This window comes from Accipiter gentilis, chromosome 8 (assembly GCF_929443795.1).
Source record: "Accipiter gentilis chromosome 8, bAccGen1.1, whole genome shotgun sequence".
NCBI lineage: Eukaryota > Metazoa > Chordata > Aves > Accipitriformes > Accipitridae > Astur > Astur gentilis.
The window spans coordinates 22,961,989-23,250,346 of record NC_064887.1 but is presented as its reverse complement, the minus strand read 5'-3'; positions in this window follow the sequence as shown (position 1 = coordinate 23,250,346).

Here is a 288,358-nt window from a genome sequence, read left to right as displayed (position 1 = left end):
TAATCATCCAGAGATTAGTAGTTTAAATTTTAACCAAAAGAGAAGATAGCTGTTCCTATAGAGAACTGTTGCAATGGTTAATCACCATTACTATTATTGAAAACAAATACATAGAAGCCTTGTATGACTTTGTTTTACTTCAAGTACCGATAGCTGTGCCATTTTCTTTTAGATAGACTTACATGGTATTTTTCCTACCTCTTACTCTGCTGCTGACCAACCCCCACCAAAAAAAACCCAAACGAAAAAACAAAGATAGATTGTGTCCAAAAGGTAAGTCTCACCTAAGGCTCTCTAACTAGCTAGAAAATAATTCCAGAGGGTACTTTTTTTGGACTGTTCAATTTTTTCTGTACCTTTCCTCAAGCACACCAGAACTAGACATATTGATCCATTAAAAGCCTAACTGGTGTCATCTGTTTTAACATATAAGGCTAAGACTATCCCTTTCGCCATGATACTGCTCTGAGACTTTACCTTTAGAACACCAACATTTCATTCTGCTGGAGCCTCTTGCACCCCTAACATCACAAGCACACAAAGCAGATTTTCATTTTTAGCTTGTTTTGAACCCAAATGTAAGCACAACCTTTATAATTTTTCTAGCTAGTGGTTTAATCAAACCAGCATTATCATTGCTAGTAGGAGACCACAGGCTTTATGCTAACTATGCCTGACAGGCTTGTTACCATCTTGTCGTAAGAACTTGTTGTGCGAATTGGAGTTAGGTACCAGGTGTCTCTTGTTATGACGTACTGTTGAAGCATGACAGCAGTAAAATATGTGCACATGTTGAAAACTCCCAGAATTAAACACAATTCACTGTTAGTCAACTACTAATCATTAAAGAAGTGCAATTACAAAATTTTGAAAAAACCCTGCTTTTGCTTTAAAGAGAAAATGAAAATGCAGCTATCTAGAAGCAATTCTACTCATTAAAGATCTTTTGTATCAGACCAAAAAAATTGTACTGACTATTTAACAGAGAGTTGATCCACTGTGATGTGTATTTATTCAGATGAGCTACATTTTATTAGAGTACAAAAAAACCCTGCTTATTATAGAGTTGCAATAAGGAGGCCAGGGAATCAGGAGTGCAGGATTATTGTACATATTTGTGTCTGATACGATAGGGTGCTCTGGGAAATTAACAGGACTACAAGAAGAGACAATAGTCCTCAATGTATCCGTGGGAATCAGTCCAACTACTGTGTGTGTATCCTTCCAGACCAGACTGACAGTTACCATAGTATATGGATAATAAAAACAAAGGTACAAAAATTGAATAAGTTACTGTAAAACATTAAATAATTCCCTGTTACCTTTCAGTGGAAAGTCTATCTGAATAAGATGTTCAATCCTGCTAATATAATTACTTATTGAAATCACTTGAAAACACAAAATAACTAGTCAGCCAGAGAGTAATAAAACTATTAAACTAATAAACTGAAAAGCAAATAAAACTACAATTATTCTGATCATACACTGGCATATTTCCCCAGATTACAGTGTTATACTTACATCTAAAGTAATACCCTTAAAAGGGTTTCCTCATAGATAGCAAGAGATAATCATGCCTGCACGATTTTTCAAGGCAGTCAAGAAGATAAAGGTAATAGAATAGAAATAGTCATTTATTTACCATGCTAAATAAGATTTCCTAAGGTTGAGGTTTTGGTTTCACAACACACAGTTGCGTGGCTTCTTGTCAGGTTACAATTAGTGACTAGGGTTGTTTGGTTTGGCACAGCTTGCAGTCATTGCAACTTCCTTGTATGAAAACAAAGTCATTCTTCATTGTACCTATTTGCTTCTGCTCCATTTCACAACTTGATATGCTGTCAGATGGCATTTGTTCCATACTGTAAATAAATTTATTTTCTTTAGCACAAAACCAGCCCTTCCCTAAAAGGTCTGATCTAGAAAAATAAGAATATTGAAATATGGAAAGCATACATCATTGCTCAATGTGGTATTGATCTGTTAATATATTGTGACTTGTTTAAGGAAGTTTTTTTATTCAAAACCAAGGAAGTAATTTGGCTCAAAACTAATCAATTGAAACTCAAAATATCAAACAGCCCCCTTTCTATGTGTGTGTGTTTATATGTATATAAAGGTATCTGTTTACTACTCTGATTTCTAGAAATTAAATGAAATTAAATAATCCACAAAAAATATGGAAAACAGGCTGGTAATACACAATCAAAAGACTTAAAGATTTTATCTAGGTTAAACAGATCCAAGGAATCAACTGTCTGTTTTTATACCATCTGCTGTTGTACTAGGGCAAGGCTGGATTTTGCACAGCACTGAAACCCCATTACACTAAGAAGAGAGAAGTATATTGAGTCCTAGTATTAACGAAGAATCCAGCTGATGGAAAAAGACTTCCCTATTGATCTCCCAGATATGCCTGCAGAATAAGACAGAGCAAAGCACAGTACCTTTCTATACTTTTACTGTCATTTCACCAACATTTTTGTGCAGCTGAGCACTGAAGAGGTCTTAGCTAGGTACCTATACACAGCACATGCGTGCTGTATCTATAAAAATATGCTGGTCACCCATTTACACACTTCCCAAGTAAAGTGGCCAAGTAAAGAATAAGGGAAAAATGGCTTACATAAGACATGGGAAAAACCTTCAAAAAATTATATGAAATACATATAAACACATTTAAATACATATATGCATACACAGAGGACACAGTATAATTTAATAATAGAAATTTAATTTTTCATTAGAGCCACAATGAAGCATCTGTTTACAGCCCTCTGAATAGAAAGTCATGCAACAATTACAAAAATACTGTTGTGAACAACTTTGAAAAATGACACTCCTGCTGCAACTTTGGCATTGTTATTTAAATGATACAGCAATATTTTTGGTGACACTACCAACACCATGTAGTCTGGATTTACCCCTGTTTGAAGGAGACCTGCAATACAATTCTGGAACAAAAAGCTAAAGCCACAAGAGACCACTTTTTTCCCCACCCCTTTTAATCAGTGCTTGGTTATATATAGTGAATTCCTGGCCTCCATCATAATCACTAGTAATTCTGCAATTAATTTAACAGTGTCGGATTTCATTAATTCCCTCCCCCCACCCCTCTCCAATAATCACTACTTTTACTTTCTTGACAAACCTTAAAGCCACAGGAATCATACAGTACAAGAACCTAAACCTACAACCTTCTTCTGGAAATAAGGATTACTAATTTTAATACTCATACTGAAGTCAGCTGACTTCCACATGAATTTTAAAACATTGGCTTTCATGTAGAATAGATGTTGATAAAAACCTGCTTTGGTTAAGTAAAATAAAAGTCTAGATCAATAGAATTTTTTTCCTGGGAGTGATCACTTCAATTGTTTAGAGTTGGGTTCAATAATTCACCTTCCTAGAAACTAAAGATTGAAAACCTTTACCTACACTGACAAGTCATCCTATGGGAATGCAAGGGAGCACTTTGCCTAAGTGAGTACGAGAACTTCTGAGCCTGGATCTAAGACCTAATGTTACTGAAGGTTTTGGAAAAAACTCTGACCTGTCCTTCAACTCTGAAACAGCTGAATCAGCATCCCAACAGTGCCATAATCATTTAGCAAACTTTATAAACATATGACAGTACTGGAAGACAGAATATAGCCAGATACAGTATGATTACTGATTATTACAATTAGATGCAATAGAGAAACAACCATGTAATACCATGTACTGTAATCATCTAATACCATGTACTGATTCTATTATCTAACATACATGCAGACTTGTAAGAATATTTTTAAATTACATTTGACAGAAAATATTATACATTTCCGAAGGTATGTTTGCTTATATGGCTCTACACTAGTAATCAGCAAGGAAAACAATAGCACAGGAATAAAATGCTTTTAAAGTTATTAAATACATACTAACATATTGGAAGCTGGTGTTTGGGATGATTAAAAAGTGTGTACCTTTTACACAATGCAGGAAAATAGATCATTCACAGCTTGCATAAAAAAACCCCAGCTTGTCGTTTTGTAATAGCACGGATAGCTAGCTGTTTAACTGGAAGTGAATCCCAGACATTTTATTGATAAATATTGGTGTATCTCTATTAAGCTCAGTGGTTCCAAATTAATTGACTTTGACTGAGGTTATGACCCAGAGTATTTTATGATATCTATGAAGATCAGAGAAGTAAAACATGACCACAGAATCTTGCTGTAAAGACAATTACACTTTTTTAGTGCTTTGAAGAAATAATTTGACTCATCTCTCTAATCTCAGGTCTAAATCTTTCCTGTTGTGTCAAATAGCACATATACAGCCATATGATCCTCTGACATTAAATCCCTTAAATCCAGTGATACATTACATTCCCTAAACTTCCCTTCTCAGAAGTGTACAAAAGACATCTGTTTGTGTCAGTCCCCTTCACATGATCTGTGGATGGCCAGTAGCATGCTTGCCATGGGTAAGTCATAGTCTCTTAAAAATAATGTTCAGTCTAAGTACCTTGATCTTGGAAATCTTAAACATGTTTGTAAAATGTTTACAGGTGTCTATGCTTCTGCTGCTTTAATGATGCAAATTTACATGTTCATACGAAAATATCAGTTTCATGTTAAAAGGATAACATTTTTGCTGGCCAGATCATGCTGAAACTAACTGAAGTAGCTTCTAACTTTTCAGTTCATCATGGTAACCTCTATAAGATATTCCCACTCACAGGTTTCTTGGTAGGGTATCTAAATGAAATTATTTTTTTTCCTTTGCTTTCACAAATACCTTAAAGTTCACAGTCACCAAAACTTTCCTGAAGGGTTTTTTGCCCCCTCTATGACTATTTAACAATGTTGGTTTTCTTTGCAAAGCTGGACGATTAGTTGATCTTTAGGTTAGCTGACAGTTTAGTTGCCATGTAGAAGACTAGTATCAAAGTCTAGATCTGCTGATAAATTGTTGAGATACATGGTGCCTCTATTATAGTTTCCAATATATTTTCCTTATATTAAACTAGAAACAATGCTCACTAGGAGCATTCATCCATGTTTCAGCAGAATCTGTGGCAGTTCATACGAGGCTGTGTTTAATTATGCACTCTCCCCTTTATTTTAAAGTCTTGATAATGAAAATTACTTGTGTTGGTATACTGCAAGATATACTCACAAGTGAATAGCAAGACAGCCTTACCAGTGGTTTCTTAATATTCAGGAAATTTATGTCTTTTAATTCTACTGATTTAGGAAGGCTACATATTTTATACAAAAGACCAGTTGTTTCAGCAGTCATCCAGGAAATTGAACAGTTCAGAAATTTTAAGTCACAATATCCTTCCCTAACTAACAAACTATAAACTGTCTCAAGAGTGTCTAGCAGTCCTTCTGTGAAGGCCACACTGTGACATGATGAAAAGAGAACAGGGAGAGACTGTGACTGCAGCTAGGCAGACAGGACATTTAAGGATGTATGAACTTCAGCTCTTAATTGCTCTTAAGGTTATTTCTGATTTTATCAAATAAGCATTAGGATAAAACGTAGAACATGGCTCTGTAGTCTCTGTAAATAGATACACTGATAGTTCCAGAGTCAAAAAGGAATTTTAGGGTAAAAAAATTTACATGATTGAATCCCTACTTTATGAAAGTATTCTGGATTCTATAAAATGAAGCACGTCATCTACTGCTCATTGACATTCTCTGTTCTACAACTGACTCAAACATCTGTTTCCTGTTAATCACCTGCTTGAGTATCATAACCAATTGAGGCCTGAACTGTCATACTAACTGTCATGTTTCTCATACAAATCTGTACTTGGCAACCTGAAATACGGGAATATCCTTCTTGCAGAAACCAAGGCTGAGGTCTGTTCTTGACAACAGACAACATATAAGGATACGGAATGGAATCAGGACACAGAATATCCATAGAAGACATATGATATGAATAACAATCTCCCTCAAACCTCATGCCAAAAAAGTATATTATTCACTCAAATAAAAAAAATCTTGTTTTTGAACATTAGAGTTCAGTTTAGCCACCATTAAAAAAAAATATCAGTAATTTCTTGATTTCAATTCCAATTATATTGACCAGATTACTCATAGATAGATATTTCTATTTCATGTGAAAAGCAAGCCCTGAAAAACATGTATAATAATAAAAGATTCAAGAAGTACTATGTAGACAACTCTTGAAATAAAGGTAAATGTTAGGTGACCTGGATCACTAACTAGAAATAACTTATTCCTTTGAACGACAAAAATTCTCTAGGCACTATACTCTTAATTTGGTACTTTGTTTAGGTATCTTAAGATAGATGATGACGATCATAGGTAAAAAAAATGCATGTTAGTGTACTTGCATACATTCATTTTCTCTGTGGCTGGAGTAGTCATATAGTAGTATCTTCTGCTGTGCATATCACTACCACGAAAGCACCTAATCATTACCAGAGGCAGTTGCAGTGAAGTATAAAAATGGATCTTGCCACAAAAATTATTAGAGATTTTTAGAAGCTGGAGGAAATATAAATGCCTGCACAAAGTCAGTGAAAAGTCAATATTTCTTTCTGTAACACAAATACTTTACAAATGTTTCCTAAATAAGAAATATCCCATTTCTGTAAAATAGTGCTTCCCTTCCAAGACAAAAATTATTTCAGCCTTAAAATGTTCTCTTCCTTATCTACCTCTGAGTAATTAACATTGAGAGCTTTGGCTTTGTAGTACATTTGCCCTGCATGTTGTTAAACTGGTTAAGTAATAAGATATGACAATACACGTCAGGTAGTTATGAGATAATTTTGCCTCTCCAAGAAGAAGAATGAGAATGAGATAAAGCCAAGTGTCCTTCGTGCTAATGGCTGTAATTACTTAACAGTAACTATTTTTTGCAGAATTTCACATTCTTTTAACGAAAGCCTGTGTTGCATGGAAGATCTATGGATATGCATACTATCTGCCAAGATGTACATATGCACAGTCTCTGTATTTGTGTACGACTACATGTTTTTCACTGCCTATACACTTGCACCTATATTACACTAATCTTTAGGAGTGACCTGAATATTGAACAGTAAATAAATGGTTTTGGTTAAAGTACAGAAATGAAAAGATAAATAAATATTAAGGTAACAATCTGAAAAACTAAGCATCTCAAAAATGTGTTGAACAGTAATCTTCAAAATTGTTTTTCTCATTTTCCAATTCATGTTAAAAGCTCCAAAGCTAAATACTACTGATATACGTATCTGCAGAACATGTGTGAGCTGATGACTTCTGCTGTAAATAACTAAATACAAACTGGAAAAAGTGTGACTGAATATATGATGAATCTTGAGTGGTTTTAAATCTAAGAGCCAATGATTAAAATATAAAGGTTGCAGATTTAAATGAGGCAAAAGCAAATAAAATTTTTAATGATTTGCTTACAGATGGACCTCAGAAACCACAAGGTTTAAAAATACATTAAAATAGTCATTTGTTCAGAGTATTCCCTGAAGCTACCCAAATAGTCCTTTGCAAAAGTTTTTTTTACAAATTTGGTGGAAAGTTCAAGCTAGGAAAAAAGGGTTTTAAGGCTAGGCACAAAAATCTTTACAAACAGTTAAGCAGTCTGTGACACCTCCCACAGAATTCTTAATGCCTTCCTCTAGCCTGGGGAGAACAACTCACCCCTCTAGAGTTTCACCGAGGGAGCTGTCCTAGTAGGTCAGTTTTCTATTTTGAAATGGATGAACAGGCTGACTGTATTTTTTGGAGAACACTAGTTTGATCAAAAATACGTTCTTAGACTATATTCTGGTTTACCTGCTTACTGGGACTAAATAATCTGTCCTCATACCCTTCTACTGAAATTCCCTTCCTTGTAAGTTTCAATTCAACCATTCTCACTCTTAGTTCCTCTGGAGTACATAAATTCTTAGATATTAACATTAATGAACATCTGATTTTCTGGGCAATGACCTCTCTTAGAATCAACACTTGCAAAACTGAACCTAAATTCTGCTCAATTTTTAAGCAGGGATTAGAAGAAGGAATTTATGACCAAGCATTTATCATAAATACCATACTCAACACTTGAACTGAAGCAATAGAAACATAATCAATTCCCTGCTTCATATTCAGCATAAGATCCCATTTCTTTGATCTTGCTCAAGTTCTGCTTAAAATTAATCATCTATTAGGATCACCTCTCTGTACTCCTTCATTGACTATACCAATTTTTTGTGACTTTCGAGAAAGAATGTTCCAAAGGGACAAGTATCTACAACTCAAAAACTTTACTTAATTTGCCTATCCAGAGCAAGAATCATAGCTCATGCTGAGCTTGTGCTCTAAACTACAGTTATGTCTATGGCTGTTTAAAAGCCTTCTAGAGTTCTTTGCTGCCTCTTGCTCCACCTGTCAAATACAAAATGGTGTATACAGAATGGAGTTATAGTTTCAACGTTTCCATTTTCTCCAGACTTGAAACAGTTTCAGTTTTCTAGTAGTTTTCTTTTTTCTTCAAATACTTTGTGTCTAGAGAAGGGTGAATAGTGAGAGACAGAGATGAGGAAGACAATGCAGGCGTAAGAATAGGTTGTTTTAAAATAATGTAAAATGAGATTTGATTATAAAACTTGCAGATCATCTTTCATATCTATTTCTAATATTTTAATAATATTCAACCTACCTTTTATTTTTAATAACATCTAATATAGTAATAGCTGAATGTTTATGTTCATTAATGCAGGTTTGTAGGCACATGGATCACCAATATGTTAAACACTAATCTGCAATAGATAAATCTGTTTATTTTTCCTTGGGGATAATACTGTGCTAAAATACAGTCTATTGGTTGACTAATGAAAATAAGGTAGTTATGCAGAGCGTATAAAGTTTAGTATCACAAAACATCATTTACCATTTATCTACATTTATTCACTGCACCTATCTTTCCAAAAGGATAATGCAATCTAACTAAAATAGCAATATCATATCACATTATGGGTCCCGCAGTCTAACCTGTCAATCATATAAAGGGCAATAAAAGCCTTCAGAAATAGCCTTCCAACCCCAGAGAGTTCCAAACTTTACCTCCCTCACCTCCTTTTCCTAAATACGTTTTATTTTGGAGTAACAGAAGTGTCTCAGGCAGTCAAGCACAGAAATGCACCACAGCTACGACTAGCCCTGCAGTCTTTAGCATTTCATCACCCTACATTTTACCTTGAGGTTGGTTTTTAATATGTATAATCCCAATGCAGGGATTCCTCTACTGCTGTATTCTAGGAATCCCACCTTTATGAATAGTAAATCTACTGCAGATATGTAAAGCACCCTACTCTGACTCTCATATTCAAAGTTTTCAAAATGTTAACCCATTTATTCCTTTCATTTAACTGAACTAGAAAGAGGTTTTGTGTTGTTTGGGGGTTGGGTTTTGTTTTTAATATGTAAGAAAGCAAGGATTCTACATTTTGAACTCTGCAACCACTAGTATTTAATACTCTAACTAACTTTAATTATGCTATCATGCTATTAGATGCATTTCTCTATAAACATATCTGTATTGTGTCCAATAAACCTACATCAGTGATTTACATTAAACCAGTATTTACACACTGGAACCAGGTATCACAAATGCTTTTTCCTTGTACCATACCACTATCAGTGGAGAAAAGCTGTGCAGTTGCTGTTGCATATCTAAAAAAGTTTTCTTGGCAGGGCAGTTCCCTGCATTTTGGCATAAGTTTAGCATCTCATATGCATAATCACACAGTAGCAATAGACTGAGAAAGCAGCCTACCTCTTCCTTGCCGGCTACAGTTCTACCTAGTCAAACATACAGTGAAAAGTATTTAGCAGGCACAAAACTGCAATAAGACAATGAATACAGAGTAGCACTAAGATGCAAGCACAGATGTGTCTGGAGTTAGACTTAGACAAAGCAGGCAGTTGCCTAGGACAGAGGACGAGCACAGGAACAGGAGAGGACCTACCCCTACCACCTTCCATACCCTTCTCAGAATCCACTGTGCCATCACAAAATTCATTTTTCCCCACTCAGTCCAGGTAACACCGATCTCCGCTCGCCTCACTTCTTAAGCCTGTTTTAGATTACTATGTACAATCCATCTGAATGAGTCAAGTCTCATAGTTCCACCAGGTACGTTTTCTCCATGTATGGTGTCTCCCCACTTCAGGGTTTATAGGAGGTTAAATTCTTTCAGTGGCATACAATTAACTACAAATAATTGAGTCACTTTACCTTGCATAAGAGCAGCTATATGAAGAAACTACAAGTTCAATAAGTCAGCAAGAGCCTCAATTTGCTTTTGATTTATTTTCAGTGTTTATGCTGTGCTTAATAGATTGTTGTTGGAGAGAAAGACAGTAAAAATTCCTTCTGGTAAACAATTTAGCTTAAGAATTAAAATTAGAGATAAATAATGATCCAATTTTATTGAGACTGAATGCAACTGAGAAGCATGCAAATTGAAGCATCTTGATGGCAAATTAAGTTGTTTCATTATCTTTCATAAATTGCTTTGGGAGGATTCACTCTTGGCTAATGAGTATAAAACTCAGGACCAAATTACATTTTTTTCTTCTCCAGGAGTTTAAGTCTTTCAGGTCAAAGGGAGTCTCTCAAAGTGACTAACAGAGCTTAGCCTGGGCCCTTGATAATTACTAGAAGCAACCATAGTTCTCATGCTTGGTGCACTAAAAAGTATGTCAAAAAAACATAGCAAACATTGATCCATTTCTAAATCCATTTCATGGTCATTTCAATTAATGTCCTATTCTCTCAAAGGTCTTCAGAAAGCAAACACTTTTCATGAGATCTGTTGTTTGCAAAATGATATGCATATACCATACTAGTAAAAGTTTGAATGAACATATATTCAAAGAAAAATTGTACAAAAAAATCACAGAATAACTCATGTTGAAAGAGACTTTTGAAGGTCATCTGGCCAAATACTTTGCTCATTGTATCACTTTTCAGAGAAAAAAGTACGAACAGCATATGGTTATATTGAAAGTGTTATCTTCTTAAGAAATGTACACAACAAGCAACTCCACAGAGTCAAATCACAAGTATTAGTGTAAATGCTATTACTCTATTATCGTTGTCATTATTAACCAAGATAGGTGTGTGAGTTGATAGTAATTTCTAGTCTAAGCTTTCTATTCTATGACACACACACACACGTATATTATAGTCATACCAATAAAGGCTCCCACCTCTCCAGTCCAGTTTAAACCAGCATACCATTGACTCACAGTAACAGGAAACGGACACTCCTGACCCACCCTGAATCTCTGAGTCTTGGCTGGTGTCCCAGGCCTGCACATGGCACTTACATCACTGGCTCAGATGTCCGCCCCATCAGGCGGCCGGGTTTGGGTGTTCTAGCTTAGGTGGCTGGTGAATGCCCATGGCCTTGTCAGTCACATCAGCCCCAGACCAGTCTCTGATTTGCTGCCTATCTGCACCCAGTCAGCAGTCCAGTTACTACTGTATTTTGAATTCCTGTCCCAAATGTGTTAACAAAGGATTCAAAGTTGTTACAAGTTCATCTGTGTTTCTTTGCTGCATTTATCTAAAACATTACAGCAGGATAGATGTAGGCCAGAACTCTCAGGTAAGCCTCCACTGTAACAATTATCTGTGCTTTACTTGTTTTCCCAGCTCCATTAAGAGCTAGACAGATATGGAAAAGGTCTTATTGCTCTCAGCATTGCTTGCAGGTAGGCTTCACCCTGTGACAGCATTCAAAAAGACAGTCCGCCTCTTTCTGCATTTTGGAAATAAGGTTTTGTAAAATGAAGGTGTACCTGTGGTTTTGTTCATGTACCCAAACATATCTTCAGGTCTCTTGATTTAGGGGCAACAACAAAGTATTTTGTGGTGACTGCCTGCCATAGCTGTATACAATTGTGTACCCATTGAAGACAACCACAAGTACATTAAGTAGCTCTCTACCCGGCCTCTCTGCCTCAGAGGTTAAGCACTATCAGAGACTGGTGCCATCAGAGTCATCATACAGCATCAGACTCGTGATACCATATATCAAGGTTTAACCCCAGCCAGCAACTAAGCACCACGCAGCCACTCACTTCCCCCACACCCAGTTGGATGGGGGAAAGAATCAGAAGGAAAACAGTAAAAGTTTTGGGTTGAGATAAGAAAGGTTTAATAGAACAGAAAGAAAGAAGATAATAATGATAATAATAACACTAATAAAATGACAATAATAATAATAAAAGAATTGGAGTATACAAAACAAGTGATGCACAATGCAATTGCTCACCGCCCAGTCAGCTCCTGAGCAATGCCCAGTCATCTCCTGAGCAGTGATCCCTCCCAGGCCAACTCCCCCCAGTTTATATACTGGGCATGACATCACATGGTATGGAATACCCCTTTGGCCAGTTTGGGTCAGCTGTCCTGGTTGTATCCCCTCCCAACTTGTGCCCTTCCAGCCTTCTTGCTGGCTGGCCATGAGAAGCTGAAAAAGCCTGGATTTAGTCTAAACACAACTTAACAACAACTGAAAATATCAGTGTGTTATCAACATTCTTCTCATACTGAACCCAAAACATAACACCTTACCAGCTACTAGAAAGAAAATTAACTCTATCCCAGCCAAAGCCAGGACACCACATTTCTTTGGGACTGTTTAGAATCCCAAGAGAACATTCTAGCTTCACATAAAGTAACAGAACACTTCAGGTGCAGTGCCTCCCTGTGCTTTGGTCCAGTGCTTCCATATGTAAAATAAATCCTTCAGATTCAAAGAAGCTGTTTTTAAATAAGACACAGAATATTGAAGTATTTCCAGCGTATGTTTTTCTAAACCATTCCACACATACTGGGGAGTCACAGCTGCTTATTTCTGATCTCACAGTTTGCCAGCATCCATAATTACAATCTCACAGGCTTTGGTTTTCGTCTTAGCAGTTCCACTCAAGCTGATCTCCATACAATTTGTATCCTAGCCCTAGGATGCTGCAAAGATTTAGTGTGTTTGGAACACTGACATAACCTGTGCTGAAATCCACACCGCTTTCATTTTGCTGTGCTGAATTCCATACTGGACTCCATGTTGCAAGCTTTCTGTAGTTTTACATCATATTATACAGAAAGAGTATACCACTAGACTTACAAAATTTTATAAAACAACATATGAAGTACTAATCTCAGAACGTCATCTCTCTCAAATTTTATATTTTTCTACTTTGATTAAAGAATCCACAATTCCCAAGAATCAACAATTTGGCATACTCCAAACAGTAGCCAGTGGATAACAACATAAGTGCATCACTACTTTGTATAAATTTGATGGGGAAGAAGAATTTGAGCCACTGTATTGCTATTCTAATGGCTTACTTTTTGAAAGCATTTGTTAGTTTGCTATTACTAGATTCAGCCCTCAAAAAAAAAAAAAAAAAATAAAAGATCACACACAGAAATTGCTGTCAAAAGTTCTGTTATGCAAAGGAAACAAAATAAGACAACCATCCATATTGCTTTTAACAATCAGTTCTAGTAACCCCCAGGCTTTCTCATAATTTCAATCCCCACACAGTAGAAGCAAGATAAATGGAATCTGCCACAGCCTTAGCTGTGGAAGAGTTAAGAAAGAAATTAATACATCCTTAACTCTATTTACATATCCAGTAATCTATCACAACATGGTATACATGATCCCCAAAATATACTTCAGCCACCACACTCCATACAGAGGCCTGGCTAAATAGACTGGTTTGCTGAACAAGGACAACAGATTAAGAAAATAAAGGACCATTTTATAACCACATGTATCACCTTATTGGGCCATTAAATTTTATATCGTGTCTTCAAGTGCTGCCAGCACTGCCTCAGATCTTATGATGATAAATGAACAGTTTCCGTAAGTGACCCACACAATCTTTGTAAATGCGAGGAAAAATTCCTTCTGTGATTCATGTAGTGCTCATTCTGAAGCTCATATGATAACATTCACACAAGGGTATGTGTCACAGCAATTACTCTGGGACTAGTTTAGAAGCACTCTGGACTTTGACTCCATGACACACTCACCTCTTGCTGCAGCAGATCTTACCAGCCCACCCCACACTGTGCAAGGAGTAGGGTATTTTTTCATTTGTACTAAAGCAGGTTAAAGAACACACAAAAAATCTAGCCCTAAACTGAATACTTCCGTGACTAATTCTGCTTTTTAGCATGCTGTAATATGTTGATTCCAGTAGGAGAAGCACACTTGCATCCAAAAGATATCATAGCCTCAAGCACATGAGTTAAATCTTTAGAAGGAGCAGAAAATTTGTTACCGTCATTAGAGCTAAGCTGAATTACTACACCTGAAAATCCTAGTTTTAGGATTCAATATCAAGCCTTTGAAAATAATATGTTCCTATCATTACTGTTCCTGAATATTCATGATAGACTGTTTTAAAATTGTTATAGGAAATGAGTTACAGGCAAACAAAATACCTACCACAGATCAACCATTCTGCATGGATTTTTGATGTCTACTTTACATTATTTAATAATTACATTTAATTCAATACTATTTCACTGGCATTTTTTCAAATATGAAGAGCTAGAGGAACAAGACAGTCTATTTATACAAAGTGCATAGCACAACTAGACAGCAATTAATCTAAAGCTCTTCTAAATTACTTTTACTCATCCTTCAAATCAAGAATAGAAATCAATAACAGGAAATACTTAAACTAGCTTAGAAATCAAGATGATAATTACAACAAGTTCTGACACCTTCAGAAAATAAAGAATCAAGAGCAGTTTGCCAGATTAAACATCTATACTGAGGTTCATTATCAATCAACTGAACTTTTTCCCCAACCATCAACAAAAGTCCTTCTAAATAATCATCAAGGTTTAAAGTGAATAGGTGTCCTAAAGCTTTATAAAATGTAGGGGGTTTTATATTATGCTGCATGCCAAAACCTCTTCCATAATTTTTTCTGGCATTCTTCATTCATTTTTCAGTTGTGCTGAGTTTGGATTGAATGGAACATAGAAACTCCACAAATTCATCAGAAGTTATAAAACTGTTCCAATATTACATGAAAGAGGATGCAGTTTTGAACTGCAATATTAAGGTTCAAATCTGCATTACTTCTCATTCTTCTCAGTTAAGATTTTTACTAAAACGTTGCCTTTTTGCAAATGCCAGAGGAAAACAATCAGTCAGAAAAACTTTCTATTGATTTTTGAAGCCTGATCTGATATCTAAATGTAAATTATTCACTTGAGTAGCTTTTTTTTTAAACCATGAATGAAAAGCGCAACATATAATAAGCTGTTAGTTTTGTTTCTTACTGTTTTTGTCTGTTCCTATATCTGATGTCCTGTAAAGAACTGCTAGAACCCTATAGTCTTAGGAGCCTACAATTACTGATTTCCTGTACTGATCAAAAAAAGCTTCTAACAGGACTCTACTGTCAAGAAGTTGTGGGAGAGGTAGTTAAGTGAATGGGACTTGTATTGGGAAGAAGTTCACATCAGTGAGAAGAAACCAGCCAAGTATCTACTGAGGTTGTGTATGCTTCATCTTCCCAGATCGACTGCCTGCTTGTGCTACTATACCAAAATGGAAACAAGAAATCAAACAACACTGATGACAGTTCTTAACAGGTAACAGGGACAATGGTGCACGACACAATAAAGTGTGACAAGCAGTAGAGTGCTGCATGTATGGAGGGGATGCAGACCAAAAGCTCTTATTTTTATTTCCAAGTCATTTATCCAGACAGGCTAAGGATCACTGGAATTTACAGCTACCTTCAAGTAAGCTTCAATAATAAATCTGTGCAGAGAAAGCAGGTTATACAGCACTGCTTTAGAAAAGAAGGTCCTAGGAATTTTGCATGTAACTGCTTCTTCTAGCACGAATGATAGAGTCTTGGAAGAGTCACTGAAACAGCCTTTTAAGACTTCTATGAAAACTGTTTTAGGCAACATTTACAGACCAACTATGTCCAGCTACAAAAGCATCCTAATTGGTTGCATTGAACCTGAGCACTTCATTGAAGAAGCCCAGCTCACATGCTTTCTTAGACGGATGCCATGGATTTATTTAGGGCTGTGTCTATGTGGTGGTTTAACCCCAGCCAGCAACTAAGCACCAGGCAGCTGCTCACTCACTCCCCCCCGACCCAGTAGGCTGCATTTGTTATACCTTAATAATAGTGGTTTACATACATGTATTGCATTTCCTAAGTGTACCTGAAAATGCTTTTTTGTCAGTATCTGTCAGTAAAACAGATCAGAGATGAAAATCTTTAATACTGTTCGTGGCACCATTTAGACTTATTTAGGGATAATGTAAAAAAAGCAAAGTTCAATTAAAGTTCTCTTCTCTAACTCCCATTGAAAGAAAAAAAAAGCCCCAGGTTAAAACAGAAAAATAAAGGGAATTTACTTTAAGTGCAAGCTACATTAAAGTCATTTTAAAGTTCAGCTGAGAGAAAGTATGGCACATACTAGCAACACTGCTATAAACTCAATGTTAGCTCTTATGCAGTAAGTATGATAGCTACGGCAAGGTTGATGTATTTATAAAACATTAAGAGGATTCTTGTTAAAAGATAAGAAAACATTTCTTCCAATTTACATGTACATAAATTTGTAATCCCCCACACACCCCTACGGCATCTCCATGCATAAAACAATTCAAGAAAATAAGTAAAATACTCATTTAGAATTCTGTTCTGCTGGGTTCTAGTCTCATCTGCTGGAAACCAGTACATGTCAGGATTCATGTTACTTTACTGCTCTGTCATCTAGGAGATATTTAGCTTTGTGCAGAGAAACTGCACAAGGTCTAGGCATGATTTAAATTTGTCCAAATGCTTTGGTTGAAAACCTGATGCCCCTATTCACTGGCAAAATTCCCATCAACTTCAGAGAGGCCAAGATTTTACAGCTCAAATTGTACCTATGCCTTGTACTGATCCTGTGTGAATAGGAGAATATAATACTAAAAGATTAAATTAGTCTTTTGAGAAAAGAATTTATAAACAACTTTGTTAGGTTGCTCCTTTAAAAAAAAGATGGGGCAAGAGTAGAGTTAAACAGAACCAGAAGATATTTAACTAGAGTGTGAGCAGATGCATAAATGTATTTTCTGGTATAGAGATAAGAGGGAAAAAATATATTAGATTATTCCTTTGACAACACTTGCATGGTCTTGTACATCTGGGTTTCTACTGTAGAACAGAACACATATGAACTTCTTTTAATTGTAACTTTGCAAGCATGAGGTTTACTTGTCCAACATTGTGAGACTGCCACTTTTAAAGACTGCAGAGAATACTTGCACATAAGAACAAAGTCAAGCCAGAAAAACGTCAAATGGATGTGAAAAGGAACATGTTGAGCAGTTGGAAAGCTCTTATGAATTTGAGCTATGCTTGGCTCAGACAAACGTATTTGGCACCAGCATCAGCACTCTGTTAGCCTTTATGCTTGTGAAATATTCACAAGTGCTATAAGAAGGGGAGAAAGTTTATTTCCAATTTACCAGTTTTCAAAAACTAATTAAATTTCTATGAAAGCAAATTGTGCTTACTGAAATCCAGTTTTTAATTTTTATAACGATAAAATGACTAGGATTCACAGGATAATTCATACTGCTCTGTTCATCTATACACATCAAATGAACACTTTTTTCCATCCAAATAATCTCCAAAAATAAACAGTTCAATTAACTTGGAATCTGTACAGTGAGACCTCAAGAGCTGAAATGCAGGATCACTAACACACAGTAGTCTCATGAAATTTTTTTTTAAAAGTTAAATATTTGCATCTGTAGTGTCTCAAAGATCTCACACCACAGAATAGGATGTAACCTAGTCATCACATTCAAGAAAGGAATAGAGATGCAAATGAGAGGACTGCTACCAGGTTACTAAGCAGAGCATGCAAATAGTTTTAAACAGCAGCCAGCTTTCAGCTTGCTGCTCAAAGACTAGACTAGGTTTGAGTATTAGTGAGCCCAGAACTCAGTCCAATCTTCAAATTTTTACTAGTAAGTCAGCTAGAGAATTTGTCTTCACCTTGATTATAATAAGTGTTATCTTATTTCTTGAATAGAACCACTGAATTGTGGGCCAAACTTTTGGAGTAAGGAAACTATTTAAGTGATGGTAAGGCGACAAATTTGTGATTTCAGATCACAGCTGCACATAGCAGCAGCTATCTCCTTTCTTAAATTACTTAGCACGGATTACATTATCATGAGGTACAAACCAGAGTCATATGAGTATGTGGAAAGCCAAGTGCAGCATTCGGATCAGCTGTTCTGACAGTTTGTCAAAGAATAGCTTTAGCCTTTTTTCCACCTAAAAAGTCACTATAGTTTTCATTATACCTTTTTTTTTTTTTTTTACTTCTCCAAACGGGTCATGGCACTTCCAAAACAAAACTTGGGCCGTAGTTCAGAATGTGTAGTTTCAATGGTTAATGCAAATGGTTAAGACAAAAGCTATAAGCTCTTTTAAACTCCCTAAACTTAGTCTTTCTCAGTAAAAACAGAATAAGCTTTTCTGACCTACAACCTCTGCATTTGTTATTAAATAGAATTCAGGGTAATAGATATTAAAACTTAAGGAGAAATTCCTCTAGATTAAACAAGAAATGAGTCTAAGCGATGAATATATACCAGGTTTGACCTGTTCTTCATATTTGCCACAGCCATTGCTGATTCCCTAAAAAGCCACGGCAACTAGTTCCTCTCAAGTTTCAACAAAACAGATAGAGATCTCCACAAAATACTAAAGAGGAAAACCAACTGCTAAAGAAGCTGACTGAAGCCAAGCATTTTACAGCCTGGAGAGCTGGATAGTTGTCAACTTCCATAATGGTTCCTTACCCCAGTTTGTATGAAAAGGTATGACATTTAGGCTTGCCAGAGAACTGGAAGAGATCTAAGCAGAGGATACAGTCCCAGAGAAGTAGGGTCCTGAATGAGATGGATTTGAACATGAGTCGATTTGTAGTTCAATATTCCAACAATACAACAGACAGAAAGAATTATACAATCAAAGCCTTTGCCAAGGAATGAGATGGTAAGCTAACCTATGCTGATCATAATTGTCTATTATCAGTCCAACAAAATTATTTATTACTAGGATCTGTAAACTCAAAAGACTTTTTATAGGAGTGCTCATCTTTCCACCATAGACTGCATGGTGACAGCATAAGCAACTGAAGTCTGTAGATCAAATGTGCCATGCATATAAATCAATAGCAGATAAATTAGTTGTCAGGTAGTGAGATATCCACCTTTTTACCTTGTCTGTAGCATTGGCATTTTTAATGAGGTTTTCCCGTGTGAATGCTAGAAAATTAAAACCAAGTCATCGCTGCTTACTTAGGTGATGTCACTAAGGAACACACAATCTTTTCACATCACTGAGAATAAGTTTTCTTGGTCCTGCATGCTTCTCCTCAAAGCCCTGGATAATGGCTTTCTGCCTTGCCTCTCCATTTCAATGTAAATAAACACAATATAGTTACTTGTGTATTGACAGCATCTCAGTATCCTCTGAGCTCAGAAAAGCTTTCAAAATACAGTGCTTCCTGTAGGACATAAAGATCCTTTCCAGACTGTCAAAGGAAAGGTTATCTGCAATGAGCCACATATAACTCTTTGGAAAAGAATGTTTTTCTTCCAAGAACTCCTCCCCATGAGAACTATTTTTCTTCACTTCCTTTAAACACTTTGCACAGTTTCACCTATTTGTTTCCCCTTATTACACTATTACAGTCATCACTGCTGAAACTATGCTGCCCTCATTTTGCAGGGGTATTCAGAGGATGATTGAGAGAAAAACTTTTGAAAATTAAAAAAAAAAAATAATTAGATCCTACCTGGAGCAAAAAGTACATTATAAACAAAGAAATATACACACTGGAGGTCTCAGCTCGAATAAAACTTGAAAATCCACTCCTCCGCAGACCAACAAGGGTTGCAAGTACCTTAAGATGCAAAGCTCGTGGCTTGAGGTTGTCTGTACAAGCTTTCCCAGAACCTATTACATTAACTTCACAGTGCAAACCTCAAAGACAGCATGGATAACAGTTATACTGAGGCTGTGGATTACAGAAGCCTGGAATTCCTAACAAAACAACTTTCAGGAAACCTGACTGAATTTTGCCATTTCCATCCCACTCCCCAGCTTTTGCAAAAAAATTGTGACCCTATAGAGATCTCACTTTTCTCCCTCCCATTCCTTATCAAGTGTAGACTATATCTGATGCATTTCAGGTTTTGAAAATATTCATCATGACTCACATGTAGGCTTCAGTCTTGGGAGTACCCTGGGAGACTCCTGTTCTGTTGGGTTTGTCCAGCTTTTTCATAAAATCTTTGTTGCTTAAATCTGTGCCCAGTGCACGCTTTGAGTGAATACATGTTTTCTGTGGAGAGCATCTACCAGAGCTGTATTTCTCCATACCTATAAAAACAAATGCAGCTATTAAAGAAGGGGAAAAGCAAACAAACAAAACCACCACACCACCATCCCTGTCCCCGTCCCACCCCCTCCCGAGAAACATCTGTTAATTTTGTTCCTCATTGTTTTATTGGTTTGGGTTTTTTGCTAATCAAGGTGAAATCTGCATGTACAGTCTATATCCCTTAAGCATACATAAATAGATATTACCTAAATGGGTGGCTTGCTCAGATTAAAATTTTATTTTTAAGTGATGCATTTTATAGTTCTTTCCAGGTTGTAGTTAAAATGTATAAGCAGTCTAAAAAAATACAAGAAAAAGAGCACTACTTTTCAGTCACCCTAGTTCTCAAAATACTTTGCCCTTCAGTGTTCTCAGTCTCCTTGTTTTGGTTCAGTTTCTTGTTACAAGCAGTAAGATCAGTATTAAATAATAAATTGGCACATTTTTAACAACTAGGTTAAAGTATTTCTATAGCCTGAATACGGGTTAGCAATTAGATCTTTCAGAAAGATTCTGTAGCATTTGGCACATTAAATGTATCAAGAATATTCCCAGTATATTTAGACTAGATGTCTATCTTGTGTGTAGTACTGTTGGAATAAAATTTATTTCTGATGTCTTTTTTTTTATAATAACAAAATGTCCAAAGTGTATAAACATTCACTATGTTTTTACCCTCAAAAAATCAGGACCATCACTCAAGCAGTCAAACAGAAAAATGTGAAGAAAAAGATTTGCAGATTGTCTGTCATAAATATAATTATTTTGTGTATTAAGTTACAACACTTAAGCACAGACATAGCAGCAACATAAAATTTGAATCATGCCTCGGAGCACATGTTAGTTTCTCAGAACTTATTGCCTGCTAACAAATATTTCCTTCCATCAGTTCATAAATTAAGGGCTTTTTAAAGTCTCTTGAATATACAGCCATAGGTATAGCTTTCTGGAGGTTGGAAGAGCATCAGCTGATCAAGGGCATGAGAAATGATTGATGATTGCTGCATTACAGTTGTGTGTTCAGGTACTCATAAAGTACATGCATGAATGTGCGGGGGTCCCTCTTGTTCTCCTCACCTATAGTATTGTCCTGGTTTCAGCTGGGATAGAGTTAATTGTCTTCCTAGTAGCTGGTATGGTGCTATGTTTTGAGTTCAGTATGAGAAAAATGTTGATAATGCTGATGTTTTCAGTTGTTGCTGTCCTGGTTTCAGCTGGGATAGAGTTAACTGTCTTCCTAGTAGCTGGTACAGTGCTATGTTTTGAGTTCAGTATGAGAAGGTTGTTGATAACATGCTGATGTTTTCAGTTGTTGCTCAGTAGTGTTTAGTCTAAAGTCAAGGAGTTTTCAGCTTCTCATGCCCAGCCAGCGAGAAAGCTGGAGGGGCACAAGAAGTTGGGAGGGGACACAGCCAGATTAGCTGACCCCAACTGGCCAACGGTGTATTCCATACCATGGGACATCACATCTAGTATAGGAACTGGGGGGAGTGCGGGTGGGGGATAGCTTTTCGGGGACTAACTGGGTGTTGATTGGCCGGTGGTGAGCAATTGCACTGTGCATCATTTGTACATTCCAATCCTTTTATTATTACCGTTGTAATTTTAGTAGTTTTATCATTATCATTATTAGTTTCTTCTTTTTTGTTCTATTAAACTATTCTTGTCTCAACCCATGAGTTTTACTTCTTTTCCTGATTTTCTCCCCCATCCCACTGCGTGGGAAGGAGTGAGTGAGCAGCTGCATGGTGCTTACTTACTGGCTGAGGTTAAACCACGACAGTTGCTAAGTAATCTTTAGTCTAAAGTCAAGGCTTTTTCAGCTTCTCATGTCCAGCCAGCAAGAAGGATGGAGGAGCACAAGAAGTTGGGAGAGGACACAGCCAGGGCAGCTGACCCAAACTGGCCAAAGGGATATTCCATACCATGTGACATCACATCTAGTATATATAAATATAAACTGGGGGGAGTGGGGGCAGGGGTATCACTGCTCAGAGATTAACTGGGCATCAATTGGCAGGTGGTGAGCAATTGCATTGTGCATTATTTGTACATTCCAATCCTTTCATTATTACTGTTGTCATTTTATTAGTGTTATCCTTATCATTATTAGTGTCTTCTTTTCTGTTCTATTAAACCGTTCTTATCTCAACCCACGAGTTTTACTTCTATTCCCAATTTTCTCCCCCATCCCACTGGGTGGGGGGAAGTGAGTGAGCGGCTGCGTGGTGCTTAATTGTTGGCTGGGGTTAAACCACAACAAGTATTCAAATCCAAACTTCAATTTTCCAAAGCTGATGAAAGAGTAAATGTTTGAAAGATGCTACAACCCACATGCAGAGGCAGCAGGAATAGTTTAACTCTTTTCTCTTTTTGGGAATTTCCTAGTCTAAGTCTTATTTGTATGTAATTAAATGTAAACAAATATAAGGAATACAATGCTTGATCTTGATTCAGGATTAGAAAGCAGTCACTTCTGCAACTCTCACTAACTTGAGCAATCCTATTGCAATTATTCTCATCAACTTTGAGTGACTGTGCAGAATACGGGTTTCACATTATATATCTGAAAGAACTGTTTCACTAGATATTAACAGCAAGTAAACTGAAGCTGAAGAAATGACAAAAGGGAAGGAAAAAAGGAGAGGAAAAAGGAGGTAGGATCACAAAAAATATATGCAAATTTTATTATTTAAATACCTTGAGCATTGGATGTTTTTAAAAATCCTGAGGTTAGAACAGACAAAAATATCTATGGGAATTTCTCTTTTTTATTATAAAACCAAGGATTTTCGAAGTTAACGCTAGTATTGCACAATACTAGAATTTGCTTCTGTCACTTGGTAATTAATGAATATGAATTCTTAAAGGCATTTTAAAATTTGCCTTCTTATGGAAAAGGAAAAACATGAATATCAAATCCTACTTTTCTGGAGGATAGACATATTTGGTTTAGGTGACAGTGGTACCACCACAAATTATTTCATTAATTCCCAAGTCATTTAATACTCCTCTGAAGAGCTCATCCCTTCCCAGTGACTCTAAGATTATCCTTTTCATTTATTTAATGTTTACTCTGCACTCCAGAAAATTGCCATTCCACATCTGAGCCATCCCATTACAATCTTGGGCTTTTCACCTCATGCCCTTATCTTTTTTGGCACTTGGTGCTAGGGAGCAAACATTGAACACAGAAGAGAACTAAAAGCTGCTTTCACATCATTCATATCACTAAATAAATATAAGAAAGTATTCAAGACTGTAAACATAACATTTTAGGAAATGCAAAAGCCCTCAAAGTAGTCCAACTGCTCTTCCCCTCACCTTTTTAATCAAACTACCAACAATATAGATACTACATATACTGAAGAAAAAAAAAACCTTGCAAAACACACTGCATTCACATTAAAAATATTGCATTAAAATTCACAATTCTTCACAAACACCACAATACAACAATAAACAATCATTCCAAAATATAATGTATTAGAAATCTACTAAAACATGGATCTATATGTCCAATTTTAAACTTTCCTAAAGGACTTGAATCTCCCTTTGAAAACAGTCTACTTAAAATGTCGAAGTGGGCATTTACAGACACACTCAAGGAAATTGTGCTGCACTCAAAACACAATAACATGCTTTACTTGAAGTCTTATCAACCAAAAATTATACAACAGAGCACTGCAGTGACTAAGCTATTATGTGAATATGCCAGCTAATAAATGGGAAAATCAGAGCATGAGAAGAGTCTACTGTTTAGTAAATGGCCAAAACCACCAATACTTGAAAATAAAGAAATGAAATTATTTTCTTTTAAACCTGAGATACATGTGAATATTTACTTTCATAACATTAAAGTATCAGCTAACTGCAATATTCCCTGTCATTGCCAATAGGGAATTACACTACTTTCTCTGAAGTGTTGAAAAATATAGCAAGTTTACAGAGTTATTTTCAAGTCAGATATACCCATAGCTCTTCATTATATATTTTATTTTGCAGCTGGTGGACTTCAACTCTTGTTTAGTATATTTATGTAAAACCCACCTACTATTTATGGCTTGTTTTGATTTTATTTTTTTTTTAAATTGCCAAGCCTCAGAACTTCCTAAGACACTAGCAATTCTAAACGCAGCAAAGCTTTTCATTTTTTCACTGGAAGTTTCTCTCTGGATCTCTACAATAGTGTATTAAAACAATTATGCTGGGCTTATATCACAAAAATAGATCAAATTCAAGCAGTTGTGGGTTTTGTGGGTGGCAAACAAGTCTGCTTAGCTTGAGAACACACTTACATTTCTCAAATATTTTCTCAGCTGATGGAAAAAAGAAATTAGAGGAAAAAAGGAGATTGATAAACTGGAGGTAAGACATTCAGGCATATCACTGCTGAGTTGCAATTACTTTCCTGATCACTTCAACAGAGTTTATGAAGTTTTCTACATTAGTTACACTGTAAGGAAAGGTAGTTTCAACGCTTTTACCTTCATTATAAAGTCAAATAAGAAAGGATGAATTACAAGAACTGAGAGGCCAAGTTTAATTCAGAACAATTCTTGCCTTGGTTCTGCAACGTATTAGTATGTGTTGAGAGTCCAACAAAATATAAAAAAAGAAAAAAATCAGCATAAAACTAGCTGATTAGTAGCTTAAATGCAGGAGAGTGTAGTCTTCAATGGCACAAAAATTCCCACCACACAGTGAATAGCAGCAATATCTATCAGTCCACTATGAACTGCTTCTGTAGCAGACATCCATCCCATACTTCCATAGCGATTCATGCATTTTAAAAGGTTTAACAAATTCCTTATAGCTCAGATTTCAGCATAGCTACAAGGGTAGCTTCTGTAACAGAAACATACATCCAAACAGAAAAGAGAGTTATATTCACAGCAGGCCAACAAAATTGTTCTCTCTACTTTTCCTGCATCTCAGCTAGGGAAGCTCTGGCTAATTTGATGTCAGTACTCTCAAAGCTTTTCTTCATGGAAGGAAACTATAGGCCAACACTGGGGACAAGCATATCCAACCTTCCCATAGTCTCTTCCTGCAAACACTGCTTCTGATAACAACGTTTATTGCAGCAAGGTCTTGAATAATAACACCAGAATTTGGGTGTACGCATGTAATAAAAATATTTTCTTAGCTATACAGTAACTCAGAAACATAGAAGTATTTAATTTTCTTTTGGATCAGATCATGTTGAAAGCCTTTACAAGCTTCTGGACATCTGCTAAACAGTTTGCTTCTAATTTATACTTTTCTGATTCATATACAAACCAAGCAAGGTTTGTTGCTCAACATCCTGCAGCAGACACCTTGAATCTATTCTGAATGAGTTGTTTCCTATAATCACCAGGGAAATTTCCTTCTATCCCTCAGTTTCTTTGATGTTACTTTAAATACATTAAGCACAAAATTAAGATTCAAAATAAAGTTTACTGGTTGCACTTGTACCTATCTAAAAGGTATGCAGATCAATGATGGGCTGCTGAGAATGATATTCAACAAATGATTCCTTATTTTACTAAATCACATTTCTGCATCTCATTCATTGTAAAGACATTTTCCCCTGTAAATTAATGCATCAAAGAAGCAGGCTTAGAGAAGCCCAAGAATGAGTCAAAGTAATTATTAGAAATTTACCATAACACACAAGCATTTCTCTAAGTTTAAGGTTTCTGGCACAAAACACAAATGATTGCTCTGCCATTGACTCCCATGAACAACAGCAGATCATAATCTGTCAGAGGACACATTTATGCACATCTGCATCAGTAACAAAGTTACTGTAACTTCAATTCAGAGCATTGATACTTTTCATAACAGTCATTTAAAATATGATCATTATTGCTTAGAGAATGTGAGTTAAAGTCCATTGACCTTGGCTCATGCAGCAAAATTTGTTTTCTTGCTTAGTTCCCTCAGAATATTCCAAAATCCACAATATTAGTTGCTGACAAACTGCACTGAAAAAGGGATTTGATAACAAACTAATTCAGAGCTGTGTTTCTGCTGGTTTTCAACAGGACCTGCTACGATACTTCATTCCCCCTGTGAAACAACACTGAGGAAACCGAACTGACAGTATTGACCACAACAACACATGGAATCACAGCATCAGTCTGTGAAATTGTGCTGAGTTTTCTGCTAGTAATCCATCAACACCCAAACAAGAAGTCGCAGACTTATTCCTTTAAAATACTACTGTTCACTTCTGGCTTCTCTTGTTCTCCAGCTCCTACTTTGCTTGGAGCTCAATTTTAACACCATGGGAGCAGAAAAGTTGCAACTACCACAGTAATCACTACCATCAATTTCCCATTACTGCTTTTCCACAGAACAAGTAGCGCTTTACATTATACTTTTCCTTTTGAACAGAAGGGAATGTGCACGCCAAGTCTGATGTTATTAGGTTAATTTGGAAGAATGTGTCTAGTGAATTTACTTGATACAGCCTGCAGTTGAGAGCCTAAGACTGTCTTCTGATTGTTGCTGCAGCACTGAAGTTCCTGAATTTATTAACTTCAGCAGATGTGTCAAGAAGGTACCACTAAACAGTTCCCTGATCGAAAAAGCTTAGATCAATATCTTTGTTACAAATCAACTTCTCATACACATACCAAGTCATCCATTTAAGTTTCAGCTGGTGTCAGTTTGACAGACCACTCTAAATGCAAAGCATGTAAATCATCCCAAGTCAAGATGCACAGCCATGGCCAATATTGTCATAAGATACCTCTACTGCTACCACGTATATGACTGAGTAACCAACCGTAATAAGCTTCCACGCTGTCTTTAACTGGCAAAGAAATCTTTGCTTCCCCCCAAAAGGGGAAATGTATTTGAATTACTTTATTCTTATCTTGCATTCAGTACTGTTTTCACAGATGATACATATATTTTTACCAGTATCTTTGGACAGGCAGATCTTGAACCACAAAGGTTTAACACAAACTAAGAGCTAGTGCAGCACAGGCCTCAGCATATTAGATCAGCCTGAACTACTCTGTGAAAAACAAACACTGTCATATTTCGTAGTCAGAAAACAGCAAAAAGGTTAGAAAGAAATAAGCCCAACAAAATGCTCTTAACAAAACTGATCTGGACTGCACTTAGAGTCACAGTACCACAACAGTTTCAGTTCATTCCTCTGTCTACCAGATAAATAATTTGCAGGTATAATTACAGTTAAAATACATGGAGTTTAGAAAATATCTATTCTCTCCTGTATCAAAAAGAGCCATTTTTGTTTCCACACTATTTACTAGGAAGCCCATGAAAAGACTATGGCTAGAGAAAAACAAATTTAAATGTATTTATAGGGAAAAAATCCATACACTTAATAATCTTTAGAATCACACAAAAAAAGGAAATATTTTTATTTTTAAACAATTATTACCACCCATAGGACATAACATTCAGATACCTTTAACATAGTTTTGTGCAGGAGACAGGGATTTCTGAATTATATTCTACTCTTGTCTTAGTGTCTGATTCTGGGGTATTTATTTTATTTTATTGTTTCTACTCCTTCTCGTCTATATATACCTTTGCACAATGACTCCCACAAAACCAGAAAATACCCCATCAACACCAACTATTCTTGTCCTTCACAAATTCCACCAGGAAATCAGCTCTGCTCAGTTTAACAGAGGCATCTCTTGGGCAGATGCCACTGGTTTTTAGGAATGCTAAAAAAAAAAGAAAAAATAGTCATTGAGAATGGAAGAGAATCTATAAAAGACAATAATACAATGCAAAATAAGCATGATGGGAGACTATAAGTAGATGTCCTAACATTGGACAGTAAGAGAGAAGGCTGGTATCTTTATATACCTACACAGATTTCCGGGTGATATGACATTTAAATATAATGGAGTAATTCTTCTCTACAGGCACATTCAGTATACTGATTCATAACATCCTGTTAAGAAACACAGATCTATTAATCTGATTCAGTTTTAGACAGAAATAATTTCCTTGAGATAATAGATACAGGAGAGCAGCAAGTTTTCTTTGTTTCCTCTGGGAATTAATAAATTTGCATTGTTTTGTAGCCTGACTTTGTTTACAATTTTCCTCTGTTCACATCCATTTATGCTTTGCATTTAACTCTTACTGCATTAATTGTAACTTTCTAATTATTTCCCTCACATACTCAATGTATCTACATGTTGTGTTTCTATTCTTAGCTTAAAAATATAAACTCCTTTGGGCAGGTATTTAAACCTCAGTACATGTTTTTATGCTACCTGGCATGTAGGATTTCAAGATCCTACCTTAGCAGAAAACATGAAACCCGCCCTTACTGAAAACGCATGTCCTAACTTTTGATGGCTATTTATACCTGACCCTTTGGCAGCTGTACTGCCTCTGGCTCGTAATTTCTCTATTCTCCTGTTCCTTCTGAAATTTCCTACCCATCTGAAAGGCTGAACAACCTCATGGATCAAGGTCTGTTCAGAGTTGCATGTTTCTGCAGCAACCTTTAGGAGAGCTAGCTGCTGTGTCTCAGAAAAGCCAAGGAACTCAGTTGCAACTGTAGTTCCTTTAGTGGTATCCAGAGGTATTTAGTTATGGCATCCTTCCACTTGCAGGGCACTGATTTTCAGAACTTGCAGAAATTTAACGCTGAGACCTTGATCTGTCTTTGAAATTGTTCAAGAGCTTCAAAATTTGTTTTGATCAAGCTAGATGGACAACATTTACCTATTAAAAAAGCTCAAAAGAATATTCTACTTGTACTAATGATGACAAAAAATTTTTTTCTTTATGTAAAACACATGAATATTGTCCAAAGCACATAGCTCTCTCTATATAAATACTGGTTATTGACTATACTCAAATATTCAGTGAATATATTCATTTTCATTATTGACTAATGCTCAATGCTATTCAAACCACTATCTCTAAGATTTCAATCAAGTGAAAAGCCATAGCACATTTCTTAAGTAACCAGTTACACACTATAAAATAATTAATAGCAAGTGAGCAAATAGGACAGCTCATGATCAAATGAATAGGTTAAAGGCTACTTATTAAAAACATTATGCAAATATTTAACAGTATAAAAACATCTGCAAAAGCTGAAGTCACTTCACAGGTTCATGAGCAGAAAATTTCATGTGAATAATAATAATGAAATCTGGCTCAAGTTTTTACATCTAGAAAATCCATTTCCATAGTTATAATATTCAAATTATATGCTCACTGTGTGGATCTCAGGTAACAGTATTTTTTACAAGCAGTTCCCGCTTTTAATTTTCATTAAGAGGTAAAACAAAATTCACACTTCCGTGATGTATCAACACCCTAAGTCTCCCTCCCTCTGACATTTCCCATTCCCCCATTCTCCCTGCTATATATTTCCTCTTAACCTCAAAGGAATAGCACTTTACGCTCAATCTTCTTTGAATTCACATTGCTTGATCTTGAGCAGCCAGACAGGCACAGTATCCCAAGACAAATTCTCACCAATTCTTTGTACAATTGTACTTCATTCTTTGTGAAGTACCCTGCTGAATAGATAATAAATTTGTCTCTCAATCATCCTATGATCTGCTAATACACTTTCTTGTTCCTCTATAATTTCCTATGAAAAAATTCTAGCCATCAGTAGGAATCCTGTTACTCGTTTCAAGGGCAAAAACTTTTATTTGGGGGTGAAACATAATGGTATTTCTAGTGTAATACATCTCAAGCACATCCAATTTAAAGAAAAAAAAAAAACCAGCACTGAGCCTCCTCCTCTTTGACAGTGCCACTCAACTTACATTAATGAAGAAAGCTATCCAGAAAAGGCACAAAGGACCCAAGGCTTCAGACTGCTTTCTTATTATGCAAGTTTAACTACGTAATGTGGAACAGGGAAATAAAGTAAAGTGAAGAACTGAAGCCTGCTTAAAACAGCAAAAGGTCATGTTAAAAACTTAGAATAAGAATTTTTCAGAAATCTTGAACCATCTTTCAGAAAACCTTGAACAAAAGAGGCATAATAATATGAACACCACCATGAACATTGAACAGAAGAGACTAAATGAAGCACCAATTTGAAAAAGCAAAAGTATTGTGGTAGCTAAAATCAAGTTCCAGCTTTCCAGCTCTCAACAGAAAATCGGGATTTTGGTTCAGCGGCCAAATCTAAAATTTAGAATATACAGACTGGAAATGAAATAGCAGCATCTTTTGCTTGACTCAAAATGATAGATATTTTTGGTGGCCTAAACCCAGCTCTTACACAGAAGTTGGGTGGGGTTCCCCCCCCCAAGTAAGTTTACCTTCCTTACCACTTTCATCACTTAGCTCTAGATTTGGTAGTGATAAAGAACAGAGTAGAGACTTGGACAGCACACACTGTGCTAGTACCCAGACATACTAATGATTTTCCTGCTGTCAAATTTATTCTGACTAGGTCCTATGCACTGGACTCTTCAATGATTGTATCATGATGTTACAATATTTACATTTCTTAATTTCAGCAGCCTATTTGTAATCACTTCAATGAATTTCAAGAGGATCACTTTTAGTCAACTTCTTTTCCTAGCCATTTACTTAACTATAATTTCTATGCATTAGATTTTCACTGCATATTTCACATTTTCATATTTCACATTTCATACTTCTGACATAAAAAGAAGTTGCTGGCACAGTACCTACTTTTCAGGAGAAACAAACCACCTCTCAAAAATCCCTGAAATGTGTAATTTTTGCTACTGAAATAATAGAAAATAATGTCATTGCATAGCAGTCTGTGTGTGAATAGGGAAAATTTTCTGCTCCCCTCCCCCCCATATTCACATACTTAAAATATCTGTTCCTAAACCAAAGCTTTACTCCACACACATACATTTTAGCCTACCAGCTAAACTGTAAACCCCCGGTATACATATTTTTACTTTGTTTCTGCTGTTTGCTGGGTTGCAGCACCAGTCATACAGATAAAAAGAAAAGTTATTCAAATTGGTGTTGTTAGAGAAGCCTTACTATGTTAAGACCCCAAGGGAAGGGACACAACAACAAAAAAAACCCAGGTCTCTGAATTTGGTCTCCAACATGGTGCCTGTGTGATTATTTTTTTTCCTCTTGTATTTAATGCATTTTTTTAGAATTATTTTAGAGCCATTGCCATTAAGCTCAGAGAGTCCATAGATAAGAAACAGAAAGCAAAAGACATCAAATCATAGCATGAGATTAATCAGTGCATTTTGAAATTCCCTTCAGATATCAAAATGAGAAATGCCAGTACAATATTAAATGGGTAGTAGAAAGGCGTGCCTCCCCAGAAGACCCTTTAAAAAAATATAATTTAAATTTTTTCTTTCTTGTCTATAAAACCTAATATCAATAAAACTGCAGGTACATGAATCCCAGGCATAAATCATTCTGCCCATTTCTCATTATTTACAAGCATTTAGGTGACTTTTTCTTCTAAATACACAACAAAGATCAAGAGAGACCTTTGTTTATAGTTGGAAATGTCTACTAAATATGCTGACCAGTCAGCCTATGAGTATAATACGCAACACTCTCTAGGTTGTGGTGTTTAATCATTTAATAATATGCAAAAATCTGCCCAGAAAGGCTAATGAAATTTTTAGACTTACAAACAAAGTCATTGACAATTATCAATGGAAATATAAGTAGCATCTTAATATTCAGTACTAGATTAGCCACTGCTAGAATACGATTACCTATTTTTGCATCCACAATTTAGGAAGGAATTTGGAGAGTTCAGAAAAAGAACTAGTAGTTAAAGGGCTGGAACGTCCCTTTTTTTTTTTTTTTTTTTCCCCCCTTTTTTTTTTAATATCACAAGAATCTCCAAAAGTTTACACTGTATGTTATTTTCCCAGAAAGGTGGCCAAGAGATTATTTGATTACAGAGTACCGAGATGAAAAACAAAATTTGGATTAAGGGCACTTGTAGTTTTATAATCTATAACTCTGAAGAAGGCAAAAAATGTGGTCCCAGACAATGCTAGGAAGTCTGTGCAGTAGCCCACCAAAATTGTATGCATTAAAAACAGTTTGGATGACAGATTATATTCAACAAAGGATAAGCAACCTTCAACTTGTTAGGAATTACAGGAAAAGCCTGTATTACATAGAGATAAATGTATTCATAGTGAATAATGGGTCTTTTGATTATTTTCAAAGGGATTAGGCCAACTGGGGAAAACAAACCCTGTGCTGCTACTTACTGTTTAGAAACAGTGTCAAAATATTGCCATTGCAAATATCAGAAAAGACATGTATTGAAACACTAACTTTTTTAATTGTTTGCCATACTTAAAAATTTCTGACACTAATGTTCATCTTACCTGCGCTACAGAGCTCACTATCAACGCCTCATATAACATTTTAAATTATACAATATGCACAAGCAGTAGAGGAAGAAAAAGTCTTACAAAGATTGCCTTCATTTTACAATAAAAATCAGTCTACCACCTCTTTCATTTGATCCATCATGCTGAATACTTCAGACCATGCTGAATACTTCACTAGTTTTTCTGCTCTTCGAGCAGTCAGATGCAAGGGAATCCTTGTGAAATCACTGAACAGAGGAGATGAACTCTGCGCAACAACATGCAACTGATATAAATTTGTGTGTCAGCATGTAGGCATCCTGTGGTCTGTTCCACAGTAACATTCTATGTGTGAGTACCCTGAATAAACAAAAGTATTTTCAAGGTCAAATCAAAAGTTGAAAAAAGGGGAGGTTATCAGTGTGTGCATTATATGTAGGCCACACATGCACCCATACCCATGACTATTCTGTGTGTAACCATGTTTTGCCAGTATCACAATCAGCATTTCTGATCTCTCCTGCTACAGTGGAAATGTATCATGTACTACCTCTGCCCATCACTCACTGGTGATGATTTTCTTCCTTGTAATTGCTAACATAACCTCCTGTGTACAAAGAAGCCATTTCTGGCAGATATTTGTGTGGTCTAGCTCCCAGAGCAAGGAAGCCTTATACCAGGGAATGACCATTCAACAAGAAATGTACTTAAAATGCAGAGAGACAAGCAGTGTGGAGTTATACCTGCACACCCCAACATCACAGGGCTGCAATTCAGAGCTCACCACAAGGACCTGAAGTTGACAGCGGACACTATTCTGTCTTAGTAAAATGCAGCGAGCAGCCAGACAGGAGGAACAGGAACACACCCTTTAGTCATACCACAATGGAGAAGTTTCTGGCCTCATAAGACAGGACAGGACACGAGTACCGTTAGAAATCACAGGTGCTGTAAGCACAGTACAATGAAATGCAAGCACACAATCTTTGTTTTTCAATGCATAATGATCAATTCTTTATATAAGCAGGAGAACAACTTAATATAGAATACACAAAATCCACTCTGCCTGCTTGCACATGTATCAAGCTGATTATAAAGTTTCTCTATTTTAAATACCTTTCTATGCTTCTGTTCAGTTACCATTAATTGACTGCTCCTATGATAAGAATCTGTCTCCAGCTACACTAATTACAAATTTTGTTGATTTTTCATAACCAAGAAGTTAAATTCTCAAATATATGAATTAATAGTAATTACATATAGCAAAATACAGCTTTAGTATAACAACTTGGTAATTGGAGTATTATGTCCCTAATACAAAACCATATGCTAAATATAAACCCTCTAACAATACACAAGTAAACTGATGGCTACCTTAACATGTGACTGGAGAACTTCATTACAGCCTATAGTGACCTGTTTGAGTAACTGATATGGACTCTGACTCAGCCCTAACAGATGCTTTTGTAAAAAGTCTTTTTTGCCTTTCTCATTCATTTAGATTAGACTTTTCCTATTTATTCAATAATAAAATTATTCAGGCCTTAAACAACCTTATTGTTTTGTATGGCAGTAGTTTGGCTGTATTTAACTTTTTTTCCACTTTATTTGTCATTAACCCACTATGATTCCAAATTTACCATTTTTAAAAATAACTGTCATTGAAATCAGTTAAATAAGGAGACACATACAAGACACATGCTCTGCACTACTAAGAACAGCAATACTTTCGTCCTTTCTGGTTTATATTACACTGCAGGGGATAAATTTAATACAAAACAACAACATGTTAAAATTTTGTGACTGTTTTGTTGACTTTCCCTTGAAATACTGTTCTATGAAGGCAATCATGTATTGTTAATATTGCTTTTTAACTTTTGCTTTCAGATCAGATGTATCTGGAATACATTTCTGAACTTTAAATAACATTAATAATTAACTCTTAACCATTAAGTAATAAAAAGCTGTGTCATTATACCAGACTAAAGAAAATGGTGGCATTCAGTTTTCAAACAAGTTTACTCCTTTTACAAGTTCCAGCACATTATAAGCAAAGAAGAAGCCATCTTAGTTCACTTTAATTAACATACCATATGTCATAACACATTTCAACAGCAAATTATAGTAAGCAAATACAGTTGCAAATTCAAACTTTACAACTTCTCTGCCAAAGCCTTTTAGGTACTAACAGGTCATTCAAGCTGAAATATCCATATTTATTTTTTAGTCTCAAATATATATTTATTAATTAACATCAATGCAGACTGTCTCTTGAAACTGCTCTTCTGGAAGGGCAGAGGAAAAAGTCCACACAGAAGTTGTTTAAATAATATGAAATTATCTAACACCAGAGTTCTTTGCTGTATCTATACTCTACCAGTACCACTTCCAAGAGCTGCTCAGATATAGTCGTTAAAGACAACAATAAATGTATTTTGGCAAAACACAGGTGCTTTCTATCTATTCAGAAAACACACCAAAAAAATAAAATCCATCAATCCACTATGCTTTTTTTTCCATATATACATTCTTACTCTTGGGACTTGCTTTTTCCCAGGCCAATTTCATGAAACAATTTGAACTCTTATTCATACTGGTCAAAAGAAATTGGCATCCCTTTTCTTTTTTTGGGTGGTATGTCCTCAGCATTATCAAAAAACTATTTTTAAAAAGCCACTGGGGACTTTTCATCCTTGGTAAGACTCTACAGAGCGTGCAGCCACACAGCGAGTGAAAGACAAAAAAGGTGATGCTAGCAGATATCAATAGGAATCTCCATTAACAGCAGTTTCATTGCAAGATGTTTGTGACACAGTCATCATTCATTTCCTTGTGGAACAGACTTCAAGGTGGTGAATGTGGACAGTAATCAAACTGTCCAGGTGTCAGGCACCACAGTGAAGAACTACAAGAGTTCCACACGAGCTTCCTTCCCAGCACAACCAATTATAACACATCTCTGGTGGGGTGGAGCCCTCTCTAGATTGTGATAGATGAAACCAAATAATGTGTTGTGTCTTTAAAATATTTGTAAGGTTCCTTATTTAGGGTATCAAGCTTTAACTGCTTATATTTGAAAAAGGTTGTTCCACATCTTAACAATTCTAAGGTAACATATCCTTTTACTGCAAACCTGTTAATACTTCTGCACTCTCAGTGCCCAGTGCTGCTCTTGAATCAGTTTTCATACTCCCCACTAAAATCATAATCAATTTTGAAATTACTTTTTAACCTTTTCTATAATGATATTCCCTTCGAAATCTGAAAGCCATATGTTAACTTCCCTACAAGATTTTATGTTTCCATATTTGGCATATTTCGTTAGCATTTATTTCTCCCCGCCCCCGTTTTTTCCTACTAGCACATAAGATAATACACCCATTTCAGTACACTCCAATGCTGATGCACTAGCATAATGATTGTTTTTGCCAATGCACCTCTGGGGAAAGTGTTAGTAATTAACTGCAACTGCCACAGCTGAAAGGACACAAAGAAAGCCTTTGTGTTGATTTCATGAACATTCCAGCTACCTAATAGTCAAAAAACACTTTTGCTTTCATTTTATGTTAAGTATAGACATTCAGAAAAAACATTTTACTCCATTTTATGCTCTAGAAAGTTGTATTAAGTGCAAATAATGGACGGAGTATGAACTCAGGAGGCCATCACAGCTTCCACCACTGGTTACAAAACAGTGTTTGGGTGGTAACTATTGCCGAGATATCCAATTCTGTAATAAACTTTCTAAAAGTCAATGTCTATTCAACATACAACATAAATATGTCTGTTAGCATATCTGTGGAAGGTATTATCTCATTGTAGACAAACTACTCCTTTTATTTGATCTGCTGTAACACTGAATTTGATCACATTCACAGTTGGTAGCAGAATTAATTCTCATCCTCTGTTGATGATTTTTTTCAACATACCTGATTACATTTTCTTCATGAAAGAGGGGACAATGAGTAAACAGATCAGAACAGAAAGAAGTAATCCAAGTCTTTGTCCCTGGTCTGCGTGTTTATAAATGTTATACATGTACATATGTATGCATATAAATACACACATTATGCATATTTTCAGCTGATTAGTCAGTTTACAAAATACATAACCCAGCAAAGCAATACAGTACAGCCTTCATGAAAATTCCTGCATGATTTTCATTTTTACTTCATGCCGATCTTGTACATATCTGAGTTGTGACTAGTTTTCTAAAAGTTAAGTAAAATCAAGGAGGTAAACTGCATTGAAGTGCTTAGAATTATTCCCATCATTAATTTGACCTAATCACTATATACACCCACCAACTGTCTAGATCATTCACTTCTGTTTGCTGTTAAGAGGTTCCAGGTCACTCAGGCATTTTTGCGAATGTAAATGGGCCCGATTGCAAAGGTTGCAAGTCTGGTTTACAGAAGCTGAGGTTTCTTTGCACCTTGGATAACTATTAAAGCATAAGTATTCAAGTTTGTCATTGCATTTTTAAGTGCAGAAATTTACATTCAAATTTCCTGTATGGGAAATTATAGAAAGCATTAACCAAAGAGCTTTTCATTGCCTGTAAAATTAATAATGAGAGTGAAGTTGAAGCACAAATCAAGCAAACATCTATCTTTTTAAGCAAGTACTAGTGATTAATTTTGAAAATAGAATTTTAAAGCCAGAATTTAGTGATGTATATTTAAAAACCAAATGATATAGCACAAGAAAAAAAATCCAAATCCAGGTGTTTAGTATTGCAATTTTTTTTTTGTAATTTTTATTTCCACTGTTAAATTCAAGTGGGTTCCTAAAAGTGAAGGAAATTTCTTTCCTGCAGGTAACATTTTAAAGTATTACAAGATTTTGTATTGTTTACCCAAATAATTTGGTGGTGCTCTTTTTAATATCTGTAGGTACCCATATAAGTCATATGTAGCCATTCTATTTTAATCCCTGTAGTTGAGTTAAACATCAAGATTCAATGCAAATCTCAAGTATGGAGGCCATCTTGGGCATAGCAATCATGAAATGACAGAGTGTTTGATTCTCAGAGGAGTAAGGAGGGAGGTCAGCAGAACTGCTACCTTAGACTTCCAGAGGGCAGACTTTGGCTTGTTTAGGAGACCGGTTGAACAGAGTCCCTTAGGAGGCAGTCCTGAAGGGCAAAGGAGTCCAGGAAGGTTGGACATTCTTCAAGAAGGAAATCTTAAAGGTGCAGGAGCAGGCCGTCCCCATGTGCTGAAAAACGAGCTGGTGGGGAAGACAACCAGCCTGGCTGAACAGAGAGATTTGGCTGAACTCAGGAAAAAAAGGGAGAGTTTATGACCTTTGGAAGAAGGGGCAGGCAACTCAGGAGAACACAAGGATGTCATAAGGTTATTCAGGTAGAAAATTAGAAAGGCCAAACCCCAACTACAACTTAATCTGGCTACTACCATAAAAGACAATAAAAAAATGTTTCTATAATATAATAGCAACAAAAGGAGGCCTAAGGAGGGCTATCCATCCTTTACTGGATGCAGGGGAAAACAGCGACCAAGGATGAGGAAAAGGCTGAGGTACTTAATTCCTTCTTTGCCTCAGTCTTTAATAGTAAGACCAGTTGTTCTCTGGGTACCCAGCACCCTGAGCTGGAAGACAGGGACGGGGAGCAGAATGAAGCCCCCATAATCCAAGGGGAAATGGTTAGCACCCTGCTATACCACTTAGGCACACACAAGTCTATGGGGCTGGATGGGATCCACCTAAGGGTACTGAGGAAGCTGGTGGAAGTGCTCACCAAGCCACCATCAATCATTTATCAGCAGTCCTGGCTAACCAGGGAGGTCCCAGGTGACTGGAAGTTAGCAAATGTGGCACCCATCTATGAGAAGGGCCAGAAGGAGGATCTGGGGAACTACAAGGTCTGTCAGGCTGACCTCAGTGCTGTAGAAGGTTATGGAACAGATCATCTTGAATGCCATTACACAGCTGTCGTGGTTTCAACCCAGCCGGTAACAAAGGACCATGCAGCCGCTCGCTCACTCCTCCGCCCACCTCAGGTGGGATGGGAAGGAGACAGAGGAGAGAAAAGAAAAAGAAACTGGAACCCCGAGGGTTGAGATAAAGGCAGTTTACTGGGACAAACACAAAGAAATTACAACAACAACAACGGTACTAATGAAAAAGTATACAAAAAGAGTGATGCACGGTGCAACTGCTCACCACCCGGGACCCGACGCTCCGCCATTTCCCCCACCGAAAACAGAGACCACCCCCCGGCCCGTTCCCCATTTATATACTGAGCATGATGTCCCATGGTATGGAATAGCTCCTTGGCTAGTTCAGGTCAGCTGCCCCGGCTATGCCCCCACCTTCCAGGTTCCTGTAAAAATTAACTCTATCCCAGCTGAACCCAGGACAACAGCATGTACAGGACAACCAGGTGATGAGGCCCAGTCAGCACAGGTTTATGAAAAGCAGGTCCTACTTAACTGACCTGATCTCCTTCTATGACAAGGTGACCCACTCAGTCGATGAGGGAGAGGCTGTGGATGTTGTCTGCCTATAATTTAGTAAAGCCTTTGACACTGTTTCCCCCAGCAAACTCCTGGGAAAAATGGCTGCTCATGGCTTGGACAGGCATACACTTCAATGGGTAAAACAACTGGCTGGATGGCCAGGCCCAAACAGTTGTGGTGAATGGAGTTAAATCCACTTGGCGGGCAGTCACAAGTGGTATTCCCCAGGGCTCAGTATTGGGGCCAGTTCTGTTTAATACCTTTATCAACGATCTGGATGAGGGGATCAAGTGCACTCTAAGTTAAGTTTGCAAACACACCAAGTTGGGCTGGAGTGTTGATCTGCTTAAGGGTAGAAAGGCTCTACAGAGGAATGGACAGGCTGTATCAATGGGCTGAGGCCAATTGTATGAGGTTCAACAAGGCTCAGCGCTGGGTCCTGCACTTGGGTCACAACCCCATGCAGCGCTACAGGCTGGGGGAAGAGTGGCTGGAAAGCTGCCTGGTGGAAAAGGACCTGGGGGTGCTGGTCAACAACCAGCTGAATATGAGCCAGCAGTGTGCCCAGGCGGCCAAGAAAGCCAACAGCATCCTGGCTTGTAGCAGAAATACTGTGGCCAGCAGGACTAAGGAAGCAATTGTCCCCCTGTACTGGGCACTGGTGAGGCTGCACCTCAAATACCATGTTCGGTTTTGGGCCCCTCACTACAAGAAAGACATTGAGATGCTGGAGCATGTCCAAAGAAGGGCAGCAAAGGTGGTGAAGGAGCAGCTGAGGGAACTGGGGTTGTTTAGCCTGGAGAAAAGGAGGCTGAGGGGAGACCTTATCACTCTCTACAACTACCTGAAAGGAGGTTGTAGCCAGGTGGGTGTTGGTCTCTTTTCCCAAGTAACAAGTGACAGGACAAGAGGAAACAGCCTCAAATTGTGCCAGAGGAGGTTTAGATTGGAGATTAGGAAAAATTTCTTCACCAAAAGGGTTGTCAAGCATTGGAACAGGCTGCCCAGGGAAGTGGTGGTGTCACCATCCCCAGAAGTATTTAAAAGTTGTGTAGATGTGGCAGTTAGGGACACGGTTTAGTGGTGGACTTGGCAGTGTTAGGTTAATAGTTGGATTCAATCTTTCATTTCAGGTCCTTTCCAATCTAAATGATTCTATAGAAGTAGTCTCCTTAAACAATGTGGGTAATCTTACAGAGTCACCAATCTCAAATTTGCGATCAGACATATTCCTAAATCTTCTGAGAAATCAGAGTTTGAAAATCACAAGTAAGATTATGTAAGGGACAGGTCAGACATTTGTCTTACACATTTCTTGGTACCGAGGAAACCACGAGACTGTATAAACATTTATTGGCATGAAGGAAACCACAAGGACAGAGTAGAGCCCTGTAGTCTACCTGTACCCCAACAAAGATACCCAGAGCCTGACATAATCTGTCACAATCTTGATGGCGCAGGCGCAAATGTTCAGCAGGTAGTCGCAGAGACGTGCATTGGACTGGAGACACCACACGATCATCGCATGGGTCTCTGTTACCTTGACTACTCAAGTTAGAACTGGGGAGAGATTTTGGGGACTTGGACTGCATAAAAGGGCACCATCGGGAACAGAAGTCGGGGAGACCTCCATCACCAGGCTGACACATGGGGAGACATCCATCACCAGGTCAACATGCAGGGAGACCCCCCTACCACAAAGCCGAGAAGACCAGGACACCAGCAATCAACAGGACCAACAGAACATCGCTGGATCCTAGGGTGGTGATACCTTTTGTTGCTCTCTCTCTCTCCTACCTTGCTCTTCCTTTTCTCTTTGTGGCCTGCCCTCATTTTGCTCTTTCTCGCCACCTTTATCTCACTTTGTATACATAGTTTGATGTTGTTAGTTATCTGAATAGTTCATCCATAGAGTCTAAATTTCATGTTGAATCATTTTGGTAAAATTGGGTAAATTTCTCCCCTCCCCTTTCCTTTTGATTTTGTGACTCGCTTGGCAGACAGCATTTTCTTGAGTTATCACATGATTGTTTTGGTTTTGTTTATGTTTGTGCTCGATAAACAATTTGATTGGTCATTTGGCATCATTTCGCCTTAATCTACTCCAAGGGGATTTTGAGCTTTCCACGACCTCCTGCACTACCCAGGGTAGAATGCTGGTCAGGTCATGACAGATCATGAGCAAAGACTGAAAAACTAACAGGGTATATATACATAACTGTTCGTAGGCCCCAAGTTAAGCTGAACCTATATGAGTATATGAGTCCAGCATTAAACATGAACAAAAAATATTGCATTATTCTATAGACAATCCCTATTATTCAGGTTCTCACATGAAAGTTAAAATAACAAAGGGCTTCTATAGCTTTTGCTGTGTTTGCATCCCCAGTACTAGAAACAAATCCTGAAGATGCATAGGTGCTACTTTGGTCACTGTAAGTCACTGGAGTTCCTGCTAGACTTTGTAGAAAAGATGCTTTCTTTGTCCAGTTTAGATATCTCTAGAAAATTGCCTGAAAGACAAAATTTATCTCTGTGTTGTTTTGCAAGGAAAAACTAAGTGATGTTTAACCATACAGTTCAGTATTTAGGATAATTACCATGTCTACCTTTCTTTTGTTGCTATCAGATCCATTGCTACTGAATGGATCACTGGAACCTGCAGTCAAACATCCTCACAAAGTAAATAGTCACTAAGGTTACAGCCAAGATTATTACTTGAAATTGATTTCACTCTATAAAAAGGTACTCTGATTCCTAAGAAACATTAAAGACTGGAGCAACCCGTCATTTTAATAACACTGATTAGAATAACTTTGCAAACAAGCTTTAGCTACAGCTATTATCAACCTGAATATATTAACACCAAGAGGAACTTTTCTTTTGCACACAAAAACAATTAGGCATTTATTCTTCAGTATTCTAAACTCCCTTTAATTTATTTCCATATTTATTCAACATAGGCATTTGAGTTTTGCTGCAAGAGTTATTCAGACACAGAACAAAAGGTATCAGTACTGCAACAACCTCTGCATAATTTCCTCTGTATCAGTCAATAGTCTTTCCTCCAAGGAGGATTTACATTCCAGTCAAGGGTGGTGAGTCCCAAAGTATGTGCAGTTTTCCTATGTCTATTTGCCAGAAAAGGCAAAATTCAAAGCAGTGGTACATGCAGTAAATGCTGATTGTGCTATGAAGAAATACACATGCAGATGGGTCAGGGTACGGAACAAGGCAAAAGACAGAAGCAAAGCAAGCAAACACTACCCAGAGCCACGAGGAAGAAAGCCCTTCCCCCCTGTATACAAACCATTATATCTTTCAAAAAGATCCAGCCCTGAATCCTGTAATCGATATGCTCACTTTTTCAAGCGAAGACTGCTGTAATATCAACTACCCATACTGTCTTCTTTTTCTTCTAAAATATACTGCTTTACACATAATATAAACACTCACCACAGAAATGGTACAAATCACTGGCAGCACACAGATCCATGAGGGATGTATGCTGTCCAGAAATTGCTCATTTTCAGCATTCTACTGTAATACTCAGTGATCTGTGTCTTCCCCTTTCACAATACCAAATGATGACTTTTGTTCAACCATTAATGCACAGGCGCTAAACAGAACTGAGTTCTAGACTACCGCTTTTCAATTTAAAGCAGCTTTTAACAGGCAGAGACAGAAAATTGAAAAATGAAGGACAAAGGAAAAACACAGAAGCTGAATCTTAGCACTAAGTTTAGTTGCAAGAGAAGCAAACCTAGGCATTCTGATTTAGAACCAACAATATATATATATATAATCAAGAACACATGACCAGAAGTAAATTAGATACAAGAATGTTTTCATTTTAAGTATAGACAGGAAAAGTTCTTAACAGGTAAAAGCAGTTCTGTTTATTTTTTAAGAACAGAGCGTGTCATTGACAAAATTTTAAATAAAATATTTGATCAGATGCCAAAGTCCCTGGTCATATTTGCAGTGGAAACATGTTTACACATCTCAAACTGAAAACAACTCCTCAAAAATAGTATGGAAAGATTCTCCTTACATTGCCAAATAAATCACAAGGTTTTTCATAGTGAGCAAAAATGTTATCAGAGTTATTTATTTCACTATATTGCAAAACAAAAGCAAAGACCTGCACCTTCCTGCCTTTTACTAACAACTTCCTCTGTAAGCATAAATGAGCTCCGAATTCTGGAACAAACCAGAGTAAGTGCATACAGGCCAAGCCAAATCCGCTCCTAGAAGGATTTCAAACAGGCATGTTTCAGTTTCACATGAAGGCACACTATTCTATCCTGGCAATTAAATTACAGTTAATGCAATTGACTTCTGGTGTCGCAGGAGCTCTTGTCCAAGTCTTTTTTCCACAGTCAAGCTCCTCTCTTCTTGATGTTTGACCAAAGACCTGTGACACTTCAGATCTTTGACACAAATGACATTGTTCTTTAACAGGCCACAAGTTCATCTGAAGAGGGTGGGTTTTTTTCTTTTTCCTTTTTCCTATAAGTCAGTTCACAAATAATATATTTATACATGCCAATGTTCTACATGCCAATTATCAAAGCAACATGCAATCTTGATAACTTCCCATAAACAACTAATTACACCATAGGAAATACAGCCACTGCATTTACTGTCAATCAAATCTTTACATGGGGTTTGCCATTTATTCTTCATGTTATGGGGATTTTCACTGTCCTCACCGAAACTTCTTTTTCAGCTTTCCTTTATTGCAACCTTATTTACTTTCTGCAGTAAAATAGGCATGACAAGCTCCTTAACTTATAGTGGGGGGAGGACACACACATGATATCAAGTGAACACAGTTGTATTGCTTGACCTTCAATTTCCAATAATAGTTCCTAGCACGGAGGACTTACTGAAAACAGCTGTTGCTGATATACTGCTTTGACTCTTTAGGTTTAATGGAGTTTTGATACAATCATTTGAAGTAAGGCTTTATTTAAAAGAACAAACAAACAAACAAAAACCCCCAACAAATAAAAAATCTTCTCTCATTAAACAAAAAAGCTTCTTACCAACTTGAGTTGTAGTCTATATTTATGGCAATATTTTAGCACTAAGACTTCCTCACTCATGTAAAGAAAGGCACTAACTAGTAAAGCCAGCTGCTTGCTGTGTAGATGGATCCCAACCAAACCAGGAATTAATTGTTAGAATAAAAAATATTGTGATAAGCAGCAGTATTTCATATACCTTCAATAAGCGAGTCTCTTCACTACAGACAGAAACTGCGAGCACAAAGTTTTCCTGCATGACCGATTTCTTTAAACAAAAGGAAAACCTGAACCAAATAAACTCCAAAACACCAGGAGCCATTATCCACCTTAGACTTTGAATGAAGGCCCAAAACCCTGTGTCCACAGTAAGCACCCTTTTTCAGATTTCAGAGGCTGGGAGTATTTTCCCTCAGTGTTCTTGAAAGGTTTGAACTTAAACTGCAAGAAAATCTTTCCTTTTTGCTTCACCAATTGAAGCTTAGGTGGCTATATTATGGACATATTTTTCTTTCTTACTTATAAGCTTCCAATAAGCGGTATCTGTTGTGCTTAGTGAAAATACTGGTTTATAAATACATAAGACATAATAATGTGTGATAAATATTTAAACAGAAGATATGATAGACTGAATCATGAAGTATAGAATTTAAGATAAAAGCATCTTACTGATTAGCACAAATATTTCTTGCTTTTTGGTCCAGTCTAAAAATTCCAATTATATTCAGATGCATGAAATAATACCTTAAGTTATTCAAGCAAAAATTTTGCAGGAAACTACTTTCTATGTAGTTCAAATGAAAACAATTGCAGAGATCTGGTCCAAAGCATCTCTGAATAACTATAGGGAAATATCGAAGTCCTACAGTGTTTTTGTATCCAAGGTGAAAGATTAAATCTAAAAAAAAGAAGTTGATTTCACAACTCTCTTCAATTCCTGGATTGCATTAGCATCCTTCCAGGAAATGCACAATAAAATCCTGCATATTTTTCTATTCAGAAGTTTAGTTTCAAGTCCATTCTGAAGATGTCCATTTTCAGGTATACAACATATATGTAAAGTTTTATTTAGATTTCTGTGATCCACCACAGCTAAAACTAAGCTATAACAAATTTATAAATTATATCTTTGAAAACCCCTATAGTTTTCCTATTCATATACATCACTTTCTCAAACTTTCCAGGATGTTTACTCTAGTTCCTGCAAATTAATATTGCACATGACAATGTTTTATTGCCAGCAATTTCTACTAAATTGAGCTGAATTTTAGTAAATTACTTTTTGTTTCAGTACGGCAGACAGCATTCCCCTCAACTCTCACCATCTTACAATCAAGCAGAAAGCTATTCAAGCTCGCCTCCTAGCTCTTTTGTCTTTAGTGCTAATAATGGAAAATAAGTTCTCCTTTAATCAGCTGTTTGTTAAATATTTTGCTTTAGCATTATTATTTCTTGTAACCTTCCCTCCCCCCCTTTTTCTTCCTTTTAGTTTCAGCTTGAACTGAACTATTCATTTAGATTTTCTGTAAAATAAGCACGGCATGTGTATTCATAATGAAGTTAAGTGAGCACACTCTATATAGAAGCTTTGACTAGCTCTATGAACCACCACTGAACAAACATAGCTCCACTGTGAGATGTACCTAGCCATGATATGAAATAATTTTTGTAACTCATTAACAGATATGATTAAGATGAATGTGCATATTTTGGCCTATTTGTGAATATAGAGTTATTTCAGAAAGAAGCTATAAAATTCAAGCTAGAAATTATAATGGATCATGGAAGTAAAATGCAGGATTTAAACACACTGCCTGAAATGTGGAAGATTTTGTTAAAATGAGCTCATACATAGTAAAAACTAATCTACGATTAACATAAAGCTTTCATGGTTACAATACTACCCAGCAGTTCTCAGAGCACAAGGGATACCTTTGCTTCACTCAAATTTCACTCCTGAGCTATGAAAACCCATCAAGGAGTTTCTAAGGCTCTCCTGATTTTCAGTCTGGCATTCCTCAGTGTTTACAAAAATTATCTCTACAATGAAACAAAGCTACAAATGAATTGTAGCTTGCAAAACATGGGTTGCAGTGGAAGTTATGATATCTGGGAGAGGATTTTCGTGCTAAGTTAGAGAAATAGCATGAAAACAGTTAGAAGCAAAACAATAAGAAGCAATTTGACTAAGGGAAACATACTATGCATAAGGCAGCAGAGTCTCATGAATAAATAGGTTTGGCAACTACTGCAAAATAAACGTCTGAGGTATTATTATAAGTTACCAATTGAGAGAAACAACAAAATTGTGCTCTTGGAAAAAAAACACCAAAACCAATACACAAAACCAACAGGGGGATGTGCTGTTATACAGGACACATTAATAGCAATATCCTATGAAATGCAGTAAGTCTAGTGCACTCATCACTGGGGAGATTTCCTCTGGATTACTGGACATCAAACTTTAAAGAAAGATGTAAAGAAATTTCAAATTATATTTTCTAATAAAGGATCAGAACAGACAGATTAGGAACCTCTAAAAGATTAAGTGATAACACAAGTCTGATGCATAAAGAACTTATTAGTTATTCACTTAGTCTATTTACACTGAACGTAAAGCAAAAACTAAACTTCATTTGCAGCAAAAGAAATTGGCATTTGCTATAAGAAAAATCTTTTAGTTTTAGGTGGGCACCGGAGCATGATATTTATGTTGGCTATAAATACCCTTTGTTGGTGGTTTTCAAAAATATGTGGACTAATACTGGTTAGGGTTATTGTTCCTGTTCCACCATGGAATGAACTGGATGATACCACAAGTTTATTTCCATCCAGATATCTTCATTCTTCTCTGTCTCTCTAACTAAACACAGGATGTAAATTTTGTGCTGTTACTACAGGAAAGAAAAGAGCACTACAGTCACACTCATGCCAAAGATGAATCTTACATCACCGGAATAGAAAAAATAGTTACACTAAATACTTGCAATAGGCAATACTAGAACAACAGTGACACAGCTCCAGAGCCATCTGCATTTTAGAAGAAAAGACTTTCCTATCAGCAGAGTGCTTTAAAGAAATGGCCGCCTTCTCTAGTTAGGTGCTTTGTCTGCAACAGCCACACTGCAAATACATTCAGTTTATATCTACATAGCCTCAAAAGATGTTACTCATTTGCTCCTTCCAGGTATTTTGTCAAAAGGTACACGGATTTTCTTCTGAAAGAGATGGGAAAAGAATGAAGAGAAGCAAGTGGCTTTAAAACAGTGTAAGCAAGTGCCAACACCTTATGCAAAAAAGACCATGCATACAGTGTGATGTGAACAGAAAATACCGTGAGCCAAGGCTGTTCCTCCTGCAGGTTCAAAGGTATGTGCAGCAAATCAAATCAGTGTATCTGCACATGCATAGGAGAGAACAAGAAATGCAAGATAGAAGGAACCAGAATAGCTAGGCACTATCTGCCAAAAGAAGATATCGGAAAGGGAAACATGGTAGACGGGGACAACCATAACCACCTCTACTACCTGGAATAACCATCACCCACCCCCTGTTTCAGCATAGACACTAATTGTAGTGATGAAGCTGCAGCAATAGCTGCAGCACATCTCCATCACCACTCTGTGGCAGGATGTGTCTACTTTCTTTGCCCTCATCCCCCTCACAAAGCCGGCTCAGCATTGCTATCAATATCACTGTGCTTCTGAGTCAGCAGACTGCCTGAACTAGTGTAAAGCAAAGTATAACCTGAAATTGCAATTCAAGAAGCTTTTAAATAAACTCTACTCATGATGTTGCTATAACAGAACTGACAATTATTTCACTCAATTAACCGTTGGTGAAGCCACATGTAAAATCTGAAGTGATTGTACTTGTGATCCACTTCTAGCAAGTTCTGCTCATTCATTTTGTATGCATCTAGACAGACTCCAAAGTCTCAAACTGATGTGTTGATAAATTAGGACAAGGAAATGATAGAATATACTCTTAATTAGTAAATCTTGGTAGTTTCACTGTAGCAGAATCCCCTTTTAAGAAACTAATAGCTATTTTAGCCCACACCTACTATTGCCACTCATATACAAACCTCTTAAAGAGTGGACAACTCTATTAAGTTGTTCTTCTAGAAAAAGAGATGCTACTCATTAACTTTACCCATGGTTATTAATCACATAACATTAGTATGCTTTTCAGACACTCCATATATCCCTGCCCAAAAAACCAAAGTGAAAACATCTTTATCATTGACCACAGCAACAAGATTCAAAATCTTTTCTTCAAGGGTTTGAAGAAAAAGAAAAAATTATTTTCTTCTATCATAAAGACTAATATACACATCCATGCCTGACATTTTAGGGACGGTTTGTCACATTAGGAACTGCAGTGTAGATCTCCATTTCTTTCAGAACATGCTGGGAAAACTCTGGCTGGCACAGAATGCCTGCAGCAAGATTAATTATCAACAGAAAGAAAAGCTGCTGCCATGCTGCCCCTTCCTCAGTCTCTGTACTGATTTTGCAAAGTTTCAGGCTCATTTAAAAATGTTTATTCTCACATGGAACATTCTCCAGAGCTATGACCTTCCTTATTTATCTGAAGAAACATGGGTGCCCTTATACTTTCCATTGAGAGTTTATGTTCTCTATAGCTTAGTCTATTAATTATCCCAAAACAGAAATAGAAGTTGGCAGATATCAGAGTCTACCTTATGGGGACTGCTGACTTAGACATCCAGCAGCCTGTTCTGTATCTGAGTTTAAGATAAAATAAAACGGTTTGGGAGATTTTCTGCAAGCTTTCAAGTGCATCCAAAAAAATTCTTCTGCCCTGCCTGCATCCCTCTCCCCTGCACTAAACTTGTTACACATCATTACCAGAAACTTTTTGGCAAGAGAGTTATTGTACTTTGATATACAGGAAAGACTGAACAAGTATAATCTGAAGTAGACAATATCACTCCATAACTTGTATGACTGCACTCCAAAGAATGCTACCATCAAAAGGCAGAAAAGGCAAGAGCAAATGCTAACAAGGTCATTATAATGATGACAGTACATAGACCAAAAAACTTCTAGCAATGATGTACATATTTGAAAACTATAGACATAATGGCTCAATATTGGGTCTTTAGACCTTAACCCCCAAATATTTACCTTGAAATCAAAGCAAGAAGAGAAACCTCTGTTAGTTGCATCTTCTCAACAGAAAACATTAATGGCAACATAAAACATACACCAGCATTTCTAATCGCAGTGTAATACTGACCAACTTTCCAGTCAACACTTTTAAGAAAAAAAAAATATTCTCTGTTACTTTCACTCCTGTTCTTCTTTGTCCTATGGTACATCCTTGCTTTAAGTGTTCCTGCCCTGCTCCCTCCTTTCCCCTACCCACTCTTCCCTCGGTCTCCTCCTAGCTCTTTTCCAAGACCCAATAACATCATCTCCAGGAAAGACTGCTTTTAAACAAGCTGAAGTGAACCAACATACAGCAGTATGGTTGTGTTTTCTTCGATTAGTTAATTGGACTGTTTTTCTAAATGCAAGCCTTTTTTGTAACTATGATGATGAGAAAGTGCTGACCAAGAACAACAGTTGCCTCAAAGGAACAATTTTGCTAGGTTACCTCAGAACAGCCAGTGGTCATCTCCCAGAAATTCACATAATAAGATTACGGCTCTCTCCACATATCTGCCATTATACATAAAGAGTACTGCAAATATTTGGGACAACTACTATTATTCAATCTGGGCACTCCAGGATTAAAAAATTCTCTAAGAAATGTGTGACATGCATATAAAAGGTCTAAATAAAATACAAATATTAAATTAATAGAGGAAGTACTTACAAAGTTTTTAAAGCTTACAAGATAATAACAAAGACAAAAGGATGCAGCACAAGACAGAAAAGGCAAAACTAGGTAGGAGCCAGTGAGTCACCTAACCAGAATAAAAAAATAGGCAACATTGGAATCTCAGTAGCTTTTTCTTCAAGTCTCCAACAATTAAACTCTACGCTATCCTCAAACCCGAGGCTAGCTGCTCCAATCATATATTCAGCAAGGGTCTTCAGGCCAGAAGACCCCCTGAATTGAGTTAATTTTAAGGCATCAGCCAGTCAAGTTCTGAATCATTAGCTTTCAACCACACAATCCCAGGGTTTTATTTATTACTAGAACTAACCAGCAAGCACATATAAAAGAACAAAATACATCCATTTGATGCCTAACTACATGCTGATTATGGTTTTCAACCCTTGTGACTTAGAGCTCTTTTGAACTTTTAAAACATATAGACAATAATTAACATTAACCCAAAAATCTCTTCAATTTGAAAAACACCTTTAAACAGTTTCTGAATCTTATTCAAGTATAAAGAAAAATAAATTGGCTTATAAGACAAGGCTGTTTCAAAAAAGTTCAGTTAAATTCAAAACAGTCAGATAAATATGATAAGCACTCCTTAGTACACCAGCTTCTCTGCAGTTTCTGAAGACCAAATACTGCACGTGATTGTATCTGTGAAAGTGAAAAGGACGGGTTTACTCTCCATTTCCATACCCTTAATCTCATCCCTAATCAATCTGTCTGAGAAACATGAAAACTTGCAGAGTTTTTCAACACCTTGACTTACTGTGCTTCAGGTAATAGTTCTGACTACTGGCAGGAAAAAGCCATTACCAGGAAGCCCCACATCCCCCAGTACTGTCCATCTTTCGATGATGCAAGGCCTCAGTCTGATATCTTGGCTGAGACAGCTACAGAAATGGCTGGGCTGCAAGAAAGCTGTGAGGGAGTCCGTGGAGCAGAGCCACACAAGACAAAGGTAAAACTGGCTTTCACAGGTAGAATTGTTGAAGTGGGGATTGTTAGCTGCCCTGGTATTCAACAGGAAAAAATAACCACCAACATGGTACGGTATAAAACCCTAGCAAATTAACAGGCAACGGGTAGAAGATGGCACATGAACAACATGACAGATCTATTTTGGAAAGCAGCAGAGGCCAACTCTTCCTCTCCTGACTGACACCTGCCAGCAAAGGCTCTTCGGGTACCTCATCCCAGGCAGTGAGCATACTGATGCTCAGCTTGGTAGATCAGTAAGTCTAGATATCTTTTGCATGTGTTAGCTAATAAATAAGTGCATTATACTTTCAAGTTGTACATCTCCTGCTCACAGATGCTCTTTTTTTTTCAGATACATTCAGCTGTGCACAAAATGACCCCAAATGGGAGGGTAACAAGGCCAAATTTCCTAAAGAATTAAGGAGATAAAAGTTTTCAAATTTTCAAAATAGATTTAAATCCTAATTGAACTAGCAACTGTTAAGAAATTACTTTTTAATATCTACCAGGTTCCTACTATACTTCTTACACATCTAACTTGGAAAATTTCGTCCTAAGCTCGCTACTGTTCAGAAACCAACAAAAACGCCACTACAGGAATCTCAGAAGAAATACATGACTGGATCTACCCATGAATGGGTACAAGAATGAATCCTGCAGACACTGAGAATTTGCCTTCTATCACTGGTTTCAGAGGGAGTAATCAAAACACACAAGTTAAATACAGGGATGTTAGGAGGTCCAGGGTCTGGAATTACTATGAATATGTATTACAGCATTGCTTTCATGACTAAAAAGTGCACATAGAGGAGGGTAAAATAAAAGTCTTCCTAAACATGAAAGACTAAGTTCAACTAAAAACGCTCATTAAAGACTGAAATTATACCTATACCTCTTTCCTGATGGAAGGAAAGGTATTTTGTGAGAGTAAGTAGAGTTACCCAAGTTTGAGGAACCTGGCCCTATCTGAATGAGAACAGTATTACAAATAGTAGAAAACTTTTCTAGAACTTTGTAATTCAAAAGTGAAATGTAAATCAACTATAACATGATGCCATCTGGTGACTCTACTCACAATGTTCATCTGAAAGTTTTAGATGAGGGCTGAGAACAGTTTGGGAAACATTAAAGTGACTGTTGACTTCTTTAGTCTAAAACACTCCACTGTGCATTCATCTAGGTCAGGACATCTAACAGTTTGTTAAGGGTTTTCAGTCTTTTTTCTGGATGTTTTTAATTGTTTAAACCTTCAAGAAGTTATAGATAGAATCATCTATTATTGCCAAACATCTAGAAAGGACCCTGCCTTGAAGAGAAATAGGATTAAGCATAATTAAATATTTGCAGAACTTCCAACCCTTCTGTTCTTCTAAGGATCTCACTCATATTCACTTATCAGGAGAGTCAGTGTTTTCTGAAGTCATGAACATGTAAGGCCAGTTCTTTACAGGTTCTTTTACACCTAACTAGTTTAGCACAGTTTTATGCATTATCACACGTTTGCAAAGTAGCAGTTAATTCTGCACACTTTTCCTGCACACTTATTCTTTCTTGATGCTTTTTTTTTTTTTTTTTTTTTAACCACAGTCACTGATGTATAGGATTTCTTCACTGATAAGCTGAAACAAATCAACTGTTGTAATACTGCCACCATACAGCAAATCAATGTGCAGCAAGACTTTACGTGCATTATGTAGTCTCTGGTTTACATGACAACATTCAGGGTGATGAAATGACCTCTGTACTAGAACAGGGGTTAGGCGAGATGCGCGAGGAAGGTTGTTTCTGCACCAGAAGCGAGCAACTAGTAAAAAAAGATATAGAAATATTACTGAAGTTATCTTGCAGTGAAGTGATAATGAGAACTGTGAGATCACACCCCAGCACTAAACCCAATCTCATTACTGCATCGACTTTTAAAATACATGCATTGAATTACTGGTAAGTCCGATCCTATTGCATTGTGTACCGATACTGGTCTTTTTCTAAGTATTATCCAATATCATCAACAACAATTCCTTCATTCTGTCAGGAGAAAGCAACCTATTATCAGGAATGGCAGAAACAGCAGGTCCCTGAAGGTCAGCTGCATATTGTATGACAGACATGGAAAACCGAGACAACATTCACTGCCTCATCTGCAATCTACACTTCATTTTACTAGTCTATTCAGACTGGATAACTTCTGGCTTTTACTGAGACAAGACTTAATGTACTATCATTATTCTGGAGCTTTTTTTGAGGATATTGAAGCACTACTGTGAGCTTACTGCAAATGGTTTAGAAGTACAGGTAATATTTAGTTCAGTACGAATTTCCTTAATATATTCAAAGGCATACCATTAGAGCAGCTGAACAGTAGAGACTTTGTTTTTCAGAAAAAACTGTTCTTGCTTTTTGGCAGTTATTTCCGTATTACCTTCCTTCTCCACATCTGAAATGTTTTGAGTTATTTTTCATTATGTAAATTCATTTCTGAAGAAATGTTTACACTCGAGTCATTTTATCAACCCTGGCTTGAACAACAGCTAAAAGAACAAAGTATTGTGTAACATCCTTGGCACGAAGGAAAAGGGCAAGCAAAGAATGCAAAACTTCAGACAGTTCTATTCATTATATTTGAAGCACTCAGTCTTGCTCAATGTGCTAAGTCTGAAGTCTTTGAGTTATACATATTCTTTTTAATTTTTCTATTTATTTTCTTCTTTGCATTTAAAAATATGAAAAGGCAAAAAACCATTGTAATGGCAAAGGAAGTGAAGTTAGAAACAACTTCACTACCGAGCAAGCAGTAACATCCATTGATGAACAAAGGAGTACCACAGGATATTGTGTGAAGGACAGAAATGCCTCCTAGAATCCTAAAACAATATTTTCTCTTCCATTTTAGAAAAGAAAAAACACCTCACTGACTGCAAACGAAAATCACTTTTCTTCTTTCCTTGCAGCAGCAGTCCAGTTACAGGTGTATCTTTTATGTGCTTACTACAGACATTTTACTTCTTTTTTTTCATTTTAGACGTTACTCTAACAGAAAAGATGATTACCTAGCTTTGGATTCTTATGCTTATTTAACTTGAGTAATCTTTCTTCTGATATTTTCATAGCTCTGAGTGGAGAATGTGAGCTCAGCTGATAGATAAGTAGAAATACTTCCTACATTTGTATCAGTAGCAAAACAATTGATATGTTTTTTGTGGGTATATGGTCTTTCCTGAACAGTTTATCAAGAAAAAGGTACTTGAAAATGCAGTCTTGTAATATTTGGACAAACATTCTTAAATACAATGCAGTTTTCATTGTGTAACATCTAGTATTATTTCTAGCAAAGCGTTTCCTGACTATTTCTCAGTATTTTATCTAGCTGTTTTACTGCTAAGTGAGCTAACATTCTCATAATTATTGTCTCAGTTTAATATCTAAATTAGAGCATGTTATGGCAGACCATGCCTTACTGTGACATTATGAATTTCAAATTTAATCTGCCACAATTATTGCCCTATCTCACACAGTTGTAAAGTATGATGCAACTGCAGATAGCATCAGCTTTGACTAACCATGAAGACAGTCAGCAAACTGGACTATCAAAACATTCAGTCTTTCCTACTTCATTGAGTACAACAGTAAAAGCATATAGGCCTGAAGATCCTGCTGGCTACCTCAGCTTCCAAGCAAAAACTGCTCAAACCTTTGTTCCCTTAATCTACTATTAATTCATATTTAGCAATCTTGTCTCTGGTCAAATACTGGGGAGCTGACACTTTCTAACTTCGGTAAATTCTCAGATTTTTCTTCGTAATTCCCTGTCTGTGAAAAAGAAGTGGCTATCCTACAAAGGCACCTACAGAACAGCAACACACTCATGCTTGGTGCTTACACTTAGCCAGTGACCATCTTGGTCTGAAATAATGTACTGGATACCTAGCAAGGATTCAATATTAACACAGATTAATACCTTATTCCTTGACTGGATAAATCTGTTTCAGTCAGAGAAAAAAGTGCAAGGAACAAGACACCAGTAAGTGCATCAGTCAGACCACTAAGAAATTCCTGCAGTCAAGTGCAGTGTTTTTAGAAGTTCCTCTAGATGTATCCAAGTTTGCCCCCCCCCAGAAGTTCCACATATAACTTCATTTGCTTGAATTTTATTGCAGAATCTACAAATCACTTAAATGCTGTTCAAATTTATCAGTGTTATAAACTCGAAAATGGAAGTTTGCCTGTTTTATACTGCACATTGCACTTTTTCCAAGTGCCTATATCTCTGGCTGAACAAGCATTTATAGCACTGCTCAAATTATATACTATGCACAATGCTGTTCTATCAAAAATAAAACACAGTAAAACAAACAGCAACCTAAAAATAGATTGTCTAATCATTTTTTTCTAAATTGCAGCACTGCCTGAATTTGAGGGGAAAAAAAAACCCCAAATCATTCTGCTACAAAATGCTTCAGTTGACCAGTAAATTTGATATATTTTTCATGCATTAGAGAAACAGATCTGAGTGTTCTGTAGTGAGCATAATATTATAGTTGGATAAATCACTATGGTGATGATGATGAAACAACATGCCAGACTCTCACAGTTGTGCAAAGGTGATTTAATAAGGCAACCTTGTATATCATCTTGGACATTCTTCACCTGAAAAAAAGGGGGAATTACTACAGGGCTTGGCCCTTAAATCTGAAAGCTATAAATTCTACTCCCTCTGATTTCAGTAATGTTGGAGAAGAAATCTAGAAGGAAGCTTTAACTACTCTGCTGAGCATTGAGAGTTGGGTTTAATACTGAACTCTGGTAAGACTTCCTGTGAAATTTTGAGCTCATCTTCATTTCCAAAACTTGTCTCACCTAGAAATTTGAGATTTTTGGCTCAAAATAAAGACTGGAAATTCCTGACTAGGTTACCTAAAATGCTAAGTACACCCTTCACATCTATTCACCTTGTGGATTATCTCATTTTACACAAAACAACTGTTTACAATCTTGTGGATAGCATAGCACCTGATAAGATTCCATGAGATTTGATAAGATGTGGAAAAAATATAAATGTACATTTAAGATATTTACAGATTAATATAATTATTATTTGTACTACTAGTATTATACGTACTAGTCCTCATATTAATTTTCATAAGAAGAAAACTTAAACCAGTGCAAAAATAATTAATTTTTTAAAATAATGGGTATAGGAAAACATTAAATTTCCTTAAATCTATATCCCACCATAAAATACTACCTGAAATAAAGATTACAAATCTTTTGGTTAATGAGTTTAATAAATTGTATCCCTAAAGGCCATGATGATTATATTGATAAAAGGTATACACTAGCTGTTCTCATCTGTTCACAGATACCTCTTCAGGGCATTTCTTGTCCCTGCCCATGGCAGGGGAGTTGGACTAGATAATCTTTAAAGGTCCCTTCCAACCCAAACTATTCTATGATTTATGATTTCTCCAGCCATATTAGCATTACAGCTGTCTTAATTAAAAAAAAAAAAATATATTGCACAAATTAGGTAGAATTTATTTTAAAGAATCATGAGATCACATCTGAATTTCCCTTGTCCAGAGATTTTGGATCCACACAAAAAGTTCACCTTAGATTAGACGCACAGACTCAGAAATTGGCTGCTTTAGAACTTATTGGTACAGATCACCAGATACAGACAAACTAACATTTATCAGAGTGAAGATAAACAGGTCTTTTCTGTAAATAAATCATATGCCATTGACAATGCTTTTCATACTAAGATCAAATAAAATCCTTCTACTGACTTGACATGAAGAACTGACTAGACCACAAGAGATTTTGGACCAAATCCTGCATGTATCTGAAATGAGCAAGTCATAGCAATAGATTTGCCTAATTCTGGGATAAGACTATCAAGCCAGGCCTCAAAATCAGACAACCGAGTTAAGTGTTGTTTCATTTGAACTAAATAGTGAGAAACTGATTGGAAAAATGAAGAGACCACCAAATCATATGAACTTTGTTTGCAGTAATCAGAAATATGATTGGAAAAGAGCTGCAAAAATCCTTCAAAAGGACATCATAACCGATAACAAACATGGTCTCCGTGATATCTAAGCATAACATTAATGGCAAAAGATGAGGTATGTGAAATAACATCTTAAATATTTCCCATTTCGGAAAGCTGCTGACAGGGCAAAAGAAGTTCATCAAAGAAACAAAACCATTAAGGATACATGAATTGATTTCAGAAATGAAAACACAACACTTTGATTTAGTACATAAGAGGTACATGTATTTAGTACAAAGAGAGGCTAAACAAGACAACTGAATAAAACTTCAGCTATCCCATTAACAAGTCAATAAAACCTTACACAGAAGCTTTCTAGCAAGGAAGAATGTGAGACAACAACATAATATTGTTACAGAATTTCTCAAGCTGTTTCTTTAATTTATACATTTGAAAAGTTAGTCTGTCTGGGATTACACAACCATAGTAAATGAAAGTAATTTATGATGCAAGATTAGTGTGTTACTTTACGTTATACAAGAATTCAAAGTAATTTCTTCTCCTCCTCACCCCAAAATAAATATTTTTCATCTTGTATGCATTATTATGTTAAGCCTTCAAGCCACTTCTTACTGCAGCAAGCTCATAAATCACCTCTTCCACATCAGTCAGCTATCCTTAGAAAAACATACAAAATAGGGATTTTTACACAGTATCTCTCTGTGACCATAATTACTTTACCATATAAATATATTTCATCTGCAGACTAATATGAGTTGATTTTTGTATAGTAGTACACTAGATCATTAGCAAATAAATGTTTGTGTCTGAACCTGATAGAGCTATTTCATGAGGAAAACTTATTCATGAGACAAATGAAACAAAACCAGACTGTCCCAAAGCATGTGATACCAATATGGGAAAGTCATGGCTTTTATCTTCTTGTTTCATAAGAGTAAATAGATTAAAAAAGGGTCAGGACCAGCCTCAGGTTCAGCCTGTCACAGACAATTACAATACACACTGCATAATCTCAAGAAAATGCTTCTTATTCTTCTTTATTTTACCTGTTGTTATCATTGATAAAAGATGACAACATTTGTTATGGTTAACTTTCCAGTCTGAAGCAATTATTTTCCTTTATCTGCAATGTGTTCTAGGAAACAGTAATCACTTTGGTTAACATCAGGCTTCCTGGAGGACGGCTGATTCTTCTGATGACAAAGCACCAGAAAACATAGCAGTTTGTGACTGAAAGTGCCAATGTAAAAATAATTACAATGTGTTAAGGAGAAAAAGTTCAGTAAACAATGTCCTACCAATACCCCTCAGCTTTAACAATGTTAAAAAAGAACACTGAAGATTACATACCAAATTGCACTTGATGGGCATCATCCGAACATTATTATTTATAGGAGTCTACAAATACAGCTATCAAAAGGCATGGCACTAAATTCCAGCCACAAGTAGCATGTTCTTTATGGAAATGTTTTTGTTCACCTAAAGCCACAAAGGCATTACTGTCAATCAACTACTTTTCAAAGAGTATAAAAACTATTAATGTGTGTATAGCATTATCATATGTACCAGGCATTTTTCATTTTAAACTGTAATTAAAAACACTCTATAAGGGATAATATACAGTAATCTAATCAGGGGGAAGCTTTCTATTTCTTTAGAAAAATCACTTAGTGCTAACTATCAGAATTACATTACTGATTCAGGCTACATTGTTCTAAATTGCTAAAAATTCCCACTGCATGCAGCTAGAAAGGTGGTATAAAACCTACAATGAGCACTTACAAGTTTTAATACTTATGTATTAACTGTTCACTGTGGCACATACATATACAACTAAAAAAAAAATTGATGAAAGTCACACATGGAGACAGAGACCAAAAGAATACCCTGAAACCAGGAAGTACCGCTAATATTGTAGAGAACAGGAAACTAGGCAACAGACCACTGTTCATATAAATGTAAGCCATCAATATGAGCATGCTGAACTCTAAATTCACAACGAAAAAGAAACTTTGGAAAGACAAAAGCTTGCTAAAGGAATGCAGAAATTGACATACATTGATTTAAGGCAGGGCACATGTTAAGATTTATTAAATCTATAGGATGCTTAGAAAAAGGTATTCACCACTTTATGGCAGGAAAAAGAAAAAACTCGGTATTATTCAAAACAATTACTAGACTCCCCAACTCCCAAATGCTATTCATACCAACGTAAAATGAGAAGGGAAAAGTAGTGACGCTTAAAGTTCACTTTTGCTTTTCAATAAACAGGGAATTACCATCTTCATCAACTATTTAGAGCCTATCACAGAATCAGAGCAGTGTTACAACACTAAAGAGTAAAGGAAAATAAACTCAGTCTTTATCACTGCATTTATTTGCATGGTGTTTTCTTTTTAAATTTCAAAATAGGCATTTTGACATGGTTATCAAATATTATAATCCACTTTGGCACATGACATAGCTCTTCATTTAGGCAGAGTTGCTTCAGTTTGGTTTGTTTTTTAAACTTTCCTTGTCTAATTTTATCCGAGTTGAACAAATATAGGTGAACTTTAATACAGAAGCAAAGGACATATCATATCTAGCACAACAAGCTGAACCACCTCTGTGGTGTCCATCTACTGAGGAACTCATATTCTATCTTATCCAACACAATTATGAAAAGTGGCAACGCTACCCAGAAGATATCGGCGCACTTGAGCAGACTGTTCAGTCTTACTGTTGCAAAATCTGGTCAACTGACTTTCTCTAGTAACATTCATGAGCCAAGACTAAGAAGCAGGGCCTGAAACACCACTTTCACAGAGTGATAGTCTGCCTGCTGTGGTAACAGATTACTTTACCTTTTACTATCTTTCTATGCATCTTAATGACTCCTATATAGAAGAACACACATTCATACAAGAGTATAAGTAGCCAACACAAACAGTGATTCCAGCTACTATAGTTTTACAATAAGCCTCAGAATATTTACATGATTTCTTTCATCCTTGAAGATCAGTCATCAGATGTGAACATCAGATTTTTTTCCTCAGTAGCAGTAGTTTGCAAAAAAGCAAGTTTCTTGTCTTCATGACTTCTGAGAAAATCATGGCCATTGTGAAGCATTTTAGCATTATATCCGAAATATTATTTAAAAAAAAACAAACAAACAACAACAAAAAAAAACCAAACAAAAAACCCTACAACTTGTATGACCACTTCTGTGTTTTATTTTGTGATCTGTGTTCGTGGACACAGAACCATATGATGCCTGGCTCTATTCACATGAATAGGAATAAGCTTGTAGGCAATGGTGGGACATGCTCTCCTTTGACAGCAGAGCCTGCAGGAAGGCACTGGCCACATCGCTGGCCAGCAGACTGCAAACCCAGCCAGCCTGCTCATCTGGCTTGCTGGGAGAGGCTGCACTACTGTCTCACCAGTTTTGGAGATGCTGAGAACAATACTGTGGAACCATGAACTACAAGATTCATACACTGCCAAGGCTAGGACTTGACAGATTTGTGGCTTTGCTTGATCTATTTGCTAGATAATTTAAGAAGTGAAAATAAAATTAAATAGCCAATTTACCAGCACTATAGGAAACTACTGCTGCTGTATGAGAGTTATGACCACTACTGAATCTGCTACTATATGATTGCTATAGAATCATTTTTATAATTCTTTGACTATTCCTTCGGATAACCCTCATGCTAGACAAGAGTTAAGTCTTCTCTATAGAACACTTCTGTAATATATATTGTTTCAGCTATTTAAGTATTATATGCTGTCGTGGAGTAATACCAACCCAGAAGCAACTCGTGAGACCTTGACGACATCTGCCCAGCTCTGACTCATGCCTCTGCGATGCCACCCAAAACACAGCCAGTGAGTATATTTCCTTCAGAAATCACACTCCTGACTTGAAGTAATAGGTTAACATAGAGATACCCAGTATTTTATATAGAAATAGCAGTACAGACTGATTCTCCTAATATAATGTACCTATCATATATATTTTCCTCATCCTCCAGAGCCAGCTGACCAGGCTACTGCAGTATGTGCCTAACTTTGGGTTCCACAAGCTACTTGGGTACTTAAAAAGTGATGTTTAACAGCTTCACTGAATAAGGCCTTTGTAACAAAGCATCTGAACGCTCACATGAGCATCTACACTGTTTCAGAAATCTTAAAAAACCCCAAAATACAAACCCAAAAAAACCCACCACACACGCACACACAATCAAGCAAGTCAATATCAAGGAGGCACAGTGATTAGGACAGTGCTATGCATATGTTTTGTTAACTGCTGTCTTTCCCCACTGTGGCAGTACACTGCCCCCCAGCCCCCCAGCAGGAAATGAAACTTCTCCAGGCAGGGAGAAGGAAAAAACCTAAACCCTGGAGGCCGCAGGTTGAAATTTGAACTGGCCAGTATAAATGTGTCACGTACACTGAGGTGACCTTCTTGGCCAATAGGGATTAAATGACCACAGGTCAGATTCGACAGGGGTATAAACGGGGTCCTGCTGGAGGACATGTTGGAATCAGTCCTCTTCGGAGCAGTGGGTCTGCAGTCAGGGACTCCCCCTTGGGTTGGGGCACGGCCCGAGGTAACTCCTCGAGGTTGAGAGCCCTCATCTTTTAAGTGAGTGATATGCGCATTTTGAGTCATCACTTCTAAATCTCAAGGATTCTTAAGTCGGCTATGTAGTACTAATTCCCCTTACATCATTGAGCCTGTAGTTCACTATTGTTATAGGAGTTCTAACTAACTTTTCTACTGAAGAATAAATCTGAGCTTTAACGCCTGTTGGATTTGAGTGTGTGTGCATCCGTAACACCCACACACTCCATAACAGCTATATAATCTCTTCTTCCCAACCTTTTAGCCTATAAACACTATAACAAAAAGTACTTAGTTGCACAGTATCATTCATTAACATAGGATCTTTTAAAGACTTTTGAACACTAACATAATGCAACTGTTAAAACAGATTCATTATGAACAATGATGTTTTCACTCTTGGCAAACATCTCTGCACCACATTCCAATGAAAGTTCATCAATACTCTATAAAAACTTCCACAGCTTTCAAAACCTGCTGAAAGCCCTGTGATGTGTCCTGCTTTTGTTAAAGTTCCATTTTATTAACCTCTCAGAAAAGGTGGGGAATACTATGGGGCATCTTCCTGCATAAAATCTATCCTTATGTTGCTGCATACACTGTAACTGGACATACATTAAATCTGATATTTCATTTTTTTACAATACTCCTCTTAACATAGCCTTAGTGACACAATAGACAACATTTCTTTACTTTTTGGCTTACACTCATCCGCAATGCATTCTGTCATTCTCAGCTCCATATTTCTTCACCGTAACTAGAATACTTAGATGCTGCTAAAGAATTTAACACACATGCATTCTCCCATGTAACTCCTGTAAAAACTTCCTCCCTTTCAGGAAGGGGCTTCCTATAGGTGTATAAAGAGTGGTATAGAACAAACTTATGTGTAATATTGTAGTTGTATTAACATATAAATTATTAGAAAAATCAATACAAACTGGAATTCAAACATGACTTCTATTTGAAGATCAAGTATTTTTCAGCAGGAAAAACCAGAATTATTTATAGACTGTATAGTCCTTGTTACATCTTTTTCCTTGATGGAATATTGTTCTATGTAGGCTTTAACTTCTGGAAACAAAACCAACATATGCTCCTTTGCTAGACTCGAGACCGTCTTGTTAAATAGCATAACCTTATTAACAGTATGCCTGCTGATACATGATTCAGACCATTCATTTCAAAGTCACCACCCTTGCTTTCATTTATTATACTGACAGTTTTGCTGCTAACAAAATACAAGTATGCAAGCTTAAATTAGACTGTTTGTTCCTCTATACTAACAAAGCAAAATAACAGCCCTTACCTTTTTGCAAAGGGGGCGGGGTCAACAGTGCGAGTAAAATGGGCTTTATTTTAAAGATGAACTCACAGTGGTATTTCTCCTAGCAGACCACTGTTTGCATTATTGATTCTTCAAAAGTTACCAGCTGGTGGTCACCTTGACTAAATGTCAGACTCTTTAAAATGTCATTTACAATGTCATTTTATGTGTGCAGATGAACAAAAGGTTCATGGAATCATCTGAAGTAAATCATGATCCTACCTTAACTCTGACTGGTGTGATTATATCAATCCAGTGCTTTTTAGCATCAGAACAATACATGGGAGTTCATGTTTGCCTTACATGTCTAATGTAAAGATTCCTTATCAGTGAAGCAGAGATGTACAGATGAACTTAGCAGAGAAACAGCAAGACTGAAATTTCTGCTCCAGTCCTAGCATGAGCCACCACCAAGCAGCCCCTCAGTTTGCAGTATGTAGCAGTCCCCATGCATCCCATCTGAGCCAGCCACACTCTCATCATCCCTTCAGCCAAATAAATTTGACTTCTCGCTGTTCTCAGAAATTTCTGCCTGAGAGAACTTATGCTATATGGAACTGAAAAACACTGCTGGAGGATGGTCAGATTAGTATTTCTACAATGTCTCTAAAACCTGAAAAACGCTAAGAAAATAATATTTGTCTTGCTTCATTACTTGATCAGCATTAGTAAGTCCAGCCAGTCTCTCTCACAAGTTTGCATAACTGCTCAGAAGATTCAGCTATTTCCAGCCTAATTTTCTGGGAGAGAGAAAACACTATAAATAGCTATGCTTTTCAGTAGAATAGAGAACAAACCATTATTTATCCTAAAGCACTAAATATTGACAATTTTCTCAGCTACTTTTGACTTAGCACATCACAATTTGCAAGACTCAAGCTAGAAAGATTTGGGGGCAGAGTCTGATCACTTCAGAGGACGCTAGAAGTGTAAAGCGGCCTGAACTTATCCTGCAAGACAGGTCAAGGTCTTTCAGTCACACGTTGTGGGAGCAGACAGCATCCTACACAGGAGTGAGTCATCAAGAGAATGCCAGTCCTCAGTAAGCCATGAGCTGGAGACAGCACAACCACTTCCACCATGCATAACTTAGAATTTTAGGACTGCTCTAAACAACACCGTAACACCGAAGTTTTGGGTGAAAACTTGCCTAAAAGAGTCTTATGGTCTAAAACATTTGGTTTAACTGTGATTTTTGACAACTGAACTATTAAGAGAACACTCCTATCAAATATCTTTTAATGTTTATATGTTGTGTCTAAATATTTGACCCATATCAACTCTTTTTAAAGCTAGTAATTTACAAAAATTAGGCTTGAAAACAGAAATTTAGAGGCTGCACTTTTGCCACAATGCTTTAAAATCAGGTCCTGACTGAAGTCCATACTGGAGTGCCTTTTCTGGTGCAGGAAGAAATGTATCTCATGCTGCTTTAGTGCTTGGCTGACTGACTTTGACATCTTTTGGAATTTCTAGTGTTGCATTAAAAACAGCTTGGCTATTTTGTCTAAAGTAATTTTAATGCTGTAGCTGGTCCTCATTAGATTTTTGCAATATGCTTAGTTGCCATGGAGTCCACACTTCATGTACAGATTGCTTACTCTATTTAATTTACTACCATTTAAATTTAAAATAGTTCAACAACCAAAACCTCTGTGAAGTTTCCCAAATTTGAGATTTTGATTCAGGACTTCCACTCACATCCATCTTCAGTAAATATTAATGTCCCCCTACAAGTAAAGAGATTGTTGTCATTCTTGATGTAAGCACTAGGGTTTTGAATGAGACAAAACAATTTAACAGAAATGTGTAAACCCAGGTTCTGCCACAATAATTATGTGATTATAGCCATTGCATTTTTTGATTCAAATTAAAGTGCAAGTACTATCCATACATAATAGATTCCTTTGCATTAACTATAACATCCAAAGTCTGTTATAGTAAAAACCTCTGAGATTTCACTTCACATAATCATGAGTTGAGTTTCCCTTAGTGACAGAAATAGTGTGCATAAAGATTGGTGCTAATTTGGAATTATGAACCTTGAAAGTCTAGAAGCTGTGCCCTTTCAAATAGGCTGTCCCAAGAGGAATGGGAAAAGAATAATGAGGCATATTTATGGCCTATGAATGGCACACGATACAAAAGAAATAGAGAAGGTACAGGGACACTATTGTTATGACACACCAGCAAAAAGCACAGCCAGTCACACATGCTTCCCCAGCTTTCTCACCAATACCCTGTGAGAAACTATATGTAATGGTAACTAGTCACCAAAGATGTGCATACTGAAACTAGCATCTCCTCTGACACATCCTAACCCTAATTTGTTGTTAGTACACCTAACTGTTACTAAGTGACACTTCCCTTTCAGTCAACACCTCTCCAATGTCTGCTCAGCTACTCTAATACTGAAGACAAATCACAGTTTAAAACTCCAACACAATTAAATGAATGCTCAGCATCACTTTAAAGCACACAAGCTGCACAGCACACTGGACAACAGATGTTGCACAAGATGCAGTATACACAGACCCCTTGATTATTCTCACCTTGAAGTCATCGGTCTTCCCCACGCATTTACAGGGGTAATAATCTGTTTCAAAAATACATTTCCTCCAGAACTCCACATGTATGCAAGTGGTTGTACAAACATTGCTACTTGTTAGATTCTAATAAAACTGTGTACTGCTGAAAATGATTGCAATGGAGGTCAGCTGCAGAAGGTCTGATCTTGCATTTCATCCCCAAGAAGCTACTGCTAAACTAATTTCTCCCCCTAACAATGCAAGACAGGCTATAAAATTAAACTTCACAGTTGCTTTAAATTAACCTTTTGGCTGAAATCTCCGTCCCCTGTTTGGGCATGCTTTGCAAGTCTCAGATGGCTGCCTTAAACCCCTTTGCTTTCTCATCTTTCCCAGCACATTAGGTGCTATTTAAGCCAGCTTTCCCTTATTCTTTACAACGGGTAACACATGTCAGTGAGACTCTGATCTGTTCCTTTGGTCTCTTTGTATTATCAGGCCTGATCTGGTAGCTTAGCTTCATTACCTTCAGGGTACATCAGCACCCTCCTGAGGGCAGCTTTCACTCTTCTCCTGTTACAGGATTATGGCCTCCTGGCATTAAAAGAAGAGATTATTGAAAGTGCAATACAAGCCTAAAACTTTTAAAAACTCTTGGCTCCACTTTAACTTTCTCTTAGCAAAATTTATCCCAACAGGAAGAATTAACTTATCAAATATCTCCCTGAACCCATAATTAGGCCAGTCATTCAAATTATGATAAAAAGTAGACCTTCTAGAGACCATTAATTATTCTATTTAATGACAGTATGTCTGCTAGCTCCTAATACCAATAATCCTGATCACAGATAGACCGTAAAAAAGATCATATTGTATTACCATCAGGAATTTAATTATTTTAAATTAGAATTTAGAAGAACACAAGTCCATCATCACCATATGCATATGCCAAAGTTGGAAACAGAGTAAAACAAGTCTCTAAAGAAGTCAGTTACTAGTTTCAGCATCTTTGTACACACAGAAGTTGTGATTCACGTATTCTGCTATAGGGTACAGATATAGCCCATGTGCAATTTTTGTAACTTCATTTCACCTAGTAGAGGTGCAGGGAGGAAGACCAAAGGATGCTTTCTCGTTACATAGTTTTAGGCTTCTTCCCCAATTTTCTACGAAAATCCCAGTGAAAATAGAGTGAAAGCATAGGGAGGGCTTTGTACTGTTTTTTCATCTATCAGCACATTATTACTTTATTTGAACAATTACTTATCAATTGACTGGAGAAAAAAGCATACTTCTCTATGTCCAAATAAATATTTTCTGAAGGTCACAGGATCCAGAAGAGAGGTTTCAGCTTTGAGAACTAGGGCATCAAAGCAGCTACCAATAGAGGATGAGAAACCACTGTCTATTTGGCAGCTGTATATTCAAAGAACAGGAGACGCAAAAAAACCTACAAAACAAGTACAACATGGAGGAACAAGTAGAAAGGAATTAATAGGCTTAAATAAAGGACACTTTCATATGAGTGAGGAAACAAAGAAAACCATGAGGATACATGTATTTTCTTATATAGGGTATTCTTGGATACATCTCTTTATGATCTAAGGTTTTTAAAGCAAAAATCATCTGTTTGAGGCACATACACCACTGCACTGCCTTGAACTTTTACTGAAACCTGAAACACTACCCAATATAAAGAGTAAACAACTAAACTGCAAAAAGCCCCTGCTTTCAAAACAGGTGGAAAAAGCGATGAAGCATTACCACTGGACTTGGAAGAACCATCTTGTTCTCAGATGATTAATCGAGTGTACTTTATCTCCCATTTATCTGAACACAGCAGTCCAGTAATTACAATGTACCTGCATGTACCTGTGGCAGAAAAAGAAAAAAAAAAACCAAACCCAAAAAACCTTTCCTTCCACTCCCAGAGAAGTTTTAGCTGATGTGCTATATCAACAAAAAGTTAAATATTCCTGTTTGTCAGCATCTGTTAGACTCAGAGTTATAATTTATGGACTTAAAATCAGCAAAGCAGCATATCCTTCAGTGTGTTATTTCTCTTGAGCTAACTCATCTCCACTGAAACATACTCTCCACTATCTCTACAAGTGAGACAAGGTGCAACTCATTTGGTATCAGAATAAATCCGAGCTTAACTTCACAGGTTTCTTCACTTAACTTGAAACAGGTTTATAAAAAAGATGGTGTCCACTCAACTCATGCCTTGCCCCTTAGGAGAGCACCTACCTTTTAACTTTTTTTTTCCCTAACTTTGTTTTATGTAAATAAAACCTTATTTCCCTTCACTTTGAGAGTAGCACAGATAACCATCAAAAGTGACTGATTTACCATCACAGGGCTTTTTATCCAGGGCTTTTTTGTGGTTTGGGAGTTTCTGCAGCTGTATCACATTCAAGAGTCAGTTGTTTGTTCTGCCACAGTGAAAGACAATTAAAAATAGATGACTGTCAAATTTGGATTCATTTAAATTCTAGATAGAATGTACATTGACAAGATTGCAGTTCTTTTTTGGTACACTTTTCAAAGCTATTCTAGTAACAGAGTTTACTCAATAAGAAGCAATAACTTTACACAATTATTACGGAAAACAAATATCAGATAAAAATTGCTTTTGAAAGTTGTCTTCATATAATCAGGAAACAATTTTCAAATTCTTTCAATGTATACAGCAAAGTAATTTTGAATTTCAATATCACGTAGTTAGAAGAACTGCTGTCAAATAGAAAAAACTACTGGGAGACATTTCTGAAGAAAAAATATTTTAGTTCTTATAAGTTTTCAAGAATATATATTTTAGAAGAGACTGATACAGACATGCAAGTATAGAAACATCAACTCTCAGCAAACACATTATTTGACCAGTTCTAAAGCATTTTTTGGTCCAACACATTTCTAACAGTAAAGCTTATTATTTGGTTAGAGACATTTTCTGAAAATAGCTCAGGCCCAAACAGCTTATATCCACCATCAAAATCAATACTAAACCTAATTTAAGATAAGTAAGCAGAGGGCAAATTTTCTCACTAATTTGTGCAGATATATTGGAAATTACGAGAAGCCACAGCTTTTTGATACATGAAGATAGGCCAGAAACAGTTCACTTTCCTCAACTCCTTCCCCTCAAAGCACTCCCCCTACAAAGAAAAAAAAAAAAAAGAGAGAGAATACAGTTTACACATCCCAGAATACTGATGATTATGATTCAAGTCTTTGTCCCTTTGTCGCTGAGAACCACAAACTGAACATTATTTGATACCAATATGCATTCCTGAAAAAGTCTGCCTTGAATACTTCTACATTTTCTAAAACAAAACAAAACAAAAAGACACTGGAAAAATCTGAATTGAAGTTTACTGCATTGCTTGTAAATCATTACAAGAACAAAGCTATGAATCAAAGTATTCTTAACACTTGTCCATGGGATAATGAATTCTTGTCTGATTGTCAAGGTGTATCCCGCCCAGACAGCAGTTAATCAGAACTAGCAGGACATTCACCTAGTGGATCTTCAATGACCAATCAAAGCATCCAGTCATTTTTTACTTACAATTGTTTAAAAAACATAATATTCATGCTAGATTTTTCTGCATATATATGTATTCTCTATACATATGTGTATGCATAATTAATGCTCAAACATCTTATTCAAATATGAATACATACTGTATAATATCTCTTCAATTAAGATTCATTCAAATATTTAAACAGCAACAATATTTAACTTGAGAAATGCATCCTCCATATTAAGCATTATATGAAAAGGCTGACAACCCTTAAAAGTATACTTCAAAGCAAAAATTACACCTTTAACAAACCACAATTTAACACTTATTTTATTCTAACTTTTCTAAATTTGAACTTCCCAGGTGTCCCCAGTTATAGGCATTTATTTTAATAGAAAAGTACTTAAAAAAACTGTCTTGAAAGAGCAGCAGCAGCCAAACCAGAACTGTTAGCCTTTCCATGATGTTGACTGGGCTAGAATATTGAAGACCCTCAGAAATCACAGCTGCCTGAAATCAGGAGTAACTGTGCACACAGCCACTTAATTTCAGCTGGTAACCTAGTTAACTAGCAGTTCAGCAAAAATCAACTTTCTTACTTCTTGTTCCCTGCACACCAATATATGTCAAGTGGCCATCATTCCAACCAGGACATGCGAACTACATTATAATCGGGGGGGGGGCAGAAATCACAGTATTTTTTTTCTTAATAGATAAGACCCATGGATCAGCTTGCTCTTGCTATAGGTGTCTTCAGTGAAGACATTATTGCATTATATCAGAATCCAGGACCTACGGTGCCCATTCCCTGGAGAACCTGTGTTTAACATCACACTTATCATTGCTATGAGGATACGATTTTCCATGCAATTGTGATGCTGCAATTTTATTGCAGCTTGTGTTTAAGAAAGGATTTCAGACTTTTAAGAGATCACATAGTGGGCATGATTCACCTGTTCACTACCTGGAAGCTGCATGTTTCCCCTATAAGAAGGTAGCTGTCTAGGAAAACTCCATGAGAATTATTTCCAGGAAGCTGACCTGCTCTGTATCATCAGTTTGAGGCTTATAATGGAGAGAACCATTATAAAGCTTCTTAAAACTTTTTTCCTAGCTCTTTATAAGTACCTTTGTGTTAAGTTACAGGCTCAAAAATACACAATTGAGGTTCTGGCACCAGTTCATCAACTGGAAAATAACCACAAACTACTGCATGTTAATGTATGGCTGAACAAGTCATCGAAAAATAGTTATAATTCTGTTTATGAACTGTGAACACCACAAGGGCTCCGGGACACCCTGAACCTGAAACTTTCTAAGCAGATTGAAAAACTAAAACCGTCTGCACTCTCTTCCCCATACCCCACTCTTCACACAGACGTGAAAAATCATGCTCTTCTCACCATTAATGTTAAAAAAAGTACCATAGACTATTTAATCAGATTTAGATCCCAACTCAAAACTCACTGCAGTCAACTAAAATTTTTCATGCTGCCTTCTGTAGGTGCAAAATTAACAGACAATGTGAAATGCTGATTTCTGGAGTCTCAGCATGACAGAAACTTCCACTGAAGCCAGTGATACATAGAGAAAGAACAAACCCTGAAAGCCTAAACCCATCCAAGAAATTACTTCTTGGGTAATTATCTTCACTTCTATGCAGAAAGGGGCTGTCAGCCTCTGATCATTGTAGTCAGTTCAAGCTCATTCACAGGTGCTAATCAGAGCATATTCAACCTCACCTTTAAAAGCATATTAAATCTTCGAAGGCTTCTTTATACAGTGCTTCCTTGCAAAGGACCTTGTACATTCAATTCTAGTTCTTTTGGTAGAAACTGAATGGGCTTAGCAACCTTCAGGAGTCAGTAATTTCTTAGATTTTTTTTTAAAGCCAGAATAGACCCTTGTGACAACTTAGTCAGGCTTTCTGCATGCCATTTTACTGAAGTCCTGAGAGAGCTAACTAGAATGCCAAGCAATTATTTGGAGAATGAGAAGCAGCTGCCCAAGGCAGGCAACTGGATTTGGAAAATAACAGGTAAGACTGGGGTGGGGTTTTGTTTTGTTGTTCTCCAAAGTCTGCTGCTTAGAAAACATTTTGAGTAATGGCAGGAAGGTGGTAGCGTTGTGTGTTTGGGTTGCGGTTTTTTTGGCTGGTCAGTTGTTAATTTGTTTTTTAAACACCAGTTCCTCATGACAGAAGTACAAATAAAATACAACAACATTTAAGTGATTTCTGGACAAAGATTGCTTAAATGAATGCTTATGATGAAGATCTGGAATTTACATTGCATTCCATGGGGGACATTAATGAAGTAAGGGTTGGGTTTTTTTGCAGCTATGATCTTAAAAAAAAAAAATTAAAAAAAAAAAATTAAGAGTAGTCACAGGGGAGAATGATAGGGAAATATCAACAAGCTGGTTTAACTACACTTCAACTGTTGCTGTAATACTCCTAACATTTTTGAGTGTTCTAATCAATATTAAGTACCTTGTCTCAAGGAAAAACTACTCAATTCAAAACCTAAAAATCAATTCACTATCAAAGCAGTCTGATTTATTAGTAACACTTAATCAGTAGTGCATGGAGTACATGTTCAGGATCAATATCAGCAATACAACACATAAACCACAATATTAGACAATTACAAAGTATTAACATACTTCTACTAATTTCCTAAGCGCACTTCAATAACTAACCCCCAAAAGCTGTAATACTGACCCCCTCACGTTATATGCAGTTATAGGTATCCACACACACCTCTTATAGAGGTGCAGTTTCCCCTATTCATACACATCTCCTGTTGGAGCTGTGGTTGCTGCAGCTTTACATGTATCCCTGCTGCTCCCTGCAACCTGCTAATCCACCTGCTGGTGAGAAAGCCAAAAAAGGGCAGATTAAAGACAATCAGTAGGAATCTCTTAGCAAGTCTTCACACAATCAAGGGAAGCAATCACCCACTGATTTTGCATTCCAGTGAATACGTCAAGGTAAGAAAGTCATATGGAATAGTCCCAGATTAATGATATTATTATTACTGGAACATCACTACAAGTATAAAACACTCAAATAATATAAGACGACAATATTTCATTCACCAGTGGCATTTTCAGATTGAAACAGCTATATGTGAAAATAGAAAAGTTTGTTGTAAGGTATCAGGCTAAGTTAGATTCTGTGAATGTAGAGGGAGCATGAAAGAAAAAGAAACTAAATAATATATACTGTATTAACATGAGCTCTGTACTTGATTGAAATGGCAATTTATCAAGCTAATCAGATTTTTCCAATGACCCTTCCAAATGGATCTGTAAAAATTGAGGCACAAAAATTGGTACAGCACACCACATAATCTTAAAATATTATATATGGCAGTACCATAAGCTGGTATGCACTAATAATAACTGAAACAAGTTTTTTTGGATCTTCTATCCTGTTCATATTCTCAGCTGTTATCTGATACAAAGACATTCTGGTCAATACCAGTATAAAGAATTTATGAATTTTTCTCAACATCTACCAATTCAGCAGAATTCCTTCATCATCATCTTCCCAATCTATTGACATACTCTGTGACAATGAGATAAAATGAAAATTGTTGTCATTTTTAGGTAGTAGAGCATATTTTTAATGCTTAAACTCACAAAAGCTGTGTAATTACCAATGTCAGTGAGTCATGATCTTTCAGCAAGACACATTTTCATTCTTTGTACAGAAGAAAATTTGCAGAGGCACCACAACTGAATTTTATGCAATCTCTGACAATAAAATGTGTTTGGGTTATTATTGCTATATGAATAAACCATTTCCCAGAGAAAGCAATGTAGTTTCTAAAACATATTGCACAAACTCACCAGCTCACACCCCAGAGGAAAACTGTCATTAAAAAAGCAATTTGATAAGTTTGATTCCAACAATTCTACCAGAAGTGTATCATCTAAACAGAATTACTGAAGTCAGTTCTATGATGCAAAGATTGAAATTAAAACGAAAAAATCGATACCAAAATAGACATTAGAAAAGAGGTACTGAAAGAAAAAATACAGTACTCTATGTATTTAGTGTTAGCAGATACATTTCTAATATATGTATTTTGTATTATATACATTAAAATATACATATATTTCTTATTAATCTGAAAAAGCAGTTAAGTGTTTCATTGTCATCACTGCTTTCAAATCACCATGCATAAGTAGAGAAAACAGAACTGCATGTGGCATATCTCTTTTGTGTCAAATAGTAACAGTGGGCACTGACAGCCTACCCATGTTTGAAACAGAGAAGCTGTGCTTCCTTTCCTGTATGTATGGTTACCAATAGAAATAGGTTCATTCCACTAGCTATTTCAGATGACAGGGGACCTATTCTTCCCAAATCAGTCAGGTGGCTGGGAGGACCTCTCTTTGTAGTCACATATCTTACACTTTAAAGTAAATCACAAGTCTCATTTCAAGATCCATGAAATTTTTCAGATATTATATAGAGGTCCAGCTCCTATTCAGATGAGATTAGCTTTCTTACAACACAACCTAGAAGTTACATTATAAATCCTTCCTACTTTCTAATCATGGGTGCATATAATCTTCTTAATATAATTTAAAAGACAGACATTGGGGATGGTAGAAAGCCATGAATTAAGGTCACAATTAGAGACAAGCATTTCCAGCAACTAACTACTTCTTAGTAAGAACATAATAAATATAATCTTTTAAGGTTTCACAGGAGTAGTTTTGGTTTAGTCAATATTTTTGGTTCCATAATTCAACTACAAAAATAAAACCCACTCTATTTTATAAGAAAGCCTGATGTGAAGACTGTAGAAATATACCTGGAGATCTTCTGAGTGCCTTTGAAGATTTTTATGTCTAAAAGTCCCTATGAAAAAAATAACAGGTATATACAAAAAAAATTGTTCCTTTCAGACTCTTATGACATCACAAAATAAATTTGCATCGAACCAAATATCCATCCAAGTCTAGCAATCTATTTCCAGTAGAGGCCAAAAGAACAGTTTAAGCAGTTCATGCACTATTCTATACTCAGATTTCCCACAAATACACGATACCTGAAATTAACATTTTCAAACTAACTTTTATACTACTATAAGGTTAAAAACATATTGCTAAGTTAATACTACTATTTTCCACTTGACAGGCAATACCATGACTGAATAGAGCAAAGGTACAAGTATCTTCATATTTATCATTTTCAAAGCTATGCAACTAGGCACTTGAGCACCATGTCTGAAATCTTTATTTGCCAACAATACCTTACAGGAGAATTTCTGATTAATTCTGTAAGTATCATCCTTTCACTTCCTTGATAAAATCACTTCAAAATTAATTCTAGGAATAGAACTGAATTAGAAATTAAACATCTGCTGGCTATTATTTCTCTTGAGTGGTATTTGGTCTCAGCTACATCTTATTTTTCTCCTGAACAGCCTGTGTTGTGTATAAAGCACACAACAGGCACTTCCTTTACCCTTCCCTTTAACTTAACAGTTTATTTTTCAAAAAAGCTGAGTATCAAGGCACAAAACAAATATATAACATACAGATACATAGATAAATTATGGAGATTACAAGTGTACTCAATGGGAGTACGCAAAAGTACTTTCCACAGGAATTTGAATTTCTTACAGATTTTTCACACAGAGAAAAAGAATTAGCCATAGGAGAGCTAGAGATGCTTTTGATCCTTTTATTTCTGCTCTACATGCCTATGCCCAAGAGGCATTTTGTACGCATTTACACAGGGAATGAAAGGAACATCAAAAGCACAGATGCAATCTCCTTCAATTAAGGACATTTTAGCTGAATTTTGAGTTCCAATGTCCAAGAAATATCAATAACTTTAAATTTATCTGCACAACCCAATAGGTTCAGGTTTCAGAGGTGTCCTATTACTTTCTGTATTGTTGAAAGTCTTAGTTTCACATAGAACAGTGTTTAAAACAGACTAGAAAACTGTTGTGCCTTTCAGTTTTCTGCCACAAAAATGAATTAACCCCAAAGTCCAAACCCCTAATGAGAATTCAGAAAAAAAAACACCCCAGTTTTAAACAGAATTTAACATTTAAATTTGAAATTTACCACCAACAGCAATGGTGAACTTGGGGCGGCGGGGGGGAAGAAAAGGCCCCAAGCAAACCACAACACATGTTATTGTTAAGTCTTAGGATAAGTCAAGACTTTTCCTTCAGAAATCAAAATCCAAGATAATTCCCACCCCTCATAACAAGTGACCTGGGTAGTCCTTCAACAGAAGATTGCAGCATATGTTAACACTTGCCATTAGGACTGTTACCGAAGTCCGGAATAAAACTCCTTAACAGCAATGAGAAGTTAAGCAGCAGGCACTCCTTTATTGTAGCGCTGGGCACACGGGGGATCACTCCACCTGTCATGTGCACCTGGCTAGTCTAACTGTGCAGGTTAAATACACACCTGTTATATATATTCACTAAATTTCTGGAAAATGTTATACATAATCATTAGCTTTCCAATAAATCATTAGCATATGTAAATGTCCCTTCATGCAGGTGCAGTGAAGCCCTCTGGTCGTCTTCAGAAGGCCTCTGGTGGTCCTCCATAGTCTTCCTCTCCTGTCCGCTTCTTGACCTCTCTTAGGTGATTCTGCACAGTATGATTCTCACCATCATCTATATTAATTTACATAAAAATGCATACTACGTCTATTCTTAAATGTAACATTTCTAATAATTGGTCCTTCAGTCACATCATCTTATTAATATTCTTATGTTAAAACAATCATTGGTTAATTTCACTTTACTGATTAGAATCCTCGATAATTAGACTGAGGTGGGAAGGGTAAGGGGTTTCCAAGCAGCAAACTGGTGTCCATAATGGTTTCTTTAGTTTCTTAAAACAAAACACTATAAACTAACAAATCTTTGTCAAAGTTTCTGTGGTTAACTGATTTTAGACAATACTTGAATTCTTATGGTTACACATAGTACATTTTCTAAAGTTCCTAAGTTCCTATGACTACATTTCAAACTTAACACTCCCATACCTATGCTTCACAATTTTCTACTTCTTCATCAAACCAAACTCTTTTTCATGTGATTAAATTTTTATTTCTTTACCAGAATATTTGCAACAGGACTGCCAGACTAACAAAATGCAAATGAACAAAATACTAATAGGGAATCAGGGATTTTAAGGAATCCCACTTCAGTTTTATCTGTAACTGAACAAAATTCAAAATCTTGAACATTTGCAGCTCTACCTTAGAGCATCATCCCTTCTTGACTTGCCATCCAACTTGAAGTCACCTAGAACACTCAGTTCAGCTACTGCAAGGAAGCCATTCTAACCACCAGTCACGACATCCTCCAGGTACATCTCTGCTTTGTGTAAAGCTAAGTTTCCTTTGGAAAATAAAAGGAACCTTGCAGGTTCCTTTTATTTGAATGCAAAAGTTAGCCCAGGGTTTTCTAGATCTATTCATTGTTGTTCAGTCTCATACAGACATTAATTTCCTATAAATAAGAATTTTCTTAATATAAGCTGTATGAATTGATGTTCAAATACTACCACTGAGCCCTATATGAAAGTATGATCTTCCTCAAGGTTAAACAAGAGGTAAGACTCAAGCACACACACACAAAAAGTTGTTCGCTACTTATTATCTTTGCAGACTGTCCTGGTTTTGGCTGGGATAGAGTTAATTGTCTTCCTAGTAGCTGGTATAGTGCTATGTTTTTGAGTTCGGTATGATAAGAACATTGATAATACTGATGTTTTCAGTTGTTGTTAAGTAATCTTTAGTCTAAAGTCAAGGCTTTTCCAGCTTCTCATGCCCAGCCAGCAAGAAGGCTGGAGGGGCACAAGAAGTTGGGAGGGGACACAGCCAGATTAGCTGACCCAAACTGGCCAAAGGGGTATTCCATACCATGTGATATCATGACCAGTATATAAACTGGAGGGAGTTGGCCTGGGAGGGACTGCTGCTCAGGAACTGACTGGGCATCGGTTGATGAGTGGTAAGCAATTGCATTGTGCATCCTTTGTTTTGTATATTAGATGCCTTGAATAAAGGCATGAGAAGGAAAACTTCACTGTATCACTCTAGTGATAAACTTTTGCTTGCTTGAACAACTTTGAAACTTTGGTATGTACAAATAAGACAAGAAAACCTTGAGCTTTGTCAATGGTATGCACTAAAGGCACCAACAAACAAGAAGCCTTGGGTCCTGCTGAGTTTTTGTAATTAAATACTGCCAAAACCAGCTAACTAGGAAAAAGAGATGACCCACACTGCGCATGCCCAAAGGGCAGACACCATGTAAATAATAACATGAATATGTATATGACTAGAACAACATAAGTTTTGTTAGGCAGAACGATCCCCTGTGCATCCAGCCCTGTAATAAAGAATGACTACTTTCTAAAACTCCAAAATCAAGTCTTAGTTTCTTTGACTGGCTTCTTCGGTAACATATTCCAATCCTTTTATTATTATTGTCATTTTATTAGTGTTATTATTATCATTATTAGTTCCTTACTTTCTGTTCTGTTAAACTGTTCTTATCTCAACCCATGAGTTTTACCTTTTTCCTTCTGATTCTCTGCCCCATCCCACTGGGTGGCGTGGGAAGTGAGTGAGCAGCTGCATGGTGCTTAGTTGCTGGCTGGGATTAAACCATGACACAGACCAAACTCATGCTGATTTTACCTGCCTAGCAATATCAGAGAGCTCAGGGTTGACACAGCAGCTGTGTCCTGTTTTCATACCCAAGTGTAGCAATTGCAGAAACTCAACAAAAGAGTACAAAGCAAGCCAGATGTGAGTCCATGGAGTATACAGCAGGGAATGAGTTCAAAGCCTTGAATATGCTTGTTAGTCAGGGTTCATAAGTTTGGCAAATAAATTACTTATATGTAATTCCAAGTGACGACTCCCTTGGCATGTGGAAATGCATGCCCAGACCTGCAGATTTCATGTTCAGAATAGGACATCATTGTGGCATTAAGTCTATTAAGTTAAAAGTAATTATTTTCCAGCTGTGTTTTTACTATTCTTCCAATAACCAATGAAAATATCCGTAATTGTGTATGCAACAAAATTATAATGCAATACTATTAATACTTTTTTTCTGATTTAACCTTGTAAGTAGTTTATTAGAGTTAACACAAAAAACCCCTATTGCTCTTAGTCTTAGAAATCAGGCCAAAGATTGTTTTGGTGTCAATAGATGTAACAAAAGTCCAGGTCTTACCCTGGTCACTTAAGATTAAGAGTGTAGGTGTTTCTTAAAAATACACATTAATAACTATCAGTCATCTTCACAGGTTATTTAAAAAGTTCTTTGTTAAACATTAAGTTTACTCCACAAAAAGCCTAAATAACCAGTCCCTGTTGCAAAGAACATTTTTGATATTCTGTTCTAATCCTTCAAAAATAATGTCAATGGAATTTTTGTTTTGTCTACTAAATATAAACTATTGATTGAATTATAGGTTTTTTTTCCTTCAATCTGTCCTGAAAAAGTACTTCAACAATGGCGAGTCCATTTGTTACCAAAAATACTAAAATTCAAAAGCATAGAGCAGTCCAATAGTGTTCAGTCAACCTATCTTCTAAACATCCATCCACAGGGAAACAGCTTAGCAGCTACTGATTTCCCAGACTTTTCTCAGTGACCTACCATTGGATGACACAAGTGAATGAAAACTTATCATGAAGTCACAAAATATGTAATGACCAGACAGATATAAATTTGTCAGTTTTTAGCATTGGGTTCATTTTTGTTATGAGGACAAATTTGATGTTTTTACTATCACTGAACCCCAGTGGGAAGATCTGCATAATTGAAATGTAAATCATTAAACCCAATTAGGAATTAATTAGTGGGGGGAAAAAAATGAAGAAAATGCACTATTGTTTTTAAAATTACACTACTTGTTTACAATTCAATGCTTTAACATGACATGCACAGGGAAGTTTTTCCTTGCAGTGAAAAATGCATGCTTCAAATGAATCCTGTTGAAGCCAGCCCCCCCTTCAGTGTCACATCATAGCTTACAACTCAGTTACATTACAAACTTTTGGTGTAATTTTGTGAAACTGCTGAGCCATAAAGTGATCCTACACCTTTTAAGCTGGCTGTCATTAGTGACTAACCTCCCAGCAAGGAACTCAAACATGAACAAGTCTAATCAGCATGAGAGTTGGTACAAGGAGTGATGGAGAAAGAGGCAGACTGGGCTGTACGAGCATCTTGTGAAACTTCATGCATTTATGTCTGAGTGAAGAATCACTGGAATAAATCATGCACTGTCAGCTCCTCCATAACAAATTTGTTTATCTGAATAAATGCCATTAATATTCATCTGAACCCGAAGTAAATGTGTTAAGACTTGAAGAGCCAGTATGATAGATTTATTTTACAGTTTTCAGCTCAGTTTTTAGTGTAATAGACTTTCAGAAGTGTTCACACTTAAGATGTGTTATCCATATGTATTAAGTGAATTGTATTTGACCTTGGTGGTGTTTTATCTGATGAACTCTAGAAGGATCCCAACTAAATGAAATAAATTGGCCTTTATAACAAATTAATTTCAGTGTGGGGAAGTGCAAAGCAGTATATCTACAGAGACAAAAGACCCATAAAACCAGGTATTCTTGAGAAAGCTGTTGAGGCAGCAATTGTCAAAAACCCACTGTCAATTAATTATTTAAAAACCTTGAAAAACTTTGCTCTGCCTCTGCTTATCTTCTAAACTGATGCTAAAACTATTATATTTACTATGATATTGCAGACTTGCTTTTATTTGTCCCCCTCAAGTTATATTTTAACTGACATTCAGCATCATTAAACAGAGATTCAGGTTTTGTGAATGCTCTATTGAATGCATTCTGAGCTGTTTGAAGTGTAAAGATGTCACCTCTACCGCCTGACTTTTACAATCCTGAAGCCTTGTACACTGGATGGTGTTTGCACATCTCTGTGTGTAATTAACTAAAAAAGAACAGACTAAAAAAAGCTACTGCCTACCTTGATTAGTATAGTGTATGTTTAAGACAGATTCTTAAGTAACAATCATGTATTAAAATGAATCAGGTTTACAATTAGAAAAATAGTAAGGATTTTTTTTTTTATTCTGCATATATGAACACTTTCTCTCTTCAAAAATGAAACCAAAATACCACTTGCTGTCCTTACTGACTACATTAGCCATGGCTATAGCACAGAAATAAAGAGTTACAGGAATAATTTGTTCTTCCAACCATTTTGTCTTTTTCACCAAAGAGAAATATATAGGGATCTAATCATAAACTGAATCTATATCTTGCATTTGCAGATTTTTGTCCCTTCTTTTTTCTTTTTTAAACAACATTAATCTGTTGAAGCAACCATTTAGGTGTTATCTTAAGACAATGAAAAGCATTCAAAGAAAGTCACAAACACTTTATTCCTACTAATTGAGTTTATCACCACCAAAACAGGCAGGCTCCTTTCTGCTCTCCAATCGCCATCTAATTTTTCCTTCAATTGCACTAGTACTGATGAAATGGCAAACAAACAAACAAAAACAAAACAAAAACAAACAAACAAAACCTCCAAACCAAACCCAAATAAGTAGGTCACAGAGTTGGCAATGAAAACTCACTATTGAGAAAATTATACTGGGGGTGCTTGACCCATTACTAACGATTGTGAGGCTGAAATGAGAGCTCTGTCCTCTTCATTGGATGTTCACAATCTATCAAATCCCAGAAAACTTTTCCCCTTATATTTTCAATAGCCTTTATTCCTCTCCAAAAGAGCTTGTTACCAGTAAAGGTTTTTCTACAGCTCTAGAATCAATTTTATGTTTACTTATAAAACACAAGCATCCCTAACATGATTTCTGTTTTCACCATATAGGCAGTATTTTTAAAAAAATGACAAACTGATAGAAGCCTGATATAACAGCTTTGTGGATATTTAAAATCAAACAGCTTCTGTATCTTATGAAAATGTATCTGATTAAGTTTGTCATTTCTGTCATTAATAATAATGAAGCAATGTTACAGAAATATTTTGTGCTACATCAAAACATGCTGCTAGCAGGATAGATGTAGCAAAGAGTAAAATCAGGGTCTCTTTACCCACTTCCACACTAACATTTATGTCAAAATTCTCTCACCTTCTATGACTCAGTTCTGTACCAGACATAAATTTGTTGCTCCTAAAGTTTTTCTGTTCATTTCTGAATTGAAGAGATGTCCTACTTGTCTTTAAGACAAGGGATTCCATATGTCTAGAAGCAGGGCTGGCATGTTGAACAGTCTTGTGAAAAGTAAATTACGTAAGAAGCCTTGCTAAACTTAAAGGCATCCAGATGCGAGATGCCCTATGAGGCCATCACATCTCCCTGTACAAAAGCCTACACCATCCCGATGCATATTTCCATCCTCCTCATCTGACATTCTCGTACAATTTTCTGTTTCTTCAGGCTACTCAAAAGCCAAAATCCTGCAATGTCTCCCAATTCTTCCAAAACTCTAAGTTGCATCTCAAGTTTTCCCATGCTGCTCTATCTTTAAAACAGCCAAGTACTCCATACAAATCAAGACTAATCAGTTTTTAGACAAGATCACTGACATGGGTCAAGCCTGTGGGGGAAATTTTTTCCTCCCCTCTGTGGCAGGTACACACACACCCCCACAGCCACCCCCCAACAGGAAATAAAACTTCTCTGTGCAGGGAGGAGAGGAAAAAAACCCCAAACCCTAGAAGCCGCAGGTTGAAAGTTGAACAGACCCATTGAGATGTGCCAGGTACACTGAAATGACCTTCTGGCCAATGGGGATTAAAATGACCACAAATCAGATTCGACAAGGGTATAAATGGGGTCCTGCAAGAGAACATGTTGGAATCAGTCCTCCTGGGAACAGCAGGTCTGCAGTCAGGGACTCTCCCCTTGGGTCAGGACGCGACCATAGGTAACTCCTCGAGGTTGAGAGCCCTCATCTTTTAGGTGAGTGATATGCACATTTCATTTTTAAATCTTAAGAATTCTTAAGTCAGCTGTGTAGTACTAATTCCCCTTACATCATTGAGCCTGTGGTTTACAAATGTTACCGGAGTTCTAACTAACTTTTTACTGAAGAATAAATCTGAGTTTTAATACCTGTTGGATTTGATTGTGTGTGCCTCCAACACCCTCATATTCCCTCATTTATCAGGTTTGAGCACTGAAATGTAATTAGTTTCAATCATATATTCCAAGAGTTCAGATAAATGAGAAATGAGAACTGGTGAAGTTATGAATTTCCAAGAACCGTTAACTGAAACACAGACATCACACCATGGTAATCTCACAAACAACACATTACATGAATACATGAGCTCAGCAGGGATATTGAACTGCTATTTTTTTCCCTTCCTGAAATGAAGAAATATTAAATACATTTAAATGCATGTGTTAGTTAACACAGTTATGATTCTGATAGTGAAAAGCTGGTCAAAGAAATTCTCTAAAGACTCATTTTGGAGCTTTAGAAAGCAAGCATTCTTTATTGCAGTGCTGGATGCAGGGGGATAATTCCACCTAGTGTGCATGCCACAGCTTCAGCACAAACAGGTTATATGGAGTAACAATTACATATGAATCAGATTAGTATACATATACATAATAATTATTGTAACTGATCATCATAGTAGTGCCTACATCCAATCATGCACAATGAAGGATCCATTTGAGTCGAAGCTCTGCTTTTACGACCACCAACCCATTTGAGATTCTGTTGGCTGTCCTTGAAGTCTTTGTTCTTGTTCTTGTTCATTGATCTTGAAGCTTAGCGCAGTTTCAATCGCATGTGGTCAGTTTCAACATTGTTCTCAGCTAGCATACAAGAACATCTAGTCATAAGAGCAAAGAACTGCAAAATTTATGAGTAACTACCTCTACTAGTTAATTGCTTGGCTATTCTTTTTTCTATTGTTTCAATCATAGTGTTAGTATAAGATTTCTAATAATTATTTACCAAATCTCACTTTTACAGTCATCTAGCAGCAAACCAGTTTCTACAGCTGGTACAAAATATTAAAACTATCAAAATATTTAGACATACCATACAAAATGTATGGACATATGCTATCCATTCAGGATACAAAATGAAAAAAATTAGTTACTAGTTAGGAATCTTGTGTACTGAAGGAAAAGGAAAACAAGAGGAAAAAAACAATTAATATTTACATGCCAAATGAACCCCAAAACCTAAAGAAACAAAAGCCAAGTCTCACTGAGACCATATGAATTTTCTATACTTTTTTCCCCATAGAACTTCTGGATACTGTGCTACATATAAATACACAATCTGGCCATTTCTTGTATTTCTGTATAAGGCTGCTTCCAGATAACACATCAAATGAATCTCCCCAGAATAGTTGTTGGCTTTCCTGCCTTTTAAAAAAACAAAGCCAAAACCAACAGGAATTAAGGCAAAAACTATGTTCACAGATTTCCAAGTCATGAAGATGTAAAACTTAGAAACAAAGTGTCCTCAGACACTGCTACAAGCATTAACCTATTGCTCACTTTTCATTCATTTCCCACAGAAAGAAATACAGCCTCCCACTGTTGCCGAAAACCTCGGAATAAAGAACTTATCAACACCAATTTAGTGCAGATAAGCAGACACTTCTTTATTAATGGCCGGGTGCGTGGTCTTTTGAGAGGACTCACCCACGCACCCGGCCATTAATAAAGAAGTGTCTGCTTATCTGCACTAAATTGGTGTTGATAAGTTCTTTATTCCGAGGTTTTCGGCAACAGTTTTTGGCGACCCAGATGAGACCTTGCTGAGAGAGACCGGAGGAGTCGGGGACCTGATCGGTTCCAGCCGGCACCGAGGATTTCTCGGGTATACCCATCGATCCCCAATCCATAAGGCTCTTTGCGATGTCCCCTGGATTTTGGTAAGACACTTCTTTCGAAATATTAAAGGAAGTGGGTTACAGTCCCACTAAAGTGGGTTAGAGTCCCACCGTATCGTCTGCCTGTCAGACGTGGCGAAAGCTGCGCAGGGTTGGACTGAAGGATCCTGAAGTGGAAGCCTAGGCGTCTGCCCGTAAGACATAAGTGAAAGCTATTGCTGGGTTGGACAATTTGGGAGTGGGTTAGAGTCCCACAACTTTTGAGGATTCTGGGTTAGAGTCCCAGCTTCAAAAGCATTTTGGAGTGGGTTAGAGTCCCACAACTTTTGAGGATTCTGGGTTAGAGTCCCAGCTTCAAAAGCATTTTGGAAACTTTGGGTTTGAGTCCCAATTTTAAAGAATCTTTAAGAATATATGTGTATTTTTGTGAGAAAGGTGTGAGTGCAAGTGCTGTAAATGTGAGACGTGCACAAAGTGAGTGTGGAGTTAGAAAGAATGAAGAGACAGATTTGAGTAATTGTATATTGTATGGTACAGCTTTGACTGAAGCTGGAAGTTATAAAGAGTGAATATATTTTGTTGGTTAATAATTTGCCAGGGGATATTGGTTATGACTCTTGCCTAGGGAAGTCAGCTTTGTCCATGCCCTAGTCGAGCAGGTGGACTCCATTACCTGGCAACAATTGTAATTTGCATTTATTTGATATCTGGTATTTGATATATATATTTGGCATTTAAAGTTTTATACTAGATACTTGGCATTTGATATTTGGTTCGGCAGTTGGCATTTGATAATTGATTATTGACTTCTGATATTTGATATTTAATATATATCTAATAGATATTTGGTATTGGGTATAAACATAATGGCATTGGCCAAATTATTTAAGAGTAAGAGTATGGGAAATTTGTCCACTGATGGAAAAAAATCCCAAAAACTTCTCCATTAGGATGTTTATTAGCACATTGGGTGAATTGCATGATGATTTCAGATGATTGAATACTGTAATCATTGGTGGCCTCTGTATACCTTGGAGGATCAGGAAAGGTGGCACATGAATGGGACACTGAATTATAACACCATTCTGCAGTTAATGTTGTTTTGTAGAAGAGAAGGGCAATGGAGTGAAATATCATATGCGGGTTTATTCTTTTACTTAAGGCAGAGACGGGATTAGCAGAAGGAATGCAAGCTAACTAGTAGGCACAAACAATAGCTCCCCTGCGGCAGGGAGTTGGTAACGATGGGCCGGTGTATGTAAAAGTGCCCTTTCGATTACAGATTTGATGGCTTGGAAGCAGGCAGCTGGAGTATGTAGAGAAGATCCTGAGAGAGTAGGCAGAGTGGTGGATACTATAATTAGAACGCAGAATCCGGATTGGAGTGATTTACAGGTGATCTTAGATAATTTGTTGGATGATACAGAAAAGCAGATGGTACTAAAGACTGGCAAAGCACAGGCAGAAGTGGCTGTACTGAGTGGGACAACAGGTAGAATATTAGAGCAGAATTTTCCATCTGGGGATCCGCAGTGGGATCCAAATAATGTGGAACATAGAGAAAGGCTGAGTCGGTATCAGAAATGGATTTTATATGAAGTTAAACATGCTATGCTTAAATCTCTGAATTGGTCTAAAATATATGAGGTGAGACAAGATAAGAATGAATCTCCCTCAGCGTTCCTGGAAAGACTGAAGGAAGCTTCCGGAAAATATACTGATTTAAGAGTGGATACAGAGGCGGCTCAGATACAGTTGGCTTTGATTTTTATGGGACAATCGGCACCAGACATAAGAAAGAAACTTCAGAAGCTGGAGGGAGAGTATTCAAGGAGTTTGAATAAAATGCTGGAGGCAGCATGGAAAGTACATAATAACAGGGAAAAAGAGGAAAGGAAAATCAGAGAAAATAGATTACTGGCCGTAATGACAGGAACAGCAGACCTAGGACGAGGTAGAGGAAGAGGACGAGGTGTCAGTGGACTGGAAGGATTTATGAATTTTAGCAATTGAAATTTTAACACCCCCTTAGGAGTGAATCAGTGTGCTTTTGTAGGGAGGAAGGACATTGGAAAAGAGATTGTCCTAAAAATGAGCAATGTTCAGGAGGAAATATTCAGAAGGAGGTAGCCAGAATGATGGTTTTGGATGAATGAAGGGGACCGGAGGGGAACCCAGCTGAGCCTCTGGTTATAATTAAGCTGGGAGAAAAAGTAGTTAAATTTTTAGTGGATACAGGAGCGAAATTTTGGGTATTAAATACTTGTAAAGGAAAAATTGGAACAAAACCAGCAAACATAGTAGGAGCAACAGGGAAAGAAGAAAACATACCATTCCTGCAACCTTTGGATTTGAAATTTGGAAATAAAATAATTACACATGAATTTTTGTATGTACCAGAATGCCCGATACCCTTGTTAGGAAGGGATTTGTTATCTAAATTAAATGCACAAATTGTGTTTGAGGAAGGAGAACTCTTTTTTAAAATACCTGAGTCAAAAACAGGACAACAAGAGAGGGTGGAGGAGCAGGAAATCCTACTGGAGGTGGACTCTGCAGTAATTCCTGTACTGTGGGAAACAGATATTCCTGGGAAATCAAAATTAGCAATACCTGTAAAAATAGATTTAAAGGAAGATGCAGGAACAGTAAAAATTAAACAATATCCAATTAAACCAGAAGTTAGGCAGGAGTTGAAGAAATTGATTGACAAATTTCTAGCGTACAAAATTTTGGAGGAATGTGAGTCAGAATATAATACTCCTATTTTACCAGTCAAGAAACCCTCAGGTGAATATAGGTTGGTGCAAGATTGAGAGCGGTGAATCAAATAGTTAAGGACATATATCCTGTGGTAGCAAATCCTTATACATTGCTAACAGCGTTAAAGGAGACTCACCAGGGGTTTACAGTGCTTGATTTAAAAGATACTTTCTTTTGTATACCCTTGAAGAAAGAAAGCAGAAAGTTGTTTGCTTTTGAATGGAAAAATCCACAAACTGGGTGAAAGATGCAGTTGACATGGACCAGACTACCCCAAGGATTTAAAAATAGTCCGACAATTTTTGGAAACCAGCTGGCAAAAGAGCTTGAAATCTGGAAACAAGATAAACCAAGGCCTGAACATTTAATTCTACAATATGTGGATGACATAATGATTGCTACAGAAGAAAGATTCACCTGCATACAGGTAACCATTGACCTCTTGAATTTTTTTTAGGACTAAATGGGTACAAGGTATCCAGGAAGAAAGCCCAAATAGCATGTCAGACTGTGATATATCTGGACTTTGAGATTTCAAAGGGGCAGCGACAATTGAGAAAAGATCGCAAAAAACCCATTTGTAGTATACCTGAGCCAAAAAATATCCATGAACTTAGAGCATTCCTGGGAATGACAGGGTGGTGTCGTCTTTGGATAATGAACTATGGTCTAATAGCTAAACTGTTGTATGAGGCCCAAAAGAACTCTTCCTTTGAGTGGGGTTCAAAACAGCGAAGGGCCTTTACAGAGTTAAAACGTGCTTTGAGGTCTGCACCTGCTTTAGGCCTTCCTGACCCAACTAAAGATTTTCAGCTGTTTGTTCATGAAAGACAACGCTTGGCACTCGGTGTGTTAACCCAGAAGATGGGAAGCTGGAAACACCGGTCGGATACTTCTCCAAACAACTGGACACAGTGAGTAAAGGATGGCCAACATGCCTTCGCGCAGTGGCTGCAACGGTAATAATCATACAAGAAGCTTGGAAATTGACTTTGGGAAAAACGATAACAGTCTATGTCCCACACGTGGTGAAAACTGTTCTAGAACAAAAGGGGGGGGACACTGGCTATCTCCGAGCAGAATGATGAAGTATCAGGTAATATTAACACAAGAAGATAATGTAATTTTAAAAACAACTAACCTGGTAAATCCAGCGGTATTTTTAAGTTCCATACAGGAAGAAGGACAATTGGAACATGATTGCTTGGCTGCTATTGAGTATGTGTATTCCAGTCGTGAAAATTTGAAGGACGTACCTTTGGAGAGACCAGACTGGGAATTGTATACAGATGGTAGCAGCTTTGTGGAGCAAGGAGTTCGATACATTGGATATGCGGTAACAACAGACACCACAGTTACAGAAGCAGGAACATTGGCGAGTATCACCTCAGCTCAGAAAGCAAAACTTATTGCCCTGATTCGAGCTTTACATCTAAGTGAAAAGAAGAAAGTGAATATTTGGACAAACTCAAAGTATGCCTTTGGGGTAGTACATGTCCATGGAGCATTGTGGAAAGAAAGAGGATTATTGTCCTCTCAGGAATCAAATATTAAATACCAAGAAGAAATTTTACAATTCTTACAAGCAGTCCAAAAACCAGATCAGGTAGCAATCATGCACTGTAAAGCCCACCAAATTGGAAACACAAAGGAAATTGCTGGAAATAATTTAGCTGACCGAACGGCAAGAAAGGTAGCAAAGGAACGAGCATTGCAAATGGCATTAATTCCCTCCAAAACAGTAACTCTTCCTAAGGAAGAACCAAAATACTCGGAAGAGGATAATAAGTTAGGTCAATTATTACATGCTAAGAAAAACCTAGCCGGATGATGAGTAACACCTAAAAGACAGGTAGTAGTTCCACCCTTTCTGATGAGAGAAATAATTCAAACAAAGCATCAGGAATGTCACTGGGGAGCAGAAGCCTTAGTAACTTCTTTGCAAAAACAAGTGGTATCGCTTAAAATGTTAGGGATGGCAAAAGTAGTAACTGCAAAATGTGAAGTATGTTTGAAAAATAATCCAGTAATCAGGAAAAAGGTTCAAATGGGTCGGATAAAATCTGGTACAGAACCTGGAGATTATTGGCAAGTAGATTTTTCAGAGCTACCTAGGCAAAATGGGTATCGATACATTCTGGTGGGGTTTGATACTTTTACAGGATGGCCAGAAGCTTTTCCCTGTCGCTCCACACAAGCAAAGGAAGTAGTAAAGTGGTTGTTACAAGAAATAATTCCAAGGTTTGGGGTTCCTATTGGAATTTCTTCTGACAGAGGTCCACACTTTGTTGCAGAAGTAGTCCAAAATGTTAGCAAGGTTCTGGGTATCACATGGGATTTGCATACCCCATGGAGGCCACAATCCAGTGAGAAAGTAAAAAGAATGAATCAAACCTTAAAAAGACAAATAAGTAAAATTTGTCAAGAGACCAATTTAAAATGGCCTCAAGCACTTCCATTGGCATTATTAAGAATTAGAGTACATCCAAAGAGTGGAACCTCAGTCAGTCCTTATGAATTATTGTATGGAAAACCTTATGAATCCCCAAACCCAAATCCAAACATGCATGTAAAAGGGAAACAAGATGTATATAACTATTTGCTTTCCCTAGGAAAAACTTTGACTGTAATTCGGAGAACAGTGGTGTGGAATAGACCATTGTCCCTGGAAGCTCCAGTGCATGACTTTCAACCAGGAGATTATGTCTATGTGAAAACATGGGCTTCCGAACCCCTGCAGGAACGCTGGAAGGAACCCTTCCAGATACTGTTAACCACCTTCACGGCTATTAAGATTGCGGAATCGGATGCTTGAATACACTACACTTGAGTGAAGAAGGCACCTACTCCATGGAAGATTATTAACCGTGATCCACAGACTTTAAAACTGACTTTGAAACATGTTTAATTTTTTATCAGTTTATAATTGTCCTCTTTATATTAGTTTGGCAGATGATGTTGGTGGGAACCTAGGCTGATCTGATGATTCGGAACAAAAGACAACTAGAAACAGAACAATTGATTGGCATTCCTAAAAGATGTTTGAAGAAAATTTGATGTTATGATTAATTAAGGGATTCGCCAGCTTACAAAATGTTACCCAGATTACTGCTTGTTTGCCAATACCAAGAGCAGTAGGGGAATCTATTCCTTGGGGAATTCTAACTATGAATTTAAGTGTGTAGATACCTCAAGGATAAATTGGACCATTGTTGTATTCATATTCCTAATGTCACTCAGGACGTAGAACATGATTTAGAGTTATTGAACAAAATTGAAAAGGAAACTGAAACCACTCGAGAGGATATGTCAGAAGATTGGCTGGGAAAAATTTTTTAGCAGATTAAGATGAAATCTGAGCTCTTGGTTACAATCTATAATCAAAACTTTGTTTCTGTTACTAATTGTCTTTTTGATAATCATGCTGACATATGCTTGTCTGAAGAAACAATTTACTAATAGAATTGCAGTCAATCGCATGATCATGAGAGGGGTTCCAACTATTCCACCAGAATATAGTCCACAACCACAATATGCTGAAACAAATATTGACTTTCAAAATAGTAGTAAAGAAATGTTATATAGTTAATGTGAAAGTATTGAAATAATTTTCAACACTTTCAAAGGGGGGAAATGTTACTGATTGGTTATTGATTATGTTATTTGTTATTGACTAGTTAGTAGCTTTGATTTATTATTTATTTGGTAGTAGTTAGAATAGCTCATGTTTAATAAGAATATAAAATGGTAAGAAGCAGTTTAGCACAAGTACCTCTATTGTATTTTGCACATTTAATTAACAACCGACAGCTGCTGTGAAACCCTCTGTATAACCCGGTACCAAGGCCGAAGGAATTGGCCAAAATCATTTAGTAGGAACATTTAGAATTTAGATAATAAGTAATAAGAACATATAAAAACTTAGGAACATACAAAATGTGCTGTATACAATCACAAAAGAATAAGTATTGTCTAAAATTAGTTAACCATAGAAACTTTGACCGATTTGTTAGTTTTACAGTGTTGTCTTAAGAAACTAAGAGAGATCGTTATGGACCTTAGTTCTGTTGCTTAGAAACCCCACTTTGGTCAAGATTCCCGTTAATGGAATTAAGTAAAATCAACCAATGAATGTTTTAGCATAAGAATATTGATGAAGTGGTGTGACTGAGAGCCAATCATTAGAAAGGTTAGATTTAAGAATTAACATTGAATGTATTTTATGTAATCAAATACATGATGGCGAAAGTCATACTGCGCAAAATCACCTGAGAGGTCAACTATCAGACAAGGTGAGGAAGACTATGAAAGACCACCAGAGGACTCTAGAAGACCATCAGAGACCTTCAATGCGCATGCGTAAAGGACATTAACATATGCTAATGACTTCCCAGAAATCTAATGGATATGTATAACCTTTCTCGGAAATCTAATGAATATGAATGAATAAGTTCAATATAAGGTGTATGATTTTGGTATTCGGTGTGCGTGGTCTTTTGAGAGGACTCACCCACGCACCCGGCCGTTAATAAAGAAGTGTCTGCTTATCTGCACTAAATTGGTGTTGATAAGTTCCTTATTCCGAGGTTTTCGGCAACACCACTATGTAATCAATTAGTGATATTTAATTTATGCATCAGTGGGAAGTATCAGAAAAACTTAAACCAAGCCTTTTATGTTTCCAAAATATTCTAAACTAGTATTCTTCAAGTTGCAGGTTATTCATTAGAGAGCACACTAGCACAAATATATCTACCTTGATATGCTGACACACATAAGTTTTAAATAAAACCACTTTATAGTAAGAAGATAATTTAGAGCCTAGTAGCACTATTCAGTTTTTTACTTTTCTTTGAAACTGCAAGGAAACAACAAAGGCAAGCCCACTCATTTACAGGAACGGCAGCCACCATTTTAACTCACAGGATGCTGATGGGATCGCTGTCTTTATCAGTGTAAAGGTAGACTGAAGCTCAAGATTCTTGCTGGCAGCCAAAAATCTGAAAATTTAATGTCTGAAGCATTTAACTCCCTGGTTTCAGCTTCTGCCCATCTTTCAGTCTCCCTCTCCCTCTTTATTCAACTTATTTAAACAAAAATGATGCCTTAGAAATACTTTAATGGTTCTATTCTCTCTAGTAAGATCTAATAATAGTTAACAAAAAAAGATGAGGCTATTTACACTACATTTACAGACTCTAAATGAGTCTGCTTGCTAAAGCAAATACAAGAGGATTTAAAGACGCCAGTCACTTGCATAAGAATAGAAAAAGCATTCAGTGGAAAACGACCTGATAACTGAAGCTCATTAAACAAGTCAAAACCACATAAAAACTGTAACACTTTGAATAAAGTTGGGTAATGAGTGCTTAATTACTTTTGTATTGAATTTAAGCATCTTGATAGCATTGTCAAATTTCAGGCTAGGTGTGGCTGAAATCTTGACATTATTGTTATGCTGCTTAAATTATAGTTCAGCATTGATTAGTTTAGCTGGTTTTGCTTAAGCAAGCTTTTTTTGTATGCAGTGGGGCATAAAGTTTCTCTATTCACCATTCTCTCTTTCTTTGAATGTTTTTAGAGCAGAATTTAGGAATCTTACATCAATAGCCATTTGTTTATATCATAATAATGGCAGTTACGCACATATACATATGCCAAAAGTCACTGTTATTACAGAGGTATCGCAAGATCTAACACATTTTGAAGCTGAGAAAAATTTTATTTTCTTCCTGAAAGGGCATCAAAATTGCCCACACTTTTCTTAGTCATTGCAAACTTCACTGAATTAGAGCTATACCTTGTAAAAAAAAAAAAAAAAAAGTCATTCCTGTTTTGATCATTGTGTCCTATTTGCTAGGTATGGGGTACTTTCAAATTGTAATGGGCTTTTCTGCTGTAAGGTTTTTCACAGAACACTTCCAGTTGTACTTACAGGAATCAACTAAGTTTAAATTAGGTCTGCAAGCTCACATACAACAGAAGCAGAGCAAAATCTGTCCCTTAAGTTCCAGATGACAGGAATATTGTGAAGGATTGCTTATTTCTATCCAGATGAGCATTCCCAATGAGACAGGTAAGTCCCATATTAGAGCACATATTTCAAAACTTGAATTTGGAAAACCAATTCCTTGGAATACTTTTATGGCAAGCAACTACAGACAGCAACAGGAGAACACTGTATCCCTTGGACTGTAAAGGAAAGATGCCTGTATTGGACCTTCTCTGAGCCCAAGACAGTATTGGCAGTAATATTTGAATATAGAAAATAAAGTTACTAAACAGCTCTAAGCTATTAAATTCTGCCAATTAGAAGTATAATGAATATTGTATGAAACCAATGTATAAAGCATTTCATGAAGTTTTATCTGAAGGACTCATCAAGGTTACTGGTGACAATATGGAAGTCCTCATTATTTTTTCCTCTCCTGCAAAAGATAATAATTAGTGCTTCCCAAAGAGCTCTAATTAGAAAAGTGAAATTTTTTTCTTCTCTCTTTAAAAGGGATTCTGAAATTGTCTGGATTTCACAAATAGCAAGTGGTCAGAATAAAGACAATTTTCATTTCCTTGACAAATTAGGCTTTTAACTCCCTCCTTTTTAGCAATAATGAATTACTTTCCTGCTCAGTTCATTTGGAATACATCACATTAGGATAGACAGATTACAATGAAATGCAGGAAAAGGAGCTGAACTGAGAAATTCATAGCCGTATCTCCTTCCTGTGTATGTTGCCATAAGTAATAATATCCAGGCAATAATCACGAGTTACTATTACAATAAATCAGAAGGATGAAGAAAGACTAGTCAGGGTTGTGGGTTTGTTTTTTGCTTATTTCTGTTTGCATAGCACACGCTACATGAAGACACGTCAATCACTGTTTACATTGATTGTGTTTGCATTGAAGCTATGTTGCTGTGAACAGAGACAGCAAATCTGCAGACTCCCTAGCTTGTCAAAAAGGCAATATTCCCTCTCAGCTCCTAAACACAGAAGAAAATCTGCTAGTGACAAAAATTTTATGAATTCAAAGTTAAATCAGTCATGCATATCAGCTGCCTCAGCTGTTGGAGCAAACAAGCAAGATGAGTTCAGACCCCAACTTTTTCCTCATCACAAAAAGCTTGTCTATCACTTAGTCCTGACAGCCTCTTGCTAACTAGCCCCACATTTAGACAGCTTTGGTGGCGGTTTAAAGTATGGGTTTGCTTCTTTTTCTGTAGATTACTTCCAATCCAGCTACATTAAACACCAAGTACTTCCCCGTCATTGCATGGTGTCTGTTGAGCAAATTTTGTATTCTCTTTGCAGAAAATAAGAAAAATTAAAAAAAATTCTATCACCTTTCATTTCTTAACAAAGCCAGAAAATTTTAGTAAGGGATGAATATAAAGTTGCTTTCATTTCAAACTGTTATTCACTTATGGGTAACTGAAGACCATGTCACAGTGCTATGTATACCACATGGCTCTTCTACAGAAATGAGCTTTAGAAACATAATTATCAAGAATACTTAGTGGCAGTATGTTCCATGTAGTTAACAAGAGTATGATCAGTGATGTGGGAGAAGGAGTAAGACTAATTCAGAACATTACGCAGTCTAACCAAAGCCAGAAAAATCATATATATGCACTACATATATATATATATGTATGCTTGGGTGGAACACTGAAGGCATTTCAAGCATACTATTATCCTGTTAGATAACTTAAGTAGATTCTACGTTAGCTGGAAGCCAAGAAGATACTACAGAAGCTAAAGAAACCAAAGAACTGATCAAGGAAGAGTACGTACATCCCAGGCTAGCACTTTGCAAAATCAGCTGCCCTCCCATGCTAGGACAGATGCTTTAGAGCAACTAGGGAAACACAGTATATTTCTGAATGATTTATTAGGAGCAGAAGTGAAGGTGTGGAAAATTATTTAAACCCACCTCTTCCAGTATGTTCTGTTCAAGGACTTGCAGACCACACAGCTAGAGTAGTCTGTGTGCTTGCAGGATGGCTAACTGCATCCCAACAGCTTGGTCCATGGTACAACACAATGAGGATAGAGTTCAGTCATGGGGAATAACACACTTTAAGCTCTGGGCTAAGAATGGTGAAATGTATTAATACAGCTACACACACAAAGAAGTGATGAAATGCTGCAGAGTCCAAGTCCTCCAAAAAAGAGTTCTCAAGAGAAAAACAGACCATATGTGCATTTCATTAGGGAGTCCATACATTGCCTTTGCCTCAACATACCTGCATTCTCAGTCTTCTAGCCCATTATCTAAAAATATGCTTTGGCTTCAGGCTGTATTCATCAAACAGATCACTCTAATTCCCTGCTATAACATATTACGTGAAGGAAATAAGTCAGAAGTCCAAAGAGAAGAAAACAAACAAAAACCCCAAAAATCAACTGCTTCCTGTCATCATGGACAAAAAGCCACATACAGTCTATCCATAACTGATTAACTTGGTAACCTCAGTATCTTAGCCTTTTTAAACAAATTAATTGGCATGAAAAAAGTCACTGTTTGGAAACTGTCTTTTAGAGGTAGAGACTTGCTCTTCCTAAACAGTAGTTCCAGAATATCCATGTTTCAAAGGAGGGGGAAGGAAAAAAAAAATATCCAGAGGTGTGGCCTTTTAATGAATCATCTCACATAAGCACAAACTTTATACAAGGAACAAGGAAGTATCCTAGAAGCTACCAAATTACATTGGACCAATGGCAGTGCAACTAAACATAATTTAAGGTACTTTCTTCAGATTATCTGCTATGACAGAAATAGAGACAGACAGCTGAGATGAACATCCACTAGTGTGGTCAAATAATCCCTAGATTATTTTGAATAGGCTGTCCTTCTTGTTAGCAATTGAAAACACTGCAAAATACATTGTTGGAATACACACTTACATGTATCTTGGCATGTAAAATTTACATCTAATTAGCAAGTAGTGTGGCTCAGTATACCTGTAGAAGAAAAACACTTACCTCTGAGATCAAATAACCACATTATATACATTTCAGTTGTGTTTTCCCCAATTTTTGCACACTGAACCAGTTCTAGCATACAAAGTGTATTCCATCTCCAGCTGGAATGCATCAGGCACAAATAATTTGAGATCTTAAATTGGACACCTTAAATGGTCAATTCCTAAAAATTTACAAACGTCCGTGTGAAGAATTACCTACCCAAACCCTCCTGAAAATTAACAAATCTTTTGAAGAATCCATTCATAAGATACTAAGCTTAATAAGCACTTTAAATAAAGGTTTTCTAATTTTTAGTGCTTTGGAGAAAGGTATAACATTTGGGATTTGGGGAAATACAGTTGTATTTTTAATTACATATTATTTCTAGATGTATCACAGGCTGTCTGTAAGCATTATATAATAGTGGCCTACTTTCTTCAACAGCAGCTCTCCATCCTACAGATGTTATATGGTTGACAAAAGATTTATTTTTTTAATAGGCATACCTAGTGTCACATGATGTTAAGAAATCCATATTAGTATAGAAAATACTTCTTTTACTAGGAAAAGCATTTCTGAAATCCAGCTGAAGAGCAATAAAGAAGTATTCCTGAGAATAAATTCTAAATATTATAACCAAAAGAAAATATATTCATGTTAATCAAAACAGTGATTACAGAAACTTGACCATCCTTAATGAATATTTAAAATAGAACTTCACTTTAACAGTAAAGGGATGATGTATGTGTATTTTCTAATGATCAGGTCTCATTACGGGGAAGTATATTTCTCCTGAACATTTTGCAAAATTCAATATTTACTATGAGAACACATGCAACACTGAAACAACAGGGAAATTTTATTTAAGAGGAATACAACAGGGAAATTTTATTTAAGAGGAATACATCTCTTAGGCATGATTTTTGTTTTTTAAAATAGTTTGCAACCTGTTACGAATAACCTGAAGCTTACTTACTGAAGAAGGCTTTCCAATGAGGTGATTAACCTTGAGCACAATACCTTGCTTAAACCTAGCCTTGTCTTAAATGAAGAATTACAGTTATTAAATAAAGACTTGCTAATACAAAATAAATGTTGAGCAAGTTTTGTTTCACTTTCTAATATAGAACAGTAGCAGGATGACTATCGGGTATTTACAAAGCACAGATTCAACACCCTCACTAACTGAATGCAAATATCCAATTACATTCTCAAATTACTTTTTACAAAAAATACCAGTAAAAAAAAAAGTCACACTATACATAGATATTAAGTCTTTCAGATACTGTTCTCTAATTTCACTTGCCACAATGCAGCATAAAATTCTCAACTACTAAAAAAGGACAGCAAAGCTTTTAGCTTATTATTAACAGTTTTTGTAAACAGCAAGCAGCATTTCATATAATAGAGCATGAATAGCCTGAAACAGCTCTTTTACATGCAGAATGATACAAAGTCACTGAAAATGCAAAAGGTTCCACCAATCAAATAACAAATGAAAAAATCAAATAGAGGGGGCAAACTTTCAAAAGCCATGTTTTAAACTAAGCTTGTCCTGTCATTTATGAAACATCAAATACAGTCCAAGGAGCTACATCTGAGGCAACTTCGCAGCAATTTCATTCAAGTTTCCAAATTTTCATGTGCTTCCCCCCACCCTCTATCACCCCCCTAAAAGACAGAGTACAAAGGAGTATTTCGGAAAGCTGGAAATTGCAGTGTGACAAGAAGCCCTTATCACAGTTCAGTCCATAGTAGAGTGTGTTAAAGTGATGGATGAGAATTTGCTTTCTGCATTTCCTCTGTTAGCATTCAGAACTGAAACACATGCAGCTGTGCTTACTTTGAAACAGCACTAAATTGGAGAAAATCCCATAATAGCACACTTTGTTTAAAATGCATACATACACGTTCATATACTCACATTTTTTAAGCTTCTTCAGTGTATTTAAGACAACAGAGGAGTTAACTATTTGATCCTCAGGAAATTTTTCCCTAAAGCACATACTTTTAAATTATTATTTTTTTTTTAAATGCAGTCTAGTTTTTCCTTGCTAAAACCTGAATAAAAGAACAGTAGGCTATCTACCATGGTGACCAGGTTTTCTCCTCCATCTTCACAGCAGCAGTTAGATACTTGAAGACTTAAGTCAATTGATTTTACATGTAGTCTAGACAACTTATTTCTCTAATTCAGGGATTTTACCACTGATGAGTCAACTACAACTTTTATTTGCAAAACAACTATCTACTTATCTGTTCATGTAGCCTTTCTTTCTGACTGAAGTACAACTTGTACTTTTTCCTACTGAGCAATTTCCAACCTCACTTCTCTCCCCAAACATATTCACCATTTAACAAGATCATTTTGAATTCTCAGAATATCTTCCAACATTTACAACTCTGGTAGTTTCTTTCAGCTTGGTTTTGTCTGAAGCCTGTCTATACCATTACTCAAAGCATTTACAAAAATGAAGAATAGTATGGGCTGAAGCACCAGTGGATCTCCATGCAATTTACATGAAAATACTAGACTTTCTTCTTACAGTTTTCTGACCAGTTCTGTACCATATTGATTTTATTTAGTTGATTTTTTTCCTTACACATACCAAGCCTAGACTTCTCTATCCATCTTTAACAAGATGACCTTGTGTCCACTCCCTGTAAAGTTCTATGCCATGTTTGATAACCACATACTTGTCACAATGAGATTTCATGTAATGTCTGAATTGTTTAACAGCTAGCTGCTGCAAAAAGTTGAAGTCCACAGAAAAATCAAGAGTTCTCACCAAGTTGAGTTCTCCTAGTCTGCTCACTATCTGCTGCAAAGCATCAGAACTGGTTCAAGGAAACTGACTCAGAATGGTAACGAGACCAACCTCTTCTTTAGCTGCAGACAGCTTTTCAAATGATGCAGCCCTCCAATATTAAGTCTTCAGCTTTACCAAGAGACTTCATATTGTTCCTGCTTTTCCTTCTATAATGGGATAGTATGCATTTATGCCCTTAATATAATTAATTGTAGAGACTGTGGTTTTCTTTACTACCTCCGAGGAACTTCTCGGAAGATTTTACTGACCAATTCCCTGAGTTTAACAGACCCTGTCATACTGAAATCTATTGGTTTTATTTTGCTATTATTCCTCCTTCCTATCCCAGGGATCATGCTTACACTCGTGACAGTTGCTCTCCCATAGTATTCCTTCAACTTTGACATTTTTAACACTTTTCTTCTTACCAGTCATAATTAAATCTTCAAAAGCCTATGCCTAATTGCTTTCTTCTTTGCATTAAAATATTCTGTGAAAACGTTTAGGGAACTGTATTCTGTTTGATCTCCTCAACAACAGATTTCTTTGCAGTTAAAAATCTCCTACAGTCATCAAGTCCTGCAACTTAAAAGGTGGCCAAAAAAATAATAATAATAAAAAATAAAAATCACTCATCTATGATCCACTTATCTTTCTTTTTTGAAGAGAAGATAAGTTATTTAACAATTTAAGCCTACTTTGAATTCATAGTGCTTTCAATTGCAGAACAAAACTCAATGATACAAAAAATTTTTGCTATACCATCACCCTTTCACAAAACCGGGGGGGGGGGGGGGGGGGAGGGGGAAGTTTTATTCAACTTGAATCTGATTTTTGACCAACACCCTGGTCTCTAAACCTATTGCAGCCTCACTAGGTACATACACAGGCTTTGCCAATTGCAATAGAAAACTTGGGAGAAGAGAACAATGTAAATTATCTAACTAGAAGTCTCCAAAGCAATTCTCAGGAAAATAAAGTAGGCAGCTGTTTTAACAGAGAAAACAGAAACTGGTTTTCTGTGCCTCAGAATGAGTGAAATTATGGCCATCTACTGACTCTATCATTAGTTGTATCCTACAGGTTTCCCAATAGCACCTGAAACATCAAAAAATCTCTTTGGTAATATTTTATATTTTCATACCTTTGTCATTATGTTAAGGAAATCATGTAAGATAGCATCACTTCTGACAGAACTCAAAAAAAAATTCAGGCATTGAAGAGTTTAATATTTCATTAGACTTCATTAGAGAAGAGCAAAAAAAAAATAAATCAGATCATTACCCTAATGGTAATTTACACAAGGCTGATTAACTCTCACATAACTTTAAACATATGTATTCACTGAGCCTAAACTGATCAGACAAACACACACTGGTTTTTATGCAAAGGTCCGCTTCATATAATGCTACAGACAAACCTGTTAAAGGACTAAACTAAAACTGCATAAAACTACACTGTTAGCATTTCCTAATTTTCAAGTGCTTAACTATGCAACATTATTAATTTTCTTTTAAACATAGTACATTAAGAAGAACAGCTATCACACTGTGGACTAGCCTGTGTTGCATTCCAGTTTTCATGGCTGGTTTATCAGAACACTAAGGTCTATTCATGCTTCCAGCAAAAAAAACATTTATTTACTTATATTCTGACAACATGGGGAGGCTCCTCAAAAAGCAACTGCATCTGTTCTGCAGATTTTATTATGGAAGAGAAACAAAAAAAAAATACAGTCAATGAATGGTAACAGCAACAGGTTTGGGGTTTTTTCCCCAAAGAACTTAATTGTATACTATACCCACAAGCAAATAGATCGCAACAAAGAGTACATCTTGGCTGTTGAACAGTATAAAGAGGCAGGAAAAACAACCACTAACTAGTGGTTGGATGGAATAAAAGAGAACTTAGAAAATATAACTTATGACTCAAGAAATAGGGTAGGAATCACTTGCTGTAAAAAAATTATACAATAATCAGACATGAGATTCCAGATTTTTTTAAAAAGTCTCATGTATAGTTGCATAATTAAATTTACATTCCAATATTTCATTTTTTAAACACTTCACATTAAAATTTTTGAAGTCACAAACATCCTTGTTACAGAAACTCTACTTACCCAGAAGTTTGGCAAGACTTAACTTTCTCTCTTACTCTGTTCTCCTATCCTAAATAATTTTTTATACTGTTATTTAACAGATGTTCAGTTTAAATTTGTATTTAAGTTGTGAAAGCTGTACTTTGAGATACTGGGCTTCCACAATAATGATAGCCCGTCATGGCTTTTAAGTTGAAGTACCACTGCAGATTCCTAAAGTTGATTACTCTAATAGAAAATATATTGGTTGGTGCAAGAGTACGTCATGAGTGTATCACGAGTACAGATATGCATGCATACTCATGACCTAGCAAAAAAACTATTGCTGACTTGCTTATAGCAGAAGGCTTAATTACAGGAGTCAGAGTATAAAGGAAAAGATGAGGAAAAACTGCAAATAATGATCTATTCAGGTTTACTACTGTCAGCATAGTTTTCAGTTTGAAAATTACAATCTGTCTGACTTGAAAGTTTGGCACTGAATGAAAATTTGTTAGTGCCAAAGGGACTAACAAAGGGAAATGTGGGAATTCAAAGTCATTCGTCATTGTAACACTTCACCACAGACTAAACAGAGATAAGATGTTCTGTACAGGCCATAGTTTCCAGTACACAGCCTTTTTGTTAACTTGTCATATTGGAACATACAAGATACTTAATACATAAAATTATTACTTCCAGGGAACAATCTACAGTATTTCCCCAAGTTATTTTTACCATTAAGCAAAAATATTCTCTAATTACACCCGAAGAATATTAACACCCAAGCTCCTTTACTGTGTATAAAGTGTTTCAGTGTAAAAGCTTTTTTTTAAAAAAAAGCTTTAGCACACTCACTGAAAAATATCCTTGCATTACTTTGCATAGAAGAAACACTATTTAATAAATTTTTTTAAAAAGTAATCAAAGGGCCTGAATCACTTATCTATAGTTGTTAACAAAGCAACATCCACCTTTCCATCAATTTTAGACTCTAGATACTTTGTGTTGAAGGGAAACAGGATTTGAAGGGAAACAAGTTGAGAGAGAGCTAATTCTGTGTTAAGTGCCAGTTATGACAGTTCAAACAGTCATGGTACCTTTCTACTGCTAAATGTGGAAACATTTGTCATTGCTGGATAGCTATCATGAATGATAAATGAACAATGTTAATCATATGGCTTTTCTGGTACTGGTATGAGTTTGTAATACATGATGCAAAGAATCTCACAGGAAGTCCAGTGTGATGTGACACAAATTAACATCCACTTATCGATTAAGCCTTATATCAGTTAATAACAGAAAAGAATGTAAGGTATAACAATCATTTAATGACCCTGAATCAAAATAAATTTAATAAATTCAACAAGTATTTCTTATGACACTAGCATTCCTTTCAAAAATTTCCAATTCAAATTTTTGGGGTAAGAGAGATAATCTACACAGATAAGTTGGCTTTTTTTTTTTTAATTAGGTTATAACAAAGAGATTGTCATCATATCTTCCGAGTTCTCATCCTTTACTATTTGATAAATATGGAGTAGAAATACTAAATTACAAAAAATAATGTGATTTTAATACAAAAGCTTTCTGAACATCATCACTCTGAAAACTGAGCATTTAGGAAACCACATTATTGGTCGAGTCAAGATATTATTGCTTATTAATTCTAGTTACCTAGGAAAAGTCAGAAAGCAGGATTAAATTACAGAGAAATGTAATTATTTAGAACCAGTTACACACATCTAGCCTGTTTATGTTCTTGGCAAGATCATATAATACATATATTTCATACAGTTCATGTACATGGGACAACTTGATGACATTCAGTAACATTCCTCCTCTCAGAAATTAATCCTATAAAGATTTTCCTTAACATTAACAGCTTCCATATTATCCAGACCTGGTCCTGAGTTGGGATAGCAGTGAAGATCATTAATTTTAATATTTTAAGAGCAGTCATTCTACAACCTAAAATGTCTACCTGGAAACCCTGTTATTATTTAGCATACTGACACTGAGCCATGTTTTAGCAGAACAGTAAAAGCATATACCTTGAATTTTAAGCATCTTGTTTCATTACAAATGTGAAAAATGTTGGGGTTTGATTCTGTATTTGCCTGTTCATATGTAACATTATCTATGCATAACCATCTACAGAAAAATCATTTTGCGATGAAGACCTGTGTGACTCGCCTCTTTCCATAAAATGAAGTGTTATTTGAACCAAAAAAGCATAAGCTCCTCTTTTCACTTCTCTGAAGTATTTTAGAATATTTCAGCCTAATTCTTGTGCTGCCATTCACAAAGTGCTCATGTATAATATAATGGCAGCAGAAACAAATTCAAATCAGTTGAAGATTTTTGTTTTTTTCACATTTCATATCAACAATTCAAGTACTCCTGTCCTCAAAGTAGTATAACAATTATAGCCCTTTATGAAAATTAGGAAATCCACAGACATGCTCTACTTGAGACAAAGGTTATCATGTAGAGGAAAAATGTGTTGTAAAATAAGAAAATACAATTTTAAAAGTATGCTGTTGCTTTTTTACATTTTCTGAAAAATGCAGAATCTATTTTGAAATAGGCAATGGACAACAGGTAATTACATATTGCTGTAAAAAAAAAAGGTAGTTTCCTTCTTTATTGGTCCAAGTTTTAAGTGGGAAAAAGTCAACATTTTCAAAGGTAAATAAGTCCGACATATTTTATTTTCTTGTTTAATATAAAAATTAAGTTGCTTTAGAAACAGCAACTTTTGTCAAAGCTGTTTTTGAGAATAGGACTTACTGTCCTAATTCACCTGAAGTTAATCTGTTAGCTGCCATGTCTGAAGTTGACTTCCAATACATAAGAATCTATACTCTTCAAATTCTATTGATTTCTTCCAAAACAAATGAACATAACCTTTAGGCTCCGATTCACCAAAGCACTTAATTAGCACACACTTAAAACCTGCAAATCTATGGAAATTCAGCAAGCATTCTGCTGCAGTTCCTATCTTTATTCCTCTGTACTTTTTCACAATGTTCCTTACTCACATTTTGTTCCCAAATAAAGGTGTCACCCACAGGGCATAACATTGATTAATAATACCTTAAGTAATTTACAAATCTCTTAGGGCCTTAGCCCTTCTTCACCTATGTCCAATGGCTACAAATCATCACGTATCATATATAATAAAAAATGACTCTTCTATTTAGCAAATATTTAGAAAGAAGTGTGCCCTACATATGATCATTTATATAAAATAAAAATGCTACAACGCATAACACAAAACACAATTAGAAATGTTTCTTGCCAAATAGATCTCAACTACTCAATTTTAGATAATCAACATCATTCTAAATTTATTTTTAGCCCTTAATGTCTGATATTTACCTAGCACCTTTCATTCCAGAGAATCCTAGTGGCTTTACAAGCTATACACAGGGATCAATTCATCCTGCACTGAATTAAGACAGTCTAGCTAACAATGTATTGTGTAAAACTTGGAAATAGTCAGGCACAAGGTATGACTATCGTACCCAGATTGACATGAGGCAAGCATAATTCTATCCAAGCTCACATTAGTCAGGACACAAGACAAAATTCATCCATCTGTTAATGTTTTAAAAAAAAAAATTAAAAAAAAAATCAAGTACTTCAGAAAATCTAAACCATACTTTATAACTTATCTCAGAAATGAGAGCTTCCAAGAGTACACTCTTGAATAAGGTCTAAAATAATTTAAAAATCAATCCACAGTTTTCAAGCTGTGAAAAAAGTACCTTTGGACCTCATCAAAATAAAAGGAAATTTCTCCATACACATTAAGGCCAATAGGTTAGGCTCCCCTAAAACAAAAGGCAGGTGGATAGCATAAAGTAATTTTTGGCTTGTTTTTAACCAAAAAAAAAATCTGCCACTGTTTAGAAACCCCTTTCAAATGGAAATTTCAGCAGTTACATTCTGATGCATTCTACAGTGTTCTCACAGAAAACCTGTCTTCATTAATACATATTTCCAAAGCCACTCAAAAATGTAATCATTGCAGAGTACTGATTGCACCATTTCCTAGGGAAGCAATATGAGCAACTGAATCACCCTCACCAGATTCCTTTGGTACCTGGTCATTTCCTGGAGTTCCCTCACTAGTCAATAAGAAATTCCAACTTTGTTTAGCAGTTGAAAATGCTGTTGCTTCTCTCCCTCTTGCTATCTGCACCACCCACCCACCCCCCCCCAACCAATAACTTCTCAAAAATGTGGAAATTCTGTCCCAGAATTAGAGATATTTTAAAACATCACAGAGAATTAGACTGAAGACAGAGAAACAGGATGAGTGTATAGGTACAAAAGTGAAAGCAACTGCATTTTTCACGGCCTTTCCTGACAGCCAGGGCAAAATTCTTTCTCCTAGGAACATTATTTCCAATAAGCAGGTATAACTTATGTTTCAGTGAAAATAAAATGGTGTTTTATCTAGGGATGGACACTAAACTGAGTAGCTGGTTTCTAAGACAAAGAAAATCTATATCCATATCCAAAAATGTACCACACTTTGAGTTCATTTCAAATACCAACATGCTATGATTACAAGGCTCTTATTCCATTTTTCTACTTGTTAGCTGTTCTCCAGCTTCATATTCCCCTATAGTTCTTCCAACATTTACATGAGAGTTTGGAATATGCAAACAGCAAGTTTCAGACTACAGTACTTACACCCTACTGCCTTTAAGCAGGCAAAGCATAAACAGGGGCCTGCCAATACGAAGGAAATTATTTCACATCTCACTACAGCAAAAAGACAGCAAATTCTGCACTAGGTAGCATCATGAGGATGCTTTTCTTGGTCACAGTCTACGTATACAGCTTTCGTAATTACTCTGAAACTAACACTTCTCATCTTAATACACCATAGAAGATGAGAAGTCCTATAGCCCAACTAGCAAGTGAAATAGATATCACTATTCAAAAATTATTCAACATTTATGGTCATTTGTATTGTGGACATTATCTAAATACAGCTAGATAACTTGCTAGCTTCAACAATGCTTTTCCCATAGAATCATGACATTGTTTTCAAACAAACAAAGGCACTAATGTTGTTTTTAGCCCTAACGACACAGCCTTTTAATCTGAGGAGATCCCTTCCCTTTCTGCAGATGTACACCAAACTTCAGAAAAAAGGAAACCAAGAATCATCTGTACCATCTACTCATATTTGTACTCCAAATTAACTACTGGTAAATTTTTCTGAATAAGAACCACACTGAGTAAAATAAGCTGGTATAATGAATTGGTTGGGTTTGCAATGAAAGAGCTGCCTGGGAGTTCCAGGTAATAGAATACATTAGTTACAAACAGGGAAGATGAGCAATGCTTACCTAACTAGAAACAAAGCACAGCACAGATATGGCTGGTCTATATGCCTAAGAACAAACTGTTTTAGCATCTTTCATTTACCAATAAGAGCCTTAAGGAATGGTGAGGTCTGAAAGCGTACAGTGAGCCAGCCGAGAACAAAATCATGCTGTGCATCACAGCACTTTCAAGTTAAGGTCACTCAACTGTTGTACCTTAAACATAACATTTTTCAGAAGAGATTGAAACACCCACTTTTATTCCTCAATAGTCTTTGGAACACATAATTCAGCTCCAAGACTGGGAGAACAAAATTGACATAACAGTGCTCACGCAGCACAGGAATTGAAGCAGCAGGGGAGAATTATTTTACTATTATGACCTCTTCTCAGATAGGAATAGCTATTTAACTGTCTTTACTAGAAATTGGGTGGAGCTCCCAGGCAGAATTTTACAACAAAACAAAAAGTTCAATTAAAGATAACAGAGATGTAACAAGGAAATCTAAACATCATCTAGCTTGCCAACAAGAACAAAAGATATTGATTCATCACACACTGCTAATAATTGTAATGATAGCCCCAGTCCTTTATTTTCAGGTTTTCTTTCTTTCCTTCAAGACTTGAGTATAATGTATAAATTAGCATAAATCATTATCTTTCCCTCTGATACTCCAGCTCTGTTACTTTCTTGGGTATCTGCTTAGACCTGCATAGTGAAATAGCAGCATTTTGTACCCTTTTACAAACACACATACCTATATGTATATAGTAACTTCTTCTGAAGTCATTGCAACTTTTCACTGTAACTAGCTTTACAACAGCAATTCAATTTCTTTAATAGTCCCTGTGAGTTAATTAAAATCTCTTAAAAGTTCAGTGATTACATAACTGGTAATTAAACCCACCTTGCAATAATCACATTTAGAATACATTTATTTATGACAGTAAGAAGTTAGAATGATCTGTGAATTTACACTACTGCTCTCAAATTGAGAAAAGTAAAACCTCCTTTTTTTGTTATGGTAAGTAACATACATGCCACAGAAGTTGATCAGTTTTGGTACATGGTAATACCACATATTCTGTTTCATTGCTCATATTAGCACTTCCTCTTGCTTGATCTGCCCACCACTGTCCCAGCACTTAAGCCAGCAAATTTTAGAGGGAGATTGTTTTAAGTTTTTTTTTAAAGGTAATGCAACAATTTAAGAAACATACAACTATGTGCAAGGGTAAATGCCTATACTGTCTGGGCAACTGTGTCTGGAACCTCATTTTTCTGCTCCTTCCCAGCACTTGGGCTGAGGAGTATGCCACAGAAGTAAACAAAGCTCCTCCCTTCATGTCTTTAAAAAAGATTATTGGTTGGAGATATCCTGCATGCATTAAAGCAGCATTAAATCTATTCTGTCCCAACAAGTGTAACATTACTAGAATGCCTTCAAAGTAGTCATTGGGTATTTTGTTCAAAATTTTAGTAAAAAAAGATGCAGTGGATTTAAAATCCTAGATATAACTAAAGGAACTGCACAGAGATTAAGTGACCTTTCATTTCTTCAGTCTAAAAAAAATGCATCAATACCATGCAAGAATTTTTAAAACAAGAAGAGATTCTCTCAAGTATCACTATATTTTTTTCAACTACCACCAAGAATCAGGTTAAAAGGAAAAACCACCTCAAAAAAACCCCACCATAACTGTAAACAAAAGGCTTCCATTAGTATTCTATTTTATTCAAACTACTGTAATGCCAGAATGAGAACGTTTTGATTAAAAGTTGCAGCTGGACAGTATATTTTTCAAGAGCGGCTACTTCAATATACAGATAGTGTGATTAATATTTAAAACTATGTTAGGCATTTTTATGGTAGTCCTCCCCACTGTTATTATCTGTTGTACTCTAGATGGTTGTGATATAGCTAGCAAATGTCAGCAGCTGGCACTAGTATCAACAGTAATGACTAACTCATGTCAGAAGGGTAGGTATTTAGTTTCTATAATCCAGGAATAAGAAATGCTGAATAAAGTTTGAAAATTGCTCAGGTTTTCTAGCCCTAGACTTAAGTTTTTATCTCTATATTGCTTTCCAGATATATAAAAAAAAATAATAAATACACACATCTTTTTAAAGTTCCTCCAAGGAAAGACAACTACCTAAGAATCACTTAGCATTAATCTAAATTTGAACTCTGAAGTTCATAGTTTTTATTTTGTTTTGTGACAGGATGTAAACTCTGTCAGACTAATTTTTTTATCATTAGAGATTATGAACATCAAAAATTAGCAGTCTATCAGCCAAAGCAAGCTGGCTTTGAAAGTGTTTTGAGTGATTCCAATAGGATGCTCTGGACTTAAGACTATGAGAAACCAACACAAAAAGTTGTGGAGTTTTTTGTTTGTTCATTTGTTGTCTTTTTAAGGCTTACAATCCAATTCCCTCAGTTGGCTGATGTAAAGATAACTAGAGGGAGAAGCTTCACAAAACAAGGGTTTTGGCAGCTTTGCCAGTGTAAGAAATTGTCTTTTTCTTATCTGCAGTTACAGATTCTGCAGTGCTGTGTCTCCTCATCCTGTGCCAATTAGACTGTTTGTAACACTGAATTGAGAATCAAATCAGATGTCTGGGCAAAATAAAAAGAAAAGAGACTACTCTTTATCCACATGGGTACCCTGATTCAGTCCCTGCCAGATCTGCACAAAACACTTGGTTTAGTACACCTGTAAACCAGCGCACTGCACAACAGAGGCAGAAACGAATAGGAAAGAACAGGAACCCTGCAAACCAGAACTGCTATGTGACAAAACAGCATCCTTTCAGTCTTAGCTTCCTGTGCCAGGGCTAACTGCTTAGTGATGAACTGTTCAAGAAGGAATGAAAAGGTTTTATGCTAAATTTTTCTTCTTTAATTAGAACAGAATGAAGGGAAACAAATGGTCAGTGTTCAGAGGCTTTACAAGTCTGCAAAGAACTACTTTAACAGCTGCTCCTTACCAGGATTAAAATTAATCTTTAAAATTTAATACTTACATGATCAGTTGTCACAGAACAGTTTCCTTGCCCAAGAGACAACTGTAAACTGGACTACCTAAACAGGGACAGACATTTGGTACAGCCAGACAGCAATTACTGTACCACAGCAAAGGTTTTGGGCTGATCCAGGACTGGAAATGGCAAGCACAATACAAGGCATGATCAATGAAAGGATGAACAAAGGACATTCAGCTGCTAATTTCAAGCTGCTAGCCAGCCAGCTACAGAATGAAGAATTTTTTTATCAACTGTGGGAAAGAAACAATAATTTGTTATAGCAAAATATTGTGTCCAGATCTTTCCCTGATGTCTTAGTAGTTCTCTCTCATCATCAGTGATCAGACTTTTTTTTAAAACCATGTGATCCAAAGACAATTGCTTATTTCACAGTAGCAGTAAAGCAAGACAGTCTGCACAAAGAATGACATGCTGGTGCAGTCAAGAAAGCAAGTTATATTTTTAAACAGAACTTTCTGCTGATTTTTTCTTCCCCACATCAAAACATATTCCTGATAGAGCATAAATTAAAGTCAGCTAGAGGATGTTATTATCCCAAAGCAGAACTTTTCATTTTTACAAGTGGAGGGAGTTGAGCATCCTATAATGAATCTGCAGTACTGAATCACTGTGAGAAAGTCTAGTGCCTCTTAATGAGTTCCTAAGGCTAGCTGTGACTTAATACATGTAAGGTTGATGGCAACTGAATTACATAGACTGTGATCTGTGAAGGGATATTTTAGTCCAAAGTAAATCAGTGCTATGCTAGGCTGAATTTTGGTTGTACACAAGAAGAAAAGTTGTAATAGCCATCATCTGTTCATGCAAAGCATGAAGGCAGATAAAAAGTGAGCAGCAGTAGGGACTTCCTGAGCAGACTGAGGAGGAAAGTCAAAGAAGGTTACTTGGGCTTAGTAGGAAGATGACTGGTTCAGCATCAGTAGAGGAGAAGTGGTATGTCAAATCACAAAACATAGCAAAAATAGAGAGAAGACAAGATGATTTACCTTATTTTCTCACTGAAATGCTCATGTCAATATGGGGAAGTGGGGGAGGGGTGTGCTCATCTCCCCAGAAGCATCCGAGATGAACAGAAATAGATTATCAACTACCTCCAAAAACCTGGGAGATCAGGGATGGAATGAGGAAGACTAAAGGATTAGCAAAAAGGTGTCCCAAAAAGATATTACAAGGGAAGGGGTCCAACTTCTCTCACGTCTCATCTTGGCCCCCAGACTGCAAAATTCAGTGAGTTTTATCTCTGAGTGATAATAAGCTGCAAACCAAGTTAAACACAACTTCATGTTTTCTTACTCTATTTTTTTCATAGCTCTTCACATATCCTCTTGATAGCAGTCCACAGCAGCTACTTCATAACACAGAAATTGTATCCAGTATTGGTAGACTGAATAGAGGCAGAGGGAAATTCACAGAAGTAGATTGATAATAGAGCCCTCAAGCAACAACAACCTGCTACTGACATACTAATGGTTGCACAGAGCATTCCTTGGAAAGCAACTGCGCACATGTCTGACTAGAAGCAATGGTACACAGCTCAGCTAATAGAGGAAAATGAGTGCTGCTCCCTCATGCATTGATTATAGCATTCATATCTACAGAGACAAGAATCTGACATAAAAGAGAATCCCCATCCCTATCATGGCTCTACAGACAAAGAATAGTAACCTTTCAGAAGGCTCAGTTTTCTTTACAGATTTTGAAGTAAACCCTCTGCATTGGAACAAGTGTGTGTGAATACAATGTTCTGACTCTGTAGTTTACAGTCAGCAGCTCCCAGAGTAAGACAATATTGAATCTCATGGCTAAAGGACCATTCCTGGCATTAAAACCCCTAAATTTTTAAATAAATAACCACCTTAACCTTCTCTGGACTTTAAAATTATTTAGCAGGATAAAGAAAATTTAAGTTGACATAAGTGCATTACTTACACTAAAAAAAACCCAACTATAACACTTTTTACATGTCATCAGTAATTCCCAATTTACGTCTCCATTTTTCTCCACTTTTTGCTGGATAACATTGTTATACATACTAAACATCATATACATACTATACATCATAAAATTAGAATATAGTCCTGAAGAGCACCATGAATACAGCTAGAGCAGCTCACAAATCATCTAGGAAATGAGCTGTGAAACTTTCCAAAATCTGAAATGTTAAACCATCAGCATTTTCTCTGTTAATTCCAAGTGTACATTCAACCCAAAACAAGGAAGTGAAAGATTACAAACCCCAGGACTGCTCTGCAATTTACTTCAGTATTTTTTCCTCCTCTCTTTCTTAAAGACAGAAATAGGTATCGATATGTCTAAGTCACCAGACATGAACAGTATCCTCTTATGGGAACAGTCCTTTATACTACATAAACTGAGAGACTACAGGAAAGGAAAGGAAATTCCATCTGCCAGCATCTGGAGAATCATCTTCTAATCTCAAAATTATTTCATATAACCTCAAATTATGTTTGCCTGACTCCTAATATTTCTTACTCTCAGCCATAGCCCAGAGACAATTTGTTTGACAAAGAAATCTTTTACTTGCTGTATATTACCCAAACTAGATGATCTAATGATAACATCTGGCCTTAAACATAGAAAGTAAGTCCATAAAAAAGATCTGACAATTTTTATTCATAATGTTTTGGTTAAATGTTGAAAGAGGAAGTTTTAATTGAAATATTAATTTTCCAGTTGCAAGAATGGACAAGAAAGGATTATCTTCCTTTTTCAGAGTCCTTGAATTTATGCACAGGCAGAATATTGAAAGGGGAGCTTTTAATAAGAGATGAAAAAAGCAGCTGAACAAGTTATGGAAATTTAGTTTTGTTCAGATAACATCTTGGATAAATAAAAATATTTTTCTTTCATAATTAAAGACACACAAAAGTACAAATGCAGGAGTGTCGAGGACAGACTAAAACTAGTAGCAGTCAAATACCTAGCTACAATTTCTCAAGTAATTCCTGAAGGTGGTGATAAAAGGAGCCTTTTAATTAAAATAAAACAACCAGAATATTCACAAAGTTTATTTTATTACCTAGATTAGGGCCTATTGATTGTTGAGAAAACATGTTTATGTTTTAATTGCCAGAAGAATATGTCCCTTGTTATTACACAATGCAAAGTGCACTAAACTTAAGATGTATCACCTTTTGCTGAATTTTTGTGCTATTGCCCTCCTCCAAATTTCAATTTATCAAGCATTTAGCAATTAAAGGTCAAAGCTTTGTAGATTTTATCTAAAGGTCATATAAAAGTTGGGGTTTTTTTTCTGTGAACACTAACTAGACAGAAATTCCTTCCTCAAAATGGCTTTTCAGTCTTCCCTTCAAAATTTACAAAGGCTATCATTTCCATGAAGATATTTCTCTGTTGCTTAGAGCTTAGCATAAATTTAAATAGTTCTACTCACACGCTCCACTATTTGCTACAATTTATATTAGATCTAAAAATTAAATTCTGTGTGCATGTGTTCACATGCATTTACAAAAAAACAAAGCACCACTTGCACACTGGCAATGACAATGATTAAATACCTATAGTGTCTACGACATCAAGATGTAGCAGAACTCTGCTTGTTGTGGAATATACCTCCTCAATCACCCTTGGTTAATTAAATTTAGGGTATGAAAGTCCCATTTACCTTGGCAGCACCAGTCTTGTACATGAGTGTGTACATCATTAACAGTTATTAACTATAGCACTACATATATTCATTCTTTTTTGATTCATAAGCACTATGTATTCCTTCACAGTTTCACGTTAAATAGAATAAACAACTAAAAACCTATGTAGTCAAATAACGAGTTCAACAAATGTTCTCATTACCGATGCTGCAGAATTGGGTGTTCATTAATGAAAGAATATTTGTTTCAATTTATTACTAAAAATCAAAACTAATCCTGCATTGCTGAAGGGAGTTTTATGGGATTCAGTGCTAGTGAGCCCAAACTTTAATTTGGTCTACTTTTTTGTGTGCATATTTGCACAGACAAGGTGCACCATGTGAGACCACACGGCAGAGACTGAAAGCAACAAAGTAATACCAGTCAGCCTGGCAGTAGAGGTATTAGCATTCCACTTATGCAAAAAGGCTAAGGGAAAGAGCAAGTTAACAACAAAGTTACAGGAGCTTCATACCCTTGGAGGGTCTGGGTAGAGAACTGACAAGAGCAGAACACAGGTTCTTAAAAACCCATATTTGAGTAATTCTTGGGTTTGCATGGCATAAGGCACAACTACAAACATACAGATGAGTATATGCAGATAATGTTTTACCACATGTAAGTTTCCGTAAGATTTAGCTGATGGAAGCCTACATCACAGAAAAGTTAAGATAAATTTCTTCGTACATTTCCTTATAAATTTTGTTATATGGAAGTTTTGTAAGAGGGTTGTTTAGTTTGTTAAATATAAAGGGGTAGTTCCTGAAGCCTGGAAAATTTTGAGTTTATTGACCATAGCCCATAACAGTTGCTCTTTCCCCAACTGATCATAACCTGCTTGGTTTCTACTCCAACTAAAGCAAGAGCAGCAAGGAAATTTTATAATTTTTTTCCAAAGCTAGAAGCTACTACCAGCAGGAACAGACCTTCTTAGCAATTCAAATGACTCTTACTCTGAGACTAAGACATTTCTTGGGCAGTTGAATTTCAAAAATATGCCTATGCTTCTACAAGAATATTTTCATTCCTAAACTTTAATCACACTGCAGACCTTTTCTATTTAGGCTGTATATTTCCAAGAGTTGGTCTTTCTAAACAGGAAATTGTTTTTTAGTTAGTCTGCCAAAAGGAGCCCTTCTGTTTCATGTTCAATTCTAGAATTTTAGTGTCTTCATTTAAACTAAGGGCTTAATTTCTAAGCTTTGTGTATTAATAGCTATGATGATAACTCTGTTTTGAATGCCAATGTCATATACACATTTGAAAAATACTGCAGCACTGCAAAGATGCCTCCTCTCCCCCACCCCACACTCCACAGTCAAAGCAGTTCTGTGCTGCTATGCTAAATACACTGGTACTAAACTCTAAAAAAATTCTGGTTTATTCTTGGAGTGCTTTTCTTAAACCTTAGTTTGAATTCAGTCCACCAACATCAAAATGTTTCTGCCATTGTTACCAAGTTATTTGTCATCTAATAAACATATTACTTAGAAAAACCTTAAGTCAGGATTAAATTAGGAGGAGATACCATGGAAATGTCATTAAAAGAGACACACGACAGAGCAGAGATACTGACAGTTTCAAACTACATAATGGGTGGGGGTTTTTAACAGCTCAAATTCCCATTTGAGACACATAACTTCCACCATTGCTTGCCATTACTGTTTTCAGGAACTTCCATGTCTATTTTTGTTTATGAATGTTTTGTCAAATTCTTTCAACAATAGGTATGAACCTTGGGAGATAAGTTAAGCCTTTACTGAGAATGCAGAAAAAAAGGATCAAGGATATAAACAATCTAATCCTATTTTGTCCATGTACTTTGAAAATTTATCAGATATCCATCAGGGGACCAAGAAACTCTTCTTTGGTGAAAAGACATTGTTCTTCATCTTTCATGTAAAGTCTACTTTTGGTTTTGTTTCTTGGTTGTGTTTGTTTGGGTTTTGGGGTTTTTTTGTAGTTTTTTTTTTTTTAAACTACACTTTCAGGCTTCAATTGCTCACTAAAATGTTATTAAATCAATCTTGTTTTCTGTAACAGAAGTTGTTCCTCAGTCTCCATAGTAGATGGCAGTGGGGTACTTCAAAAAATGTAACTGGAATAGATAGATAGAAATCTCATTAAAATCTCTCCTCAACATCATCAGTATGTTAGATGTTGTTTGCCAGATACCATCAGTTGTTCATTTTATTTTAATCAAACAAATAATAAATCAAGGATTTATGTTGAAATCCCTCATTCAGGAAGACAGACCTCTCCAAATTTTAGATCAACATATTTATCATAAGTACCCAGCATTTTTGTATGTAGGAATCTCTGGGTTTTGCTCAAGTTTGAAGAAACACATCTTTCACACATCTGAAGATTCTGGTCAAATAATGTTACAACCATTGATGTAATATTCAAAAAGCTACAGGCAGTACAGCATCCAACATTATGGACAAACAGCCCAATTTTCTACTAGAACATTATTTCCATGATGCGGGCATTGCTTTTTTAACCATAACCTTTAGTCCTCTCCCTTTATTTAAAATAAGTTTTTTCAGAAATAAGCAGAGCAACACCTGAAATAAAAATAATACAGCCTAATTCTATAACTCTTATTCCCAAAGAGAGGTTACTAAATATTGTTCAGTGCAAGTTCAAAAACAGTCTAGAGTCACACAGAATGTTTGGTTATTGTTTTTTTTCCTTAAAAAAGAAAAAGGACAAATACTACATCTCACTCCCTAAGATGAGTAAATAGTCTCAAGTGCAAAGTAACTTACAGTATAGTTAAATAGCGCAGAGAAACACAATATACAGACAAGAAATAGAACTTTAGTAACCCGTAACATTGATAGCAATTAGCTGCTTCTCTGAAAATTTATTCAAGCTGCCCTCCCTAATAAGATGATCTGTTATGGCTAGGTCAAAGGCTTACCGGAAAGAGTGCCACTTGCTTTGCTTTATATGCTTTTTGCTCATGTACACACTAAATTAATGCAAACAAACCACTATTATGACTGAATAGTGGTTTGGACTTTTCATTCATAGCTATAGGTGAAAGTCAATAGCAACCTAATTTCATATACTGTTGGGGTGAAAAAAGTTCTCAGCACACCTCCAAAATTGCAGATTTTACACTGTGCTATTTTGTATCAACTGGTTTAAGTCTTTGGTTTTATGTATGTACTTTCTCTGTAAAATCATTTTTAAAGTAAAACATTACAGGCCAGATTTATTCAACTTTGCCAGCTTATTTATCATCAGCCATCCTATAAAGATTATAGTGAAGTAAGTCCTACTTGAATTAGATGGAAAAGATGTGCCCACATACCCATGAAAATGCATAATGACAGTAACTGTTCACAGTCAAACTGGCAATTAAGTATGGTTAAAAACACCAAAGGACACGTGATTTATAAATGAGTGTGAAAGGAAATCAGAAATTTCTCAAGACTTAGACTAGAAAAATCTGACTACCCTGGATTTTCTAAAAACAATCTGATCAGAATAAAATTTCCTTGCGTAAGTTTGTTTTCATAGTAAAGTCTTAATTTTTTGTATTATAATATGAAAAAGGACCTTAGAAATATCTAAATTATCCATTGCCGTATCTGTACGCCTTTCTTCTTTTGTCATTGCTAATAGCAGAGGAAAGATTACACAAGCACATCATGACAACCAGTCACAGAAATAATGAAAAGGACATAATTATCTTCTATTTAATACTGTAAAACGATAACCTGAATAAAGGTTATCAAGCTTGGGAAAAAGAGGTCTTTGATAATACACTTAGGGGCTGTTATATAACATATGGGGCATATATTATGCATAGGCAACAGCCATGAATTCCCGTCCCATATGAATAGACTATCACCTTATTCTAAGTTTAAAACATGCAACTTTGCGGAACAAGTATAACTAATACAGATTAAATACAACAAGGCTATACACAGACAATATACATCTGCTCTATGTAACAAATGAATGCGTAGGATCTTATTTTGGGGCAGTATCACTTAATTAATTACACTGCTGGAAGTAACTTCTTTTGTTACAGAAAAAGAGAAACAACAGTAGACAAGCTCTGTGAGAAACAGGATGCCTAGCAGTTTTGGAAAAAAATTCTCTACTTGCCTTTTCTGTTTTGCCCCAGTTCTTGGTCATCTGGACCTCTACATTACAATGGAAATCTACCCGCGCAGCAACTTCACATCTGTGCAGAGCGCCCTGAAAGCACTCAAAATGGTGAGCCATTCAATTAATTAATCAAATCATCAATATGCTTAAAATCAAGCCCATGCTTCGAGTGTCCTAATGAACTAGATTTTAATCCAAAGCCCATGAAATGCAACAAGAGTTTCCGATTTCATTTTGGTAAGTTTGGGCTTCTAAGTCCTTTGGATTTTAAGTGCTCTCATCAACCAGTTCTGAACATTTCCTGACAAAACAGATTTAAGTTGTATCTTTTTTTCATGTTTATCAATTTAGCTTTTGTTTACCAAAAATTTCAGGTTGGATAAACACATTCAACATTTATGGCAGGAATTCCCAGTGGAAATGCAAAGTTAAATCTCTGACAGGGTTTTGTTTTCTTTCTATAAAGAAAATAAACACACACACCCCGAGATACAGTATCCTCGTTATCTGTGAATTGGCAAACACTCAAGCTCAGTGTTACCCAAATTAATATTGGGCCTCTTTGTATATGATAAATTCAAGCCATTCTACCTCAAAACCACCTTCTAAATAATGAGGAAAATTGCCTGACAACTGTTTAAAGAAAGATTACAGTCTGTTGCATTAACTCTTAGTAGTAATATCAACCAATTTTTTTCCAGCTCTTCCTGTAGATTAATGATGCTTCCCTTAAAACAGAATTTGAGATTGCCTTCACATTTCTTTCCTCTTCTTGGCTTTAACACTGTCATTTGAGTCCAACAAAGATGAAAAGGGACAGAAAGCCTCCCTGTTTTCACTCCTCTGCTGTGAATGGGGTACTGAAACACCAGTATTGAATCAAACCATTTTTGAGATTCATCTCCTGCAATTAAACACAATGAATCTGTGATACTAGCTTGTCTCGCAAATGGAATCTTATTTAGGTAAAAGCTCTTCACCAGTACAGGAGTACCCTTTATATTCTGATTAGCCATTGATTCTTGTATTTAAGATGTTGTTACACTTAATACTATAATAAAGCTTTCTAATTATAATGTTCTATGCTTTTCAATATACATACAGTCTTTTCTTCTGATTAAAGATCCACCATTACACTACCTATAACATCGAAAGAACCCGCTAATTATTATATGTTATTAATACAAAAATCTTGTGCCACAAAACAAATCCACAAATTCTGATCAGGTCATCTCCATTGTGTTACCATTCAGAATAGGCATACTTATGCAAAAGAAACAGGCTTTTCAGATACTTTAGTATTTAAGATTATCCTATTGAAAGATTCCCACTTGGATGACAGACTTAGATATATTAATGTAAATAGCAGTAGTCACTCTTCTGAAATGAAGACGACAAAGATAAGTTCCTAACCATTTGTTACTGACTCTAATCTCATAGTGCCTTCCTTTAAGAGAAGTTTTGGTCTCAGTGCACAAGGACGTGGTAAAATGCAACACAGGTAATTACATTCTTCCCAAAGTTCCCCTTTCATTTATCTAGTCAAACTGATTTTTATTTCCTTTACATTTTACAATATTGCTGGGACAAAACTGATGTTTCATTACACCCATGTCATGTTTGAATTTCTATGTTTGTGTATCAATACTTGCACGACAGCGTGCAAGCCTGCTGCAGATGTGAAAAGCCTGCTAATTATGAATAATGTTCAGCCTCCTACTTCTATCTGAATAAATGAACAAGTCTAAGTGTTCTCTGTGACAGATGTGTGGTTCACCACTTTAAGTTCTGTATTTGAGGCTTCCTGTATCAGTTTTTCAATTGTTCCTGTTCACATTGTGGTTACCTTTATTTCCGTCACAAGACTTGATTAATTTTTTATTTTAATGTTTTTTTCTTATTAAATCAGACCTTATAGGAAAACACATTTAACAGTCTCATGCTAGCCTGCAAAAATTAAGCCACTGCATATACGCAGTCAATACTGTTACTAACACATACATATTTTAACAGGATTAGATACAAATGAGGTTGCAGGCTGAGGTTGCTGAGTTTCTAGACCACAGCTTTTAAACAGAAAAGTTAATATTATTTTTTACAAGTAAAATCCTACAATGACACAACACAGAGAAATGAAGAGGTAGCCATGTTGCTGTTGAAAGTCAACAAGTCTGACAATTCCTATTTTCAAAGTCTCATCTGAACTCATATAGTCCTAACTAAGTGCTTTGTACCCATCTTAGAGTCACATTTTGTCAAATGATACTGTAGCATTCCTATATGCTAAACAGAACATAATAATTCTTTCTACAGACATGCCCTTCAATAAAATCTACTTGTTTAGTAAAACCTGTAAAAAAAACAGTTTCTCCATCAAAATATTATATTTTCTACATGAGGAGCATAGCTGAAGTCCTTCCCATGTAAATTCTCTAGCTCTGTGGAATTTGTCCACAGAATTAAGGTTTTTTTAAAAACTTACAAGATCCTCCCATGTGTGTTTACAATTTATTTCTTTTTCAAATTATATTTGCTGAATAGAGCTAATTTTTTACAACAGCATAAAAACATCATTTCTAACTTTGTCATTATTGTTTCTACAGTTCAGTTCATCTAATGCCTTTTCTAAAAGGCCTGATTCTGTTAAAGATAATAGCAAAATTTAAAATGACATCATTGGGACAAGGATCAGATTTGATATACTGTTCAAAGACGTGGAGGAAAAGATGGATTTAATAAGACCCTACTTAGAAAAATAAGGAAAAATGCAGTATGCCTGAAATATAAAAATAATTAATTTCATCTCCTAAAAATGTCAAGGGTCATTCTTATTTAAAAGTTTCGAGCTCCTGCTGCTATTAAAAAAAAATATTTCAATGTGTCAAACACTTTCAAATACACCAATTGTTTCCAAACCTCAGAATTTTAACAAACAGAGGGTGTAGAGGTTGGGGGTGGGGTATGTGCTATTACGCACAAAGACTAAATTAGCTGCATTTCCTTAGAAATGTGCCCATATTACAAAAGTTCCCACTCAGATCTGTGTGAAACATTTCAATTCTGAAATGTTAGCAGTCTTTTTTCCACACAATTATGCTGCCCAGTGGCTTTCTAATGAACATCTAATATTTCATAGACTCAGCAAACAAATGTGGTTGTTTTTTGTTGTGATCTCTGTGGGAGGGTATTAATTTCTGTCATCTTTAATAACTGTTATGATTATACAGAAGCATGTAGACTGCTCAGAGTACAATACCAAAAACTGAAAATACTACCTTTTGTGAGGGTTGCAGTTTTGCTTCCAAGTTTAAGACAGCTGAGATTTTATATAGCGCACGCTAGCAAAGCACCTTTAACTTGTCTATATTCAACTGTTTTTCTGAAAGCTACAAGTCAATATTTCAGTAATCACTTAACTACTAACACAAATACTATTACTTTTAAGCTCCATCTACCACAAGTATTATCTGTAATGAAAAAAAAAAAAGGAAAGATACTTGTAAAGAATGAGAAATGAGTTGTTCAGTAACTCTATCTAGTCATGGATTTCACTGTAGCATCAGTGTTATATTTATTAAATGACACTACAATCACTGTCAGTAGGTGTATAATAAATGTAACTTTAATGGAGTTAACAATTCCGATCAGTTAGAATCTCATACTTACATTCTATTTCATCTATCCTAAAGAGGGATTAAAATCTCCAACCATTACAAACATTGAGCCATGAAGTGTATACTCTATTTCCCCCAGTAATAAAATTTCTCAGTTGTCTAGATCAGTAATAAAATTCCTCTAAGCCTCCAATTTCCAGATCAGCAGACCAGCATTGCCCAGACTGGCAACAGGGGACAATTCAAGCAACCTGCATCCTCCACACTTACAGTAATGTACAGGTTTATGATTGACAGATAGTGGCAGGACTGTTTAGTGCAGGACAAATGAACAGTTCACAAGCTCATTCTCCACAGAATCCTACCACCTAATTATCGGCCTCCTGGGATATTTCTCCCAACATACAGAATTTCCTTTCCTAGCTGAAAAAAAAAACCCCAACATACCAGGAGCTCAGCCAAGGGTGACTTCTAAGGACAAATTAAAAAAAAAAAAAAAAACCAACAAAAAATCCCCAACTGTTTTCAAATTATTGAAATCCACACTCAAAGGATGGTTATCATCGGATGCCATAAGTAGATAATTTACTGTACTAACCTATGAATCTTTGAATATATATAAATTTGAGCTTTACCTCTATTATTCTTATTTGAAGTAATAAAGAACTAGAGCAGCCCTTCAAATTATCACAGCAGTGGTTAAACTAGTGAAGTAACATATGTATACGCCATCATATTGGCTATAAAAATATTTAACATGAAGGTCAACTTGCATTCAAATAAAAAAGAAAAACAAACTCTGTTTTACTTCTCCCACTTAGAAGCACCTGCCATTATTGGTCCCGATTCAAAGTCATCATTCATGCTAAGTTTCATTTGCTCACAAGAGCAGACTCTAAACTCAGGGCTTCTACTCAGTAGTAGTAATCCTACAACAGATGATCCAGAAAACCCAAAGACAGGTAAGAACTACTCAGTAATAACTGCAGTGTACCAGATGCACCAGACCAAGACTCTGCTGAGCACTAACAAACTGTTGTCAACATACAGCCATGTACACAGCAATAGCCCTCAGGAAGGACTAATTAGTCCAGGTCAAACTTATTAATACAGCTATGCTGCTTCTCTTCTCCAAACCAGTTTCTATGAACCCCTTCTGTGTTCCATTCGTTTGTTATCCAAGTTTTTTAAAAAAAATAACAGCAAAAAACCACCAGCCCACTGTTGCAAAATATTGGGAACAGTACAATGTAAAACAAATAGTATTAAAGTGTTAATTTTTTAATGTTAGGAGAACATTATTATAGAAAGATGAAAAACAACAGTAATGCATAGATGGATGGATTTTTTTTTTTTTTAATATTGATTTTTCCTTTACAGAGAGACAAGTGATCTTTTAAATTACTATAGGATTTTCATTCAAAGAAGCTGCTGGAAAGCTGGATGAGCACAATCCAAAAGGTACTTGATTTAATTAGAGGTTTGGTAGAGTGCTGTAAAGATAAGACAGCTATGTCTTTCTTTAAGGAAGTCCTAGGTAGAAGTACTGCTACACTTTCTGTCTTGCTGTTCTGAAGTTCTGTTCAGTTTCTTAAACAGCTATACTTTATGGATTTTTATTCTTAGTAACCCTTCAACTTGCTCAGTGTATATTAAGCATAAGATTTTAAGATCTCAAAAAATGGTGCAGATTCCCAGTCCATCTTTAACAGAGCTCCTATGTGCACATATAACAAAATAATGTTTTAAGTGATGCATTTATTATGGTATAACGACTTGGAGCTCTCAGTAAGCCCCTTTTTGGCATTTAAACAGATAAATTTTAATTGCAGTTACACAGCATATGTGAAATAAACAGAAAATGTGTAAATATATACAAATATACTCACACATACTAGTTTTACAGTACATTGTATGTAATAGATATGCATACACAAAGAATCCAAGCTTAGACAGAGAAAACAGCAATCTTAACCAAGAAATACAAATAAAATTATTTTCAACACTAAACTCATTTGAAAGGCTGCCTGCATGGACATATATCCAAAATTACCCCCAAAAGAACTCTTATTTCATACCATAACAATATTTTTATTATTTGGCTTAAGGCTACAGCTACAACTCCCAGTCACCAAACTCTGCAAGATACTGATTGAGTATATACCAAAAAAAGATCCCTGCTACACATCAGGTCCTTTTAGTGATTAAGAGATGAACATTTGTCCTCATAAGGCTTTGACTGTACCACTACAAACTCATTGCCACAGACTCCCAAAGGTCTCTTTTACAGATACTAAATCCATCTGGTTCACTGTTTTGAGACAGTTATGAAACAGAGGGACCAGCTGTCCAAACAGCCGATCCCAGAGTCTGAATATCTTGGTGGTTCTTGCAGCAAAAATAAGATAGCAAGGTCTGTTCCCCCCCCAAACATACACTTGAGAGGAACTGTCAGAGGTTGATGCCAGTTTTTATAACAGCCACCCTCCATAAGAAGTAAAAATTTCTAAACCTGTCACTTTCTTGTCTAAATGCTCAATTGGAAAAAAGCCAAATAGTAATGTATACACAAAAATTACTAAGTAATAACTGACAACCCAGGACACTGCCCTGAATACTCCAGCTAAAACTCCAATCAAATTACTTACTCACTTTGGACTGTAAGCTGTAGCTAAATACACATTCAGTCTTTGTAGTCAGCATTTAACATAGCCAGGTGCCTGCACCATTCCTAGGCACTAGTCTTAGGAACAGTAGATAAATACCTTCCAGAAAGCCTTTCAAGTTTATTTTCCTACTCTTAGGAATGACTGTCCCCTCGGGAGCACTGCTTAACTTTCCCTAACCTGGTTCACTATATTCCAATTGCATGCACTACTCCAAATTTGAAACCATAGCTACTTACTTCATTCACAGCAGCCATTTCTCATCTAAAATGAGAGTATACTACACTGCAGTTCAGTAGGCTACTGTAGTTTCTCATCTCCTTAAAAATTAAACTCTGACTCATAAAAAGATGGTTGTTGGTCTTACTGTAATAATGGCAGAAGTATTAACAATCTGTTTCAAGGATACTGGTAGGTAAGTTTTATTATTTTATTACTCAATATTTTATAGCTAAAGATCATGAATTTTCAACAGCAATACTACGCTGTATATTCTTTGACTGCACAGAAGTGATAATCACCTTTGACATTTGTAGCATTGTTACATACCTTTGAAATTATGTTTCTATAGTAAGAAAAAGGCAAGAAAAAGAAAATTTCAAAATTTCGTTTGTAAAATGCTAAGCTTGGATTATAAAATAATCCTAATAATTAAAAAGTAAAACCACAGAAATACTGATAACAGAGAAACTGTCTTCTCAGCTTATTCCAACTTTGTAGGAAGAATCAATGTTTTCTTGCATAAACTAAGATTAAGAACAGTTTTGGCTAACAGCTAACTAGATTTGTTTATATATTAGATTAAGCTGATAAACCTTGATGGGCAGCACATGAGCTTTCAGGTCAAGCTTTAACTCCTTGTTTACTACAGCCTAAATAAAACTTTAAACTGTACTTTATCATAATTTTCTAACCCCCATGAGCAAGTAGACTAGACTCCAGTTTGCCAAAGTGTTTGTCTTTTATCCAATACAGATACTTTTGACTTCCTAACTTCTACCAAAATGGCTCATACTGAAGTAACATTAGGCTTGAACTGGTGTGTTTTGCTTATTTCCTTGGGTTTTTTTTCTGGATGGTAGAATCTGGAAAGGACACTAATTTAACTTATCAGCTGTGTATGTATATGTTCAAAACCAGTTTATTTACATTTATCAAGTTTAAGTTCTGAAACATGAACATTTTGAATTTTCACATAAAAATACTAATGACTGCATAACCACAGTAGCCAGATGACTGTTGTTATAGCTTTTTGTTTGTTTTTGAAGGGATTTTTGTTTGATTGTTTGTTGGCCTGATGTTTTTTCCATAAATGAAGAAGGGGCATATTTTTAATAGCACACAAAGTTATTATTGCTTTGTTTTAAAATGGCATTTGCTTTCAATCAAAACACACATACATTTGCTTTGGCAAAGTGAAGTTGATCTAAATGTATGTCATCTTTTGAAATCAAGAAGCAGAACATCAATGAAAAATCCATCAACTCTTAACTAGTAAGTACTCCCAGTTCTGCTAGAAACAGAAATTAAACACAATAAAAATGTGTTTTTACACATTACAACTCACTTTATATCTTAACTAGATTTTCTTTATGAACATTATTTCTAACATGCAGAGCTGTGACCCAATTAATCACACATAATTAAACAGAATCACAAATATGGTGTGGCTGCTGACTGAAAATACTAAGAGCCTTCAGGGTATGAAAAAGTTTAAAAATAACCTTAATTTGTTCAGGCCTCGTGAACTTTGTATCAATGAAAATATCATTAGAAGTAGGTGTCCTAATCGACAGGTAGAATGGTGCTAAGACACAATGAAGGATTTACTCTAGAACTTCCCATTTCTAGGATGTGATCATACACATAACTAACCTAAAACATTTTACCATAATAGATTAGTCAAATAGACTATGTAACAGGCCGAAGTCAGTTTAACTCTGGTCTAGTAGACACTCCTAAAAGCCGTTCTTACAAATGGCACTCATGGACATATTAGCTGGCAACACAACAGACAAGCTAACCTTGTAAAGGTTAATCTATAAAATTATTCTGGCATTTGGACTAGACTTGCATGCATAAGTTAGTTTTAAAATGAATTAAATGGATGTTAGAAAAAACATAAGGCTTTTAAAAAGGCAATAAAGACAAATCTCAGTTTCAGTCTGCCAGTATGAACTCCACAACACAAATATAAGACTCCGGCTGACACAACTATAAACAAACTCTTGCATATTTAGGAATTTTTATCTCTCCTGCAGATCACAAAAGAAAGCACACATAGAGTAATATACTGTATTTCTCAATAGTGCACATCTTCCATAAAAGGGAAATCATACATGGTAGTAACTTTAATCAAGCATTCAATTTCCTAAAGTCTTCAGAACAGAAACAACCTTTTTAAACCATTTTTAGTGCTGAGAAATTAAGCACTATAAAATAGAACAGAGCCAATGAAAACATGACACTACAGTGACTAATCGTGCTGCAAGAAGCATGAACAGTCCATATCATGAGTAGTTCCTATGCAGGCACAGTACTGTAAGTCATTATTTATGCTCACCTGCCTAGTGCTGGGGCGGGGGGGGGTGGGGGAAGGATGGCAGTCAGGGGGAAGGAGTGACAAGCACTGGTAAGGCTGAATTAAGATTTAGACTAATACTGCAGGTAGGTGTAAAAGTAACATTTTCATTAGTATCATTTCATACATTAATGGCTGCAATTGAAAAATAATAATGCAAGTGAGACTGAAGACCATATTTCTTCTGAGACAGAACAGCAAAATAACTTCTGTCTCCAATTGTTTCTGCTTCTTAGTGCAAACCCCCCCCCCCCCCAGATTACCAGAACTTCTTGTATTTAACAGTATTATTTTCTTCAAGTGCTGAAACCAATCTGTGCTCTTTAAGTAAATACTGTACTGCCCCAGAATGAACACATTGGAGTAGATATACACAGCAACTTGTCAGAGGGGAAAAAAACAGGAAACAGACAAGGCCTAAACAAAAATTTGAGGCAAGTGAGATACATGTAGAAAGTCATCCTATTGCCTCATCTGTCTTGTTGTGTTTCTCTGACTGAAGCAAGATTAAAATTTTTTGCCTACCAACTCCAAACACATATTTACTGTAATTTTTCAGTTACAGAAAGACAAACCCTAACACAAAGCAGGTAAGGTTAGCAAAAACACTAGTTTGACAAAATAATTTCTGTAATTCAACACAAGTCATTATTAATATATCAAATGAGAATTAGTCATTGATGTAATTTATAGATTTAGCTATCTCATAATCTGGGTCTGATGAGCCTTAATTTCAACATGTATGTGTATTTTTTATGTGCCAACAAAGTAGGCAAAGTACTTGGTAAATAAGTACATGCTACTGTTTAAAATATTTTAACTAATATACAAAAAAATGCACAAGACCATTTGAGACATTTACTTTCTGTTTTAAGTGGACAAGTGGAACCTTCACAGAGAGCAGCCAAATTCACTTGACAGCATTTTGATTATTCTTTTGCAATTGACTTTTCAAAATCATTATGTTTCTAAAACAGAAAGCAGAAATCAAATCTTTTGGATCAGAAACATGCTTTAAGCTTACGAGTGAATCATTTAAGAATTGTTTTTTCCTTATCTTGAATTCCCCTACCTCCCCCAAGTTAAAGAAACATTTTAATGAACTGGAAAATCCATTTTTCACTCTGTGACATTTGAAATACAGCTATGTTCATATATTTATATATACCACATGTATTTGGAAGGGTGGAGGATTCCCCCAACATAGAAAACCTGACATCTGGAAAAACGTTCAGGCCATTCATATACCAAATACAACAAATATTGACGACAGTAGCAAATGTTAAAGCTCAAAGTCTGGTAGCAGTCCAGCCAAAAACAGAATTTGAAGACGACCCTTCATCTGTCTCAATGCATTTTGCACATACATGCAAATATATGTCTTCTGAAAACTCACGGCATGTTTAAAAATTTGGAAGTTAGTAAGGTGCAGAACACAGAGTAAAAGGACACATGAACAAACCACTTATGTCAACAGAAATTTTATATGCAGTTTTAAAAAGTTACAGACCTAAAAAAAAAAAAAGGAATTGCTGCTTTCTTCAAAACACCTACCAGTGACATGAATTGATTTACACAGCCTCACTATTTCTCTCAGCCAGAGAGCATCCACATGAAAGTAATAAAGGCAGTCTAGGAATCAATGGCTTCACCATTTTCATTCTGACTCAAAAGTCCAACCTTATGGTCCTGACCTCAAAGCACCATCTCCACAAGCCATTGAGGGGAAAAGAGTGTTTTAGTGACACAGTGCTATTTTAATTTATCTTTTAAAACAAGTAGTAACACAAATTCAATTCTCAAAGCTAACTGGGTAAAGAGAAGGTAAAAAAAATAAAAATCAGGAGACATCTGGCTTAAAAAGATACTACGTTACAACTAACTTCTTACTACAAAAGTCTTTCTTATTTGAAGAACAGAAAGCTACAAATATACCAGAGCCCTTGCAAAAGGAGGGAAATAGGTTTGAAAAGGAGTCACTAGCTAACATACAGAAAATTCAGACAAGAGTACATTGACAAAAACAGTGTTTGCTTTCCCAAGAATGAAAACATGCAAGTTTCAAGAAGGAGAGTGACTAGAGTCACTGGAACCAGAGAGACAGCATGATGTGCCAGCACACTCTGGAAAAGAATGCCCAAATGAGATAAGGTATTAGGATCCCCAAAATAAGAGAAAGCCAGAAATACTGGAGATATTCATGCAGGAACCAGCAGGTGGGACGCAGCATAGCAGGAGACAAAGGCGCATGGCACGGGTGAGACGCCCTCTGCCCTCACAGAGAGCAGGGCACCCTAGCATACTAGCATGAGTGGCCAGCAACGAGCAGCGCTGTCCTACATCTCTCATTGGAGGCCCAGTGAGGTGAGGTGCCCCTCACCACCCACTGCTCCCACCTGGGAGGCTTCCACACGTTAAGGAATTACTTATGAGGCACCATACATTCCTGGATTTTCACTTGCCTCTCTCTATTTTGAAAGAGAGAGAGATACTCACAGTATATCAGATACTATGTGCAAAACTTGGATTTCTTTTCATAATTGCATCATAGGTGAAAAAAACATTAACTCTTCTACAGTACCATACTAAACTTCCTCAGTGGTAAAGAGAAACAGAAACAACTCAGCTTCATGCCAATAAAGTTTTTAACTTCCTCAGACATTCTACACTTACAAAGCTCCAACAAACACAGGAACACAAGAGAAATGTGTTTCTTTCTTACTCCCAGGAGCAGCGGCAGGAGCCCAGAGCCGCAGCATCTGAGGAAAGCGAGCAACCACCACGGAACACCGACAGCCCTGAAGACAGAGCAGGGCCTGGGCTGCTCAGGGTGCCCTGGCAGAAGCAGCAGCTGCAGGAGGAGAAGGAAGAGGACAGGAGCACAAAGACCCATAGAGGGCAGCTCTTGGGAAAAGAACGAGCCCTCAGCAGGGCAAGGGCACAGGTGGGGCTGAGCAGCACACCTGCCCCGCCCTGCCCATGTGCCCTCACACCTGGCAGGCCGGGCTGTGAGGTGGGCCAGCTGCTGGGGGCAGAGCCATGGTGGGGCTTGGAGTCAGGACCAGGCTGCAGGGACTGGCCCCGTGCCACGGGCCCTGGGGGAGCCCCAGGGCCAGGCTCCCGGGACCCACCGAGGGTCTGAAACAGGCAGAGTAGTGGGAGGGACGAGTGTCCACCCTGCACGGATGGTGGGAGGAAGAGAGGTGGGGAGAAGCGAGCAAAGCAACAGGGTGGGCACGTGCGTGCAGCTTCACACCTTCGAAAAACGTCTCAGTGCTTGGCTTTACAGTTCTAAAATCATGCATTTGCAAAGGACCTTCACGCACACTACAGTTTGCAAGCTGACTTCCCAGCTGTTCCTGCCGGAACAAATGTTAAACTCTCTCTCAAATGAGCACACAGATTCAATAATATATTTAAACATACACCACCTTGCAGATGTGTGAATGGCAGAGGGTACTGATGAGCCCTAATTGTCTGAGCAGCCTCACCTGGGCCCACGCCACACCCCACCCCTGGGCCCAGAGCAGCCTGACACAGTTGCTGACTGAGCCAGGCTGCCGGTCTCCAGCCCAGCTGCAGCCATGCCTGCGCATGGCCTTCTGTAAATCTATGTAACCTTGTCTTCTGGAAACATCACAACAGATCAAGATATAATAAATTTAATATAACATTTTAAATGCAACTCTTCCTATGCAAGTCAGGAAATTAAACTTTTGTTAAATATCATAGCATGTTAGTAACTTAATGAAAAAAAAATGCACATGTGTGGACGTGTGGAAAACCTTATCCAGCTTCAACAGTTCTTAAATCAGGCCATGCAAAAATTTCTGTTTGGTTCTCAGAAATAGAAGTAAGCAGCAAAGATAACTTGATGTACTGCCATACTAGGAAGCATCATAATTACCTTAATCAGCCTAGATGGATACCAGGAATTTTAATTACTATTTAGTAAGATCAAAAAATAGTTATTAATTGTTATGGCAACAGTTTGAAAAAGCATAACTGAAATTTTGTAAGTACTCAAGAGTTTTGCTTTCCGTTCTGAAGTCTTCATTAAGTGAACCCCATAAGCGTGATTCTGGTCACAAATGAATTGCTGTCTTAATATATCTGAAATCTACAGAAAGCATCTGTATTGGAAGTGTTCCTAATTCAATAGGGTACATGTTTACTCAGGAAAGATTGATTGCAGTTAAGTTTCTAGTATTCCTAGCTACCCAGTGAAAACTTTTTGAACCCACTGGAGTTTTATGTTTGTCTTCAATGGGAAATGGATTTCACTGTTAGTATCACAAATAATTCTGAAATTTTGAGTAGTGATGTTGTGGTTAGGCACCAAAACAGCACCTAGAACCTGTATCTTGTCTTCAGAGTTTTTGTTTCAGTTGGGCATTGCACATAAGCAAGGCAATAAAAAATCTATTTGGTAACAAGAATTGACAAAATACTATGTACCTTTTAAATAAACTGGTACACAGGTTTCAAGGAGGTTTAATTCTAACACTAATTTTGTCCGACAGGGAATGTATCTGAAATGTTACAAGAATTTCAGCACTGGGGTTTGGGAGGTTTCTAAGTAGCCTTACTGTCAGGAAGCAAGAGGGGAATATCACCATTTTCCCTAAAATGCTTGTCAGCTTTCCATTGCCATCAAAGGAACAGTTTTTCAGAAGTTTAGTGAGCTAGGATTGCAGACACTTGAATTATCCAATTTCCCATTAAAAGCAGAGAGCTTCACAGATAAGCCTAACTGTTGAAACATCCAATATTTGTCCAATGCTAAGTACTGTTAAATATAAACATCATATGCTAAGTGTCTATTTGATCTGCACTTCAAATTCTTTTGAAATTTGCCAGCATTCCCCCCCTCACCTCGTGTCATCTATTTCTATGTGAATAATGTAAATGTTTCTCATTTCAATGTGTTTTAATAGCATGTTAAAAACCTTCTATAAAAAGAAATAATTGAGGTTCCATTCTTGAACATAAATGAGATGGATGGAAATTGGAAGAGTAATTATATCTGACATTAACAAATAAATCTGCATTATATTCACGGGGGGGGGGGGGGGGGGATATGATTTTTATAACATTATATCAAATTATTCAGCAAAATTCCAGATCTAACTGAGTTTTAATCAAAGTACAGCTATAGAATTGCTAAATCTAGCCTATAGGGAATGGATTACACTCCAGCTTCAATTCTTATTCCTATATGAAACTATAATACATCAAAGAAATAGAAGTATCAGTGCAGTTTTCTTTTTCATTTTACCCTCCTTAAATCATATAACGTACTATTTGTGAAAATCCTGATTTAACAGTCCCTACAATGTGATGCTTCCTAGCAACCACAAAACTATTACAAGAAGAAAGCAACAGAGTAATACCCCCATAACAATGTGCTTTAATACAGTCTTGAAATAGATTAATATGCTGTTCCCTGAGTGAAGCACATTAAAGAAAGAGCTAACAAAGCTGATAGAAACTTGGAATTTTTCTTCTGTGGACAATTTGAAATTAAGAGAAAGGAAAATTATTCTGTTCCAAAATGTAAAGTACATGTGTCCTAGTTTTGCCTACAAAACAAATTCTAACATTATTTCAGGATGGCTGAGTTGCTCTGCAAAATGCAGACTTGAGTAAGACAAGTTTAAGACACATCCCTGCAGTCTGCGTTTTCTATCAATCATCCTGCTCTAGGCAGTTCTGTGATTTCTGGACTGCCATTAGAGGAAATCCCCATTTACAATGATGGCTGTTCTGTAACTTAACAGTCACATATGCATCCTCTAAGAAACCTAAGCATCTAGTACACAGCACAGGACATGGCAGTGAGCACCACATGCCTGTACTAAAGGTATGTGTATCTCAGGTTTTATCGCTGTCCCATATCCAGACCTCTTTGAGACCAGGCCCATCTCATCTCTGTGTTATCTTTATTATTCTCAAGGGCAGGCTGGGACAAGTCTCTTGTGAGGAGCATTGGAGATTATAAAACAATTAAATGGCACAGGTTTTAAAGAAAGCCCAATAAACTGTAAGTGTAAACTTTTTATTAAAAAAAATATATAAATCCACTTGTTATGCTCAGCTCCACATTAGGCTTGTTCTGAAGACAGAATAGATGGTCACCAATAGAAGCATTTTTTTTTGGAGGGGGGAGAAGTTAAAACTTTCAATACTGATAAGCCCAACTTTTTCTCTTACAGTGGTGGATATGTTTGGAATGATTTGTAAGAAGCCAAAAAACCCTCACATGGTGACATATTAGAAACACCCTGTGTAGCAAAAGGAGGAACTTTCAGATTCATTATTAAATTCCAGTGCTGGAACCTGAAATACATACTTTAAAATTACACTAAACACTGTAGCTTGTTTATCCTACCAACTGTCTGAGAAAATCTGTTTTGTTTCACCGAAGGTAGGCCACAATTTTCACTTTTACTTTAAAGTCTTTATTTAAGACTAAAACTGCTTATAAGGTCTGCTTTATCAGTATGTCTTATGAACAAAAAGACAAACAATAGCAGATGGCATACAATACGTTAGAGGAAAAACAAAAAGGTGGCTAAGCCCCTAAAAAAAGGGGGGAAAATTGATTTCAAATACTTTCAAGGAAGAAGTATATTCATGCGTTTATAACTTGAGTGGTCTTTGTTCCATATATTCATTGTGCTAGTATGCACTTCAAAATGTACTTCAAAGTCAGCTGGTGTCAGTATACTCAGAAATTTTTATGTCTTTTTTTTTTCCCTCATGCTTTAGCTCATTGCCTTCCTTACTTGTCATCTTATGTCACACTACCTGCCTTCTAAACACTTCAACTGACAGTTAGTCATTATCTTTGTTTATCTGTTCAAACTAACTGGCATTCAAACAGCTGTGAATAAAGGGATCTATGTATGTTATCGAAGTCTCTACAGCTAATTGCTGTATCCTTTGTGCACATCAAGTTACACATGCAACCATAACCTCCAAATTTCCATTTTTTAGAATGAACAACTTCTGTACTCCTATCAATGAAGAAAGTATTACATATGATTTGGATATGCTGTTAAAAACTGTGTGAGGCACTCAGTCCAATGCTGCTTTTATCACTTGTCACTCTGAAATTATAATAGTAGCAAGAAAGTAAAAAGCTCTTTCATCTTCCTGGAGAGCTAAAATAGCATTCCAATGCTACTTTTGGATCACTCAGATATAACTTTCCAGGTCTCTCCAGCCTTGCTGTGAGACAGATTTCCTATACAACATAAGAACATAATACTTTCCATTACTTGAGATGTGCGCTCAGAAATGAAAATCACTCTCTTAGATATTCTGCCAGGAACTCTGAGACCCAATAGTTAAATGAAGATAGATAGAAAGAAAGATACAAGAGACACTTTTTTAAGCATGTAAAGATAAGATATTATACAGAAAAGTGACACTGCAAAAGGTTTGTTTGATATGGTCTCAAAGCAAAGTATTTTCCATGGCCTTTTTACAACATTTGAATAAAATTCATACAGGTTGGGAGAGTAAAAGAGTTACAGTATCAAAAGCAAAGCATTCTTTGATAACCTATATTTACATTACACAAACTGTACTTGAGACTGTGAGTAGGTCCAGAGGTAAACTAAAAATACTACACTTAACGAGTAACAAAAGTCCTTAGAGAAAATTAACAAGCAACTGGATTGCAAAGTAATATTTCCCAAATACTGTTTTGTAAGATGTTCAGGTACTAAAAAATGCCAGATTCTACTTTATGTTTTGCATTTGAATGACAACATTTTTCTCATTGAATGGAGAGAGTTGTTTGACATGGTAAATTTTCTGGTGCTAGCTCATTAGAAAAGTTTCTTCAATTTAAAATAGTAAGCCCTCATCGAACTTTTCCTGCATAACCTCTCCTAACCCACTGGCCACCACTGAAAGAAGATGGGTAAAAAGTCATCTCCACAGAAAAAGGAAAAATGTAACTGAGCAAAATTACATTTGCTTAGATTGCTGAATCTGAGTACCTACTGAATCAGACAGACAAGAAATTAAGTCTCCACTGAACACAGAGGGAAGAAACATGCCAGCTGATGCAGTCAGACAGAAAAAAAAGAAAAAGGATTAGGAAAACACTATGTTCTCAGCCGCACAGGCCTGACTTTACACTACAAATCTGTTGAACTGCATTTGAAAGGTAGAACCATAAAAACTAAGGGAACGATTATGATGCTCAGAAAAATTCAAAGAGAAATACTAATATAGCCAAGGAGGGGCAGGCACAGACATTCTCCATCTGACAAGTGTTCAGATGATGCAGAACCTAGAATATCTCTGGCTAAGCTGCAGTCATAAGAGCTGTTATCTCTAGATACCAAAGCGAAATCTAGCAGGGAGCAAAAGCAGAGATATTCAAGGTTCAACCATTCCTTCTTTTCCAATTCTCTCAGAAACATCACAAGACCATATTTTAAACAGTACCTCTTGTACTTGCACTTTACCTTGGTATGTGTTTTTGCCTGAGTGAAATGTCCTTCTTCCTAGAATAATATTTTTTGCTTATCATTCTCCACAATGACAAGCTATGTCATAGTCATCTTGTAAATAATCTTTAATACTTTGCATCATTTAAAACTCAAGTGTAAATCACCTGTATAAATTAACTTCTGAAGACATCTTTTAGAACAGTCTGGATTGGGCTGCAGATTTGTAGTCCTCTCTTCTATGTTCTTTATCCAAATGTTGCTTGATTATTAATCAGTGTGACATTGCCTTTGTGACTGAATTCTTGCTTTTTTCCTATAACCTACATTCCCCATCTCAGTCATTTTTATTTCCTTTCAAGATCTCTCATTGACGGCATCTCATTGTGTTTATTTATTGACTTAAGGCATTCCCATAACTTTGAATAACATGATCTATTAATGTTATTGTTTTTTGCTGGTCTGCATGCTGTATCTATTGCAAACACTGATTTGAATACCTGGATACAACCTTGAAAAGTTTCAATTTATAGACTGAACTACCGACTCCCTCCTGCATTTTCTTCCCACTAATGACAAGATTTACATTTTAGTTTAATAAACAGAAAACAATGTCACAAAACAAAGACCTTTACTGTTTTAATCACACTGTTAGCATTCTGATACATAAAACTACATATCTTTTTTCTTTTATGGATATTCTGTTAAATATTATTTTATTGCTTTTTTGCATGCCTTTGTATTATTTTTCTACTCTGGTTCACATCAAATAGTACCTTACTCCTTGAAAAAAAGCCAGTGAATTGGCCATTCATCTGTATTTTATGAGTCCATAATCATCAAAATAACAGGAAAATGAGATGGTATGAGAAGTCAAGTGACCTTTTTTTCCACTCCAGGCCTGACTGAATGTAAATTGATATTTTTCCCTCAACTCCATCTCCAGATAAAAATTATATATAGATACTACAGGGTCATGAGAGATCAGGAAACCCATAGCAGGTTATCAGCTAATATCAAAGGGTAGTTCTAACTCTGAAAACTGATATAAACAATAAGCTTATGTTCTTATGCAAGAGAACTGTTTGTTTGCATCTGTCAAGTTTTGTAAGTGTGGTCCTTTTACTTTTTTTAAAATTCATTGCCTTAAATCAGGTTAGAATCATGAACTAAGTTAGAAACACTGTTAAATCTGCAAACAAACTGAAGGGACCAGGGAAGTAGTGGTGCCATCACTGATATAATTTGACCAAGAAAGTTTATCAGATCAGAAGAACCTTCTTTATCCCAAGAGCCCACATTTAAAAAAAGATGCACATTACACTAAAACTTATAGCACATTAAAACTCAGCAAAATTTTCTCTATAAAACAGTAAATATAAAATCCCCTAGTGTCACTTCACGTGTACCTCAGGAAAGAGAACAATACTTTAAATGAAATGGCAGGTCTTTAAGAAAAAAAAAATCCACGTCCCTTGCAAGCACTGAAAAATGCTATTAGCTCACTACAATGTGTCTGCTAAAATAACACATATTCTACTTAAGTGCACAACACAACCTAATATAAAATGAGGGCATTCTTTTTCCCCAGTGTGATCTAAGGCAAACAGAACAAGTAACACCAAGAGAGAGAAACCCTCACAAGCTATATACTCTCATATAAATCTTTATTAGGCTATCCTTTGTATTCTGCCTCTCATGACCCCACAACATAGATTTCCACACAATTTTCCGTTCACTGAATCAGAAACGGGAAATCCTGCAGTAAGCATTTTTTTTCAGAAGGGACAAAATCCAGCATGAGCATGGAGAGAGTGCACTTTGTATATATAAGAAAAAGACAGACTTCCTTATCCCACACTAAAATTTGTTAAAATTAAATAACAAAACTAGACAAAAAGAAAATGCAAGAATCTCAGATTGTGGAAAAAAACAGGAGGAAGTTCAGCTTTGTCTCTGAATAAAAACATATGTTTTCAGCATATTCAGAAATCTACAGAAAATGCTTGGACGGGCTATGATATCACTATCTCATCAATCCTTGAAAACCTGAAAGGGCAATAGCATCAAGATGAATGAAAGAGCCTGTGCTGTTTGCAGTATACTATGCATGCTGGTTCACCCAATTATAAGTATGTTTTTGAAACAAAACCTTTTAAGAAAGCTATTACATTTCTTTCTGTGGACTGCACTCTGCATCGCCTCAGGGACATGTTATCTGAAGATTATTTTCTAGTTGTCTTTGTTGTTGTTGCCAAAAGGCCTCAAAGAATGAAAAGGTGCTTTTGAATGATAGGAAAGATATTCTGTAATGGCATCACAGGCTCACCGGCCATGTACTGTTATTCTTTCTCTCTTTGCATTAGGTTTTACAGCCTTTGCCAGGAAGTTGCATTTGAAAGTATTTTTAGAGAAATTAAATGTACTTATGATAGTTTTACTTTATACAAGTGAAGCCAAGAAAAAAATAGAGTTATTTGAGGGTTGTTTATCACAACAGTGGTTGTGACCTTAACCTAGACCTGGAAATCCTTACATCAATTTCAAAAGATTTTGAATTAAGCCCTAAGAAAACATTGGTTTAATTGGTGAGTTAATAATAGATGTACATTTCAAAAGATTTAGACGTTCCTTTTAAACAGTTCAGAGACTCAGATTCTACTACCTGTTTCTGTTGTTCTGTAACAGTAAAATTACTAACTTTGGCATGGATTTCAAGGAGAGCGTCATAAGGTTATAAACTCATTCTCACTCTCTAACCCAAATAATGTATAAAGCAATTAATTATTAAAGCAATTCATTAGAATGCAATATACAAAGTGAAATAGTAGCAATTTTGCAGTGATTGAGGGAGGGCTAGAAACTTAGTCTAATGACATTTCTCAATGATAAGCTTCATGTGCTACTAAATTCCATTGAAGTCTCTTTGGTAAAAATCACTGTACTCACAAAACATGCCCTATTTTATATACTTAAGAGACTTATTTGTGAGTAAATAAACTCTAATCTCAGGGTAGGGGCAGAGGAAACCAGAATGAAGGAGTGAAGGAATGGGCAGGGAGGAAAGATGTTTTAATATCTGTATTTTTTCATTCTTACTATGCAAATCTATTTTAAGTCACAATAAATTGATTCTCCCCAAGTTGAGTCTGTTTTGCCCAACAACAGTAATTGGCAAGCCACCTCCCTGTCTTTATCTTGACCCATGATCTTTTTAAAAAAAAAAGTATTAAAAAGATATCAAAAAAGAAAAGTTTTAAATCTTCACCTACAATTTCAAATGGAGAAGGTGAACAGTAAGTTAACAGTTCCAATGACCTGACTGGGTTATGGACATGGTTTTATAAGATATCTAACACAGAGTCACTAAAACATGGTGACTTCAACCTAAACAAAAGATAGTCTCACAAAAACGAGGCATCACAGTCTGGTAAGCTTGTCTGAGCTCTGTCAGAGGTTACAAAAGCTAAAAGGCAAACTAACATTTATCAAGGAGCCAAATGATTTTTTCACATATTTAAAAATTCTCAGAAAAGAACTCAGTGAGACTGTAAATCATGCAAAAGATAAACACCACATTATACAATCTCGATTCTCACTAGTAACAAGGAAAATAGCCCAAGACGGCACTACCATAAATCCTAAAGTCATGGAACAAACTATTTGCAGAAACTCATTAATTGGTGCTTTCTCAATGCCTTGACTGTATCTCCTCAAAGAGCTGCATGAAGCCAGAGGAGTACCTGCTCACTGAAAAGGATTACACCTACAAGGGTCAGCAAAAGGGTAAGGGATTTGGGGGCTTTTGTTGTAGACCAGGTAAAGGAAGAATGCAATGATTATACCGACTGTGAACTTGGCTTGATTATACTCTAGGTGGACAGCTGAGTAGAAAGGGTGCTTCTTTACAACTTGGTTAATCACAAATGTCCCTTCAGAAAAGGCCTCAGCCATGTAAGCTCTGTTATTAAAATATTAGCGCATTTAAAGTAGCAAAAGACCAGAGCTAAGTTTAAAGTGAGCTTGAAATGACAATTCAACAATTTAGCTTCTTCCTCAAGCCGCTGCTGTTCATTATAAGCAATTACAGTGAGTGTGGAAAATAAGTTATAAAATACTCTTGTTTATGCTGGCACAATGTTAATATAATGGAAATGTGTTTGTTCTCTGTGTGTCCCCATAGAAGTCTACTTGGAGAATTTGGCAAATTACTATTTTTTCATAAATTATTCTGAGACCAAGACTGTAGTGTGTATGTATAATGTTCTTACTACAATGGAAATCAACACCAATGACAACTCTTTTGTTCCACAATTGTTTTTAACATTATAACTACAGAGATAAAAAAGCAATACATTTCTGGATCCTTCATCCACAAATATTAGTAATAATTAAAATGCTTCTACTATTGCCAAATGAGCAAATTAGCAGTAACCAAGGATTCAACAGCTTTTTGTAGCCATGCTATAAAATATATTAAGTAGAACACTTGTTGTAACTGAGGATGTAGAGACCTACAATGCAAAAATGAAGAGAAATACTCACAAACACCCACCTGCATGTGGCTGTGATAGAGTTACATCTGATTAAACCTTGGGAGACACAGATCTATTTGCTATGTCACTACTGATTGATGATACCACCTGCCCTGTGACAGTTGCTTATGCAATATGTAAGCAATTCCTATCACAGTGCTGGAGAAATGAAAAGTAAGATAGAAATAAAAGCGTGTATCACAAACTGCAATTCTGCTACAACTACACTAGCCACATTAATTCCTTCTTTATTAAGCAAAAATAGAATCAGATCACTTAAGATCTCATACAGAACAACGAAAATTTGGCTATACATTTGTTTCACTGGGATTAATTTAGATCTTTAAACATGATACTCTACAGTGTGATTCATGGAAGACTTGGAAATAAAGTTGGGAGGAGGGTGTATGAAATTTTGAGATGCCAGTTAGTTCTCTGAACTCCACTGAGGTCATTGAAAATGCAGCGTAGGCTTACTCTTAGCTTGGCCTGGCTCAACTGTTATTTGTTATCTTTACCAATTCTCATCCTTTACATCTCTGTAGAAGAGATTTGCCAGCTGCTGCATATATAGCTATTGTACAACATAAACTGGTATAGCACATAGGACAATTATTCATTTAAATAAGTTTATTATTCATTATAGTTTGTCACCTGGCACATAAAATGGGCTTGTATTCATTTTTTTCTGTGTGAAGTAGGCATTTTAAAATCTTTCACTGTCAAACAGGTCTCTTACACAGCCAGTGCAATCCTTAATGCTGTTTATTTATCAAACCTAATGTAATAGGATCCCTTGGCATAGTACACTGATGAAGAAGTGAGGTTCATTTTCAGAATGCTAAAATAAAGTAAATGTCTAGTAGCTCATATTCTTCACTCTTTCTGTAATGCAAAAATATTCTGTCTCAATATGCAATAATTTCTGCAGCAACCACAGATTTTGTAAAATGCAATGAAAAAACTTGCTAGAATACCTGTTAATCACTGAAAAGTGATATTGCAAGCTATAGCTGTGGTCCAGTGATTCACAGATGTGGTTATAAACTACTGACAGATGATTCTTAGTTGCTGGCATAGAAGAACTAGCAACTCCTGGATTTAGGTAAAATGGTGTAATATATATCATAAATAAGAGACCGGTTTGTGAAAACAATTCCCTCCTGCAATGATATGTAACTGCTCTCAGTCTTCAGAGGTAACAAAATCTTTTTCAGTTCATACTGCAATAAAAACCAAACCAACTACATTCCTCAAGATTTTCTTGGGGGGGGACGGGGGGACGGGGGGAAGAAAAAGCATTACAAAACTCTGTTACCTGTACAGCAAAACTTTAAATGTTCTGTGTGATAAATAACTGTAGGTCATATGTGTATGAGATCTGAAATTGTACTTTTTCTGTTTGTCAGATAGAATTACTTACTATGTACTAAACCACACAAACAATATTCATTTACCCAGTGCTAATTATATTACTTTTGACAATCAAAAATAAGATGGCTGTCCAACCTCTTTTTTTCCCAAACGCAATATCCTATCTCATAACCTGGGACTATTGTTATGAGAGATGCAAAGTCTTCAGGAAAAATTCCAGAGCACAGCTTAATCAACAGACATATTAAAAAATCCCAAGATAACATTACTATTGTGTATACACACTCACACAAGGTTTTGTGATATTTCTCAAATGCTGTTGTTAAAAAGCAGAATTGCAGTGTTTATCATGGGTAGAGCGACTTTTGCAAGAACAGTCACAATGTTTTATAGTGATCCCATCAATACAGCTTTCCACTTGTAATATACCTCATTAGGGAAAGCGCAGGTTTATAAACCAGAATTTTCTAAAAGGCAAGTGATAAGCCACCAAAACCAGAAGTGTTTCTTATGTTTCATGTGATATTTATAGTGAATCCCATGAATGCGAAGTAAAAAAGATCGTGACAGGAGTTAGTTCTTCAAACATTGCACAGTATTCTGAGCAGATACATCCACTTTTTCTCCTTTTGGATGGTATGTTATGTAAGTGTGCAACTGCACAGGCTAGGAAAATAACTTTGTAGGTAGCTATTCCCTCTTCTATAGCGATTTGGCCAAAAAATGAATGGCAACCTACCAACAGCAAATTGGAGAATTTTCCAACTGTGCCTTCCCCCCCTGCCCCTTCAGAAAATACAAGTTCCAGATTTTTTCTGGAAATATTCTAATGGGAGAAAAGATGACTATATATTTTCTAAATTAAAATGAGAGAGAGAAAACACACTTACCACACAGCAGCCAACAGCCTTGTGATACAGGGTAAGTCAGGTCAAAGTATTTGGTCTTAGGCACAGATGGAATCTGCATGTGCCTATCTATCTTACCTGCTGGGGAAAAAAAACCAAACACTAAGCACCAGTATACACAGGCAAGCATGGATCTCTAAAATAACTGAGTAAATCTAACTCGCTCCACATATGTTTCTGTTTTCCTTCAGTTATCTCTGAGACTCACCCACCCTCTTGGTAAGCCATTTTATTTTGCTGAATCAGCAGATTGGCAAATGAAGGAAAAGTGGTTTGCTTCCAGTTAGTGACCTGAAAGGTGCACGACAGGGCCAGGCAACCACCAGAACTGGCAAAGGGCAAAGTGTATGGGCAAGAGCAAGGCTTGCGTGTCTTCAGACACCATGAACTGTTAGACTGCCTCAGCTGCCAAAACAATCTGCAATATCAGCTGCCCTGCCCCAATACATACTTAAAGCGAATAGCTTCAAGAAGAAACTGAATCTACAGGCCAAACAAATGAAGCTTGGTTTTGCATATCCTAGAGGAGGAATTATGGGAGGATTACTTTTTCTCCAAAAATAGACTTTTTCCATAAAAGGAAGTGGGCTTTTTCCCCAGTCGGCCTTACTTAAGAACATCAACATATGGAGCATGTCAGACATAAGGGAGAGTGCAATGTGCTTTAAGAAAATTCACAGTTTTCTAACCTAGATAAAGTCAGCAGAAATTTCTTTCTTTGTAGTGCATAAAATCAAAGCCAAAAAAAATGTATTCCTGAAGAGGATGTTAGAATAAAATTTGGGAAGACAAGTAAATACTTGGAAAAGACCCAAATGTCATTTTTAAAAGTTTAAATTTTAACTGAGTCCAAGAAGTAAGCCTTTTTAAAAGATGTATGTCCCTAAGAAGAGTCAGATAATAAGAATTAGAGGGGAGAGGGTTTGGGTGGGGTTTTTTCAATCCTAACTCTAAAGCATATACACACTGAAGCACATGCACACACGCAGACTCGTTAATAGAAAGCCAAAATAAATTAAAAAAGGCTTTTCTGAGTGGCTATAATATATTTAATCCATCAGATGAAAAAGTATATTTATCTTCCCTGTGCTTCTGTAAGCCTCGAGCGGAAAAACATAAATACAATCTTTTGTGGATGTGGAGCTTTAATATCTGATCCTTCTCTTACCTCCTTCTTTTCTTTATTTCTCTCTATATAGCTTGGAATTGCACCATAGCGAAGTCTTGCTCATTCTGAAATCAACAGAAATTTTGACATTAGACATGCTAAAGCATCATGACTAGAATACGTTATATATGTCAGGGAATTTTTATTTTTTTTTAAGGATCATAGGCACATGAAAGAATCCAAACAAAAAAATCTTTCAAACGTGTGGTGTCCCTCCCCTGAAAATATCTTTTGGTAGCAATGCTGACCACAGGGCAACAAGGTGTCATTTACTATCCATTCTGCAATAAAATACAGCAAATAATTCTAACAAAGAAACATGGCTTCAAAGTCTCGAGGAAAAAAATAAAGAAAGTTAATGAGACTATAATGTCCTTTAGGACTCTGGGAAAACAGAAATATAGAATTTAAAATCCTCAGGTTTTAGGTCTTTGCATATTCCCTTTATCTATATATGACTATATTTTCATACAAAATGAAACAACTTAATGCAGGTATAAGTACATGGAGTCCTATCTTCATGGTTGTGGTTTCTGCTAAAAAAAAGCCCACCAAAACAAAGCAACAAAAGCACTACACTTCTTTCTCTAATCTGATGTTTCATTTCAGTAGTTACTACAACAAAACAATTAAACCTCTTTAAATTCTGTATTCTTTAAAAGAAAAAAAGCTCAAAACTATTTTCTAGTAGTAACAGAAATAAAACATTTGCACTGAACTATGGACTAAAATGCTACTGTTAATTGATTTCCCTCTATTTCATAGCAAAAATTATTTAGAATTATTTCTATCGTAAAAGATTTTTGGTCTGCTACAATTCTAACTAAAGTGAGGACAGAACTGAGGAATGTTTTTAAGGTATTTTTCAACTTCTCTCCCAATTGTGTCTAAAACTATGAGGAAAAGAAGGACATTTTTTTTTAATAACCAGAAATTTTCAAATTCAATGAAATGAGTATGATGTGAACTCTGTGAATGTTCAGATTAGCCCAAATTAAAAACACCAGATAGCCTATATAAAAAGGTTAATAAATCAGACTTGGGAACTTCACAGCAGATATAGAAACAAGGTGCTATATTCTAGTTTCAGTAACCATAAAACAAAACTCTCAGCACCTCAGATCCCAGTAGTAGTTCATAATTATGTTTTGTAAATTAGTTGTTTTGTCCTAAAGTTATACCACAGCAACCTAATTCAACAAAAAGAAGTGGAATTTATAAACCAAGTTGTGAAGGAAGACTAGTGATGTTATGGATGATGTTGTTAATTTATTTAGCAGACAGGCTTTTTCTGTGAAGACAATCGGATTTCACTTGTTCAAATAACCCATCAGCTGTATGGTGCCTTGGGTTAGGAATATGTTCTTCACCTGAAACTGTTTTTAGCACAGCAGGATTCTTTTGGCATGATGCTTTTCCTGAACTACTTAGCAGAGCAGAACTGAGCACCTTTGCTTTGGACACTGATTTCTGCTGTTACATAGACATTTCAGAACAACAAGCACCTCACACCTTTCAGACACAGTTATCTGGATTACCAAAAATGAAGCTGGTTTTTTTGTGACATTCTTGTTGTTTCCCTATTTTATCAGTTTTTAATAACATGTTTATCCACTTATAATCTGAAGCATTTAGCATGCTTCACTGTAAACTGGTTATTTCTCTTTTGATTCATTTGCCTATCTAAAATAATAGCAGACTCTATGTTATTTCCGTTAAAACTGGTCTACAACAAATATCAACAGCTATTAACAATAATGAGAATGTCCTCTGAACACTGTACTCAATTGTTTATTGTTTTATAGGCCTATGTTTGGGTTCATAGCCAATTCCAAAAAATAAATGAACTGCAAGTTAAATCTCTTTACAGTCTATAGCTCTCAGATATCAGATTCTATTTAAACATAGTATAAAATAAAGTATAATAATATGAGCTCAAGAAAGTAAATAAAATAAATATATAAAATTACTTAAAAGCAGTAGTCACTATATATGAATACTTTCTAGCAAACCATTCTACAACTATATTACATTATTGCATTGTTCTCAGGTTATGAAATAAAAATTATTTCATCTTAAAAAATAGTCAAACTATCATACATAAACTCAAGAATTTTAAGTATATGTCAATATTTTCTCCCTGACACTTTTTCTTAATTAGACTCCTTTTACTACATTTCCAGTAAAAGCATTCAAAGAAAATAATCATGATTTTCTGAGATGTCACACAAGGGACAGGGAAAGTCTGCAAATTATTCCTTGAGAACAAAAGCAAAATGCATTTCTGTCAAAATTATATGTTTTCTCATGCAGTGCAGGCTCCCAAAGATGAGATATACCCAGAAAGCATTAATGTGGAATCTGAAATGCAGAAACTCCAGTAACTATGGACAACTCCCAGGTGGCCTCTTGCCAAAATTTCTTGATGAGTATACAGAGTGCATCCAATTTGGATCTGTACTTTAGCCCTTGGGAAAGTCATTATGTATCTAAGGGAAAAACAATTCTCAAGTTTAACAAGCAGGAACACATTTGCAAAAAATTCCTCCTATACTTGCCTATGTGTTTCTGTTATAAGTAAGTAATATAGGGAAATGAGCTAACACAAACAGAAAGATTGTGCTTACCAGACTTATCTTTAATATAAGGTAAGAACAATGATTGCAGTTTCTCTTTTCTCCTTTTTCAGGGTAACTCTTCAGAGAATTCTGATTCTGATTCAGACCTTGATAAAGTCCACTAAAACCAGCCCTCACTGATTGCTTGTTTTCCTTAACATCACTGATTACACTTGTTTGCCTGCTCCTAAACATCTCTCACTCTCATCACTGTAATCCTAAATCCACTCCTGACACCACACCCTTCTCTACACCAGTTATTCTGTAACAGTGCCTTTCTGCCCCTGTTTTTGGCAAAACACCTCCTCACATTTTGAGGTCTCTCATCCCCCAACTGAAAAAAACCCACCAAAACAGCCCCAGTTTTAACATAAATGATGTGAGAAGTATGAATTTTGCATAAGGGTTTATGGATAATTTTAGTCCACAGTCCATTAGTAACTATGTTTAATCTCACTGCGTATGAGCCTTTACTGCCTGGTTGTTCCGTTTCTTTATGATTTTACTGTAAAAACTTTGAGTCGGAAAATGTATTATGAATCCTCTCCTTTTACTTAACTGTTCTCTAAAAAAAACTGCTGTGGTTTCAACCTTAGCTTCCCCCCTAGGTCAATGGAAGGTTAATGGTTAATTTCCCCTCTGCAAGCAAATAATCATTTTAATAGTCTATCTCTGGTCATTTTCTATTCCACCCTCTTACATGATCTATCCACATTTTGAGTCTTCCTCCAAAAAAATTTTGGGCTGTTAATGGAATTATTCATTGGGAAAACCAACATTTTCCAAATAAGTATTTAATAATGTGTGCCTAAATTTATATTTAAATGCTCACATAGTTGGCCTGTTTTTTTTTCCAATGATACCTACACAACGTGGGAAACTGGATGCTTTATCTAAAAACAGAGCACTCAGCTAATTTTAAAGCCTAGCAATTATTGGCACTGTATTCTCTGCAGTGTTCATGAAAGAGTAAATATTAGAAATGACATGGTAGCTAAGATATAAAGAACCATTTTGATAGATCAGGTATATATTTCTATAAGTTAGTAAATACATAACAGCACTTTAAAAAGTTAGTTCTTCTGAAATACAGGAGTGGATGATAAGATATCTGGAAATCTATGAACAAAATTTCAATGGTTTCTAATATGTTCTTTTTCACTAAATGATTTGGAAACCCACATGTGACAAGTAACATAGCCTATAACCTCATATTTTTGTGGGGATAAATAAATTAAAATTCCAATAGTATTTTAGAAGTGTTTACCTTCTTATTCGCAATAGAGGCTTGATCCTATCATAATGGGATACTATTGCCAATTAGAGATGAATGGAATGGATAGGCTTACTTCATGTACATGCCTGTTAGAAATTGTTGGTAAAGACTGATAAAAATGCATACATTTAAAAAAACAAACAAACAAACAAACAAGTAACCAGAAAATCAATCTGACACACTCTTTTCCCTCTTCTTACTAGCCATGAAAATATTTGGATCCTTTTAGCTTACAAATACTTGGCTTGGTGTGGACTTTCAGGGAGACCAGTGGGAGAATGGCAGGTAGCAAGTACTAAAATTTCCAGAAACAGCATGTAAACAATATGGAGAAAATACTCTAAAAAAAAAAAAAAAAAAAAAAGTCTAAAAAGTTCTATAAATCTTGTACTTTGATTTTCTGTTTTTCAGATTAGCTCTTTTTTCCCAGATCTCAATCACCACTGCTCACTTAAAAAGAACCCTTAACAAGCATATTGCTGAAGCACAAAGACAGAGAAGTCCCACCTTATGTTGGGAGTTTTACAAAATGTATAGAGAAATCTGAGTGGATCATAAATATGTAAAAAAAACCATGATTTGTTTGCTTTTGAAACATACCCTGTATCAAAAATACATTTGATAAAATTGAGGACTTCATGTATAAAGTTCAGTGGAAGTGTGCACTGGTAAATGAAAAATTTGTCATTCCAGAATGACAGACTGTAAGTCAAGATGCCAATCATTAGAGGATAACAGATGTCTTAAATTGTCTGCTGGGTCTTTATTTTGATTTTACTGTATTACAGAGATGGCCAGGAATACCAAAAGATAATACCTCTTTATCATGATGAACAGTGCACATCTGCCTGACTGAGCAGTTAAAGCAAAGAACAGAAATGCCCCAAGAAATAAGATTAGCAATATTGAAAAGGAAATGCCATGTTCTCAGCAGTTACCAATATAATGGCAGTAAACACTTTGCATACAAGCCTATGAGAGAATGTAATATTCTCCTTATCATACCACTTTTACTCCTTAAAAAAAAAAGGAATTTCAATAAGGAATTATGACAGGAAATGGATAAGAATACACTGAAACACATGTATTGCAGCCCTTCTGCTACTTGCACTGTTTCTTTAGCTTCCAGGTTCCTGAAGACATGGATATTTCAACAGCCTAATCCTGGCCAGTATCCCAACACAACTAGAATGAGAATTGCCATGACACCTCCCATGGCCACCTTCCCCAAGTTTGGCTAAGAGGTGAAACATGACAGCTGATGCTGTTGTTCTGTCTTCCTTCTTTATGTGCTTGCCTTTCCATTCATTAGTTTTCCTCTTCCTTTTTGTCCTCTTCTTTTTGTCTTTTGCCTAAAGAAAATCTGTATTCTACAGCTAGCATGGACTCCTGCCCAACACCTAAGATGATACAGGGAAATTAATGCTTCAAAAGCATTTACCATTTTCCATGTTTGTCATTCATGGAATAGTTACCAAAAATGTGTACTATGCCTGTTTCCTAGCTGCCAGCTTGCAAGTAAGAGTCAATACCAGAAACAGATATTTCCTCTTACATATGTCCTTTGCATGTTTTTAACTTGTCTTAAAAGTTGTAATTTAATAATAATGACAGCAGAAGTAGCCTTTCTCAACTCATTTCTGAACCATAAGAATACATTTAAACTCAACATGACCCAGTAATGTGTATTTGCAGCCCAGAAAGCAAACCATATGCTGGGCTGCATCAACAGAAGTGTGACCAGCAGGCCAAGGGACGTGATTCTCCCCCTCTACTCCCCTCTTGTGAGACCCCACCTGGAGTACTGTGTTCATGGGGCGCCCAGCATAAGAAAAACATGGACCTGCTCAAGTGGATCCAGAGGAGGGCCACGAAGATGATCAGAGGGCTGGAGCACCTCTCCTAGGAAGACAGGATGAGAGAGTTGGGGTTGTTCAGCTTGGAGAAGAGAAGGTTCTGGGGAGACCTTATAGCAGCCTTCCCAGTACTTAAAGAGAGCCTACAGGAAAGCTGGAGAGGGACTTTTTACAAGGGCATGTAGTGATTGGAGAAGGGGTAATGGCTTTAAACTGAAAGAGGGGAGATTTAAATTAGATGAAAGGAAGAAGTTCTTCACTGCGAGTGTGGTGAGGCACTGGAACAGGTTGCCCAGAGAAGCTGTGGATGCCCCATCCCTGGGAGTGTTCAAGGCCAGGTTGGATGGGGCTTTGAGGAACCTGGTCTAATGGAAGAAGGTATCCCTGCCCATGGCAGGAGGGCTGGAACTAGATGATCTTTAAGGTCCCTTCCAACCCAAACCATTCTATGATTCTATTTCTGCCCAACTTTAAAACTGCCTAAATGATTCCCAAAATGCTGTAAGGGTCAACAGAAAGGATGTAAGGAATAAAGTAAAATTTAAATTTTAATAAATGTTCCACATTTTAGATGCTTAGATAATTTTTCTTATGATAATAAGATCTGATTTTTAAATTTAAAAAACCCCACACTTTTAAAAAAACTTTCAAAATTGCATCTTGATACTATTTTCATACAACAGGTAGGCAGCCAAGATTTGACACCTGAGGTTCTGAAACTTTTGAACAGAGGACAAAACAGAGAGCAGTGAGAGGTCAATATTAACAGATTTGATCCTATGGGCCCATTGATTTCACCAAATTTGTTAAAATATTCAAGAAATCTTGTTTTGCTTCTAGGCAGACTTGCATATTATCTTTGAGCGTAGTTCCAAATACAGCTTCTCAGTAGAAATATTCCAAAGGCATACTTAAATGGTTGGGTTTTGGGAAGCATAGTTACAAATGTCCAAACACTCAAAAACCAGAAGTGGCTTTGGACATCAGTAACACCTGAGCCTCTAGAGCAGTTAAGGATCTGAAAATCACAACACGCATTGCAAATATTTAATCCCCAGCTATTATGTTGTTCTTTAAATCATTCTTTAACTCTAAGTATCTTCCTTCTAGCTGGATTAAAACTGATGATGCCTTTTGTTTGATCTAGAAAAAAAAATGGATCCAAAACCTACCTATCTGCTGAAAACAAGAGTAAAAATTACATGTCATTAGCAAACCAAACATACTTCTTATGTGAAGTATTACAACACAAAGAGCGGTACTTTTCAGGCTTGTGGTATTTTTCTAGTTTTCACTGATATAAACTCTGAAGTCATTACAGTGCTTCTGGGGAAAGAACAGGAGCATGCATTCTCTGCCATGTTGAGCTTACTCCATCAGCCACAATATACTTGAATAATTTCTTACATGTGATAAATCACAGTAAATAACCTCCAGTGAACTATTCAGTCTTCTATGGATAGCAGGTATCATGGTCCTTGTGTATTTGCCATTACTCATGACAGATTTTGCATTTTTGATAGAGACAGCTATTAGAAAATTTTATTGACTAATTTCACTTTATTGTTCTGATTATCCCTCAAGGAAAACATAGTCAAATTCTCAGCAGACTAAGCATTTTAGACAATAAAAGGTACATCTTTGTGTAAATGTTTGCATCATCTGCTCTATTACTACAGTAGCTGATAATGAAAACTTTTTTAGTTTTCAGGTAATTAAAAAATATTTCTTTTTCTATTCATATTCTTAGGAAATTCTATCATTCACTGTTCCCAAAGACTATTTTATACATGTTTCAGGAAAAAAATTACAAGTAAAAGCTACAAGACATGATGATTAAAAACAATTCTTCAATCACAAACCCTAACACCCACTCCAGCCAAAGTACAGGAGTAGGAAATTTATTTCTCCAATGTTTTATTTACATACATACACTTATTTGGAACAATTTTTACATGATCAAAACCAAAAGTCTTATCATGCTGAAATCTTTGTCTGAGTCTTAAGAATATATGTAATTATATTTGAATACCTGAAATATGTATTTGCTGTCAAATTGCCGAACATAATCATAATACTAAATAACTTTTTCAGAGTGCTGGAAAAAACAGTACTTAACTCACTGAAGCTTAATTATGTTTCTGTCAAAATGGTTTAACTGAATCAGGGATGACTAAAATCCCACAAGAATGACTAAATATTCTCTGTATCTTCTTCGTTAAAGGCAGAGGCTAGAATAGTAGAGCATACAACTATTTTCAACTGGATTTTCTTTTTGCTGTTCATTGTTTTACACAACATAATGGAACTCCTGTGCTCAGCTACATATTAATTTAGAAGCTAGATCTGAATATAGATTAAAATAGGCACAACTGTGAGCCAGGGACATCTTGTCCTGGTTTGCACTATTTGTATAAAGAGAAAGATTTACTGGAAATAACTAGAGAAATGTGGTCAGTAATGTTGACAAAAAAATAATGGGTGACTGCGATCAAAATTTATAAAATATTTATAGTTTGTCCATGAGTCTTATTAAAGTTATTAGATAATATTATGAACAAACACAAAAACCCAGAAGGGTTAGTGACTAAGAATTATTTATGGTTAGTCACATAACTTTTGTAAAAAGTCTTTCACTTTTCTCTACCAAGATGTTCTTTGAAGGCTAGGGTCCAGTTCTACTCTCTTTAAAATCATCTAGACATCACCACTTACCAATAAAATACCCTAACTTTGTAACTCAAATTACTCTGATGTGATTTTAGCTTCCATATCTTTCACATATATGAACACTGAGTTATGATTTGCTCTTTAGTGTTAATGTTATTATGGTTTATTCAGTCTAGTTAATTTTTAAAACTGATGTCTTTTTATTTGCGTTTAAGAACTTTCTGTCAACATACCTGAAACGTTAAAATGTTAACAAAACACATTTTGGGGAGGAATTGCTAATGACATAAAATGATTTGGTAACAGAATTTTGTAAATCATTGGTCCTATTTTTTGTTATTATTTATAAGCAGACATCCTGTAGCAAAAGTATGCTAAGCTGCCAGGACAGCAGCATTTGGTGCTGCTCTAAGACTCCCTTTGAACAGGCATTAAATTAGCTGATTTAACATTTTACTTGATTTGAAAGAAAGTAGCAGAACTTAACTGTTTCACATTTCTGGAATAAACAGTAAAAAAACCCCAAACCCTTTAAAAACATTTCAACTGGGTTTTTTTTTGGAGCTTTATACAAATATCAGCATTAGGTTGACTTTAAAAGTTAACGCAATTTTTTACCTTTGATTTTTCTTGGAAACTTTTCTTACAAGTTAGCTTCACAGTATATTATATTCTCATTGGAGAACAGCAAACTCCAGATCTAATTCTGATAGTTTAATAAAGTTAACAAAATAAAGATGCATCTCATGTGAAGGACCTGAAGGACAGATAGGCAAAAGTAAACATATGGTCTTAAAACTAGTAATTAATTACACATAAACAGGAATATAAAGAATCCCAGTAACTTTAAATCATGTTTTTTATAAAAGGACTTTGATGCAGGCATTCCTGTAAGTTACTTACCTAAAAATTGCTATTATAAAAGAACATGTTTATTTACTACAGGCTAGAATTTAAAGCCTTTCCTTTAATTAGACATTAAATGCATTTTTAGATTTTTATTTTTTTAATTAATAAAAGCATTTTAAAAACAACTGTTATGTGTAGTTGATCATATTCTTGGAGAGTTGATTCTGAAGTGCTAAGCATAGTCTGAGCTAGGTAACATCCATGTGTTCTATACTTAATTGTTCTATTTCCTACAAACTCTCTTAAATGTAAGTACTAATTCTATTGCCCCAGTACCATTTTCATTTAATTCCTTTGTGTGTTGCATTGTGTTTCCTTGTGCAATGCATGTCAATTCTTACTAGATTTTTAAAAATTAAAATGTCAGTTGATGACATTCTGGCACTTCAAATTTGTTCACTAAACTTAAAATAGGATGAATAGTTTCCATACTTGAAGTTCTCATTTCCATGTCAGGATCTTTAGATTTTCATTTCAAAGTAAAAATATTCAAGAGTTCAAACTAAATTTGAAATGTTTGTTGCTAATGTTTGGAAATGTTTCCTACAGGGGTAAGCAAGTATTTTCCAAGGAGTGAAAAATTTATATTCTTGCATGCATTAACACATGAAACTTATTTTCTCAGATTTAAGTCTTATATCATAACTTCTCTGCAATGAAGCTCAATTGTGGTGATTGAAATGCTTACAGAAAAAGAAAACATATTTATGAAATTAATTATATCTTCTGATGACTGTATACAGTTCCTATTGGCTTTTTATAAATCGACCCTTATGCATAATTTGATTTTAAATACAAAATCTATTTCTTTCTATATATTCCAGTATAATGGAAGAGTACAGCCCTTAAGATGACTCAGCAAAATTGTCTTTTTTTTAAAGCACCTTAAAAGTTCCAAGTTATAAAGTTACAGGAATGAATTTTCATTTTGCAACTCTAGCCTGTTTTTCCCCTCTAACGAATTAGAGCTCGTTGGCACTGGTTAAATGAGATGAAAGCTGGAGCTGCCATGTGAAGAGATGGACTGTCAGGATATCATCTCCTTCATGATGGAAGAAAGAGGGGAGGAGATAAGGAAATACAGGTTTAAGGAGAGTCCACAGCCTCAGATAAAGCAATTGTCAGCCAAACAATGTCTGGGGGACACTCTCCACCACACCCTCTCAGCACTAAATTTTTGCTAAATCCACCCCTTAGTAGAGTGTAGGACAGGACAAAATGATGGAGTGGAGGGGAGCCTGTTAGACTAACATCTTCAGTGCCTTCAGGGAAACTAAACACAAACCCAAGCTTACTGTGGAGAGGAGAATAATTAGTGGACAACACGTGCGGAGGAAGGAGATAAATTTAAGAAATATTCTGCTAGGAGGCCTAGGGCAAGAGGCTTACAATAACCTGAATTAACAACAGAGCAAGTTGTGCTAAGTGTGCTAGACTATATAAATACATTTTTCCTCTCAGCAAACCTACAATCTCCTGCAAAGGAAAGGATATATATGCTTAAAATGGAACTATAGTCCAAAAACTAAATGTGTTTTATAAAAGATCCCTAATTCTAAATTTCCTAATTCATAATCTCTATTATGACATATTTAACTAGATTATAATACTGCTGTTCATACCAACATAATAAAATTAAGCAAGCAAACAGGAAAACACTCTATTGAAGAGTACTGCAAACCAATACATCTATTTCATTAAAGACAGGTGTTTTAAGTCCAAAAAAAATATTTTCTATAAATTTACAGAAAAATATATCAGAATCTTTTACATCACACCACAACTAGAAGTGATAAAAAGGGCTTCTTTTCTTGAAGCCAAATTTGTCTGCCAGCTCCACCTGCTCCTTGTTTCCCCTGGAGTTTCAGAAAATACAAATTTCTATATTCTCCACAGAAAAAAACAAACCAGATATCCATGGCAACTGTTCCTACATATGCCATCTAAGACGAAATTGTGCCCCCCCGTCCTTATAGTTGATGCTTAAAAACTTAATTCCTTTTTATCTATTATTGGGCTATTATTTTAATTATATTTTTTAAATCCCCATTTTACAGCAGCAAAGGAAGTTTGCCCTTGTATTCAAAGCATGGATTTTTTTAAAGAAAAGAGAATAAATGGAGAATTTTTCATTTGATAAGTAAAGTTGGTGGGTTTTTAACTTGTTTATTTAAAGTTGCTGTGCTTAAAAGCAGAGAGGGATCCTAATTATATAGCAGGACTTATTCAGCAAATGAGAGTTTAGTTATGCAGAAAAGTTTTCTTAGTTATGTATTTCCTTCCATTATGAATTGTTTTTGCTATTTGCAAATATGCTATATTAGTATTTCTCAGTGAACATGAAGCCTGTGCATCCCTGCATTGCAGTTGACAGACAGCTATTATTAGCCAGAGTTAAAAGATTTGCATGATCACTGTGCAGGTTCTTCTCAGCAACACTATAATATGCAAATTTATATACTCCAATTCACCACCATAATATTTTCGCTTTGATTGGCTCTTACACTCAAAATTTTCAAGATGTGTCCAGCAACAAAGACATATCTCAGCTTCCCATTTCTTGTTAAATAAGTGATAAACTCCAAGGTGAAATCCAGGATAGGGTAATTACCTCATTAACTGAAAACACCCTCAAGTTATCATTTTAATAACATTAAGGAGAGGAAAGGCCCATAACAGTGAGCAGCTCTAGTTCACATTCCTGTTTCAGCTAGCCAACACTGACTGAAAGCTCTAAATGCTGAAAGCTCTAAATGCTTAACCTCAGCACAAGCCAGAAGTTTATTTCTGACCAAGAAAACTATTCTGTGGCTTGATCAGACTGTATTCAAGTCATACATAAAAGCTGACTGACTTGACTGATTTGGGGAAAATTTTCTTGAAGGATACTCACTGTATAGTCTTCGCACTTTCTTATATAGTATTTAATCCTCATTAAGCAGCAGCATGGCTCACCACTGATATATACTAATGAATGTTTCATTTAGAGTTATTTTTCTTTTAATTAAGAACACATCAATTTTTTTCCCTGTGTTATGGTTCCGGTCCTGCAGCCAGCACAGCCATACATGAACTGATGACTTCAGAGCAGACTAGCTATTGGGGGGCCAAAAGCCAGCATCCCATGTTATGTCTGGTGCTTTCACAACTTTCTGATGCCCTTTGTAGAGTCATACTCAGGTGAAAGTTGCAAACATTTCAGTTACTGTAATCTTATGATCAAAAGAATACAAATCAGTCACTTTAGGACTCAAAGAACAAATCATGACGCCCAAAATAACCCCCTCAAGCTCCTCTAAGCCCCCTACACTGCAGTACCCTTCTTTTTGAGCTGTGTTGTACACTCCTTATCCAGAGCTAAGTCAAGAGGCCGCTCAGAGGCCTGGTTGCCCATTACACTGAGTGCTTCAGTGTTTTGGCACTAGGTAGGTAACATAGAATGAAGGGCTTGCTACTCCACTTGCCAGAAACAGGTCCTTTGATGTATATATTATTAAATTGCTCAGATACCATTACATGCTAATTTAATCAGATAAATATACTTCAATTGAACAGTATTTAGTACAGCAATTAACTACTGCATGAATAGAGGATTTCAGATGAGATGACAGAGTACATTCTTTCCTTATTTAGTGTTAGTATTTATTCCCACCTTGTTTCGTTGAGGATTTCTTGGCTGGGCGAGGGCATGTGAGCAATCCAGCCATTAGGTCGGAACGAAGCATAAGTTTACAAAGTGCTGGAGCAGACAAGGACGCTGTGTCCTTGTATGCTGGGAAAAAGGAAGATAAGAAGAGCCTGACAAGCAACTCCTGGATGCCGAAGAATGAGATAAATAACTGCTGGACACCTCGTGAAGAAGCTTGCACAGCCAATAGAGGATAAGATAGTGTCGCGTGAACCGGGGTATTGTACCAATTAGAGTATTGTATAAGGCGCATGCGCAAGCACATAAGGTATATAACTGTGCTAAAAGTTGTAGTAAATGGACTTCACTTGATCACATTGGTCTGTGCATGATTTCCCCTGTGGATCCTCCGCAACATTTGGCGCCCAAACAGGGACCCTCAGATCAGCACTTTATCGTCTCTATGGGAATTTCTGGTGCAGCTGAACCGATGAGGGAGTGGAGTAGCCGGCCGAAAGTGTTGCTGCTGCCCCGGCAGGATGGCATGAGCTTCAGCTAAGCTGGGAAGCACGACATGAGCTTCAGCTGAGCTGGGACATGCGTAAGTTTGAATTTCGCCCTGATTAGGTGAGCGGTCGGAGAAGGAGAGGGGGTTGGACAAAAGGCAGGAAGCAGTCCTAATGCTCCTTCGTAATTTTCTGTCTGAGAGAGGACTGAAATTCGATCATTCTGTGTTAAAGGGGTTACTTTTATGGGCCTGGGAGAAAGAACTTATCCCGAATGTAAATGTCGCATTTGAAGAAGCGACCTGGGATAATATAGGCAAGGCGCTGTGGGACGCTGCTAACTGCGAGGGGGGTAAGGTGAAAGAGATGAAAAAATACGCAGCGCTCGGGAAAGTAATTCGAAACACGCTGGAGGCAATGAGGGCGGAGCGGAGGTAGCCGCCGCCGTCCGCGCGGCCGTGACCCCCCTCTGCTGCCTCCATGGCTGCCGCGTCAGCCTACCCCGCTGGAGTTGGGGGGAAATTCTCTACACAGCTATCTCCCCCCCCGACATCCATTTCTGTTAACGCTGAGACGCCTGCACAGACGCAGCCTTTGCCTATACCCAGCCACGCCGCTGGCGCCGAAAAAATTCCCCCGTCTGTTACTCCACAAGAAACAGGGGAATTAGGGGGGACGGATTGTTGCCCGACAGATCCGAAGCCGATAGACTCGGGGGTGACTAATGCGGATAAACAGATTGAGGGGGTGAGGGAACCATCTCCATCGGGTAGTGCGATGGGAGAGCTGAGGGAGGCAGTGAACCAATTACAAAAACTGACAGTATGGTCGGAAGAGCTCCTAAGGGAGGTGGTGCACCAATTACAAAAAATGGCAGTACGGTCGGGAGAGCCAGAAGTGAGGGAGAAACGTTCATCCTCCCGAAACGATAAACCGAAGAAGGCAAGAGAATGAAAAGTCTGGCCGTATACCTGTCCCGCTCCCTTCCCCCCACTTCTCCCCGCCCCCTCCAGCCCCCTTCTCCCCGCCCCCTCCTTCGGCCCCTCCCCTCCGCCCACTTGCAGCGGCGCGTGTCAGCCGGCCATAGCCGCGGCCGGCCCCCGGGCAGAACCGTCGCGCCCCCGCCCCCGCCCGTTCATCCATCCCGCCTCTCGGGGCCAGAGACGTTGAAACCAACCGCGCCCGCGATAGATGCGGAGCCGCTTGTAATAGCCGCTGCAGAAGAAAGGCAGAGACATTGGAGGGGTGTAATAAAAGATGCCATTATAGAAGGGAATTATGCTCCAAGCATTCCCAGTTATTGCATCAAATGGACAGAAAAAATGGGAAGCGTTTGACTGGAAGGTCATTGAGAAATTAAGGAATGCTGTGAGTCAGTAAGGGATCAAATCTGCGTTAACTCACCAAATACTGCAATTCATTTTTTCTGCTGATACGCTGATACCTCAAGATATTAAACAGCTAGCACAGCTGGTTTTGACACCTGCCCAAACGTTAGTGTTTTTCCGGCAGTGGGAGACGTTCTGTGATAGGGAACAAGCAACACCACGACAACAAACAGATCCCTTATGGGGAGTAACCATGCAGATGCTGATGGGTACTGGACCCTTCGCATCAGGGAACGCTCAGTTGCAGTGTGTCACTGAGGTTCATCATCTATCACAGATCTTGGCGTATCAAGCTTTTCTTACCGTACCAGACAATATGTACAGCCATGCTTTTACCCAGGTGAAACAGGAGTATAACGAACCTTTTGCACAGTTTATTAATAGACTGCATAGGGCAATCTATGACCACCCTGACCTGAACGAGAGCATGAAAGAAACCATGTTCAAAATACTCGCTTTTGAAAATGCTACTGAAAAGACACGCAAAGCATTGTGTAATTTGCTGAAAAATGCAGATGTCGTTGATATGATAGACTACATGGATTGATCAGTGGACTCACAGAAAGTAGCCTATGCTGCCACAGCTCTCCAAGGAGCTACAAAGAAACACAAGGCCAGTAAGACACCCTTGGTCAAGTGTTCTAACTGTGGCAAACGTGGACACATTAGGAGCAAATGTACAGGTACTGTTAACAAGTGTAAGAAAGATAACCATACCACCAAGAACACAGGAAGAAGGGAAACTTTACACCGACCGCGAAGGCCCCTCGCGCGGCAACACAAATGCAAGGGGCTTGAGCTGCCAGCCCTCAGGCAGCCTCACAACCACCAGATCCGCCACCGCAGGAAGCTCCGGAGTGGATGTGGAAACCGCAGTCAACATAAAGGGACCATTGGGGTTTGGACTTAGTGCATTTTTAATGGGGCAATCTTCAACAGCTCTAGAAGGAATTCTGGTGCTCCCAGGGCTTATTGATGCAGATTATTGTGGGACTGTGAAAATTATGATTCATGTTTTAATCCCTCCTGTTTCTATTCCTAAAGGTACCAGAATAGCACAATTAGTTCCATTCAGGTCGTGTGTTCCGAACCCGGGTGAAGTACAACGTGGAGATGGTGGATTCGGCTCCACAGGGAAACCGCAGTTATACTTTGCCATGGACACAACAAGAGGTAAACCAGAAAAGGTAGTGCAATTGGAAGGGCCCAATGGAGTTGTCGTCAAGAAACCGATGACAATCAATACAGGAGCTGATGTTACGATTATTTTACAATGCATTTGGCCTCCTTCATGGCCATCGATCAATCCAAATTTTGGTATTGCTGGGATAGGGGGCACACAAGCCACCTTAGTAAGTCAGCTACTGATTACATTTGTGTTCCCCGATGGTGAACACATTACGACGTGTCCGTATGTCATGACTACCCCAACTGAATTGTTTGGCCTCGTAGGCCATGATTTATTGAGCCAAATGAAGGCAATGTTAGTGACGCATCCATTTTAGGAGTGGTCACTGAGGGGCAGCCAATTCTGAAAATTAACTGGAAAACAGATGACCCTGTTTGGATTGATCAGTAGCTGCTAAATTCTGAAAGGTTGCTAAAAATACAAGGGTTAGTTGAAGACCAATTGAGAGCGGGACATGTTGTCCCTTCTACTAGTCCATGGAATACACCAATATTTACCATTCCCAAGAAAAGTGGGAAATGGAGACTGTTACATGATCTCAGAGCTGTGAATGCGGTGATGGACAGTATGGGAGCCCTGCAGCCAGGTTTGCCGTCTCCAGTTATGCTTCCAGAATAATGGGATTTCTTAATTATAGATCTAAAAGATTGTTTTTTCACCATTCCCTTGCACCCAGATGACGCTGAACAGTTCGCCTTTTCGGTACCATCGATTAACAAGGCAGAGCCCTATAAGAGATACCATTGGGTCGTGTTACCGCAATGAATGCACAATTCCCCCACGATGTGTCAGGTGTATGTGGCCTGGGCATTAGAGCCTGTAAGAAAGCAGTTTCCTCAGTCAATTATTTATCATTATATGGATGACATTGTGATAGCGGGAAGGAACTTGCCAGAGGATGAAATTTTAACTCAGTTGCAGGACATCTTAAGCCATGGCGGAGTAATAATCGCTCCTGAAAAGGTGCAAAAGGCAGCACCTTGGAAGTATTTGGGGTGGCACATAGATGCTAGCAATGTTAAACCTGAGAAGGTTCACATAACATGAGAAATTTCAGCGGTACATGATGTCCAGAAGCTTGTGGGAGATATCCAGTGGGTGCGGAATCTTTGCGGTATCACTAATGGCGATATGACCCCTTGGTAGAACTCTTGGGTACGAGCGCACGAGCAGATGAGAAAGGGGAAATGACAGAGCTGACCAATTGGTTGCAGCGGCATGGGAGCCTCCTCCAGGGAACCGTTTTCAACAAAGCACGGCAATCACATGCGTTCTTGCACCAACCCGCTAGGATGTTAGCAAAGCAATTTGACTTACCACTTACTGATGCCCAAGGTATCTTTAAAGCATGCCCCGATTGTCAAAAGGAAGGGCTGGGCTTGGGCTGTGGGGTTAACCCACGAGGTCTTTTGCCATTGCAGTTGTGGCAAATGGACGTCACCCATGTCACGTGGTTTGGTGCAAAGCGTTCTGTGCACGTGTGTATTGATACCTATCCTGCTGCCATGTGGGCGACGGCACGAACTGGAGAAAAGGCCTTACATATTGAATGACATCTTCACGCTTCTTTTGCAGTGCTGGGTGTGCCTAAAGAAATTAAGATGGACAACGGCCCAGCCTACGTTCTACACGATTTGCTCGATTTTGTAATTTGTGGGGAATTCACCATGGTACCGGTATTCCACATCTTCCCACAGGATAGGCTATTGTCGAACGGGCCAACCAAACCCTAAAGAACATGCTGCAAAAACAAAAGGGGGAACCCAGGGCTTACTCCCAGAGGAACGATTGGTCAAAGCCTTATTTGTGCTAAATTATCTTAGATTGACAGGTGATCACAAAGACCCACCAATGGTAGTGCATCATGTTCTTTTACAGGCAGTAAGGACACAACAAAGTATGGGAATCATGGTAATGTATAAGGACCCAGAATCCAGGAAATGGTGTGGATCAGCAGAAGTAAAACTTACTGGGAGATCCCGGCTAAGTGGGTCAAGCTATGGCTTCGCACTGATGCTGGACCCGGAACTGTCCCAATGGCAAGTGGCACGGCACCGGCGGGTGCTGGAGCCACTGATCTGACAGATTCTGACTAATAGAGTATTACACTTTAGAGGACTAGTGGACATTGAGTCCTTCAGATAGGTTTTTAGAACAGCGTGCCTTATTGTATATAGAACTTGCTTTAGGTAAAAAGTGTGCTAAGCATAATTTGATTAAACATAGTGTGATTACGGGAAGACAGTGTGGAGTAAATGTAACAGTTAGTTAAAGCCAAAATCAGGGGTAAGGTCTATTTCCATTAATAACCTGGGAACGAGGTTGATTGATTGTGTTTCCACAGATACAGGCCCACGATGGACTCCTGTTCGATTTGCACGACCATCATCATCTGGAGCATCATAGATGATGTGGCAATATGAATACTACCTCAGCCGAAAACTAACGTATAGGTCACCTTGGCTAACATAACAGGTCAAGATTCTCTGTGCATCGCAGCTGTATCGTAAAGCCCATGAACCAATAGACATGGCTATGACTCGTGCAGCGCGCCTGGCCAGCGAGCACATGCATCATAGATTGCAACCGAGGCGGACTTTTGGCACCCGCTGGCCACGTGTGCTAAAACCCGTTCCTCTGCAAATGTATAAATACCGGGATTTTCCGAAAAGCACTGGGCTGGTGTACGGTGAGGCCATCGTTGCCTCTGTGGGGACGCCCACGGAAAGCTGGCACCTACCGATTGCTGGGCTGAGTTCGCAGAGCAAGATGGCACAAGAATGTATGGATGGTTCATCTTCCTCATAGTCCTCATGGTCTGGGTCATTAGGGGTAATGGGTTGGCTCAAAGAATTATGGGCATTGTTGTAGTTATTGTGATTTTAGCTATTGTAATAATTTTACCTTGTTCAGTTTGTTAAGAAAAAATGGCATCCCAAGTTATTATGCAAGCCTAGATTGCTCAAAAACAAAAAGGGGGAATTGTTGAGGATTTCTTGGCTGGGCGAGGGCATGTGAGCAATCCAGCCATTAGGTCGGAACGAAGCATAAGTTTACAAAGTGCTGGAGCAGACAAGGACGCTGTGTCCTTGTACGCTGGGAAAAAGGAAGATAAGAAGAGCCTGACAAGCAACTCCTGGATGCCGAAGAATGAGATAAGTAACTGCTGGACACCTCGTGAAGAAGCTTGCACAGCCAACAGAGGATAAGATAGTGTCGCGTGAACCGGGGTATTGTACCAATTAGAGTATTGTATAAGGCGCGTGCGCAAGCACATAAGGTATATAACTGTGCTAAAAGTTGTAGTAAATGGACTTCACTTGATCACATTGGTCTGTGCGTGATTTCCCCTGTGGATCCTCCGCAACATTGTTTCATGAATCACTGTATGTTGTTGTGTTTCTGTACTCATGACAACCTCAGTTATTAATCTACATGCCATTTGATAAAGGGAAAAGTTGAAAAATCTCTGCTTTCTAACTATTTGCATATTAGGAAACATGAGGTTTTTATTACTGTGCTCATCTATTTTGATGACATTGGGAAAAGCCAATAACAATACTGTAACATCTGAATACATTTGAGCCTGGCACTTAAATTTGATTTTAACATTTTAACAAATCTTGAACAGTTACCATTAAAGACATATAAATCCCATAGTATCTCATTTAGATGAGAAGCTACTGAGTTCACAAAACCCATTATGAACCTTAATACTGATGTACTGTTCAGTTACAACAGATTGACTAATCCAGCATTGGGGTGCATTTCTATCATTGTGGCTCGCTTTATTTAAATAAACCATGTTAGAGATGTTATAAAATGCACAGCTCTGCTTATAAAACCCTAGGCTGCAATAGAAAATAGTTGATACAAAGATTGTAAATAGCAATTTAGCAACTCAGAGTACCGAACTATTAGCCTCTGTTGCTATCTTGGATTTATTTCATAATTAAAAAGAGCTTATACATCCTCTTTGTTATGATCAGAGAATAAAGTACAGGAAGGTCTTCCAAACAGCAACCGAATCAACAATTACATCTAAGATCTAGAGAAAGTCTCTGGGTTCTACAAAGATAAGGAAATATACAACTAAGCAATTATCTATGCAAAATCATTGAAACAAATGTTAGATTTTTCACTTCCACTTTATCACAGCAGATTTACAAAAGGAAGAAGTATCCCCCTTCCGCCTTTATGCCCCACTTCATACTAGTCAGGTTTGCTCCCACAATATCATTTGTGAGGACAGTCTATCGCCAAAAGACAAGCTGCCCATGATCTATTAATCTTCCTCAGCCTTCTAATAGTTCATTTTATCCCATTGCATTAAGTTAGTTAATGCCTTCTCCAAATAGAAGGAAGAAAAGATGAAGCAATCAAAGAGAAGTCTCATAGGTAATGTTTTGCATACTTCTGATGCTCCTCACATAAGCCTACGTGAAAAAGTGACTCTGACACTGTCTGACCCTCTCCCTGTCTCAGGAAACCATTTTCTGCTCCCTCTGTAGAGGAATTGAATCACAGCTGCTGCAACAAGAGAGACAGTCTAAGCCTCGTGACTGCAAATAAGTATGATTTGCTCCTTATTGACTGTTTCATAGAATTCAGTGATTGCACTGGATATGTTAATTACTGTAAATTAATGGCATTCTACAGCATGTTGCCATTCTTCACTTCCTATGTCTTTCATCTGGGGATTCTAAACAATTCCAAATAATAATTAAACTTTTATCTGTGGAGTAGCAGTTTCTATAGAAGTCAGTCATAGTCCAGCCTCTTAAGAGAAAGAAGTAATCACAAGACATTACTCACTAGACAATAGTCACGATTTGTCAAAAATTACAGCAAACATATTTAGAATAGTACTATTTCCTCTACTTCAAGCAGAACTATGATGTCCCTAATAAACATACACAAACTTCTGAATGGAACCATTGAATATGCAGAAATGAAGCCAATTCAGGATTTTCAGATGTATGGAATAAAGTAACCTACAATTAATTCCACATTACTTCAATCTTGCATCGCTCTTCCTATGATCTTCTAAAACACTCTCTCTGCTCTTGAACAGTATGCCTCTTCAATACTTCTCGTGCTTAATTTTCTTTTTACTGTAACATATTATCTCTCATCTTTCTAAAATTCCATCCTAGTTTGCTTTATTTTGTTGTTCAAACAACATTACAGATACTTCTTTTATCACAAGCCTGAGCAGTCAAACGTACAAATAAGCTTTATGATCAAGGATTAAGTATGAGACACTAAATTCACAAAACAAGATTTCCTGCATTCATTCTGAGCCAGAAGTTTTTATTTACATGGTCTTTCTATAAGACACATAAAGCTGTCTGCATATGACAAGAATGGTGACAACCCACCTCAAATGGTCATGAATTTTTATGCTGGCTCCTATTAAAATATCTAGTTGTGCAAGTATGGGAGTTTGTAACCTTATAGATGCAAGCAGACGTATCCATCAGTTATCATCCATTAATAACTTGATTTGATTTTAGTTTGTAAACAGTTGAAGAAAGAAAATATTATAATCCTGTGTATTCATCCATCATGAAGCTCAATGCAGTCCTCAACTCATATAATCATATTACAAATAGGTAGTTAATAATAAAGGCTTAGCTGCTCCCTAATGGAAGCTTAGCCAGAAGCCAAGGGTGACCTCAGCACAGGCCATGCCCGCTCCAATAGCCTGAGCCGGGCAGGCAGCCACTAATGGGTCCATCACTAGATCTCCTTTCCACTCCTCAGCAGGGACCGGGGGTAGACAACATCCTGGGGATGTCAGAGGTCAAGTATTCTGAAGACAACTGAACAGCAAGGAAAGGAAGAGCTCAATACCAGCAAGATCATTTGGGCTGAGTAACAGGGATTGTATTTTTATTTTCCTGTGAAATTTCCAGGATTCAAAATATCGCTCAGTAAAGTACTAACAATTTTCACATTATTTATATGAAGACGTATTCTTACTCCAGCACAGTTCCCAATTTTGATTTTCAGTATTGGCACCACTGATTCATTGTCAGATGAAAGACAAGCACTGGCCTGATAGCACAAAATATATCTTATTTTTAACATCAGAAACAGCATATTGGTTTATTAACATCGATTAATTTGGAAAAAAAAAATCACAACTACAGTAACAGCTGTAACTGAATTTCCTTTTTACAGCACAACCAAAAGTTAATTTTTACTTTCTCGTGGTAACTAATGATCCAAGTGAAAAAAAAATTTATAACCATCACAGAGACTCTGAGATGACCTTCAGAACACCCTCCCCCACAAAGTCTGCTAATGTGTAATATGGTAAACTACCTCTATTCAGAAAATAGAGATATTTCTCATTTAAAATTAGGTACAGTTATAGAAAAAGAAAAAAATCCAAGCTGCTATTGTTATAAAAAACTTCTGAAATAAAAGAAGGAAATCAAATAAAGATCCATTAATATAAACTTTAAATAATGTATATATGTCTATCTTTAAAATACACCCTGAATATTTTCATTTCTATCAGGTTGCTTGGCATCCACAGAGGTAGCTTCCTAAAATAACCAAGCAGACTGCAGTTCTCCTTCCTCGCATAGAGCCCTAGTAGAGAATCCTTGTCACTACTTACAATACTACAAACACGAGTTTTAACTAGGCTTTATTTTCCTCCTCAGCACAAGTGTGATCTTCAGCTGTTGTACCCAGTAGCTGATTAGGCATCATCTATCAAAGGCCAACAGCCTACTGCTCTGTAATAACAGAAATCATTACTACAGGCTAGTTCAAAACCTAAAGTTTTACTTAGACTGCTATAAATGCAGTCTTATTAGGAGAAAACACAGACTTAGTGGGAAGTAATTTTAACCATAATTAGGCAATAAGAAACAAATGTGAACAAACCCAAGAAACTAACTTGTCAAATGACTCCACACAGAAGATAACATGGGGGTGAGGGTAGAGCTATTCTACTTTATACTTTTACCTTAAATGATCTCAAATACAGGCTAGCAAGAGATTGTTAGCATACCTCTTCATAGCTTTTTTTCACTTACATCAAAGCAAGCCAATAGAGAACACCTTCCTTGTTATACAGACCCAGCAGTTCAGAGCAGTATGGGGAACTGTCTCGGCTTGAAGGCATCTCTGCCTGCTGTCAAGCTTCATTTCTGCACCTCCTGGCTAACACTTCACTCTAGTTCAGTGGCTCCCAAACTAGCAGTTGTGACCTCAAGGGAGATCACAGCAGTTAAAATAGGGTCATAAGCCAAAAAATCCTGTATTTCAGAGTCAGAAGTATAGAACTACTGCTCCATTTCTCCCTTTTATTGATCTACTACTGTCCTCCTACATATCTTTAGGCTCTTTTGTAATGGACTGTTTCAGATCCATCATCAGTATACTTATAAGAGATTCCTTCTCCAACACACCATTTGCTAAATCAAATGATCAAAAAACCTCAGAGGGTTTGCTATGAAGATTATTTAATTTAGAAGAGGAAGAACTGAAAAATTATTGGCAAATTCAGTATTGTTGGATATATTTAGCTTCTGGTTTTGCTTACATTTATGTTTTTCATGCTTGTCAAAAATTTAGTTATGAGAAAACCTTACAGACTTAGAAGCTCAAAAATGTTTTATTCAACTTAGAAATTACGATATAGGGGAAAAAATAATTTTAAGTTGTGAATTAATTCAAGTTGTTTTTTAATTAATTTCACTAGTGAACAAAAGCATCAATTATTTGTATGCCACTTTTACTCTTCTACATTAAACCTTCTCCTTCCCTTTGTATTTAATTTAATCTACAAGCAGCCCATTTAAAACATTGGTGGATGCTTCCGGCAAAAATCCTACTCACCTTCTGTTAGAAAAGGTCTATAATAGAAATAATCTGGGTCTACTTTGCTGCACATCTGCCTCTTCCCTTCTCTTTTCTTTCTTGTCAGTCTTACTCTGTACTACCTAGCCACCTGCTCCTACTTAAACTTTTAAGTGTTCTCATTAATTTCACTGCATTAAATGTATATATGAAATGCGTGCATCTAAATATGTACACTTGTAAGCATAATGAAGTGCCTTTTTGAGAACTGAGATTTCAGGATGTGTACAGATCTGGGCCTATTTTTTCCAGCAGTTGTTACTCATTCCCCTGCAGACAGAGATCCTAAACACTTTCATCACAATAAACAACTCCAGTTGCTCAAAAAATTATTCTCAGCTGCAGAGAGCATAGTACTGATTTGGTGACTGCAATTCTGTTCAGATTTTTAATCCCATTCACACTGGTACCTCAGAAGTACCAGACATGCAGATAAGGAATTCCCAAATTGTGCCCATGTGGCCTCATGCCTTTCCCCTTGAGGTCATGAAAAAATGTCACTGGCTTCAGAGATTCAGAATGAAGCTTTTAATTTAGAGTTCAATTAACCTAAGCTCTTAAAATAAAAGACATCAGAAAAATGTCACCCACTCATTCACTGAAGGAAACCATTTCAGCAATTATTCATTACTAGCTTAATGGATAAATATTAAGCAATCAAATATGTTTAATCCTGGACTGCTGAGAACTGATGAGGAAAAGGGAGTCCCTGCAGCAACATATGTAGCCCTAGCTTACAGACAGTGATGAAAAGCTGGCTGCAAAGCAATAGGGAGTGAACAGCTGAAGACACTTGAAACTCCTGTTTATAGGTATTTTGAAAACATTTTTCTTCCTGGTGCTGAAGTGGAAGAGTCTCAAGAGTCTTTTTTCCCTTGATTATGAACAGAATTTGTTCACTGCTATGAATATTTGCTCACAGAGAAATAAAGGATGTTATGCTCAAAAATAAGATAAGAACTTGACAGGTTTTTTTAATGTCAATTTATGCTGCTCAGTCTAAAGCAGATGTGACACAAAACCAGTCATAGGAAAGAAATAATTATTCCTGAGACCACTCTCCTGGTGACATGTTTTTGAATCCATGAACCCCAATATGAAGCCTGGTATGTCTTTGAAAACTGACTTCACTCCTCTCTCTCCCAGTCATTCCTGCAGTTCTCTGCAGTTAGCAAGCATTGTTTCTGAATCTCTGTACAATCTCACACTTTCAGAGTGACCATCAATAATTCCTGATCAATCTCTGTACATTGGTCTTTCCTTTTTTTTAAATCCAGTTCTCAAAGATGTAAATACAAAGTGCATCCAGTGAGAAATAGTTGTGGAAATCTAAAACAAGAAGGAAATTTCAGTAGAGATTTCTTAGTTTTGAAGAACTAGCATTTTAAACTTAATAATCCAGCACAAGTCACCACAGTGGCTGTGGACCTCATTATTGAATAACCTGAGCCTTAAACAGGGTTACCTTTCTACATCTAAAAGAGAAAACAATCTGATATAATTTAGAGTGATTTGGATGTAACATGTAATGGTACAGCATTTTTTAAAAGTTATTACAATTCTATTAAGTAATGAGCTACTTAATTCTAGTAAGAATGAAAGATGTATAAAACAACTGAATGTGAAAAAGGTGGATTGTCAAAGCCTTCTTCAGGAAGTATATTCATTCACTGCTACAAAGGAAAATCCATCTTTGTTGTGGAAGTTAGCAACAATAAGCTATGACAAGATTAATGTAAATATTCAAGTCCCTATTCCCAAACATGCCTGGCAGAAACATATTCTGTCTTTCCCAGTGATACTGCATCTATCAACTCTCAGAACAGTTTGTCTTCACGGACTTCATTTGCTATTCTCTTCAAGGACAGGGCCAGTCTCTTCCAAAAAAAGTCCAAAATTTATTCCAGAAAACTTTATTTATTTTTATTTTGTATCCTCTGCTGGTATGACCAATGCTCTTCCTTCTGAACACTTTCCATGAGACCGAGTCACACAAATTACTGTTCAAATTAAAATGAATGTCAGAAATGGGCCTGAATATTAATCAACAGTGGGTCTTACAGGTGTCATTTAAAAACTGGAAAAATTAAAGAAATTAACAGAAAATTTCTACATATTTTCTTAGGACTGCTTTGTTACTGATGCTTATTTTGTTCTTTTCTGATTTATCATTACAGTTCTCCTAAGAGGGAAATAATATATGGCTTTTTGCAGTTTTGCTTTAATGACCTAACTTTATAGGGCTTTTTATTCCAGTAACAAAAATCGCTGGAAGAATCACCAACGGCAAAGTAAACTCCCAAGTAGTGCAGATAACGAATAATCAAAACAATAGAAAGATACAGCACCTCAGAAAAGAAACATGTTTAATTTTGTCTGCCTTTGTAGTTTTGTAGGGTTCTGGAGATTTTTGAACCCATTTCCCCATCTTTCCTTTAGTTTGTATTTGTCCTTGGTTATGCTAACACCATAGTTCCACCGTCCCCAAGTTTTCCAGCTGACATTGAAACATATTAAATCTCTTTTTGCCAGCATGACACTCCAAATTCAAATACCTATCTTCTGCAGATGACAAAAGCAGCATAAATGGATTGATCCTACAACAGAATCTATTGAACATTACAGGTTTCTCCTTATTTAGGTATTTGTTATACACATAATGGGATTGACTGTAGAAGATGGAAAGCGGAGACTTCATTTATATACAACTTGCGATTCTTTCCAGACTGGTACAAATTTAATCATGTAAGTTCTTTGAGAGTATCTGTCATGCTCAAGTGTTATATACCGAGAAAATCTGGGACAGGAAAAACCATACAGCATGAACTTTAAAGGAGAGTGTTCAGCCTCCCAAATTAAACCCTTGATGCTTGCTTAGGGGACAGAAAAAGCATAATTTCAGCTAAAGCCTTTATTTGAAATAAAAATTTAAAAACCACATTTACAGAACCTTTCCAGGTTACTACTGAAGAAAAAGCTAACCATCTACCATTTATAAAGTCACCATTCAGTCTAGTTTTTAAACATCGCATTACACCATTTAAAGTATAAGAAGACAATTTTATGAATTAGTTCATAAATAATGGAAAAACTGCTACTTAAGCAACTGATATAAGGTAATTTTGATCGAAACCTTCTTTTCTGAAGTAAATAGAAGTCAATGCACCTGCTTTTTAATTCCTCAGTTCAGAAGAGTATTTTCTTTTTAACTGGAGAAAAAAAATTGTTATTGACATATCTAAGAATATAAAAATAGATCAGTAGTAAGATTGTATTAGTGAAAACAAAATCTTCTATATGTTGAAAATTAGTCAAAATTGTGTCCTTGAGACAATGAAGGTCAACTGCACATTGGGTTGCATTAATAAGCCTACTGAGCAAAGCAGTAGGCTGAGTGAAAAAGTTATTCTCCCCTATACTGCACTCATAAAGCCTCCTCTGTTGAACTAAGTCCAGCTTAGGGGTCCCTGAAACAAGACACACATTTAAATCCTGCAGGAAATCCATTGAAAGGCCACCAAGTTAGGGGGCTGACAGAGATGGGGCCAGTCAAAAACAGATTTCTCAGTAAGGCTGTGAAATCTCCACATTTGGAGATGTTTAAAGGCTAACAGATGAGGGTCTGAGAAAGCTGACAATTTTGAAGTTGCCCTGTGTTGAGCAGAGTTAGAACAGATGATCTCCAGAGTCAACCTAATGTTTTTCATGATTCTATGAATAAATCATTTTGCAATGATTCATTTTCTTTTAAAAGTTATTTAAGAAGTTATCTAAATCACACTACCTGACTTAGAAGTCTATGATTTAAAAGCTAGTTCCTCACCACATGAAAACTACATCACTTGATTGAAGCTAGTGTGCACAGACCTTTTATTATCAACAAACTTCTTGCCTACCTTACCTAAGCATAGAATATTAGATCAGGCAACGTCCCTTTGAATGACAGAGTAATCACTATTGGATGAAAGGATTTCAGCTAATCCTAATTCAACACTTCTCATTTCAGTTTAAAGCATCATTCTTTAAAATAATATTCTAGAGCAAAATCCTAAATGCCAGTTGTCAGTCAGTAACACAGCATCCCCCTGAAACTGCAGTTTGTATAGGTCTGTCTACAGCTTTTTAGTCACTAACACTAAGCTTGTCAAAATAGTACATGCCACTACAGGAGCCTAGCAGGAATTATTTTATTTACTGTGAATGCAATCCAGTTCAAAACCCAATCATATCTGTTTATCAAGATCTAATCCAATTCACTTGAATAAATTCTTCTGGGGATGGAGCATCATAACAAAATTGATCACCTTGTCTTAATGGGAAAAGTTTAGCAGATGCATCATTTTCCCAGTGAGGGACTACTGTAACAAGATCCCATCTTTCTGTTTAAAGGATAAAAGAGAAACTTTTCACTTCTTTCTTTTTTCACCTTGGGGAAAATAATTTTGAGTACTTTGAAACATAGTCAAATCTCAGAGATGTTCTTGGAAATAGGTGTCTAAAAACTTTTACAGAACATGGGCTAAAGAATCTTTGTGACACCTGACGTCTTTATCATGCATTGCGGCTTCCAAATTTAAGATCCAAGCCTCAGGGGTAGGTGGTATCATACCAAACACTCGATGCAATTTATGTAGGGTAAAGAAATATACCTTCTAAGTGAAGGTAGGAATCTATTATTAGTCTCATAAAAGGCTTACAAGTTTAACTGAAGGATTATTATTAGTCCAGTTATGCAACTTGTTCCTAATAGAGTTAAAACTGACATTCACAAATGTCACAAATACTTCTTTCTCTGGTATTCCTCTTCTCAACCTAGGTTTCTGTGCTCCTCTTCTTTCTTGGCTCTTCTTTCTGTGCTCCTTTAGGTTCACAGCTTATAGTGCTGGGTTCCCTCAAGGAGGAAGAGGGATAGGGTTACAATTTGTCAGCATCCCATGTTCCTTGCCAGGAAGATGATGTTGTTAATTTATTCCACCTTGCTCTTGGGTATGTTTAGGATCATTTTAATGTATTTTTTTAACACAGTGCACTTACTAGCTCCCTTCTCACTGGTTCACAATTGTACATTATATATGAATTTACAGTATATGGATATATATTTTAATGTGATGGATACTCGCTCTTTGTTTTCTCTGCTATCCCTAAAACTGCTTTTAACAGCTCTTGAGGTTGGACTAATTTAATGACCATCGGTGAGTTGTTTATAGCTTTGATACCTCTAGTATCATGCTGAGTTGTACTTTCAAGACCTATGCTATCATTTTGTATTTGCGCATTTCAGTAACCTGTTACATCCTTCAAGCTGTGGTTTGCTGATAACTAAGGTTTTATTAGAACAGGCTAATCATGCATATATCTTTGCTCAAGGTCAGTAATACTTCACTCTTCAAAAACTATGATATATTCAAATACACACACATAGAAACACAATGCTCTGGTAATGACTTGCTACACCAGTAGGTGCTAGTTATTGCAGTATCTCCAATATGTTACTGAAATTGCCTAACAGTAATATATCTACCACTTACAAAGAACAGTAATGAAATTCTCTCCGAGGTGAGGACTTCCTAATTGTAATGCACATTTTTGTGCTCCGTTTATGAGAATTCATTGAGTCCAGGGACTGTCTTCATGAACTAATGCCCAAAATACCAACAAGCACTAGTCCATAGGGATTATTTCTAAAACTCTACAAAGTGAGGGAGTCAGATGAGAACAGTTTGCAGAAAAACACTGATACAAGCCATTTTAAACAAACAAAACCTTCAAACAAATACTTAAGTTTAGATGAAGTCTGTATTTCCTTACAGGTATATTACCTCTGACAGCAAAAAGCATGCCTTAGTATAGGTCACTCATCAGAAAAATCTTCTGTTGATATAGTTAGAAAATATCCCTTTAAGATGACTCATCTGGTTATGGCTGAACATTGGGACGCATTTGGCATTTTTTTGGCTGGAGGAGATTCTGACAAAATGACCATGAGGTGGTAGAGTTCAGGATCCTGTGAGGAGGAAGCAAGGCAAAAAGCAAGATCACAACCCTGGACTTGGAGATCATCCAGCGCAGCCTCCTCTCAAAGCAGGGTTAACTTCAAAGCTGATGAGAGATTAAGCTGCTGCTGTTGAAAGTTCTTGTGATCATTACCACAGCTTGTTCCTGATGCTTTAAGTAAATCCAATTTATTTTCTATTGACACTGTGCAAGGACTATCCATATGGGTTAGGTTAATGTATCTCAGCTGGCAACCTGTAACTTGAGAGCATATGAATATACCAGAAGTTTCATCTCTGCACCAGAAAAGTTCTGTTGATCTCCGGCAGTAGCAAACCTGTAAATTGGACAAGTATTTGCCAGAGGTCAATCATATAGGCCAGAAATGGCATTTGCCAAATTGAAGCTTATTTGCTATATAACTTCTGAAGAAAGGCTAACAACAAATAATGTCAAGAAAACATTAAACATAAGGACAGGTTTACTTTACATTTTGTCTCAGATCACAAACAAGACTCAGAAGGCCTTTTTTGGATACCAAGTGCTATGCTACGCTGCTGAGGTCAGCACTGACAATGACTTCATGATTGAGTTCAGCAAGTGCATTACATGTGGAGGCACAAAGAAGGAGCTGCAGGACTGTACTGAGGGAGAATAGCGGATGAGAAGTCTGGCATGATGGAAAAGATAAAAACACACAGAGTAATCTAAAGGAGAGCAAAGAAGAGATGTGGTAAGATGACAAACCAGGAAGATGAATTTACTTTTATTGACTGCAGAGTATAAAACCCGATTATCAGAGAGAGGTGGTTACAGGTTAAAATGAAAGGAAACAACGACTTACACAGAAATATTTAGCACTATATGTAAAAAGAAATTGCATTTTGAAATGCTGTGTACGAAAGGGCAGGATCTGAATGTAGCTCTGGGTCAATAAATGTATCTTTACAATGTAGGTATGTGAATATAGGCAGGAGAGGCAGGTAACAAAGAAGTGAGAAGTGAGGAACAAAAACCAAGTAACAAAGTAACCTTGTGGAGGATGGGAGATGGAAGAAGAATGCAATGACTAGTTCAAGTTTTATTTTATTCAAATTCTCCTGCCCTAAAAAATGAATGAGTAAATCACAAAAGGATCTGCTAGAGTTAAAAATGAGAAAACACACAAGAAAAGGTATTAGTTTTTTTTAAAAACAGATCCTACAAAAGTGATCAATATGGGATCAGAGGAGATGTATAAAAATAGTTATGTGAAAGAAAGAACGTGACCTAAGATGACATCATTCTATTCACTATTGTTACAAACTTTGTTGAAGAATGGAGAGCCTGGGAGAGAACTGAGGATTGCTGAGAAATGATAAAATATTCAGTCACAGCAGATAAGCAGCCAACAATAAGGGAACAAGGCAGAAAATATGTAGCAAACAATAATGCAAATAAAGATGAACCACTTTGTCAGTGTGTAGTTGGCAGTGAAAACTGAATTAAGAGGTGGCTTGACATAGAAATTACTTAAGAAATGTTCAACAGTTCAATAATGGGAAGAGAAGCAAATGCACTGTTCAAATTTATCAGAAGAAATGTGCAAATGTGAACAATGAGATTCACTTTAAACTGCAAGGCACTAGCATAGAGCAGCTGTAAGGCTGTAAAAATTGAGATGTAGACATTAGCCTTGCTTTTGGAAATGTAGCTCCCAATACAAATTCTCTATGAGAGGTTCAAGACAACTAAGTAGGCTCTGCCATTATCAATTGTTATGTTAATTTGTATATACATTGTACAATAACAATTCTAGGGTAAACAATAAGTTTGCTACAAGATTATTTTTACCTGACACTACACTCTGCGAGGGCAAGAAGTTAGAGAAAGCTAAATCTAGGAAAACATTATTCCCCTATGTTATCTAACAGCTCTATCAGGTATAGTTGTCTCAACAGCAAGAGGAATTTGTCCCAGGTAAAATCCTTAAAGATTAACAATGAGAAGAGTTGTCAGTACCTTATCTTTTTCATATTATCCACCAAGCAATTCAGTTTCTTCATAGCTTTTTTCAAAATGAACCATTCCCTTTCAAATAGAGATTTAGATACATAAACTAAGCTTGTGCAGAATGCCATGTTAGGAAGGCTGTATTCCCAGAGTAATGATTTTCTTGCACCAAATTGGTTTTTTTAAGGCAAAGTTGTATATTTGATGTACCAGCCCAATTTTCTAACTTCCAGTTCCATTATATTCTGTTTTGAGGCCCATTAGTGTATTACTGCATTTTTTTTAATCATTATTGTGACTGCAAGGAAGAAATATTAATATCAAAATTGATACATTCACTTGTCTTCCCAAGGATTCCCTCTTGCGTTAATTAAACAATTGTTCTGAGAGCAGACTCCCTATTATGGTGATAATGTTTTGCAGTTCTGCTTGTGCACGTTTCCTGCTCCTTCTCTGATACAGTAGTTTTGTTACACAGGATTTCCCCTATGTAAGTACTACCTATGCCATACCAGTTCCTGAAAATTCTGTATACAGAAAGTCACATGGCAAAAGCCGCTATGCAAGGAAGATAAGCTAGTTAGACTTAAAATAGTTTTCTGTATGCTCTGGGAACTTCTCATAATTCTATATGCTCACTTCTGCTCTTTCAGAATATTTTTAATTCATGAACAGGGGGAAAAAAAAAATAATCTCTTTAATGTACAGTGAATGCATGGTCAGTAAGCTATGTGTGCATGTACTCTGCTTCTATTCTGCACACACCACATGTTAAGAATGCAAGTATGTCAATTAGCTTGTTCTTAGGTAAAGCACGGGCAATTTTATTTAAGCTGCCTTGGAAAGACAGAAGGCTGAACTGACCCAATCTGGATGTGACCCTGATGTTCTTTCTGAACTGTAGTCGAAATAGCTGAATAGTAAATAAAAGCTTAGATATATTAAGTAGATTTAGGTGTATGACTCACTAATATTCATAGAACTCAGTCAACTAAATCCACAAATGGCAGCTGAAAAATATCAGTATTAAACAAAGGTGAATGTTATATATGCAGAAGACTAAAATCAATCACATTTCTTTTTTTCCTCATTTGTCATAAGGCTATGCAGTGCTTCAGCCTCAGAGCTGCAACTCAGATCTCCAGAGCAGGAAGTAGTAGGGTCTGTTCTTTCAAGTGCTTTGCTCTTATGTTCTCCAACAATTATAGTATGCAAATACTTTTCTTAACTACACTTGCTTTATACAACTATAAGAGAGGTTTGCCATATTTGACTTCATTAAGAGATACAAGATGTCTCCAGGCATTTAACAAAGTCAGTTAATTAAATAACTGGCATATGCTAATAACAGCAAAGCAGACTCAACCTAACACCACAGCAGAACAGAATTAAATAGTTCAAGGCAACATATATCAAAGGCTAAAGCATTTTGTCCGTCTGACAGAAATTCTTCTCACCCTCTTGCACCCCAAAATTAAACATATACAACCTCAGTAGCCTTTAGACTTCTGTGCTACTTGTTTACCAGCTTATTTAGCTAACTATCTCCTGTCAAAATACCCAGGAACCTGGGATTTTGAGAAGGGTCTATCATATTGAATAGGTTTGTGTTTAATTTCCTCTCTTGCTTCTAAACTTTATCAGGCAAACTGATTATTTCCACAGCATTCAGCACTGTACAAAGAATGCCAGCTTTTCATCTCCACTATCTCTTGCTGTGCCAATGACACTTGCATTTATTTTACATCTCCTTTCAGAATATTTTGAAGGATAATACAGTCAGCTCAATTTATGCCTCAGTTCTCAAGACACAGGGTAAGAATATAATAAACATAACGTGAAAACAAAGCAGGACAGAACAGATGTACCTCCTACATTTCATCATTCCTTATGCAATGCAGGTTTGTAAGTAGAAATCTCCTTGCTGAAAAAGAGAACTTATCTTTTTGTAATCATGAGTATTGTGCACAAAAGGATGTCTCTAACCCTTTTAAGGCACCTGATGCTCTCCTTGCCATGTTTTGATAATCAGTGTTACAAAGACATCAGAACTCTGCAACAGATTACTGCAAAATTTTCCACAAAATCATACCATATCTAATCAACAGTAACCTGGAAAGAGTCTCTATAGGTTCTCATCATCTGTGCCTTTGAACACTTCTGTTCTGCTTCAGACTATCCAAAAAAGGATTCCTTTTTGGTATGATTTTGTTTACTTTCATCTTCTTCTTGTTTTCAACTGCAGCATTGGCCCCCTGTGCTTACACATCCCCTTACGGACAGCGTTGTACAATACAGCAAATTCTAAAAAATCTTCAGCAGAAGTTTAATTGTACACAGCACAGCACAAGCACAATTGTTAGAAAAGGATATAGAACAAGCCATGGAAGCTGAATAAGTTGTATTTTATTTTGAACTGAAGAAAAAATTAACCGTGGGCTAGAATTATTAGCAAATTCTGATCTTCTGTGTTGAACTAATGCCAAATTAGAAAGTCATGATTTTACCACGCATATTTTTTCCTTGGACCAAACAATAATCTGTGTCTCATCTTCCATTACATACAAAGGATTATTCCAAGTTGTAAAAAAGAAAGGCCTGAAGATATTAAAGAACTCCTAAAGAAATTTCTAAAAATGTAAGGCAAACAATAAAGCCAAAGTTGATACATTATATTAGAAGATAAATTTTTAAAATTTTGATTTGTCAGCAAGACTCTCTTATTTCTTTTGAGATTGGCCAAACAGGTTAAATGTAAATAATGTATTTAACAAGTCCAAGCCCTTTTCTTCATTAAACATAAAATATGACACAACTGACCTTAGTAGGAATTTAAAACAAACATACATATACTTGGGGTTTTTTCAGACTTCAAGCAACCCTTGTTCTTTCTTATGCAGTTTGTGCTGGTGAATTTCTGCTTCTACTCAGGAATAATTCACTGACAAAAATGGCAAACACATTACAAGTGCAAAGCAGTAGTGACATAATAGGAAAGGCCTCAATATCCTCACCTGTGTCCAGAAGACAACATGGTTTATGAGCTTCTGATCAGGGATTTTGAACAAAGAGCTGAGAAACAGATGGTGAAGCAACTCAAGAGCTGCCTCACTGCTCTCTTCCCTGCTGTAGAAACAAGCTTGTGGACAGTAAGACAACAAACTTGTTTGGGGCGGGGGGGAGCGGGGCGGGGTGGGGGGTGAAACAAATAAAGGGAAAAGATCATAACGTATTTTACCACTGCACTGAATTTACAACTCTGCAATGCCTGTCCACTTCTGAATCACAATTCTTAGAGCAGATTCTGAATTATTGTCTCTTCTGACCATAAGCAAAGGTACTGAAAGCATGTTTATCCAAGACTTAAGAGACTAATTTGAAAAACACCACTCTTACAGGCAGACAAGTGTCCATGCTTTTTGGATGTGCATCTGTTCGGACTTAAACTGCCAATAAGTGCTGAGTCCAGAATGTTCCACGCTCTTCATCGTTTGTTTTTTTTTGGGGGGGGGAGGGGAGGGGAGTTTTAATCCCTGTATATGAATATTTTGTTTTATAAACAAAATCTTTTCAAGATTTACATAATAGTTTCCCTCACAGCTGACCAACACACGTTTTTCCAGGAAAATAATTTACTGAAAAAAATGGATGCAATATAGTCATATACACAAACATGGAAGCAGTTTTATTTTCACCAACTCCATCTGCCAAAAAAGCAGAAGTCTTAACCTTTTTGAAAAGTAAAGGAATGACAAGATGAACCATACTGATTCCAGTTAACCAGCACATTACTTGAAAATGTGCTTTTTCTTCTTTCCTTGCCTTTGCAGCCTCACTAGCTGATATTTTACATCAATTAATCACAGAACCCTGAATACAGAGCAAGGTTTTCCATACAGGAAACATATTTTCTCATATCCTAATACATACTTCAACAGCAAAAGTCAGTGTTGTGACAGTTTGACATTATCTAATTTCCTAGGAAGCTTTTATATTTATCTCCAACAAGCTATATGCACCCCAGTTTGATTAAACTTGCACCTAACACAAAAGCTGGATAATGACCATAAGCTACCTACAGATCAGCACTTGTAAATTGCATTTATTGCACAGTCAAGCAAATTATTCTACTTGTTGAGGCAGTATACATTGCTGTAACACAGACCAAGAGTGCAGCTTCACACTAAATTTAATCCAATCTAATTGCAGGCTACCTTCTAATGGGCAGTTGTAATCCCCCCTTCGTATGTCAGACAGATCAGTGGACTGATTTAACAAACATGTGCCCACATGAGCTCACAACCAGACAGGCAGGACAGTTAAGGGGGATATGTAGTTGGCAATTAGGCTGTCAGTGGCATGGCCCTTCCTAGCAGGAACCAGAACAAAACACAACAGATTTTTGCTTTTTCATAGTCAGTGAAAAGCAATGTAGTTTTTTCTGTGGTGCATACATTTAATGTTTAAGTTACCCAAAGCCCAGAGACATCTCATATCTCAATATTCTGACATGCAGAGACACATTTACAATGTTGTCTTTAGAAATAACCAGTAAGGTTACATATTGCATGAATTTGATTGAGGAATACTCAGTGGTGGTACAGAGAATTTTTTATTTTTTTTTTAATCTGAACTGAAAAAATAATTATCCAGACTGTTCAGATCTACAAAAAAAGCTTGTGCCCACTGCTGAATGCCATTTCACAGGAACAAAAGGTATTTACTTTATATTGAACAGTACTTCTAGCTTTTCCTACAATTATGTAAACTCATCATTCTAAATCACTAGGCTTTCTCTTTCAGATGATAAAATTGTGGAATCAGTTATATCTACACTGCATAAACTAGTGCTTCCCTCTATCACTGAAATGTATGCTAACCTGCTTGCTAGGTCCACCAGCTAGAGAGCTAGAACAGAATGCCAGATCCTCACAGAGAAAATGAGAAAAGAGAAGCTAAGAAGGAAACTTGAAACACACATACCTTGTGCATATATTTTCTCATATTTGTGTTAAGAAACAGTTGTGTCATAAAGGGGAAGAAATTAGGCACTGTGAGAGCCTGGCAAGACAACTGAATTATGTCTGGGGTAAGCACTCATATTAATGTAATAGTAGCTTGAAACCTTAGAGAAAGAGGAGACTTTTCTAAAATCTCCTTTGGGGAGTAGGGGTATGTGTAGCGGTGTTTGCTGCAGTACTGCTGCTAATGAGCAGAAATCACTTAAGAACAGGAATAGCTGCTGGAATGACAGTAGTTCACACCACAGTCAGCTTCAGCTTACATGAGGTCTCACTGTCCAGCAAAAGAAGTGATACAGCCATGGAGGCTGAAGGTGCTGATCTTTAAACGAAATGTTACTGGAGAAGGTAGCAAGCAGTCAGTTGCTTAGCAGTCTCTCAAAATGAAGTCAGAGAGGAAGACTTGACATTATCTTTGTATTTAGGAAAGCATAGTTTGTTTTCCTATGTTATCCTATTTATCTTTTCTTTCCTTTAAATAAACCATCAGAATGAACTGACAGATTCCAGGGTAGGGGACAAAGTCCAGTGTTTATTAGTGACCTCTAGAAAGTGAACCTACTCTTTGCTGAAGAGTTCCCATATAAATCTGTACTTGATGTGAAAAGAAAGTGCAGAGAAATCTTTTTGAAGCAGTTTAACTATTCTAACAAAACCAGTTTGCATGAGTAACACTATTTCACCTCAATTTAATTAAATATTTGGTATGACAAATCCCCATGAAAAAGGTTTGCCATACAAATGCTTATTACGCTGCACATTAAACATTTAAATTCTCTCTATGAAAATGTGGAGGTTTTTTCTCAGAATATCAAAAGTGAACGTATGTTATAACACACTCTATTAGAAGTCCGGCATTTACGGAAATACAATGAAAACCTCACACGATGGAATAACATTTCTAGCAGGAGTTCTCTGGATCAAAGTTATCAAGTCTTTGCTCACTCAAACTCAGGGAGTCCACGCAGCTTATACAGATATACTGATTTAACTAGCCCTTGCTTTTGACAGAAATGTTCAACATGGAATGTAAAACTGGCCTAAAAAGCCAACTGTAACTGAGTAGTCAAACAGGTTCTAGACTGCACAGCAGTCAATATCCAGGAAATATTTCAGACAAACTGAAGCCACACCCTCCAGTTCAGGCATAAAGAAAGTTCACGGTAAAATCCACGATCTTCTATTCTTTTCCTGCAAGGAACGGAGAAAATGAGCGGTTTGAGTTTAGGAGAGATGGGGATCCCAGAATGACCTGCAAGAGACTTCTTGGTTCTAAATGATTGACATTGAATAACATGGACTCTGCTGTAGCCTGGGACCCGCAGAGGGAGCCCAGTTTAACAGAAGTGTTAGAATATGACAGGGATGAGGGAATCTCTCCAAAGTTAAAAAGCCAATCTCCTCAGCAAAATTGGAAAACAATCAATGCAATTTTTTAATTGCTTATTATTCTTTCAAAATAAAGCAGAAGTTTCAACTTCCAAAGAAACAGGTACAGTTGAAGTGTTTTGTCTGCTTTGCTGCATACCGTTATATCCGAACAGAGTATATTAGTATTCTGCTAACACACCCTCAAATGTACTTCCACTAAAATTAACACTAGGACTTCTTCAAGATACTTGTACTTGAGCTGAGAGACGAGCACACCATTTTCCTCATGGAGGAATACAATTAAAGGCACAGGTTTATAAATAAACACGTGAGTATCATTCAGAATCAAGTGCTATATGCTTTCCACCTTCTCTAAAATCTCTCTCTTGCCTATCAGACATGTCACAGGCAGATTTTCAATGTACGCATCTCATTATCAGAAAACAGTAGCATATTCTTGAAGGATCATAAACTAGAAGTGTATCTTAGAGTACCTAGTTTCTTAAAAAAAAAGAAAAAAGTGTTAATCCATTTTCCAAAAATAATCCCAATACTTGAGTATTTACTTTTGAGGCACTGAAACAGGGGGAAGCTTTACACAAAATTACCCCTTTATGAAGACCCAAAGTAATGCTTTCAGGAACACCTGCAAGCTTATCCCATTAGCAAAGATTCATGGGGCTCCTCCTCAGGTGCTCACAGCATTGCAAAAATTCATACTAAGTCTAGATCTGTCCATGAATGATTGATCCTGAATTATTATGTTTACTGTGTTATTCAATTTTGAACTTATTTTCAGAAGAGGTAAATATATAGCTCACAGCCCATTTAAAAAGAACAGAAACCAGTAACATGGTTTTTGTAGTAAACAACTTTTACTATACCAGTTTTGCCTTATCTTACACACAGCTATTTGTTACTGCTTCTACTTCCTAGAAATATTTTTAGTTTTATATAACATTTTCTCTCTCAGCTATATGCTTCCTTTTAATAAGAAAGATTCTTTGTACAGTCTTATAAAACTTAAATTATTGTAAGTTTCAATAACCACTTTGCTCAGCAGAGATACAGGAAATAGACTCTTACTGGGATAAGAAGTTAAATTTTAGCAGAATTTCAGTATTCGTTTAGAGACTGTTTGATGGTGAAGATAGGGCTTTGTCAGGTCACAAATTCCATTAACTAGTAATGATTAATTCTCAGGGTAAGGGTTCCAAAAGCTTAGTTTGTAATACTCTGATATACGTTAGAAATAATTATTGCAACATTTTATTATACCTCTCAGTCTAAGAAATACTATGTTGTTTCTAATATCCTGTTCTGTTCATTTTAATTAGAGTATGCACCTGCTGATAAACAGGAAATATCTATTCATTACTCAAACCAAGCAATTTAAATTATGCTTAATATGACTCTAGGCTGCAACACTGTTTTCTAAACCATAAAGGGGCACTGATTGATACTTTTACTGTAATGGTAATTTCAATTTGAACCATGCATTTGAAGTTTACCAACATAAGTATCATTTATGAAATTATTTGAAATATGTTATCTAAAACATACAAGCTAAATTTCCATACCAATACATACAGTTCCATAATTGTATGAATGTAAGGGAAAAAGATTTGTATCCATATAGTCACTGTTATGTTCTCAAATACAAATTATTCATTTTAATCCCAGGATCTAATTATATTTGAATCACCTGAATGGAGGATTGTATATATACACACTGTTACCTGGTAAACAGATATGATGCACTAAGGATCTGAGAATTTGCTTTGATAAAGTAATTTCTCTTGTTTTCCCCAAAAAAGGTTTTAAATATGAACTTTTGTAAGGTGCTAAAGACCCATGCTAGAGACTGTGAGATTCTGCCACCTCATAGTCCTCTATTTAGGATCTTCTTCCTACCAAGAGAGAATCAAAATAAAGGAGACTTGTCTTCTACCTGCAAAATTAAGATAACAATACTTCTTGCACTATTTACTTGTCTACCATATATAGCTACATGAGAAAACTCTTGCGGGCAGACTCTTTCCTGACATAGCTTTCTGGAGTGCCAGCCAAGCCAGTACGACTGTTAGAACAGCACAATGCTGCTTTGTTCTGATTTCAGCCCTGCTGCTTGCACCTTTGCTAATATACTTCACAATAGTCTTTGCAATATACCTTGCTCTTCATTAGACTATTTTGTCTCAAAGTAACTCGTATCAGCTAATCATCTCACCACAAAACTGCAACAGCAACATCGTCATGTGCGTTAATCAACCTCCCCAGTGAAGATTTTGTGTGTGCCAGCATAAAGCCTAAGAAAAGGAAGGCACAGTCCAAACCCTTTTTATACTTCATGCTAACCTCATTGCTGTTCGGTGGTACCATGTGCGTAGAAATAAAAGTAAATGAACATTTTTCTTTCCTCCTTATTTGCTTGAGATACAGCCACTGTCTTTTCATAGGTAAAATGTCAAGAGAAATATATTGTTGCCATAACGACCACATTAAATAATACTGAGGTAAAAAAGTCCTTCACAAATGTTTTCAAGTGATAAGCTAATATACAATTGTTCACAAAGAGCACTTGAAAAATAAAATAAGATATACTGGAATATGAGCCTAAAACTACAGGGGTGTTACTATAGTAACCTGTGTTGTCAAGTACTATTCATGCAGCATGTTCCTGAACAGATAAATCATCCTCATTAACAGTAAGGCACAACTTTGCAGTAAGTTGGTAGAGTAAATAATGTTACAGACTCTCTAGACATAGTTATGTCATTACATATGTTTGTGTCTGGAAAAACATTTTAAAATAAAGAAAAAATAGCAAGGTCCTCAATATATCCAAAGAACAGCAACTGTGTTTAACAACACAAAGATTTGTGTTAACTCTTATTAAGTAATAAAACCTCAGAAACTCAGGAATATAGCTCCCTATTTTTAATGGGTTGAACTGAATCTAGGTGAGACATCAGATATTTTATGAAATTTCTTTTGTTTCTAAAAATTATTTAATGCAATCCCTAATCTCTGAAGTTCAATGATTTGTCAGTCCAAAATTTACATTTTGGCTTTGATTCTTTGACCAAATTGTTTTTCAGGAGTTTCTTGTGTTGAATGGCAACAGACGAACCAATTGGATTGGTTGTCTTAATTTTCCTTCAACAAGAACAATGAATTTTAAAATTGAAATATCACTGATATTCAAAGTTTCTCCTTAAGAAAAATCACAGAGAACTTAAAATAGATGATATAGTATGATACAGATTTATGCATTATCCTCATAAACTAAATATTAAACCGATGTATGGTTTGGATATTCTTAGAATCATACATAATCATAGAATCATAGAATCATTTAGGTTGGAAAAGACCTTCAAGATCATCGAGTCAACCATCAACCATGCCCACTAAACCATGTCCTGAAGTACCCCGTCTACTCGCTTTTTGAATACCTCCAGGGATGGTGACTCAACCACTTCCCTGGGCAGCCTGTTCCAATGTCAGACAACCGTCCTGGTAAAGAAATTTTTCCTAATATCTAACCTAAAACTCCCTTGCCTCAACTTGAGGCCATTTCCTCCCTTGCCTCAACTTGAGGCCATTTCCTCTCATCCTATCTCCAGCCACCTGACAGAAGAGACCAGCACTCACCTCACTACAACCCCCCTTCAAGTAGTTGTAGAGAGCTGTAAGGTCTCCCCTCAGCCTCCTCTTCTCCAGACTAAACAGCCCCAGTTCCCTCAGCCGCTCCTCATTAGACTTGTGCTCCAGGCCCCTCACCAACTTGGTTGCCATTCTCTGAACACGCTCCAGCACCTCAATGTCTTTCCCATAGTGAGGGGCCCAAAACCGAACACAGTACTTGAGGTACAGCCTCACCAGTGCCGAGTATAGGGGAAAAATATCACCTCCCTGCTCCTGCTGGCCACACTATTTCTGATAGAAGGCCAGGATGCTGTTGGCCTTCTTGGCTACCTGGGCACACTGCTGGCTCATATCCAGCTGGCTGTCAACCAGCACCCCCAGGTCTTTTTCCACCGGGCAGCTTTCCAGCCACTCTTCCCCACGCCTGTAGCACTGCATGGGGTTGCTGTGACCCAAGTGCAGGACACCCAGCCCTTGGCCGGGTTACTTTCTTGGAAGGTAACAGCTGCCTGAGTGCATGCTCACATTCATTTTAGGCCGATACATAAGCAGCTTTCAAGAATGCTCCTCAGCAGTACATCCTCAAATGTTAGCAATAGTTTCTGGGTGCACAATACTTCTGGAATGTCACATAAAATAAAAAAGTGCATGTATTAAACCTTTTCTCAGTCTAATTAATGTTATTAATTTTAGACAAGTTGGATAAACAAGAAAACACACTTACTTTAAATCTGACTTTACTTTGCTGAGATATAAAATAAATTAAATAATACTCATATGATTTGAAGATCATACATAAAACTTGCCTAAATTCTATACGTTTCAAACAGATTTTGAGTTAATCATCAGTAACTACAGACATAGGCAATAAAAATAATAACTCCGATGATAAATTGAATCTACCTATAGAAATTGAGAGCAATTGAGGACATACCATCTGACTCCCACATCAGTCCCTGCACATCTCTCTGGGACCAAATATTACAGCTTAACCTGGTTATCACACACTTACTAAACCACAGTTTGATTGCATGCCCTCAGGCTATAGCAAATTCAAGTTAATACAACAAAGATTATCTCATTACTTTCCATGGTCAGATGTATTAACAGTTAAGCATAAGGCCAATTTTTTTTCCTACGAAAATAAACTATGTATGAAATTACTGCATTCACAAGAAGCATGAAATATGGGGGGGGGGGGGGGGGGTCATGTTTCTCCATTTCACAAAAATAAGACCAGAATGGATCTCTGACACCTTAATACAAAATATGCCATGAGGTGGATTTACCTCTGTCACTCTCTAATCACCCAGTTTATAAGCTGTATTTTTGTCCAAGACATATTTACAAGAGCAATGAAATAAATCTGACAGCTAAACATATATAACATATATACTACTAATGGAAAAATAACCATTCCCCATAGCACTGTTAATTTTAGATTAGCCCACAGTACTAGCACAATTCCAGAATAACACTGAAGTGATAATTCAGGTAGACAGTAGGAAGAGTGTAATCCAGCAGTAACAGAAAGATAGAAATTAATATATTCAAATAATACCTAAAAAATTATTACACAGCTAACTTACATTTTTAAGTCTCAGTACCTACTATGCTTGATTTTCTCTGATATCAGTTTGATAGGCCAACATTCTCATCTAACTAAATACTACTGTCATTCTGGACAGAGTTTATGCATTTATTGTACAGTTAGCTGGATTTCTATTTATTGAATACATGTCTGAGACTATATATAAGCATCTTGATGTAGAATATGAACACTTGCATTTATTTCAATGACTGCTATGTTTCAAATAATTTACTTGTCTTCAACAGTGTCCAAGTATATCCTTGGTCCCAAAGGACTGAGTGAGAAATTAGAACTTGAGGTTTATTAATGATAAAACAAAAGAAAAAGATTGGTTCTTACAAACCTTGTCACTGTTCTGCTTTAAAGGGCAGTCAGTAAATTATTCCTTTAATAAAAATGTCAGTGTTTACAAAGGACAGATAGGAAGATCAGAAAAAACAATCAGATGGTCTTGCTCTCTCTCCCTCTGCTGGTTCTGCAACAACAATTGCGCAAGCATTTGTGGAGCTGCTTGTGGCATAACTGATGCTCCTGATATACAGGAAATAGACAATGCCCCACCAATTACTATTCAGCAACGTTAAACCACAAGATGACAATTTTGGTTAAAAAAAAAAAAAGCTTCAAAGATAGTATGGAGAAGAAAGAGATAAAGGCAAAAAAGGAGGGGGAAAAAACTTTTTTGCTGACTAAACTTACATCAAATTTACCTTATATTCAAAAGACAATATACAACCTCCTCCTCAAAACATAAATCAAAAACTCAAAAAGATGTCACATAGATAAACAAACTGCTTTTAATAAACAAAAGACACAACCAAAATAAATACTGGGAGGAGAAATATTAAAAGCAAAAGGGTGGGATGGATAAAAATCATACTATTGCAATATATTAATTGTGCACTAAAGTCATAAAAAGATGATTTATTCTTTCTGTAACAGTATTCTCTTTTCTCTATATAATGTCTCATACCACCTTCAAAAATGGACAGAATTTTTAAATTCAATTTTTATTTCAATTTCTTCTGTAAGAAGAAAAAATTCAGTTTTATTTCCACAGAAAACAAGAAGAAACCTGAGGCACTAAAATAGAGGGCCTATGAAATGTACATAATCCACCCACTTTTTTCTGATTTATACTAACTTTTTTATCCATGGAGCTTTTAAGAAGATACCTCTGTATTTTTCAGATTCAGGAACCCATTTTATTAAATTCCAGAACAGAAAATCTATAACTATTACAGCTTTCAATTTATGATTTATCCACCACAGGTGTTTGCTAAGAAATTTAATTTTGTAAATACAGTGCTGAGATTTAACATGCAACAACTCATAAACATGAGCAGTTAGGTGAGAAAAAGATCTATCTCAAGGTAAGCTGACAAGGTCTTAGGGTCAGTAGAGAAAAGGAAGCTGTAGGGAGAAACTGAAATATGCAATAGCATAAATTAAAAAGTGAATCAAATGTCATATCACAGATCCAAGAGTTTCTGTAGCAAGTCAACCTTCTCACACTCTAAAGAAGATTTTAACTGAAAATGACTAGAATAATGATGAAAGTTAAAAAGCTTAGTAGGAAACTCAGTTTATGCCTTCCATGGTGTCAGAAGAGGACTACAGTTTCCTAGACCACAGCACAGTTTTTTAGTGAAGCACATCAGAGAATGGTTCCCCAGGATTTCCTCATCTGTCACCGTGCAACAGGAGATCTTACCTTGCACACCTCTCTGCCGCAATTCCTGCACTTCTGAACTCCCGGGTCAGTCTGACCCCACAACTTCCACAGGAAGTCATGAATAAACACATATCCTAATAATGTCTAATATTTAATCAGAGACATGGGATTCTTCATCTCATTTGGCTCTACTTAAGAAAACATTACACAATCCAATACCATAATTATTTTCCCTGAAATCATCTTTCCACTGCCATTTTATATTGTCTGCATAGCAGGTATCACTTACAGCTTAGATCTGATTGTAACAAGGAAGCAATCTGTAAGTATAAATTACTGACCAACCAATGAAATTGATAGTTCATAGAGACGGAACACATTTGTGCCACAAGATGAGTGGATGAGTGGCCAATGGGGGCCCTCAGCACTAAAGGATTTTCTTTGACCCACTAAGGTCAGGAAGGGTAAAAATTTAAACTTGAGAATTATCCCAACCTACACAATTTTCAAAGCTGATACAGTAAATTACTACTTGTTTCTTTGATGAAGGTTTGTATTGGCTTTGTGTGGCAAGGTTTTGGTAGCGGGGGGGTTTACAGGGGTGGCTTCTGTAAGAAGCTGCTGGAAGCTTACCCTGTGTCCTGATGCAGAGACTGACGCTAGGCCTAGTAGATGTAGAAATAGGACGTATGTTTAGACTCAGTGTATTGCTAAATAAAAGACTCAGGAATTTATTAGAAGGTTAACAACTGCCTCCATAAGTTGATTTACGTAGAAAAGCCAAGGACATAAAGCACAAGATTCCTGTGTCTGTAATATAAGACAAAATAACATGCCCTGTTTGAGGAGGTATTCTGTTTGATAAGAAAATATGTTCCGTCTCTTGTGATGACTGAGCCAAAAGCTAGGTGATAAGCAGAGAAGTTGTTTGTGGGGCCCAGAAGGGGATCGTACTGCGCAAACTCATACAACAAGGTTCAAACAGCAGACAAGTGAGGAAGACTATGGAAGACCACCAGAGGACTCCGGAAGACCACCAAAGACCTTCAACATGCATGCGTAAAGGACATTTACATATGCTAATGACTTCTCAGAAAAATCAATGAATATGTATATTATTTCTCGGAAATTTTATGAATATGTATGTAAGACATGTATTTAACCTATACAATTAGTCCCAGCCAGGAAGCACGTTTGGAGGAGTGATCCCCCGTGCTTCCAGTGCTGCAATAAAGAATACTTAACTCCATCACCGAATCCTCATTTCGAGAAACAGTCCAACAGAGACAATGCCAGCTGGCTCTAAGACGAACCCGCCGTTGGCCAAGGCCAAGCCAATCAGCAATACTGGTAACGCCTCTGTGATAACATTTTTAAGAAGGAAAAAAAGTTGTGGGACAGACAGAAACAGCAGCCAGAGAGAGGAGTGAGAACATGTAAGAGAAACAATCCTGCAGACCGCCAGGTCAGTGAAGAAGGAGGGGGAGGAGGTGCTCCAGGCGCCAGAGCAGAGATTCCCCTGCAGCCTGTGGGGAAGACCATGGTGAGGCAGGCTGTCCCCCTGTAGCCCATGGAGGTCCACGGTGGAGCAGATATCCATCTGCAGTCCATGGAGGACCCCACGCCAGAGCAGGTGGATGCCCGAAGGAGGCTGCGACCCTGTGGGAAGCCCACGCTGGAGCAGGTTCCTGGCAGGACCTGCGGATCTGTGGAGAGCGGAGCCCATGGAGCAGGTTTTCTGGCAGGACTTGTGACCCTGTAGGTGACCCATGCTGGAGCAGTGTGCTCCTGAAGGACTGCAACCCATGGAAGGGACCCATGCTGGAGCAGTTCGTGAAGAACTGCAGCCCATGGGAAGGACCCACGTTGGAGAAGTTCATGGAGGACTGTCTCCCGTGGGAGGGACCCCATGCTGGAGCACGGGAAGAGTGTGATGAGTTCTCCCCCTGAGGAGGATGAAGCAGCAGAAATAACATGTGATGAACTGACCGTAAACCCCATTCCCCATCCCCCTGTGCCGCTGGCGGGGGGGGTAGGTAGAGAATCCGGGAGTGAAGTTGTGCCCGGGAAGAAGGGAGGGGTGGAGGGAAGATGTTCTGAGATTTGGTTTTATTTCTCATTACCCTACATTGGTTGATTGGTAATAAATTGAGTTAATTTTCCCTAAGCTGAGTCTGTTTTGCCCATGATTGTAACTGGTGAGTGATCTCTCCTGTCCTTATCTCGACCCACAAGCCCTTTGTTATATTTTCTTTCCCCTGTCCAGCTGAGGGGCAGGGGGGAGTGATAGAACGGCCTTGGTGGGCACCTGGCGTTCAGCCAGGGTCAACCCGCCATAAGGTTTTTAAAAATAATTAAAAATTAGTTGTTTACTGGATTACACTGCTACTTTCATTAAATTCTTTTAAAACTTTTGAAACTTTTTGACTGGAGACAGAAGAAGCAGGCATGAACTAATGAAAAGTGCAACACCCAATGAGGATACTCTCCTTAAAGATCACTGCTTTCACGAACAGGAGTTTGATGGGTTTACAACTCAAAGCCTAGAATTACTACAAGAACAGAAGCAGGGAGAGAAATTTTTCCACTGAACAGCAAACAGTTTCTCTTGTGTAGGTGATATTCATATAGCAACAGGTGAAAGAAAAACTTGCCATCATTACAAGAAACTACCTAGGTGACTCATGGAGGGATATGGTACCTAAAGTCATTTAAGTTGATTCTTTTCAACTTAACAAATCTAAAAATCTGATAATCCTTTAGGAGTGGCGAGCACCTATTTCATATCTAGGCTATTTCCATTGACTGTGAAGAGATTCATACCACATGCAGAACTGCATTTGACTCCTTAGATTTTTATTACAATTATAACTGCACTTCAAAAATACATACAGGCCCAAACCCATTTGATATAATATTGTACTGACTACCATGAAAACATATTAGTGAGAAAAATTCGCTGCCTTAGATTGTTTTCCTAACAGATCAGGTAGTAAAAATCTGAAGATATAAATGATGACCAAAAAATGATCACTGAAAAAGTCAAGGTCACAGCAGGTCTTTTTAAAATTTGTCCCACAGGACACCAGTATAAATATTTTTATCTTGGCACTTTTTGTATTATAAAAATGTAGTTGGGAAACAATGCTTCTAATTCTGTACTTCCCTCAGATGAACCACAGTATTCTTTGATAATAAAGATATTAACTATTTGAAGGGTGGAAGAAAATGTCATCCAGTCTGGAGGGCCCTTTTTTCTTTCCCTATGTAAGTTTCAATCAGCAGGTGCTGCCTGATTCTTTTTAATGGCATCTTTAATGTTCTTAAGTATTATTGCTTGGTGCTGTAATATTATTTCTGCTGAAGATTCTACTGTGAGTGGGAGTAAATTTCTTTATCTACACTTGTGCGCTACTTACATCTAATAAATGTTTACAAAGAGTCTTGCTACAGGGAAAGATAATGAGAAATCTAGTCAGTGAAACTGCCTAGAGTCATGATAGAAAGATTTGACTGACAGTGGTTTTGTTTCAAAAATAACTATTTGATGAAAGAAAAAGCTAATGCAGCTACTGGTTTGGGTCCAAATTCAGTCTTTCACTGAAGTCTTTCCCATGATTTGTTTGTGGTTAGATCATACCTGTTTTGTGGACCCACATTGTATGAAAGTTAATTTGTAGAAACCTGAAGAAATTATATATAGATTTGCTGTACCTTTAGTTACTAAGATTTCAGAAGATTTAGCTTCTGCAACAAGATGCTGTAAGTAGAACTGTCAAAATAGCAACAACCTGTTTTCTTACTCTAATAAGAAAAACATGCTATTTGAAAGCCTATTCTTTCCACCAGCTGAAAGGTCATTCCATTCACCCAACAGATTTCAAATCAAATTTACCACTGAAAATTCCTTTATTACACTCCCATATGCTGTATCATTTATTCCAAGGTAAACATAAACCATGTGATAAATCACCCTTTAACAATCATCCTTGGAAATAGTCTAGAAGAATTATCTTTTCAAGAAAGAGCATGCAGTGGGTGAATAGTGATGTGTCTATTTGTAAATATCCATAAGATTTTTACAACTTAGTATTAAAATAAATCTATTCCACATGGACCACAGGTATATCCTTGACATCTACATGACTGTGTCCTCATTAACCAAAAGTCAGTATAGACTAGTTTTATGGTAATAAACACTATAAATAAGACTGAGCAGGATAAGACTAAATTCCTCTGGAATCTTACCATGTGTTCTGGAACCATAGAAACAGTTACATTCTTCCTTGCAATTTCCAGGTGACCTGCAGAATATCAATTATGTAATTGTAATGAATGAAGACTAACTCCTATAACTTACTGTCAACAGTAGAAGGTGTGTATCACTGAATTCAGGTACTGGAATAAAACATGACAGTTCTGTTAACTTCAATGAGTATTAATGGCTGGTTGGAAACATTTTCACTTAAAAGTTATTCTAAATACCTTAACAGAAAATGCTACTTTCAAAGCATAATTCTTTTCTTGAGAAATTATTTGCTTTTTGAAAGAAAAGTCACCATTTCATAAAAAAATAATAATTTCCCTAAAATACAATTACAAAACCACTGTTACAATACTACATGTCATTCTTCTCCTCTCTAGCCAGAGGCTCCAGTGAGACATGATTTACATCCCATGGTTTATCTAAATGGCTAAAGATTCCTGTGTTGCCCTGTACTAAAAAGAGAGAGATACATACATTACACATGTGCGCTTCCAGCAAAGGAGCCCTAGAAGCCACAAACCCAGGGGGGCAATAGCATGTCTGAATTAGAAACATTTCTGTTAGTAGTAATATTAGAAAATGCCACTGTACCTTAATTTTGACTAAAAACACTTTATGTCTTCGCAAAAAATAAGCGTAAGTGGGGGGTGGAGCGGAATGGCATACTCTGACAAACAAAAGGATGTAAGCAGGTCTACATTAGTTAAAGGCCATCTATAGGTATTAGAGAGCTAGATATGTGCATAATTAAACCTATTCCTACAAGAAAATACACAAATTGTAGGGAAGACTTTTATAAACTATCCAGAACAAGGACTGTATTTTGTACCTTACAGAGTACTAGTAAATTTACCACTGAAATCATAAAATAATCAATGACGTAGAATGTATTTCACAGTGGAAGGAGGAATACAGACAGAAAAAACCCCTTTCCCTCAGCTGATGCCGCATGCTGACTAAATTTCAATCTAATATGAGACAATTATCAGTGATTCTTTAGCTGTAACAAGTTCCTCAGATGTAGCTCTCTCTTGCTACCTGAGACAATTGTTGCATACCAAACTCTTAAAAGCTAAATTCCTTTAATTTTCCAGATCTCAGTAACACTGATATTTACACTGTAATTCTCAGTTTAGCAGACCCTTTCATAAAAGACACATATAAGCAGTTTTCTTCAAAATTTCATATTGGAATCCATTGGTATTTTATATCACAAATTATGTGATGAGTTTCTCTAACTTTGCTGCAGTTGGTTCAAGACTAAGTTCAAAATCCTTTTATTTGCATTCACTGTAAAATAATCTGCAATTAACAGATCTATAAATCAAAAAAAATCTCAGAGTAGTACCAAATAAAAACTGAACCTACCATAAAAAAATAATCCACATAAACAAGTCTTTTACAGAGAGAAACACGTAATTCTACCACAGAACACAATATTCATAGCTGCTGCTTCTTGCCTATTACCCACTCAAATAAAATCTTTCAGTATTAATTAATGGTCCAAAATGATACAGGAACAAAACAGATTTTTAACAGCATCCTCCAGAAATTTATTAAAAATAGGCAAGTGAAAGTGATTTAAGTCTTCCACCAGGAAAGCCATGACAGAACTAACTTTATTTTATACCCTGATGCTAACAGAACATATGAATAGAATTCCTCTCTTAATGATGTAAAATAGAAAACTTTTTATCAAAAGATACTGTTTCTCTTCTGTGGCTGCACAGAAAAGTGAGCAGCATCAGTATTAAAACATTTGGTCCCAAAAATCTTTCTCCATACTGGGTAAATTTGCTTAACTCCACAATGGACTCAATCTCTGTCCCTGTTCCCTCCAAACAGACTTAAATTTTTGGTTTTCCCCATTGAGACCAACTGGAGCAAATGTTTTTACTTCCCAATCCTTTTTATGGGAAAAAGAAACTAATCTTTCCAGTTAAGGAACTGAAGCATATGAATCCCTTCCCCCGTTTTTCCCAGCAAATACAAGTTGTAAACCACAGAACCTAAAATCTATTTATATTTTGCATAAGAATTTTGTCCGCAACCCATAAAAACTGGCCATGAAGTCAAAGAGGATTTTGCAGGCTCAGAACTGAAGAAACAAATTGGTTTTTGTTGAAGATATTGGGCATCCCTGTCTCCTTATTTATTCTTTGACATTAGTCTTGCAAATGATTTCTAACGGGCTATAAAATGAAATTTGTTAATGTGTAGAGATTAATTTACTTAGAGATTAGAACACTTAGTGGCAGATATCTAAAACTCATAAGTGAAGTGCAAAATGCACATATCATTAAAAAATTATTTCATGAAGGAATATGTCAAAAAGAGGACTAACTGAATGTGACAAGAGAGTGAAAGAAAGGGCTGTATCTACACAACTACCACCCAGAATGATGGACGTTTCAGATTACTGCTCTGCCTAAACTCAGTCTCTCCTCCCCTGATTACCATCACTGTACATTTTCTGTGTATGCTAATACACCAATTAATATTTCATCTATCATTCTTTCTGCAGTAACATTCATATACAGTGTAATGCTCTATCACGTTTTTTCACACATCTGTACATTTGGTTGTTACTTCAAAGACTGGGGAAAAAAATCATATGCTGTTTGGCTGTACATGCAATCCTCTCTGTACCTGCATTATCAAGATCTTCTCTCTATAGTGTACTCATTTCTTGAAGTAAAGTATGTTATACAAACTAAAAGAATAGCTCATGGTAGTACATTCTTTAAGTAACAATAAGCCAAGCTAATAAAAATCTGTCTCTTAATGGATCCATATATATATCTTTTTTGCTATGTTTTTAAACTTGTAAAACATGCTAATGTCATTAAGAAATTGAATACTAGCTATGCCACTAATCGTGTCCATTTTCATATTCTTAATTTCTAAACCTAGTACAACATACAGACCATTGCATTTTTGAAGGAGGAGATCTGCTCAAGTAGAATATTAAATAGTGCTAACCTTCTGGCATTTGTCACCATTGCAGTTGATTTCTCCAAGAAGTCTTTTAGTGACCAAATGACCTTTCTAGCAATTTCTTTCTGTGTAGTTGTCTTTTTAACAACAGACAATTTGCAAAATGGCAGAACAGACGCTTCTCTTTCCTTTTCTATAATATAAAGCAAATATTTTCCAATTAAAGATAGAATGCTGACCTGAATATTTTGCTGCATTTAAAAAACAGTAGCAATATGTACGTAATAAATAAAAAGCTCATTATAGTATAAAACTTCTTTGAATGATTTCTACTTGTTTGAAGAATGGCTACTTGACTATCACTATGAACAGCTGTTTTGGACTAATGATTTGCAGAATGCAGGCAGCTTATTTAGCAACTGGGAACAATCTAAGGTTGAAAAGGCAGCATTACCACAATCTAGCACAGCAACTACATGTGTAGTTTCTTGAACAATAAGAGTAGGTGTACTCTGTGAAACTCTTATTAAAATAAGCAAGGCACAATGCAAACCAATGGCTCAGTTTAGGCATGAATAAATAATGTAGGAGCTAAATGTACAACTTACAACAAAAATAGCTTCACTGCAAGTAATTAACTTCTTGTATGACACTGATTATTGCTTCTGACAAACATCTCCAATGCCATTTGCTTTAAGTACATATGCTAGAATAAACTGTTAGCTGATAGTTTAACTACATCGTATTACTGAAATCCCATTCTTGACCATGTATTTATTTTCTTTGAAATATATTACTGACACAAACAAAGAAAAGCAGTGATCTATCCTGGGCAAAAGTGCGTCTCAGCCATATTCATTGATGTCTGCTAGGTTAAATAGGAGTAATTTTATTGAGATAAATGGATCTGAACCAATTTTCAGCTCCACTGAAGTTTATGGAGCTGAGAGAAGAATGTATCCCTTGTTTTGTAAAAGGATAAAAGAATTTAATAAAAAGGCTTAATGTTAAATTTAACTGCATCAGACTCTCAGAGATGTAGTAAAATCATTTATTTCCTGAGTATTCTGTGAAGAGCTGGCAATGTAAGACTAAGTACAGGGTTATTTTTACTTACAAATGCTGCTTGATTGTTCCCTTTAGTTGATTTTGTTTTAGAAGAGCTAGGCTACAGATTTAAATTCTTCACAGGAATTCTCTGGGATTTCTGAAAAACCTATCAGTACTCCAAGTTGAAAAGCGCATCCTAGTGGAAGATGAAGAGGTTGCTAAAGTAACTGATTGACTTCCAATTAAAAGTAATTGCCTTGCTGCCTTGCATTCTTATAGGAGGTATCACCAGCTCCATACTTGTTTTCATGACTAAGTATGTAAAACATGCTTCTCTTTTAGTCACAGGCAAAGCATATGTTTAGTGATAGAGAAAGGCAAAGCATATGTGTTATACACAGTTACTTCAAATTATTCACCGAACAAATAAAGAAAATTGCAGGTACCATCAGAGCTCTTATTTCTCTGCAAGAGTTGTAGATCAGTAAAGCTCTTGTTTACACTGGAATGGTTATGAAAATAAAACTAATGTGAAATATAAAAAATTGAATTGGCAGCTTTTACTCTGAATAATGAAAAATGCTTTTATATCTATTCAGAAGTCTTAGACCAAGCTACACTCTCCAGTAGTTTATTCTCGGTTTGTTTCTTCCCTTTCATTGTCTCTTTCTGTCCCATTTACTGCAGTCAGAATTCTAAACTCAAAGAAAATTAAAAAAGACATTTCAAAGTAATAATCCAATTATCAACAGCAAATGACACTGGGTATGTCACATAGACATTGACGCTGAAGAAGTCAGCTTTCTGCTATCACTACTACTAGAAAGGGTGATAACAGGACATAAAGCTACTCCATTACTCCTTCCAGGGACCACTAAATATGTGCATTATGTGTTGTAGCAGAAATACAGAGGAAATGAGAAAAAGGAAAATAGAATATACATGTTGTCCCATACAACTACACAATATAGAAAGCCAGCAAAGGTTATCCACCTTGATGAAAGGGGAACACAGACAAAAAGCTCAGTTGTGACTGGAAGCTGCAGTTTGTTTCTGTGACCAGGTTAAAAGAGCTGTATTACCTGTGTGGGCCAAACTGAACTATTGGCCAGCCCCATATTCAAATACTGCCAAGTGAGTTGTCTATGAGAATATTGGAAGCGTGTAATGGCATTTTTCAGTCTTTACTAATTTGCAAATCTAGACCTGCATCTCTAGAGTCGACTAAACTAAATTTTTGGATGTGACAGGCTGTTTATGAAAAATTCAAAAACTGGACATGAACTTTCACAAAAGCAGCAAGTGATTTTGACCACTGTCAGCATACGTGAATTAAATGCTGCTACTGTTAATCAGATTTTTAAAACTAAAGTAGTGTTTATTGATACATGAGCCAGTTTGGATTTCTTTGCCCTCCTATTACTTCCTCCACAAGCAGACATATTTTAAAAAGTCTTTAAGAATCACTCCTTTTGGTCTACTTTCTAAATACTTACATAGCTAAGCAGTCACAATGAAATCAGTATGATGGCACAGTTTCCACAAAGGTGCATGTGTGCAAGCTGAACACTTTTTTTGTCAAGTGTTGCGTTTTCCAATGTCCTCTTCAGATGAGAAGAAGTTTCAGAGCCTTGCCCTTTCTCAGTTCCTTTTAAAACTAGAGGCATTACGGAAGAGATTATGAAAATTTCCAACAGCTCCCTAGAGAGCACATGCTGAAGATCAGTGGTATCATCTTCTTCTGCACTCAATTATAGAATTTAGCTAGGAGAGATTTTGAAGGAGCTGTTTAAGCACTTAATACCAAAGTTTTAGGGGACAATTCTAGGAAATAAAGATATAGCTGTAAGTCTGTGCTACTCCTACATCATTTTAATTTAGAAATAGATAGTTAATAGAATAGTAATTCCTTTACAAAGGAATTAATATTTTTTAATAGAATTCTCTTCACTTAGAATTCTACATGTAACAAGTACACATGTAACAAGAGCCCCTATCTGAAAAATGCTGTTTCAAGATAATATATTTAACTCAAATTTTAAAAAGGACAGATAATTCCCCTTTCCTTATAAATACAAAATTTAAAGGGCAACCTAGCAGTTATTCAAACTGTTTCAACTGAAGCATGTTATGCTGATTACAAACAGTGTAATAATTTTTTTAACAAATTTGTAATTCTAATTAGCATTGGCTTTCTGTCAAGTACAGTAATTAGGGAAGTTGTCAATGTCAATCCTATTATTCTACTTGATAATGAAATTATTTAAACATTAACCAAACATAAATGTTCCATTTTTACTTGTAGAACAGTACATTAACATGGGGAGCATAATTACTGTTAATACTCTCATAGTGCTTAATAAATGGATCTCTTCAACCAAAATTATCTACTTAAATATCTGAATACAGATGTTCACAATTAACAGTTTAGAGATGCATGCACGGCCATCTTAAGGTAACCTAAAGGTTTGCAATTAGTCTTTAAGGTACAGAAGAGCTGGAAATGACATAGAAATCCTTGAAGCAAATCCTCCACGAATTCTAAGACTACTTACTGGTGACTAAGTGAGACCACATATTGCATCAAAATCCCTGGTAAAGGACCACAACTGAAGGACAAACACACAATGTTCTTTGGGATTATGCTGCATTCCTTGTTACTTTTTTACGGCTAACTGAAAACAGAAGAAAGACATCACCATATTCCATCATATTCTACATATGAGGTATTCTGAAAAAGCATATTTTGAGATGGCTTCAACTTCACTCTTTCAGGATGAGATATACAGCTATTTCCAACTCTACTGAAATAGCAAGGACCTTCCCAGGTGAAGGGCATGAAACCTGATGGCTTTCCTTCCTGCTCTAGCATCTGGTGATTTGCTGAGTACCGTATCTGTCACTGAAATACTATGTAAAGCAGATAAATGAAGTCTATAATATGTGTGTTATAAATGCAGACTGTATATATACACACACACATATAATTTCAGTTGTGTAAATATGATTTATGATAGAAAAGACAGAAAACAAGAACAGCCACATGAAAATTCTGGCTTTCTCTGCTTAGGAATTTAGCTAACCTGCAGCTGTGCTACGGAAATGCAGCTTGAAAAAATGTTGTGCATATCTGGGGCTTGGATCCTTTTGTAATATCATTTTCAAGTATATTTGGCTCTGGATAAGTCAGGTACACAGAGCTCTAATTTAGTCTTTATATGTGTACTGAATACACTAGTTATCACCCACACTATTTTCAGTGAATTCAATACCTTACAAACAATGTTTCCTCTTTTAATATATTCTGAAATACATTTAAGGACCTTAAAATACAAATCAAATCCCTTCAGAGTGCAATAAAAGCACAATAAAACAAGTTTAACACATAATCAAATATAATAACCACATATTTAAAGGTAGAAAATGAACTTCTATACCAGTTGCAAAACTCAGCCAGTGTCCAACATTTCAGAACAAAAAAAAAGTGCAGTTTGAATTCATTCAACTTATTCACATTACAGTTACAACTTTCCACTTTTCTGTTTGCAAAATATACAAAGATAAAAAGGAATGAGACAGAAACTTTAGAATAACAAGAAATTACTTCTTATTCTTCTCAGCCTGCTACTGTAACCACATATACTCATGAATTTATTCATCATCATTTAGAAATATAGACAGATATTCAGTAGGTGGGCTGTGCTTGTCAAAGGAACATCCAATTCTTAGAATAGATAAAAGGCAAAGACAGGTTTGTAAACCACTCAAAACCCCATGAACAATAGTTTAAATTTAGCTTTTTTATGACACACACCTCATACAAAATGACTTCAACAAAGAATGAAAACACAAACAATTTATCCAGAAAAATAGTGCAGAATTTATGTCCATTTGGTTTGGATGTTAAAATGCCATACTGCATCTGTAGGAATGACTATTAATAAACACGTTAAGATACTTTCACTTAAATAGCATGTTCTAATGACAGGCATAAGGTGAGAAATTCTGTGATTTGGTGAATACACTCTGATATTTCTCTGGTGGCTTTTCTGCATAACAACATGTTGTGGTTTCAGTCCAGCCAGTAACAAAGCACCACAGAGCCATTCACTCGCTCCTCACCCACAGCCCTGGTGGGATGAGGAAAAAATAGAAAGGCAGGCTCGTGGGTTGAGGTAAGGACTTGGAGGGATCACTCCCCGCTTATGGTCACGGGCAAAAGACAGGCGCAACGATGGGAAGAAACAAAACCAAATTAATTTACTACAAGTCAAAACAAATCAAGGGTATTAGGAAGCAAACCCAAACCTGAGAACACCTTCCCCCACCCCTCCCTCCTTCCCGCCTCAACCCCACTCCCGGTTCTCTCCCTCCTCCCCCCGGCGGCGCAGGGGAACAGGGGATGAGGGTTGGGGTCAGCTCCCCACACCTGGTCTCTGCCGCTCCTTCCTCCTCAGGGGGAGGAGGACTCCTCACTCGGCCCCTGCTCCACCGTGGGGTCCCTCCCGCGGGAGATAGCCCTTCACGAACTTCTCTAACGTGGGTCCTTTCCGCTGCCTGCAGTTCCTCACGAACTTCCCTGGCGTGGGTGCTTTCCGCGGGCCGCTCTTCCGTCACACACTGCCCCAGCGCGGGCTTTCCCATGGAGTCACGGCCACCTGGGGGGGCCACCGCTCCCCTCCACGGGCTGCAGGGGCGTCAACCTCCTCTGGCACCCCTCCTCCCCCTCCTTCCTCACTGCCCTCGGTATCTGCAGAGGGGTTCCTCTCACATTCCAGTCCCCCTACTGACTGCACGTTCCCCTTCCCAAATCTGTTCTCCCAGAGGCGCTACCGCCGTCGCTGACGGGCTCGGCTTGGGCCAGCGGCGGGTCCGGCTTGGAGCCGGGGAAGCTTCCAGCAGCTTCTCACAGGAGACTCCCCTGCGGCCCCTCCCCCGCTATCAAAAAAATCCCCTGCCACACAAACCCATAACACAATATAAAAGCATTCTAGGCAGGGCCTTTTCCTTTGGATTTCTACAAATATTCAGAGACAACTAGGATATATACATAAAATTAATGCATTTTAAAGAAAATACTTTCAGTGCACAAATTACATAAGTATGGAAAATTACAGAATTTGAAGAATAGATAATTTTTTTCTTCAAAACTTTTTTTTAACTGATATTCTTCGAGTTAAACGTTTAAAGAGCAAAAAGTCAGACACTATGTGCTACTGAAATTCCTAATGAATTTGCATAAATAGCAGCAGAACTCCAAGGGGGCAACCTCGTACAGGTACAGTTACTTAACGGAGATAGATGCACATTACATGGTATTTGAACACTTACAAGACTTTGAAGCCCTGATTTAGACATGCCTGAGCACAAACTGCCCTCTTACAAAATGTTATATTTAGCTAACCTGAACAGGAAAATTAGACAATGTCATTAACACTTTCAACAGCTTTAACATAAAGTGCAGTAGCTGTTCTAAAATAGAAAATACTTGCAGACGTTTTAGAAATCACTGCCAGGGGTAGGTTCCCTATCACAGATTTTTTTTTTTTGTTTCCCAGGTGTTTCCATAAGGAGTTCTGACTATCCAAAAGAATTAAGAAAAACATTTTTTAATTAGGTATTACAATTTTTATAGCAAAACTTACTGGGAAATAAGCACTTAGTTTTTGAAAGAGTTGTGGAAATATTATATCTATAGAAAGAAATGACTTAACTTACCTACTGCAACACTGTTTAGGAACAACATCTAATTCTTTTTATCTGTCCTGACTTAGATGTAACTTAAGGAGTGGCTGTTTGCAGGAATGTGACAATCATTCAAAGGGCACGACTTGCACTCCAACAGTGGTGATTGGTTGGAAAAGCACTGATTGGAAAGCAGTAAGTTCAGGGAAAATCATTTAAGAAAAAATAAAATATAATTAAAATAAATAAATATTTAGGTAGAGGAAAACATATGCTTTATTTTGCCTTAGTATGACTGTTTTACTGTCGCACACATACATTCCTACCTGTGTGTCATCCACAAACCACATAAAGGCTATGATCACAAGACGCTTTGATGAGATCAAAATATTTTGGCTTGCAACCGCTAGAATTATCCCTCCAAATCTCATTCATCCTCCATGTGACCATAAGTTATAACCTTCCCTCTTGTCAATACACTACTGGAAATCTCTAAACAAACTGATAAATGTAATTAATTCTCTTCCTCCAGTTCTCTTAGGCTGATATTCACCCACAGGAAGCTTTAGATGCTTATTAAAGAAAGACAAGCCACGGTACTAGGGGTTCAGCGTGCTCTAGAAAGACGGACTCCACATTTTAGTGCAATTAGTAGAGTAGGCGAATGACTTGGCATGTTCTAAACTGAAGGAAATGTTATGACAGGAAACTTCCAACCATTTTTCTGAGCTACATGTACTTCTACATCCCCAGACACATTTTGGGACTCTTTCTGTTACTAGAGTGAAGGATTTCATTTCTTTGCATATGACACTGACCTACGCCAATAAATTATCACATGTACCAAAATGTCCCTGCCACACTTAGGTGATTAAGGCTGTGCTCCAAAGTTCACTGCTACCTACAGGATACCCCAATAAACTAATTATGAGATTCCAATTTAGAAATACAGCAATGACTCTTCCATTTTTTATGTACACTGTAGTCTGAGAAACATCATGGTATAACAATTACCATTTCATCTAGCTATATTTCTGATGACAATGTAACCCCAGAAATGGCAATTCTGTTTTCAGGAAAGGTCACCTTCAGTACTGTAGTGGAAATAAAGTAAAATGAGGGGAAATCTGACCTTTTGAAGTGCAGCAACGACTCTTCCTAGCTCTCCCATGTAACCAAGGAAGGAAACATAAAACTTACGCCCTTGTGTGTTCTTATGACTTAGAACACGAAGTATTTTGTCAGTAGCTGCTCAGCAGGGAAAGCTGCCACTGGAGGCTACAGGCTTTAGTTTATCTTTCAGCTAAATAAATATCATCAAAACATGCATTTCTGCTAAGCTCCAGAATGTTGTGTGAAGATACACAGCTTACAATTTTGTTTTAAGGTTGTAAATATTTTAAGTTCAGGATGTCCAACTACTTCAAAACATAGACAAAATACATAGAAATGAAAGCAAAGTTCAGTTTTCTAAAATAAATGAATGAGTCAATAAACAAAGAATCACTGCCCATCCACATACAGCGTATTGATTTTAGTTGCCTGGAGTAAAATGGCAATGCAATATAAAATACTATTCTTTCATGTATTACTGAAGCTGATTGAATTAATATCAGAAAATCTTCCTTTGAAATCATGTTAATAAAGGATTACTGTAGCATCAATTTCGCATGTTTTATTTACAAGCTTATAAGCTACAATAATAAAATTCTTAATCAGATAAGGCATTTCTGTTGTTTAAAGGAAAGTACTACCATAAAAACATACGCCAATTGTTAAATCAGCAGTCCATCCCTGATACCAAAGCCATCATCAGTGTGTCAACTATTCAGTAGTCATAATGATGTTAGGAATGAAATGTTTCCAGCACTAATATTAATGTCACCATTTCAATAGCTCATTTAGAGGAAAAAACCCTTATTATTTTGTCATTGCTTGAGTAAGCTTCTCAAATCTGAGAATTTATTACTTTAATTAAAAATAAGTCTTCCATGTTATTTCAAGACTATGGGAAAACTGTTTCTTTACAAAGGTGCAGAGGTACATTCATATTGATGGGTATATCAAAAACAATTTAAGAATTGTTGATTGTGTATGTTTGAAAAACACATAGGTTATTGGACTCATTTTTCAGTTTCTTGCAATTCAACTGCTGTCACTAGCCTGATTTCAGAAAGTCCCTCAAACAAGGAGTCCAATTTAAAAGGCTGCCATCTTGAAAGTAAAAGAAGGTAATGACTCAGCAGAATAAGGGTGCTTACAGTGTCTCCTTTTTTAGATACCAATTAGGCAGGCTGCCTCCATATTTTCAAGCAAAAATACATCAGTGAAAACAATACTTCTGAAAAGGTGTATCTAAGATGATGAAAAAGAAGTAGGAATAGACTCCCCTACTAAAACAAAAACCAAGTTGCTACCCACACTAAATGTACTATTAAAAACAAAACAGGGGAAAAAAACAAGAGAAGTATAGGTGCCAAGCAAAAAAACAGCCCCAAACACAACCACCACTCAGTTTGAAAGGTCTAGACATTGTCATGTCACTGGTTATATTATACATAGTCCCATTAATCCATAAATTAATTTCTGGATAGATAAGACTGGCAGCCAGAGTTTCAAGACCAATGACAGGTAGGATCCACTAATATGTTATATATGATATATATATTCTCTTTAATATCTTTATCAATGATTGGATGAGGGGATTGAGTGCACCCTCAGCAAGTTTGCAGACGACACCAAGTTGGAAGGTCGGTCTGCTCAAGGGTAGGAAGGCTCTACAGAGGGACCTGGATAGGCTGGATAAATGGGCCAATGCCAATTGTATGAGGTTCAACAAGGCCAAGTGTCGGGTCCTGCACTTGGGTCACAGCAACCCCATGCAGTGCTGCAGGCTTGGGGAAGAGTGGCTGGAAAGCTGCCCGGCAGAGAAAGACCAGGGGGTGCTGGTTGACAGCCAGCTGAATATGAGCCAGCAGTGTGCCCTGGTGGCCAAGAAGGCCAACGGCATCCTGGCCTGCATCAGAAATAGTGTGGCCAGCAGGAGCAGGGAGGTGATTGGTAAGGCCGTGCCTCGAGTACTGTGTTCGGTTTTGGGCCCCTCACTATAGGAAAGACATTGAGGTGTTGGACCGTGTCCAGAGAAGGGCAACGGAGCTGGTGAGGGGTCTGGAGCACAAATCTTATGAGCAGTGGCTGAGGGAGCTGGGGCTGTTTAGTTTGGAGGAGGCTGAAGGGAGACCTTATCGCTCTCTACCACTACCTCAGAGGAGGGTTGTAGCGAGGTGGGTGCTGGCCTCTTCTGTCAGGTGGCTGGAGATAGTACAAGAGGAAATGGCCTCAAGCTGCAGCAGGGGAGGTTTAGGTTAGATATTAGGAAAAATTTCTTTACTGAAAGGATTGTCAGACATTGGAACAGGCTGCCCATGGAAGTGGTTGAGTCACCATCCCTGGAGGTATTCAAAAAGCGCATAGACAAGGCACTTCAGGACATGGTTTAGTGGGCGTGGTTGATGATTGGACTTGATGATCTTGAAGGTTTTTTGCAACCTACATGATTCTCTTATTCTATGATTAGTTAAAAGCCACTAAAAATAAGAGCAATAAAAGTAAAATTTCAATATACTTTTTTTAAGAGGAGAAAATGGAAGTAAATCTGAAACTTTAAAAAATACATGAGAAATGCAATAAGCTTGTACCTTCTTGCTATCTGGAAACAGAATTTATAAATAAGGAGCACAGTCAGTTCCATGCAATTAAGCTGTAGATGATGCTGCCATACATCAAAGCAGTACTCTCTTTTTCCTTTAACCATTAGGAAGCACATAACAATATTTAACTATAATTTCCATGCCATATCATATACTACTAAAAACATCTAATGGACTGTGTTTAAAATACCAGTCTGGAAATACTGACAGTGACATATTCTAAGGAAGTAATTAAATCTCAGCATTATTTACCAAATCTTGAATCACTTCCTCCATTGTTGGGTTTCTTATGGAATAACTCAATCTAACAGTTCATCACAGTATTTCACAGACTGGCATCTTCCCGTGCAGACAACATTGTTCCAAATTGTTTTACTAGAAAAAATTAGCAAGAGATTTTGCATTCATTTGCATGTGTCTGGGACATTTTGCATGACTGATGTCACACTGAAGAGTTTTATTTTTGAAGAGAAGTTACTCTCTGTACTACTGCCCAAAATATCATTACCAGCTATTTATGCTCTTTCTTGAATTTGACAGTGAACACCGATACCCTGGGATAACCAAAGATGACCTTGGGGCAAAAAGAAAGCAGATGAAAACAATTCAGTAACTGGATATTTCACTAATTTTCTTGCCACCTGAAGATAAAATATTCTGTCACAACAGATCCAAACAGTTGAAAAACTAGTCTTTTTGTAAAATAATAGGCAACCAGATTTCTTTTTCAAACAACAGTTGAATTTAAGAATAGATTTTGAAGCATAACATTCTGCAATATCAGTTCAACCAAGTGTTCATGGACTACTCAGTCAAACAATTACAATAAAGTTCAACAGTTTAAATGGTCTCTCTGTAATAAACTATACTACATTCAAATATTTAACATAAATAGATAAAAGCTGATATGCAGCTGATGATATAACTTTTTTTTTTGAGGGCCTTAAGCTTCGAAAATCCATTAAGATTTTTTTAAAAGCCAAGATCTATTCGTCCCAGTTTAATTACCTAAGGGAGTGAGTAATTTCAAAAAATATCTGTCTGATTCATAAGCCACTTGCATAATTTTAAAAGTGCTACTGCTTATTCAACCTACACCACTACTGATGATACTAATATGTGTGATAGTTGTGTTGGCATATTCTAGAGATATAGTAATACAAGAGATTACTTTCTCATGTTTTTATATCATAATTTATAAACATGTGTATATATATGGAGAGATCAAAACTGTCTTACCACATGGTACTTTTAGCATAAGGTCTACTACCAATACCTTATCAATTTACAAGTGAAGAAATAAACAAAAAGACTTGATAGTATTAGAGTGCTGGCATACATATAGTCAGTCTTATCCTTGAACATCCCTAAAGAATTAATAATCAAGAGATGCTTATTTAAGTAAACTGTAAGATCTCAAAAATTCTCATCTATTTTATTTTCAAATTAAAAAAAAAAAAAAATACATAGATCCTGGAAATAACATGTTTATATTTAGAACATATACAGAATTTCATATATTCATACTGAGTTTTCAGAACTTTCATTTCAATCACATTTTCATATGTATAGTGGTTTTGGCTGGAATAGAGTTATTTTTCTTCATGGTAGCTGGTATGGGGCTATGTTTTGGATTTGTGACCAAAACAGCATTGATAATACAGAGATGTCTTCCTTAATGCCGAGCAGTACTTACACAGAGTCAACGCCTTTTCTGCTTCTCACACCACCCCACCAGTGAGGAGGCTGGGGTGCACAAGAAGTTGGGAGGGGACACAGCTGGGACAGCTGATCTCAACTGACCAAAGGGATAGTCCATACCATATGATGTTATGCTCAGCATACAAAGCTGGGGGAAGAAGAAGGAAGTGGGGGACATCCAGAGTTAAGGCATTTGTCTTCCCAAGTAACCGTTACACATGACAAAGCCCTGCTTTCCTGGAAATAGCTGAACATCTGCCTACTGATGGGAAGTAGTGAATGAATTATTTATTTTGCTTTGCTTGTGTGCAGAACTTTTACTTTATCTAAAAAAATGTCTTTATCTCAACCCATGAGTTTTCACAGTCTCAGCTTTCCAACTGTCTTCCTCATCCCACTGAGGGGGAGTGAGCAAGTGGCTGTATGGAGCTTGGCCACCTACCAGAGTTAACCCACAATATGTTAAATTTAAAGAGCATCCTTCAGAATGGCTGAAAACATTTGTGTTATTAAGCAGGATGTATATAAAGGAATTATCAATGTAACTTATTTTTCACAAGAAAATGAACGTCTTCCTATAGAGAAGTCATTCCTTTCTTTTTCACTGGAATTTTGTTGCCAACAAAATTAATCTTTTTGAAAGCCTGCTGGATGTCACATTTTGTTGATATAATTTAGAAACTGTTTAACAACATTCTCTATTGCTTATGAGTTAATAACCTATGAGTTGTTTTCATTAACCACAGGATAAAATTTTTACAAGATACTTGGATTTCTCACTTTTGATTCATACAAATTTTCAGATCTTGCTCTTGGATAAGACCTTTCTGTTCTATATTTAAAAAAAATTTGGCATGCTGAGTATCTCTGATATATTTTACAGATATAAGAAAACCCAAACAATTCTGTTTCCTTGTGTTAGGCTCATACTAAACAGAGGATTGCCTACTACTACTTATTTCTTATGAAAATTACTGGGAATAAAATTCTTGATGATTACCCATTATCCAGATTCATATTGCAAGACAGTATTAGATGGTATTAATTGGCTTACAAAAAGAATTTGTCAGAAATAATAAGAAAAAAAGAGAGGAAGTTCTAAACTGAGGAGGGAAAAAAAAAAAGTCTTTGAGGGGAGAAACAGGAACACTAGCGACTAAACACCCAGAATTTTAACATTCAGATATCTCTAATGCTATAAATTTCTTAGCTTTATAACTAGATTACAAACTAAATTGTAAATGTTTCTTCTGCTATACCATAAACTATTTTCATCTTCAATTTGAGCTTACTGGGATAATCAGCACCAAAAGCAGTATCTAGACTTTCCAAGTTCTGGCACCTAAACTAGTAACTTAGCCTCCTATGGCTCTCTATATCGCCACAGCGAAAAACAACCCCTCCAAGGCAAGTGCCATCCTCCAGAGGGTAATTCAGAGTACTCCTCTATCCCTTATTGCCTATCTCATGTAGCCTGTGAGACTACAATCCTGATTTAGGTACCAGTTAGATGTTTAAATATAGATGACATGATCTGTTTTCTTGCATCCCCAAAAGTGCGTAAATTACCTCCTATGAGAGAACATGGACAAGAAATAAGGAGGACTTAATCTCTACTACCTTCTTTAAATTACTACTCTCAAGAACAAGATAAAAAGGAACAGCAAATGTCTAGTGAAAGAAAACAGCTGGAAATCATTTTGGGTTAGCACATTTCAGAGAGCAGTCTGTGCTTGGAATTATGATTTTCTTTCTATAGGTAAATCCTTTCTTGTGTTCTTTGTACACATGCATTAAAGCCCATCAAGGTTTCATAATCTTTTTTACAGATAATAAGCATTTAATAATTTAAGAACCCTAATTTTCCCAATCACTATAAAAGAAAAGAATCTCTTTGTAATACAGATACGAGTATATTCAACTTGTTTACAACTTTCTTCTTTGTATACAACTTCTCTTTTGTTTGCTTTACTCTCTGCTCTTGTACATTGCTAGTGTAATAAAAAGTTGAAGCAAATCAGTGACTTGGAAAAGCGATTGATTATTTCAAAAATTGCCCAGGAACTGCCTTACTTGACAAGACTCAGCACATTTTAATTTCAAGAACTTGTAATGAAACCCAGGCAATATATCTTGCTAAGCAATGCACAGCCTTCTCTATTCCAATTTACACTTCAAATGAGGCATCTTACACAATAGTTGTCCCTCATTCATCCACCACATGATTTTACTCTTGTAACCAGAATATTTCCAACAGCTGTCTGTATTTTAGACAACTTTGTGTTTGAATGACCATTCTCAGATATTTACATCAACCAGTCCCACAGAACAGTGAGCCTAGTAGCTGCTTAAGTGCAGCGTGCTAGTAAAACAGCAATTCTGTGCTGCACACTGAGATTTTCAATTAGAGCTTGTGGGAGACGTTGTTACATCAAATACAACTACAGCTGTATTTGTCTATACACTAGACAACGTATTATTCCAAATCAGGTGAGAGATTTGTGGAGGAGAAGAACCTTCCCTCATCTTTTGTGAACTCTCAGCAGTTTTTATTATTTCCTCTAAGAGGTGATGATCTGTTATGGCTTCTGAACTTTCACCAGCTTACATTATAAAGGAAAAACTGTGAATGCCAAGCGGTTGGGTAAACAGTTCTAGCTCATTCATTCAGAATACTTGTCTCCCTGCTGAACAAACAGATGTATAGGTACAGGAAAGTATTTTACCTTGGTCTGCAAATCTATTTGGCCTTCACAAGGGATTTCAGAGAAACAGAACATTCTTTTACAAACAGATCAAAGCCTTGTATCTCAAAGGGAATTTGAGGGGATTACCCATTTGTTACCCTTTTTAAAGGTTAGCCAGTTTTAGCTGAAAATTACTTGAGTCTTCAGGCAGTGATTAAAGTAATGGTTGGTAGATGGAGAAATACTATGTTACAGCTACCATAGATCAGAGACAGTCACCATGGCCACAAGCAAGAGTTTTGCCCAAGGCTGTGCCTGAATTCACAGTCCATGCCTTCAACACAAAACTAATTTTGGAGTAATGGTCCTTGAAGGAATGGATAACTGAAACAGGAAGTTATCTATGGCTGGGGAATGCTTCACCATTTCATACTCTTATCTTGTGTTGAAGAAGCTGTAATCACAGTCAAAGAATGAATAACATGGAAAGAATTATCTTCTGTCCTTGAAATCCAGTTTAGGTAGGCTAAACTTGTAGCTGTCAACAACATGCAATACGAGACTTAACAGAACTTTTAAAATGAAAGTTTTGATCCAAATTCTGACACTCTGAAAAGTGGAAAAGCATTTTAAAGCAATTGTTCTTGCAAATGACACCAGGGAATTTAAAAAAAAAAATTGCTTTCTGTATGTTCCTTTGAAACATACAGTATTACTCCAGCATTTAGGAAGTCATAAAAAGAATGAAAATGCATCAAACAATTGTGTTCTGTGGGGTGTTTTTACCCATGGCAGCCAGCATTCAATATTCATCATCTGAAGTTCAACATTTAATGGTTGTTGTTGGATTTGGATTTTTGATATGGGTTTTATGTTTTTTTTTTATTTTGTTTTAAATACTGCCTGTTACTTTAGAGTCCCAGTAATGGATATGAGTCTCAAACAGCTTTAAGAAATACAGAATGTTTTGTGTGAATACTAAGTTTCTTTGCTTTTATTCACCTGCCATTCTAATAGGTATAACCAGTGTTTCCAAAACAACTATAGTTTAAATTACTGTTTTGCTCATTGGAGTGGATAGGCTCCCTAATTTTCTTCAAATTACTGTGATCAGCTGTTAAATAGGGAAAAGCATTATCAAAACTCTAGTTATTTTTATAATTAATCTAGATATGACACAGAAAAACCTGAAGCATTACTCCATTCTGACCCTTTTTAGGAAGAAAAGCAAACCTGCCCATGCTCTTGGTGTCTAGATGTTTTGGTACTTCAGGGCTCCCTGAGCAACATATCTGCAGTCTTTTCTATTTTATTCTTCTGTCAACTCTATCTGTTGCTCAATTTCTCTTTCCTCTGAAGTGTTTCTAGTACTACTTAGAGATAAATAAATAGCAAATTAAGTATAGTCTAACTCTTAGCATGAAAGGGAAACTCTTGTAGTATTATGACAAATAGAGTCATTGTCCAAAAAATCAGCTTTTGTCAACAGGTGATACACAGCTCAGCTATCTTATGCACTAACCTTCTGATCTTTGTTGTACTAAGTTAATGACCAAATTCCCATAGGCTTCACTTCAGAGTAGCTGTCCTGGTTTCAGCTGGGATAGAGTTAACTGTCTTCCTAGTAGCTGGTACAGTGCTATGTTTTGAGTTCAGTATGCGAAGAATGTTGATAACACCTTGATGTTTTCAGTTGGTGCTCAGTAGTGTTTAGACTAAAGTCAAGGATTTTTCAGCTTCTTATGCCCCGCCAGCGAGAAAGCTGGAGGGGCACAAGAAGTTGGCACAGGACACAGCCAGGGCACCTGACCCAAAATGGCCAATGGGGTGTTCCATACCATGTGACGTCCCATCTAGTATAGGAACTGGGAGGTGGGGGAGGGAATTGCAGCTCGGGGTCTAGCTGAGTGTCGGTCAGCCAGTGGTGAGCTATTGCCCTGCACATCATTTGTACATTCCAATCCTTTTATTACTACTGTTGTCATTTTATTAGTGTTATCATTATCAGTATTAGTTTCTTCTTTTCTGTTCTATTAAACCGTTCTTATCTCAACCCACGAGTTTTACTTCTTTTTCCCGATTTTCTCCCCCATTCCACTGGATGGGGGGCGGGGAGTGAGTGAGCGGTTGCATGGTACTTAGTTGCTGGCTGGGGTTAAACCACGACACTGCAGCAGATTAGAAATAAAATTGCAGTTGCTGATTTAAGCAGAGAAGTTTGCTATCCTTTTTTTATCATTGCTATCAGAATAAAGATGAGAAAATCTGGTAAGACATCAGGGATTCAAACTTCCAGCTAACCCAGATGTTACTCTCTGGTGGTACATTTCTTTCCCCCTCTCCAGGCTGATTTCTGAACTCAGGAAGGCTCTCTGGGCCTTAGCATAAGTGTAATGAGTCGGGCAGTTAAGCGACCTTTGGCTGTGCCAGGAGCTCTCACACAGCTAAGACAGGGAGCTATGCTCTGCATCTCAAGGACTCCTGCTGCCCAGTGGAGGCGCAGGACAGGAGTAGAGATAGCCAGTTCTCATAACCACCTGCAGCCAGTTCTTTCTCATAGCAACCTTGAGACATCCCAGTCCTCCTCGACAATCTTGGAGCATCCCGTATCTATGTTTTGAGTTATTCTCCAACAGTCTCCGAACTTCCCAGCATGGCTGGTATTCTAGCAGTTTGTTGATGATGAAAGTCAGTCATCTCCCGCACCTATAAACAGTGGTACTGAGACCCTTTGAGCTCTACTGGACCGCAGCGGGCTGCAACCAGCATCTCCCTCTGGGTGGGACGCCACTCAGAGCTTGCTAACTTTCCTGTTTGCGAAAATTGGAGTTCTGTTGCTGAAAACCAACACAAGCTGGGATGATTCTCTCTGATCCTTGAGGCTCGACCCTTCACCTGTTAAGAAAGATGCCGAAGCATTCAACATGAATATTTTTACTGACCTCAAGGGGAATTTTTAACAGGTATACCTGTTTTTCTCTCTTATTCTCTTCTACTCTCTTATATGTATATCTTTCAGTGTCTTTATGCATATGTGTACTGACCTGAATAATCTATAATAAGTAAGTTATAGCAAGTATATTATAAGATATAAGTTAATACTTTCAAATTTATACTTAAATTTCAGTCATGATTTTTATTCAACTGTGAATGAATTTTAGGCTCCTATTATAATCCCTTTAGATATAAACCATTGACCAAGTCTGGGACTAGGAGTCGATCCAACTGCACCTAGACTTCAACAGAAGTTTAGAAAGCAAGGAGGTCTTCTCTGAACCTTGTGACTCAATTGGAGGGTCTCCCTTGCCCTTTCCCACATTCACGATCTTTGCAAATCACAAGAAATTAATCTGTGAAATTCCCTTTTACCCTATTACATTTTCATTCCCTATATACATAAGTTTAGTCTGATTCTAACTTAATTTCCCTGTGTGCATTTCATCCATTTAAGAGTGAACCTTGCCATTGAATTCTGTGAAGTCGCACTTTTATACAAATTTCTAGTAAATAATTTGTCTATTGCTAATACAATTGGAGGTGATTCTTTAAGTGATCCAAACCCCTCTCTCTCTCATTTTTAAATCCCTGCCGCAACACACTCATCATTCTTAAACTGCACTGAGATGAAAACTGATATAGAAACTAAAAGAACCTCTAGAAAGAACAAAAGTCTACATTCTACAGATATGAAATCAGGCTTAGACTTTCCAAGGAGAAACACAAACATATAAACTTAAACCACATGATTAGTGAAATAATTAGTATGTTTACTTTTAACCATTTGTGATCTGGGAAAGCAAGAGTATAGTACAATTTTAGTCAGTGGAATTATCCAATTTGTTAACAACTTGTTTAATTATCAAGTAACTGTTTCTAAGCTTTCTACTCTACCGCCTTCTCAACCAATCCTCTTTTGGTACTACGTCCACAAATAAGAACAGCTTGAGCTTGTCTAGGAAAGATCACCAGTACTAAAAATTTAGGGGAGGTTTGCACTATTATGATGTAATATTATTTCGATTTTAAATTAATAATTTAATCTGATGGTTATAAAGCAAATTGGAAAATGTTTTCATTTAGGCTATTTTCTCCATAGTGAAGAATTTCCCCATTTGCACTGGAAACTTGGATCCAGCCCTGATCAAGGGCATATTGGAAGTTGATATTGATTCTGATAGTGTTTATGATTCTGCTTCCTGTGCCTGCAACTCAATGTACATAGATAAAGCAACTGATCTGGAGCATTTACCTTTTCTATCTTCAAATAACATAAAGGTTTGTTAAAATGTAAAATCATGTGAGATACTAAGTATCTCACAGTCAAGTAACAAAGTCAAGTAACAAAACCAAGAAATTTTTACTATCTACACTTGAAACTTCAGGTTTTATGTTTGATGGATATAAACTTCAAAATTTTAAGTACTTTTACTCACTCCTTGCTTTATTCATCAAGACAACTGAATTGCAATTTTTTTCCTTCATGCAAAATCCATTCACATGGTATATGTGAAATATTTCAAATCACATTATTCTTTTAATGTACAAAACTATTCCATAAATGTAATCACCATAGGCAATGTATTTATTAAATTCTATAAATTAGCCTGATAATATTAATAAAACTTCAGAAAAGTTTGAGAAGACATCTCCCAAATACATTAAAAAATGGCATTTTCTAAAACTATTTGCAGGTAAGAATATTTTTTATATATATGTGTGTGGGCATGTATATATTATAGAGGATGGAGGAGTGGGGTTCTATAGCCAGTTTTGATACAATACAAACTGCATTACCCAAGCTCTCTATACAAAGCCTTATGTAGCAGAAGTAAAGAGAATAATTTCCTTGCTCTTTCTGTGTGGGAGAAATGCAGTCAGGCTAATCATACAGGACAGAAGGAAAAACAAAACAGGTGAAGGAAACAGAGGAACGAATGTACTCTCAGGTTTGCTGTGGGATAGGGATCAGTGCTTGGAAGCTGTGAAAAACACAAATCTTTGAAGATGACCACTGTGCCTGGATTGTGACTGAAAGTGGATTGTGTTGGATTTGGTTAATAAAACCTAAAGGTAAGGCTTCTGTGAAATCATGCCTAGTATGTCAAGCACTGCCTGATCTGAAATTTTCATACTCTTTTCTTTAAAGGAATCCTTTACATTTCAATTTCTACTTAAATAAGATTTGCCCAAGCTTGAAAAAAAGGCAAATCAGTTTTTGCCGGTGACAAGTATTGCAACAAGTTTAAAAATCAAAGAGAAAACTCTTATTGCCTACCTTTCTCTCTTTGGAAGCTACCAATGTGCTGAGTAGCAGCACATGAAAGAGAAACAAATTAAAAATATGCTAATACATTGTATTTCTTTTATGATAGGGCAGGAAGTATGAAGCTTGGACAAATCAAACTACACAACATAATGAAAAACTGAATGTAATGTTCTAATGATGACTAATAGAAAATGGTAAAGAGTTCATAAATAGGATTAGTACATCAGAAGCTTCAAGGGACCCATGTATCTTAAAACTAAATGTCTGCTCCTCCTCTTCAGTGAGAAAACATTCAAACCACTCAACACAAGCATATATATGCTGAAAAATGGCTTCTGTTCCTTTAATTGCTAATGATATAGTTGAACTTAAAAGCCTGAGCAAATTAATAATAATCTTCTACTACCAAGTTAACAACTTCTGTCTTGGTTGGTGGCCTACTCTCAGAAGCTACTTTTAATGTACCTGTTTAGATTACTACATTATACAGGGCCTCATATATCTTTAATTGTCTTCAACCTTGGTGATCTCAGAAAGGTCTTCCAGAAGTTACAAAGCGCTTTTGGTTTATTTGGCTTATTCTCACAAAAGTTTTCCAAATCAGTTCAGAGATGGGGTTCCAGTTAGGGTTTTATTAGTAACAAAACACTTCAGGGTAAAGGGGAGTATTTTCCAGGAAAAGAACTTTGGTAAATACTCTCAGGTTACTTACAAATTATTGTTATAGATATGTTGCTATGTTAGACTTTAAAGTGCAGAAAAGAATGAGTATCAAGTTTGTTAATTTAAATATTTATTCTGCATCTGTTTTGTCACTTGCAGAATATTAAAATGGGAGTGGAAGTAAGACTCTGTAAAATACTAAAGCACTTTAACATACACTAAAAGCCAAAACCAACCAAAAAAAATTCTGAAAGACAAAATGTGAGTCAGAAATAATAATAAAAAAACATAACCTGAACAAACACAAAATACCACGGAAAGAAGCTGAACCAGAAAAAAACCCAAACCCTATCTAAAGAGAAGTACAGGTTTCATCAAGTAAAACAAAAATCAGCTGAAGTTCTGGAACTTCTTTTCCTTCTACACTGTTATGAAACCAAACACACACACATATGTCTCACAAAACATACACATGCATAATGCACACACACACACACACACTGCTTATGGAATTGTTTCTGGAAAGCAAATAGCTCAGCACTTAGGGATGCAGCCACACCCAGGCTGAAGTCTAAACCCAAGACTTTCTAAGTCCAAGCAAGTTCTGCTTACCTGTGCAACAGCAGCATTTTCTTACTACAGTCAAGAACATTAAAAACCAAGAACTGAAAAATCACCACACAGAAATATATGGTACAAGGAACTGAAGGATTCAGTACAGAACATATTAGAACATAAGAAGGGATCCCAAATTAATACTGATCAAGTCTGTTTAAAATTGACAGTTTAAATAAGGTCTTTAATATGATCACATTCCCCATTTATATATTTAATGCTTCTTTTTCTTTGATGCTACATGCAATTATTTGAAGAATAACACACAGAAAGAGCCAAATGTCTTGCTGAACAACAACTTGGTAGTAAAGAACAGATTGTAAGTATCCTAAGTATTCTTGCTGGTTTAAATCTTTCTGACAATCCCTTTGGAGGCAGGAAAAACACTTGGGTAAATTCATTTAAGTCTCCTAAAAGCCATCTGCTTCATTATTCTGGAATAAAACTTGTGAGGTGAATTTAAATACATTTAGTTTTTGGAACTACTGGGATTTTTCACAGATATGCCAGCTTTATCTAAAAAGCAAGAGAGATACTGAAAATCCTGACAAATAAAATACACAACTAAATTGTATTAATTACAAAGTAGTACAGTAAGTAGAAGTTATGTAATGAAAAGAACAAATATTTCCTTGACAATGCACTAATGATCTGTTTCAAGACTAAGGGCACTTGCACTCATTACAATTTTAAAAGCTCTCAAGCATATTAGCTATAAAATTGTTACCAAAAAGGAACTGTATAACTATGTTCATCATTAACACTAAAAAATCAACCTTTCTTGAGAATATCAGAGAAGGCACTTATTATACTGATGGCTAATATGCTGACAGTTATCCACAGAAATTAAGAGCTTGTTCAATAAAAATATTTTTGGGTTTTTTTACCCCTTCAATGTGTCTGCAAAATTTAAATGCAGTTTGGGGAGTGCAAGGAGGTTTGCCTGCCTTCCTTTCTGCCACCAAGTTAATTACTGAAAATAAGTCCCTTATCCCAAATCAAAATAATTCAAATAGTTTATTTGGGAAATACAAACTGCATTCTGACTGTAAAAGCAGTTGTCCAGGTGTCAAACACCGACCATATCTACAATACGACCACATTGTTCCTTTATGAAATCTGAGCATTATCCAGGTTTTTTGTTGGGGTTTTTTGTGGGTTTTTGTGTTTGTGAGGGCTTTTTTCCTTTTTTTTTTTTTTTTTTAACCATAGCTGTTACCACTGAGACATGAAAGTGCAGGCTACTTAAAAGAAAAAAGTTCACTGCTTTACCTACCAGACTGACAGATAACAGAGCATGTGCAAATCTGAATCACAGAAATAAATATGAAGGTAAAAACAGCACAACAAAGGAAACACCTGATAGCTTGGGTAACAGCAGCAGGACTTAATCTGTCTAAATGTTTTCATTAAAACACATTCCCTTTTTGTTTAACTCAGCAGCATGCTTGGGCAGATGTGCTTGTTCAAACCCTAGAAGACAAAGTTCTGTTTTCTAACCTAACCCTGTATGGAGCAGCTGGGCAGCCATAAGGCACATGAGCCTCAACTGGTGCCAATTAATTGCCCTGTGTGTTCAAGTTAAGACAATACATTTGGCTACTGGTTCATCAGTAATTAAGTTCCCCTTGAAGTATCAGCTGTGAACTAAAAGAAAACTTTCACAACCCTAAAAGGCCTCATTACTGGACATCAAAATATTCTGGTTTTGTAAGAATTAAACATATAAAGGAAAAGACATTTTTCTTAAACAAAGTTCCCTTCAATACAAATGCTGAACAACTCCTTTATTGAGTACTAACATGAAAGTTATTTGAACTTTTTTGGTTGGGATAGTAAAAACCAGGAATATGAAAGGTAGCATGCATACTAATTGCCTTCCAGCCCCTAAGGTTCTCTGGCCTGAATTGACCTATGAAGACACTTCACTGACCACAAAGAAACATTACAGTCCTAAACTTCAGGCCTTCAAACTCATCTTTGTTAGGTGCCTAAAAATGGTAGTAAACACCCCAGAATGTTAAGTATTCAGTGTCATCATATTAACATTAATGTGTGAGTCTTCATCCAGAACATGCATACAATTATAGTTCCCAGTCTTGGAAGAAATAAAAAGGATCATCCCTGTGGTCATCTCATCTTTAAGATTCTGAAGCAATGTAAACCCCCTATGAGAAACACATGGCAGGACAGAAAATTAAACTCTAACTTTCATGTAGGTTACACCCTAGGCAGTGGACCAACTTTACTATGAAAAAAATAATTATGAATGAAATTTAACTGCATTAAAAGTCTCCCTGTAATTAGCACTGAGGGGAAAAAACAAACAAAACCCAACAGGCACCCCTGTCACTCCACAAAAGGTTCTACTAAACACTAACTGATGAAGATCACTTTAAAATAATACTGAGTATTCTGGGTGTTTGTCCCTCACAGAGCTCTCTCCAAATCCTGCACACCATCTACCTACTTCTGTTCTTTAAGATAATAAAATTAAATCAGGTATCGACTGCCTTCTGCCACAGCTGATTCATTTCTAATTAACACTGCAGCAATGATGAAGCACAAAAAAAAAAAAAAATATTCTGGGCAATATTCAGCCTTTTACTAGAGTCATACCTTTTAAGAAATCAAAAGTGGTCTTTAAAAGGCTAAAGGCTAAGCAGGAATAACAGCTACCTAATGGAGAGGCTACTGCATTTCTGTTTTTTAAAAAAAAGCAACAGGCTGGCTTAAGAGAGAGCAAGGGTAGGGCCTTAACATTGATGATGAGCTCTCCTCCCACAGCTACTTCCTAAATTTAAAGAAGTTAGTCTTATGAAAGTTTATCTTACTATATAGTCCCAATTAATCTGCTGCTTATGGACATTCACACAATTACCCAAGATACACCACAGAAATGTTAAGTTTGAAATTGTGCTATTTCTATTAAAAACCCACAGGAAACCCTGAACACGAATTTTGTCAGTTGAAATCACCTTCTCCTGCAGTTTTTATGTGGAATTTCTTGTTTAGGTGTTCCCAAGAATCAGCAACAAGTTGAAAGCCTTGGGAGAATACTGTTTTCAGTGTCCTGTTTTTTAAGTCTTAGAAAATGTCTAATGTTGAAGGGATCAGATGAAAAGCTGTCATTTGAGTTTACCAGAATTATAAATTCTAATTCTGCTTGCCATTGCAACATGACAAGCTTAATTCCATGCTTTTTTAGATAGAAGCTAAGGATAGCAGTCAGCTATAAGTTAAGGATGAGTTAGCCTTTGCTGTTTGGGTCTGGTGCAAACAAGCATAAAAAGAATTGGTTACTTATTTAATTCGTTAAGCAAAAACTGTCTGAAATATCCAAGGCTGAAACATTTGACTACACCTATTACAAAAGCAACAGCCATTTGCAAGATGTTATATGTTTTATTTATGCTAGCATTACAGTCTGCTCCTAGGAATAGCAATAAACACTGTACAAACACCTTCAGCAGGGGAAGTCCCATCACTATGCTGCTCTGTCATTGCTATACCCTCTCCAGGGAAGCAACAGGAGCTACTTGCAGCCCTGCAGACAGCATGTGTGCAAGTGGCTGCTCCCTGACCTTGCTTCCCACCATCTGCAGAGCTCAGCCAGCAATACCTAATTCCACACAAGCATAGAAATCAGTATCTCCACATAAACAACAAAGCGGGTCTAAGTCCCTGCTTACTGCTGTTCCTTACTAGCATAGTGACAGCAATAGTCAAAACAAATTTCAGTGTCAGTCCTCCATGAAAAACAGGATTAGTCAAGCTCTACAGTGCTTTAACAAGCTGCTTGCATTTTCAGGATTTATTATTGTATTAACATGCAGTATACATTCTTAAACACAAAATTCTATTTAGAATCCTGAGTATTAGAAAAGTCTACACAGTGCTTAAATAACTGCAGTACTTCTACAATACAAGTTAGGAGCTAGGCACAGATTTTTAAAGAGATGAACACTAGTAAAAGTTTCATAAACACCTAGACACATTTTTTACTTATTGCAGGGGGAGTTGGAGATTTTCTAACATACTTTTACAGGTTTCATCCTTATTTCTAAATGCCTAAAAATACCGTATGAAACAGCATCATGAACCTAGTTCTACCATACTCAATACTGGTAGATAAAGGACACTATTAATTTTGGTGTGCTCTAAATGCTTAAGTTCAATGTTACAGTGCCGGGGGGGAGGGGGAGAGAAAGAAAGGGAGGAAGGAGGAGTAAACTCCAAAAGCACAAGCTACAAAATATTTCAATTCTGCCTGAGAGGACAGAAACATTAGGATATTAATTTTTCTCCTAAAGCACTACTTTTATTTGTTCTCTCTCTAATTGAAGCATATATTCACTTGAAAGGTAATGCTGAGAAGGCAGTTAAAAGTAAAAAAAAAGAAAAGAAAGCACAATTAATATGGCAGATTACAAATCAGAAATTCTGAAAGTTCAGAAGGAAATTGAGTCAGAATGAAGTTTTCATTATCAAAAAGTTTACTCCAGAATTTGTCTCAAAATGGACAAGTCCACAATGTCCATTTAAGAAGAGAGAGAAAAATACTGAAGCATTAATTAGTTTTGAGACATTCTGCTGAGAATTGGAAAGTTTGGAATCCCCTAAAACCCAGTTCAGAAGGTCCTCAGATTCTCACCAGAAAAGTCAATGAAATTGGCCCAATTTGCAAAACATGAATAACATTACTTTTCTTTGATGGTAGAAGAAAACATTGTTTTAGAAAACTTTCAAGTACTTTGTCCTGGTTTCGACTGGGATAGAGTTGATTGTCTTTCTAGTAGCTGGTACAGTGCTATGTTGAGTTCAGTATGAGAAGAATGTTGATAACACACTGATGTTTTCAGTTGTTGCTAAGTAATGTTAGTCTAAAGTCAAGGATTTTTCAGCTTCTCATGCCCAGCCAGCGAGAAAGCTGGAGGGGCACAAGAAGTTGGCACAGGACACAACCAGGGCACCTGACCCAAACTGGCCAACGGTGTATTCCATACCATGGGACGTCACATCTAGTATAGGAACTGGGGGAGGGAGGGGGCGGGGGATCGCTGCTTGGGGACTCGGTGGGCGTGGATCGGCAGGTGGTGAGCAATCGTGCTGTGCATCATTTGTACATTCCAATCCCTTTATTATTACTGTTGTCATTTTATTAGTGTTATTATCAGTATTAGTTTCTTCTTTTCTGTTCTATTAAACCATTCTTATCTTAACAAATGAGTTTTACTTCTTTTCCTGATTTTCTCCCCCAACCCACTGCAGGGGGGGTGGGGGGGGTGGGAATGAGTGAGCGGCTGCGTGGTGCTTAGTTGCTGGCTGTGGTTAAACCACGACATACTTTTAGACCAAATCAAAGTGTCTATTGGAAGATTAACTCCCTCCTCAATTCTTGTGACCATTAGCATCTGCTATTGTAACAAAAAACACCTGAAATTACATCAGAACGTTTCATATGATTTTGCTAATAATGCAATCAGAAGTCCAGTAAGACGAGCAAAAATGACAAATCCCAATTTAAAATTCTCATCTTCACATCACAGTAGATATTTCTTCGAGAACATTTGTTCTTTTTCCATAATTGAACCTTTTCTTGATAACAATGAAATTCTTCTCAGGACAAGAATATGAAACATGCTTCAGAAGGACTGTGCAGCAAACTCATTTGCTGATGTTGCCTTTATTTCCCTTTCATATATGTTATCATACTTGGGAAAAAAAGAAAAAAAGACTGACTATACACCCTCGAACTACAAAAATTATACTCTTGAAAAGAAAACTTAGTATTTTACAATATACAAGTTGGAATTAACAGCAGATGCGTAGTATATAACCTCAATATACCTTCTTGGGTAACTTCCTTCTTAAGAAACTGTATTGGTTTTGTCTGGCAAGGTTTTGGTAGCGGGGAGGGGGGGGGGGGTTACAGGGGTGGCTTCTGTAAGAAGCTGCTGGAAGCTTCCCCTGTGTTCGAGAGAGAGCGAGCCCATACTAGCTGGCTCTAAGATGGACCCGCCGCTGGCCAAGGCCGAGCCAATCAGTGATAGTGGTAACGCCTCTGTGATAACATTTTTAAGAAGGAAAAAAAGTTGGGACGGGGAGAAACTGCCACCGGAGTGAGGAGTGAGAACATGTAAGAGAAACAAGCCTGCGGACACCAAGGTCAGTGAAGAAGGAGGGGGAGGAGATGCTCCAGGCGCCGGAGCGAAGATTCCCCTGCAGCCCGTGGTGAAGACCCTGGTGAGGCAGGCTGTCCCCCTGCAGTCCAGGGAGGTCCACGGTGGAGCAGATATCCACCTGTAGCCCGTGGAGGACCCCACGCCGGAGCAGGTGGGTTCCCGAAGGAGGCTGTGACCCCGTGGGAACCCCGCGCTGGAGCAGGCTCCTGGCAAGACCTGCGGATCTGTGGAGAGAGGAGCCCACGGAGCAGGTTTTCTGGCAGGACTTGTGACCCCGTGGGGGACCCGCGCTGGAGCAGTGTGCTCCTGAAGGACTGCAACCCATGGAATGGACCCATGCTGGAGCAGTTCGTGAAGAACTGCAGCCCGTGGGAATGGCCCACGTTGGAGGAGTTCGTGGAGGACTGTCTCCCGTGGGTGGGACCCCACGCTGGAGCAGGGGAAGAGTGTGATCAGCCCTCGTCCTGAGGAGGTGAAGCGGCAGAAAATAATGTGTGATGACCATAAACCCCATCCCTGTCCCCCTGTGCCGCTGGGGGGGCTTGGTGGTGAAATCCGGGAGTGTAGTTGTGCCCGGGAAGAAGGGAGGGGTGGTGGGAAGGTGTTCTGAGATTTCATTTTATTTCTCATTACCTTGCTCTGGTTGATTTGTAATAAATTGAGTTAATTTTGCAAACTGAGTCTGTTTTGCCCGTGACGGTAATAGTGAATGATCTCTCCTGTCCTTATCTCGACCCGCGAGCCTTTTGTTATATTTTCTCTCCCCTATCCAGCTGAGGATGGGGGAGTGATAGAATGGCTTTGGTGGGCACCTGGTGTTCAGCCAGGGTCAACCCATCACAGAAACTATTCCAAGGAACTATTAAGAGAACTACTTCACAATTAGGACATCATGTCCCTACAGCAGTTGAGAATTGATCACTTGTGAATTTATTTCAAGTTGGTTTCATTGTTTTTACACAAATAAACTGCTGCTGGAGAACAAATATCCGAAATATCTTGCGTTTGTATTTCAGATATACGTTCACTACAGCACACAGTAGTTTAATGTAAGCTTTCTGTCATCCTTCACTTTCTGCTGCACATACACTCACCTGAAGGTAGTGCAGCTTCTGATCTCTCCTAAATGACTCTTCTCACAATCTTGTGTAGACTTCAAAGCCCCCTCCCCTTCATATTCATAGCCTTCCTGAAGAATGCAGCCTAACAGGTATTATATTCTAATGGGCCTTCGGAGATACTATGGCATTGCTAAAATAACACAAGTCAGTAGGCAGGGCAAGTCTATGTGAGCTGCACAATATGGCTTCACAGTGGATGAAAATTTTTCTTCAATGAAAGAACTGTAAAGTTAATAGGGGTAAGAAAAATGTGATTAGGAGACAGATTTCTTCATACAGGTACTTGATTTCACAGCAGTTGGTCTCAGAGGTGCTGAGTAAAACTACACTTGAAATAATATAATCCCTAAAGATCCATACTGAACTGCTAGGCAGAATGTCTTGAAAGAATGGAAACTGCAGCCCTGTTAAATTTGTTTCTCATACACAGAGAGAACATTCTTGGAGCTTAAATCTTTATTATCTTGACAGGATGCGTGACAAAGGGAGGTATTTGTTAAATCAGTGACATATTGTAAGACTGCAGTTCACATTTATGCTTTTGTCTAACCACCAGTTAGACAAAAGCAGGACTGAAGCTACTATTTCCTCACTTTGTTATATAAGTCTTTTGTACTGGGTTTTGCAACTTATTATTGGACTCTGTCTTTCCAGTCTTTCATTCTAATATAATCTGGTTCATTAGAGTAATAACAACCCTTCGAATAAATGGTTCCCAAGGCCACTGTCAAATAGAGAGGACAAAATACAGGCATGGCTATGAAAATGAGATATTGTTTCATTAAAACTGAAATTACTTCAAAACAAGTTTCTTGGTACATTGGTAAATCAATGCTATTTTACAGAACTAATTTGATTCCATTAAAAATATGGGAGTTTCCTCCATTATACAACCTCCTTAGAGTTCAGTGGGGCTGAATATTGGTACAATATGTGAACAGGTATGCTGGAAAGACACTACAGTACAGACTCAGAGAAGCTGGAGAGTCCCTTAAAAGGAGTTATACAGACTTTTGACTATAAAACAGCACAAGCTCAGCCAGTGCAGAAAACACAATCCTCTGTTTTTATCTAATAGGATGGCATGTTTTAAGAAAGCATAAGACTGGAACTCAGAAGTTTCTGTTTCTACTTCTATCTCTTCCTCTCCATAGACTATGAAAAGTTAATTTGACCTCTGCAGTTCTGATATCCTCTAGGGAAAAAAAAAAAAAAATTTACATCTCTCTGGAAAGCAGTTTAACATAAGCAAATTGAAAGCATTACTATAAAATCTAGATATTCTTCATTTTGAAACAAAGAGATCTTTAGATGATGTTTGAAGACATTTTGGAGACAGAGAACCCTTTTAATTGTGCTGCTGCATTTTTTTTTTTCCCAGCATACACACCTAAAAAAAATTCTGATGCATCTAGAACTAGCTATTTGCTGTGCCAGCTTCATACTGGCTGAAAATTCTCTGCAGAAGTAGAAAAAAAAATAGTCTGAGTTAATGAATCAGTTTTGTGTCCATTATATTCCTTTTCATGTCTTTAAAAGGAATCTAGATTATCCTATACACTTCAGAAAAAGTCTTCAGCTTATGAAAAACATAACTGCAGTGAATGGTAAAGTAACAGTTCATACCTGTGGAGATATGCTTTTGTGACACTATTGGTATCTTCTGGACAGCCTGTTTAGAGGCTGAGGCAGCAGGCCAAGTTTCTTATTTTAGGATGCATTCCTCAGTCTTTCACTCATTAAGGTATTGAACTATCATATAAAGATACAATACAGTGAAAAAGTGAAAAGCAGAGGGTACCTCAAATTGCAAAGCATATGATCACTGAAAAAAAATAAAAAAGACACACCCTTGTATTTGTAATATTGCACCATTCCATAGGGATTCCATGTTTCAATCCTAGTGGTTCTGCAGAGAAGCTCATTTAACTTAAATGATAAGAGACTGTATTTTTGAAGAAATTTCAAATTTTTAAAGACTGCACAATATTTGACAAAAAAAATGAGGAAATAGAGATTAGGTGGAGAAATCTGTATAGGTCACAGGAATGTTAAAAAAGGAACAGTTAAAAGTGACCTCACAGTCCTTCTCTACCAACTGTGAAATAAATATTTCCGATAAAATGTTATCAGAAAAGGGGTCAGAGAATTATGGCTCAGTCTACTATAAAGGTCTTTTACAAGCTTGTCAAAGAAACTCTAATTTCCTTCACTAAGCATTTGCTTACTTTACAAGATAAAAGCAATATTCAAGGCCTCATTGTTTTAAAATGTTTTTATAAAAAAAGAAGCTATGAAGTTTAGAAACCTCTGTTCAGGTACCCAAAACTATCAATAGTTGTAAACAAATGGAACCAGAGCTCTCTGTATGAAGCCCATGGAAGTCAACTCAAGTCTATTCCTGCATGCCTGGTGAGATAATTGAAGTGCTTAGCCTTTCATAGTTTAAGAGAGTTATTTTTTAATTATTTTTTCAACTGGTTATACCACCACAGATTGGAACTACGATACCTGAGAATTATTTTATATACATCCTAAATAACAATTTAGCAACTTGCAGAGGGATTTGGAGCTCTTCCAATGCCTCACAGCAGCACATGAAGCAGAAGCCAGAAGATTTAAGTGGTTCTGACCCATTCTGCAAGCATTGCTTGATAACTACATTAGTCTGTAAAAAATGGAAATGATCCTTTAATTTAATGGAAATAAAGATGAGATCCTATAGGAAACCTAAGTTTCCTCTATAAATCAGTCAATCCTAGCTGGTCTTTCAGAAACTGCATCATTAACTAGCACTATTTAAAGCATAAAGTACAAGTCTGTGCTAACAGAAACCTGTCTGCAAATACACTCTGGTTTCCCTGACTGGGTTTCACAGAGGAGTAGGTGGCATAAAAACAGCTTTGCCAACTTAACCACTTTAGTGATGTCCTTTCCTGGCAGCTTTCCACTATGTATTTTATCCTCCAGGGGAATCTGCTGAGAATCATCAATAAACTGGCATTCCTGATAACCACACTCAGTCTAAACAGCTTTTTTTTTTTTTTTTTTTTTTTTTTTTTTTTATGAGAATGATTACAATCAATACAGATTCTGCCTTGCAAGCGCACTTAATGTAGCAGTGGTAGAATCTCCTCCGCCACCCACGCTGCCTTGCAGAATCCTTACTTAAAAGATAACGTAACATACTCTTTGCAAGGTGTGCATGACATTTCTAGATGACATACACTAAGAATTTTTTTTTTAAAATTAACATTTGTTAGGTCCTTCTCACTCATCCCCTCTTCCATAGAGTGAAAAATCATCAAGGAGACATATGACAAACCATACAGGAAGCAACTGCCAAAATGTTTCACTGTGGATCTAACCGACAGTTTAGCAAGTGGAAAATCCTTTATACTTTTCTTATGTAGAAAAAACTAGTGCATGCAGATTAGAGTGCCCCAGTTTCTTTGCAGAGGAAGCTCTCTTCAACCACCTTTTGTTTTTCCAAACTAGATACTGCTTTTCTCACTAGCACAAAATCATAAATTCAAACAAGATTTTAAAAGGATTTATTTCACTAGCTAAATATAAGGATATTATGCTCATCTGATACTACAAAATTATGCACTCCGTTTTCACTCCAAACTCTATGACTGCTTCCACTCTGTAATGTAGGGAGCTGTCCTGGGTTCAGCTGGGATAGAGTTAATTTTTACAGGAACCTGGGAGGTGGGGGCATAGCCGGGCAGCTGACCTGGACTAGCCAAGGAGCTATTCCATACCATGGGACATCATGCTCAGTATATAAATGGGGAACGGGCCGGGGGGTGGTCTCTGTTTTCGGTGGGGGAAATGGCGGAGCGTCGGGTCCCGGGTGGTGAGCAGTTGCACTGTGCATCACTCTTTTTGTATACTCTTTCATTAGTACCGTTATCGTTGTTGTAATTTTTTTGTGTTGTCCCAGTAAACTGCCTTTATCTCAACCCTCGAGGTCCCAGTTTCTTTTTCCTTTTCTCTCCTCCGTCTCCTCCGCATCCCACCGGAGGGGGGCGGAGGAGTGAGCGAGCGGCTGCGTGGTCCTTTGTTACCGGCTGGGCTGAAACCACGACAGTCCTTTTTGGCGCCCAACGTGGGGCACGAAGGGTTGAGATAACGACAGATCTGGCCAGAGCGTGTTGAAACAAATTTGCCAAACGCATTTCTTAGATAAATAGATGTTAGTCACAATGTTGATTCATTTGTTTACATGGTGGCGTTTTGTAAGCTCTTATATGCTCTATGTATTGCCTGTAGTTGCGTATCTCATCTCTGGGAGAGTGACTGGGATTATCATTTTGCTGTACTGGGCAATGTCGACTTATGAAATGATTACATCACTGGTCATGAGGTTAAGCTGGTATCTGTATGAAGCAGTGATAACATTTCCATACTTTGGGCGCCTTCTGTCGGATTTTATTGGTAATTACACGCAATCCATGGGGAAATTAGGGGGGGATACCTCCCCCCGTCCGTTCACCTCCCTTTTCTCCTTCCGACTAATTACAACAGCTTTTGAGAATTTTGAATATCTTTGGGATGCGCAAACCAGTGTGCTGTTAGTGCTATGCCTCCTGAATATGTTTCAGGTCTTCTTTAGGGCTACAAAAAGGCTCTTTAAGAGTACCACTCAGAGATCTCCCCCAAAGCTGGATACTCATGGGTGGCACGGCATGTGGGAGCATATGGGCAAGTATCTAGAGAACTTCTCACTGCCAGTGACTTGGAAGTTCACTCCCGAACAACTACAGAACCCTCATGACGTGACAGAATATTTGAAAGAAAAATGCTGTGGCTATTCCAAAGACGTACAACTCGCCTCACTGTGCTGGGCCCTGGCCAGTATCTACCAAACACTGCTTGATACTAGGCAGCACCCTCAGGGAGAAAAGATGAAAAACAGAACAACAGGCACTGTGGCTACCCCAACCCCGACAACAGACACTGTGGCTGCCCCTACCCCGACAACAAGCACCGTGGCTGCCCCTACCCCGACAACAGGTACCATGACTACCCCTACCCCGGTGACAGACACTTCTGCTAAACCAGAGAACCAACCTGTGCCAGTATCAGTTGCCCCTGTACAGAAAAAGAAACACACAAAGAAATCAGTTCGCTTAGCGAGAGATGAAGATGAACCAGGGTCATCGCGAGAACAGGAAGTAGAGGCAGAACCTGAAATAATTACCCGATCTCTATCCATGAGTGAGTTGCGTGACATGCGAAAAGATTTTAGCCGCCACCCAGGTGAGCACATTGTTACCTGGCTGCTCCGATGCTGGGATAGCGGGGCTAGTAGTGTGGAATTAGAGGGTAAGGAAGCCAAGCAGTTGGGATCTCTGTCTAGGGAAGGGGGCATCGACAAGGCGATTGGGAGAAAAACACAAGTCCTCAGCCTCCAGAAAAATTGAATTATACAATGGACTGCTGAAAACTACACTGAGAGCGATGGGGGGTGGAACTTTCAAGCATTGGGATACACATTTAACAAAAGCCACCTGGTTAGTTAATACTAGAGGATCTGCCAATCGGGCTGGCCCCGCCCAACCAAGAGTTCCACATACTGTAGAAGGGGATAAAGTCCCTGTAGTGCGCATGAGGAGTATGTTAGGAAAGACAGTCTGGGTTAGTCCTCCCTCAAGCAGAAGCAAACCCATTCAAGGGGTTGTTTTTGCTCAAGGACCTGGGTACACCTGGTGGGTGATGCAGAAGGATGGGGAGGTTCGATGTGTACCTCAGGGAGATTTGATTTTGGGAGAGAATAGCCGGTGAATTGGGCTGTATGATATTTAACTGCTAAATAACCTGCCAATGCATGTCATTGTATCTATAGTGTCTATATGCCATATCAAGGGTATTATTGTGAGAATTATCCAAATGACTACAGGATGGACTTTTGAAACTGAGCCAAGTACAACAGCGATAGAACTTGAACTGGCACCCAGCAATTTCCTCAAGATCAACATCTTCGACCTGCAGACCAAGGGCATGAGTTGCACCAAATGTACTAGCCACAAGTTCCAGAGGCAGCATACAACAACCCAACATCTCACACCATCTCTCTCTTATCCTGAAGAACTGTTACAACAGATAGAGCCCCAAAATCGATGGACACAGTAGAGGGATATCCCATAGGCTAAAGGAACACCATGTGTGTGTGTGTGCGCGAGGTCGGTGGGGTGGAGTCCATATACTTATATATAAGATAGGGAAAGTTGTAGTGGTTGATTGGGAAAAAAATGTAAGATCTGGGCATGATGTAGATGGTATAGAATAAGGGGTGGATAATGTCCTGGGTTCAGCTGGGATAGAGTTAATTTTTTACAGGAACCTGGGAGGTGGGGGCATAGCCGGGCAGCTGACCTGGACTAGCCAAGGAGCTATTCCATACCATGTGACATCCTGCCCAGTATATAAATGGGGAGCGGGCCGGGGGGTGGTCTCTGTTTTCGGTGGGGGAAGTGGCGGAGCGTCGGGTCCCGGGTGGTGAGCAGTTGCACTGTGCATCACTCTTTTTGTATACTTTTTCATTAGTGCCGTTGTTGTTGTTGTAATCTCTTTGTGTTTGTCCCAGTAAACTGCCTTTATCTCAACCCTCGAGGTTCCAGTTTCTTTTTCTTTTTTCTCTCCTCCGTCTCCTCCGCATCCCACCGGAGGGGGGCGGAGGAGTGAGCGAGCGGCTGCGTGGTCCTTTGTTACCGGCCGGGCTGAAACCACGACAGGAGCATAAACTATAGGCATAGAAATACAATCTAACAAAAATCTGATCTGGTTTAACAATCTCTTTATCATCAATTACAATGCACACTGCTGTTAAATTAGCAATACCAAAAAGTGACCTATTAAGGGATAAACCCTTAATTTCCCTTTAAAATCTCATTCTGTTTTTTTCATTCTGATCAAGTGCTGTCCAGCGTGAAGCAGTGATGAGGCTGAGAGTGAAGAGACAGACACAGAGACAGGATCTACCTTAAAGAAAAAGCAGGACAAGTAAAATAATGCAAGGCGGCGATAAACGAAGATGACTGCAGTTTAAAATTTCTCTGCATCACAACATAAGCTAATATCTAAACAGAGAAAGAAAAATATACTTTGTAGTACATACATTTGAAGTTGCCTCTGGCAGAATATTTTTGTTTTGCTGTTTTTGCAACTTTTATACAACCATCTACGAAAAGGAAGACAATTTTAAGGAGCAGTGAGGGCAGGCTATTTTGTAAGGGAAAGTGAGTTGGGAGCCCAAAGTCACAGCAAGGCAGGCAGAGCTATGCACTCGGTGAAAAAGGTGCAGTCCCACAGGACCCAAGCAAGGCATACAGGGCAGGTCCAGTGATGGTTACCAGGTCCTGCCAACTGTTCAGACTGTCAGGAACGTCTGTGGTGATGGGATGGGTCTGGGTCAGAATCACCATCAGAATCAGGGAGGTACAAGACGGGGCATAGGCATACCTGCAGCATAACTCAGGCAGAGACCAAGAGCAAGAACAAGAGCTTAAAAGCAGCCCCTGGCAAAGAAGGGACAGATCCCTGCTAAGGGTCCTCAAGGCTGAAGAGCTCTGCCCTTACAAAGGTGGCCCAAATCCCCAGGAGAGGGCTTGTGCTCTGAACTTGACAGCCAATGGCATTTTGTAGGTAAAGGGTGAGTTAGAGTTGTAAGGGATAAGATGAATTCCCATTTTTGCTATCAACCTGCAGTGTAATTCTCAAGCAATTCTCTTTACTGTTTTGTTCTCCCTCTCCTTGCCTGTTAAATCACACCCTCTCTCATGCAGGGACCCCTTACCTACCTGCCTGCATGACTCAATTACAATGGAATCAGGTGCTATACCACAAGAAATAGTGATACCATTCCTCTCCCTGCTGTAAATCTGGAGCCAGGAAGAGTTCACATTCAAAACCACAACTCAAATAAAAAAGATGCAATTCCACCATATGTTCAGAAAAATCCTCTTGAACTTAATTACTCCAAAAACAACTTCATGCATCTGAAAGGTTCTAATCTCCAGAGAACAAAGGTCATGACTAGTTTTAAATAAGGTTTCCTAATTATCAGAGTACAAAGACAAAGTCAGGTCTGTTGTACACCCAGCTTTTCTTCTCAAGGACACCACAATAAATAAAAAGAAATATCAAAAAGGTATTCTACTTCTGCCCTGAGAATGAATAGAAAGAAATTCCATCTACAAGGTAAATTTTCCAGAAAACAGCTGGCACCAAAGTCAGGAATTAAAATAAAACTTGTCCGTAACTACAACACTGCTAACAAAATGCTCCAACATTGATTAATACTAAACATGGTAAAATTCCCAAGATTCAGTTCACACAAAGAGCAAATGAAAACTGTTCTCAACAGAACCACTAAAGCATTTGAAGAAAGGATGTTGCAAAGAATGAACACTGTCTGTCTCTCTCTGAGTATTCAGCTTTTAGTATTTTTCCATCTATTCTGAAAGTTAGCAATCACTTGGGAGAATGATGTATTGATAAAATATAAAAAAAGATACTTACGCATTTAACTGCCTGATGGAAGAGGAAAATGATTAAGAAAAATCTCAAGAGGACAAGGTCACAGATGGGAAGAAGTGATCCTGACAGTTTCAGATGAAGTGGTTTTGGCACTTAAAATATTCTTTTAGAACTAGAAGCACAGATTTTGAAACTAATTATGACAAAGATAAAACTTTGTGATGATCAAGTAAGAATGTCATGCAGTTGATACACCATAATTCAGTTCATATATTATTAGAGAAAAGTGAATAAAAAACACCTTAGTTTGAGTTTGTTCTAGAGTTGCTGTCTATCAGCTATTTTGTTATAGATAACTAAAGATGCCTATTCAATGTGAAACACAGAAAATGCTGTTTCTAAATTATTTGTTACCCTAAGTATTCTTATATTATTTCAGTCTAACCAGGCAGAAAGAGCTAGGCAAGACTGACTTTGATTGTGGATTTCAAAGACATCAGCATTTAGTGAATTTGAAATGAATAGTGCTTAGGGAATCTCAGCTATGCACTGAGTGGGGGTCAGCACTGTCACAGCTCCAAAAGTTTTAAATTATTCCCAAGTCTTCTTTACATCATTAAAAAGTATATTGCTTCTGAACAAAACCAGAACACTGGAAAAACAATTGTTTAACTTTATCATAGATTGTCACAAAAATAAGTTATCATTATTGCTGCCATCTTTCCTAAGGGAAGATACTCATTCTTGCTCTGGTATGCAATGAAATTATCTAAGCAACATTAAGAAACCATAAAAGACTTACATGCATGCAAAGATAATCTTCAGGACAGCACATGTGGAAGATGACATTACCTGGCCTCTTAGAATTATAGAATCACTTAGGTTGGAGAGGACATTTAAGATCATCAAGTCCAACCACTAACCTAGCACTAGCAAGTCCACCCTCTAGCTAATTAGCATAGGGGGAATAGCAGGCTAAGGTCAAGTATGGGAGCGCTGGGAAACAGTAAACACAACTGCAGATTGCCATGTTGGCTGCAATACGCAGAACAGTCCTGTGGCACAACTGTAACAAAACTCTACTTTCTATTCAGTGATTTGCTTTTCACTAAGCATAACACATAAAAGCATTCCTTGCAGTTGTTCACCTCTTGATTCATTTTTCAAGCAAGAGATCAATGTTGTCAGATACCAAGGGACCACAAATGGGCTTAGTAGAACTAAGCTTGGCGTGCATATGTGAAAAATCATACAGTACTTCTAAAACGTCACTGAGGATCCACTTTCCTTTAATCTTACTGTTCCACCAAGTGATTGTGCAACACTGAGCAGATCATGTAGCAGATACTGCATGCGCAGACACTGAGTCTTCTGTGCCCATCTCATTCTCACCAAAACAATTTTCTCTCTATTTACAACAATGAAGATTAGGAATTCTGAGTGTGAGAGAAGCAGCATTAGCCTAAAGGAAGATTTTAAAGACACATTATTTTTCTTCTTGAGGCTAGCAAATGTCTAGAAATATTTTGTTGCTGTCTGGTTAGACAATATAATCAAATGCTGTTTGCTCAACATGCAACAAAACATAGCAGGCAAAACATTTCTATTTTGCCTAAAAAGAAAGCTGGGTTTTTCACTAGAAAAATGTTTTCAGTGTCACTTTTTTTATCCTTCTTAGCGAATGGATAAGCCTGTTGCTTTTTCAAGATCAGACACACAATTTCAGTCTCACTAAAAAGTGTAAAAATTATTGCCATAACTGCAATAATAGCTGCAGTAATTTTTGGAAGGGGTCCTACGTCCAGCTTTGGGGGGTGGGGGGTGGTGAGGAGAGGGAGACAGAGCATCCTCTGGGATGTTCTAAGTGGCATGCACACTAACTACTTCCAGCCAGTCCTCAGCTACTCTGTGACATTCAGACTTCCAACCACAAGTGGGCAACTCAGTCATGTGAAAAGCAGGAGTTCATAAACTAGACAAATGACTTTGAAGACTCAAGGACTGACCCTGATTCTTTCTGTAACTTGATGAAGTTTCATGGATTGTAATCCCATAATGTTCTCTTTCTAGAGCCAGGCAATAAAAGCTAGGCACTACATACCATAATCGAGGATTTTCAGGTACTGAGCAGCTGCATTTTTTATTAGCATCAATAAAGTTGGCTGTAAATGTTTCCAGCCTAATCCAAATTGTGTCAACTCATATGAAAAAAATATCTATTGCAATTGTTGCTGCTAGAAAATCAGCCACTGAACTGGTATAGCTAACATTAAACAAAAATTTCCTGTGAATAAGGAAAGTTTTACCGACAGGGCTGGACCTGAAGCTCACAGGCCATCTACAGCACTCTTCTACTAGCTTCTGTAGGGGTGAAACCAGGCCACCTACAGATGGTCCACAGTAGTCAGTCCCATGTACTTCAGTTCTACAAGCCACATCGATAAGGGGTTTTCTGGTTTGTTTGTTTTTATGAACCAGGATTATACCAAGGCTTTTGTCCACTAATCCTAGCAGAAGGAATAGTCACAAGAATCACACTGACCATACATAAATGAAGCAGAAAACCCACCAAAAAATCTAAACAACAATGCAGGTAGGCCATAGAGGTGGGCTATGTGTGTGCTTACATATGCTAGTGTAACAGATGGAAGTAGGGGCTCCCATTGCTTCAGACTGCTCTTGGAGCCAGTCAGTTGGTAGTAAGTACAGAGGAATTCTGCTGAGTTTCAAGCTTTTCTGACAAAGACATGCAGTGTTAGGTAGTGACAGAACATAGTCTGTCTGGAAAGAAGATACAGTTATTCTTAGACCTGTTCAGTGATTCCACAGATAATGTATTAGCCCCTTAAGAGAGAGCCAACAGAAATGTTAGTACTTTCAAATGAATTGCAGTTCTCCAAGAAGGCAGGATTAGGCACTGCATCGGGGGTAAACAATGAAAGATTTGCCTAAAAGAGTAATTTCTAGTATCGTTATCTTCAGGAACTAGATCTGCTAAATATAAGGAAAAATATAGGGAACTAGATCTGATAAATATAATGGAAAAAAGGGGCTGCAGTAACCTTCACTAACAGCCCACTGCACTGATACTAGACCAGAAAAGGGAAATACTTCCAGATGTGGAAAAAATGTAGAGTCTAACCAGATCAGCTTTAATCTGGTTAGAATATAACTCAATAATAGCCATATCCTCAAAGAGGAGGAGAAATGGGGAGTCATACTATGGAAACACTTGCTGGAGTATGAACCCAGAAGTTGTGGAAGTTATCAATGTGGAAATTTTCAGGTTGATCCAATATGAGGCTATGGCTGGTTGGAAAAATAAGAGGCTGGAGAAGCAAAGAAGCAGCACACAATGATGCAAATATCTCTGCTCCAGACAGAGATTAAGAGCTGTGCTTTAGAGTGAGGGTACCATCCCTCTGCACTGTAGCAGATAGAGGACAGTCATGACTTTAAGCTCATGCACATGATTCATATTCCATTTTAGGCCCAGAAAGATAGGAAACAAACAGTTCTACGAACCAAAAAGAGATTAATGCTTATTTTTGAGTACAATTCACAGAAGGTGATCACAATCATTTGAGCAGCCTTTGGAAAGCTTAGTACATGTCATTTGCCTGCTGATGTCTAATTTTATGGTTATGTCTTATTTTGAAAAAGCTAAGAATTCAAGGAGGAGAAAAATTCTTTTTTTGGTGATCCTGCACGGACCACAGGACTGTAAAGAGGGCTACATCAGTCACTGCCTTTGTTTACTTTTGATACAGTTTTTGGACACATTGTTATGGTTAAGGCTAAAACAGTGTAGCATGAACACCTATTTGTGAAATAATGCCTGTTTTCTCTATGCCTACATGTATCATAAGTCTGTTTGATTTAGGGTAGGAAGTGAAATAGTGATATATGCTTACTTAACATAGTCATATAAAACCAGTAAAACTGGACTAACACTACCTGGTCTGCAACTACTTGAAGGAACCAGATTGCCAGTGGAGGTAATGTATTAGAATGAACTTCCCGATTTGCAATCAAGGAAAAGAACCCAAAACACATATTTTCAACTGTTAAAAACACCCAAGCTTCTCCATCCACAGTCTCATTCTGATGTGAACAGTAATGAAAGTAGCTTGATTTTATGAACAGTATGGTTACATCAGCATTGATCTGATAATTCCTGACTCATTTTTTTACAAACATGATGAATTTGGCTGATCTAAAAGCCAAAGAAAACTCAGGTTACTTGGCCTCATTACTCCACAGGCTTTCACATTAACTTTGTGACTAATTGCAACAGTCCTTTTCTTTAAAAAACAGCCAAACCCCCCCAAAAAATCTATTTCCCTATATATGTTATAATATTTTCCACTTCTTCATCCCTGCTGACTGTACAATTTTCTTTTGTATTCTACTTTGATTTTTCTCCTGTGCTGTGAAACTTTCTGATGTACAGCATATTTACACATAATTTTTAAAATGTTGTGACAGTTTGATATTTTTAAGTGGAAAGAAATACATTCACCTTTTACGAGAGAACAAATTTAGTGTCCATAGATACAGACAAGTAGTTCAAATCCATGAGAAATATTCTGTAAGTGTCATTCAAGAGCACCTCCATCTACCTATTTCAAATCACAATCTCTATTCTATCTGAACCTTCCTATTCAGACCTAGGTCCAGGAATTATTAACATGAAACTAGTAGAGCCATCTATGAACTAATCCAAATTTCAACCTAGAACAGGTTGCAGTACTTCGGGGAAGTGTTAACAGAGCAGAGAGTCATTCAGACTTCAGGCTTGACTTCATTTCAACCTGACAGCAGCAGAAAGTCACCCTGCCATCAAATACTTATTCTTGAATCTATACAAAAGCAACACATTTTATTATCCTTCCAGTTCTTTGGTCATATATGTATACATCACACAAATTACTATCACAGATGGCATACTTACTATCACTTTGGACAGAGGCCACAGAGGTCCTGAATAAACATGATTTCCTATTAGTCACAGTTAAAGGACATTAATGAGTTAGTTATGTAGTAAATTCAGTTGTAGCAGAAAGTCATAGCCACATGTATTTCAAAAGGGTTGAAAACATGTATATGGGTGTACTCTTTTTCCTTTAATACCAATGTTCATCAAATTATTTTTTAGTAACTGATTTTTTTTCTAGCTCAAGTTTTTAATCCATTTACTACCAAAAAAAGGCTTTCCTCTTTCCTCCTCTTGTAACACTTTGTGCTGCTTATAGGAGCAGGTGTTGTAACACACACATTGTGCCTGTCCCCTGGGCAAAAAAAAGACTAATCTTACAATAAGTAGAGACATGCTGGAGGGGTCACTTGTGCTGGAGGGAGTCATAGTTGGCTTTTCAACTGAAGACTTCATTTCTACCATGATGACAAGCTTTTATAAACCTGAGCTTTATATCTTGCCCTCTCTACTTTCTGTGGTTCATACAGTCATTTGTCATAAGCTAACCTAAAAATCATGTTGTTTGTGGACTCAGACAGTCAGCAAAGAAACAAAATGGCATACTTAGTGCAGGAAAAAGAGTTTATACATTGTTAGAAGTTAAAAACTTGATTTTTCTTTTCCAGAAAGTTTGTGCATTTGCTGAAGACAGCCTTCAGTTGTACAGCTAACTATTCAGATATAACATGTCCTTGGACAACACAGGTGAAAAAAGCACTCAATTAATTTAGTCATATAGTAGCTATATTCCTTTGGAAGTAATTCACTCTTGGAACTGATGCACAACTACATACTTCAGTGTTGATTTCTGTAAGACCTTGATGGAAGTTATGCACTTTTCAGGTGGCTGAAAATCCCATTTTTCCCTTCTAGCAATTAGAAAAACTGATTTTAATGTCTATTGAAGACCTACTGAAATTAACTAAAAGACTTTGATCAGCTTTGGATTAGATGCAGCATATGAGAGAGACACACACATGAAAGCTCCCACCCCTTTAAACATAAGAAAAACTGAAAACAGCAGATGACATGAAAAACTAATTTCTCTTTGAAGTCAGTCTGATTCATCAACCCTGGTGGGCAGAAACTCTTATAAAATTTTAATTTCCTATGCCTTTAAATTTTTCCCTTACTCTATGCAAAAGTCCATTTGCCCTATACAAAACAGAACGTAATGAAACCAAGATTCCATCTACCAAAATCTTGAAGTGTTCAGCTAATTACAAATGTTTACTAAGTACAGAATTCTGCCACTACATAGATAACAGAAATAGGAAATTACATACATTTACAAAAATAGAGTACTGGAGCAATTTTATCAAAACCTTACAATATTTTAAAATAACTCTAAAAATATTAATTACTTTTTGAAGTGCCTTTCAAATAGAAAAAGGAATCTGTAAAGATGACTGATTAATGCAATAGTCAGAAGATACAACGTAACTCAGAATATCCTTTTCCAGTCCCTCTGTTGGCCTTGTGTTCATCTGCCTGACAAGGTCTCTGTGTGCAGCTAGTCCATAAAGCTAAAATCTGTGGCACATGGGGATCATTTACCACAAAAAATAGTGTCCAAGAGTATGTGTCAACCTGCATGTTGGAACCGCCCTTAGTTCCAAGAGAGAAGTACAATTTTACCCCTGTATTCATAATAAACTATTGCTTTTGGAATGCCATTTTCATCCAAGTTATTTTGTGAACAAACAAGACATCAGGGAATAAGTGGTGCTTAAACAGGCTACACAAAAGATTGTGTTTGAAACTCAGTGCTGATTACTTTCATCCTCCTCTCCAACAGAGTAGACGTTCAAGCATTTTTAAAAAAAATAAGGCTCAAATAGAAGGTAATGGTTAGGTTGCCAAAAACAGTTGACTTCTCAACTGCTGCTTCAAAATAAAAGACTACTAGAGAGCACTAGATTTAACTTTTGTAACCATACTGAGACATCTGAAAATTTGTTAGTGACAGAGCAAAATAAACCCTGTTAGGTTGCATCACTGGTACCCCTGTAGGTACTGAGAGCCTGCCATTAGGAGAAGACATTTCTTTTCCAGGTTGAACAAGTCCTGTGCCCTCAGCTTCTCACCACAAGACATCTGCTTCTGCCCGTGAACATTCTGGTGGCTCTCTACTGAACTCACTCCAGTTTCTCCATGTCTTTGCTGTATTATGGGGCCAAAACCTGCCACTGGACACCACTAAAAAGAGCGTGGGTCCATCTTTTTTACACTCTCCCTTCAGGTATTTATTTACATTGATAAGAAGATCACTTCCCTCAGCTGACTGCTTTTTTACCACAGAATCAATTAGATTCTAAACAATCAGATTAGATTACAGGCACCATACAGCTATCATTTCCATTAAATTAACAAATGCAACAGATACACAAAGTAGCTGAGCAACCAGGTGAAAGCTTGTACTTTTACACTGAAGTGTTCCCTTCTTTTTGCCAAATTTTTAAACATCAAGAAATTAAGAATTCTATCAATGCTTTTTTGTATCAAACAGCTACTAAATAAAGTCAACTATATTTTACATATAGTGAAAGTATTTGCCATTACCCCCTTGGGTAAAAAAGAATCAGAATGTTGATAATATAATTGAAACAAACTGTTCTATACCATAGCCAGTTGTAACAACAAAAACCATCAAGTAAAGCTCAACTGGTTGATGCAAAATTAAAACCATAATGATTACTTGTACAAAACGGGAAATTACATTTATCAGCCACAAAATGTCATACAATGTCATAAAATGAAGAGGAATAAGACTTGACCATACTTTACAGAATAAAACTTTCAGAATAGTTGTCCTGGTTATGAATAGTGCCTCTACACAAATTTCAAACACATTTAACAATGAAACTGCAAGAACTAACATTATAAGATCCCTCTTGATGCTAAAGAATCTGTTAGCAGACCTTCAATGTTCAAAGGGAGACATTTCCAAAGATACCCGAGGCCCATTTAGCAAATGGCTAATTCTCAGAAATGCATGCAGTCATAAGTATTAGATATTATTTAAACATCCACAGCATTCAAACACTTAGTCTGAATGCTCCAAAATCCTCTGAAATTGAACATGAAATGATATAAGGATTTCATTAAACATATTGTACTTTTTAGCTCCATTTGGGACAATAATTGGAGCTTTCCCTGTGACATTTGACACTACCATCTGGTTCTAGTTTAGGTAATACCCAGCCACCCTATGATGTCAAGCCTAATGAGGGAAATCAATATTTTTTCCTCCAGCAGCTCTGCTGGACTTCTATAGAAAGGGCAGCAAATCTAGATGAGAACAGTATAAAAATACCTTTGTTCATAATCTCAACCAAGTAACTTGGGCCAGTCCTAGAATAATGGTTATGCATTAACAGGAAATTGCTAAATATTCCATCTGTTGCTCACCAGCAAACTATCTACCATATCAATGTCTCAAGAAATCCCACAATTGGACTAAGTCTGCCCTTTTGTAGGGCTCTACATTTTTGACAGAATCATTGCATATCACCATCCTCAATTTTTACAATCACTGATATAAAGACAATAGCCAATTATTTGAGAAGCCATAAATCTAAATCACGGCTGCAGTGACTAGAATGAAATTTCTCCAAAGCTCATTAGGATGAATATTGGAGTAAATCCCCTTCAAAGGACAGTATAGCAGCAAGAACTTTGACCTAGTTTTCAAAAGAAGTATAAAAGAGCTGCACATGGAAGATGGATTCCTAATCTCTTGGAATCCTTTGGAAATCTGAGTTTGTTTTCTCTATAAACCAGCCAATATATGAAGCAATTTCTATCTATCTCAGTCAAAGGCACACCACTCGAACATCTATCTAATTGCTCTTGAATAACATCCCCCTTAGAATCATGTATTTGAGAGTACTTTGCCATACAGCTTGTATTGAGTTTCTTTTTCTCTTTTTGCTAAGTGGAGGAGTGATTAATACAGGGTGATTTATCATACACTGGTCCTTTTAACATGATATAAACTGGTGTGAATGTTCCTCTGAAACAAATGAGTTCCTACATTTAATAAAACACAGTAACCATAACTACAGGATCAAGTGGATGTTGCTGATGTAGAAAGTAATCAGAGAGACAGTGTTTTGTTGTAGACTAAACATGCTCAGAAGAATATCAGCTTCTACCATTCATGTCACCATTAAGCACCTCCAGCTGCCATGCAGTATCAAAGCAGACCAACCCCCAAATGCTGCACTAAGCTTTCTCAGGGCATGTCCGTTGTCATGCGAATGAGAAGTAGCATCAAGTGTCAAAACCAGCATAACAGAGAGAATTATAATTTTCAGTGTCATGGGCATATTCACCTCTGTTGATAATAGACTTCCCATGGCACTGCTCTCACAAACACTCTGACTATGCATTTAGTATATGATAACCAGTTTAAATCAGGATGTTTCAGTTTAACTTAGGTACCAGTATCACTAATCATGTAGCACGGATTTCTATACAAGATAATTTACTCCTCACTTTTGTGACTGCAATGAAAGCCTAGTCATAAGCCACCAAAAAGTAAGGATCAATTCACTGTTTCAGATTCTTTACTTCCAGAATTACACTGATTTCTTTAGCTCATTAAAGCCCATGCCAGAGAAAGCTATCCTTTCTTTCTGCAAAAAAGAACAGGTGTGATCATGAAATTTAAAGTGAAGTTTTAAAAAATGAAACTAGGGTAAATGTTAAGCTTTATTGCACCATAATTATTATCGTTCTTCACTGTGAATACAATTGGTAAAAAATTAAATCATAGCTGCTTTGCAAGTTTACCAGATTAAATCTTATCAACTCATTCATTTACAAATACTAAGTTCCTTGTCTCTTTCATTCCTTCAGCTGCACTTCCACGTATCTGATACTGTCTTAATCTTCATTAACAAGAAATGAAAGGATCTCAAGATGTCTTTATGGTACACATACGTTTTGCTCTCAACACCAGCCAGCTTGTACCATTAAAATGTGGTATTGGGCCAATGCTGTAATTACATTCACATAAAGATAAGCATAGAAATAGCACAACATTGAGGATACCTGCAACTCAACATGCCCTGAAGATCAAATCATACAGGTGCTTGTAGGAATGCTGTTTTGTCATTTCTCAGAAGAAATATTATCGTAATAACAGGAGGTTTATGGCAAAAAATGATTGACTACATCAGACATGCATATAATGATTGACCAAAACAGAGTCAACTACTTTTTGCTTCACATGCTCCATCATTATATCTTCGTAAATAATATGGCCGTTGCTTTACTCTTTATAAGTAACACCATACAATACTAAGAAGCTTTTTGCTGGGGACTAACTGTTATTTGGGATTATCTGAACTCTTTCCACCTCACTCATGCCACATACATTGGTCACTAGCTTCCCACAGTTAAATTGACCACATACGAATCACTTTTGCTTTTGGAAAGCACTGTTCAGCATTTACTTAAACACCCACAATATGAGACATTTAAAACATTTCTCCTTTAAAAAAAAATAAAATCATTTTCAAACACATACAACTGTCAGATGAAAGTAATTTTTACTTTCCAATGAAAGTAAATCATACCTTCTTTCTTTAATTCAATAAGTTAATTTACTATTTATATTATTTTCCTGCCAATGGTATTCCTTGCACAGAATGCAGCAATGGCTCCAGCCTTTGAACCAACTCAGGAACAACTCTTCTTCCACACATGTGCCAGATTGCTGCAGTTGCATAATCCTTGGAAAAAGTAAGCCAAAAGAGTGAGATCAGAACAGGTCCTGGCCTCAACCCATGAGTCACTGACCCTTGCTGAACCAATCTCTATTTGCTCATTGGAAGTGCTCCTGGAGTTTTTCATTTTATCAGCAGAGGTATGCACAATATGCCATACAAAAATTCAGCGCATGCTTCATAGATTAATGAAGGTTTATAAAAACTGAATTTAAATGTTAGTTTTTTAAAAAAACACTAGCTATGGAAAAGCAACTGTACTACTAACCAGAAAACTGAGACTCAGTAAAATGCATTACTACCCCACAATCACACAGGAATTTAATGGCAAAGGAGTAAATACATCCAAACACATTAATTCTCAGCCACATACCTCACTGAAATAAGTGGATTTGAAATCAGATAAAATAAAACAAATTATCATTTGGGCTGACCATGTCAACCAACCACAGATTTTCACACAGCTACCACAGTAGCTTGTCAGAATTCTTACAGGGAATCAGCAGAATTTCCTACACACAACGAAGATGTGAACTGAAGCATCAAAAAAGCAATTTCTCTGCAAGTCTTTGCAAACCATGGGGTAGGTGCAGCTGTATTTACCTGTATACATGCAGAAAATAAAAACTTTGGCAGCTTATCAAACTAGTCAGACACAAAAAGAATTTGGCCAACTTCTGTAGTAAGCTGGATGTCATCCAGGCCACAGTGACCTCCATGGAAATTGAAAAATTACAGGAGACTGATAACAGCAGTGGGAAGTTAGAGATGCAGAAATCCGTACTGGTGGATAGAACATAGTTTTTGGTCAGAACACTGAGACTTCTACAACTGCTGATATCAAAGTAATAGCAATAGGAGAGAAATAAAAACCAGAAGCTTAATTCGTTGTTTATATGTGGGTTCCTCAAGAATGAGGACTTTTTTGTCATAGTTTCCTATTTTCACAGAAACAACTAAAGTTAGGAAGAGGCTTTATTTCTATTGACCCTCATATTGTGGTTAATCTTATGCTTCCTAACATTTAGCTCCAAATAGTAAAATTGTCGACAGTAATTCAATCTTGCTGGCCAAAAGGCCAACACAGAGCAGCAGCTGCTTCAGAAGAAGGTATAAAAGGGTGCCACTGTAGCTAAAGGTGGAAAAAATCCAATTTATCAAAGTGGAAAGATTCAATCTAGAACTGCTGGATAACTGCTTAAGTGCCTCAACAAATAGAATGAACATAAAAAAAGATGAGAAAAGATCACAGCATTCAGCCTTCCAGAACTGTAGATCTCAGGGACACAGTAAAGGGCTTTCACGCATCACTACCAATGCTCTCCCTCATCCTTTTCAGGCAACCAATGTTTCAAAGACTTAATATTAGTTCATATGTTCATGCATACATCCCTTCTCCAGAAGGCAGCCCAGTTGCCGTTCCTGTACTGTGTCTGGCAATCTGAAAATGAAGATTTATGTCATGAGTGTCTGTGTTTTTATCTAGCTAGCTATCTACACACATTCAAAAATGCAGGTAACACTAATTAGTTGGTTTAAAGGTAATTGAAATTATATAATCTGGGTGCAAACTGATAAACTGTGGTTAACTCCTGTGGCTGAGTTTACTATTGAAAAAAAACATGCTAGGGAGGCAGCCTTTCCCTTTCAATTACTCTGTGTTTCTGGTAGTCAGTGGGGTGTTACATTAATGGATGTAACACCATTGATGTAACACCCCACTGACTTCATCAAGTTGAGGTTTTGATCCAGCCTTATCTGGTTTCAGTGATCCCATCTGCATCACTTAGGCTAATAATTCACAGCTATCTTACAAAATAGTTGTAACTGGTAAATTACAGAATTATTTAAAAGTATAGTAAAAACTCTAACAGATAAGTATTCTCCCCATCAAACGTATTCTAATACTTGCACTTATATCAAGAGTACAAACAGAGCATTACTATGAAAAAAAATAAAGAACTAACCTGCTGTTCTTGTACTGTAGTGCTTGATTTTGAAGATTATAATCTTCGTCCTCACACATTTTTCATTGATTATATAGATGAATTATTTTAATTTAATCTTTCTGCATTATACATGTGTATTAGGGAAAGTAATTATAAAGGAAAGTAGATGGCAATAAATGAGGGGGAAATGGCACAATTTTCAGTGTGTACACAGATACTAACCAATGATGTTCACTTAATTTTATCAAAGCAATATCTCTGGAAATTAAAACTTTAATGAAAGCAATAATTGAAGCATTAGCAAAAGAATATTAAAACCCCAATATAATTTTTCATTATATTAAAGGTTTAAAACTGTTTTCCTTTTTTTAATTCTACAGTGCACTCTAAGTTATTAGTTTTTAATATTATTATTCAGTTGTACATACTTTGAGAACAATCTACACATACAATGTCACTGGGGAGCAATGCAAGCAACAAACTGTAAAAACTAAAAAATGATCAGTACAGAATATGCGAGAGTATTTTAATAACTGAAATGAGGCCTTTTGTTATTAATGATATGCATCAAAAGCAATGCTGCGGATTCCCACAATAAGCGCATTAAAATTCATTTCATAACTACTAGGAAGTCTCTTTGCAATTTGTCAAATTAAAAACTCTTCATTTTTATAATGAACAATATGACATATCAATGATTGCAGTTTTTCAAAGGCTACTATCTAGACATTCAAGATTTACTTTTGACACAGAAGTAGCCCTGTAATAAATTGGTTATAAAAGAAGAAACGGGAATACACATTACAATTAACCTTTTTATTTCACTTTACTTTGAGATGAGTTCATCATTTTAATTTGTAAAAACATTAGGCTGAATCCCAAAATATAATGAGTTAGAATATTTTGCGAGGTAAATGGAGGTTTTGTTTGTCTTTAATCTGCAGCAAACTTACTCTTCTGATTCTCTGTCAATCCAGAATAGGTGCTTAGAGAATTCCCAGTCCCCCTTTCAAGAAAAATCCAAACCTTACATTTCTCAAAAAGGAGACTGATTTTTTATTAGTATCAAATCAGCAGTAACTTAAAAGGTTTGATATGTCAATTTACTTCCAGATAAAATTCTAATTTAATTTTTCTGCCTTCGGAAAGCAAAATGTGTGAATTCTGTGCATCAGGGAAGCTTAGTTTTCTGCAGAATATTGTGTAAGATCAATTTTTTGTTTGTTTGTTTAAATTTTACAGTTTGGGGAAAATTACAATGTATGTTTAAAAAAGTAGAAACAGTAGATGCAGTTCCATTATTTCACCAAATTGCAGATTATAGAGAAAAAAGGGCTAAAAACAATCTCATAAAATCCTGTGAATTACAAGTGATCAAGGTATACCTTGTGTCCACAAATCAGCAGTAGAATGCGGCAGTCAGCAGACAACAAAGCATAAGTCAGTGGGAATTACAGGTGCTTGATAGTAAAATAAAACATTATCTGCTAATGATAGTTTCACATAGGATGAATCAACCCCTCTGCCATATACATACAAAACTTTAAAAGAATCATTATAAACAGAAAATATGAAATGAGATCTCAGAGAGGAGAAAAACAAGCCCTTAAATTTCTCACTGGGGCTGAAACATCTCTTCCATTTCTCTTTCCAAGTCATCCCACTGATTTATCTGGCTTAAGGGACTTACTTCAGATCATATGGATCAATGACAGGCGTATGTTTCTTACTAACCAATTTATTTTGATTCTTTCAAAAATAGGTCTGTGCAAAACAAGGTATACATGTGCACCTTGTGACATCAAGAGAAGATACTCTTCTTGGTAAATTATTTGCCTTGTTTTGCTCTCTGTAGATACTGCTAAGACAAGGATGCTCCAATCTTACTGAGCATGTAATTGGTCTGTTAGTGTTTATATAATTGCTGATTGCATTTGATTTCTGAGGAGGTTGTGAAGGAATGACAGCTTAATAGTATAAGGTAGTTTTTATACGGCCAGTATAACAGTCTCTTAAATTAACTAGTAAGCTCTCTTCTACAGGTATTACGCTGCCATCACAATAGTCAAGACATATTCTCGAAATCTAATTAATTCTGTATTCCTTACAGAATTCCTTACATTACAGAATTCCTTATAAACACCCTGAACCTAAAACATTAGCTTCCCTCAGCTTCATTTTATTATTAAAAAAAAATTATTTTTCAGAGCTAAGTATCGCCTGTTGTTCAAGATTTATTAGCAATTAACACTTCAACACCCATATTTTAAGTCTCTCCATAAGTCTTTGTAAGTCTATAAAACATTTGTTCAGCCAAATGAGTTTAATTATTTGACTGTAAAAGAACACAAAGTGAAACTGTTAAGGACTAATGCAAAGTTATGCAAAATACATTCTAAGCACCACTGCTTATTGTAAAGAACTGACTCTAGGTCATTCAGAATATATACTTCTAATAAAGTTGTTAAATTGATCTAGCAGGTTTGTTGATAACATGATCTACCATACAAAAAAGCGTTGGTCAATGATTAATTTAATGCAAAAAGCATCAACTTTCATTCCCCAAAATCATTCATTATGTAATCTCACTTTATAAGTCCTAAAGGATTTCATTTGTGTTTTAAGGGGAATTACATTATCTTATCTTTCCTCACCAATAATCCAGTTTTTAAGCTGTACTAAACAATAAGGGCAAAGGAAAAATAATTGTTCACTTAAGGATCAGATTATTATGCAGGAAAATGAAGATTTATTTATCTTCTCTTGTAAATTCAGTAGGAAGTGGTTTTGTTTAATGAATTGATGGTTTCTACTATGCCTATTTTGGATCAAAGGAAAGTAAGACATTTTTAAACTATTCAAAAGGAAATCCTAACTGCTTTTTCAAAAGGTGGTGGCTTACTTAAAGAGTGGTGATAATTTAAAAAATAGTATTAAATTAACCAAGGCAACAATAACAATTTTTACCTTGTGGCAGGTTTAAAAGAGTGGTGGTTTATCATGTTTTCAAATGGAATCCATTTTACTTTCAGCTAGGACATATAATCAGATTGGCTGTCTGCCTACAGGTGGCCAATATCAGTCAAATGACAGTTTTAAGAGGTTGTTCAGCATTATAAAAAAAACATACAAAGAAAACTGTATTTCTAAAACTGGTCTGGAAGTAGAATTCGTCACTGTTTGTGGTGTGTTACATAAATGCAGGAAGAGAAGAAACTAGGAGCAGAGGAAGAATAACAGATGAAATAATGGACTGACCTCAAAATATATCAGTGTAGAAACATCATTAAGTGTTTATAAAATTATTTTCTGGTACATTTACAAATCCTATGAAAAACCTCCAAATTTTCCAATTTAAGTTTAAAAAATATGAACACAACTAAGGATACATTTCATTATCTACATTCTCCACAATCTACTTAAGACAGTGAAATAGGCAGCAGGCAGTCCAGAGCAATGATTTTTGTTTGTTTCTGAGAATGTTGTCCTAAAAGCAGATTCATTACCTGGTGTATGATAGACCAATGTCACACACTCAGTAGAGATATTGCTTTATTCTGCGCAGGATGCTTGGTGGACTTTCCACAAATCAAGCACACCAGATCCATCAGGTGTGTCCCTTTTATACAGTAACAATTGAATCTAATTTATTAAACTACTCCTACCTAGTACATATTCAAACTATCTAATGCATATGTATAGCATTACATCACCATGACACGTCAGATGCCTTCTCCGCATGTGCAGGGGTCTCGTATCCCCTCCTTACTTTGACCACTAAGTCACTCTGTATTGGGTAAGTGGTTCATTTTCCTGCCAAGAGGGATGCACCATCAATCAGGAAAAATAGAAAGGATCAGAACTGGTTCTCCAGATGAGGCACCGTTAAACGGGAAGAATAGAAAACATCAGAATGATCTTGGCTAACTAACAATTTAAAACAGGACTTTCTACTCTATCACAGGATTTTCTATATCTCATGTCAAGAATTTAAGTGTTTTAAGAAATGTAGCTTTCAATTATTTTGATTATATTAAGGTACCTTTATGCAACAGTCAATATTATAAAGGAGATTGATGGAATCAGAAAAATTGGCCAGAGACAAATGTGCCTACTCTGGAAATAGTCTGAAATCCACGTAAACACGGATTCATGCATTTGCTGAAAAGATTAAAGAGAAATAAATGTTTGTTATCAACACTGTGTGAATCATTCCCTTGAACTTTGCCTTTATCTTTTTCATGTATTAAGAAACATTTTAGTAATTTTATGCAAAGAAAAAATTGAAGAGTCTTCACTATTCAGTCTCTCCAAAATCCAAAAAAAAGAGCCACACTTTCCTATTATGATTCAATATTCTCACAGCAATTCCAGACAGTCCAGGGTTTTAGAAACATTCAAAATGCACAGATAAGCATTTCTTACACCACCTTACAATACTAAATCATGCATAAAGGTTTAATACTTTTGATTAAATAAACCTTTAAGTATTTTTGGTGCACATATTTAGTAATCTACTGCTGCAGTTGCAAACTGAACAAGCTTATCAATAATTCCAGAAAGACTTTATGCTTATCCTATGGATCTACTTTACACAGGATGACAATCACTTACAGAAAGTACAGAACTGAAACACACAAAGTCTAGTAGATACCGGAGCTCACTTAGAATTCTTGGACTGGGTCAGAGTTCCCTCTGAAGGGGAGAAACTACCTGTGAAAACTCTTGGTGTTACAGAAATCAGAAATCAAATAAAAGCCCAGATTAATAAAATTCCCTTTGACTTCTGTCAGCGTTAGACCAAGATTTAAATGAGATTTATATTAATATGAGAGAGAGAAAACTCCAAAACAGGAAAGTACCTTGTTTAAAACTAAATGTATTTTATTAATAATCCCCTGTAAACTTTATTCTTAAGACACTTTCAGAGAGCCTTTCTCAAGTAATGAAACAGTCGGAGAATCAGCACATTGAATCAGCAACTCCTCCACTGAAGGAGATCTTGACAGAATAGCAGAACTGGCTATAACTAATTCATTTTTATTGTGACCATCTCATTAATCTATTTAAAGATTATATTCTTAATATAGCTGCACTAAGTACAAAACAATGCCCTGATTTTATTAGACGTGTTTATTTGACTTGGATGGTATTATTTCAATAATACGCAAGGTTCCATGAAATTAACAATGGCATCTATAAAACTGCACTGACTTAGCAAAGATCTGCATGGGCTCAAAATATAGATCCACATAGAAGAGGATATTGAGGTGGATTAAATATTTCTAATAAATTTCAACTGTTGATATTAAAATGGTAATATTATTTTGTTGCCTTCCTAAAACTTGTTTCCCACTTTCGATACAACTACACTTTTCACGTCTTTGAAGCAAACTACCACTACAATTCTTCTAATAAGATTCCAAACTTATTGCTTCCATTAGTACCATAGGAAACTGTCTCTAAGCTGCTCATAACACTTTAAAACGCATTGGTCATTTAAGGCCTCTAGCCCTAAGCCTGATGGATTTTTTTGTTTGTGTTTTTTAAGCTCTTTCTGTAGCTTCTCTGTCATAAGGTAAAAGCTTAATGCAGCCTAGGATATTGTTGAAAGCAGTCACCTCTGCACATTATTTGATTTTAACTTTACTGGTTTTTCTATATTTTTTTTTTTCTTTTATAATAATATGTTCTTCTTGACCCCAGCTGGGAAAACTATCTCCATGAATTGCTCCCTAAGGTTTTTATACCTACTTGTCATGGTTTAACCCCAGCCAGCAACTAAGCACCACGCAGCCGCTCACTCGCTCCCCCCATCCAGCGGGATGGGGGAGAAAATCGGGAAAAAGAAGTAAAACTCGTGGGTTGAGATAAGAACGGTTTAATAGAACAGAAAAGAAGAAACTAATACTGATAATGATAACACTAATAAAATGACAACAGTAGTAATAAAAGGATTGGAATGTACAAATGATGTGCAGGGCAATAGCTCACCACTGGCTGACCGACACTCAGCTAGACCCCGAGCTGCAATTCCCTCCCCCACCTCCCAGTTCCTATACTAGATGGGACGTCCCATGGTATGGAACACCCCGTTGTCCATTTTGGGTCAGGTGCCCTGGTTGTGTCCTGTGCCAACTTCTTGTGCCCCTCCAGCTTTCTCGCTGGTGGGGCATAAGAAGCTGAAAAATCCTTGACTTTAGTCTAAACATTACTTAGCACCAACTGAAAACATCAGTGTTATCAACATTCTTCACATACTGAACTCAAAACATAGCACTGTACCAGCTGCTAGGAAGACAGTTAACTCTACCCCAGCTGAAACCAGGACACTACTTTGAAAGCTAGTGCCTGTATCAGACTTCACACTTGATCTTAAGTCCAAGTCAATGGCTGCAAGTTATTTTGGTATTCACATATACATCTACAGATCCTGAAAACACTAAGCTATACAACTACTAGGAAATTCAGTGAGATGCAGAAATGGCAAATAAATATACCTCATGCCAGCATTTTTCTGTTTTCTCATGCACTGCATGTGCCCTAGCTAGATGGGCAAGTACAAGAAAGAAGACCTTAAGGTTTTTCACAAGCAACTTACATTTTTGTTCAAGGAACATAAAATTAACAGTCACACTTACTTGCTGGTTACATACAAGTACCTTCATGTCTCACTTACAGAGTTTTGCAGAACAGAATCTGCATACAGGGAAATCATTACAATAAAAGAGGGGGGCACAGTTTGCTGTGCATGTTGGTATTGTGTTTTCTATGAAAGTCTTTCATGTTTGCTTGGTCAAGTCATATTTCTTCTTTCCCACCTGATTCTTAGATTATTGTGGGTTTTAAGCCCTGTGAGTTACAGGCATTTAAACTTTATCTAATGGTAATTTAAAAAGACGTTGAGTGGCAGTTAAGATTTAATCAACGCCAACAAAAGAGAAACTCGGGTTAAAAAGGTCCAAAGGAATCCTGAGCTGTCATCACTTGGAACTTCAAAAACACACCAGTGAATGTGTGTGATACTCTGCAACCTCATTTTGACAATGCAAAGAGAGCAGTGATACCATTTACTAACATAAATGATCCTGCAAATGCAAATTACAACCACCTTTTCAATAGCAAAATTTAACTTGTTTCACTACAAAATGTTTATGTTGTTGATTTGCAGAGTGATGTAGCTAGGTTAACTTTGCTGTACAGATGGTAAAAAACTTTTAAATTAAGAAGAGACAGGTGTGAAATCCATGTCATTTTCCTTTAAATAAAAATCCCACAAAATTTGTATTCTCAAACAAATGCAGAATTGAGGAAGTAAGTGATTATTGATTTTGTGAGAACTCACTTTTCTTTTGTTAGCCTCTGTAAAGGCTACAGAATATTACATTGTACAATATGCCTTGAAAATGTAGTAGGAGTAAACTTCATAACTTAAAAAATAATAATTACATATGAAGGCTTTACACTCACTGCATTTGCCATCAAATGAACTATGAAGAGGAAAATTTGAATGAAAGTAACAGTTCCAAGGCCCTCAGATGTCACTGGGCAAAGGATTCACAAAACAAATACCTACATTTTACACTAAATTCTATAGCTCTGTTCCTGTCAAATCATTCACTTCGATGTAAAGTTCATGGAAAATAAAACAAGTCTTTCTACTGTATCAGAACATCAAGAATTTCCCTGAAGACAGAGGGACTACTCAGAATAAGAAAGGGCTCCTGGTTGAAGAAGCAAGTAATTGGATTGAGATTCAGCCCTCAACTACCTCAAGGGGATAATTGAAGAGAGTCAGTTTTCAGTTTCAGTCTAATCTGAAGGCATCAGCCTTTCAAAAAAAATATCATGGCAGTCAGTTCACACCAACAGCATAAATTCACTCTGTTCACCTAGCACATTCATTTCACACATACTCTTCCATGCTAACTGAATTTCCTTAGGAAGGAGTAAAATTGTGAGGACGAGCCCACTTTCTGTGCACCCATGTTTTCCCTCCTTCAGTTATCTTCATGCAGAGGCTATTTTCCCCTTGATCTTGTCCAGTCTCATCTTCTGATGCCTCTATACATAATAACTTAGGAATCACACACATTTGATGAACACTTTCATCCCTCAGAACATTCAGAAAGCATCTTTTGGATATATTTTTCAAGGTGGCAAGCAGGTAGTAGGTATATACACATGGAATAGCCTCCTGGTGCAAGAACTGGCTCTTTAGTGTTAGGAACGCACCTACCAATGCTGATGTGGTTTCATACTAACTAGTAATGAACATGGATTTACCTTGCAGACTCCTAAGCAAATATACATTTTATGGAAAAACAGATGTAATTAAGCAGGTTGCCTTTTTTAACACACATAATTAAGATGCAAAACCAATAACTATATTAGTTCCATGTCTGATAACTATTTTGTTATTGTGTTTGATATTATTGCTGATTCAACACATATTTAAGCTTGGTTTACTTGGAAGATATTTCTGTTGTGCAATTTTCCTCTTTATTTTCTTTCTGACACATTCTACTGTTGCTCTTTACGAAAATACAATACACTTAATGATTAGGGAAAAAAATCACTTCAACAGGCAAGCTGTGCAGGAGAAAAAAATGCTACACAAAATAAGAGTTTGTAAATAGATTGAAACCTCAAAAGATGTAGTGTCTGAATAGCCTAAGTTACAATATAAATAATTAAACACATGATGGTATCTTTAAAAATATTCTTTGTCAGTCCTACTACTTAAATGTTTACACAGGGAGATAAATTATGGCTTTTCAATAGAGAGCAATGTTTTCAAAATTGCTCAGGATGATATGAAAGGTGGAAGAGCTTCCTATGAACAATGTAGGTATTGTCTTTCCTGTAACTCTCTTTCTCCATAGCTCTTTTCATAACCCTCCTGAGTTCAGCTGCCAGCGTACCAAAAGTCCTAGGCTCAGCTCTGACACACTGCAGCTTGTGCTCCTGAGAGAATTGCTAAGTTGTAAAAGACACCTGTAAGAAAGTCCATGCTCTGTCTTAAACTAATATAATTTTATTTGATGCTTAGTTCACAAGCTGTATATTGTCCCCTTACCACACAACAAGAGTCTGATTCTTGAGTTGTGGGAACAGTGCAAACACCACCAGCATGCTAACAAAATGTACCCACCACAGAAAAAGAGAAAAAAGATGATGGAGGCACTTTGTAACAAAACACAGTAAAAGAAATACTAAACCCAAACCAACCAGGAGAGACAAATCACTGGAAAAGTGTGTGTAAATGGGATACCAAGGCTCAAGATTTATAGTACAATTACATATACATACCCATACAGTGAAGACAAATCATTCAAAATACCTTTAAAAGAATGGAACTGACAGATCCTGGTCACTTTCAGAATAAAACAGTGAGATTTATGTCTTAAATGAAATGTGCTTGCTACAAATGAATTTATCATCTCATAACTTGAAAAGCACTTATGGTTGAGGCTGTGCTGAAAACAGAATTATTTCTCAAATCTATGTTATATCCTCTTTATTTCATTTTTTTTTTCAGTATTCTAACAATTAAGATTTTTTTTATTAACCATTTGCATATTTTCTTCAGCTGTGATTCAATAACAGAACATTCTGTCTCATAAGTGTATTTGGCTAATCACATGAAGCACAATATGTTTACTTAAGAATAGCTGTGCTTTAGAACAAGCTGGTTAACATAGCATGATGGCACCTAACCAGAAAAGGCACAAGAAGAGCTTCAAGCAGGCTGTATCAAGAAATTTGAGGAATATAAGAGTTTGCTATAATCTATACAAAATGTGATGGTTTTTTATCCTTTTGAAGTTCAAAGATTTTTAAAAATATTTCCATCATGAGTTAGATTGTTTAGACTATGCATGCCCAGAAAGTGCACATTGACTAATCCAAATAAACAGAGAACTATAAGATTTAATTTCAGTTTTGAATTCTTTAAGATTAACCAACATGCTTGTCTCAAGACTAGTGTCTTGACTTACTTGAAGAAACTAAAAAGCTTCCATTATTTCAAAAGACCTGGTAGGATCATCTACTTTTACCTATTAACATACATTTTATCTTAGCCAAGGTAATGAAAACAGGTTTCACCATTTCTTACTGCTTTATCAGTAAATAAGTCTAGTTACACAGCACTGGATGTGCTCCTGGGTTTAGGAACAGCATAATTTGGTTTTATTTTACTTATGGAAGAGTTCTTTCACCATAAAAGGCTCTTAAAATACCATCTTCATCAAGATCTCTCCAGAAATGCCTACAGAGAAAGTGTTTCTTAACAAGCAGTGTTTACTGCTTGGTTGATTTTCATTTACAAATAGCCCCTGCCCCCCCCCCCCCCCCCCCGGCTCCCCTGACCCCCCACTTTCTTTGACAGAGTTGTAGTTAATAATGTAATAATTATTAACCAAGGAATAGCATTTCTTATTACTCTGGATATAGGATCCTAGATATTTTTGGAATAAAAGAAAACACTTGGCATTTTTAACATCTTGAAAACTACCCAAATCTCATAAGGCCAATCTTATCCCAGAAATTTATATCTCAAATTCCACCTGGCATTGAACAATGGGCTGAATCCTCCATTTATAGTTGCTGTCACTGCAGTCAATCACTCAGACTAGTACAGTCTACACTGTATTATGTTATTGTTTGCATAAGTAACCAGCGCTTACAATAGTCACCTCTATATTGGTATCCCCTAGCCTTACCCTGCAAACCTGTCTACATTCATCTCTATTCCACTCTCATTTACACTACTTCCTATTTGTGACTGAACATCTGGTCCTGAGTTAAATTTTTCAAACAGATGAAGAGACTCTTTGTGACTAGTCTGTAAACAGCTTTAAAATTTTCCAGACTTGGTCAAAGACTGAAAATGGAATATATTTATAAACTGAGCAATTGCAGAATTTAGAAGCATATATTTATAATCTGATCCTAACTCTTTGCTATTGTTTTAGAAGGTTTATGCGTCTGTCTTCATCTGCCAAACTGTTTCAATTCCAAATTCCCAGACACCTTACAGTGACCAGTCCTTTAACACAGCTAGGCTAAGTAAAACAGTTTGCAAGCATCACCACGCTGTGCATAAATGCAACTTTCTAAACAGATGGATACATTTATTCTTAGCCTTTATTTCAAAAGAACACTTTGAGAAGACTCAGAGAAATATATCAAGTATTCATTCTGTGATAGGTCATGCATACAATCTTGCTGAAAATGATGGGAGTAGTTGTAAATTATGAAAAGGTGCAGTCTAGGGTCTCATAACTGGGAGGCCTAGATATTAATAAGGATATACATACTAATAATGATGAAGCAGTTGTCCACGAAAAAGCAGATTTAGAGAATATTCAGTTTTATCTTTCTGACAGCTCACATGGGAGCTCATACAGTATTCATTTCTTGTCATTGCACTAGAGCCAAATTAGAATATTGCTTAAAGATAAGGGGCAGTATCATCCCATTTGTGTGACCTACTTATTGTATTTAATACTTTCCAATCTTTAGCAAGAATGGTTTAGAGACAAGGTAAAATTCAACTCACAGCAATATAAAATTGCAGTTATTCCATTTACACAAAGAAGACTTATTCCAGTTTTACACCAAAATAACTGAGATCAGATTGTGACCTACAGCAAATGTTTTTTTAAATTTCTCCCTTATGCAAAAATAAGAACAATATCATGGAGAAGCATTGAATTCTCTGCCCTAAGTAGCATTCTAGCTGAATAATATTTGTATTTGGGTTTGTATTAAAGGATTAATCCTAGTTTATATCAATATAACTTAACTGCAATTTGATTATCTATGCCTGTGACAGTTTTGGAAACAGAAACCAGAGTTCTGACACACCATCCATACAAAACCATTATCATGACACACCATGTTTTACCTTGATATCATGGCCTGGAACATTTCTTGTGTCCCACACCAGCCACCCAAATAGTAATAATTTTCCTTACTCTGCTATCTCAGAGATTTATTCTTCAAGATATATCAGAAATAACAGTTTCAATTAATTATGCACAAGTGACTTAAATTATTAAGAAGTCTTAAGATCTTAAATTAAGAAGTTCAAGCCAATAAAAATCAGAAGCAACCTAGCCCTAGCATTCTCTTCCCGAATTTCTTTTTCATATTCACTGACATATTTGGTGTGATTTCTGATAAGGTCACTTCAGGTCAAAAAACATTACAGCACCATATGGCAATGAAAGCTCAGGAAGAATTTTAAAATAAGCAGGTCTTAAGGCTCACTAGCCTAAGAAGAGTTGAAATAAAGTTATTTGCCATTTGAAATGCCGTGCGTAAGCTTGTTCCTCTTCCGAAACAGATACTAGACAGATTCATACTATCACAAAGTAAAGTTTGTGATAGTGAGAAATAACTGCTCTGAATACCATCAGAATTTATTTGGAATACTGTACTGAGTTGATGTGCATTTTACAATCTAAGGTTTACTCCTGTTAAGGACAGCAAGATTATACAGCTAAGACAAAAGAACCTGTGCTCATTTAGAACACACTTCATCAGTAGAAATAAAGCAACTTCCAAGTTGAAATATTAAAGATATTTATTTATTTTTAGAGTTTGTCACTTTTTCCTTCATCATCTCTCAAACCATGAACACTATGTGTAGATACAGAAAATTAGATATTTGAAATACATTCTTTAGCTCCTCAGAAACTGATTCACAGCTTGACCAACGCACCACAAATGAATGCAACTCAGAATATGTATTGGTCCACTTGCCATCCCCTTGATACAAAGATCGTGAACTTCACTCAGCAATGAGAAACTGATTACATTTTAAATACAAGGAAGAAACTTTCTGTGCTCTCTCACGAACACATTGATATGTAAAAACTATTTGTTTTGATTCCAATTTGCATAAATTCATTAAAACAGCTGAGAAATAAAATAAACGTCCTCAAGATCAGCTTTTAAAGACCTTGGTTCAAGCATCGACTAGTAATATTTTCAGTGAGAATTTCATTTGTTGGCTATCACTATAGCAATACAAGTTAAGAAACCACATAGATCAGCAAATGGGATAAAGAATCAATTCACTTTTCTCATTAAAGGCTGTGGCAGGTTGATGCTGGCTGAATGCCAGGTGCCCTCCAAAGCTGTTCTATCACACCCCCTTTCTCAGTTGGACAGGTGAGAGAAAATATATCCAAGGGCTTGTGGGTCAAGATAAGGACAGGGAGAGATCACTCACCAATTACAATCATGGGCAAAACAGACTCAGCTTGGGGAAATTAACTCAATTTATTACCAATGAACCAGAGTAGGGTAATGAGAAATAAACCCAAATCTCAGAACACCTTCCCTCCACCCCTCCCTTCTTCCTGGGCACAACTTCACTCCCAGATTCTCTACCTAGCCCCTCCAGTGGCGCAGGGGGATGGGGAATAGGGTTTATGGTCAGTTCATCACGTTATTTCTGCCACTTCATCCTCCTCAGGGGCAGGACTCATCACACTCTTCCCCTGCTCCAGCATGGGGTCCCTCCCACGGGAGACAGTCCTCCACGAACTGCTCCAGCATGGGTCCCTTCCACGGGGTGCAGTCCTTCAGGAGCACACTGCTCCAGCGTGGGTTCCCCACAGGGTCCTGCCAGAAAACCTGCTCCGTGGGCTCCTCTCTCCACAGATCCGCAGGTCCTGCCAGGAGCCTGCTCCAGCGTGGGGTTCCCACGGGGTCTCAGCCTCCTTCGGGAACCCACCTGCTCTGACATGGGGTCCTCCACGGGCTGCAGGTGGATATCTGCTCCACCGTGGACCTCCATGGGCTACAGGGGGACAGCCTGCCTCACCATGGTCTTCCCCACAGGCTGCAGGGGAATCTCTGCTCTGGCACCTGGAGCATCTCCTGCCCCTCCTTCTTCACTGACCTTGGTGTCTGCAGAGCTATTTCTCTTACATGTTCTCACTCTGTCTCTGGCTGCTGTTTCTGTGTGTGTCCCGGCAGCGGGTCCGTCTTAGAGCCGGTTGGTATTGGCTCTGTCAGACACAGGGGAAGCTTCCAGCAGCTTCTTACAGAAGCCACCCCTGTAACCCCCCCACTACCAAAACCTTGCCACACAAAGCCAATACAAAAGTACTTGTTTCTAATAATTCTACCAAATCCAGGTGCATGAGGAACAGCTATTACAGAGTCAAACATCTTCCTTTGAGATCATGATATTAAAGTCCATTGCCAGACTAATGAATGAAGGCAAAGCACAGTACAATAAATAAACGCAAAAGTATTATGTGGTGCTTATATTTAATGTCTGGCCAAATAAAAGCAGGTGGTTGCATATCCCATAGGTAAAAGTAACAGAGGGAGTATTCCCTCCACAGGTTGATGAAATCACCCAAGATTGTTATATATTATCCTGGATAGCATATTTAAGAGCAAAATCATTTTCTTATACACATTGTGAAAAAACTGCATCAAAACATCAGTAAGTATATTTGTCGCCATATTTCACTTTCAGTTATTGAGAAGTGAAATACCTGAGATTTGGGAAAAATTTATAAAAGAACAACCCAGAGAATTATAAGCAAGTCAGCCTTATTTCAGTCCCTGGGAACACGCTTCTGGGCACAGAGCTGGTATGGTGATTGGGAACAACTGGAACAATTGGGAACAATTTGTAAAGGGTAGGTCATACCTGACCAATCTGGTTGCCTTTTATGATGAAATGATTGAATTTGTGTAGATAGAGAGAGCAGCGAACATCATTCATCCCAAGTTTAGCAAGGCTTTCAACATTATCTCTCACGGTATTCCTGTGTTTAAATTAGGATGTTATGGTCTACCTGGGTGGACAGCTGTAGGGTTTAGGGATTATTCCGTGCAGGGCCCGGACGATAGAACACCAATGTGATGGTTAAAGTCGCCAGTTTATTGAGCTTAGCTGATCATTTTTATACATTTCTCTAAGTTGTTTAGAAACTTTGATTGGCTGCTGCATGCAAGCATTTGGTGTCCACATGCACAAGCATAAGCGGTGATTGGTTACAGCGATACTGTCCACGTGCATAAACATAAGATAAAGTTAGTTATACTCACTCTGTACACGCGCATAAACACAGGACATAATTGGCTATGTTAATTAGAGCATGCAAGACTTGTCTTAGTCCAATTGGTCAAGATAAGCCCCTGAATTGACGTAGTTTGTGCCAAGTTCCCTTTATCGTGGACTGTGCACCTGTGTTTTTCTACTTGGGATCTTTCTTCTTCTATCTTCTTGTTTAGTCTGTTCAAGGCCTTCTAAAGGCGCCTGGAACGGTCTTGTGACCATGAGCTATTTTCAGGCCCAATAACTAAGTTCCATATAACTGAACCTTACATACAGCCAAATGGGTAAAAAGCTAGTTGGATGATTAGATTCAGAGGGTAGTGATTAGTGGCTCATACTCTACCTGGATGCTGACAAGTGCAATACCAAAGGTGTCCATACTCAGATCTTTCCCATTTAATATCTTTAACTCTTACAACATAAAATGGAGGCTATGAGACTGAACACTCTTGAAGTTTGCAGATGACACCTATGGAACAAAATAAATGACTGAATCTGGTTAAGTATTTTCAGCAAGTTTGGAAAGCACAGTTTGTCCTCTCATTCCTATCTAGATTACCAAAAATAAACCTTAGGTTTATGGAAGAATCACAATTCCAATACATGTCCTTTGAGCACTTTTCTTACAAAGTGTTTTCCTAAAATCAATCTTTTTTTTGTCATTCCTGATCTTCCCTGATACATATTTTACTTTCTGAATTCCAGCTAAGAAATTAGGCAGTATTTCAATCAAGATTCTTTACAGAAAAGAGTCCAACTGGTGAATAAATTACTGAAAAAGCTAAAAATAATTGAACTCCCTACCGAGTCTGAAATTCTGTTACTATGATTTCTTTTCCCTGGGTTAAAAAAAAAAAAATAATCTTTTTTGAATGGAAAGCTTAACTGAGTCAGAACACATTTTATATGTTGTTCATAATCAACTCAAACTTATAGAGCAAAAGAAAAAGTAGAGAACACCAGCACCACTTCTCTGTAGTTTTAAAATAGAGAACAAAATAGTACTGAACAAGGCTATTGCTCTAGTCAGAGATAGGAGCCAAAAACAAGACAAGGGAATAAATCAACAACAGATTTTTATCTGGAGCTATTCTTCACATTAAAAATGTGAGTCTTTTTATAAAGACTTGGCCTAAAACTTTCTGTTAGAGAACATGCCATCTCCTCAAACATACTGCAAAAAAACTATAGGGACAAATGTGTATGAGAAAACTCTCATAACTGACCATCAACAACAAAACCAGAAATTGCATTCAAGAGACTCTCAGTTGAAGAAAGGCCTTTATTTGGACAGACTAAAGAGATTGAGCCAAGTAATTAAAAAATTACAACCACAACATCAGGTTCCTCTGAATCCAATATATTTTAATGTATTAGCTGCTGACAACTATCTGGTGCCTATTCCAGATGTAAAAAAGATAAGGTTTTACACCCTCATACTTTGGTTACACACAAAGATAATAGTTCACAAATAACAAGTGCAAAGATACACATAACAATGCTCTCACACTTTGGTTCTTATCTGATGAGGCAGAATCTCTTTCAGCCTATTTGGCCATATCATAACACACTCACAGGACTAAATGTAGCCTGCATTCTGCCAGTAATCATGGACACAAAAGGAAATAATCTGACTGTAGCAAAGTTCTGGTTATCAAGCCTGTACCTTGTAATTCTGCCAATTTCATGGGCAGAGTAGCAACACACTGTTGCTTTGTCAGAGCTGGCAATTCTCCAAACAATGGCTTTCCTACATCCAGCTGCTGTGTTGAAATAATTTGGTGTCATTTAAAACTGGGATCTAAATTTCTGCTTCAAGAAACACATATTCTAAGAGGTCATATATAGGTGAGAATGACTTTATTGACAGAGGATGTTCAGGAATACCGATTTGGTCATATCTTTTCCTAGTGCTTTTTCCTTAAAGCTGGATAAGTTTATATAGAAATTAACCCTTATGAAAAACATTAACATCCATATGTGTATGCACGTAAGTAAGCCTCATTCTCCCCTTTTATCAAGTACTATTCAAAACCACCAGAAAAACATATCCCAGGAGGAGGCCCACTGTACTGATGCTGCCAGAGAAGTGTATCCAAAACAAGAAACTGGTTATATTGGACAGACAACTCTTCAAATGTAAGTTTTGAGCACAAGAACCAAATTCATCCGTGTGCAAGTTCATCATCTTCCTTCACATAACATTGAAGATGACTGTGGCAACACAAAAATAACTTTAGATAACTGCTGCCAATTAAGATTTTTCTTAGCTCCTAGTCAAAATAGTTGTGTTAAAGCCTTTCAGTGGGTTGAGTCAAGTTTCCTATTTTAGTTTTTAGACAAGTTTGATTTAAACCATAAACAAGTGTACAGCCTGCAAGATGGTTTGTGCCTATGAGAACAACTTGTGCCTCAGGATCTGCCTTGGGATCTGTGGTCCCTCCTCCATCACAGAAGAGATGCTCATTGAGTGTCTAACCATGATTAAGGCATGCAACAGGTTAATGCTTGGTGTGATAGATTAATACTTGATGTAAAAAAGAGTGTACACATGCATTAGTTACAAAATCAAAGGCTGTTTGGTTTGCACAGGGCAGTCCAATGTTCACTCCCCAGGATGGCTGCACGTGTGACAGCTTGTCGTGGTTTAAGCCCAGCCAGCAACTAAGCACCACGCAGACGCTCACTCACTCCCCCCCATCCAGTGGGATGGGGGAGAAAGTCAGGAAAAAAAAAGTAAAACTCCTGGGTTGAGATAAAAACGGTTTAATAGAAAAGAAAATAAGAAACTAATAATAATAATAATGATAACACTAATAAAATGACAACAGTAGTAATAAAAGGATTGGAATGTACAAATGATGTGCAGGGCAATTGCTCACCACCCGCTGCCTACACCCAGCTAGACCCTGAGCGGCGATTCCCCACCCCCACTTCCCAGTTCCTATACTAGATGGGACGTCACATGTTATGGAATACACCGTTAGCCAGTTTGGGTCAGCTGCCCTGGTTGTGTCCTGTGCCAACTTTTTGTGCCCTGGCGGGGCATGAGAAGCTGAAAAATCCTTGACTTTAGTCTAAACACTACTGAGCAACAACTGAAAACATCAGTGTTATCAACATTCTTCACATACTGAACTCAAAACACAGCACTGTACCAGCTACTAGGAAGACAGTTAACTCTATCCCAGCTGAAACCAGGACACAGCTGGAAGCATCTGCCTTCCTGAACATTTCCAGATGTGTATGTCAAACATAGGCAGACATACTTTATCATGTAATGACATCATGTGACAGAGTCTACACAGCTGAGTTTATAGTTCAATAAGCAGCTGTACAAGCCTTTCCAGTTAAAAAAAATTGTGTACAACCTTCACTTAAGAAACTGTCTAGTACTATAATAGGATTTTAAGTTCTGCTCAACATGTCACATTAACTGAGCTCTCAAAGCAGTTCACAGTGAAAGAAAACAAACACGTCAGCATTTACATTGATATTAGCTGAAAGTGTAGACCTACATTGATTCAATACTTTTGCTATAAAACACAGGTTTAGGTAGTTTGACCTAAGCAGAAGCAAACTTAAAACAAGAAAACAATCATCATTTTTTGATAAATACTTTTGACAGTATTTGAGGAACAGGGTAAATTTTTTCTAGTATTGTTTCTGAAGAACAAACAATACATTTCCTTTCTATAGAAAATACCCAGAGAAGCTCCTCTTACTTCAAGTTCTTTGGAGGAGGCTGCATTAGGGAACAACATTGCAGGTTGTGCCTATTGCACTTCAAGAAATACCACCTCTTCTTACATAAAAATTCTGGCCAGTATTGAACATAAAGTACCAAAAGGAAATCACAATCAGATCAAAAGGAAAGGAACTACACTTACACATACATACAGGCAGCAGCAATAATTTTTACTGAAGTATCACTAAAGAAAGCTGATAGGAAATAAGTTTAATATTTTTATAGCAACTTGAATATAATTCTAACTAATATATTACAAATTTAATTTCATTAAATGATTCTGTATTCTGCTACTTTACATGAAGACAGCAATTATCCTAGTAAATGCTAAGCTGAATCAGATGACTTGTGTTTCATTTGGCTTTCTACCAACTTATTTAAGGGAGCTGGTTTTATACACTATAAAATAATTCTACTGAATAAGATGACGTGAGGTGCCAAAAGAGTTTTCACTCTAAGATCTAGAAATTAGGAAAGGATGTTTAAACTTGGTTGTGCATACCAACAAACTTACAAAAAGAAAGAAAGTAAAAAAAAGAAAATACACCTTACAAATCATAGAAAACTCTTACTAAAGAAGAAAATAGTCATGCAGTATTACCTAATCTTTGAATGGTTATATTTTTTTCTAAACAGACTTCTGATAACTGTATGTATATACTCATGTTGTCACCCTAATAAAACAGCATATGTTAGAGTATTCAGAGCTACATGTTTTATTAAGACATATAAATTCTACAGTTGATGGTTTTTCCTATCTTACAGTAACATTTATCATCAGGAGTCATTAAGATTTTCCCTTCACCTAAAATTGGTCTTAAGTGATAAGTACAAGTCTCATGCAAGTTGGAAAATTCTTTTAGTTCATACAGAGATGCAACTTTGTATGTTACAGATGCAACTACAGACGGAACTCATGACCAAGCTATGCCAAAAAAATGGGTGGAGAGAGGCAAGTGAGGGAATCCTGTTCTCAGAAACAAGTGTTCCTGTGATCAAGATCTTTCTTATGCTGCAAAGACATGATACGTGTGGACTCTTTCAAAAGCTGAAAATATATTTGAGATTCAGGGTGTAAAAAAATGCTTTGAAAAATTTAATCTTTTATAATGAACTACGCTTTGCATAATATTTGTAACCGAGATGTCTGTCAGAGTGTGACATGATATGTAAAGCGAGTTGCTGGTGCCTTAAAGGCCTCTGGTAAGATAAACTACAACTAGGAACATACCTTATTGCCAAATACACATCGTTGTATTTGAAATTTTTACTGTCCTTAAATTCTGATAAAGAAAAACTGAGCCAAGGCTTACCCCTTACATGGAGGCTTGAGATCAGAATATGTAGAAACATGTCATCCAGCAATAGAAGTAGGAAGCACAGAGAGCAGAGTGAAACCTGCCAATCTGCAAAAGAGTCAGAAGATTTGGGTTGCCAGCTACCAAATTTTAGCAAACAGTTCTCTGGCAAGTAGTTAGCAGAGGCAGCCCACATCCCAAAGGTTCTAGGCATCAATGCCACTTTAGTCAATTGGAACCTAGTGTTAATCACAATTATCACTTCTTAATTATTAAAAGAGTGAGATGACTATTAAGGAGGAGGAAGCATATAGTAGACCCATGTATCCCTTGGTATTCATTAATGCACTCAGCTTGTAGAATTCTGTGCAACTTTGTTGGAGTCAAAAATCTATACTGATTTATACCAATAAATATCTAGCTTATGTTCTCTCCTTTACTTCTGCTTCAGCTGCTACCACAGATTGCATTTGAGACAGACAGCAATAAAGCAACGGAGCAATCCTGTCAGGTGATAGATAATTCATTCAAGTATCTTTAAACACCTGACTTCAGCAAGAATGCCAGCCAAATCTGGAATCCTGCTGTCTCAAACATTCAGTGTTAGAGACAGATATAATTATTCACACTTAATAAATATTAACAGGTTGAATCACATTTAATTTACATTTACATTATCTACTCAGGAACAAGAGAAGCTATAGTCTTGTCTTTATTAGTCAGTTTTGTAATACCTGAGAGCCATCTAGACTACAATATATCCTTCTCAAACTTGGGGAATACCCAGAATGTACCAGCTGCATACAGAGCACACACTGGCCATGTGTAATCTAGTGAAGCCTTTTTAACTTTTGTGGCACCATGACCAACCAGCACCTCTGAAATTCAAACCTTTTCCCTGTATAACAGGCAACATCAACTACTGTAGCCCTTCAGCACTAGGACATCAACAGGCTCAAAAACCCAAGAACCAAGAAAGAACACAGGAGAAACCAGAAGATTTCAAAAAGCTCCAGGCAGGGAAAAGAGTCATGCCCACTAAGCAATTGTTTTGGGCACCAATTTCCTCTTCAAGATCATGCTACTTTTACTGAAGCTTGCCACTGGCCTCAAGACAGGCCATGAACTTCAGTTCAATCAGAATTTGTCCAAGTTCCTACGTTCTGTGTCACCAAGCTTGAGTTTGCAACGTTAAATGATTCTGTAGGTGCACTAAGTGCATTGAGATTCTGGATGACCAACAGTAGGTTGGTCAAATAATATAAAAGCCTTTATGACAGACATTGGACTCTTGAGAAGAAACACAACTATTTTGAATTGCTATCAAAACCACTTTAGAAAAAGACGATCATTTTTCTATGGAGCCTGAACACATTGAGATCATATAGATTTGTATAGACTGTACAGATGGTGACTGTAATCCTTTTTAGCATCAGCATTACTGAAATATGAGAGGACATACATCACATAGCAAGTCAGGAATCCTTAAAACATTCTGAGGCATGCCACAGCCAGCAGTATCAGGGCTATCAGGGGGTCACACCCACTTCAGTGTCTATTGGAAAGGCCAAATGTTACTCTAATCCATTGCACTGCAGGCCTTACGGATTGCCATGCATACAGTTTCAGTCAAACTACCAAAATATGGCATCTATGTGTTTTGGCAATGTGGTTTCCTTCACTCAATAAGTATCCTCTTCTACCAATCAACACTGAAAACTGAGATATTGATCTTTATTGCAGGAGATGAAAAGGCTGGCAGGATCATATTGCACTCTGCTCATCATGGTCTGCAGTGATGCAGACATATAGCAGATTTATAGCATGGGCCTTTGTCCTGGTTTCAGCTGGGATAGAGTTAATTTTCTTTCTAGTAGCTGGTATAGTGTTATGTTTTGGATTTAGGACGAGAAGAATGTTGATAGCACACTGATGTTTTCAGTTGTTGTCAAGTTGTATTTAGACCAAGTCCAGGCTTTTTCAGCTTCTCATGGCCAGCCAGCAAGAAGGCTGGAGGGGCACAAGGAGTTGGGAGGGGACACAACCAGGACAGCTGGCCCAAACTGGCCAAAGGGATATTCCATACCATGTGATGTCATGCCCAGTATATAAACTGGGGGGAGTCAGCCTCGGGGGCAGATTGGTGCTTGGGAGCTAACTGGGCATCAGTCAGCAAGTGATGAGCAATTGCATTGTGCATCACTTGTTTTGTATATTCCAATTCTTTTATTAGTAGTAGTATTGTCATTCTATAATTGTTATTATTATCATTATTATCTTCTTCCTTTCTGTTCTGCTAAACTGTTCTTATCTCACCCCATGAGTTTTACTTTTTTTCCTGATTCTCTCCCCCATCCCACTGGGTGGGGGGGAAGTGAGTGAGCAGCTGTGTGGTGCTTAGCTGCTGGCTGGGGTTAAACCACAACAGCCTTTTGTACCCATCCTCTCTGTGAAAATAAGAGACATATGAATATATAGAGATGCCAGATGATTCAGTACTGTCCTTTCCACACTTGACAGCACCCAAGGGTCAAAGACTGAAAAAATACTCTAACCAGAACAAGGTACCTTTACCTGTACACACTGTCTTGTGGCACCCTGGAGGCCAATGGTCCATACTACCTGGCTTTCAAAATGTCCTCCAACTGACAAAATAGTGCTCCAGCTTGTAAGCTCCAAGAATCAGACAGTAGGGGCAGGTAAGGAAATCTGGTTTCACAACTACCAATGAAGGCATGCCAGCAGAGCAGTGCAGTGATAGAAGTTCAATTTAACAGCATTTCTATTTCAGTATTCATTTTTTTTTCTACATGCTCCCAGTAGACCACAATGAATTAAAAGCTTGTACCTCTTAAGGCAAGCAATGGCTCTTTTGCCATAGCATAACATGATGTAAATAACAAACAGCTACTGTATTTTAGATTAAACTATTTGTGCTACAACACTACCATCCCAATACGCTACCAATATATAAGAGAACTGAATAGCTATCACCACGATTTATGGAAGACTGTATATTCCTATTTGTAGTTGGGGCAAAACTCATAATTCCAATAACAGAAGCAATATCATTGAAATTCTCAACCTTTGTTCTTCTACAGAGGTAAGCCTTAGAAATTAATTACAAAGTAGATGCAGGCATTATGTATCACATCAACATCAAAATAATCTAGTTTACTCAGCTACAAAAGTCCAGAAGAAAAACCTGATTCTATAAGACCAACAACTGAAGGCTTGGGGTTGGGACATTTCTCTGAACGTGTATTTTGCATTTGAAGTCTGATGGATTAGAATTCACTGGGATTAGGTCTAATTTGCTTTACCATAACTGGAATAATTTGAAATTAACATTAGACTGTTACTGCAGTGAAATAATACTAAAGGTATTTTGTTATTATTCCAGAAAAATAGGGACTGATATTAATCTCAGTATCAGGATTGCCTGTTCTTTTTTTTTTTTTTTTTTTTCCCTTCAGTTGGGTTGGGGGAGAGAGGCAGGAATGAGAGAGGTAACTTTCAAATCTAGTCTTCTGAATTTTTATCAAACCAGAAAATATACTATGGGACTGGATTTTCCATATGTTTAAGGAGATAGATTTTCCACATGTCTGGACTGGGCTGGACGGATCCCACCATCACAGCTGTAATTCTAATGAAATAATTCCAAGAAAATTGGAACCCTACTGTAGTATGTACCATACAAACACAAAAACAGAGGTTTTGCACATAAACTTTTAAAATGCATGCACAAAAAGACTTCTAATTGCTGCAAGAAATCTGCTGCGTTCTACTAAAAAGAGATACAGTTAAAAGTTCATTATTTAAGCTTCTACTTACTGATAGCAAAGTATACTTTCTTAATTAAGAAGCAAACAAAAATTGTAGTTACAACCCTCTACATCACCTCAAAATATTATCAACATCTCAGGAAAAGACTCAAGAGGTACCCTCATTCTTTGAGCTCTCCACTCTTATAACAGCATATATTTTCATACTAAACACTTCCAGCCATAGCCTGCTTTATTTTTATTGACATACTCTTCTTCTCCTCAAAGTAAATTCAGATCTGCTTCTCTGATTGTCTGTATTTGTAGTCCTTTGGCTCTTGAGCCTTTCTGACCTATTCATTCCCTGCCCCATAAATCTGTCACATTCTCATTTTTCTATATGTTTAAGGAGGAACAAATTTAACACCTCCATGAACAGGTAGAAAACACGACCTTAGAAACTGAGGGCAGAGGAATGACTATGTCTGGACTAAGGACTGCTATGCTGTTGACATGACAGGCATTTATATCCTTTAGTGTGCCACTGTTAAGCCTTTTCCACTAACAAAGTATCAGTAACATTTAAGGAGAGAAACTGTAACTGAGTGCAGTACATAAACAGGTATGAGATTGCATATTAAACCAAAACTAGAATGTATACATAAAAAACCCACTCAGATACCTACCTAAAATAGACTTTAAATTAATTCTACAGTAGGCCTCTCCTGGTACTCAGACATTATTACTGAATTCATTCAAGGGTTACAAAAAAGGCTTTGATAGAAGAAAAATAGCAATTCCCAACTCACACTGTTGCTGCTTTGGGTGGGTGGGGGGGGGGGCAGTTTAAAAAAAAATATATATATTTCTTTAGAACCAAAACTTCTCCTGCAAACATAAGCTGCTTCAGGGTGGATGTAGTAAGTGTATCTTCAGCAGATGTATCTAAAATATTCATTTACAAAAAAGTAGCTAAAGATTTACACACAAAACAAGAGAATTTTCTTCAGTATAAGAATTAAATTGTATATAATTAGCATATTACCTACATTTAAGATTTGCAGGTAGACCAGGATATTTCCTTGTTTGGAACTCTAAGCATGAACTAGCTAGTATAAACATCTTTAGTAATTTCTGAGTTACTATTATCATAACAGTCTGACTACTGTACACAGCTCTAGTTTCAGTCCTACCCTAGAAGATGAAGGCAAGAAGGGAGTGTGACATAACACAGTTCTTTGCCCTTCATTAACAGAAGTAGGTTAGAAATATTTCATTAGAGAAAGACTCCCCTGCAAGCAAAATTTGTCCATGACTCAACACAATGGAAACTAAAAGTTCCACAGAACTTCTAGGATAATCAGAGTGAGAATTTAAATTTCTTTTTAATAATTTTATAAATTATATACCATAAAATATACTTAAATTTAGAATTTTATATTTATATATTCTAAAACCAATAAATTTATAGTTTAGAAAAATCTTTTGAAATATGTGGAGGGAAAAAACCCCATTTTTTAACAATAGTATTGAAAATCTACACAAGTTTGTTAGCTTTTCCAAATTGCTGACTTCTAACTTGGGGGGGAGGGGGAGTATGGGTGTTTGTGGATTTGGTTTGTTTATTTTGTAAAAAAAAGACTCCTAGAAGAGTAGATACCTTGCTAGAACTTTGTCCTGCAGACAAATGTTCACAAAGCACACAAAAAATATGGCAGTAAAATGTTAAAAGATAGGATTCTGAGTTATAAGTGTCACACACAAAAGATATTCAGAAGAGTTGCACCAAAGATTAGGCCAAGAAAGTTTAGGCTGAAAAAATATCAACTTCATTTTGAGAAGCAAAGTATTTAAAAAGTGTTTACAATGCAGATTTATGAAATCTGGGAGAATTTTGTCCCCCAAGAACTTCAGCCTAAAGGTTAAGCATGCAGATATTAGTGCTGGTTTCTATCATCTGGACAAGGATGATCAACTTCAGTTCAGTGGAAAATTAGTCTGGTAGCTAGAGGGGAGGAGAAAAAAAAAAGAATTAAAAGAATGGGGGTTTTGCTTATGAAGCCTAAGGATGTGACATGAAGTATATCACAAAACTGATTACGTGTAAAACATTATTTTAGATTTACATTTTCATCTTACCATTGACTGGATTTGTTCTTTAGAATGCTAATTATTTTACCCACGCTTGCTTGTCTGCCCCCCACCTTTATTTTTTTCTGGAAACTGAATAGAAAAAATACAGTTGGAAAAGAAGGTAACAATGTAAAATTTTAAATAAGACAAAAACAATAATTTATGACAGTGCCTTAGAATAACAGTCTTATTCACAAATACAGTTTTCCATGTTGTTTTTCCGCTTGAGGGACAGCTGGTAAGATAAAACTGTTGCTAAACAGTACCATGGTCCAATAAAGCACAGTGAGCTTGCAGGCGGGGAAATCTCATTTCAGGTGTTCCTGTAACACACTGTGTTCTAATTCTGGCCATGACCTTTATCATCAGCAAATCAATGCAACTTCTTTTCCCAGGCCTATCTTGCAGAATTTTATTTTAAACCTGGATTGAGGTCATCTCACATTGTTCACAAAGCACCACATTCAACAAGTTTTGATGTCTTTGGGGACTGTCAAGGTGCTGCAGTACTACAGAGCAATACACCCTGCTTGGTTTGGTTTTTTTTTTTTTTGGGGGGGGGGGTGTATTAATATGTGTAGGTACTAGCATTTCACATTTATTTCATTTGGCTAACAGTGTGAAGAGGGAAGCAAAAAATTGGATCTCTGAGGGTGGAGGTATTTAGCTTAAAAGAAATATGGATGCCTGGATAAAAATCTAGGAAACCATAGCCCAATTACAATATTTAAAACAAAAACTTTGATAAATACCCTTATTTTGATAAAATCTCTGTAATGACCCACTAATATAATGTTTAAGACAAACACACATAATATTCATTTCCTCATTCTCATATTAGCTATGAGAACATTTGTTATTCTATGGGATATGTAGAAAAATTCAGCTTCCAGTGAAGAAACACTGTTCCAAGCTCATTCATCTTTGCCCACATCACAAAAATAAAACTAGCAGTCAATTACTGCACATCCTTTACAGACACCATACCTGCATGCAGGCAGGCAGTCTAAAGAGGTCACATAACTAATTTACTTTATTTTATATTTGAATACTAGTCAGGAAAAGTTTGTTCTGAGTCAATGTCCTGGTTTCTGCTGGGATAGAGTTAATTGTCTTCCTAGTATCTGGTACAGTGGTATGTTTTGAGATCAGTATGAGAAGAATGTTGATAACACTGATGTTTTCAGTTGTTGCTCAGTAGTGTTTAGTCTAAAGTCAAGGATTTTTCAGCTTCTCATGCCCAGCCAGCGAGAAAGCTGGAGGGGCACAAGAAGTTGGCACAGGACACAGCCAGGGCAGCTGACCCAAACTGGCCAACAGTGTATTCCATACCATGTGACGTCACATCTAGTATATAAACTGGGGGGGGGGGGGGGGGGGGGGGGGCAGGGGGATCGCTGCTTGGGGATCTAACTGGGCGTCAGTCGGCGGGTGGTGAGCAATTGCACTGTGCATCATTTGTATATTCTAATCCTTTTATCATTACTGCTGTCACTTTATTAGTGTTATCACTATCATTATTAGTTTCTTCTTTTTATATTCTATTAAACTGTTCTTATCTCAACCCACAAGTTTTACTTCTTTTTTTCCCCGATTTTCTACCCCATCCCACTGGATGGCGGGGGAGTGAGTGAGTGGCTGCACGGTGCTTAGTTGCTGGCTGGGGTTAAACCACGACATTCAACAGAAGTTTAAAATGTTTTTTGCCACATTTAGATTATGAAACAAATTCTGCATTTGAAATAACAATGTAAATGCACAGATTTCCCTGAATAGTTATCCCTTGGGTTCTTGAAGGACCAAATACAAACCAGCCTGTCAAATACACTGACCATGAAAAAAGTTTAATTCAGTAAGAGCTGAAAATAAAAAATGTTGTGCACCAACTAATCTAGAAACTCCATAACTGTATGCTCTTCACAAACTACCTACACATTTTCATTTTCCATTACCTCCTCTCTTTCAAATTTTAAACAACTTTGAAAATTTTAAATGGAAATAATAAAATTAGTTTGGTCTTCTATTTTGAGAATATTGCTAAGATTTGCCTTTAATTTATTCCTGTGTCTGACAGACTACACAGGATCATATAAGATTATTTCAGCTACCTAAAATTAATGAGTCAACATGAGAATTGAAGGAGACAGTAAAAAGCTCTAGTGTTTTGATTTAGGATTCTGAGATTTACTTGTGAGGAGAAAATATAACCAATGGGTTTGAACCAATTTTTCTATCACTAGTGGCTTCCCAATTGATGTATTTGTGCAAGTCTCTAGCGAATTTAAACAGGTATGTCCCAATTCATGCTAATGGAGGATTTAGCCTAATAAATAAACAATAATAAATAATAATTAAATAAATAAATAAATAACAATAATAAATAAATAAATAAACATTCAATACAAGCCATTCCATATTATTCAAATTAATGTAAAAAATCCCCTTTACATCCTCATCCGGTACCTGGAATTTCACAAGCAAAAAGTGCTAAAACTCTAAATAACTTAGTATGTTCATCCTAACCAATGTAAGGGCATTCATCTTCAAGGCCATTGACATACTGTGGCATCTCACTGACACTGACTGAATTGTCTTCAAAAGTACCACATTCAGCACTTTGCAGAGGCATGTGACACTGGAGCAGCTGTTGAAATAACACTGAATTATTTAGTATTCATTGTACCTTAAGAAATATAAGTAGGAGCAGTCAGCTCCTTATGGTCTTTCACTGAAGGCTACATTGTCTTCTGCATACCGGATTTTCTTCTGCTTTACCAAAGGCAAGATTGGATCTAAACACAAGAACACAAGGCGAACTATTTCCTGCGTTATTCCACACTTGCATGGCCTTAGTCTCAGATGTCTGTTTTTAACTTTCTAAATATTTTACCAGGACTGCTGCTTTCTCATACACCCAAAGCACTGAAGCGCAGTTGAATATAAGACATAAAAATTAAAGAACCAAACAAATAATGGAATAGTAAACTATAGCTGTTGCTCACTGAAAAATTACAAATGACAAAGTTGAAAAGCAGTTATTGTAAAACACTAAGAAATACAAAAATACAAACACACCTTTTTAGATGAGCTATTGCATACATGTTCCCAAACCTCAAATAGGCTTTTAACTTCTTATGGTTTTGTAATCCTCGAATTGACTCAAGATAGTGAAAACACAAGTTTTCTGAATCCGAAACTATAATTTAAGACACACAGCCTTGGGCAATAAAGAAAAGTCTGGAATATAACTTCTAACATCACAGGATCTTTCAGATGAAGAAATACGTTTTTACAGTAACTTACAAATTTATAAATATTTAAGCTGCCATAATTATTACCATCTGACATCTGTCACTTTTCAATATACATTTTTCCTCAAGTGACAGCAACATTCCTCCTGAGAGCCACAGCTCAGAATTTTGAACAGTCATGTCATTTTACAGAGGAAAAGATACTGCACAAGAAAAAGTAGAATCCTATTAAAAGTTTTGCCTCTATTAATGCTGCATGAAGCTTCTAACTTTGTCTATGTCAGATTATCAACTGCCCAAGTTACTTCCACACCTCTTTAGTAGTTGCATAAGTGAAAAGTGCAAATAAAATTAATTCAGAATGGTTTTTATGTTTAATATTATGTATTGTAATTTTAATACTGCTTGTGTGGTGTCAATAATACATATTAGGCTTCAATTTCAAAAGCATTCCTTATATTAAGTATGTTAATCTAACTAATAACCTTGCCTCCTTTTTCAACCAGGCAATCTCACAAGTTTGATATTGATTTCTTTTCTTCTATTAAATTTTTCTCTCACAGACCCCATATTTTTTCTGTATTTAGCTACATTTTAGCTGTATTTCTGTTAGGTAGGCTCTCTGACTAAAATAAGACATTATTTCTTTTGTGTCTCAGCTCCATCATTAAAGCTAAAGCAAGGATATATTTTGTATTGGATATATATTCCATTGATACCTATGAATGAATACTGTCCTGTAATTATGTATAATTCAGAGTGGAGCTAATCCAGAAAGTTAAGTGGTTTTTTTTTACATTCTCTGAATGTCCTGATTTTCTATAGAAGTCACAGCAAACAAAATAACTTCAGGATTATTTAGGACTGAATTTCAAGTTTATTATCAAGATACCAAACAGAGCCTCACTACCCAGGTTGCCAGCTTAAATCAGCAAAATTAGCAATACCTAGAATTTTTTTTACTCATATTGATGGTCAGTGGAATAAAGGGAGCACAAGCATCTCAAAAATGCAAAAGCTTTTAAAAGCAGGTTTGATAAGCTACACCAAGATGCCATATGACACTGCAGATTAGTGCAAGAGAGGAACTCTGAACCTATGAATGCTACTGTTCTTGGTATTACTCAGATAAATGTCTAGCAGTATTTTTGCTGGTGCAATTAATTCCCTAGAACACACTGTTAGCTGTCCTTTTCATTCAAAGTAGAGGGATCTCCAACTTTCGGAGACAGAAGTGTCTTTTTTTCCCTATTGTTCATACAAGTTAGACAAGAGAAATGATGATAAAAGAAACATAACCAGTGCAGAAGGGTCAGGAATGGAAGAGGGGACTGTGATTCATTTTGGTGAATTAGTTATTTAAAACACAGATGGTTTGTGACCCACATACTAAAAACTGCCTGCAAGGCACCTTTCCCTCACTATTACTACTCTCTCACAGAAGTTGCATGTCCTATTTTCACCTCAGCAAGTGACTACCTTCTTTTCTTCATTTGAGACCCAGAAATCTTTTTCCCTGAATGGGAATGATGGACTCTACTGCCTTTTACTCCCATATCCTTTCTTGTTTTAGTAGACAGCCCTTCTTCCACATGCTTTCTCTCACTAAGGCTTAGATCCAGTAGTGTCTAAACTTAAGGTTATTAGGAATAAGAGGGCAAGGAAGAGGGTAACCCATGCTGCATTCACTAGTCTTGGGCATCCCTCCAGCTGCATAGGTGGCCTTTTGATGGAAACTACTTCCACAACAGCAGAAGCCTTTGTCAAAATGCTTTGAAAAGTTAAAGAACAACCACACACACATGCTTTCCAGTAGGTTAAAGTATTTGTTTTACATTAGTATAAAACAACTAAGAGATAAAGAGATTAACTGACAATTACTTTGATTTTTGCAATGTTGAATAAGGTTATCGGAGGAATGTAGCAAGGAATACCTTGGAATAGCAAGGAATGCTGGAAGAAAACCCAGCATTCCTACAGGATAAGAAACTTACTGATATGTGGTTATCTAAAAGAATATTTTTCTTCAATTAGTAATCTGAAGAGCACATTTGACAACATGAAGCCCTCAAAACTTGCTGCTTTTAGAGATCTCTCTAAACCAGCAGCATATGGTAATAATTAGAATGAGAAATACTGAGAGAGTAGCATGTGAAACACCCAGCTCCGTGCAGCTTTGGTGTCTTCTCTTTCTCCACCCTTGAATATTGTAGTCTGCTGAAGTGGAAATCATTTCCCTCTGGCAGAGCTGCAGGTTTTTTCTGCTAAAAAACATACAGTTGAAGAGCTTTCTTGGGTTTTTCTGTTTTGGGCTTTCTTTTTCCCTGGGCTTTAAATTGATGAAGGAGGAAACTCTACAGGCTTCCCCTTTATAGAAGACAAAATCTGCCAGATGTTTGATTAAAGTGATACCTATTCTCCTGCAGATAAGTAAGGTTGCCAAACAAACTAGACAGCTATGTCACTGAATACAACCCAGTAGCCCACATGAATGCGTTTTTCTGTTGACAACTTATTTAATACCAAAAATAGATTCCTCCTTAGTTGCCTACACACTGCCTGTCTAGTTCATATCATACTGCAGAATTTAGAAACTAGCTCTGAGGTCTTGCCCAGCAAAATTGACTATTTAAGAACAGCAGTAAGATAACATTCATTTAAGCCATGAGGAGCCACAGTCAATGCCTGTTTGAAAAAAATAAAGATATTCCTACTGGTTTTGATGGAATTTTGCTCAACTCCAACCCTCAGAATTAGAAAAGTACAAAACTGGAGGGAGCTTGGGTTTTTTCTGAGGGAAGAGGAGGAGAGGATAAGCTTTAAGAGTTCAAGGTAAAAAACTTCCCACTTTATGTAAGCATCTTGAGCTTTCTGAACAGTAACTATCATTCTTCAAATTCCAGACACAATGTAGTTTAATTTCCAGTACACATTCAAAATTATTTGCAGTGGGGTTTCTTCCTTTAATAAAGATTTTTAAAAATGAATGCCTGAATTCACTTTGGGTTTCAAGCTCAGTCACATTTTGGAGGCAAGGAGGCGAAGGGTTAAACTGATGGAGCAACAACTTACGGGGTTAAAATAAATAGTAGGAGGCTGTAGATATGTGATGTCCACAGATGAGAACCAACTTAAATTAGGGCATGTTAGATAATTTATATAGCCTTAGTGGGTCACTTCAGTTAACACCAAACACCATGGGACAAATTCTACAGAAAAAACGTATTTACCAGAAGTAGTACTTCTGTTTGAGTTCTTTATATACTTGTAAAGATATATTTTTTACTAAAAAATATCTTTAATATTAAATTTTATTATTATTATTATCAATCCTAACAAAAAACACCTAGTGCTTTATAACTAGAAACTATTATTATTAATGGAAAGGAATATTGAGAAATTTGGCCCACAGTCAAGCAAATCGAACCTGGACAACATGTTTAAAGCCAATTCTGACCTTTCCATGTTGGGAGAAAACATTTACCTTTATTTAAAAAAAAAAAAAAAGATCACCTACTAACTGAGCAATGGAAACTATTTACAATACTACCATGGACAGGACCTCAGCTACAAAGATTTCAAATCTGAAAGATAAACTGATTACAACTAGTAAGTAGCTATCCACTACACAGCCTCACCACATCAAGCAGAATTTCTAAGAGTAGTGATATGGACTTTCTCGGTCTGCAGAAAGTGCAAGTAATTGAAATCTATTTTTTCATAATACTTACATATATTAGCAGATAGTTGCTTTAATACCAGAGACTTGGCATTATCCCCTGTAGAGCAAGGAAATGTGACCAAAACCAAAATTCCAAACCAAATTTCCATTGCTAAGTTAATTGAGAAGTTTCAGTGACTTTGACAGATTGTACTGAAAATTGCAGCAACCTCATTAAGACAGAACTATTCATATTTTGTTTCAACATTGAGAGCATACAGCTGTCCAGACAGAAACTGGCACCAACATCTACTCAGCAGACAAGTGACACCTCCAGTAATTCCAGTCTAGTGCACTGGACAGAATGTTTTTCTTACGTCAAAGAATGTGGTTTTATGCATCTTGACTCAGAGAGTCATCATACAGCACTTCAGCATGAACGATGAGAAGAACAGCACAAAAACACTCAGACACAGAGAGGCAAAACAATAAAGTGGAAAAGGCACCACTTAAAGCAGCAGTGACCCCACAGTAAATGCTCATGAAAACTAGTGAGGTAATAGAACACAGCAGAAGGAAGAAAAAGGATGATCTTTAATTAATGTACTTTTAAGGTAAGCTTTGACAGACGGCAACTCTAAAGATGTTCTGAAAGATGAGAGTGGACAGATTTGCTAGTGTTAAGTAGACACTCACAGGGATAGAGCCACACAACACAACTGGGAAGTGTCTGTGACTGGAGAAGTGGGTATGAATGGGAAGGAAATGCACATCTTCTCTATTTGACAGATTTTTTTCCTTGAAATGTCTTTGAAGAAAAAAAAGGATCTGGCCTGGCTAGTAAAAAACCTAAAAGCAGAATGATGTATCAACACACTGTCCACTATTACACTGGAGAGCTGGAGTGTGCACCATCCAGAGGTCTGAGGACTTTGTGGATACTCAGAATGAGCTGCTTTGTTGAACCAATTTTATTTTTTTTGTTGCTGGGGATATAGCAGTTGATTTGCAGTGCCTGTCTTGTACTAGGGGAGATGCAGAATGGCTGTGTATGCACAGTTTTGGCGTGGAAATGCTCTGTGGCATGCCTAGAAAGACAGTGCTGTAAATACTTAAATATTTTAAGTCCAGAGACTCACTGATGGAATATCTCATGTCAAAGCAGCATGCTGGGAATTCCTCCACTAGGCATAAGCAGAAGCAGCACAAAAAATTGGCCTGCTATGAAAAAAGAGTGTTTGGGCAGAGAGGAGAGAAGTAGTAATAAAAAGTGGGCAAAAGAAGAAGAAGAACAACCTGTGTACAGGAATAAGAGAGAAGAGAAGGACAGAATGCAATTGGTGAACAGAAAATAAATGACTTCGTAGATGGCAACTACTGTGTCCAGATCCTGCTAAACAGTTATGACAAAATTATTCCCCAAATGTTTGCTGAAGGTTTCCTTAGCAAATTCAAAAAGAAATCTTTCATGAAAACAGCTTCTGGACTGGAAAGAACCAAAATATGACCTCATCTGACCTCCCATCTAACATGGATTCAGAACTCAGCAATAATCATAGAATGATTTAGGTTGGAAAAGACCCTTAAGAGTCCAACCGTTAACCTAACACTGCCAAGACCACCACTAAACCATGTCCCTAAGTAAGTGCCACATCTACACATCTTTTAAACACCTCCAGGAATGGTGACTCCACCACTTCCCTGGGCAGCCTGCTCCAATGCTTGACAACCCTGTCAGTGAAGAAATATTTCCTAATATCCAATCTAAACCTCCCCTGGCACAACTTGAGGTTGTTTCCTCTCGTCCAATTGCTTGTTACTTGGGAAAAGAGACCAAAGCCCACCTCACTACAACCTCCTTTCAGGTAGCTGTAGAGAGTGATAAGGTCTCCCCTCAGCCTTCTTTTCTCCAAACTAAACAACCCTAGTTCCCTCAGCTGCTCCTCATAAGACTTGTGCTCTAGACCCTTCACCAGCTTTGTTGCTCCTCTTTGGGCACACTCCAGCACCTTTCTTGTAGTGAGGGGCCCAAAACTGAACACGGTACTCAAGGTGCAGCCTCACCAGTGTTGAATACAGGGGGATGATTGCTTCCCTAGTCCTGCTGGCCATGCTATTGCTGATACGAGGCTATTGACCTTCTTGGCCGCCTGGGCACACTGCTGGCTCATATTCAGCCAGCTGTTGACCAACACCCCAAGGTCCTTTTCCTCCAGGCAGCTTTCCAGCCACTCTTCCCCAAGCCTGTAGTGTTGCTTGGGGTGGTTGAGACCCAAGGGCAGGACCAATGATATTGCCTTCTTCAGGAAAAGCTGTTCTGCCAAAACCAAAATATTTTGTGAAGACTCCAGCTGAAGCCCAAGCAGAGGTCTTTGGAAACCTGCTTTGACTCCTGCACAATCACTTCATATGCTACTGTGCATTCTGGGCTTCCAAAGTATGTGACAAGGGGTTGCCCCAGCAGTAGGAAAAGACTGCTCTCAGAGCTTAATACAAGGCCTATACAGAACAAGAAAGTCACAGGAAGGCCTTTTCTGTTGACTATATTTCTCTCCTTCATGCTCGGTTCCTAATCATGGAATGGACCTGAGAAAAGGATTTTGACTGACAGCTCTACCCTTTCCAAACCCTCTTCCTGTGATTTTCCAGGTAATAATTTGAGAGATAACAGACTAAGATGATGCAACATGCTGTACAATGGATGTTAGATTTAGTTGCACTTTACTCCATAGCAAAGTAGCACCTCCAAGAAGAAGGTAAAAAATGTCAGAGGCTTCTGCTTTAACTCAGTTCAACTCCTCTGAGATGGTGCTCTTCATGTACTGAGGTTTGCTTTCTCAACCTTCCTTCCTTCCATAGCCAAGTGTCTTGGGGCTGCTACTGCAGCTGCTTTTTTTTTCAATTTAAACACCCACCAAAGGTAACTGTTCAGGGTGCAGCTGCAAGCAATATTAAAACAAAAGAATACAAATCAAAATTGTCATTCTCTGCAGGCACGTTAAGGAAAACTGAAAATATTAGCAATGCTTCAAAAGTCTTTCTAAAAATCTGAACAGGTAGCAGACTCTTGTTTCAGGAAAATGCTTTTACTTGGGTTCTATCCCATGTCACAGGCAATTCTGAAAGTCCCTCTGACACCATCCTTGGCTGCTATTGTTACTTCGAGTTGAAAAAAACAATGATGATTTTGTAAATAACTATTGTGGAAGAGGACCTTCATTGTTACTTATTCAAGCATATCAGTTATATATCTGTGGCTTTTAAAAGATTATTATGGTTTATCAGAGAGAAATCTTAAAAGTGTCACATCTCTTTTCACAGAAGAGAAAAAGCAGCAGGGCTGCTTTGGAACAAACATTTCCTCCAGAGCTTATAAAAACAAATATTCTTAAATCTCTTCATTTGTTGGCATACAAGTATTTTCAAAATGTACTTTTCAAAAACCTTCACAGAGTAAAATGCTGCAGGAGCTGTATACATATCAGAAAACAACAATATTGTTGCCTGGCACAGGAGACAACTTAATCATTCTGCTATTCGCAATTCTATATTGTTTCATACTCTAGTAATCCCAAATGATAGTTTTTGATCCAGCCAAGTTTATGACAAAAAGTAACAAGTCTGTGTTCTTGAAGCACAATTACATTTTAAGACTTCTGATTATACTAAATTTGTTCATTAAAAAGCAAAAACAAGTCAAGAAGAGGAAAACAACTGGATGTCACTGAAACAAGTTCCTCAGCTGGTGTTACGGATGCATGCATAGTCAAATCCAACAGGTGTTAAATCTCAGATTTATTCTTCAGGAAAAGTTAGTTAGAACTCCAGTAACAGTAGTGAACTACAGGCTCAATGGTGTGAAGGGAATTAGTACTACACAGGCGACTTAAGAATCCTTGAAATTTAAAAGTGATGACTGAAAATGTGCATATCACTCACCTAAAAGATGAGGGCTCTCAACCTCGAGGAGTTACCTCGGGTGGTGCCCCGACCCAAGGGGGAGTCCCTGACTGCAGACCCACTGCTCCGAAGAGGGCTGATTCCAACATGTCCTCCAGCGGGACCCCGTTTATATCCTTGTCGAATCTGATCTATGGTCATTTTAATCCCTATTGGCCAAGAAGGTCACCTCCGCGTACCTAGCAGGTCTCCATTGGCCAGTTCAAATTTCAACTTGCGGCCTCCAGGGTTTAGGTTGGGGTTTTTTTCCTTTCCCTTCTCCCTGCCCGGAGAAGTTTCGTTTCCTGCTGGCAGGATGGGGGTGGGAGGGGGGAATGTAATGCCACAGCTGGATGACGCCAAGTTTAAGAAAAAATTCTCCTATATTCTTCCCCAATAAAAGACACTAATTGCATCTATAATAGATTAAGAGCCAAAACACACTGAACACTAAGCATGCAGGGATACCAATTTGTAAAAATCCACATTACAGGTAAATTCTTTCCTGTGGAGGGAAGACAAAGGTTTCTTTTCTTTTTTCTTTTTTTTTTCTTTTTTTTTTTTTTTTTATTAAATATATTCCTGGAAAATTCATCTTACTTTCTGGTAAACTGTAGATCCAGTTTAGAAGAAGAACACATTTGTCATGAAATACATTCATGACAATTTGTCATTTTCTGAAAAATTAGCTATTTATACCTCTGAAAGATGTTAATGGCTTTAATTATGCTATTTGCACAACAAAAGCCCTGTAAAAAGTACTAAGTCTGCATAACACCATGAACCAATTATAAAGAACAGTAAACAACGATGTCTTGTACTCAGCACCTTTTATCTTGTAGACTATTAGCGTCATGGAAGTTTGCTTTAGCTTTAGGGCAAGCATATCAAGAATGTATAACAAGCATTACAAATCAACTTCCAGCTATTCCGGTTTCTTCCCTATACTTCAAATACTGAGTTTGTCCTGCTTGTTCCTAGAGACAAGATTTTTCTGTAGAACTGGAGATGTACGTATATCAGGAGACAGATGGAAATAATTTATTATTCTATATCCACCAGAATTTTCTATCAAAAGACCTTTGTCTTCAAACCCAGCTCACATTTGCCAGGATTATTTTTCTCCAACAATAGAACTCAGGCTATTTCCAAGGGCTTATTATATGTTATTACAACCACAGTAGTGTAATTTTCTAGAAGTACATTACTTTATTTTATTTCATTTTATTTTATTTTATTTTATTAAGGGTTTTCTTCATATGTTTAAAAGTTATCTTGGACATTTGAATTTTCATATCTAAGTACTACAAAATTAGTGAATTTTAAGAGTGAAATGTTGGAATGAAACAGTTTGAGCAACACTACAATTAAAGTTTAAAAAGTCAAATGTGTCCTAAGTGGCTGCAGATAGGTTTATAAAAGTTCATAACCTCTATTTGAATCAGAGATTTAGAAATACACACAGTAGTCAAAATGCTCATGTTTAAACCTTGCTTTTAGAATGGTACTTCTTGGAAGTTAAATTTCCCACAAACTTTTATCATTTTACTTCATACCATAATACTCGACGCATGAAAAACATGCACATAGGGATATGAAAACTTTGCTTAAAACCCCAGTATTTCTGTCCTTAAGGAAATTCTAATGCTTCAAAGTTGACATCCTGAAGTTTATTGCAACATAAAAATTTCTAAGAGTGATATAGATAATGTAAATATGAAGTAAAAGTTTAGTTTAACACAAGACCTAATTTCAAAGGTGGGTTTAAGTAAAATAATTTGTATGTAAATAGTTTTAAAATATTCACAAAATGGGTAGGTTTCTGAAAGGCATTTTGACAAAATTTTCCTTAAAGAAAGAAAACTCCTGAATTTTTTACCTGACCAACTTGTGTAAATTATGTAAGGGACAACTTTTTTTTTTTTTTTTTAAAGCCCACTGAATTATTTTTGTTGAGCAGACAAATTTTAATTTTTGCTTAGCCATCTTGATAAGAAACTACTCACTAAATGTTACTATTAGACAGTTCCTACAATCAAACTTATCATTTACATAAAATTTAAATCTTTGTTGTATTATCTTTTCTGTACAAGATTCCATTCCTCTTATAAGATCTACTACTTCTTCTGTCTATACTTAGTATAACTTGTTCCAAAGTAATTAAATACCAAAATTCAGAAGTTTGGTTCCTGCTTTGCAGAGCTGTAGTCAGCAAATGCGTACATTATTTACCATAACAGCAGCAGACATATAGAACCAGACAAGGAAAGAACTAGCTAGTACAAAACATAAAAATGCATTCAAAATAAGCATAGACAACTTCAATGTAAAATTATGCATAAAGGTGGTTTTTTCCTCCTTCACTTCCCTCATATTCTGGGGCTGATGTTCTTTTCCAGAGGGGTAAAAAATTTTTAAATTCAGCACCTCGAGCTGCATAAGGGGCTGTAATCTTATTTCACATTCTATTTCTTGTTTCACAAACAATAATTACTCATTCACAATAACACAGAAATGAAGACTGGGGCTCTGTGAGAAGTTGGACTACACATACTTGTTTGTCAGAGCAGAAGGTTGACATACAGATACATCAAGGACTATTTTTTTCACCTAAATCAGAAATCAGTAGCAGTTATGAAATATGAGCTAATCTCTGTGTAGGGAATAACTTCTACAATATCCCTTTAGGTCAGTAGGAGATGCAAAACATCACAGGAGTTGGCCATAAGTGTTTTCACTGAAAACCAAGGAAAATTTTATTTGCTAATTATTTTTAAAGGTATAACCAGTTGCAATAGGTAAGTTACATCACCTGCTGAAAGTATGACACTGATAAATGTATGAAGACTTGACAGCAAGTATATCACCACAAAAATAGCTCCTGTTAGTCTCGGTGTCTTATAGCATCACTATCGGGACAGTCTAGTGCTAATCAACTATTTTAACACACAGTTCCACCAATTCAAACTTTTTAAAGGGTATCTGTGAAATTATTCAGTCTCCGTTTGACAAAGTAATAAAAATAAAATCTACAGTGAAAGTCAAAAGAGGCAACAGTAACACGCAGCAGTTCTCAATCTCATGTAAAAATAGCATCTGAGATTGGAAGTGGGACAGAAACTTGTATATAGAAATAAGCAGGCACCTAAATTAATGGAATGATGTAAAGATAATAACTGAAGTATATTTATGATTCAATAAACAAGCAAATCTGCTACCTATTTAGGTGTTACAAATCCTGACATCACAAACAAGCAAGAACACTGATGAGTAAGATCACAAAACCACCTTGAATTCATTAAGTACAGTTAATAACTAAGCTGCAAAAACATGCACCTACAACTACATGGCATTTTAAGGAACAGCCCAAGCAGCTACTATGAAATTAAACAAAAGGATTCACTGCTGTGCTTCTATATAGTTATTGTAAAGCAAAACTTACTTTTATGTGTGTTGTTTGTTAACAGAATGCAAACCTTTTGCCTAACTAGCAAACATGCTGAAAAATCTGACTAATGCTATGAATCCTTCATACAATCACATTTTTATTTACCTTGCTGCCTAGAACTCTGGGCTATAAGGGGAAAAAGAATCTAATAATTGCCCCATAAACACAGGGCTGTTTATTTGTAAATAATTGTTTATTTGTTGTATTAGCTGGTATAGTGCTAGTGAAAATGTTTCTGGCGTGACGACTGACTATCATGCAAGCAAGAGAGAAAAAGACATCTCCAAAAGAATAATAACATTCTTTTTCTACTAGAAGAAATTTTTAATGACCAACAGAAAAGTCATGAACAATTTCACCCTCTGACTTTTGACTGTGTGGGCTTTCTGATGACTGCTGAAATGAGACAAATATTGGAAGGTGCAACAGTATAGTATAGGAGGAATGAAAATGCTCTCCTGTGAGCTACATTCCAAAGTATTTCTGCTGCATATTTATCTGCTAAATGCAAAGCAGTTACATACTGATGTATTAAAGCAAAAATACAACATAGCTGAACTTCAGGTCCTATTCATTAAAGTGATTTCTTGTCTGGTACCTTCTAGCTTTAGCTTTCTTTTGTGCTATTACTCTGGCGGGTTGACCCTGGCTGGATGCCAGGTGCCCACCAAAGCCACTCTATCACTCCCCCTTCTCAGCTGGATGGGGGGAGAAAATATAACAAAAGGCTCATGGGTCAAGATAAGGACAGTTTAATAAAGTGAAAGCAAAGGTCGCGCACGAAAGCAAAATAAAACAAATGATGTTATTCTCTACTTCCCATCAGCAGGCAATGTCTAGCCACTTCCTGGGAAGCAGGGCTTCAGTACGCGTAGTGGTTGCTCTGGAAGACAAAAATGCCCCCCTTTGGTTTCCCTTTACTTAGCTTTTATATCTGAGCTGACATCATATGGTATGGAATATCTGTTTGGTTAGTTTAGGTCAGCTGTCCTGGTTATGTCCCCTCCCAAGATCTTGCCCTGGCCCAGCCTGCCATTGAGGGGAGGGCAAAAATGTTGGAGAGACAGCCTTGATGCTGTGCCAGCACTGCTCAGCAGTAGCCAAAACACTGGTGTGCTATCAACACCTTTCTAGCTACTGATGCAGAGCACAGTGCTATGAGGGCCGCTATGGGGAGTATTAACTCCATCTCAGCCAGACACAATACAATCTCTACCCCTTATTCCATACCATTTGCGTCCTGCTCAGGTCCCACGTAATTTAATACAGATATCTTCTAACCATACTATTGTATTTAATTCTCATTACTGAAATCCTTTCTTACCAACACTTACAACTAAAACTACATACTTCAACCACTTTTATACCCAACGTACAGATTTATACATTCTTATTAATTACTATCCCCTGTCCTTTAAGAGATAGATATTCCATGGGCTTCTTCCACTCCTCCAGATGTTCACACACAGGTTATGACTTGGGCCCCATCCATCAAGATGAGTGGTCAGGACAGGAGAAGCAGTATGTTCGATCGTTGGGCACCAACGCCGGCTTGGTTTGGGTCACTGATGCACTTGTCTGGTTCCTTGCGAAGTTCATTCCTCTGCAGTTCAGGTCATTCCTGCTACGTTACTTCCTGCAACATACAACTCGCATCACAGATTATTTTTCCCCCAAGGTTAAATGTCCTTGAGGCACACACTGGGTTTCCCCATCGTTCTGCATTACCCACCAAGTACACCCAGGTCCCCGAGCAAAGACAATCCCACGAATGGGTTTGCCTTTTCCCATGGGAGGTGCAGTCCACACTGCCTTCCCCAGCCACTTCCCCATGTGCACCATGGGGACCTTATCTCCTCCCACAGTATGTAGGGGTTTTGTTTGGGCAGGACCAGAATGGTTAGCAGATCCTCTGGTGTTAACTAGCCAAGTGGCTTCTGCTAAATTTGTATCCCAATGCTTCCATGTCCGATTGCCTAGCACTCTCAACATAGTCTTCAACAGTCCATTATATCTCCCAATTTTTCCAGATGCTTGAGGGTGATAGGGTGTAGGGTTTAGGGATTAATCCGTGCGGGGCCCGGACGACGGAACACCAATGTGATGATTAAAGTCGCCAGTTTATTGAGCTTAGCTAATCATTTTTATACAATTCTCTAAGTTGTTGAGAGACTTTGATTGGCTACTACATGCAAGCACTTGGTGTCCACACGCACAAGCATAAGCGGTGATTGGTTACATCGGTACTGTCCACGCGCATAAGCATAAGCGGTGATTGGTTACATCGGTACTGTCCACGCGCACAAACATAAGACATAATTGGTTGTGTTAATTAGAGCATACAAGACTTGTCTTAGTCCAATTGGTCAAGATAAGCCCCTGAATTGAGGTTGGTTGTGCCAAGTTCCCTTTATCGTGGAATGTGCACCTGTGTTTTCTTAATTGGGATCTTTCTTCTTCTATCTTCTTATTTATTCTGTTCAAGGCCTTCTAAAGGCGCCTGGAACAATCTTGTGACCATGAGCTATTTTCAGGTCCAATAACTAACTTCCATATAACTGAACCCTACAATAGGGTATGTGGTACACCCACTCAATGCCATGTTTCTTTGCCCAGGAGCTTATGAAGTTATTTTGGAAATGAGTCCCATTGTCTGAGTCAATTCTTTCTGGGGTACCGTGTTGCCATAAAATATGTTTCGGGCAGTGGCATGGTTTACAGGATATGTTTCTAGCCAACGAGTAGTTGCTTCCACCATGGTGAGTACGTAGCGCTTGCCTTGGCGTGTTCGTGGCAGTGGTCCAATGTAGCACTTGCCAATTTGCCAGGCCTCGCCATATCAAAAGCCCAGCCACCGCCCTCTGTTCCAGGGAGACTTTACTCTGGTGGCTTGTTTGATTGCAGCACATGTTTTGCATTCATGAGTGACCTGTGTGATGGCTTCCATGGTCAGGTCCACCCCTCGATCACGAGCCCACCTATATGTTGCATCTCTCCCTAGATGTCCCGATGTCTCATGGGCCCATCGAGCTACAAATAGCTCATCCTTACGCTCCCAGTCCAGGTCCACCTGAGCTATTTCTATTTTGGCAGCCTTGTCTACCTGTTCATTATTTCGATGTTCTTCAGTGGCACGGCTTTTGGGCACGTGAGCATCTACATGACGTACCTTTAGAGTCATGTGTTCTGCACAGGCAGCAATGTCCTGCCACAATGCTGCTGCCCGGATGGGTTTACCCATGCGTTGCCAATTGGTCTTCTTCCACTGCTGTAGCCACCCCCATAGGGCATTAGCCACCATCCAGGAGTCGGTATAGAGGTAGAGTACTGGCCACTTTTCTTGTTCAGCAATGTCTAGGGCTAGTTGGATGGCTTTCACTTCTGCAAACTGACTTGACTCGCCTTCTCCTTCAGTGGCCTCAACAACTTGTCGTGTGGGACTCCACACAGCAGCTTTCCACTTCTGATAGTTCCCTACCACATGACAGGATCCATCAGTAAACAAAGCATAACACCTTTCGTCTTCTGATAACTCATTGTATGGTGGTGCCTCCTCAGGTGATGCTCCAAAATCTGTGCCTTCTGGCCATTCC